At 39.5% G+C, this 261948-nt stretch overlaps 2 protein-coding genes and 1 long non-coding RNA gene across 8 annotated transcripts; 2 read left to right on the forward strand and 1 right to left on the reverse strand.

Annotated features, from left to right (window-relative positions):
- Positions 1 to 44544: 44544 nt before the first annotated feature.
- On the forward strand, positions 44545 to 66610 carry LOC148151947 (uncharacterized). Its single transcript, XR_015759161.1, has 3 exons — positions 44545 to 44659; positions 62466 to 62516; positions 65991 to 66610. It is a non-coding gene; the product is annotated as an uncharacterized LOC148151947 (long non-coding RNA).
- Positions 66611 to 76531: 9921 nt separating this feature from the next.
- Positions 76532 to 209210, reverse strand: LOC122559794 (uncharacterized). Of its 6 annotated transcripts, none has more exons than XM_043709844.2 (12): positions 208964 to 209076; positions 189130 to 189282; positions 185184 to 185233; positions 175104 to 175203; positions 173076 to 173164; positions 168079 to 168193; positions 127103 to 127225; positions 113575 to 113805; positions 98669 to 98827; positions 96943 to 97090; positions 88388 to 88531; positions 76532 to 78512 (listed from the first exon to the last, which is right to left on the reverse strand). In XM_043709844.2, the coding sequence occupies exons 1-12, from the start codon at positions 209009 to 209011 to the stop codon at positions 78007 to 78009; spliced, it is 1866 nt and encodes a 621-aa protein (XP_043565779.2). In that variant the 5' UTR covers positions 209012 to 209076; the 3' UTR covers positions 76532 to 78006. The 6 variants fall into 6 exon arrangements, with proteins under 6 accessions (XP_043565779.2, XP_043565796.2, XP_043565788.2 ...); XM_043709861.2 differs by having other exon boundaries at positions 208862 to 209064; XM_043709853.2 differs by having other exon boundaries at positions 208349 to 209064.
- A 300-nt stretch (positions 209211 to 209510) lies between these two features.
- riok2 (RIO kinase 2 (yeast)) lies at positions 209511 to 242377 on the forward strand. Its single transcript, XM_087998981.1, has 10 exons — positions 209511 to 209675; positions 214145 to 214283; positions 218760 to 218876; positions 220702 to 220877; positions 226179 to 226267; positions 230782 to 230973; positions 232048 to 232140; positions 234360 to 234863; positions 238410 to 238506; positions 239425 to 242377. The coding sequence occupies exons 1-10, from the start codon at positions 209610 to 209612 to the stop codon at positions 239584 to 239586; spliced, it is 1635 nt and encodes a 544-aa protein (XP_087855107.1). The 5' UTR covers positions 209511 to 209609; the 3' UTR covers positions 239587 to 242377.
- The last annotated feature ends 19571 nt before the right edge of the window (positions 242378 to 261948 follow it).

Genomic DNA, 261948 nt, shown 5'->3' on the forward strand with positions numbered 1-261948 from the left:
AAACATTTTTGTCTGACTCAGCCCTGTTATCCTGCTGTTTCACATGTTGCTGAAACCCTATCCAGTTCTATTTGTACCACAGACTGTTGTAAAAGAATTTATTGAAACAATGCTGGATTTATAAGTACCTATTAATCATAACACTGGCACTTGAACAATCCATTGCATAAATACGTTGAGAAGGCATGAATTTTCAGATAAGAATGTATTGAACTTATGTTTGTTCCATAGTTTACATCCTGCATCCCTTTACAAATTGGAATGAGAATATTCATTTAACAGAGAAATGCTGGTGCAACATAATATCTTATGTCAACATTCTTAAGCTCCCTCTATTTGTTTTTCAGTGGCTGCATTTAGTTGTGTAAGTGCCTTTTTTTTGCCTAACTAAATATTTCAACTTTTGTTGACAGTTTAATCCACATCTGATTAACTATATGCTCTGTCAAATCACTGATAAAAACAGTAAAAGCCAGTAATACAATAATATCAGGGATGAAAACGTTTGTACTATACACTAAAGCTGTTAGATTAGCAAGTGAATACATTCCTAGTAATGCCTATCTTCCTGTCTCACTGCTTATCTCTGCTGGTTTCTATTCATTTAAATGAACCTGTTTATTTTGTATTGAGCAATCTGTTTGCCCAAAAAGTGTGTTAATCAAAAAATGGTAATATATACTTGAGAAGCATTTTGAAATCATGATAAGATTTGATTAAAAACTGAAGGGGCATTATTGGTGACATTAAATCATTAGAGGAAAGGTATATTTAATAATACATATTCCGTTACTTTTAGTTCGTATTTAACCAAATGGCAAAGTTAGGACTCAGACTCAGTGGTGAAAAATCAGATGGATTATGAAAGACTGAGACAAAGAGAAATTTGTTCTTGAATGAGTTTTGAAATTTAGAATTCTCTACCCCAGATGCTTGTGGATGCTCCAACAGTGAATATATTTAAGGCCCAGGTACAGATTTTTTTTCTCTAAGAATCAAGAGATAAGGAAAACAAGTGGGAAAATGTGCTTCAAGTCAAAGATTAGCCATGATCATATTGAATGGCAGTGTAGATTGATAGGCTGCATGGTCTTCTCCTGCTCCTATTTCTTATGCTCTTATGTTCTATCATGAATAATATTTTTTTCAGTACATACTATGTAACTTGTTTGAACTTGGAAAGGATTGCTGGTGTGCTGTTAAAAAGAGTTGTCTTGGAGTCTTTTTGACCATCTAATTACAAAAAAGATGCACTAATTCCCTTTACCAGCTGTGACCTACAATTAAGAGGCTTTAAACAGTGAAACTCAGTATGGGTGCTATGCACAGTTGTTTATCAAATAGAATAATGGCTGTGGAATTTGGATGAGCAATGCTCTTACTGTGAGGAGTCAGAAGGTAAAAGCATTCACTTTATAGGAGTGATTTTATTGCCTCCTACTCAGCAGTGCCTGAGCACCAAGCCGAGGGAAAGTAGACAGATTAGGTCAGCAATTATAGCATAGGATATGGCTGATTGAGATATTGGGCGTTTATTTTCCTAACACAAAAATATCTGCAATTACTAGAATCCTATCAGTTTATATACTGCAGTCAGGCACTATGTATATGCCTTTAATAAAGAACCAGTTAGAAGATTGTTTATTTACCAGCGCTCAAAGTAGTACACAATGCATTAGCATAAAACAGGGAATCTGAGGCAATAGGATTCATACATCACATACATGATTAATATATTAAATATCTTGCATTTGCCGTTCACCTTTAAAACTCCCTTTTTGCATTAGTAATATAAATTGCCTATGTTTCAGCATCATCACTAATGGGAGGATATAATACATTATTTTTGTTCCTAATAAATGGGAATTTACTGCAAAAATGTAAAGTAAAGAAAACAAAAAACAAAGAATTGCAAGTACTGGAAATCTGAAACAAAGGCAGAAACTGCTGGAGAAACTCAGCAGGACTGGCAGTATCTGTGGAGAGAAAGCAGTCAATATTTCAGATCCAGTGATCATTCCTCAGAATCGATTATATCTAGAAAAAGGTGATACAAATGCTGGAGACAAGGGTGTCGGATGTGTGAGGTGGTGCAGTAGGCTGGGAGGGGGAGAGGGAGAGGGAGAGGGAGAGGGAGTGGGAGAGGGAGTGGGAGAAGGAGTAGGAGAGGGAGTAGGAGTGTTGGGTGGACAAAGGGATAGATAATGTTGTGCTGGGGAGAAAGGAAAGCTAATAGAGACTGTTAATGGGTGAACATAGATTGATGTGATGAACGCAATCCCTGTGATTTCAAGGCCTGGTTTGTGGAGGTGAGTAAGGAACAGGGAGAAGACAATTAGGCCAGTGTAAAATAAGGAAACCTTTATGCCTGCATGCCTCATCCAATTACCTTCCTGTCTATTCCTGAAGATCACACTTGGGACTGAATTTAACATGATCATCAGGACCCCAACATCAGACTCAGGTCAGAAACCCTGAAATGGCTATGATGGGTTGTTAGTCACAATGTACCCAGAAGTGGCCAATGAGCAAGTCACCTCTGGAATCCCTGTTCGATTAAGAACAGGGAATTTGGCAGGTCCAGTCCAAGTACACCAGAGATGTCCATCTGGAAGCCTCATCACATTCCTGCTGTCTGCAGGCAGTGGCTAAGCTTTGTTTTATTACAAAAAATATGCTTCATCTACATTCACTGGTACTAAAGCAGTTCTGTACAGTACTTTCGTATCACGATAACCAAATATTGGAATTTTACATTCCATTCAGTTGCAAAAATCAAAGGTATTTCTTACACATGCAGAACACTGTTTACATACATTGAGGTTATGAGAGGGTCTGATAACTGAATCGGCCCTTATCACACTTTGGCAGAGAGACCTTAGACGGTGGCCTTTCCCAACTGAAAGTTAGTGCAGCTGCCTCAAACATTAGTCCATGCCTCAGCACATGATCCTGGACCTTGGAATGTGTCAGTCTGCCACATTTGGTCAAGGTCAACTCCTTGATCTGAAAGACCAACAAATTTTAGGCAGACTAGAGAGCGACCTTCACCAAGTTGATGGTCTTCCAAGGGCAGTCAATGTTTGCCTTGGTGTGCGACCCAGGCAACAGTCCATAGAGCACACTGAAAAAACCCACTGAATCTCTTACCAGACCTTCCTTGCAAAGGCACATTCCAGAAGGAGATGTGTGACAGTATCTTTGCCAGTGTATTACAGGTGGTGCAGAGTCCAGGTATACATGAAAGATCTCACAGGCAGTGGTCTTCTCACCACTAGTTAAGCTATGTCTTGGCGCTTAATGGAAAATTCTGATGATGACTTTTTCAGTCTGCTCAGGGAACCACCCGAAAGGATCAACCCCACAGGGTCTCGAGGATGCCATGTGCTGACCACTTCCTGATGAAATTGTTGTCAAAGGTGTTTTTCTTTACAAACTTTCCCCGAAAGGACAGGTGGTATGGAACAGCCCAACTACTTCGAGCGTTTCATGGAACAGAGGCCAGACTCATCCTTCATAACACCAGGGACAGGAGACCCTCAGTACACAGTGAGACTTGGTGTTTATGTACTGAGGGTCTACACACTGCTTGATACAGGCACACAGAAAGGTGGCCATCAGGATAAGGGCTGCATGAAATAATTGTAACTTAACGTTCACAAATCATGGTTGGTAAATTTACTGGACAGTTTATGTCACCGATGTGACTGGCTCCATTGGAAAAAGAGGCCTACGGTCAGAGGAGCAAAGCACCAGAATCGTTCAAGTGTTCAGCCCTTTGTAATACAGAATTCAGATTAGAACATTGTTGTGGACCAGACCAGACCCTCCTCAAAATATTTGAAGATTGCCTCGACCCTAACTTATTCTTATCTTAAAGACAAGCATAAGGTGCTGGATTGCAGATGCAATTTCACTGGTCATACTACTCAATGTTAAGCAAAGCAAAATTTGTTCAAACACTGTAGTTAAAATACAACAAAACAAAGAGGAATGTAGAATACCTTACTCTATTGGGAATCTTAACAGGCTAATACTTACAGTTGAAGAGAAAATGAGGTCTGCAGATGCTGGAGATCAGAGATGGAAATGTGTTGCTGGAGAAGCGCAGCAGGTCAGGCAGCATCTAGGGAACAGGAGAATCGACGTTTCGGGCATTAGCCCTTCTTCAGGAATGAGGAAAGTTTGTCCAGCAGGCTAAGATAAAAGATAGGGAGGAGGGACTTGGGGGAGGGGCGTCGGAAATGTGATAGGTGGAAAAAGGTCAAGGAGCTTCTGAGCAGAGGAGATGACCTGGGGGGGTGCAGTGAGAAAGGGACTCACTGAAACCTTTGTAGAGGGAGAAAGAGAGCTTCTTCAAGGAAGGCATCCTTGTAAGAGGATTCGCAGTAGGTTGAAATCTTTGAAGAGAAAATGAGGTCTGCAGATGCTGGAGATCAGAGATGGAAATGTGTTGCTGGAGAAGTGCAGCAGGTCAGGCAGCATCTAGGGAACAGGAGAATCAACGTTTCAGGCATTAGCCCTTCTTCAGGAATGAGGAAAGTTTGCTGCAGATGCTGGAGATCTTTCCTCATTCCTGAAGAAGGGCTAATGCCCGAAACGTCGATTCTCCTGTTCCTTTGATGCTGCCTGACCTGCTGCACTTTTCCAGCAACACATTTTTAAGCTCCAATATAATAACATCCCACAAAACACACCCCTGGCAATAAAAGACAGATTCAGAAAACAGATTTTCTCACATGGAACATCTTCAGAAGGAAGAGAAACCCCAGATCGAGCTGTAACTGAGAAAGAGGGAACAATAGCCATTACCTCTTCAAAGTTCCAGCAGCTTTAGCTTAAAGCTAAACCTAAGAAAGTACAAACAAAACTAAAAATCCTGGTCTGAGAGAGCTGGCCATGCCATTCCAGGTATTATCTTGCTCCAACTTATAAAACCTCCCCAAAAAAAATCACAACCTGTTTACGTTACCACAGACTGCTTTGCACCTCTCATTCAGTCTCCCTCAAAATAAACCAAGACAAAATACACCTCTTCAAGCCACAGCATTGTCTAAACATGCAAAAGAAGACAATGGTATACAGATAATGTCTCTCTATTCCTTCACTGTTGGACGGTCAAAGTTTTTGGCATTAACAGCTTTATGGGTGTATCTGCATCACAGACTACAACAATACAAGGCGGCTGCTCACCAGTACCTTCTCAAAAGCAATTAGGGATAACCAGTGAAGCTCACAGCCCTTAAATGATTAAAAACAAACTCCTAGGAAATTAGCTGATAGAGAATTGATTTTCTCTCTTTGCAAAGACATAAAGAATTTTAAACAGCATGGACCAAGGCAGGATAGTGACAAAGATCAAACAGATGTGAAGCATCTGTTTGAACCCTTCCATTCAATGAATATTGAAAAGGTAGCCAGGATTTGAGGATGGCCACTTCCCTCCTCCCTGCCTATTTCTCACTTGGGGTCATTCCGTGGTTCTTTCTGAATATTTGCATAGATCAATGGTTGTAAATAGTACTAAATGATTTTCCCTGATGAAAGTTCAAGATTATAGTAATCTTGGTATTGGGATCTTTATATAGCTGGCCTAGTTTAATTTCAGTCTATAGTGAATCCCAGAATGTGGATGTGCATTTCTGCATATGTTCCATGTGACCTTGAAGGGTAAACATTTATATTTTCAGATTACAAATTATGTGTGTTCACAATTCTGCACCTTCATTAAATGGTTTTGTTTTCGAGTAAATTGATAATTTTGTGTTTGTCAATGAACTTGGTTAAAGGATCTTTTCATTCCAGGATTAATATAAAGAAAATTTCTGATCAGCCACATTGGTACTTAAATATAGTACATACATTTTGCATCACAATCCATGGAGTAGGTGAACTACAATGAAAGCATATTCCTCCCATCTCAGACATACACTATTTGTATGGAGGACTTGTCCTCCATACTAATGCCCACATATTGTCAATACCAGTGCCATTTGCAATATCCTTTCACCATTTTTTAATAATACATGGAATGAATCAAATTGACTGAAGACTGACATTTATGATACTAAGGACCTCAGGAGGAGATTGAGAAAGATAATCTACTCAGAACTTCTGGTTGAAGATGGATGAAAAGATTAGATTAGATTACATTAGATTACATTACAGTGTGGAAGCAGGCCCTTCGGCCCAACAAGTCCACACCGCCCCGCCGAAGCGAAACCCACTCAAACCCCTACATTTACCCCTTACCTAACACTGCGGGCAATTTAGCATGGCCAATTCACCTGACCTGCACATCTTTGGACTGTGGGAGGAAACCTGAGCACCCGGAGGAAACCCACGCAGACACGGGGAGAATGTGCAAACTCCACACAGTCAGTCGCCTGAGGCAGGAATTGAACCCGGGTCTCCGGCGCTGTGAGGCAGCAGTGCTAACCACTGTGCCACCGTGCCGCCCACTGTGCCACCGTGCCGCCCACTGCCACCATGCCGCCCAAAACTATCCAGCCTTGTCTTTTACATTAATGTGCTGGTCTCCACCATCATGGAAGATGAGGATATTTGTAGAGCGTCCTGTTACAATGACTTATTTATTGTCCATCATCCTTCATGAAAGAAGATGGCAGGACTGCAGAGGTTAGATCTGATCTGTTGATTGTGGAATTGCTTCACTCTATCACTTGCTGTTTACACAAGTAGCCCAATGTTGTAGCTTTCATTCCATCCTACCCCCTCTTCATTGAACTTGGATTATCCCCTAGTTTGATTGTAATGACTGAGTGGGGTATATGCCAGGTCATGATGTTGCAAATTGTGCTAGAGAATGATTCTAGTGTTGCTGATGGTCCAAAGCACATCCTGAATATTTAACTTTAAGTTGCTACATCAATTCGAAATATGTCCCATTAAGCAGATAGGCAGGATGTGACAACTGGAGCAACTATGCTGACTAGGAACAATGTTATTGTACCTTCACTGTTTCTGTATCAAAATCCTCAATCTCCCTTACAAATGGCATCAGTGTACCTACAGTTGTCTTATGACACAGATATAAGACTATACAGGCACCATTCCTTTAAGACATAGCATCACAATATGTGACATTCCAGTAAATAAGTACACAGCTCACACAATCGCCCTCTGTGCAATCGAGTCAATGCAGTCAGTCAACTATATGTGCATGCAATGTGCAGAACATCAATAAACATAGGATCCAAACTGTGTGTGCAAGTCTGTGATATTGCAACCTTATAAATAAACTTCAGATATCTGACTCAAGAGAACCCAATGATCTTCCATAAATATTATGCAATTCAACACACATTTTGTAAACCATAAACAGCATCATGGTGACAATATGTGGACACTAAAAGATGCTGACAGCAAATGGGCCCGAATGAACAGTTATGAAAGCTATTTACTGGCAACAAGTGGACAGTAAAGGCTGAAAAAAACTGATAACAGTCCAATAGTTGTGAAATGCCTTTTTCTTAAAAGTTTTTCATTAATCTACCAGGGTTCAGAGCTGAAATAACTACAAAAACTAAAGCGCTACAATAAAATCAAAAGACTGCAAGCCTTTACTTAAACACAATGAGTATTCTACTCCTCTTTTTTAAATAAAAACAAGAGGGCTACTGCTGTCTCAATTTATTTTTGTTTAAAAAAAGGTTGTTTTAAACATGGGTGGCACAATGGCTCAGTGGTTAGCACTGCTGCCTCACAACACCAGGGACCTGGGCTTAATTCCAGTGTCAGGCGACTGTGGAATTTGCACATTCTCCCAGTCTCTGTGTGGGTGTTCTGGTTTCCTCCCACAATCCAAAGATGTGTAGCTTAGATGGATTGGCCATGCTAAATTGCTCATAGAGTCCAAGGATATGCAGGCTAAGTGGATTAGCAATGGGAAATGCAGGGTTTACCTTTTGAAGGGTCAGTGTGGACTCAATGGGACAAATGGCCTGCTCGCACACTGTAGGGGCTCTGTGACTAAATGGTCCTACAAGCACAACTCCAAAACATTCCAAGAAAACTGTTTTAAAAGTGGTTTTCTGCACTAAGGAAGGGCTCGCCAGTGTCCAGACACTGATCAACACTGCCATTTTCTTTTTCCAATATGTGATGCCATCATTCCTTTCGGCCATGAGAATCATCAATAGGTAGAAACCTACTCCCACAAGCCTGCAGTTCGGTTAACAACAGCAACGTACAATTAGCAAACAAAACGAGAAGCCACCCAAAACAGACAATTTCTGCAATATAGATTCTTACACTGGCATTTTTGAGATCAAAAAGCCACAAAGGAAAGATGGAAAGCAAACGTCTAACCATGGATCAGCACACCTTTAACATTTTGTCATAACTTCAGCTTTTCAAAACAAAAATCCATCTTTTACTTTGGGATCAGCAGGTGGCTCACAAACAACAGCAGACAGTCAAAGTTATTCTTGCTCTGAGATTGTAAGCCTAAGAAGACAAGATCCAAAGAAAGCTTTTCAGTTTTAGAAGATCAACTTAAAGTTCAAGACAATTTCAGGATACACAGACTTGAGTAAATGTAATACCACTATCAACCGGGTGAAATTTTCGACCAGTACATAGGCAGATACCATCACAGAATGTGATTTCATTGAAGACACCTTAGCAGAGAGACTTATAGAAAAGGTCATTGCATCTATTTGCATCAAATCTTTTTGAAAGGCACTTCTGTACAAATCTAAGGAATATTTTGACATTGCTAGAAGAAAGACACAACTTCAAAGCAACTGTAGGAGGCCAGTAGCATCTGTATGTGCTTGACTTCTGCAGCCATCAACAGGTTCAGTGCAACATGCAAATCCTGTACAGCATGTGGTTTTTCACACCTATCAATACACTGCCCATCATTGTGTGAGAAAAACAAGCTATTTCCACAATAGCACTTTGGATTAAAATGTGTAGGAAGTTCAATTGTCCAGAGAAATCCAAAGTACAGCACAATGCTTCAAAGCACCATGTGATTAAAGGCCAACCAGGGAATAATGCTAAAGGAGCATTCAAAGTTGTATCCATGGCACATAGTTAAAAATCACACAACACCAGGTTATAGTCCAACAGGTTTAATTGGAAGCACACTAGCTTTCGGAGCGACGCTCCTTCATCAGGTGATTGTCCTGATAAATCACCTGATGAAGGAGCGTCGCTCCGAAAGCTAGTGTGCTTCCAATTAAACCTGTTGGACTATAACCTGGTGTTGTGTGATTTTTAACTTTGTACACCCCAGTCCAACACCGGCATCTCCGAATCCATGGCACATAGACATGTCAACAAACTCTAAGAACTAATATTGCAGCTTGCAGATCCCAGTCAGCTGATTTGGTCCATTGAGTACAGGAGTTGGCATGTCATGTTGAGATTGTAAAGGACATTGGTGATGCCACTTTTGGAGTACAATACACAGTTCTGGTCTCCCTGGTATAGGAAAGATATTAAATTGGAGAGGGTGCAGAAAAGATTTACTAGGATGTTGCCAGAACTAGAGGGTTTGAGTTATAAAAGGAGAGGCTGGATAGGCTGGGGCTTTTTTCCCCCTGGAGCATAGGAGGTTGAGGGTGACCTTATGGGTATTTATAAAATCATGAGGGGCATAGATAAAGTGAATAGCCAAGATCTTTTCTCTAGGGTGGGGAAGTTTAAAACTAGGGGAATATTTTTAAAGTGAGAGGAGAAAGATTTAAAAGGGATCTGAGGGGCAACGTTTTCACACAGAGGGTAGTTGGTACATAGAATGAACTGCCAGGAGATTCCCTGGGGTTGGGGAGTCCAGAACTAGAGGGCATAGGTTTAGGGTGATAGGGGAAAGATATAAAAGAGATCTAAGGGGCAACTTTTTCACGCAGAGGGTGGTACATGTATGGAATGAGCTGCCAGAGGATGTGATGGAGGCTGGTACAATTGCAACATTTAAAAGGCATTTGGATGGGTATATGAATAGGAAGGGTTTGGAGGGATATGGGCCGGGTGCTGGCAGGTGGGACTAGATTGGGTTGGGATATCTGGTTGGTATGAACGAGTTGGACCAAAGGGTCTGTTTCCATGCTGTACTATGACTCTAAGAAGTGGTAGATGCAGGTGCAGATAATGATTCCAACTTTATCCGGGACAAAGTTGATCTATTTGTGGTTTTTCCTCAAACTCATGAGTTCATGAAATAATTCTACATTGTTGTGATCAACTTAGGTCATATGACACTGAAATGAACAATGGTCAAGTTCTGTAAAGAAATAGGCAAACATTCGAACTGCAGATCATCTGTTACACAGAATGACAACTCCGATACAAATAGAACACACGCATCTATGATAAACAATACACATCCATCCATGATGGAAACTAGCACACTTGGACTGCAATGCCAAGTTATGACAGCTGTATGTGGACTAGATTTGGTCATGTTATCCGTCCAACAAGGTACTAGCTGAATGTATAGAATTAATTATACATTTGGATCCTTGTAATGTTATCGGAAAATGATTCCCAATCTCTAAAGGGTCAAGAGGGAATGTTGTATTATGGATAGATTCCAGACCACATAGATAATGTATCTTTAAAAAGAGTTGTGTGACATTACAGCATCTGGAGTTCCAGTAAAATGCCAGCTGACCTTCAGTCACTGTCTCGGTGTAATAGAGTCAGTGCAGTTAGTCAGCTATATGTACAGTAATATCAATAAATATCAAAACTGTTGAGTTATGTCACACAGCTAGAATGCTACACATCTTTCAGGGACATGTTTATGATATCACTGTACCATAACATGTGGCCTGTGGATTATAAAGGTCTCAGTCTTCATCTTACCTGAAGTGCCAGTTACATGTATGCATTAGGAGCTGTAATAAACAACTATTGAATGTTTCAGTATCACCTTTCCAATGTCCAGTTCTTATTTTATAGATGATGGCATAGGCATTGCATCATCCAGTACAAATAACCTGCCAGAGGCAAAGTCTCCATTGATAGTGGCAGTACATGATAGCATTACAGGATCCTGACTATGTGTGTAAGTCTGTAATATTGCAGCCATGTAAATAGTTAATGCTGCAAATTAACTTCAGACATCTGATGCAAGAAGAACCTAACTACTTGTGGTATATGATTGGAAGATCGCTGTTGTAACCCCCTTGTTCAAGAAAGGATCAAGGCAAAAGATGGAAAATTATAGGCCAATTAGCCTAACCTCGGTTGTTGGTAAAATTCTAGAATCCATCATTAAGGATGAGGTTCCTAAATTCTTGGAAGAGCAGGGTCGGATTAGAACAAGTCAACATGGATTTAGTAAGGGGAGGTCGTGCCTGACAAACCTGTTGGAGTTCTTTGAAGAGGTGACAAGTAGGTTAGACCAGGGAAACCCAGTGGATGTGGTCTACCTAGACTTCCAAAAGGCCTTTGATAAGGTGCCACATGGGAGGCTGCTGAGCAAGGTGAGGGCCCATGGTGTTCGAGGTGAGCTACTGGTATGGATTGCAGATTGGCTGTCTGACAGAAGGCAGAGAGTTGGGATAAAAGGTTCTTTTTCGGAATGGCAGCCGGTGACAAGCGGTGTCCCGCAGGGTTCAGTGTTGGGGCCGCAGCTGTTCACATTATATATTAATGATCTGGATGAAGGGACTGGGGGCATTCTAGCGAAGTTTGCCGATGATACAAAGTTAGGTGGACAAGCAGGTAGTACTGAGGAAGTGGGGAGGCTGCAGAAGGATCTAGACAGTTTGGAGGAGTGGTCCAGGAAATGGCTGATGGAATTCAATGTGAGCAAATGCGAGGTCTTGCACTTTGGAAAAAAGAATACAAGCATGGACTACTTTCTAAACAGTGAGAAAATTCGTAAAGCCAAAGTACAGAGGGATCTGGGAGTGCTAGTTGAGGATTCTCTAAAGGTAAACATGCAGGTTGAGTCCGTGATTAAGAAAGCGAATGCAATGTTGTCAGTTATCTCAAGAGGGTTGGAATATAAAAGCACCGTTGTGCTACTGAGACTTTATAAAGCTCTGGTTAGGCCCCATTTGGAGTACTGTGTCCAGTTTTGGTCCCCACACCTCAGGAAGGACATACTGGCACTGGAGCGTGTCCAGCGGAGATTCACACGGATGATCCCTGGATGGTAGGTCTAACATATGAGGAACGGCTGAGGATCCTGGGATTGTATTCATTGGAGTTTAGAAGATTAAGAGGAGATCTAATAGAAACTTACAAGATAAAACATGGCTTGGAGAGGGTGGACGTTAGGAAATTGTTTTCGTTAGGCAAGGAGACTAGGAGTCGTGGACACAGCCTTAGAATTAGAGGGGGTAAATTCAGAACAGAAATGCGGAGACATTTCTTCAGCCAGAGAGTGGTGGGCCTGTGGAATTCATTGCCACGGAGTGCAGTGGAGGCTGGGACGCTAAATGACTTCAAGGCAGAAATTGATAAATTCTTGATGTCACAAGGAATTAAGGGCTGCGGGGAGAATGCGGGTAAGTGGAATTGAAATGCCCATCAGCCATGATTGAATGGCGGAGTGGACTCGATGGGCCGAATGGCCTTACTTCCGCTCCTATGTCTTATGGTCTTATATATCATGCAGGCTAAGATATAGTAAACCACAAAATAGCCTCACCTAAATTTCACTGAAGAGGTTCAAGGAGGCAACTCACTATCACGTGCTCAAAGGGAATTAGAGATTGATAATAATCTGGCTTGGTCAATCTCACCATGACCTACGAGGGAACATAAAAAATAAACTTTCTGCTTACAGAATGTTCACCAGTGGGAGTTACTGATGTTTACTGAGGAAAAACAAAACAAGCATCAAGGCATTCAGCAATAGTTTTTATAGAGATCCTTTGAATCTCTCACTATAAAACTGGCCATAGATCAGTGAAAATGCTGGAAAAATATCATTTTTATCAGTCCAACATGGTCTTTGGTGATCATTCACTAAATATATAGCAGGAGATGGGGAAACGCCCATGAATATTTTACTCTGTACTGACCCACCAGTATAATATCTTGCTCAATTCTTGCTACAAATTCTTGTAAACTAAGTTTAATGGGAAGGCAGTGATTTAGCTGTGCCACTTGCTTCAGGCAGACCTCCTATCGAGATCAAAAATTGTAGTCCAACCCAGAGTTTTCTATCAGTGCAAATTATACATTGACAACAATTATGTGATACTGTCCAGAAATTCCAGAAGATTGACACTCTCCCATTGTATACTTGTCTTATGTTTGCTGAAGGGCTTTTAGGTTGGCAGATTGCTGTGTCATGCAGACTAATTGCTCGGCTTGTTCTGCATGTAAACAGAAGATTACTGCTCATTAAGTGGAAGTCGACAGAATTGCTGTTTTGCACCTGCAAACATGATAATCCTACCCATGAGCATTAAGACTCAAGCAGATCCTTACATGCCAGGAATCTAAAGGAACTGCAACAGTTTCCATTTAGATTGGTGGTTTACCAAATCCAGCTCTGGCCCTCTTGTGGTGCAGTGGTAGTGTTACTACCCCTGGACGGGAGGCCTAGGTTCAAGTCCTACCTACTCCAGAGCTGTGTAACAACATCTCTGAATAGATTGATTAGAAAATTAGGTTAGCTAAAAATAAAAACAAGATTAGAGTGGTGCTGGACAAACACAGCAGGTCAGGCAGCATCTGAGGAACAGGAAGATTGACGTTTCGGGCAAAAGCTGAATGTCAATTTTCCTGCTCCTCAGATGCTGCCTGACCTGCTGTGGTTTTCCAGCACCACTCTAAGCTTGACTCTAATCTCCAACATTTGCAGTACCCACTTCCACCTAAAAATAAAAAAAAGTCCAGTTCTGAGGATTGCCTCTAATTCTCCTCTTTCATAAAGGTCAATCAGCAGAAAACAATTACCTGAACTGTCTACATCAGTCACTCTGTCACCCATCCCATCCACAGTAACTGGCAATAATTGTGAATAATTATCCCTAGAGGTTCAAGTTTAGTTGCCATACTAGAAAATGCAAGACAACCAGTTCCTGGATACTATATGGATCATGAACATTGTTGGCCAATTTGCTGTGAAACCTTAGATATGTTATCTAAGGAACTCTTAGATATGTTAATCAATCGGACCAACAATCTCTCATCACTAATAACCACTGAGTTCCCACATTTTAGCACACAAAACTGAAAACAAAAAAAAAATCTATTTTATTGACCAGGCAATTTGTCCCATAAATCCTGATAGAAAGAACTCTTCCCCCACCCAATGGGAAAGGAATGGCAATGGTAGAGTTTAAGAAAGCAGGATCTTTCCAACAGGTACCAATGCCCAGTCTAACTTTGCCTGAATCAAAAGAGCCAATGTGCTGAGGAGTGGCAGATGGAGTTTAATTTAGGTAGGAAAGGCAAAGCAGGGCAAGGCCTATACAGAACGTTTAATGGTAAGGTCCTGGAGAGTGTTGCTGAACAAAGAAGATAGTAAAGAAGGTGCTTAGTATGCTTGCTTTTACTCGTCAGTGCATTGAGTATAGGAGTTGGGAAGTCAGGTTTTAGCTGTACAGGACATTGTTTAGGCCACTTTTGGAATACTGCATGTAATTCTGGTCTCCCTACTGTCAGAAGGATGTTGTGAAACTTGAAAGGGTTCAGAAAAGATTCATAAGGATGTTGCCAGGGTTGGAGGGTTTGAGCTATAGGGAGAGGCTGAATAGACTGGGGCTATTTTCCCTGGAGCATCAGAGCCTGCGGGGTGACCTTATAGAGGTTCATAACATCATGAGGGGCATGGATAGGGTAAATAGACAAGGTCTTTTCCCTGGGGTAGGGGAGTCCAGAACAAGAGGACTTAGATTTAAGGTGAGAGGGGGAAGATTTAAAAGGGACCTAAGGGGAAACTTTTTCACCCAGAGGGCGATGCGTGTATGGAATGAGCTGCCAGAGGAAGTGGTGGAGGCTGATTACAATTACAACAGTTAAAAGGCATCTGGATGGGTATATGAATAGGAAAGATTGAGGGGGATATGGACCAACTGCTGGCAAATGGGACGAGATTAATTTAGGACATTGGTCAGCATGGATGAGTTAGACTGAAGCGTCTGTTTCTACACTGTGCAGCTCTATGACTCTATGACTAATTTATCTGGTTTCAGAGCAGTGAGTGGTGAGATAACTTCCTGCATTCATTTTTGACATGAGACCTGACTACATACCAGATAAGTTTGCATCTTGCACTGAAAAATGGCAGAGGGCAGGACCTGAATATAGGATCCGTGGTTAGGTTCATCATTTTCTATTTTTGAATGTTCCTCGAATGTGAAACAGTGCAGGAGTGCTGCTCTGTACCACACAACAGTGGGCTCTCCAATGCCTACATTCTTCCCCTCCTACTTCCATATTGCACTTTCCTGATGACCCTGCCATTCCTGAGACCTGTTCTATGGATCCCCTACTTTCCCAAGAAAGAATTTTGATTTTCACTTGCTTTATCTGATCTTTTCAGCCAATACAGTTACACAAATATAGAGATGCTGGTCTGAAGAATCTCAGATTGCAGGTGTCTGAATGTACATTGTCCTTAAGGCTGCTTGATCCTTATCTCTAAGTAAAGCTCTTCAACTCCTTACGTAGTGTAACACCCCATTGTTTAAATCTGTACGTAATAAGTTATCAAATATAGCTCGAGTATATCATCTAACCTAGACTCGTGACTCCTCACCTATTGAGGTCAGTAACATGTCATCAGTTGCAACATCCTGATTTATATGCATCGCATTATACCACATTGCCAATCAGCAGTGGCACTATTTCCACCAGCTTTGAGAAGTATCAAAACATGTTAATGAAGCTAAGGAATCAGAATCACTTACTACTCCTTATGCTCCAAGAAGCAATCAAATCTTTGTGGAGATCAGCCCCTCACACCCTTTATTCATGACATCAAAGGTACAATTAGGGCTTTCGGAACACAAAGTTGACCTCTGAGCATTGAACAGCTTTGAAATTTGATTTGTTTAAATTATGCAATGAAGTATTGAAGATCAATCCATTTAGACTTTTTAAAAAATGGCTAGGATAAAAGAATTTGGCAGGTTAATAGTCTAGTGCCTTGTCAGGTAGTTCCACAGATAATAGTATCACAATAGGACACTCTAATCTGTTATTTTAGTGTAATTGCCTGATGGGTTGACAAGTGGCCTTTAAGCTCCCAACGCATAAATTTTGTAGTTATTTATATCCGCATCGCCCATTTATTTCATGCAATTTAGCACAGTTTGTGAATTTATAATCAACTTTCCTCTCTATGTCGTGACAAGTACATCAACAACTATGATGTTTTTAAGACAAGCCAAAATGATTTACATTAATGCTTTCTCTAAAATGAGACAAGCAATAACGCCATCCTTTGTTGTTTGGCACTGGTGCCTTGTTGTCATATTTCTAGTAATTCCAGTTTCGAGATAGAATTGTTGCATAGCTTGTATGGCTAATTACATATTGGTGAAAACCATGCTTGCCCACAAATAACAATCAGCTCTGAAAATACTTATTCTTTTTAAGTGCATCATTGTCCTACTTTGTATGAATGGTGTGAGGAATAAAAGGTTTATTTTCTATTGAGAGATTTTAATGGAATTTCATGGCATTCACTGGGTCCAAATTACCCAGTTCATAATTTCAATCAAAGCTTTGTTTGTGAATGAGGCAATAATTTAGGAATGGTGAGATTTTTGTTTTCTTTATCTCCCAGCAACATATCAGACCTGCTGTTAAATCCACATGGACTGCTGACTGGTGAGAATGGAACTGTTCATGTTAGAGACACGCATTCCACTTGATAACTGACCTGAATGCGGAACATGCAAAATTCAACCTTCCACAGCTAATCGGGTCAACTGCCAGAGAAGGAATGGCCTCTTGCTCCACAAGTGAAACATGAAAAACAGGTTAAATTGTGACTATGGACATCCAGGTCAGGCCATTGTGCTCTGAACATATTCCCTATAAGATCCTTGTCTAGTGCCATCACAGCCTATTACATTGCACCAGCCGAAGCCACCAAATGGATTCTTAATCTTGACATCAAAATATAGCTACATCCTAGGGATGAAAATAATAAAGGATTCAACTTAAAACCATGAACATCAATTAAGAAGAAGTCATTCATCCATTTGTGCTAGTTGCCAAGAATTACCCTAATACATATCTCAGGACAGCGAATAGATAGGTTTGCAATATTCTGGAAATGCACAGCAGCTATTAATCAAAAATGTTGAAATGTCCATTGTTGCAAGAACACAAGGCGAGGCAATGATCTTGTGGCAATAATGCTAAATTATTAATCCGGAGTCCCAGATAATAATCTGGGCACCAGGATTCAAAGCCCACTATGGCAGGTGGTGGAATATTGAATTCATAAAATTCTGGAATTAAGAGTCTAATGATTGTAAGGAAAAAATCCATTTGGATCCTTTATTTAGAGAAGGAAATTGGCATCCTTACTTGGTGCGGCCTACATGTGACTCCAGATCTAAAACACTATGGTTGACTTCTAATTGACCTGTGCAATGGCTTAGCAAGCAAGGACAATTAGGGATGGGCAATGAATGCTGGTCAGCATCCACACCCTTAGCATGAATATAAAGTGATGGTCCTCTTATCTGCTTTCTGAAATGGCCTAGCAAGCCAGTTGTACCAATTACTAGGAAGTCTCAAAAAAGAACTGGAAATGGATGGACTACCTGGCATTGGCCTAAGCACTGAAAACAACAATGGCAAACACAGCCTTGTTGACTCTGCAAAGTCCTCCTTGCTAACATCTGGGAGCAAGTGCCAAAACTGGGAGAGCTGCCATAAAACATCATATTCACAGAATCACACCTTACAGACATCACTATCACTATCCCTGGATATGTCCTGCCTCACCGGCGGGACAAACCCAAAAGAAATGGTGACACACTGGGAGGGAGTTGGCCTTGGAGTCCTTGACACTGTGAAATCTCACGGCGCCAGGTCAAACATGGGCAAGGAAGCCTCTTGCTGATTAACATGTAGTGTCCTTCCTTGAAGGATGAAGAATTGTACCTCCACAGAAGCAAGTGGATGATCCATCTTGGCCTCTTCTTGAGGTCTCCAGCATCGCAGATGTCAGTCCTCAACCATTTTGATTCACAACACGTGATATCAAGTAACTGTTAGAGGCACTGCAAAGGCTATAAACCCTGACAACATTCTGGTAATAGTACTGAAAAAGTGTACTCAAGAGCTTGCTGCACACTTAGTCAAGATGTTCCGGTACAGCTGCAGCACTGACTCTACCAATTAATGTGTAAAATTGACCAGATATGTATCGTCCACATAAAATACGTCAGATTTAACCCAGCCAATTAAGTGCCCCCTCGATTATCAAGCAGCACCAATTCAATAATAATCTGCTCAGTGATGCCCAGTTAGATTCTGCCAGGGCCATTCAGTTCCTGACCTCATTATAATCTTTGTTCAAACATGGATAAATGAGATGAACTCCAGAGGTGACATGAGAGTGACATCAAGGCTACAAGTGTGGCATCAAGGAGCCCTACAAAACTGGAGTCAATGGGAATCAGGTGAAATCCCTCTATTGATTTGACACATACCCAGCTCAAAGAAAGATGCTTATGGTTTTTGGAGGTCTGTCATCTCAGCTCCAGGAAATCTCTGCAGGAGTTCCTCAGCATAGTGTCCAAGGCCCAACCATCTTCAGCTGCTTCATCAATGACCTTCTGCCCATCATAAGGTTAGAAGTGGGGATGTTCACTGCTGATTGGATGATGTTCAGCACCATTCATGACTCCTCAGATACTCCAATCCATGTCCGAATACAGCAAGACCTGAATAATAGACAGACTTGGGTTGAAAATGGCAACAACATTCGCATTAGACAAATGCCGAGCAATAACCATCTCCATTAAGAGACAATCAATCATTCATTCATTTGCATTAGCATCGCTTAATCCCGCACTATCTACAACCTGGGGGTTACTATGAAACAGAAACTAAATTGATCTCACCACATAAGCACAGGGGTTACAAAAGTAGGACGGAGGCTAGGAATCCTTTAGCGTGTAATTCACTCCCTGACTCCCCAGCACTGTTCCATCGACAAAGCACGAGTCAGGAGTGCAGCAGAATATTCCTCACCTGCCTGAATCAATGCAGCTTTAACGCTCAAGAAGCTTGATACCATCCAAAACAAAGCAGCCCGCTTGAATGGCACCACATTCACAAATATCTACTCCCTCTACCATCAATGCTCAGTGGCAATGCTGTGTACCATCTAAGAGATGTACTGAAGAAACTTGCAAAAGATCGTTAGAGAGCACCTTCCAAACACACAACAACTTCCATCTCAAAGGACAAGTTCAGATGATACATAGGAACGCCAGCATTTTTCCCTCCAAACTGTTTACTATCTTGACTTGATAACACTGTTCCTTCCCTAAATAATAGCATTGTGGGTCTACTTACAGCACATAAACTGCAGTGGTTCAAGATGACAGCTCACCACCAGCTTCTCAAGAGCAACTAGGGATGGGTAAAAAATACCTAAATATTACTGACGCAAATACTACTATTACGAACAAGATACCCTGCCACACCTGTTTGTTTTGACTACAAATTCACAGCTCCATCTAAAAAAAGTTATTTTGCCACTCCTTTCAGTCATTACAGACACACTGGCTCTTTCTTCCCCTCAACCTGCTACATGCCTTTAAGAACTGCAACAATATCAACATTTCTTCCTGAAGAATAATCTTTTAACACTTATGCCTTATCCACAAAATACTAAGGAGGAAAACTTGATTGTGTTCAATTCTGCATCCACACTGTTCTCCTGCCTCCCTCCCACTGGTCCAATTCAGCTTATATACAGTTCAAAATAAGCTGATTGTCTGGTCAAAACTGGAAGCTGCAATGCAAGATGGCTGAAAATACACATAATGAAGTCAACAAAATGCAATTACATCCCTCTGGGAAGCTAATAAATAAGAATAGGACGTGAGCAAGATCAATGTTACTGTTCTGGTTATTTCTGATCAGGGTTGTGTTTGGAGTGTGTGAAAAACACTGCATGATCAGTTAAACCTGTGATGTACATTTGGGAAGGATATTTTCAAAAATGAAATGAAACAAACTGAAGAACTGATATAACCATTAAAAAGAATTACTACAGCACAAATTAATCTTGGGCAGAACTACCAAATGGACAATAGAGAATTGGCAGTACATTTTCCATCAAAGTCAAAAGAAAATCAAATAGACTGGCAAATAAGTTACTGATTTACTATCATCCATTTTATGCTATTCCTAAGACTAATTTATACTCTACCATCCCTGGTGGTTTATTTGTTTGTGTGTCAGGTGCAGCTGTTTAAATATCTGCTCCTGGTACTGCAGCTGATCTCCTTTCTACACAGACAACCACAACACTGACAATAGCAGCAAGCAAACTGAATTAGTGATGCTTGACATTATGGTCTGTTCAAAATGCAGCTACACCATGATCAAATGATTTTCACAATTGACAGCATCTGCTAACCCACAGGGAAACTACACAATAGTTCAAAAATCACTGACACCAATATTGGGTGGGTGAATTTTTAATTGGCTTAAACAACATCGTTTTCCACTCTGAAAATATTCACGATGGATCTTTTTCCCTAAAAAAATGAACAGTGGTCTATTAAATGCACATATTAGCAGAGTGTGAGCCATGGCTCAGTAGTAACAGGTTCATCTTTAAGTCAGAAAGCTGTGTTTCAGATATCAATCCGAAGACTGTGAATTGAATTTTTACAGATTCCCCCCCCCACCGCTGGAGCAGGTTGGTAAGATGAGTCATGCTTTGGGCTCATTCAGGGCATCAAGTCCTTGCACTTAGGAACATAAAATAGGAGCAGGAGCAGGCCATTCAGCCCTTCAAGCCTGCTCCACCATTCAAAAGGATCATCCAACTCAATACCATGCTGCTACTTTCTCCTCCTACCTTTTCAGCTGTTTAGCCCTAAGAGTTATATTTAATTTCTTCTTGAAACCATTCAATGTTTTGCCCTCGATTGCTTTCTCTGGCAGATAATTTCACAAGTTTACCACTCCCTGGGCAAACAAATTTATCTTACAGTCTTCCCAGTGGTGGAGAAGGCATTAGGAAACCCAACTGCCTGTTGATCAAAGAAGACTCTTTAAGGGCCAATTAACGGAATTTTAACTGTAGTAATAGGACACTGGCACCAAGCTTCTAGCCCACTGGTTTCATTGATCAAGCTGGTGACCGGTAACGGACCCTTACAGGCCACCATGCACATTAGAGATTGCCCCCAATATCTTCACATTCTTACAACCCCCCTTTCTCCTGCCCTTTCCAACCCAGATTTCCAATTCCTTCACCTGATATAGCAAGGCCTGCTAGTCCCAGTAAGACCCCAGAGTTCTGTTACAGCCTGGGCTCCATATCACAGCAGCATATTGCTGCTGGGACCAGAGAGATGTTGATCATTTGATTGGCTGATAGATCTCTATAATGGGATCTCTTTCCCCATGTCAGTGAAACCCTAACCTCACACCAACTAATAGCCTGACAGCTAGATAATGGAAACAGAGTGTAGCAGCCATACGGGGCAGGCTCAGCTTTAACTTTTACCTGTGGGGGTTGGAGGGGTGAGGGGGAGATAGTGGGGGAGATGACACCACCACTTGTGCAAAACCCAGCCTTTGAGAATATTTTCTAGGTCCACATTTCAGACCAGTATTGAAATAATGCTACACTTTGGCCATTATAGAGCCCTGTTCACAAATCTGATTTATTACATGTTGCACGTTACATTTAAAAAATTCGTCAGAGACTAGGCTCAGGAAACACTGTTGTAAACTTTCACAAGAACAATTAAATCAGAAATGGGAAGAAATGACATAATCCAAAACTTTTGACATGTGAAATCAAGGCACCCATCGCTCCTTTCAGGTGATCGTCTCCTGGTACAATTGCTGGACTATTAAATGAGACACCCAGGTAATGTTTCAGAGATCCAGGAACAAATCCTGTCACTCCAGATGATAGAATCTGAAATTGATAGATATTGGAGCCAAGAGTCTAATGATGTCAGTTGTAAATTGTCAGAAAACCCATCTAGTTCACTGGAATGAAACTGCTGTCCTTACCTAGTCTGGTCTACATGTGACTCCAGAGCCACAGAAACGTGGGCACTTAGAGATGAGCAATAATTGCTGGCCCAGCCACTCATATTCTGTGAATTATTTTTAAAAATTATCTTTAAGTTCACAGATTGTGCATTCACTGGGTTGAGATCCTCCAAATTCTTCTTCTTAGAAAGGATAGGGGTGTTTTGATTAGATTACCTACAGTATGGAAACAGGCCAGAGAAAAAGCAGAATAGTGTGTTGTGTCCCTGGTGCCAGGATCAAGGATGTCTCAGAGAGGGATGTTCTCACGGGGCAGAGGGGCCAGCAGGAGGTCATTGTCCACATTGGAACCAACGACATTGGAAGGGAAAAGGTTGAGATTCTGAAGGGAGATTACAGAGAGTTAGGCAGAAATTTAAAAAGGAGGTCCTCAAGGGTAGTACTATCTGGATTACTCCCAGTGCTACGAGCTAGTGAGGGCAGGAATAGGAGGATAGAGCAGATGAATGCATGGCTGAGGAGCTGGTGTATGGGAGAAGGATTCACATTTTTAGATCATTGGAATCTCTTTTGGGGTAGAAGTGACCTGTACAGGAAGGACAGAGTGCACCTAAATTGGAAGGGGACTAATATACTGGCAGGGAAATTTGCTAGAACTGCTTGGGAGGATTTAAACTAGTTAGGTGGGGGTGTGGGACACAGGGAGATAGTGAGGAAAGAGATCGATCTGAGATGGGTACAGCTGAGAAGAGAAGTGAGTCAAACAGTCAGGGCAGGCAGGGACAAGGTAGGACTAATAAATTAAACTGCAGTTATTTCAATGCAAGGGGCCTAACAGGGAAGGCAGATGAACTCAGGGCATGGTTAGGAACATGGGACTGGGATATCATAGTAATTACGGAAACATAGCTCAGGGCTGGGCAGGACTGGCAGCTTAATGTTCCAGGATATAAATGCTACAGGAAGGATAGAAAGGGAGGCAAGAGAGGAGGGGGAGTGACATTTTTGATAAGGCATAGCATTACAGCTGTGCTGAGGGAGGATATTCCCAGAAATACATCCAGGGAAGTTATTTGGGTGGAACTGAGAAATAAGAAAGCGATGATCACCTTTTTGGGATTGTATTATAGACCCCCCAATAGTCAGAGGGAAATTGAGAAACAAACTTGTAAGGAGATCTCAGCTATCTCTAAGAATAAAAGGGTAGTTATGGTAGGGGATTTTAACTTTCCAAACATCGACTAGGACTGCCATAGTGTTAAAAATTTAGATGGAGAGGAATTTCTTAAGTGTGTACAAGACAATTTTCTAATTCAGTATGTGGATGTACCTACTAGAGAAGGTGCAAAACTTGATCAACTCTTGGGAAATAAGGCAGGGCAGATGACTGAGGTGGGGGAGCACTTTGGGGCCAGTTACCATAATTCTATTTGTTTTAAAATAGTGATGGATAAGGATAGACCAGATCTAAAAGTTGAAGTTCTAAATAGTAGAAAGGCCAATTTTGACGGTATTAGGCAAGAACGTTTGAAAGCTGATTGGAGGCAGATGTTCGCAGGTAAAGGGACGGCTGGAAAATGGGAAGCCTTCAGAAATGAGATAACAAGAATCCAGAGAAAGTATATTTCTGTCAGGGTGAAAGGGAATGCTAGTAGGTATAGGGAATGCTGGATGACTAAAGAAATTGAGGGTTTGGTTAAGAAAAAGAAGGAAGCATATGTCAGGTTTCGACAGGAATAGATCGAGTGAATCCTCAGAAGAGTATAAAGGAAGTAGGAGTATACTTAAGAGGGAAATCAGGAGAGCAAAATGGGGACATGAGATAGATTTGGCAAATAGAATTAAGGAGAATCCAAAGTGTTTTTACAAATATATTAAGGACAAAAGGGTAACTAGGGAGAAAATAGGGCCTCTCAAAGATCAGCAAGGAAGCGTTTGTGTGGAGCCACAGAAAATGGGGGAGATACTAAATGAATATTTTGCATCAGTATTTACTGTGGAAAAGGATATGGAAGATGTAGACTGTAGGGAAATAGATGGTGACATCTTGCAAAATGTCCAGATTACAGAGGGGGAAGTGCTGGATATCTTGAAACGGTTAAAGATGGATACATCCCCAGGACCTGATCAGGTGTACCCGAGAACTCTGTGGGGAGCTAGAGAAGTTATTGCTGGGCCTCTTGCTGAGATATTTGTATCATCGATAGTCACAGGTGAGGTGCCGGAAGACTGGAGGTTGGCAAACGTGGTGCCACTGTTTAAGAAGGGCGGTAAAGACAAGCCAGAGAACTATAGACCGGTGAGCCTGACCTCGGTGGTGGGCAAGTTGTTGGAGGGAATCCTGAGGGACAGGACGTACATGTATTTGGAAAAGCAAGGTCTGATTAGGGATAGACAACATGGCTTTGTGCATGGGAAATCATGTCTCACAAACTTGATTGAGTTTTTTGAAGAAGTAACAAAGAAGATTGATGAGGGCAAAGCAGTAGATGTGATCTATATGGACTTCAGTAAGGCATTCAACAAGGTTCCCCATGGGAGACTGATTAGCAAGGTTAGATCTCATGGATTACAGAGAGAACTAGCCATTTGGATACAGAACTGGCTCAAAGGTAGAAGACAGAGGGTTATAGTGGAGGGTTGTTTTTCAGACTGGAGGCCTGTGACCAGTGGAGTGCCACAAGGATCGGTGCTGGGTCCTCTACTTTTTGTCATTTACATAAATGATTTGGATGCGAGCATAAGAGATACAGTTAGTAAGTTTGCAGATGACACCAAAATTGGAGGTATAGTGGACAGCGAAGAGGGTTACCTCAGATTACAACAAGTGTTCAAAGTTTGTGCGAAGATTTGTAGCTCGGGTGTTCGTTGTTGTGGTTCTGTTCGCCGAGCTGGAAGTTTTTGTTGCAAACGTTTCATCCCCTGGCTAGGCGACATCATCAGTGCTTGGGAGCCTCCTGCGAAGCGCTTCTTTGATGTTTCCTCCGGTGTTTATAGTGGTCTGTCCCTGCCGCTTCCGATTGTCAGTATCAGCTGTCCGCTGTAGTGGTTGGTATATTGGGTCCAGGTCGATGTCACACCTTCTGCACTCCCCTATCTACCTGCGACTCCACTTTCAAGGAGCTATGAAGAAGGGCTTATGTCCGAAATGTCGATTCTCCTGCTCCTCGGATGCTGCCTGACCTACTGTGTTTTTCCAGCACCACATTTTTCAATTATGGGCCAGGTGCTGGCAGGTGGGACTAGGTTGGGTTGGGATATCTGGTCAGCATGGACAGGTTGGACAGAAGTGTCTGTTTCCATGCTGTACCTCTCTATGACTCTATTAAGTCTATATCGACCTTCTGAAGAATAACCCAACCAGACCCATTCCCCTACCTTTTATTACCCCTGAGTAATGGACCTAACTGGGCAATTTAGCATGGCCGATTCACTTGACCTGCACGTCTTTTGGATTGTGGGATGAAACTGGAGTAGCCAGAGGGAACCCATGTAGACACAGTGAGAATGTGCAAACTCCACATAGTCACCCAAGGCTGGAATTGAACCCAGGTCCCTCGCATTGTGAGGCAGCAGTGCTAACCACTGAGCCACGTACCAGCCCATATGCTCCCATGCACTCCTTCCATATGTGGACTTACCTGTGCCTGTTGGAGAGGTTTGAGATAGTTGTTAGTTTATTTCCAGCATTGGAGGATGCTCTATATCAATTCACCTCTTTAAGATCAGCAGAAACTCACTGCAGCCACAGAAAAAGCTGGATGCTTCACAAGTTGCCAATCAAATCCTCCCTCTGCAGTAATGGCACATTTAGCTCCTAACAATGTTTAAACCTAGAAGCTTATCCCAGTGTAATATTGATGAAACTCTGACTATTCAATGTGCCATATATCACAACTTCCATCCAGAAATTTGTAAAATGGCCTGTGGAATTATGAATTTTCTTTATATTCTGGCTAACATTTATCTTACAGCTAGCACCAGTTTAAAAAAAGAATATTTGGTCAGTTACACAGTTCATGGAACTTTGCTTTGCACAAGTTGGCTGTTGTATTTCTATACATTACAACTGGGATTATATGCTACTTCAGAAGTACTTAGTTGACTGGATCATTTTGGGGCAAGCAGTGGTCAAAGTTATTATAGAAGCGCAAGTTCCTTTTTAAATGTCAAACACATTGTCATATCAGAAGCATACCAAAGTGCTTCGAATGCAATAAATTGCTTTGAAGAGCATTCAGTGTACTTTTGCAGGCCGATACCCAATAATTTGCATATAATCAGGGTTTCACTCCACAATTAGCAATGACATAAATAATTGGTTAATTCATTTGGTAATGTCTGTGGGTTGAATATAGAATATTTTAACTTATAATTACTTCTTGTATTGAACAACTCGTCCACATTGATAGAAGATGCAAATGGTTAAATGTTCAAGTCCATATTTGTGCAGGAACAACGTACATCTGCATCTCGTGACATTTTCTTTATAAAAGCAAAAATGCTTTGATCTGCATGCCAAAGAACAGTTGAAAGGCTCGTATCGTCCCCTGCTTTCATTTAATTTTCTAAAGAGAATACTGTGAAAATGAATTCTCTTTGACATTTAATCTGAATTTTTCAACACTCAACATGAATCCTCCAGGGAATGAATGTCCATGACCATTCTGGTTTCATTAGTCTCTTCCAGGTTTCATACTTTATGCTTCCTTGCTTGTTCCTTTAATGTTAGGCTGATCTTCTGATGCCCAGTCTTTCAAATCCTTTGGGATATCTTTTGGACAGGGTTAAAATAAATCCAATATGGTCCAATATTTCCTTAATTTCTTCTGTATATTACGAGGCTATATGTTCAAAATAAACTGTTTGGTATATAGCAGGCAATGAAGTTGAAAGATGACATCCCGAAATGGAGGATATTTTAAATGCAACTGCATCCTGTGAATAAAATAATTGGGAGGTTGGAAACCATATATTTATCAAACAAAAGACTTGAACAACCAAAAGCATATGATTTATACCATTTACTAAACATCAACTAATTTTGAAACCTTGAGAAGCAATCAGTTAAATAATTAAAAACATATTTTTGCCAACAAAAGTACTACTAGGGTGTGTTAATTCCTTAAACTATGAGGCTGGAATATACAACGCCATGAACAATACATGGAGAGTATTTTGGGCTCATTCAATCAATGAAAATTGATTTTACTATCGTTCAGGTTTTGTACAAAGGGACAGAAGGAAGAAGGGATTTCAGAGTTCAGGTGACAGCAAATCAATGTATTCACACTCGCTGTTTTGCCATTAATCATATTTCCAGGGCCAAGAAGAGCTACCTGGCAGTGATAGCAGTGTTTGAAATATCATTTTGGGCAATTGCAGAATTGTACCATCACACACAAGTTTGTCAAGACCTGCTCAGAATTGAATGGGCCAGTGACAATCAAAGTCATACCTGTCCTCCTATTAATATCACTGCTGCCTTGCAAGGTAGCAGTGGAGTAATGTCCAATATAATCCAAGCTGCTATACCAAATTGTAGCAACCAGCTGACTGATTGACTGTTGAACACGGTCAACAATTTTATCTTCTTTCAAACTGAATAACATCAGAATTGACCAATTTAATCGGACTCCTGAATTTTCAACGTCAGGCTTGTCAAGGATGCATACATTTGGGTTTTTGCTTTTGCTCTGGCGGTCCCCATCTCTCATTCTTACATTGTGACAAGCACTGTGCAATCTCCTCAAATTGGCTTTTGCATGATTCATGAGGGTAATGAACATTTCTGAGAGATGCTGCTTTGTTCTGTCACTTGCTGGGCTGAATATTTGTTCCTGTAGGCATACAATAACAGAGGAATAAATTATTATATTGCTGGAAGGATACTTCAATCAAAGCTTGCATTACAATATATTGTGCTTGGTGATTTACAGTTATTCACGTGCTAGATATCAGGGAACAGAAGCAGTGAAAAGATCAAAAGGTCCTAACTATGTTTAGGGCTTGGTCTTCAGTTTCACCTTCTTGTAAGCTTGCAATACTCAGTCAAGGATGCCCAGAAAAGCCACTTAAAAAGGAAGCAAAAACATGATATTTATGGGGACAAAAAAGACAATTGTCTGGCATTTTTGACTAATGATGGTTGTAATTATGCAAACCTTACCTGATGAATTCTTGTTAGTTTCTCCATCATTGATGTTGGGAATGTTCTTTCTACTTGTTGTTTAATTGTCTACTACCATTATGATTGCGTGGTGCTACTTAGCTTAGACTTGAGTATCAGGACCATTTAGCCTGTGTATGATTTAGGTTGCCCATAACACTGTATCAAGTTCGCATACCATTTTAAGGTATGCTTCAGTTTGCAGCTGGTGGCTTCTATGTGTAAAATACCAATATTTATACATTGAATTAGGCGACAACAGATTTTCAGAGATTTTCAGGATTATATTGTAAACAAATTTAAAGTGGACTTGTTACTTGTTTGGTTGTTTAATTGGGTGGTTTTGTAGTGGGTCTAATGTTTGGAATAAACTCAGGATAGGTTCCCTATCTTTGTATTCAATTCACTTCACAATAAGTGGTAACATTCTATTAACTTGCCTGATTACTTGCTGTACCTACATACACACCTTTTGTGATCCATATGTGAAAATACCATCTCCTCAGAGCTGTGCAACCTCTCACCACTTAGACAATATGCTTCCTTTCCATTCTTTCTGGTAAATTGGACAATTTCACATTTTCCTACAATATACTACATTTCCCACATCTTTGCCTACTTGCTTAAGCTAATCATACTATCAGCATACTACCAGAACATAATCATACTACCAGCAGATAAAGGCAGAATGACGGTCATCCTGGATAAATCTGATTACATCCAAAAAGAACAACAACTACTTGCAGATATCAACACCAACCAAATGAAGGAATTTGACCCCACACCACAACTCACCAATAGGATAAATAACACACTAAGGAATCTACAAAAAACGGACAGATAACCAGAGCTGACCTACAAAGAATGAAACCGAAAAGCAACAACACCCCCAGATTCTATGGATTACCTAAAGTACACAAACCAGACATCCCACTCAGACCCACAGTATCACTACCAGGGACACCATCACACAAACTGGCCAAAGAACTACAACAGAAACTGAAACACCTGGTCAGCGGATCCAAACACTCTATACAATCAACACAGGAATTCTTGGACATCATCAAAAATATACACATAGACAAAGAAGAAACCATGATATCATTCGACGTGACGGCACTGTTCACTTCGATTGACAAAACCCTAGCCAGAGAAACAATAGCCAACCTACTGGACATACAGAACAGAAAACAGGACACTGAACCTATCAACAAAGATGGCATACTTAAACTACTGGACTTGTGCCTCACAACACACTTCAAATTCAACAACCAGATATACGAACAAATCAACGGAACACCCATGGGATCACCAATCTCGGGACTCATAGCAGAGGCAGTTATGCAAAGGTTAGAACAAACAGTCTTACCACAAATTCAACCCAAACTCTGGGTCAGATATGTTGATGACACGGTTGTAATCATTAAAAACACAGAAATAGAAAAAACACACCGGATCATCAACGCCACACTCACAGGAATCCGATTCTCGAGAGAAGAAGAAAAGGACAACCAACTCCCGTTCCTAGACGTGATGGTACAGACTTCACCACAAAGGTACACAGGAAAGCCACACACACACAGACCAAGTCCTAAACTATGAAAGTAACCACCCCAACACACATAAACGAAGCTGCATCAGGACACTATTCAAAAGGGCCGCAACACACTGCAGTACACCAGGACTGCAAAAAGAAGAAGAGGAACACCTATACAAGGTATTCGCCAAAAACGGATACCCGCGCAACTTCATCAGCAGATGCCTAAGAGAAAGACCATGGAACGAGGACATACCACAACCAAAAGGACTAGCCACACTACCATACATCAGGAGCATCTCGGAACTGACTGCCAGACTACTGCGACCCCTAGGACTCATAACGGCACACAAACCAACAGCCACGCTCAGACAACAACTCACCAGAACGAAGGACCCGATACCCAACATGAGCAAGACGAATGTAGTGTACAAAATACCATGCAAGGACTGCACTAAACACTATATAGGACAAACAGGAAGACAGCTAACAATCCGCATACATGAACATCAACTAGCCACGAAACGACACGACCAGCTATCCTTAGTAGCCACACACGCAGACAACAAGCACCATGAATTCGACTGGGACAACACTACTATCATAGGGCAAGCCAGACAGAGAACAGCCAGGGAATTCCTAGAGGCATGGCATTCATCCACAAACTCCATCAACAAACACATCGACCTGGACCCAATATACCAACCACTACAGCGGACAGCTGAAACTGACAACCGGAAGCGGCAGGGACAGACCACTATAAACACCGGAGGAAACATCAAAGAAGCGCTTCGCAGGAGGCTCCCAAGCACTGATGATGTCGCCTAGCCAGGGGACGAAACGTTTGCAACAAAAACTTCCAGCTCGGCGAACAGAACCACAACAACGAACACCCGAGCTACAAATCTTCGCACAAACTTTGCTTAAGCTAATAAATATATTCTGTAACTTCCTGGTATTCTTTACAACTTACTTTCCTTTATGTGATCAGCAAGTTTGGCAACAATACCTTCCATCATTTCATCTAAGTCATTTGTATAAATTATCATTTTGCGTTGTACTCAGAACTAGCACACCCAAAACAGATTTGAAAATAAGATAACCATCAATATTAATCCTTGAACAAGGCAGGGAGATTTTGATTAGTTATGCATTGCCATGGTGATACTGCAGTGTTTGGCTGTCTCTATGACCCTTTTTTGAAAAATATGCAATGAATATCAAAATTCCTTTTGCTCACAAAAATTAGGGCCCTGAATATTTATGTATCCAGCTTCTAGCATTTGCAAACGCTTTACATTGTGGGCCTGGCTGAGGATCTTAAATTGATTTCTAGTATAACTCGTGGTGCAGTCTGGATTATTTAATAAATGATTTCTAATAGCAGAATCTAAAAGTACAGTAAACTTTTTATAATCTGTCACCTATGGGACCAGGAATGTGCCAATTGATCAAATATTTTGGATCAAGAGGTTCACATAATCTGTGTAAAAACACACACTAAGTAATGGAAACGTAATGCATAATTGTACGCATCATTATTATATTTTACTTGTGGCATAAATCACTAAATAATAATGCAACTTCACTTTAAATAAAACTTAGCCAGCAAAGAGCCTTCGCATTCGCACCCTCAGCTGATTACTTAGCCATCACAGTAGATCGCAGTATTTGAGGAGAAATTGAATCAATTGTTGATATTTTGTACAGCCATTCAATTAAACAATACATATATTTACATCAAAGTAAACACAGTAAACTTCACACAGTATTTGAGATATATAATTTTTTGCCTGTTTGAAAGTGTTGGTTCATAAGGTACTGCTTAAAACAAAGTTTGCTGTAGTACTCTGAGGCTTGGGCTGGGTGTGCATGAGTGGCATGCTGCCCATTGCAAATGATTAATGGAACATTTTGCTTAATATGGTCTGCATTATGGCCTACATACTTGGCATCACACTGGCACTGAAACTCATATTACATTACTTGTGTGGTTGGCAAATGTCAGCATTCTGTTAATGGAGAAAAACACATGGATTTACTGCAAGTAGCAGTGTGAGACAGCTTGCTTCACGTGTCCTTTAAATCTTTGAGGCACCATCCCTTCCAAAGAAATCTGAGCTAGGGTCCTAGTCAAAAGCCATCAATAGGTTTGATCTGGTAGTTTTGTGGGACTGTAGGAATCTCAGCACATATACTGTCAGGTAAAATATAGACTTGCAATAGATACTCATTAAGAAATAATTTTTAAACTTCTCAAGTAATACTTCAAGGAAGGGGAGCTCATTTTCTTTGCTCAAATTCAGTGGTACATTTGAATGCAGGATAGCCTTTACGAAGCTATGTAACAAACTTGCTTGATGTGGATTGGAGTACTGTAAACATGTCATTTACATATTGGAAGTAAACAAGGGGTGGGAGGTTTATGATCTCTCCATCAATGATGCATTTCTCATGGTAATCAAACGAAGACGTTAGCAAGAGTTGGACTGGGATCCTATGACAACACTATTTGATCGTACATGGTGTCATTTGACTGAACTGAATTGCATGTGTAGCTAAGTTCATGAGGTCAATGTATATGCATTCAGACATGGATGGCACATCTAGGTTGCCATGATGTGTTGACATAGTAGCGACATTAATGACTTCTTTGATTTGGTAAATAAGGAGGCAATGGTGACTTTAACTTTTATAATTAAATGTTTGGTAGCATAAAACTTAAATATTGCTAAAAGAAGACTAGAAAAATGCTTTGAACTCACCAGAACTAGGATATAGGAAACAGGTTTGAGGAAATGGATACCATTTTGTTTATTTATTTATTTATTTTTGGAGAGTCCATACACTGATCCAGCTCCCTCAGAGCCAGCTCACAGATTGAACAGGACTCTTGCGTATATTTTTTTTTTCTTTTTACTTTTTACAAATCTTTTTCTTTTTAAACCCCCACACTACCTCCTAACTGCGGTTGTGCTTATTTTTCCCCCAGCACCCATGCTGTGTGTGTGTGCAGGTGTGAGACACAGTGAGAGACACAAGATGCACAAACCTTTATTCAAATTTCCACCACCAGGAAGAAAAGAAACACCTGAGTGTGGGTACCATTTTATTTTTATTTATTTATTTTTCCTATTCTTTTTCTTTTACCCCCATACTACCGCGTAACTCTGGTAGTGCTTATTTTGTCCCCAGCACCCATGTTGTGCATGTGCAGGTGTGAATCCTCTGTTTATTTTTAAAAATTTTTTTTTACTGGTCCAGCTCCCTCAGAGCCAGCTCTCAGAGTGAACAGGAGATCAGACACTCCTGTTCTTTTTTGTTTCCTTTTCCCACACCACCACCTTACTGCGGTAGTGCTTATTTTTCCCCCAGCATCCATGTTGTGTATGTGCAGGTGTGAATCGTCTTTTTTAAAAAAAATTTTTGTGTGTGTGTGCAGATGTGAGACACAGTGAAAGACAAAAGGTGCACAATCCTTTATTCAAATTTCCACTACCAGGAAGAAAAGAAACACCTGAGTGTGGATACGATTTTACTTTTTGTTTCTTTTCTTTTCTTTTTTTTTTCTTATTTTTTTCCCCAGCACCCATGGTGTGTGTGTGCAGGTCTGAGACACAGTGAAAGACACAAAGTGCACGAATCTTTATTCAAATCCCACCACCAGGAAGATAGGAAAACACCCGGGTCGCCAGTGACAAACACTGCCCTTCACATCAAAGGGCAGTGCTGTGTGATCAAAACAGTGAAGGGGAGGGTAGGGACTAAATCAAAATAGAGTTGGAGGGAGAAATGATGCACTCCACTCCCTGCGGCGCCCACCTCTCCCTGAACAACTATAGGGTGTTGGTCGACACCGCGTGCTAATTCTCCAAGGACACCCGGGCTCTAATGTAACCGCGGAAGAGGGGCAGGCAGTCGGCTCTAACGACCCCCTCCACGGCCCACTGCCTGGACCTGTTAATGGCCAGTTTGTCCAGGCCCAGAAGCAGACCCACGAGGAGGTCTTCGGACCTGCCCTCCTTCCTCCGTACCGGGTGCCCAAAGATCAGGAGCGTGGGACTGAAGTGCAGCCAAAAGCAGAGGAGGAGGTTTTTAAGAAAATCAAAAAGGGAGTGCAAATGCCCACACCCAATATATACATGGTCCACGGACTCCACAGCGCCACAGAACAAGCAGTTGGGTTGGGAGTCCGTGAACCACCGCAATCTGCGGTTGCAGGGGACTGCTGCGTGCAGCACCCTCCATCCCAGATCCCCGAGAGAAAGGGGGAGGACTCCCGCGTAGAGAGCCCTCCACTGGGGATCCCCACCGCCCGGTGGCAAATGGGCATGCCAAGGCGTGTCCGGACGGTGGATGAGGGAGAAGAGGTGGACGATGTGCAGCAGCAGTCTATACAGGGCCCTTCTTTCCACATCCCTAAATGAGACAAAATTAAAATTTCGGAGGCGGCTCAGGTTGTGGGGCACAGGCTCCCGCGGGAAGTACGGGACCTTGGGGCCAATGTGAAATTCCGTCCGGGCTGGGGTGAACGCGGACGGGATCCCACCGCACACCTGAGCGACCTGGGGATACCATTTTATTTTCTTTTGCACTCCACTCCCTGGGGCGCCCACCTCTCCCTGAACAACTCCAGGGTGATGGTCGACACCGTGTGCTCCTTCTCCAAGGACACCCACATTGCTGTTTATTTTTTTTTGTGTGATCAAAACAGTGAAGGGGACACTCCTGTTTATTTTTTTTAAATTTTTTTTTAGTAGTGCTTATTTTTCCCCAGCAGATCTCTTGTTTTTTTTTTGTTTTCTTTTAACTCCCCACACAACCACCTAAGTGTGGTAGTGCTTATTTTTTCTCAGCACCCATGGTGTGTGTGTGAAGGTGTGAGACACAGTGAAAGACACAAAGTGCACCAATCTTTATTCAAATTCCACCACCAGGAAGATAGGAAAACACCCGGGTGGCCAGTGACAAACACTGCCCTTCACATCAAAGGGCAGTGCTGTGTGATCAAAACAGTGAAGGGGAGGGTAGGGACTAAATCAAAATAGAATTGGAGGGAGAAATGATGCACTCCACTCCCTGCGGTGCCCACCTCTCCCTGAACAACTCCAGGGTGTTGGTCGACACCGCGTGCTCCTTCTCCAAGGACACCCGGGCTCTAACGTAACCGCGGAAGAGGGGCAGACCCCCTCCACGGCCCGCTGCCTGGATCAAATCAGGGTTTTATATAACTGCACACAACTTCTGTATCTTTGCATTCCAGTCCTCTAAGTATAAAGGCCAGCATTCCATGAGCTTTTTTGATTATCTCCTGCTCCATTCAGGACACTTTAAACATAATGTGGAGGAGCTAGTGTTGGACTGGGATAGATAAAGTTAAAAATCACACAACACCAGGTTATAGTCTAACAGATTTATTTGGAAGTACAAGCTTTCAGAGCACTGCTCCTTCATCAGGTAGCTAGTGGGGCAGGATTATAGGACACAGATATTATAGTAAAAGACCACAGTGTCATACAACTGATGTGATGTGTTGAACAAACCTAGATTGCTGTAAAGTCTTTAATCACTTATAATGGGGTTGATTGATCAATCGAAACCTGTATCCCCATTCTAACTGATTAAAGACTTTACAGCAATCTAGGTTTGTTCAATACATCACATCAATTGTATAACACTTTGATCTTTTACTATAAATTTTGTGTCCTATGATCCTGCCCCAGCAGCTACCTGATGAAGGAGCAGCATTTCAAAAGCTTGTACTTCCAAATAAATCTGTTAGACTATAACCTGGTGTTGTGTGATTTTTAACTTTATCTATCGCAGTCCAACACTAGCTCCTCCACATTATGTTTAAAGTGTCCTGAATTGGTGGATTTTTAACTTTGACATTTTAGTGATCTCAGCCCCTGAACCCCCAAGTCTCTTTGCACATCTATGGTATTTAATGTCATACCATTCAGAAAGTACATCCTTTCTTGGTTCCAAATGAGACACTTGCTTACATTTTTGTGCTATACAAGGTGGTGTCCATTTTTTTTCAAATCTGTTTCTTGTGTCTTATTTCTGACAAAAGACAAAAATCATCAACTCTAGTTTCCTTTTAGCATTGTTTAAATTTTGTGCTGCCAAACTGAATTAAATTGAGAACAGTTGATTTGCTAGCACTGATCTCCGTGCTATACCATTCATTGTATTTTGTCACTGTGTAGACCTAATCTGCTTCCTGTCAGTCAGCCAATCTTCTGTTCATGCCACTACACTATCTCAACACAATGAGATTTTATTTTCCTCAATAGCCTTTTATGTAGCACCTTACCAAATGCCTCCTGAAAATCTAAGTAAAATACATCCATCGATTTCCCCTTTATTCACTACATGTGTTACCTCCTCAATGAACTCCAATAGACTGATCAAATATGATTTCCCTTTTACAAAGCCATAATATCATTTTCTAATGCTTTCCCAGTGACAGATGATAAACTAATTGGCCTGAAGGTTCCTGCTTTCTGTTTCCTCCTATTTTTGAACAAATTAGTCATGTGAGTATCTTTCAAACTAATGGGATAGTCTGTAAATCAAGGGAGTTTTGGAAAATTAAAACCAATATATTGACCATTTCACTAGCTCCTTCTTTAAGATCCTGTAATGAAGTCCATTAATTAATACAGTAAAATGGGACAATTCTATATCAAGACGTGAAACCTCGCAGATCATAGGGGAACTGGAAGGAGAATTTTCACAGATCATCCTTCCATTGGGACATTAACAGCTATATAAAGGAGCTAAACAGAAACAAAGGGAGCCTGAAAGGTTAGAGGGACAATAAGGACAGCAACAAGAAAGGGAACATGAAGGATAAGAGTATCATCTTGTATTTTTGCAAAGTCTGCAAACTCACTCACAATAGACTGCAGTTGGACTAATGCCATTTTGATCAAAACTCAAATGCACATAAGCTGCACAAATTGACTGACCTTATGTGCAAAGTGGGTGGAGTAAATTATTGTTTTTTTCCTTCATGGATTGAGAAAAATGTTTGGAATTTGTGGATTTTCTCAGGACATTTGCAATAATCATGACTGCAGTGATTTTGTAATAGTATCCACCTGACTTGTATTTACATTCACAGGTCATTATTTATCCAAGAATGTACATTAATAATTATTATCTCGGGTCATCATGATTATTACATTGTGTGTGCTAATTGTCCTCTTATCATGTCTGCTAAGGAAACTTAACCAGACAAATGTGTCACCTGAAGTTTCCACATCAGGAATATATTCCACAGTTGCACTGGAAGACAACATTTTACTCTTGCCACATTCACACACTGAACTGTAAGTAGTGCACGGATGTAATGTGTGATGGGCAAGGATGTATTTTATTTTGGAGAGTCCTATCATTTTGGCAGAATTCTACTCCCCAGTGCAGCATGGAAACTTTGGTTATACACATACAGTTGGATAAAGTCACATATCTCAGATCTCCAGAGGGGGCAAGGCATTGGCCTCCCTGGGAAGCCTCCATGCCATACTGTGTAAGGGCATATCATCGCTTTGTGTATTGGTTGTAAGGGCTAAGAAATTCCTTCAATAAAATTGTGTTATCATTCTGTCCTTCTCTAAAGCTTAGCTGTTCATGCATTTGAAATGGATAATGCTGTGGCTGGAGGCTTCGAATGTGAAGTCGACTTTGAAGGAGACAACAGTGACATCTTTGGCAGCAAAACTAGCAAGAATAGCAACTTCCAGCAGTTGCACAGCCTGCTAGTGTAGAAACTCCAAAGAGGTGAGGGAGAATGATGAGACCCTAGAGCAACAGGCCTTGCCAGTTAAACATTTCCTAATCCAACATCAACAAACTGTGTCACAACAGGATTGCACTCAGAAGGATAGGGTGGCTAATCCATTCTGGTGGCTGCTAGAGTCACACCTGCCCCAGCACTTGCATAAAGGATTAACCGAAGCCCTCTGTATCATCCCCCAAGCATTGACTGATAAATTCAGGTTAGAACTGATCCAATTCCTTGCAACAGTGAAGGAAAGGCAATATAGTTCCAAATCAGGATGGGATGTGACTTGGAGGAAAACCTGCAAGTAGTGGTGTTCCCATACATCTACTCCCCTCAACCTTCCAGGTTGTCAAGGTTACAACTTTGGAAGATGCTGTCAAAGGAGACTTGAAGTGTTGCTGTAGAGAATCTTGCGGCTGTATACACACACACTGCTGCTTCTGTGAGTTTGCAGTGAAGGGAGTGGTGGGTAGGGTACCAATCAAACAGAATGCTTTGTCCTGGACAGTGTCAAGATTCTTGAGTTTTGTTGGAGCTGAACCCATTCAGGGGAAGTTGAGAGTATTTCATTATACTCCTGACTTGAGCCTTGTAGATGATAGACAGGCATTGATGAGAAAGAAGGTCAGTTACTTACCACATAATTCCCAGCATCTGATTGACTTTTCTAGCCAGAGTATGTAAATGGGTAATCCAGTTCTTCTTCTGGTCAATAGTAACCCCCAGGCTACTGATAGTGGAGGTGCATTGATGATAATGCCATTAAATGTTAAGGAATGATGGTTGGATTCTGTCTTGCAGGAAAAGGTTATTAGCTGGCACTTGTGTGGTGTTACTTACCACTTATTAGCCCAAGCCAGATATTGTCCAGGTCTTACTGCATTTGGACTTTTGCTGCTTCAGTATCTGAACAGTGTGCAATCATCTATGAATATCCACTTCTTACCTTCCAATAGAGAGGTGCTCATTAATGAAACAGCTGAAGATTCTTGAACTTCAGGCACTATCCTGGAGAACTCCTGCAGTAATGTTTTTGTGTTGATATGACTGACCTCCAACATCTACAGCCATCTTCCTTTGTGACAGATAGGAGGCCAGCCAGGTTTTTCCCCATGATTCTCATTGACTCCAGCTTTGCTGCAGTTCTTTGATACCACACTTGGTTAAATTGTCTTGATGGGAGACAGTGAGGTCTGCAGATGCTGGAGATCAGAGTTGAGGGTGTGTTATTGGAAAAGCACAGCAGGTCACACAGCATCCGAGGAGCAGGAAAATCGATATTTCAGGCCGGACCCCTTCCTGATGAAAGGCTCCAGCCTGAAGCGTCAATTTTCCTGCTCCTCGGACGCTGCCTGACCTACAGTGCTTTTCCAATAACACACTCTCAACTCTGAATTGTCTTGATGTCAAGGGCAGATGTGCCAGAATAACTTGGCAAAGAGCATGGTTAGTTCTGGAACACTAAGTCTCAGTACTATAATTGGGACTATGATGCCCCATATCCTCTCCCGTGCAGTGTATTCTGCCATTTCTTGATATCATATGGGGAAAATTCAATTGTCTGAACATTGTTGATGCTGAAGACTTTAGGAAGAGGCTAAAATGGATTAATTGTTCAGAGATGCTGAGGGAAAATGGTTGTAAATGCTTCAACATTGTCTTTTGAACTATTAAGCTGGGTTCTGCCATCATTGAGGATGGAAATGTTTCTGATGCCTCCTCCTCTGAATAGTTTTTAATTGTCTATCGCCATTAATAGTTAGGTGTAGCAGGATTACAGAGTTTTGATCTTATCCATTGGTTGCTGGATTACTTAGCTGTTTCTATAACATTCTATAAAACCAGAAAATGCCGTAAAACTCAGTAGGTCTGGCATCATCTGTTGAGAGAAAGCAGAGTTAACATTTCAGGTCCAGAGACCCTTCTTCAGAACTGGATACTTCCTCAGAACTTCTGAATCTGAAACATTAATTCTGTTTTCCCTCCACAGATTCTGCCAGACCTGCTGGGTTTTTACAACAATTTCTGCTTTTGTTTCTGATTTCCAGAATCCACAGTTCTTTGCTTTTTTTCTGTAACATATTACTTGTTCAATTCAGAACACATGTAGCCCTGTGTTAGTGCTCCATCAGATTGGCATCTTAATTTTATGTCTGTCTCCTACATTAACTATTGAACCAGTATCTGGCTTGACAATGGCAGAGTGTGATACATGCCAGGCCATGAGGTTCTGGTGTTGATGGCCCACAATAGTTCATAGATGCCCAGTTTTAACCTGGCATAGCTGTTATGAATCTATCTCATTTACCATTGTGATGGTCACACGTAGAGTCATAGGGCTCTACAGCACAGGAAAAGGCCCTTCAGCCTATCACATCAAGAACAAACACCTAAAATGGTACCTCACAACAAATGAAGAGTGCCAACAGTTTTAAGATGGGACTTCGTCAACACAAGGACAATGCAGTGGCTATTCCCATCTGTGCTATTGTGGGCAGGTAGTGGTGCCAACGCAGTCAGTGGTGGTGCTACTGAGCCATTTTTGGTGATGACCAAGATGGCATTCCATAGCCTTGTTACCTTGTGCTTCTTCCAAGTTTTTTAGTTCTTAGCTTGAAGCTGAGTGGATAGACCAGTGTTAATCTTGATTAGATTATTTTTAGCAGTCATAGATACAATTGAATGGCTTTCCAGACTATTTTAAAGGACAGTTAATAATCAACAATGATATTGTAGTTCTGGAGTGAATTGTACCCCAGATAATGTAAAGATGAAGATTGTTTTCCCCCAAGGACATTAGTGAAATACAGGTGTTTTTGTAACAATCTGTTATTTCATGAGCATCACTACAAAGTTTACCTTTTTATTCGCAATTTATTTAATTGAATTTAAGTTTTCTCAGTAGCCATCATGGGATTTGAGCTCATTTCCAGAGCTGGACAACTGGATTAATCATCCAGTAGCAATACTACTATAATCTACTGTGCATTTAATGTTTTTTGGTTTTAATAGGTATGATTGTTTTACTCTGGTGCTTTTCCTCTCCTGGTATCTGTGGTATTTGTGACCTTTACTACTATATGGTACTAGGTGAGGATTGTTTGAGGTAGTTCACTGTCAACAATCCTCCTTTGTCTCAGGACAGAATCTTCCCAGCCCTGAACGACGTAGGCTGTGGTGAGTCAGGTGGAGAAAAATGGCAAGCTGGAAGAAATTAGATTCTTGACGACCAGAAAAATGTCAAATTCTGCAACCAGGTTTGGAACATCAAGACAGGGATCCCACTGGTGAGTGGAGAGAGAACTACTTGCATGTGTTAGCATGACATTAATACCTAATCTCACCTCATTGGCATGTACTTTCCTATTCTCCCATGCCCCAGATAGAAACTAGGCAGTGATAATTCCTGTCCAGAAAGTGACAGTGGGTACCTGACAGATCCAGCTCGCCACTTGCTCTTTCAGACTTCCATCTTGAACAGCTGTCAGCAACATCTCACATTATGATCCCATGAGCAATGATCATCCACACCCCATGTCATGTCACTGAAAGAGTTTTGCTCACTCTATACTAGCTTTGTCACTGACATTGAGAGTTCTGCTGTAACAAGTTGCTCACTAAAGTATTTTGCCATCTAAATAACTTCTAAAGATTCCTGAATGAGCTGGAGGGGCTTATACAGTTCATTCTTGTTCCTAGCGTTGGCTTCTGCTCACGAACTTTGCTGGATTTCATTGTTTTATTGGACTGCAGTGATTATAGGAATGTTCGAGACCTGCCAATTCTATAAAATTGCAGATTTCACAATATATTATGAAATCTTCGATTTATTTTAAGATATCTAGAACTATACTGCTGAATGAGCTTTGGCTGCAGACCTGGCAAACCCTAAATATCTACAATATATTCTTTCCAATACATATTCCCAAAGGTACGTTAACATAATTATATAATAGGTAATTCTGATTGTGAAACATTGTCAATGTTTTAAGTTTGTGTTCTCAGTCAACTGGCTGGGCTTTTGGTCTGGCTATCCTCCAGTACAATACTGGTGAATGGTAGTACAGGATTGACCACTCTTTAATTCTTGTTGAATTTGGTTACACCTCTTTTGGCTTATTGGCTATTGTTTCTTTTTGGCTGGATGTAACATTTATTTTTTGTTTGGATTTTGCCATAAATCTAGATGGCCCAATAAATTCTTCTACTGGTTGCCCTTTACCAGTTGATCAACAATGGATTATTTTTTGACCAGTTGTTCTTGGCAAGAGGTTGAACTTCTCTAACCCACTTACGGACATTGGGGTGGTGATATACATGTAAGCTCAAAACTGTAGATTGTTGATTGTGAACAATGTAAACATTTTCAGCCGTCTAATGCTTCTTATTTTGCTTCTTATACTGATGAGGAACTTTCATACATAATCCCTACATTATTGACAGTTATAGTCTCTGTAGGCTGTGGCTTCTGCCTCTTTAGCTATTTCAAGTAGTTTGATAGGTTGTGGAACTTGGCATTTGTATCAAGCATAAATTCAGAAGAATGTCCATTGACATAAACAAGCTCTGTGAATCCCAAAAAGTTGGGATGACCAATTCCCCATAACCTCCTTGACCAGCTTTTCTAAAAGAGATTGCTATACCATATGAAGGTCTTTGCATGCAAAACAACCATTTTTGCAGCTCTTTAACTGTGTCCTACTTTTGCACTTAATATTTGATTCTGAGGCAATGCTACATCTTAAGATCTGCAAACTCCATAAAGTCCAAATGTGTTTTATGTGGACCATTTGTGACTATACATTTAGAAATATTATATATTTTCTTCCATTTCTTGTCAACGTGATAAAAAAATTAACTGTAAAGTTATTTTAATATCGCTTTAAATCAGCTGCTCTTTAAGCTTATATTCCTGTATTCACCAACACTGTTTTAAATTGTATGATTGCCAAGCTTGCTAGACTTTGTAGCACAGCTATTTCCTTTATTTGCCAGTCTAAACACTGTATTTCCGTAATATTATATTGAAATATTTCATAAAGCTTCAATGGACACAAGGACCAAGTACTGATTTATTTATCATCTGCTTTGGTTGTTGGTCCCTGCATCTTGTTCCAACAAAAGCTCAAAACGTCCTGCATTCTTCCTACCTTAATTGACAAGTAGGAACAGAGGAAATATAATAAATGGAACTTTTTAAGTGAATAACAACTTGAGTTTTTTGTTGTAATTGTAAATATTATACTTTGGTTCTGCAATGTTTGAGCTTTACTCCCTGAGAAAATATAAGGTACATGAGGTATAAAGAAAACGGTGGCTATTTAGAGCAAAAAATATGCAATTGACATGACAGTATTTATTCTAACTATTGGAGATTTGCCTAATTTTGTGATAAGTCACCAAAAATATATAGTCCTCATTGTTGGACTAAGTACGTAAAGCACAGGTATATTTGTTTATGGCAGATGTATTTTGTGTTTTTAAAACTGTGAACTGAAGTGAGAAAGCTGTCCTAAAACCAATGTTTGAGAGAATGGTTGCAGTTTTGAAAAGCAGCAACTTGGCACCAATGACAAACATATAGCAACAAGAAGTTGATTGGTCTATGAACTAGTGACTAGTTATCAATGGCAGAGAGCTTTATGCCTGTCAATAACTCTGAGATTGACTCTCGGGTCACTGAACAGCTTGGAGCTGGGAACAAGTTACACAGAGAGAGAAAAGTGTTCAATTCCTCCCCAGTTCAATGGTGGTCTCTCTGTTTTCATTTTTTACCTGTAATAAGTAGTGATTCTTGTTCAATACAGAAATCTGGTCCATAATTTCTATCAGTCTGGGTCAGAAAACTAATGGATTAGGGAACTTTGTGTACTTTAAAGAATCTTTAATTTGTGCATTGACTCTGGGAATACTGGAGCTCAAATTCTAACACTTTACCCCAGTAAGGCATGATATCAGAATTATACTGATGTGCTATAATCAACTAGCAATCTGATCTTGCATGTATATATTTGCTAATCTGAATCTATTAAAATACAGGATAATACAGATGTGTAAATTTGTGGAACAAAAATAATGGTTAAAGTCCAATCTTTTTCATTACCATGTGTTTCCAGAATTTCAGGCATATTTTCATATATGATTGAGTTACACACTTTGTTGAAATTTGTTAAAGACAGTTATACCTTTTAACAGTACTTAATGATTTTACTAAATAACATGACACTTCATGCATATTTTTATCTGCTGTATGCAATGAATAGATTTACATTTTTCTATAGTAATCCTTAACCTGTGGCCCTGAATGTTAATTTATTCTCCAATGAAGATAAAATTCTCCAGCTGCCCAATGTTCACGCCCCATGTTCAGGTGCTTTATACATTCATGTTCTTCATTATTATGCATTCAAATGTAATTTTGCTGTCTGATTTTCACTTCACTGAATCTAAGTAAAAGCAAATACCATTGCTGTCTCAAGCAATTTTGCTTAGATGCAACGATGATAGCTGTATTTACTACAGTTTGAACCAGAAATCCTTAAGACAAATGTTGCAATTATGAAATATAGATCCTCCTAATATCACTGCAGAGAAAAATTCAGACAGTTAAAAATTTACTCTGTTAAATCAATTCATGGCAGATGACTGACATTTTAGATTGATGGAAGTGTTTTAAATGTGATAATTATGTGGTGTTAACATCATTAGATTGTAGATTGTAGTACAATAATGTCTGGATATGTTTTTGTTCCGTTTGCTTAAATAATTTAATAGTATTATAAGTGGTTGGAATTACTTTTATTTTAAATGTTTTAGGGGACCTTAAAAGTCAAAAAACAATCATCTTTGCAGAAGCTTGAGTCATGTTAATCACGTATATAAAAGTGTAAACATGTTCCTGCAGCCTTTGTCCTCATTTACCATTACTCGATCTTCAATATTTGTAAACATTGGGATCACACACAATCAATGTGCATCACTTCAATGGAAATTGGTAAGATCTGTATTTTCTCATTGAAATTAGTTATATTGGGGAAATATTTAGATTGAACTAAACAAGAAATTGATCTTACATCTCAAAGAATTTAAATTATGTTAATAGCTTAAACTGTTACAATGAATTTTCAAATAATTTTTCCTATATAGTTGTTAGACATATTAATATTTTTAAACAGCTCTGTGAACATAATTTGTACTTAGTGCCATGAATGCATTAATTGAGTGTTCAATTTGATGTATAAAATTACTCTGTGCTTTCTAAAAGGCTAGAGACATAATAGCTAATGTACAATGGAGAAGTCAATCAGTGAGTATCTGCAACACTGGGTGTGTAACCATTTATAAACCATCATAATGGACCTATAAGTGATAAAAAAAATAACCGTATCATATTAAACAAGTTGTAGGGTGCTCAATTTTGACAACTCATGGAGAGAACAAGAGAACTTCATAATGTATAATTTATGGATAATTGGATGTAGATTACAAGAAAATATTCTTGGTAGATTTTGAAGGGTGTAAGTGTGGCATACTTTGAATGGGAAGTAAGTACAGTATCTATAATATTTTTGTAAATGGAAATATGAACAATTGAAAAGTCTTTTCACCATAAGCAATTGTTTTTATCTTGCATTGCTAAGTATAACTGTCAATTATTTAAATTGCTATATCGAGATATATGGTCAGTATCCTTGGTGCAAAAAACTTCAGCTGCTTCATTAATGTTGTTCCTTCCATTATCAGGTCAGTCATCAGGATGTTAGCTGATAATTATACACTATTCTGCACCATTTGCAACACCCAAAATACTAAAACATATCCTTGTCCAAAGGCAGTAAACATGGATCACAATTACCTCTGGGCCAATAAGTGGCAAGGAAAATTTCTGTCACTCAAGTGACATGCAATGATCAATTAGAATTAGGATTAGAGAAAATCAAATGATCTCTTCTTCATGGCCAATTGCATTACTATCACATAATCCCCTCTGTTGGTATCTTGGAAGTTATCATTAAACAAAAACTGAACATGAGAAACCATATTAAAATTGAAGATGTAAGTCTAGGTCAGGATCTAAACATTTTGATGTGAGTAATTCACTTTCTAACTCCCCAACACCTGTTCGCCATTCACAGGCAGTAGTCAGGGTTATGATAGAATACTGTCCATTTGCCTGGATGGGTGCAGCTCCAGCAACACTCAGGGAGTTCAACACCATCCAGGTCAAAGTAGCCTGCTTAATCAGACTTCCATCTTTCAGCTCAAGCATTCACTCCTTCTACAATCAATACATAATGGTTGCAGTGTCCACCACCTACTAGATACACTGCTGCAAGGCATCATGTGTAATTCAACAGCCCACAAGATTGATAGTATGCTACAAGCAATGCTGTAACAGATAAAGTCTCACAGAGCAGAGAAAATATACAACATTCATAATTAAGGCATGTTGTAGGATCGTCAGGTGTGGAAAACACTCCTATCATCACTGAAGAAAATTCAAATGAATAAATGACATAAGTACAAAAGAAACAGTTGAATGATTAATCTCAAAAACAAGGTTTTAAAATGTTTCCAAACTGAACACTGCAAAATAAAGTTACAAGACAGCAAAGCACAAAAATTCACCTTTCAGATCTGAGGATCAGTCTTCCTCAGCCACTATCATGGATTAGTACCAAAGACATTTTGCAATTATATAAAGTCCTTTCATGTTGAAAATTGTACCAAAGTGCTTCATAGAGGTGTAATAAAAATGGGACATCAACCTAAAGATACAGAAATTAAGAATGATAGCAAATTGTTCAGTCAAAAGGAATCTTAAAAGAGAGAGAACTGCAGACAAGGACTAAATTCCAGAAATTAGGAAACAAGTAAGCACAGGCATGGCTGCCAGTAATGTGTTAAAGAGACAAAAGATGATTTTTTAAAAAGCCAGAATCAGAAGACTGGAGAGTTTGGAGATTATGGTGTGCAGGCTAAAAGGCTGGAGAAAGGTGAGGAGTGAGCAAATGACAACTTCATAGAAGAATTTAGACTTAGGATGCCAAGGAATGAAACTAGTTCAGTTTAACTGGGAAAACTACATTAAAACAGCAGGATTTGGTTTGGAATAGGATCTGATGTTTGTGGGTGAGCAGAAGCTTTCGGACAGAGGAGGATGGAGTGCTGGCCAAGAGAACATTGAAGAAGTAAACTTTGTTTTATGAGAGCACATCATAGATTGGAGAAAAATAATGGAAATGGAATGGACAATTTCATTCTGGCATAAAACAATTATTTTCATAGCTGCATTCTTGCTGTAGAGCTCATCTTACACTCTCTAATTTGCCATAAAAGTTAAGATGGAATTTCATTTGGAGATTAAGCTGCTGAATCCTGATTCTTGCCCTGATGCCAAGTACATCAATATGCTGTGTTTAGCAAAAAGATTTCTTTTTTGACTAATTCTGTAATCTGTTTCCTACATAGTTCACTTTCCCAGCAGTTTTTGATCCATCTAGCTGATTTTGTGTGAGCTTTAATTGTACAGAATTAATGCAATGTGTGAATTAAGTAATTCCTGTGTAAATTTGCACATTTTCTGTTAATTGATGCTTAACAAGCAAAAATAAATGTCAGGCACTAGGTCAATGTGCTAACATGCATAACCCCTAAGAGGGAAATTAGGCGTCTGAGTGAATAAGAAATGCTGTTCTATAAAATAACTATATCTTAGCATAAATTTAGCAGTTTTACTTAATAAAAAAAACTCTATGATGATTGTAGCTCGACAACAATGAATTTAAACTATCATTAGCTGAATAAAACTAATTTCACATTAAAAAATCTTAAATATGGAGAGCTGAAATGCATATGCTCATAGTCTATATTACACAGAAGTCCTTACAATTACTTGTGGATGAATCTGTGAGCTGGACTGCTAGATTCCTTTGAACAGGGCCTCCAATAATAACCTGACAGAGAACTAACAAATCTAACTGCTCCAATGTGAGACATGATAAAACTCTAATCTCTACAAACCAGATGGATATAAGACTTAAAACTAAAGTTACAGACGCATACAGTTGGAGAAAATGTTTCAGGACTGCACAAACAGTGGTGTAACTGGAAAAGATAAATTCATTTGACTTCTTTGCATCCTTAACTAAAAGGTTATCTTGTGTTCATCCAGATGAGGAATGCTGAACAAGAATGAAATAGTTTCCTATTACAGCTTCCGGATATGACCATTCATACACAGTTTAGGTAGGATAGGTCCCTTAACATTAACACAACTATGTACTTTGGCATTTTCTACATCTTTTTTCAAAGTAAGAGTATATTTTTTGTTACTATGTGGCAATAACAAAACCAGTTGATCTATAGTCTCCATTTTGGACAGCATACTAACTTTTTCTCTCTTGTTCCTTTTATTTTACTTAATCACAGGAAATCTAAACCACTGCTCCTGACTCTGCTTGTTTACTCTGAATGTATGTCTGAATTGCTGTTGGAATCTAAAGATCTGGCTCTACCTTCCTTATCAGCAGGAATCAACACTAATTACTCAAATATTTATTGTCCACTGTCGTGAAGACTGAGATTTACATAACAGTTGTGTTTTGAACTGTATTTTTAATTCAAAATAATCAGAGAATTCTAGATAAATATCCCAGCTTGAAGACATGCCCATGTAATTCAGTTGGCATGTGGAGAGTGTTGTATGTGTTGAGATGTCAAACACTACCATTCTGTGGTACCATTGGGATAATTTGGCATATCCTAATGAGAAAACCAAAATGATATTTGTTTCATGATAGCAATCAGGTACAAGTTACAATTATAAAGTAGATACTGTATCATGACAATAAGCAGACCTAGGATATAGATCTTCACTCTACAAAGTTGTTCTACCTTTTTCCTAGCAAATCCACATGACATGATCAGATAGGGTGTAATTTAATGCAGTCTGAAACATTAACCCTCTCAGAACTATTACCAATGCATCATCTGCTTATCTCTCTTATGGAGGACCTTTTACATCTTGTATATTCTGAGTTGAGAATGTTGAGCCTGTTAAATCAGATATTTGGTCCATTACCTTATCTGGAGAACTCTTAGGTCTCCTGAATTTCTGTTTGAGTGAAGCCATTCCCTGTTGAATCAGGTAGCTGTTTCAAAACCTCATTTGGAGAACATTTAATCTTATTCCTTCCCATCATTGATGGTGGCAGGTCTGCTGAAACCGCTCTTTCTTCCTTTGTAGAGTCCTGCACTTTTTAGTCAGGAAATTTCTTGTTAACAGTATTGTGAATCTTTCTGTCAGGCAGGTTTTCTTAACAGTATTCTGAATCTGTGGACATTGGTCATTCCACCTCAGTATTGGCTCCCATGAACTAAAATACACTTTATCTTTGATTATTTTTATTTCCAATCTGGTGATATGTCTGTGTAGAGGTCTGTAAACTCTTCAACTTGTGATTTTTTTTGAATATCTTCAGTCTCCTTCTGGTAACCCAGATTTGTTAACATCCTCAGTCATAGCTGCTTTATTGAAACAGGTATTTTTATTTTTGAAGATTCTTGGATTTCAGAGCCAGTTAATCTCTTCTTGACATTACTGAGCCTGGCACTTTCATCTTGGTTGTTTCTAGAATCTGTGGATGTTAATAGTATCTCCTTAGTATTGGTATTCATGGAGCCAATACACACCATCTTCAATCTGTGCAAGCAGATCATTCTTTCCAATCTGCTGTAATATTAGTTTTGCAATATATAAACTCTTCACCTTATAAATCATCTGTGATTGTCACATTTCTGAACCCAATATATTCCTGACCTCAATTATACTACTTGATTGCTGCTAACGTAGCACTGTCACAAGTATTGGTAATGCTTCCTTTGGAGACAAAGAATTGAAATATTCTTTTTGAATTTGTTTCAGTTCACCATCTGACATCAAATTCAAATCTGTGATTACACCTTGCTCATCAGGCTGTGTGAGTGCCTGAATAATTTTAGTTACAGATTAATTAATAAACTTAAGTAGATCATACTGCTCATCCTTTATCTTCTCATCTGTATTTTCTCACAATTTTTGCTTGTTTCTATCTTCTGAATTTTCTTTCATGATGTCAGGACTGTTTTCTATTTCTGACAATCCTCTGAAATTGTAGGCTTCTCAACCAGCTATGTGATTTCCAATCTCATTTGAAATCTCTGATTAGCAGACAACTGATTGAGTGCTGCCTGTATATTTGAAATCCCTAAGTGTCCCTGGTTTATCTATTTCATACATCTTCATAAATTGAAATATCTTTTCAATTGTTCATGGGATATTGGTATGGCTGGCTAGACCATCACTAATTGCTCTAGATTAACTGCTTTCTTCAACTGCTGCAGTCCTCGGGATGTAGTTACATGCATGTTGTTATTAGGAAGGGATTTCCAGGACTTTGAGCCAGCAACAGTAAAGGAACGTTGATGAACCTCTAACATAGGATGGTGTGTATCTTGGAGGGGAATTTGTGGGTAGTACAGTTTGCAAGCATTTACAGCCTTTGTCCCTCTAAGTAGTAGAATTTACAAGTTTGGAATTTAACATCAAAGAAAGCTTGGTGAGTTGCTGTTGTAGGTGGTACACATTGTGGTCACAGTGTGTCAGTGAAGGGAGTGTGTTAAATGTGGTGGATTGGTTGTCAATCAAGCAGTTCCTTGGCTTTGAATGCTGACAAACTTCTTGAGTGATTTTGGAGTTATGCACATTCAGACATGTGAAGTGTGCCTTGGAGATGGTGGACAAGCACTAGAGATACAGGAAGTGAGTTACTTGCTGCTGGACTCATGAACCCTGATCTGTTCTTGCAGTCACAATATTTATATGACTAGTCCATTTTAGTTTCTGGTCAATGGGAATCTAATGAATCTTGATAATGCGAAGTCAACAATGATTCCATTAAACATCAAGCATCAATGGTTAGATTCTCCCATTTTGGTCATTGAGACCATTTCTCAGCATTTACGTGGGATGAATGTTATTGGCTGAATGTTTGTTGAAGTGTGAGGTTTCTAGATTATGAATTACATACACCATCTCTACTATCTTGCAGCCTTTATGGTACAGTGTTATTTGTCGCAAACCCTTGATCTTGAGAGTTGTTTCACCTGGAACTCTGTAGGCTGTAACTTCAAGGAGAAAGTGAGGACTGCAGATGCTGGAGATCAGAGCTGAAAATGTGTTGCTGGAAAAGCACAGCAGATCAGGGAGCATCCAGGGAACTGTTCCCTGGATGCTGCCTGACCTGCTGCGCTTTTCCAGCGACACATTTTCAGGCTGTAACTTCATCCTTGCTAATAATCTGGTAAGACCATGATAATTACCATGGTGTCAAACTTAAAAATAATGGCATGTTCATTGACATAAACACGTTTGTCAAATTTGAGTTGGTTGGATCACTAATTTCATGAAGAAATCCACTGTTTTACAGACATAGCATTATTTTACAGACATGGCATTGTTTTGCAGATATAGCATTGTTTTGCAGATATAGCATTGTTTTACAGGTATAACATTGCTTTACAGATATGGCACTGTTTTACAGATATAGCATTGTTTTTCTGATATAGTATTGTTTTACAGACATGGCATTGTTTTACAGATATAGTATTGTTTTACAGAAATAGCATTGTTTACATACATGGCATTGTTTTGTCTTAGCCAGACTTAGCTTGCACTTATGCCTGTGAGGCTTTCTTATTCCTTATCACAACCTAATTCTTAGGTTCTGTTACCTGGCTTAAATTTCATGTTGTCTTTTTTCTTATCCTTTATTCATAACAAATCTTTATTTACATATACAGTTGCTGAAGTATTTCGGCAGAGTCTTTGCAACACGAAAATCAAACGAACATTGGAATTTGTCATTCCCTGCAGTTCCAAAATACTCAAGGCATTTCTAGGTACACAGGACTATATTTACTTACATTTGAGGCACTGAGAGAGGCTGATAACTGTACTTTGGCAGAAAGAGCTCAGATGGTGGTCTTTTCCCACTGCACCTTGGCAGCAGCTATCTAAGCTTTAAGGGGAGACTTAATAGAGGCGTACAAAATAATACATGGCTTGGAAAAGGTGGATGCTAGGAAATTGTTTCAGTTAAACGAGGAGACTAGGACCCGTGGACACAGCCTTAGAATTAGAGGGGGTCATTTCAGAACAGAAATGCGGAGACATTTCTTCAGCCAGAGAGTGGTGGGCCTGTGGAATTCATTGCCACGCAGTGCAGTGGAAGCCGGGACGCTAAATGTCTTCAAGGCCGAGATTGATAGATTCTTGTTGTCTAGAGGAATTAAGGGCTACGTGGAGAACGCTGGTAAGTGGAGCTGAAATGCGCATCAGCCATGATTGAATGGCGGAGTGGACTCGATGGGCCGAATGGCCTTACTTCCACTCCTATGTCTTATGGTCTTATGGTCTTAAGCTTTAGTGCATCCCTCAACACATAGTTCTGGAAGCTGGAATGTGCCAGTCTGCAACACTCAGTCAAGGTCAACTCCTTGCTCTGAAAGACCAACAAGCTTCGGGGAGACCAAAGACAAAAGTGTTTCACTGAGTTGATGGTCCTCCAGGTGCAGTCGATGCTTGTCTTAGTGTGTGTCCCAAGGAACAGTCCATAGAGCACAGTATCCTGTGTCATAGGTGGTGCTCAAGACGAAGCACAACAAAAACCACTACATCCCTCTCCAGGCCTTCTTTGCAAAGGCACATTCCAGAAGAAGATGTGTGACGGTGTCTTCACCAGCGCAGCATGTGGTGGTGCACAGAGGCTGGATATATATGAGGATCTGACAGACAGTGCCCTTCTCACTATCAGCCAAATGATGCCTTGCTCCTCGCTGGAACATTCTAATGATGCAGCACTCTGCCAAATGGCTTTGACTGTCTGTTCAGGAAACAATGCAATATAATCAACTCACTCATTTTCCTGCGGGGTCTCAATAATGCTACGTGCTGACCACTTCCTGATGGACTTGTAGTTAAAGGTGTTTCTCTTTGCAAATCTTTCCATTAGGGACTGGTGAGAGAGAACAATCCAACTACTTGGAGTGTTCCACAGCAACGAGGCCAGACCCATTCTTTGCAATACTGGGGATAGATAGCACCTCAGTACATAGTGTTTGTGTACTGAGGGTCTACACACACACAAAGGTGGCCATCAGGATGAGGATGGCATTGGGTATATTCTCCTCCCCCTTATTCAGAGCTTTGTACAGGTTCTCCCTACAGACATGGTCCATCTTTGACATCCAGATGAAGTGGAAGGTGGCTCAGGTGACTGCCATACTGCACATTTGGGAATGGGGCACACATTAGGTTAGGTGGATTGGCCATGCTAAATTGCCCATAGTGTCCAGGGTGTGTTAGCTAGGTGGGCTAGCCATGGGAAATGCAGGATTACAGGGATAGAGTAGGGTAGGTGTGGGTGGGATGCTCGTCAGAGGGTCTGTGTGGACCTGATGGGCTAAATGGTCTACTCCCTCACTATAGGGATTCTATGATTCTATGACCTGTGCATGTGCAGGAACATCAAGAGTGCCTCATTTCTGATGGCAAGTCTTTTACTCGCTATAGAGGGAGTGCTGCCCCCATCAGCCCAGTTTCTGCCTTACATTGGCGATACAATCCTCTCATGTTTTGGCGTATGATCCAGTTCCTTTGAACCATCTTCCTGGCACTTTTAGATACTCTGGCCTGATGGTTAAGCGGATAAAGGATTGGTTGGCCCAGTTCCTAAAGGACATAGCCTTACTCTTGCCTTGATTTACCTTGGTTCTCGAGGCCAGTTTGAACTGGTTGTAGATGCTCATGAGTCTGCACACCAATAGTGGATCCGAACAGAAAACAGTGATGTCATTCATGTACACTGAAGCTTTGACCTTTAGTCATCTGCTGCTTGGAATAGTCAAGTATGTCACGATCTTAGATATGTCAATAAGATCATCTCTTCCACTTCCAAATTCCAATGTAAGTCCTCTCTGTTCACCGTTTCTTCATAAGGTAACACCCTATCCCAGATTTCAGTTAACTGAACCTTCTTTCATTCTTTCACTAATGTAAGCTACAAGTGACTTTCTGTTAGCAATGTTTAATTAGTATAAGAGGTTCTAGTCTGTCTTGGCTGCCAAGGACATCCCACAAAGCCAAGGCTGCTAACCTAGAAATTAGGGAATGGGTCAAGATTTTCATAAAACTGAAAACCAACTAATTGCAGAGTTAATGTTTTCAAGTGTGTGGGGTGTCATGTTGCTAGACTGAAAAAACAGATACAAAAGATGTGTTTATAACAGATACTTCAGAACTTGACAAGTTATAATTAGCTAATCCCCTTGAACTCAGACACACTGAATTATCAAGTACATAGATATGTTTCAAGTATGAGAATATATAGTTAATAATTATTATCAAGGTATGTGTAATTGTTGGTAAATCATTATCACAGAATGCTTAATTCCTAAGAAAGTCAATAGATTGTTTTGAACCTTATTATCTTGTGGAATTACTTATAAATTTCTAAAACTATGCATTCCTTAATTGTCTAATATGTGTGGTCCATGAGGAAAGGACTGGGCTTGGCAATGAGCCCACCCTGTGTGAACAGCCTACTAACACTCACTGGCTCAGCTCACACACAAAGAATTACATTTAGTCAAACGCTCAAAGATCATATTTGAACCATTACTGTTCTCTCATGTGACAAGTCAAAGCTAAATTAGATGAATGTCCACATTTTTGTATCACAATCCCTATCATTTTTTGTTCATTCACAGGATGAGCAAATTACAGAGAATTTATTGCCCATCCCTAAGTAATCTTTAGGAGGGACTGGCAAACTGCCTCCTTGAACTGCAACAAATCATTGTAGTGTAGGTACACCAACAGTGCTGTTAGAAAGGGATTCTAAGATTTTAACCCAGTAACACTGTAGGAATGGTGATAAAGTTCACGGTTATGATGGTCTAAAAAACCCACAACTGGGCATCAGTGAGCAACTTATTGCTGAGCATGTGCACTTGATTGCATTACTGACAATCCTTCCCATCTCTTTGCTGATGATTGAGAGCAGTTTGGTAGGGCACAAGTTGACTGGCTTGGATTTAGGGCTGCGATTTGAGTACAGGATATACCTGGGAAATATTCTACATTTTTTGGGTATAGCCGAAGAGGAACAGCCGAAGAGGAACACAGCTTACTCTGGAGCATAAGCCTTCAGTTCTACCTCTAGAGTGTTGTCAAGGCCACAACCTTAGCTGTATTCAGTGGCTTCAGCCAATTTCTGATATCAGGTGGATTGAATCAAATTAGCTGAAAGCCACATATTGGTGGGACTTCCTAATCTGGTGAGTTGTTTAATTGTCTACCACTATTTATGATTGGATGTGGCAGGACTACAGAGCTTAGATATGACTAGTTAGTTATGGGGTCACGCAGCTCTGTCTAACACATAGTGCATCCTCTGTTTAATATGACTTGGGACTGAATGCCCTTCTTCTGCTTATTTTGTATATTTGTTTGCTAAATACACAAAGAAAAGTGGCATTATAAGGAGCACAGATGGAAAATAAGATAATTTAAAAATATTATTAGATTAAGTGAGCAGAGAATGCAATGGCAAATGGATTTCAATATAGGTAAATGTAAAGGATTCACATTGGACATAAAAATGGAAAGATCAGTGTACTTTCCAAATGATGGAAATTGAAAAATAGTGGAGGTGCAAAATTTTGGTGTCAAAGACACATGGATTTTTAATGTAAAACATACAGAATATATAGTCCAACAGGTGTATTTGGAAGTACCTGCTCCTTCATCAGGTTAACAGTTAAGTTGATTAAACATTTACAAGATATTAAGGGAGAGAGGTAGGAAAGATGGAGAGCAATTAACTTCACTGGTTAAACAATCTAAAAGTTAGAAGCAGACAGCTTGTAGAAGTGCTGGAAGTTTGGAATCCTCTTATGGAGTCAGGAGTTGATGCTAGATCAATTGTTAATTTTAAATCTGAAATTGATAGATTTTTGTTAACTGAGGCCATTAAGAGATATGGGACGAAGGCAGTCACTTAGAGAGAAATCCCAGCTCAGCCATGATCGCATTGAATGGCAGATCAGTCTCCAGAGTAAGTCTCCACTTACTCATTTTCCTTTGTATATTTACATGTCATTAAACCTATAGAAAGTGTTGGGATGTCCCCAGGGTGCAAACAATATTTATGGCACAAGTGAAATTTGATGTGGAAACATTTCTAGCCCCAAGCAGCTGAAGAACAGTAAACAACTCATGGCTAGGAGGCATTATTCTGTTTATTATTTCATAATAAAGTAGACTGTCACCTCAGTTTATAACTACAAAGTGAAAATACACACATGTTCATTTGTTCCCCATACCCTATGTACACAATGATATTAATCACAGTGTCTCTTTTCCACCTCTACCTTTAATAATTTATTTTTAATATAAACTTTATCCTGCTAAAAATAAATTGTGAGAAGTGTTTATGACTTTCCATCTTTTAAATCTGGTACAATATCTGCTACATCTCGCCTTCACTTTGAGTGATATTCAGAGGCTCTGAGAATTCAACTGGCTTTACTACAAATTTAACAATTCTCACACTGATATTATTATTTCAGATAATTCATGAATGTCAGTGGTTTTATTGCTGTTGTATTTTCAGCAAGCTGTTTATAGAATGGTAGCCCCTCAGTATAAGACGCTGATATATCATGACCTCAAATAAAGTAAACATTATTTATAGTGCTGTCATTAATATAGAACTGATATAAAACACTCTCTATAACAAGCTGTTAGGCTATAACATACCTTTTTTATAACTCCCAAAGAAAGCAAAATAGAGAGTCACAACTGTACTTCACCAAGTACAAACATATACAGCTCTGTATTTTAAATCACCAATGTATTTAGGACCATTTTTGTTTGGAAACAATAATATTTCGTACATAAGCAGTTGTTTTAAGACTGTTAGACCTTAAGTCACAGGAGCAGAAATCAGGTCATTCAGCCCATCGAGTCTGCTCTGCTATTCAATCATGGCTGATAAGTTTCTCAACCCCATTCTTCCGCTTTTTCCCTGTAACCTTTGATCCGCTTAATAATCAAGAACCTATCTGTCTCAGTCTTAAATAAACTCAATGAACTGGCTTTCACAGCATTCTGCAGATAGTAAAAGAATTTGCAATCTTTGAGATACTGGTGATATCGCAAGGTTTAAATGGCACCAGCAGGAACTTCCTTGCGAGTTCTGATGGGTTGCTGTAAGTTCAGTGGAAGATCACCAAAAAAAACATGTACATCTCCATCCTGACCTCACTGGCAATCTTTCTCTGATACTAAGACGGCTAGCAGGAAGTTTGCCTGGGAAAATATGTTGGCTTGTTTTTTAATTTTAATAGATCTGTACTCTACAAATGATCCAAGTTTGATTTAGGTAGAATAAGAGTTATTACCTCCCATTTCTGTAGCTAGCTTTGTACTAATATGCTTACAGTGCTCATGTGTTCTTGTGGCACATTTAGTCTTTGTGATTATAACTAAACTGTATTAAAAGTTTTTGTTGATAATAATTCAGAAAATTTCTGAATTTCATGCCACAAATGTAAGGTTCAGTTATCTTCGTTGTTGATTGATAGACTTATCTCATTCTCATGAAAATGCTAAGGATAGCATAGATTTAGGACATTTATATGCAGTTTAACTAGCACACATACTTCATTGACTGTTTTTACATATTTCTGAAGATTTTTTACCTCTCATCCACCTGCTATATAAATAGTTCCTTAGTTTCAGAACTGTCAGTGGTTGCCAAAATTAAGAATGGAATTTATAATTGAGAATGAGACAGGTTACAAACCCAGTTGACTAGATGAGCTACATTTATTTTTCAGATTTTGACATATCTAAATAGGTCCTTTCTTTGAAAATACAATACACAATTCTCATTTCCAAAAGATGAGACATGGCTGGACTGTACTATGAGCACAACTACACAGCGTAGGATCTGTGACTGATTTCCAAAATTTCTTGCTATGGTATTCTTAAAAAAATCTTAATTGGATTTAATTCAAGCATAGCTAATCTGCAGGAAATGGGTCATTTGTGCAAGTTTATAATTAAAGGTACTGAACAGCTGGCTGTGAAATTCATTTTGAGAACACAATACTTTTCAAACATCTGTTTGTGTGTAACTTAACAGGTTCAGTGAAATGTTATGATGTAACTGTCTCAAAATGATGGATAATACATTAGAGTTTGGAACCAGCTGCAGGTTTTGATAGGATTTGCAAAAATAAGAGCATCTAAAATATTTATTTTGTGTTCCAAAGAACTAGCACTGCAGCTTCTCTTTGTAACACTCTTTCACTGTTGTTCTTGGCTTTTTCCAGCAACATATAAAAAAATTACATTTACATTTATAAAATATCTGGAATATAACAAATGCTATATGATATATTTATTCATTCTGAACATGTGTCATTGAAAATTAGACTCACCTAAGAGTTAGAAGCATGCTGGTATTGGTCTAAGTGCAGACAAAGGCAATTCATAAAGATAAAGATAGTCTAACAACGAGTGGACAAATTGATGGGGCACCTTCAGTCCCAAGGAGACAAAATCAATAACTGTGTCAAGAAAGATTGACTGAGATATTGCCTACCCATTTTTCAGTAAGGTGTTCAATAATTTAGAGTTTATTTACAACTTATATAGAGAGCCAAACAAATAGAACCGGTGAATGAAAAGAACAATGAAAGATGAGTCCTCAGAACAAGTTGAACCCTGCTTGTCACAATCAGAAACTTCATACTTTGGGCTGGATTTCCCTTGTGGCAGTAATGCTTCCCCATGTTGTTAATGAATCCCAAACCAGGAAAATAGATCGTTATTGATGCAGAATGGAAGGTTCTACCTCACCAACCTCAGGTGGAAACAAAACTCTGCAGGGAAATCTACCATACACTGCATAGTAACCTGGTGACTAAATTCTATTAGGATCCTCCCTCACTGCTTCAACTGTCTGTTCAACTTCAAGTTCTGCCCCTCGAAATTTCCACTACTGCAACCAGTCAGAATCATTCTATTTGTCATTGCACAATTTTGATCCAGATCTAAGAAAGTCATTTTTCACATGTATTGAAAATGCAGACCTAACTTTAAATATGAACTTAATGCACCAATCATGAAGGTTCACAATTCATCAGATTGAAACCACACTCGCTGTGCCAGAACAGACCATATATGATACAAATGAATCAGTCAATGATCTCCATGAGATTATATCTGACACACTGAGCAGATTACTCAACCCCTTACAAACACTGAGATATTCCTAATGGCTTATGTGTTGATGCTCAAGTCTCCCACGTTATAAACATCCTCAAGGTTGATTTGTTACACTTTGGCCAAGGCTTGTGTAAATAGTTGCAATCAGCAACTGCTGAAGATGAGCAACTACAAACATTACAAAAGATTGTTATCCTGGGATGGTCTGGCAGGATTAAAGAAGTGGAAGATTTATTCATTTTGATCTTGCATAGATGAACTTGGTATGTCATGACAAGTTATTTTCAACTGCAAAGAAACCCTAATACAAAAAGCATTATGCCAAGATATCAAATCCATATTATGCCAGGAATAGATAGGCAACGAACACAGAAGATGGCTAGCATGTGAACTTGGGTACAGTACTGGCTAAGGATGAATCAGGGTACTCAACAACTTGTGAGATATGCCAAACATATCAATTCCAGCAACAGAGGGAACCTCATCCATACCTTGGTTGAAAATAAGAACAGTGCATGAGGAAGATTGCATCCTTGTGATTGAGAACCTTTCTACATTTCCAATTGTTCGACGACTTAACAACACAACAAACCTAACCTTTGTTGACTCAATGAATGCTGTTTCAGGTTATTTAGTGTCCAGGATCACACAGTGTCTGTTTAAAAAAACAGAGTATACTGGCAAACTGTGTAAGTAAATGTGTATTAAATGAAGAATGACTTGCATCACACCATCACCCTATTATCCACACTTAAGAAAAACATGATACATATCATCAAATCAATGGTCAGTAAGTTTTGAGCAATGAACTACATTTTCACATTGCGTTGCTGCACTTTCATTGACACTAAAGGCAAAAGATTATCATCTCCAGTTTAATTTATGCTTGGAAGACAATTGTGAATGAGCCTGCTCAGAAACCAATTGTCTAACTATTCCAAGACAGAGGATATTCTTCTTCAAAGACAGGTGAGAATGAAAGAGATACAGATAGAGAAGTACTACAGCTATGCATTGGATACAGAGTGCAAGTTTTTGACAACATGTACCTATGTACAACTATGTATATCTGTCTGGAATAAGTATTTATCATTAAACAAGGGGAATGTTGAGTTATGTCTCATGGGCAGTACGTGTTAAATAAATGCTCATGGTACCACTGTTTCACATGACCTGAAGATGTAAAGATATTTTCCATCTTACCTTGGATCACTTGAAGTATGACGCTCTATTGGAAGTGTGTTCCTCTGTTGTAACCTAATATATTAATGTTAGTCTACACACTATGTGCCTGAGGAATGTAATGTTTGGACATAATAGTTTATTGTAATTAATGTCTTCTTCAACACCAAAATATCCACAGCCAGTTTCTTTTGTTGCCTGTGATAGTATAACCATTGCCCTGATGGAGGCACACTCACACTTATTTCCATTTCAACCGAATTACGAACAGTGCATCTGTTTTATGTTTCAATCTCAGCATCATAGAGATGATCTAATGCCTACAAAATACTTTCAATGTAGAATCAAATACAAATATTATTGTTTAATTTGTTTAAAAATGGTTTTATCTAACCTACATTCATTATTCATAATTCAGATAAAATAATGATTTTATTTACTTTCATAATTACATTTTAATGAATCATTTAGAAAACACAGAAGCAGGAAAATGTGAATAGATCTTCTTACAGTTTTAATATACAAGTTTTGTAGGTTCAAAAAAAAGAATTTTATTGCTTTAATTTGGAGTTTTCCAGCTGATCTTTCTACAAGACCAACATGATTTATATCAGCTGACAAAACACGTGGAGATTGTTCTTTTTAAATGCATATCAATAGAAGACAAAATCTGAAAGTGCGTTTATGTGTTTATATTTTAGGAAATCATTAACAGATTATATTCCTGTAAGTAAACAACTTTCAGGATATTATATTAAAAAAGAAAATGAGAATAATCAACTTAAATTGAATACAGAGGAAATGACTGGAAGAAAGCCATCTACATGTGAAAGCAGCTATTAAATTAAGTTTATAAATTATTCACAGCTAACCATGGAATTTCGGGAACAAAGTCTTTTAAAAATTAAGTAAGAGCCCCTGGCAGAAAGACTCAAAAGAGGGTTTTTGAACTGCCAAAAAGAAGAATACACCAATCACATCATAATGAATCTCAGTTGCACAGCTGTCTGTGAAAAGAGGCCCATATAACTCAAAAGCAAATCAGTGACAAATCACACTGCCATTTGTTTCAGCTCAAGCTGTCCTGCTGATGAGCCTGCTGTTTTTTATTGTCTCCTGAGGCTCGGGATACAGTGAACAGGAGGAAGTGTAAGCTCAGGCAGAAAAAAACACAGGCTGTGCAAAGCATATCTTTTAGACTTGCAGCATTATTTTTGTTTCATATTTCCTAAAGATTGTGAGTAATAAGTGATGGAAGCTGAAATATGAACAATTTTTCATCCAAATATGATTTGCTTTCCATTCCTACTGTGAGCAATAGCTTATGAAAATCTGAAGATAGCGTCATGAAAATTTGAATCAATGTTGTAGACCAAGTTTGGATGCAGATAGATTGCTTACCTTATTAATTTTGATTTGATGTCTTGAAACAAAGGACTGCACATAAGTAGACTCGCAGGTGCATTCAAGTAAAACATTTACAGTACAAAGCACTGCTACCTAACTGCAGAGAGCCCTTCTTTTTTATTTACATTTATGGGAACAATTTCTTTTGAAGAAAGAAGATTGCAGCAGAAAGATTTGGCTGCAAACCACACTCATTGTGCTGGAGTAAACAGTGCCGCCAGGAATTGCCTGCACAATCTGTGTGCCCCAGCTCTATCTGTCAATTATATTGATGAGAAAAATATTTTGCTTTTCTTCTAAAGATTTCTCTTCTTTATAAAGTTAAAAATCAACTTTGTACACCCCAGTCCAACACCGGCACCTTTTTTTATTACACCTTGTTATACCATACAAATAATTGGGAATGATTTTGAAAGCATTTTGGAAGAGAAAGTAATATCTTAAACAGCTTAAAGAAGTTATTTTTAAAATGTAGCTTTGCAAAAAAAGTATGTGGGTATAGGTAAGTAGCCATTTTACAGGTTCAATTTGACAGGAATAAGTTAAAGCAAATGGCACCAGACTATCCATGAACAATTTCACTTGAGAGAGAAGGAAAAGGCCTTAAAAGTGCAAAGGCCTACCTTTGTAAAGAGTCATTTATCATTTTATAAGCAAGGATAAAACAAATGAGGAAACTTGACATTTTTAAGGATGATCCACCAAATTAATCATAAAAATGAATCCTCTGTACTTTCACGGCCATTGATAAAAGGAACTACTTTTAGTTTTGTTTGATCTCATGTGAGAAGACACTTTTTAAAAAAGAATTGAGATCAAATCAGTTACAAGCGATAGTAAGGATAAATGTGCCACTTTTGTTTTGTTCAAGGGCATCTTGGAGAAGAAAGAAGGATCCCCAGATCAAATTATGAAGGACGAGGTATGAATTTGGTGCCATTTTAGGACAGAGATAAAGTGCTTTGTGATTAGATTGCACATGAATTTCTGACAGTTCACGCAAGCAACCAATGGCTGTGTATAAGAGTAAACTTAAAAGTTAAAGCAACAAATAAGATTTTAAAAAAAGGTAATTGGAAAAGATAAGTGAAGAATCCAGAAGGTAAGTAAGGACAATGACCTCTTGCTGAAAATAATTGATTGAAGAGGAACTTGCATGATCATAGTCAGTGTGAACTTTATAGGAGGTGATGTAACTGAATGAACAATAAATGACATTATTTTTATCAGAAATATTTTATCAGATGCTGAAATTATGTTGCTTTGGGGAGTGATGTTTGTTTTAAACTTTAGGTAGCCATAAAATAACATTTTGGAGGTTAAAGAAAATGATAAGTTCTCAGTAAATTATCAAGCTCTACTGCTGTTAATTTTGGATGAAATATCAGCAAGATATCAGTTACTTAATAATAAACCTGTACATTCACCATTTTTATTGTCAAAAGAACTATAAGTTTACTGTGTAGATAATGGTATGTGAAAGTGATATTGTGTGAAAGGATCTATATAATTGCCCCAATTCTTCACAGTGTAGTATTACTCAGCACAAATTAAAATGTCCCACGCACAAACTTTATGGTCCTTTAAATCACAGTGTTGAGGAAAACTGTAACTTAGTTGTTTCCATGTCAAGAAACTGTGATAAAATTGATTTTCATAGAAGTACTTGAATTTAGTAATTTGGATTTTCATTTGTTCATGTGATGTGGGCAAGAGCAGCAATTATTGCTCATACAAAAGCAAACTATTGTTGTACAATACTCTGAAATAAGACCAAAAAAGCTGGAAAATCCCAGCAGTTATAGAGAGATTAGAGTTTCCTTTTCAGATTGTTGAACTTTTTATAAGAACTGTTTCGTTCTTCAGTTTTCATTCTTATTTACTGCCCAACTCTAATTGCAAGAAGGTGATGACGAGTTGCCTTCTTGAAGCACTGCAGTATATGTGATGCAAGTAAACCCAAATACTATAAGAGAAGGAGATCCAGGGTATTGTTTGAGGAATGATGAATGAACAATAATATACGTTTTGGCAAAGTTAGTGTGTGATTTGGAAGTTACCTTGTAAATGATGGTGCTTTCATGTACTGTTGTCCTTTTCTTGTGACTTGGGAACAGGCTTTGAGAGTCATGAGATAAGCTACTTGCCACAGAATTTCCAGTCTCTGACCTGATCTTGTAGACACGGTATTTATATATAGATGGTATTTATATGGCTGGTCAGGTTCAGTGTTGTGGTTCTGTTCGCCGAGCTGGAAATTTTTGTTGCAAACGTTTCGTCCCCTGTCTAGGTGACATCCTCTGTGCTAGGGAGCCTCCTGTGAAGCACTTCTGTGGTGTTTCCTCCGGCATTTATAGTGGCCTGTCCCTGCCGCTTCCAGTTGTCAGTTTCAGCTGTCCGCTGTAGTGGCCGGGATATTGGGTCCAGGTCGATGTGTTTGTTGATGGAGTTTGTGGATGAGTGCCATGCTTCTAGGAATTCCCTGGCTGTTCTTTGTTTGGCTTGCCTTATAATGGTAGTGTTGTCCCAGTCGAATTCATGTTGCTTGTCGTCTGCGTGTGTGGCTACTAAGGATAGCTGGTCGTGTCATTTCGTGGCTAGTTGATGTTCATGAACAGAACCACAACAACGAGCACCCGAGCTACAAATCTTCTCCCAAACTTTGGTCAGGTTCAGTTTCTGGTCAAGAGTAGCCTTAAGGATGTTGATAGAGTGCAATTCAATAATGATAAAACCATTGAATATAAATAAGAGATAAACTCTCTCTTGTTAGAGATAGTCATTGCCCGGCACTTATACAGCATGAATGATACCTGTCATTTATCAACCCAAGCCTGAATTTACTCTATGTTTGTTGCATATGGACATCAAACTCTGATACTTTAGTACCTAGGGTTCCAAACTGCTCTGAACACCCTGAAATCATCAGTAAAAGTCCTCGTTTCTGACTTTATGATGAGTGGAAAGATCATTGAAGAAGCAGCTGAAGATGTTTGGGCCTGGGGCACTATCCTGACAAACTCCTGCAGTGTTATCAAGGGCCAGTGTGCATCCGATGACTGCTACAATCTTCCTTTGCTAGGTTCTACTCTGCTCAATTGACTATTTTTACTGGAGATTCCTGAAGAAGGGCCTGTGCCCGAAACGTCGAATCTCCTGTTCCCCGGATGCTGCCTGACCTGCTGTGCTGTTCCAGCAATAAAGTTTCAACTTTGATCTCCAGCATCTGCAGACCTCACTTTCTCCTATTTTTACTGGAGCCCCTTGCTGTCACCTTATGTCAAATGCTGACCTATGTCAAGGGCAATCACTCTCACCTCTACTTTTTGTCTATTCTTGGACCAAGGTTGTAATGAGATCTGGACAAATAGTCTTGACAAAAACTGTGCATTGGTGTGCAGGTTATTGATGAGGAAGCAATATTTGATAACACTGTTCATGAATCCTTCTATCACTTGACTGAGGGGGCAATAAGTAGCCAATTGCATTCGTCCTGCTTTTTGTGGACAAGAGGTACTTCAACATTTTTCCACATATTTGGGTAATACCACTGTCGTAGTTGTACTGGAATATCTTGGGAAAGGCATTGCTATTGCTAGAACATAAGTATGCAGCACTATTGTGAGGTTCTTGGGACTAAAAACAGCTGGAGACAATCAGAATTGGCAGTACATGGGCAACATGGTGTCTTTATTCCTTATACTCTTTCCTTCTGCTTGCAGATTTCTTCCAATAGTACAATTTTGTACAATATCTTAAGTGAGAAAGATGAACATTGCACTTTCTAAGACGCTAATACACTACAATTACAATCAGAACCTTTACAGACTTTGCTGTGTCCAGTATGATTCGTTCCTTCATGAGATCATGGGGAGTGAATCAAATAGGCTGAAGATTCACATCTGAATCTGGGAAAGTTGGAAGGATACTGAAATGGATCATCCACTTAGCACTTCTGAAGATCTATTCAAATACTTAAATCTTGTCTTTGTACAAGCATGCTGGCTCCATCATCATGGAGAATTGGGAAGTGTATGCACTTCTTCCTTCCATTCAGTGTATAATTGTCTACCATTACTCACAATGGGAGGTGGCAGGACTGAAGAACTTTGGGCTGGTCTGTTGATTGTGGGATCGCTTAATTCCGTCTATTGTATGCTGTATCCTCTCTTTATAAGCACATCTCCCTTTTAAGTATGCCTGATACCTGACTTGGCATGGGTCTCCAACTCTCCATGTTAAGCAATGTTAATTCCCTGGCTTTATGGCAATGGCAGAGACATGGGTCATGAAGTTACAGAGTGTGGTTATGGCAATGGCAGAGACATGGGTCATGAAGTTACAGAGTGTGGTTAACTAAAGTTCTACAGATACTGATGGTGCACCATGTCTTCAGGATGCCATGTTTTGAGTTATGATGTGGAGAAGCAGGTGTTGGACTGGGTGGACAAAGTTAAACATCACACATCAGGACATCCTCATAAGAACAGGATACGATGTTCAACACATCAATCGTCAGTTCCGATTTGCCACAGCAAGAAACCGTAATGACCTCCTCAGGAGACAGACATGGGATGCAACCGATAGGGTACCCTTCATTGTCCAGTACTTCCCAGGAGCGGAGAAACTACGACATGTTCTTCGCAGCCTGCAGCATATTATCGATGAGGATGAGCACCTTGCCAAGATCTTCCCTACACTTTCTCATCTTGCCTTTAAACAACTGCTAAACCTTAAACAGACCATTGTTTGTAGCAAACTGCTCAGCCTTCAGGACAACATCGAACACAACACTGTACAACCCTGACATGGCAACCACTGCAAGATGTGTCAGAGTGTCGACATGAATAGCACCATTACATGGGGGGACACTACCCACCACATGCTTGGCAGGTACTCATGTGACTTGGTCAATGTCGTTTATCTCATACGCTGCAGGCATGGTACATTGGTGAGACCTAGCAGATGCAACAACAGTGGATAAAAGGACACTGTGCAACAATCACCAGGCAGGGATGTTCCCTCCCAGTCAGGGAACACTTTAGTCGTCATGGACATTCAGCCTCGGATCGTCCTCCAAGGCAGACTTTGGCATATGTAACAACGCAGAGTCACCGAGCAGAGGCTGATAGCAAAGTTCGGTACCCATGAGAATGGCCTCAACCGGGATCTTGGGTTCATGTCACACTACAGGTGACCCCACTACACCATACACTCACACACACACACATAAGCAGTTATCTTGGGACTGTGACTTGAAATTTACTGGGATTTACATATTAATCAATTGAAATCTGCATCCAGATTCTAAGTGATTAAAGATTTAACAGCAATCAAGGTTTGTTCAATAGATCACAGCAGTTGTATGACACTTTGATTTTTTACTATGAATTCTGTGTCCTATGATCCTGTGTCACTGGCTACCTGATGAAGGAACAGCACTCCGAAAGCTTATACTGTGAAATAAACCTGTTGAAATATAACCTGATGTCGTGTGATTTTTAATTATTTTTTGAGCTGTTAGATCAGTTCTGAACCTATTCCAACTAGCATGCTGTAAAGTTAACACAACATGATGGTAGGTACTTGATTTGAAGATTGGCGTTCATGTCTACAAAGTATTTCTGGGGAAGATGTAATGTAAGATTGGGGGAAGGGTACACCTGGCAGGGGAAGACTTTGAGGAGACTTCTCAATCTGTAAATGCCACTCAACCTTCCTGCCCAAGACCAGAGCAGGGTAATCTGCTGAGTCTCCCAGTCCATTCCTGAACCCCTCCCTCCAACCTAAACATCCCAATCTGGCAGAAAAAAACCTAACTGTGATGATGCATGAGGGCCTCAATTGGGAGGAGGTGTGTGGGTCAGCCTTAGTTAGGGGCAGGCAGATAAAAAGAACACCTGATGGGCTACAGAATTAAATTCAATCAGAGAAATCTGTCTGCATCAGCCTTAACTATATTCTGCAATGGAGCAATACAGCCCTCTTGGGGTAGAGGATTCAAAAGATTCACAACCCTTTGAGTGAAGAAATCTCTCCTTATTTCAGTCCTAAATGATTTGCCCCTTATTCTGAAACTATATCCTTCTGTTGTAGATTCCCAGACCAGGGACAAAAACGTTTCGGTGTCTACTCTATCAAGCTCCTTCAATGGGATCACTGCTCAGCCTTCAACACAGACAATATAGATCCCAACTCCAGTAATTCAGCCTCTCAGTATTACTGCAGTGATTTTTCTAGTGAACCTTTGCTGTACTGCCTTAAAGGAAAGTATAATATTCTTTAAATTAGGACACCAAAACTGTGCACAGTATTCCAGGTCTGGTAATATCAATGTCTTTTACAATTACAGCAAAACCTCTTTATTCTTGCACTCCAATCCCATTGTAATACAGGGTAACATGACTGTAGCTTTCCAAATTGCTTTTGCTATACTTGTATTCTAACTTTCTATGTCCAAATACACCCAAATCTCTCTCAACATCAGCACTTTAAAAAAACACTTCTTTTCCAGTTTGATGACCAACATGAATAAACTCACATTTCCCCATAATTAAACCTTTTTATTCACTCAATTAACCTGATGTCTCAATTCAGCATCTTTACGCCCTCATTACAGTTTGCATTATCACCCAGCTTGGTATCATAGGCAAACTTAGACACACTAGTCTCTGCCTCATCATCTAACTCATTAAGATATAAGGGAGCAGATTTTCCACTGGCTAGACACTTTTGCTGCCAGTGTGGATAGGAGTTGTGTATTGTAGCACTTTCTGAAGCAACTGCCCAGGCAATTGAATTTTCATCTGGGTAATTCCATCACACCTGGAACTCTCTGAAAGTCTCCATGAAAACTGAACACTTTGAATAAATTAATATCCAAATAAATTAAGTGACATACAAATATAAAAATAAAAATATTAAACAATTAGTCCAATTCCTGAGTAACTATTAATCAGATTCCATACTTAACTCTCAACCCCCAAAAGCACCAGCCCCACATTCTGATCTGACACCTCTCTGGGGACCTGGATACTTTTCTGCCCTGGAGCCCAACACCCTGTCTACCTGACCCAACCTCTGACCCTTATCCATTGCCACCGTCACTGGACCTGATGATTCGTCCAGATGAAGGGCTTTTGCCCGAAACGTCGTTTCAAAGCTCCTTGGATGCTGCCTGAACTGCTGTGCTCTTCCAGCACCACTATTCCACAATCTGGTTTCCAGCATCTGCAGTCATTGTTTTTACCACCCTAATGATTCCTCCCACCGCTGTTATTGGAATTGACCCCCACAGAACATGACCCTGGAACCTACCCATGCCAACACCACTGGGCACAACCCCCCCTCCCCCATGCCTTGCTGCTGGACTGGAACTCACCCCTCACCCAATTGTCCCTGCCTGGAGAAAGTGAGGACTGCAGATGCTGGAGATTTGAGTCGAGGGTATGGTGCTGGAAAAGCACAGCAGGTCAGGTGGCATCCGAGGAGCAGGAGAATCGACTTTTTGGGAATTCTGATGAAGGGCTTATCCCTGAAACATTAATTCTCTTGCTCCTCGGATGCTGCCTGACCTACTGTGCTTTTCCAGCACCACACTCTCAACAATTCTACCTGCTGCCAGACCCAAATACTTATGATGCAATACCCATCCTCCCTACCAGCTACCAGATCCATTTTCCCCAGCACATGATTATATATCCTAAACACTTATCTGCACCCCATTTGTCACCTTGCAGATGACACCCCACTTCGGCTGGCTCCCTGCTGCAGCTGGGGTCCTACCCAATTGATACCTTAACTCAGTGGCAACCTATCTCACCCCAGCTGGTACTCAATATTTATCCCACACCTTGGCATCGTAACCACTTGGCATTCTATTTAACTGGCACCCTACACTCTTTACATCTGGCACCTTCTTCTGGCACTCTGTTCCCTACTCATCTAACATCCTACCCTCCCAGCACCTTGACATCATATTTACCTTCTACACTTACCCTTTGTTGTCAAAATGCTTGTTGAGACCTTTACATTTCAAAATATGGCAACTGATTGGGGCATGGTTTGCCTTCCTTTGACAATTGTATGCTACAAAAGAACTGTCTGACTGGAAGTATAGCTCAGGAAAATCACACACGTTTTGAGGGAGACCTTCTTCTGTGAAAAGGATTGCCACTGATTGGAAAATCTGGCCCATTGTGAATATCTGAGGACCCAGCACAGATCCTTGTGGCACTTCTTTAGTTACAGCCTGCCAACTTAAAAATATTCTCTTTATCTCTACTCTCTACTTTGGGTCAGTTGGCCAATCTTCTATCCATTCTAATTTATCACTCACAACTCTTTGACTCATTATCGTACATATTGTCTTTTTGTGTTGCATCTTTTAGAAATATAGGTATGCTACATCTTCCAGTTCCCCTATCTACCTAATAGTTACATCCTTAAAAATTTCTACTTTATCATTCTTAAACCATATTAACTATGTCTGATCACAATACAATTTCTACATGCATTAAGACTTCGTTCATAATAATCTCAGTACTTTCTTGGTGGCTATTTTCACGTTAACTGCCCTGTAGTTGCCTATTTTGTCTTTGCCTCCTTTTTTGAATCATGGTGTTATATTTGCTAACTTCCAATCTACTGAAATTATTTCAGACTTTGCTGAATTTTGAAAAATCATAGCTGACACATGTATTATCCCTACATATAGAACGCAAGGAAATAGAACATTGAGTTCCAGGGTTTGTGAGATTTTAACTTCCTTAACTTTGTTTAGGATTTTCCTTTGTATGACAGATTGGCATTATTGCAAAATTGTGAGAAAAGGGAAGACAAAGCCAACCATAGAGAGTCACTGTGAGATTGCTTCCTCCTCCATCTGTGCCATCACCCATCCTCTCACCTGGTTCTCTGAGGCATCATTGGAAGTCAAGTTGTGTCAATAAAAGCAGTAAGAAACACTACCCAACATACAGGAAAAGGCTAACTCTGTGACAAACCTGATGTACGTGAAAATGGCTAAGGAGGTCAGTAGCAGAAATGTGACCCTCAGTTATGAATATTGTCTTGAAATATGTTCAATATCCTCACTAGGACAGGAAAGGTGACTGGCATTCCCCATTGAAAGTGTCAACCCCCCCCCACACTCCACTGGGGCTTAGCCTGCAGCAGGAGACTTCCAAGCCAAGTGTCAAATTCATCTGTGTGTGTGTGTGTTTGTGTGTGTTGGGGGGGGCATCTTGACGAACACACTAAGTCCAAGAGGCCCCACCAAAAGTTTTAATTTCTTTTCCTTTGCCACACTGCCCTGATGATGCCAACCCCCAAATGCCCCTGCCTAGGGCCTGCCAGCCTTGACTCAGAAAAACCCCAGACTGATACAGCTACTCTTCTTTGAGTCCAACTATTGTCTCCAATAGTGGTTCCTGCTCCTGGTGGTGTTGCTAGGTCATGAAAGCTGCAGCTATATGATTGGTTGGCAGCTCTCTCGGGCACAACCTCCTTTCCAAAGTGGGTAGAAGGCTGGGCCCGAGTTCACTTAAGGACCAGTGGCCATAAATGTAGGGCCTCGACTTTTCTGCTGTGGTTTGGGAACTTTGTCTCCCACCCCACCACAATGTGTAAAGTTCAGCTCCTTGTCACCATGAACTAAAATATAATGATCTGCACAGGGATGACTTTGAAACCCTTCCCTTTGTAAGTTCTAATTCATACACTTTCATTTCACACACGCCCATCAAATGCAATGCAGGAGATGGTGTGGGAGGAGATCAAGGAGTCTTCAGACGAAACTGAGCAAGCACTGTTACATGGCTTATGTGAACCCTCTCCCAACTCAGATACACATACCTTGGTAAAGACTGAAAGGCAAGTGGTTTTGCTGTAACATGGTGAGTCACACATCACAAGGGAGCAATTGATGGAAGCAGAGAACTCCAGTGGAGATCTGTCAGAGATTAAAGAGCTGTGCAGCCCAGCTGGATCTGGCTTTGGGATCATTAATGAAAAGAACTCTTGGGCAGTGGTAGAAAACACATGACATTCTGTCAGAATTTCTGAGGCAATAAATATACCATATACTCTCATCTCATTAGAGAGACATTGGATGAGTCTGATTCTCGCCATGATATGCAGGGCCTTTGCATTATTGTGCAGTTCCAGGGAAATCATTGCTACCTGCATAAATCATCAGATGCAGCAGGCATCTTGAGTGCACTCTGACCTGCACACTTAGTTTGCCAGTTTAAATAGGATGGAGAAAGCCTTGCTTAAATCATTCTGCATCTTCCTGAGATGCAGCAAAGTGCTCTCCAGCTCTTGGCAAACTGCAAAGTGTAAGTGGATCACAAGAGGGATGATAGAGAATGGGACGTAGAAGTAGGGACTCTGCTCAAGTTGCCCCATTAGTCATTCCTTTCCCAAGCTCCCGGCTCAGTTGGAGTTCCACATGCTGCCTCCTGTCCAAATAAGAGTCTATCCCTGCTCAGATGTAGCAATCTTTGGTACAATCCTTCCAGATCTCAAAATCCAGAATCACATGAACATCTCATCTGATAGAGTAAGAAAATGGGTATCTTGTTGCTAGCTCTGTTGCAGCCAACAGCAGTTTCATAAATAAAAGTAACAGAAAAATAAATTGAAAAATGTTGTATTGTCACAGGAGGAATTACTTGGGTGTTTATCAGTATGTCATTGCATTGATTAATATTGCAAATGTTAATAAACCATAATATTTGCCTCATGCTTTCATATTGTTCAATCATCTCAATTCTTGCATCACATCTGCCAGATGGCCATGAGGAATATAGTATTGTTCCAAAGGAGCTTTATATTTAACATTGTTTAGGGAATTTAAGTTTTGAAGGATTGTGGAAATATTTGAAATTGTTTCTTTAGAAGAGATATTTGGAAGTTCATTGCAGAAATTGGAGTCTTTCTGATAAGGTTTCCTGTAATTATTTTGGTGTTAACCTTGGCTGGGGTTGTCTTTGAAAAATGACTGGTTTGGAGAGGTGCTTTTTCATCTGCTTCAGTTGGAGAGAAGCTGCTAAGAATAGTGCCCAGCTGATCTTGCTATCTCATTTCTGAAAAGTAAGTTGTTGTGTTCAAGGTGAAACCTATTTGTTCTTTTGAAATAATGCTTTGTTTGTATTTTCCTAGCAAGCTGTGTCTGCAAAGCATCAAAGACAACAATGTGTGATTAATGTCACTACACCAGCCAGAATATCAGAGGAACAGAATCAATAACGTTCAATGCTTTATCCTTATGCTTTAAAGAATAACTTATTGGCAGCTTTATATAGGAAAGAAAATGTAAATTTAAAACCAAACGTTGAATTTGAGGATAGAGGAAGAGAAAGAACATTTCAGGACAGTGGAAGAGAACACCAACTTAAAAGGTTGGCCTAAATAAAAATGTGTCTAAATCCGGGGAACATTCTTAAAAGGAAAATTCTTAGTCCACTCTAACCCCATTTCCCTTATCCTTTTTTTCTTTCCAATTCACGTATTTGTCTTAGTCTAATCTAAGATCCAGTGAGGAGCTATTTAAATTTGATAAAGACCTCCCAAAATGTAATGAATATGATGCTGAGGCAAGTTTTTTGAAAAGATAGTTAAGCAGATGAGCTGGTCGAAAGCAAAGCACATTACTCATGCAATGCACACTGATGCAAAGAGATCACATGGTTGAGGGGGCTTTTATAGATTATAAGGTGGAGGAGAAAAAGGCTGTAATTTGAACGATCGAGTTAGTCCCTCAGGCTTACAGGTAGAAATTTTGGAATATCCAGAAGGAGCATGGACAGATTTATGTGAAGTGTGAGAGGGTAGATCAAAATAACATTGACCATTGTTTGTGATATTAAAGGTAGAGACCTTGTATGACAACCCATACTGGCCAATGTTGTCATTGTATTGAACAAATGTCATTTTGTACTAGCAGAAAGTCTAGTGGGTCACCTGTAGCGTGACATGAATCCAACGTCCCATTTGAGGCCATCGTCATGGGTACCGAAATCTGGGATTAACATATTAATGAATCGAAACCCGCAACACATTCTAAAAGATGGAAGACTTAACAGCAGTCGAGGTTTGTTCAATATATCGCATCAGTGTATGACACTATGATCTTTTGCTATAAATTCTGTGTCCTATGGTCCTACTCCACTAGCTACCTCATAAAGGAGCAGCACTCCAAAAGTTGGTACTTCCAAATAAACCTGTTGGACTATAACCTGGTGTTGTGTGATTTTTAACTTTGTCCACCCCAGTTCAACACTGGCACCTCCACATACTCCTAATCAAACCCTGCTTTTCCAAATGCATGTATAACTTATCCCTCAGAATCTTCTCAAGTAACTTACCCACCACAGATGTTAAGCTACAGTTCCCAGGCTTTTCTCTGCAGTCCTTCTTGAATAATGACACAGCATTCGCTATCCTCCAGTCTTCCGGGACCTCACCCATAGCTAACAACTATGCAAAAATATCAACCAGGGCCCCCACAATTTCTTCTCTAGCATCTTGCAGTGTTTTTGGATTATATCTGGTCAGGACCAGGAGATTTATCCACTTTCATACACTCTAAGATAACCAACACCCCTCTACTGTGATATGGACTGTCTCCATGATATTACCACTAACTTCCCCAAGTTCCCAAGTCTTCATGTCTTTCTCCACACAAATGAGAAATATTTATTGAGAACCTTGCTCATCTCATGTGGTTCTGCACATACCTGTCCACTTTGGTCCTTGAGGTGCCCTATTCTCTCTTTAGTTATTCTTCTTCCTTTAATATACTTAAAATATCTCTTTGGATTCTCCCTAATCTTCTCAGCCAAAGCTATCTCAATCCCCCTTTTCGTCCTCCTGATTTCCTCCTTCATTTAACTTCTGGAAACTCTAGTCAGGATTTTAAGATCATAGATCATAGAATCCCTACAGTGTGGAAACAGGCCATTTGGCCCAACAAGTCTACACAAACCTTCCGAAGAGGATCCTACTCAGACCCATTTTCCCACCCTATTACTCTACATTTCCCCTGATTAATGCACCTAACCTACACATCTCTTAACACTATGGCTAATTTAGCATGGCCAAATCATCTAACCTGCACATCTTTGGATTGTGGAAGGAAACCGGAACACCTGGAGGAAATGCACACAGACACGGGAGAATGTGCAGACCCCACACAGACAGTAGCCCAAGGCTGGAAGCTAACCTGGGTCCCTGGCACTATGAGGCAACAGTGCTACCCACTAAGCCACTGTGCTGCCCCAAGTTCAGGGTGATGAAGAAATAGACACAGAGCTGCCCATGCAGGCTTTCTGAGCCACGTGGACACTAAGTTTAACACAAAACCTCTACATGTAAATAGGAATAGGAATGAGATCTTAAACCTAATTCCTGATATCCATTTGTGCTTCATATTCCTTAAAAACGTCAGTTAATAAAAAGCTATCAGTTTTAAAGTTAACCATCAATCACAGTTTGCAGAACAGAGTTCTAAACCTTTACCCACTTTGTATGTAAATGTGTTTCACTCTTGCAGGATCTGGCTGTCATCCCTATATTATTCACACACTCCTAATTAAAGTACTTATCCATTGTTCTTACTTTCTGGATGAGTGCTGCTCCAACAAAGCTGAAGGAGCTTGACATCCAGGAAAAAGCAGTCCACTTGACTAGTACCAAGTAGTCATTCACCACCTTCAGCATTCACTCCTTTCGCCACCGATGCACAGCATTTCAACATCCACCAAGGCTCCTTCAACAACACCTTCCAATCTCATGACCAATACCACAACCAGAAGGACAAAGACAGCAAATGCATGTGAATACACCACATGCAAACTCCCCTCTAAGCCACACATCATCCTAATTTGGAACTATGTTGATTCACTGTGATTGAGTCGAAAATCTGAAACTCCTTTCCTGACAGCACTGTGGGTAGACCTACTTCCATGGAGTGCAGTCACTCAACGTGGCTCATCAGCACCTTAAATATCCATGGGGGTGTACCCAGTCACCACTGCCCACATCCTGTGAAAGAATAACCTCAAAAAAAGGTGCAGGCGCAATGTAAAGAAGAATAGTTTTTGCAGAGAGTGTTAATGACGTCAAACTCCCTGCCCATGAGAATGGTTAAAAATCACACAACACCAGGTTATAGTCCAACAGGTTTAATTGGAAGCACTAGCTTTCGGAGTGCTGCTCTTTCATCAGGTGGTTGCGGAGGACACAATTGTAAGACACAGAATTTATAGCAAAAGTTTACAGTGTGATGTAACTGAAATTATACATTGAAAAATATATAATTTCAACGTATAATTTCAGTTACATCACACTGTAAACTATTTCTATAAATCCTGTGTCTTACAATTGTGTCCTCCACAACCACCTGATAAAGGAGCGGTGCTCCGAAAGCTAGTGCTTTCAATTAAATCTGTTGGACTATAACCTGGTGTTGTGTGATTTTTAACTTTGTACGCCCGAGTCCAACACCGACATCTCCAAATCATGAGAATGGTGGAAGTGAAAAGTGACTTCAGAAGGAAATTTGAAAGGCATTTAACAAACTAAATTTTCAGGCATTTTGGCATTAAATTGGGAAGTGGAACTAAATGGATTGCTCCTTGTGGAACTAATTGGTTGACCTAATTGGTTGAATGGTCTCTTTTTGGGCAGAAAATACTCAATGCTTTTTTTTACCTTTTCTTACTCCCTCTACTAACAGCTGGTCCGGCCCTTCATGCCCTCGACTTACTTTCCCAGTAATGGCCTGTTGCAAGAGGAAAGCCAAGTAGTGCAATAATGCCCAGGAACCCTTGTTTCTCAGGGGATAGCAATAAGTATTTAGGACCTGCCACACCTCTCGCCGTCTACTTCTGAAACTTGAAACAACTGCATAAACAAGTAAGAACAAATTAGTTTTTAAAAGGAGACAAGAAGTCAAAGGTGTTTATTTTGCACTTATAGCATTTGCATTTTTTTCTCTCCTTTTAACAAAGCTTAAGTTCTGTACTAGCAAGCAATTAATTAGATTTGTCAGGGAAAGCAAAATAAAGAGGATAGAGAGAGAGAGAGAGATAGAAGTGACAATGAAAAAAATCTGCAACACAATTTATGAACAAATGAGTCTCCATGCTTGCAAAATTAAACTTTTCGTGTATAAGTTTCCTTGATGGCAATTGCAAATTATCACATTAAGGACTCACTTGCATCTGAATGCATTGACCCTAATATTTCTAATGTGTTTCTTTGTACTAGTAGGTAAGAACAGCAATCTCACTTCCTTGAGGTGATTTCAATACCAAGTCTATCAATGAGGTATTATTATAGTACAGGGTTTGGAAGAGCGGGATTACTCTAACAGAAACTTTTGGATTTCCATGTTTAACCGCACATTTGTAGTCATCGTTATAGACAATACTGTTGATTAATTTACTTCATAATAGTGTTGAGTGACATTGATCTCACTCTTGGCATAATCGGCAGTTGTAAGAAACAATAATATATGGTAAAAGAACTCAATCTCAAATTATGGATCTGAAGATTCCTACAGAGTGGGGGCTGGTATTATAGTACATAACAAAACGCTTTCAATTTAACTGACACTAAAAGCCTTCACTGTATTCCTAAATAAGACTGCAAATTAAGTAACAACGGGCAGACTTTTTGCCCTTATGGGACGAGAATAGAAGCCAGTGTGCCAGCCCTAGCAGAGTCAAACAAGGGAGTGAGGGGGAGCAGGGAAGATATATTCACTCACAAGTGTTAGTAGCCAAGATACAATTAAAATGAGTTAACAGAGCCTGACTGAAATTTTCTATTTGGCATGTAGATCACTTGGAGTAACAGGAACATTGGTCTCCCAATGAAAGGTTGGGGTGTGGGGGTAGGACTTGTATTTCAAGCAGGCTTTGTGGCCTTCCCTGCCTATCTGTACACACACTGCCCTGAGGAGGGGCTGTACCTCCACTATATTAGCCCAGAACTGAGACCATTGCTTGATTTAATTTGTTTTAGGTTGCAAATTTGTTTTAGGTTATAATCCAAGCATTAACGATGGATATGAAGTAAAGCTCACACACTCTTTTGCATATGGTACATTAAACACAAAATATAAATCTTTTCTCTTTAAAAGATAGAAAATCTATTGTTCACATCTGTGGCCTCAGTAGAGTAACAGAAAAATTATAAAGAAAAAAAGATATGAACTCTGACTAACACCAGAAAACAAATTTTCAAATGCATTCCATTTCCTGTGGAAGCCCTAGTGCATTTGCTGCTTAGACAGCAATGTCGTTGAGCCATTAACCCTAGCCTTCTGACTTTATTTTTCTACTCATGGACAGTTAATAATTTCAAAATACCAGTGTGCCAAGTAACAGAAGAACTATTGCTCAGTCCTGCCAAGGTGGCCTTTGTTGTTTCATTTTAGTTTTGGTTTTTTGGACTGGTTTAGCTGTACCTTGACTGATGCATTTCTCAGAGTTGCTCTGTTTAGAGAGATCATGTTGCGGTGCTAAAATTGTATTTATGCTTTCATTAGACATCCTCAGTTCCCCAGATTTAAGTTTTTGAGAAGAAGCTGTTGCAATGGTAAATGCTTCAGTTTTAAGCTCTTGTCTTGTTGCCTCATTTTGTGGTGTGCTGGTATTTTCACCTATTTTTACTTTTCCATCTGGTTTTCCTTGCTTTGAAGCAAATTGTGAGGAATGTCCACCATCAGTCTTTTTTTCCATGTTCTCTTTTCTCCAATTGTGAAGAGCTTCGAGAGCATGATTGAACTCTTCCTTCAAAGTTTCAAGTTCGTTGGCCAATGTGTCTCGTTGTTCTTTACAATCGTTAACACAGCGTTCCAAGGAAAGGAAGAATTCTCTCCCAAATCTGGACAGAGCCTCATCACCTTAAAAAGGAAAATAGTTAGTTATGTTCAGATTAAAGTCGATAATCCATTTCAAGAGGAACAGTGAAAGAGATTTACTCATTCCAAGAAGCAAATACATAAATCAAATTAACTTTGACAGGAACAGGTATGTAATTGCAATGTCTTTAAATATAAATATCAACAAATATTTACAGACACAGATCAGCTGCACTGGAAAAAACATGGGAATCTATTGCAAAATCATATAAAACTACATAAATTCTAACTCCTATAGTGTCAATCACAAATTTCTGAGTTCAAATACCACTCCAGGACTGAGGATCAAAAAGCAATGCTGACTCTTCAGTGCAATACTGTGCTATTGAAGGTGCAATACTGTGCCTTTGGATCAGATATTAAACTGAGGCCATGTCTACTTTCTGAAGTGGACATAAAAGATCTTGTTGCACAATTGCAAATAAAAGTTGGGGAGAGATTCCTGTCATCTGGCTAATTTTTCTCTCTCAAACAACATCACAAAAACAATTATCCAGTTATTGTCACACTGATGTTTATAGGAGTTTGTTGTGTACAAATTAGCTGATATGTTACCTGATTGGATGTAAGGTGCTTTGAGAAATTTTGTGATTGGAAAAACACTAAATAAATGCAACTTTTTCTTTTTACACCATTAATGAAATTATTTTACAGCATGTAATTAAACAAAATGTTTGATGGTATTATTCCAAATATGGTGTTTGCAATTGGACGTATCACTAAAATCTCTATATGCAACTTTTATTAACTGAACCGTAGTTCGGTAGCATTGCACTATATAATTGCCAATAACATTTGAAGGATGCAGACAAATTGTAAAGGTGTCTAAACTGAGTTACAAGGGGTGTGTTGCATGCAAGTGCAAGTTCTAAAGGCCCAGAGATGACGGGTCAGTAGTACAGGCACACTTCTTAGGAAATGCATTATCTGCCACATTGCTTATGGATAAACATAACCTTAAGCAAGTGTTAGATCATATGAATTTTAAAAAAGGGTGCTGTCAGATTTTTCTGCTTTGCACACATCATGTGCACTAGCAACATGTAGCATAAGTAAATAATGGTATCCAGAGATTGAAAATTATGGTGCCATATTGGAGTTCCATGGTGTGGCTTACAACATCTCTTAACCTTGTACTGTTAAGTGAATAGGATTTCCTCCACCATACTAGCTCTATTGAAAAATGCTGTGAATTAAAGGTTAGTTGTATTATTCCTTTTAGTTGTTGCTGGTTGTTGTATTATTTCTTCTAGTTGTTGCTAGTATTCTATACATTTGTAGGTTTTTTCTTCTATATTTCCAAGAAGTTTAAATAGTCTAAAGGGATTAGACATAATTGTCACAGAACGACTTTCATGGAGACTTAAACAGAAACCATTTACTTCGAAACATAGGTGGCATCTTGGCATTGACCACAACTTGGAGAATGATCAGATGCCACTCACAGCAAGATGAGTTGTGAGCAGAGAGTAAAGGATAATTCAAAGATGATAACACAGAGACAGACAGCATCATCTCCTCTAAAGACATCAAAACATACAGGTATGCCTCTTCTATTTCTTCCTGCTGCCTTCTTTTGCATTCACAGGCTTTTGTAAAAAAGAGGGAGGTGTCTCAGTGGGCCTCATAATATGTTTGGGTGATCCACTGTCGCGGTTTAATAGTTTCCAATGAATGCAAGCCGTGAAACAAGTGAGTATCAGTCCTAATCAGTGTTGAAGAACAAGAGTAAAGTATATGAAGATTAGGTCTAGGTCCTGACTGATAGAGATTCTTGATGAGTGAGTGATGAAAGTTAACTGAGCAGTAAGTGAAGTTAGTAATCCAGTTGGCAGGATTGGCATTTGAAGGTACACACTTGACACTGAAATCTTATGAGATTGTTAACTTATTTATGTTGTACATTTTGGTCCTTGGCATACATTGCTGGCATTGACCTTTGCCACGATCTCCATCTTATGAGTAAACTTCACGGTGCTCTGTTAACACAGGATATGCTTTCTTCTTCTACCAAGATAATCAATGCAGTGTATGAAAAACCTGGAAACAATTTGACTCCATGGTCAGCTATTGTTCAATCTTCCACAAAAGAATTTAGAATGTTTTCAGCATAATGAGCAGCAACAATGCACTTGCCATTTAAGCAGTCGTTAGACTGAACCTTCTAAACTCACAACTACTACCATCTAGAAGGAGAATCGCAGCAGATGCATGGGAACACTAATGCCTGTAAATTCAGCTCCAAGCCAAATCCTAAGTTGGAACTATATTGCCATTCCCTCAGTGTCATTAGGTGAAAATACTGAAACTCTCTCCCTAACAGCAATAGACTGCAGCAGCTGAAGGAGGCGGCTCATCCCCACCTTCACGAGGCCATCTAGGAATGGGCAATAAGTGTTTTATGCAGTTTTCCCTCTGTGTTAACTCATTTTCTGTTCTCCATTCCTCATCTTAAGCCATTGTCTTAGTTGGATTAAAATTTCATGAGCACGAGTACACTGCCAATATGAGTGAGATTATGGGCAATATGAAATACTCTCCTGTATGTAAACTCCTGCCCCTGCCACCATCACAATTAAAAGGAGGGAGTGGGGGACTGATGGGAGGCCTGTCTATCCTTAGACCTATTAATTTGCAACTTAAAGGCCTCATCTCATCACTGGCAGGCTAAATTACAACGCTTCCATCTTGGCAATGTGAAAACTTGTTCATTTATGTCTTGTTGATAAAAAACAGGACAAGTCCAACCCACTCCAATTACAGCTTCATCAGTCGACTTTAAATTGTCAGTAAAGTGATGGAAGGGGCCATCAACAGTGCTATCAATACTCAATAATAACCTGCTCACCAATGCTCAGTTTGGGTTCTGCCATAGCCACTCAGCTACTGAACAGTTTACAGCCTTGGTCCAAACATGGCAAAAACAGCTGAGCTCCAATGATGAGGTAACAGTTACTGTCCTTGGCAGCAAGGCAGAATTTGATTTTGTGTTGCATCAAGGAGTCGTAGAATTGGGAATCAGGAGAAAAACCCTCCACTGGTTGGAATGCAAAGAAAGATAGTGTGGTTGTTTCAAGTTAATCATATTAATGATAGGACATCTGTGCAGGAGTTCCTCAGGATAGCGTCCTAGGCCCAACCATCTTCATTGTCTTCAATGACTTTCCCTCCGTTAATAATGTTTCATGATGACTGAATCATTCACCATTTTGCCTTTTTTGGTCAGAGCAGTGAGTATAGGAACTGGGAGGTCATGTCGCGGCTGTACAGGACATTGGTTAGGCCACTTTTGGAATATTGTGTGCAATTCTGGTCTCCCTCATTTTGGAAGGATGTTGTGAAACTTGAAAGGGTTTAGAAAAGACTTACAAATATTTTGCAAGGGTTGGAGGGTTTGAGCTGTAGGGAGAGGCTGAATAGGCTGGGGCTGTTTTCCCTGGAGTGATGGAGGCTGAGAGGAGACCTTATAGGTGTTTATAAAATGATGAGGGGCACGTATAGGGTAAATAAACAAGGTTTTTTTCTCTAGGGTGGGCGAGTCCAGAAATAGAAGGCTTAGGTTTAGGGTGAGAGGGGAAAAATTTAAAAGAAATCTAAGGGGCCACTAAGAGGCTGGCTTATGCATGGAATGAGTTGCCAGAGGAAGTAGTGGAGGCTGGTGCAATTACAACATTTAAAGGACATCAAGATGGCTATATGAATAGGAAGGGTTTAGAGGGATATGAGCCGAGTGCTGGCAAGTGGGACTAGATTAGTTTAGGATATCTGGTTGACACTGACGAGTGGACCAGAGGATCTGTTTCCGTGCTGTACATCTCTATGACTATGACTGTATGACATTTCAGTTACTGAATCAGCCCAATGCTATATGCAGAAAGATATGGACAACATTCAGGCTTGGACTGATGAGTTGCATGTAACAACTGTGCCACACAAATATCAGACAATTACCATCTCCAAAAGAGAGAACCTAACCATTATCCAGCAGCGTTACCATCATTCAATTCCCCCATAATCAACATCCTTTCAACATGCCATTGAGGAGAAACTGAACTCGATGAGTCATATAATCACTGTGGCTATAAGAGCAGATCAGAGGCTGGGACTTCTGCTGTGACTCAGTTCATCACTCACTAAAGCCTATCAATCATCTGTAAGGCACAAATCAGCAATGAGATGGGATGCGCTTCACTTGCCAGGATAAGAGAGCTCCAACAACAATGAAGATGCTCTAGACTATCCAGGACAAAGCAGCTCACTTGATTTTCACCCCATCTACTGCTTTAAACAGTTTCCACTACCAGTGCGCAGTAACAACAGCGAGTACCATTTATAGATGAAATGCAGCTACTCACCAGGGTTAGGTAGGAAAAAGTTGCTTAGCCAGCATTACCCACATCCCATCAATGAGTTAAAAAAATACTTATATTAAACTCATAGGAAGGGAGAGGCCCACAACAATGGAAACATGACAGTTTTATCTACCCAGGCTAAGGTCTGGAGGTTGGGGGATGGATAGGAACCTCCTATGAGACAATCCTGTGCCGACTGGAGACACCTGGCCTCCAATCCCCACCAGCCTCTTCAGCAGTATCTGCTAACGTCGCTCTGGTAAAATCATTATCAGATCATCTAATCTGTATTGGCATGGTGGGACTGCTTGTATTCACTATAGTGCCACTGCCACATCTGGGATCATGGAGGTGCAAGTCATCTGATTGCCTTGCAGCTCCCTGTCGTGGGACTTCCTCCCGAGAGCAGTAGAAATCACCCCTGCAACCAATTAATCTGGTCTCAGTATTAAATGATTGTGGGCACCTGACAGAACAGTGGGAGACCTGGGATCTCAATGCCCTGTTAAATCTAGCTCATGTCTGTTTTTATTAAGTGAGTTTCTACGAGGGTACGATTGCAATCCTTTCTTTAATCAAAACATTTGTTATACACTTACAAATAGCAATCGGGTTTTTAATCTGGAATCCAATGCCGATTTTCTTTTTTATCGGTCCAGGATGGCCAAAAGTCACCCCCTATAACTTCCAGCCTGTTAATTCTGATTCTCTTTTCACAGATGCTGCCAGACCTGCCAAGTATCACCTGCATTTTCTGATTTGGTTTCATATTGTAGTATTTTCACCATATTGCTTTAGATTAGATTTTCTCTTGTTGGAGATAGTCATTGTTAGGCACTCACCATGTTCCTCACCATTTATGAGCTCAAGCCTGAATGTTGTCTGGATTTTGCTGCAAAGAAACTCTAACTGCTTCAGTATCATTTGAGCAAAGAAATGAACACTATAGAGCCATCATGAATATGCCCACTTCTGACCTTACTGTGGAGGGAAAGTCAATGATGAAACAGCTGAAGATCGGCTGGGCATAGGAAGCTATGCTGGAGAATTCCTAAAGTGATGTCCTAGGCTAAAATGACCAGCCTGCAACAATCACAACCATCTTCTTTTGTACTGGGCATAGTTTGTGCCAGTGGAGAGTTTAATTCCTGATATTCTCTTCACATCAATTTTAACAGGGCTCTTTGATGCCATGCTCAACCAAATATTTGCTTGATGTCAAGGACAGTTAATTTCACATAATCTCTGGAATTTAGCGCTTTGGTCCATGTTTGAAATGGTCTGCAATGAACTGAGTCTGAAGGAATCTTATCTGAGCATCGATGAGCAGTTATTGTGAAAGAATTGACATGGATAGCAGTGTCAATGACATCTTCCATCACTTTGCTGATGATTGAGAGTAAACTGTTGTGACAGGAATTTGAGAAGTGGATTTGTCCTTTCAGTGAAAAGGACATACCTGAGCAATTTTCCATTTTGTCAGACGGCTGCTAGTATTGCAGATGTACTGGTACACTTTGGCTAGTACAAATAACATTTGGAATGCGTATTCAAGACTGCAGCCAAGTTATGTCAGGGTCCAAAGCCTTTGCTGTACTCCAAGTGTTCAGGCTTTTCTTGTTATCCCATGGAGCATATCTAATTGGTTGAATATTGGCATCTGAAATGCTAGGAAACTCAAGAGAAAACTGAGATGGATCAGCCTTGGCACCTCTGTCTGAAAATGGTTGCAAATGCTTCAGCATTTCTCTCTTCATTCACACTCTGGATGGGGATGTTGTGCAGCCTCTTCATCTCCTTAGTTATTTAGTTATCCATTACTGTCACTGCTGGTGGTGATAGGATGGCAAAATATTGATTTGTGATCATTTAGCTTTGTGTACGGCATATTGCTCTTACTGTGCATGCAGTGCTGTGTTGTCATCAGGTTGACATCTCATTTTTACGTATGTTCCTAGCATACTGTCCTGCACTCCTCACTGAACCACAGTCAGTCTTTTGATTTGATGGTAATGGTAGGGTGAGTGATATGCCGGCCATAAGGTTACAAATTATGTTGAATACAATGCTGTTACTACTGAGGCATCTTGTTTGAAACTTAAGATGCTCAGGTATAGACAGGGAACATATGGAAATGATGTTTCTTCTTATAGTAGAATCTAGATCTAGAGGTCACTGTTTCACAATTAGGGGTCACTCACCTAAGACAGAGATAAAGATTTTTTTTCTCTTAGAGTCGTGGGTCTTTGGAACTTTACTCCTCAAAATGTGGAGGTGCTCATGTTTCACTGGGGTGGACAAAGTCAGAAGTCACACAACATCAGGTGAAGTCACCTGACAAAGGAGCAGCACTCCAAACGCTTGTGATTTCAAATAAACCTGTTGGATTATAACTTGGTATTGTGTGACTTCTGACTTCTTCCTGAAAAGGCAGATGTACATAGATTTGTGATAAATAACAAGGTGAAAGGACATGGGTGTAGGTAGGAATGTGGAGTAATCATATCAGCCATGATCTTAATGAATGGTGAATGGCAGAGCACTCTCAAGGTACTGAGTAGTCTATTCCTGCTTCTAAATCATACATTCCTGATAAGAATATCTTTGTTAAAACAATATAATTTACTGTGACACTGATTAGTATGTACCAATGAAACTAATAAATGGCTCAGTAAGTCTTTTTTAAAGTATTCCAGTATTTGTAAATCAGAATATTAGTGATATTTGCAGTAATGTTATTAAAACTTCATCAGTTTGCTACTTTAAAAATATACTCCTTAGATATAATATGTAAATACTATTACAAGTAATACAATTAACATTCTATTACACCACCTGATCATAGTAAATGATGGATTAATTTACATTTGTAGATAAGTAAATTCATTTTATGAAACATGAACTGAAACCTAATCCATTCGATTTCAAGTACATTATGGGTGCAAGCTGGAAATTCACCCTTTGGATCTTTTGTTAGAAGTCTCCACAAATCTATTTAATGTTCTATTTAATTTTCTTTGCCCGTAACTTCTCATTCATTTACCACACTGCTCACTTACACTTTTACAGTGAAAAAAACATTTTGTACATCAAATCTATTTAAACTTACAGACTTTTCTCAATGCATCAAAATGTAAAATTTGGTTGAAATTTTAAAATAGCATATATTCAAATTTGTGATCCCAACAGACAGCCTGCTGGATAAGAGTGAGAATGTGGAAATTACCCTCAGATGTTATGAGTTGATCTTAGTGAGCAATAGATGATTTTTAGCTGTATGATGATGAAACCAAATAATTATCAAGAGTACATTAATGTAATATTATGCATGTTTTATACTACAGCCGTGAAGTATTTGTTCAACCGGGTTAATGCAGAATTTTTTTCATGAGTCATAGAGATGTACAGCACGGAAACAGACCCTTTGGTCCAACTCATCCATGCCGACCAGATATCCCAACCCAAATCTAGTCCCACCTGCCGCACCTGACCCATATCCCTCCAAACCCTTCCTATTGATATACCCATCCAGATGCCTTTTAAATGTTGCAATTGTACCTCCACCACTTCCTCTGGCAGCTCATTCCACACACGTGCCACCCTCTGTCTCAAAAGAGTTGCCCGTTAGATCCCTTTTAAATCTTTCCCCTATCACCTTAAACCGAAGCCCTCTCGTTCTGGAATCCCACACCCCAGGGAAAAGACCTTGTCTACTTACCCTATTCATGCCCCTCATAATTTTATAAATCTCTACTTCAGCTTCCGACGTTTCAGGGAAAACAGCCCCAGCTCCCTAGAGCTCAAATCGTCCAACCCTGGCAACATCCTTGTAAATCTTTTCTGAACCCTTTCAAGTTTCACAACATCCTTCCGATAGGAAGGAGACCAGAATTACTCACAATATTCCAAAAGTGGCCTCACCAATGTCCTGTACAGCTGCAACATGACCTCCCAACTCCTGTACTCAATACTCTGACCAATAAAGGAAAGCATACCAAACGCCTTCTTCACTATCCTAGCTATCTGCGACTCCACTTTCAAGGAGCTATGATTCTGCACTCCAAGGTCTCTTTGTTCAGCAACACTCCCTTGGATGATACCATTAAACATACAAGCCCTGCTAAGATTTGCTTTCCCAAAATGCAGCACCTCACATTTATCTAAATTAATCTCCATCTGCCACTCCTCAGCTCATTGGCCCATCTGATCAGGATCGCATTGTAATCTGAGGTAATCTTTTTCGCTATCCACTACACCTCCAATTTTGGTGTCACCTGCAAACTTACTAACTATACCTCTTATGCTCACATTCAAATTATTTCTATAAATGACAACAAGTAGTGGACCCAGCATTGATCCTTGTGGCACTCCCCAGGTCACAGGCCTTCAGTCTGAAAAACAACTCTCCACCCTCTGTCTTTTATCTTTGAGCCAGTTCTGTATCCAAATGGTTAGTTTTCCCTGTATTCCATGAGATCTAACCTTGCTAACCAGTCTCCCATGGGGAACCTTGTCGAACGCCTTACTGAAGTTCATAAAAGATCATGTCTACCGCTCTGCACTCATTATCCTCTTCGGTACTTCTTCAAAAAACTCAATCAAGTTTTTGAGACATGATTTCCCATGCACAAAGCCATGTTGAGACTTAAATAAAAACACAGTGAAAGGATGGAAATAACCATGCTGGTATACATTGCATTGTTATACGATATGATAGGTTTGTAACAACATCCTAAGGAAATAAAATGACCATCACTCTATTAATGCTCATTGCCCATCATTTTGCTTACTTTGGATTACTCCCATGCAAAAGCATGTTGCTCTGTGGCCCATAAAATGTCAGAAGATGCAAGCAGCAAACATGTTGACAATCATTATTCAAAGGCATTTTTTCTCATAGTTGTTATTTTGACATAACTCCCATTTCTATGTAATTGCACAGTCAGACATAACAAAAATCAGCAACTAGAGATGCGAGGATATATAATAAACGTAAAACATTATAGACTGTGGGCCCATAGCTAATCATGACCCTCCACTAGATATGGGTTGATACTGTGTTTTGTTCATGAGTAATTCACCCCATATCATGCTCTGTAGCTGCATGACACTGGCTTTTTATATATGGGTCACAGCTTATTTTGAATTCAGCTGTTATTCTCATATTAATTTAGTTAAATGGGCAAGTAGCAGAAAGGACTCATAATGCAGGTTCAACATTTTCTCCAAATATGGAGGAATATGCACTGAAACAGGATAATATGGTAGTAAAATGATATACCTATATAAATTGCAAATGACAACCAATGCGTTTCTACTACACGAAACAATTCTACCTGTTAGCTTCTGGTTGTTCTATTGCATATTGACAGCTGTGAAGTCCGTCTAGCAACGTTTAATGTCCATTTGCAACTGATTTTCAGGCACCAGACACCTGCCTGATGTTGCAGAATAATTTAAGAAATAAAATGGAAGAAACAATGCTGCTCATGTGTTATTTCTTACCATCACTATGCTGATCTTGGAATGGCGTCAGATCATTCACTGCATCCTGCATTTGTTCCACATTGATTTTAAAAGTTGTTAAAAAATCTGTTAGTGTTGTTTCAGTAGTCATCTCCTTAAGATTCGTATATGAAGTTAGCACTTCTGCAAGTAAAAGTATTTAACAATTGCTGTAGCTATGAAAAACAAATTAAAAATACATTCTTATAGAAGTAAAATACTATGCATGCTGGAAATCTCTAATAAAAAAAAGCTGGAGAAACGCAGCAGATTAGATAGCATCTGTAGAGACAAAAAACAGTGATCTTTTCAGTCCAATATGGCTATCCTCCAGATACTGAAGATACATTTATAATTATGATCTCAGCTGATGGTAATGCTGAACAAATCAGATTCCAGAGTGAAACGTGGCCTGATAGGTCAAAGTTTTATTTTTGCCATTTGGTTACTGAAAGTACTTTTAACAAAAAAATATAAGTTTATGACACAAAATAAATAAAAACAACTAAGCTATGTATAAGATTTTTAACAATGATCTTATCGCAAGTAGCAAAAAGAAATTCAAGCCTTTTATCCAGCAAGAGCCTTCATACTCAACTGAGTGAAGTATCACTCCTACCTTCTATTTAAAATTTCTTACTGAACCAATGAGATTGTAGACATTTCTTTTCAGTGACTATCTGCATTTTCACTGTGATTCTCTCCATTACTGTCTCTCCTCAAGGCACATAGCAAAGCTAACTCAGAATCTTAAGAAATAAACACAGGCCTCTTCTTCAGCCCTGTCTACTTGAACTTCTAAAACAGCTCAAGAGTTAAGCTTTATTGGCCTGGACACACATCAAGGTAAACGATAAAGCTGAAGAATATGCAAACCATCTTCAGCCAGAAATGCCAAGTAGATGATCCATTATAGAGTCATAGAGATACACAGCACGGAAACAGACCCGTCTGTCCAACTCATCCATGCCGACCAGGAATCCTAAATTAATCTAATCCCATTCTAAACCCTTCCTATTCACATATCCATTCAGATGCCTTTTAAATGTTGTAATTGTATCAACCGTCACCACTTCCTCTGGCAGTTCATTCCATACACCCACCACCCTTTGTGTGAAAATGTTGCCCCTTAGATTGCTTTTAAATCTTTCCCCTGCCACCTTAAATCTATACCCTCTACTTCTAGACTCCCCCACTCCGGGTAAAATAACTTGTCTATTTAGGGAGAAAGTGAGGTCTGCAGATGCTGGAGATCAGAGCTGAAAATGTGTTGCTGGAAAAGCGCAGCAGGTCAGGCAGCATCCAGGGAACAGGAGAATCGACTTTTCGGGCATAAGCTTCGGGATTCCTGACGAAGGGCTTATGCCCAAAACGACGATTCTCCTGTTCCCTGGATGCTGCCTGACCTGCTGCGCTTTTCCAGCAACACATTTTCAACTTGTCTATTTACCCTATCCATGTCCCTCGTAATTTTATAAACATCTACAAGATCACCCGGGGCTGCTTTTCTTGAAGCCTCCAACGCTTCATGAAAAGCAGCCCCAGCCTATGTTAGAAGGTAGGTCATATTGGTGGAATGAAAGTCTGTTGCTGACTATCAAAGTCTAAGTGGAACTTGAACCATCTCAAACAATAAAAGGAGCCATGATTTGGCAAAAATTATCAGAGGCACAATAGCAATGCAGGAAGATGTGTTTAAATTGTTGCAGTAGTTTGTGGTAATTTGTGTTTGTGATAAAGGCACGTTATTAGGCCAAAGCAGACTTCTGACCTGTGGAACACATTACATATTTGCTCCTCACACTGGATCCCAAAAGTGGAAAACTAATCAATTTTCTTGCATTGTCCTGACTTATCTGTACAAGAACAGAAATTGATCACAATAAGAAAGTCATAAAACCCTAAATTACAAATCACAATGGCTTCTGTGTTCATTTGGTGTCAAGTTTAGGGACACATTCAACAATACACCTTGTTTCTGAACAAAATGTACCAGCAAAATGGGGTCAGATAACAGGGTCAGCTCTTTGGATGATTTAACCCCATGGTGGCAAGTTTAAAGCAGAAACATAACTCCTATCCGGGTTTTAAAAAAAATATATTTAACACTGCACAAAGTTTAGGCCTGTGAATAGTTAGCTGTAGAATTTTAATAGAAATTTTACAGCTAACAATGGCAAGGAACCTCTGGCTAGGAATTTAATACAGAGTTTTGTGCTGATGAAAGTAATCACTAATAAAAATGTCTACTAATTAACATGCTATACTTACATTAAAAACTAACTCTGCATCCATCATGATCAAAATCAAGACCAGAAATCAGTTGGCAACCCTTTACAATATCTGCATTCCCATAACAACAACAGTTTATGCAAAACTGCAAAACACACACTTTCAATGATAAGCTTACACAAAGTTAAGGAAGTATACTTCCACAATAGTTATCATTGTTTATGAAAAGAGTATTATTATTCTCTTTCATCTGCATTATTCACAAGTTTATCTTATAACCAAATTACTGATTGTCGTTTACCTTCTCAATTATTGAACAATTAATTTTCATTATTTCAATAGCCTCCAGATTTTAACTTTCATTATGAGATTGGAAAGGTAAAATGTAAGGATGGCTCGTAACCTTTGATCTTCATTTTTACATATGAGGAAAACTAGTTAGTTACTAAAAAAGCAGAGAAGATATAGAGGTCTTGAAAACTTAAATGATGTTTAATTTAGTCTTTGTTGAATTGCTTAAAATTTTAACATTATTTACTTTGCTACACATTCAAGTGTAAGTTGCAAACTAATGAATCCTGGATATTTCCTTCCTGAAAGGAACCATTAAACTGAAAAGAGTGTTATGCAGGAAAGCCTTGTTTACTGAATGTTAAATCATAGCAGTTCACAGCTAGGATACAATGCAGAGCCAAGTGCATTTTCATCAAGGTGTTTTATTTTCTCTCTCAAAAAACAATCTTTCTTTCCTTTTTAGTGGTTTGCACGTTGCATGTTTGTATGCCTTATTGTAGTCAGGCTGTTGGAAATTGCACTAGCTCAAATAATGGTCCTTGCATAATTGGCTAAATGGACTCCTTATGCTCCATAATATGTCTGTGATTCACAGTATTACTTGTAATGGCCTTTCTTCCTGTTTCCATATGATTTTGACTCGTGTCTCTTAAAGACATGTTATTTCTCAGATATATACTGCTCCTCAGATAGATATGAAGTATAAAGTATGCACACTGACACTGCACCTTTTTCAATCCCTTCACTGTCTTATGAATACACCAACAAGAAGAAAGAATGAGCCATTTAGCCCCTTGAACATGCTTCATACTTAATAACATAATGACTGATCTGACTGTAATCAAATATTCAAATTACCCCCGACTCACAATAAAACTTCACCTGCTTGCTAACCAAAACTCTATCCATTTTTGTCTTACAAATATTCAATTACTCTCCTTCCACCACTCTTTTAGGAAGAGAATTCCAAAGACCCTCAACCCTTTCACAAAAAAAAGTTGTGTTATCTCTGTTTGAAATGGGTGACCCTTTATTTTTTTAAATAGTGACCCAGAGTTCTAGGTTTTCCCACAGAAGGAATATCTTCTTCAAATCTACCCTGTCAAGATACCTTAGATCTTATAAGTTTCAATCAAGTTGTCTCTTATTCTTCTAAACTACAGTGGATACAAGCCTAGCGTGTCCAATTTTCCTAATAAGAAAACCTATTCATTTTAAATATTATTCTGGTAAACCTTCTATTATCTGCTTTCAATGTATTTACATCCTTCCTTAAAATAAGATGACCAATGTTGTGCACAGTCCAGACTTGGTTTTACCAGTGCACTGAATAACTAAAGTTCTCAATTTTTTACATTTACTTCCTCTCGTAATTTCCTCTGCAACTGAAAACCTCAACTTCCTGACCTGTAGACAGCAATCAGTAAGGATAGATGACAACTCCTCCTCCACAGTAATCTCAACAAAAGTGCATGTCAAGGTTGCATACTCAGCCCCTTACTATACTCCTTACACACTCACATCTGTGTGACCAAATTCAGCTTTGACTCAATTCACAAATTTGCTGATGACATGACCGTAGAAGGTTGGATTTCAAACAACAACGAGACAGAGTACAAGAAGAAGATAGACAGTTTAGTGGCCTGGTGTAAAGACAAAATCTCTCTCTCAATGTCAGCAAATGAAGGAGCTGGTCATCAACTTCAGGGAGCAGAGTGGAGAACATGCCCCTGTCTGTATCAATGGTTGAGGTGGAGGTGGTCAAAAACTTCAAGCTCCTAGAAGTAAATATCACCATTGATCTATTGTAGTCCATCCACATTGACACTTCAGTAAAGAAAACACACCAACACCTCTACTTCCTCAGAAGGCTTAAGAAATTTGTCATGTCCACAATAACTTTTATCAATTTTTAGAGATGTGCCATAGATAACATACTATCCGGATGCATCACAGCTTGGTATGCCAAGTACTCTGCCCAAGACGACAAGAAATTAGAGCTAATAACGCAGCCCAGTCAGTCATAAAAATCAACCTTCCTTCCGCTGACTCCGTCTACACTTCCCACTGGCTCGAGAAAGCAGTCAACATAATCAAAGACCCCTCCAAACCCCAGTTATACTCTCTTCCACTGTCTTCCAGTGGGCAGAAGATATAAAAATTTTAAACGTTTACCAACAGATCTAAGAACAGCTTCTTCCCTGTTGTCTGACTATTGAACGGACCTCTCATTTATTAGAGCTGATCTTTCTCTACACCTCCTCTGTAGCTGTAACACTATATTCTGCTGTTGCCCGGATGTACTTACATAAGATAATGATTTGTCTGATTAGCACACAAAACAATACTTTACACTGTATCTCGGTACATGACATTTCTTTGTCTCCTATTATACATTCTTGCAATACTGTTTGTAGGGGATCGACATTTGCCTTCACTAATCTCCTTCTCTTCACGTACCTATAGAAACTCTTAGTGTCAGTCTTTATGTTCTCTGCAAGCTTATTTTTGTACTGTATTTTCTCCTTCCTAATCAATCTCTTGGTCCTTCCTTGCTGAATTCTAAACTGCTCCAAATCCTCAGACGTATTATTTTTCTACGCCTATCTGTGTAGTTCTTCCTTGAAACGGGTACTATCTATAATTTCCTTTGTAATCCATGGATAGCCCACTTACCCATTTTGCTTTTGTGCTAGGCAAAAATAACAGTTGCTGCTGGACCCCCATGCATTCCTTGAATGTTTGCCATTTCCTATCCATTATCATCCCTTTAAGTAACTCTCCCCAATCTACCAAGGCCAACTCACTGCCAGGGACCTGGGTTCGATTCCTGCCCCGGGTGACTGTATGTGTGGAGTTTGCACATTGTCCCTGTGTCTGTGTGGGTTTCCTCCAGGTGCTCCAGTTTCCTACCACGATCCAAAGGATGTGCAGATTAGGTGAATTGGCCATGCTAAATTGCCCATAGTGTTAGGTGCATTAGTCAGGGGTAAATGTAGGAGAATGGGTCTGGGTGGGTTACTCTTCGGAGGGTCAGTGTGGACTTATTGGGCCAATTGGCCTGTTGTAGGGAATCTAATCTAATCTAATCATGTCTTCATAGTTTCCTTTATTAAGATTCAGCACCCTAGTCTCCAAATCAACCATCTCACTCTCCATCTTGATAAAGAATTCTATCATGTTATGGTCAATCATCCTCAAGAGGTTTCCCACAGCTGGATTGGCAACAATTCCCTTCTCATTTCACAGTACCCTGTCTAAGATGGGCTGCTCTCTAGTTGGTTCCTCCACAGATTGGTCAAGAAAACCATCCCATATACACTCCGGCAATTCCTCCTCCATGACATTGTGGCTAATTTGATTTGTCCAATCTGTGTGCAGATTAAAATCACCCATGATCACCAACATTCCTTTATCACCACATCTCTAATTTCCTGTTGCCATTCCCAACACCACCACTGCAGTTTGGCAGTCTATGTATGACACCAACTGATGTTTTTTGCCCCTTGGTATTTCTCAACTCAACCTATACAGACCCCACATAGTCAGAGCTAATATCCTTTGTCACTGTGTTAATTTCCTCTTTAAACAGTAATGCCACTCCACCACCTTTTATTTTTTGCCTGTCCTTCCTGAATACTGAATACCCTGAGATATTTAGTTCCCATTCCTGTTCACCCTGCAGCCATGTCTCTATAATCCCAATTATATTGTGACCAGTTACATCTATCTGCGCAATTAGTTCATCCATTTTATTTCAAATGCTTCATGCATTTAAATAAAAAGCTTTTAAATTTGTTCCACTAGTAAATTTGCCTTTCTTTAATATAATTTCTTGGTGCATAAAGATATTCATCTGTTCTGCCCCTCACTTTTATTGTCTGGCAACTATCTGCCACATTGCCAACCTGTACTCTCTGCTCCTCCTTTAATTTGGGTTTTCTAAATTCCTCTATAACTGAACACCTTCCCTCCTCCACCACCGCCGCCCCCTCCCCTCCAACCCCATTTAGTTTAAAGCCCTGCATACAACCCTAATTATGCGATTCGCTAGGACTCTGGTCCCTGCACGATTCAGATGAAAACTGTTAAATTAGGTCAAATAAATGAGCAAAAAGTTGGCAAATGAAGCATAATATGGTAAAATGTGAAGTTGTTCATTTTGGAAGGGAGAACGAAAGAACAGAAGTAATTAAATGGAGAAAAACTGCATAAAGTTGCAACACAAAGGGACTCAGGAGTTCTTGTGTACGAAAGAGAGAAAGCTAGCACACAGATCCAGCAGATAATCAGAACGACTTACAGATGTTGGCTCTATTTCAAGGAGGTTGGAATATAAGTTAGCATACAACTCTACAAGCTGGTGGTGAGACCATATCTGGAGTTTTGGTCCCCTTATTTAAGGAAAGATGTCATTACATTGTTTGTAGTTCATAGAAGGTTCACTAGGATGATCTCTGGAATGGAAGGATTATGTAATGAGCAAAGGCTGAACAGGTTGGGACTTTACTCACTGAAATTTACAAGACTGAGAGGTGATCTCATTGGAACCCATAGGATTTTTAAGGTGCTTGCCAGGGTAAATGCTGAGAGGAGAAAAGATTCTTGGACCAGAGGTCATAAAGAATAAAGGGGTAATTTAAGACAGAGATGATTGGAACTCCCTGCCACAGAGATCTGTGGGGCCTGAGTCCTGGTATATATTTAAGGCTGAGATGGATAGATTCTTAATCAGTATGGAAATCAAAGTTTACAGGGAAAAGACAGAAAAGTGGAATTGAGGAATATTGGATCAACCATGGTCCTATTGAATGGCAGAACAGACTCACAGGGCCAAACAGCCTACTTCTGTTCCTATTTCTTATAGGCAGAAGCAGTTGAGAGATCTGGTGGCGTGCCCAACATTTGGCTCCTGACCCCTTATGTGGACAATTTTGACTCTGACTGCCCTGAGTGGCTGATTGACCATGATCAAGCCCATGAACTGGTATTGGAGACTGCTCTTGACTTACCTTTTGACTAAAGGATATTCCCTTTGATTTGACTGAGGCCTGCTAACAACGAAGACAAGCTTCCTAGCTTTTTATCTGTATTAACAGTAAGGAAAATCAGAATTAATATAAGCCTGGTTTCTCTGGCCAAGGGGACAAAGTGAAAAAAGACAAGGCAGGGGTGCTGTGAACAATTAGGTAGGCTCAAGTGAGTGAGCACTATGATAAGAGCAAACAGCCAAGAAATGTAGCCTGGTCCAGTCTATGAGCATAGTTTGTATCCCTGCCTGCAAAGTTTGCTGCAGTAGCACTACAATAATAGTTGCCAGTGCAGCTTTGAAGTGCATAAGTGTCCATTAAAATGGATTACAGATGTGCCAGGAGGGGCTTTAGAGGCTAGCATATATTGCATGCCAATAGCTATAGATATGAGTGTACCCTGAGATGTTGGGGTGCCCACCACGGAGGCCATTCGGAGCTCAAATGATGAGCTGAATTTGCCAGGTTCCCTTCCTAATTTCCATGTAAAGATTTCTTGACATCTAGCTTGTCTGGCGCATTTGGACTTCTTATCTGATTCTGCCACATATTTCACCATAGCTCATGGTACTTGGACTCGTTTACGATTCTGTCCTAGGAAACTGCCTGAGATGCAGGAAAAATTGAATAAGCTAGTAAGCTAGGGCTGTTTTCCATACAGCAGCAAAAATTGAGAGGGCATCTGACAGAGATGTGTAAGGTTATGATTGAAACAGATAGGGTGGATAGGGAGGTACATTTTCCATTAGTAGAGGGAGAAATAATGAGGGAACACAGATTTAAAGGAAGAGGTAGAAGGTTAAGACAAGAGTTGAGGAGAATGTTTTTCACTCATATTATGATAGGAGTCTGGAACTTTCAAGTCTGTCTTAATATTTTTTCTTATTTCTAAGCTGTTAAGAGAAATTGTCATGGTAGCTACTTATTCTGTACAGTTTATCATCATGAATCAGCATTGAATTTCAGTGAATTGCATTCATTATAGAAACTTACACTTACCCTGTAGTGGTAAACATAGAACTTTAGCTACATTGTTTTGAAAGGAATGGTATGCCTGCTTAATTGCTTGCAAAAGTGCCTCCGTGAATTTCATTTGAATATCATACATGGAATTGTGGAAATCCAATTCAACTTGTTGAGCTTTAACCTGGAAGACAGAAAAGCATTTACATGAAACTTTCAATGACTGGTTGCTTTGAGAATTTTCTGTTCCTACTGAAATAATGTAACAATCAGAATTCTTTAAAAATTCTATGTACTATTTAAGAACTTAAAATTTATTTACAATAGCATCATATTTGCTAATACTAAATAAATTGTTCGTGTTAAAGGTGTTACATTTGTGACTTATAATGCTGTTATGTTTTGTGACTGCGGGCACAATTTTCCAAATGTTAGCTGGTGTGGGGGTGGGTATGGTAGGTGCAACTGACATGTCACCAATGGGATAACTCAAGCAATCATGCTTGTTAAGAGCTGACAAGCATAGCACTAGTAAGCTTCTAAGTCTATGTAGGCCTCTATGTTAGCATCCCGTGCCTGCAGTTCTTGGGTTGAAACGACTGCTGGTTGAAGCCTCTCTATTTGGGAGAAGATAAGTATATTATACCTTCTCTTCATAGGTAGTGGTCCATTGGGAGAGGGGAAATCAAAAGAGAGAGAATGGAAGTTTGACTTTCTGAGGCCACCCCATCGCCTTCAATTATCCCCAAGTTAGAACAATTGCAGAGCCTCAACAAATCTGGCAGATAGCTTGTCTTGGTTCCAGCTTGAGAAACTGGCCACCTTTTTTGCCTGCAGGGAAGGCATGTAAACATGGAGGTGGTGAGTTTAGCCTCATGAGTGAACATTAATTGGCTACTTACAGGCCTTAATTGGTGGCAGGTCCAGAAAGTCCCATGGGGAGATTGCAAAAAGTGGGCAAGCATCTCTCCAAGACCAACCCACCCAATTATTTCCCTGTTTGCCAACACCTGGGAAAAGAATATTCCACCCTGTGTCTTCAACCTATTGTGAAGATTAAGGGGCCATGTGACCTGCTGCATACATATAAACATGAGGAGGTTGCTCTGCTATTTAATACAACCAGTGCTGATTCAACAGTTCAATGCTGTTACATTGTCCAAATAACCCCTTACACCAATGATAATCAATCATTTATCAAACTCTAAATATACACAAAACCTGAACTTACACAGCCCTCTGGGTAGAGAATTCCAAAGATTCTAACCAGGGTTAACATCTACTCTGAAACTTGTAAAATATTTAAAGGACAGACAATGAGATCACTTCTCATTCTTCTACAGGCCTGGTTTTTCCAATCTCTCATGGAACAGTACAGAACAAGTCTGGTGAATCTTTGTTGTATTCCCTCCATGACAATAATATCTTCCCTGAGATAAGAAGGTCAAAACTGCACACAGTTTTCCAGATGCACTCCAACAAAGCTCTTATAAACTGAGATTTCATGCCTCTGTGTAACAATCCTCTTGTGATAAAGACTAACATTCCATTAGCACTTTCAATAGCTTTTTATACCTGTACATTGGATCTGCATAATAGCCTTCAGTGACTTACTGACGATGATACCCAAGTCCCTTTGCAACCTAAACTTTCCAACCTTTCACCATTTAAGAAATGCATATAATTCACAATATATCAGTGCAATTTTAATATCTTAAATCTATTTCTGACAAAGTTCTCTCACAAGTTTTAACTTGGTTACCTGTTGCAAAGTCATTAGCCTGGAGTAGTTAACTGCTTTTACTAAGGCCTCAACAGCCTTCCTTGCCTGCCGTTGAGTAGGACCTTTTGGAAAAGGAGGGAGTACTGAAAGCATATTCTCCACAGTGAATTCCTGGCAGAATGGAGGTTTTAGTTTTGCCTGTAAAAGATTATACGGCCAGTCATGATGAATAGAGTGTTGTTTATAGAAAAACTCATACAAATATTCAGCGAAACATATGTGAAGGCAAAACATTTTGTACTGTGCAGAAAATAAAATTCATACAGATAGTAAACACCGACTACAGAAATAGAAGTTTTTAAGCAAACAGTCCATTATCATTACTGTATCATATGTGATACAGTAATACAGAGACCTCCCCATGAGTATTCCCCATGAAGGCAGGAAACAGGAGTCAGAATTTTCTTTTCCTTCAGGTCTCAAACCAGCCAACAGTAGAAACAGGTTAAGGTCAAGATTTTCAAATGAGTGACCCCTTAATTGGCATAGAGATACATTCCCTGTGCAATTAAGGGTGGTAGTTGGACTCTTGAAGCTGTAGGGCCAATCAGAAGCCTTCAGAGAAGTTCCTAGTCCAACATTAGTGACTGAGTATCAAAAAGGTGCACTGTACAGCCACTTTTTAAAAAATATGACTTAAAAGCTCAAAAGGAAATTGAGCAACCAATAAGGGAGTGGTGCATGAGATGGGAATCCCTCTATAGGGTGGCCTTTGTCTGTAGTTCAATCTAGGGCAGACTGGCAGGCAAAATGCCTGTTGGGGTGCTGAAACTCAGTCTACCATTAAGTGCCCAATTCCAGAGAGTTTATCAGAGTCATCATATTGGGAAACTAGAGACAACTTGACAATTCGGTCGACCTCCTTAATTTTATTCATAAGTTTAATGAGCCTAATTGCCTGCCTATCTGTTGGGCGTAGACCACCTTCCCAGGCTTTGAACCATTAACAGTGCTTTCACTACATACTTCAGATTCAACATGAGGAGCACTAGTGTTTTTTTTCTTGCAGCTTTATAACATTCAGCAAACCGACAATGCATGGGAAACTGCCTGGCCAGAAAGTGCCTCCCCTGCCAGGTCCTGATTTCTCAACACTCAAATGGCTGAAGTTCTAAGGATGAACATGGACACTACTTCGCAGAGCAATGGTAGAGAATGGAAGAATCACAGAAGTGTTTTGGTGTTGGAGGTCATTTGGTCTGTCATGTGTGTACTAGCTCTTCAAATGAACTGCATGATTTAATACCATTTTCTTGGATTTGCCACACCTTTGTAAATTGTTTCCATTTAAATAATCATCTAAAGCCATCTTTTATGCTTCAATTGAACCTACCTCCACCATAATTCCAAGCAGTGCATTCCAGACTTGACGAGTTGTAAAAAAGATTGTTCGCACATCACATTTCCTTCTTTCACAAATCATTTCAAAATTGTGCCCTCATACTTAAAAACTTTTTATGAACAAGAACAGTTTCTCCTTATCTATTCTATCCAACATTCTCATGATTTTGAAAACTACCAACAGATTGCCTCTCAGCTTTCTTCTCTTCAAGGTCCACAGTCCAACTTCTCCAATTTATCCTTCTAACTGAAGTTTCTCATCCCTGGAACCATCCTTGTAAACCACTTTTCCATTTTCTCCATAACCTCCTTATAGTGTGACGCCAAGAATTTATGCAATACTCCAGCTAAGACCTAACAATTGTCTTATACAAATTCAGCATCACCTCCTTGCTCTTGTACTCTTTGTTGCCATTAATAAATATGATATTGCTTTATTAACTGCACTGTCCACCTATTCTGCTACCTTCATTGATCTGGACATATTTACACACAGGTCCCTCTGCTCTTGCACTTCTATTCAAATTGTACTGCTTACTTTACATTGTCAGTTCACAGTCTTCCAAAATACATCACTTCACACATCTCCACTTTGAATTTCATCTGCCACTTATCTACTCATTTTACCAACTTGTCAATGTCCGTTTAAAGTTTTACTGACCTCCTCCCAGTTTACAATGCTTGCAGGTGCACCTGCAAACTCTGAAATTATTCCCTGCACACCAAGATCTTGATCATGAATACATATCAGGGAAAGCAAGATACCCAATATTGACCTCTGATGAACTCCACTGCAAACCTTCCTCCAGCCAGAAAAATATCCAGTGACTACTACTTTTAGTTTCCTATGAAGCAGCCAATTCTGTAACAATATTGCTACTGTCTCTTTTGTTCTATGAGCTGCAACATTTCCTCCAAACCTTCTTCCAGCCAGAAAAATATCCAGTGACCACTACTTTCAGTTTCCTATGAATCAGCCAATTCTGTAGCAATATTGCTACTGTCTCTTTTGTTCTATGAGCTATAACAGTTCTTGCAAATCTATTGTTGGCACTTTATCAAACACCTTCTGGAAGACCATGTACAGCATATTAACATCATTGTTCTCATTGACCTTTTCCTTCACCTCTTCAAAAACTTTGTCAAGTTAGTTAAACATGACTTCTCCTTTAGAAGTCTACACTAGTTCTTACTAATCACCTCATCTTTTCTTATGTGACTACTCATCCAAAACTTAATATTTGTTTCTAGAAACTTCCACATCAGTGAAGTTAAACTCACTGTGATTACTGAGTTTATGTTTACAACCTGTTTTGACCAATGCTGTGATATTTGCAATACTCCAGTCTTATGGAAAGCAAAAAGAGATAGAAATTTCCAAATTCAAGATCCCATCACATGTGGGATGTCCTACATTGAAAAACAGAAAATAGGAAATATGCTTTAGTGGCTGAGGATCTGCAGGTTGAAAACTGGCTTGTCCAGCCACATGAAGGTCCATGGCAGAAACCCATTATTCGTTATAGAGTAAAACAGACAGAACAGAAGATGTCTCTCCTTGTGAGGAAAGTCTGTTTCACTGACTAAACTAGTTAAATCAATATCTTTGGTGCAACTTTCCTCTGATGCAAAAGCTCAATTCAAGAATCTGTGATAATCTCCAGCCAACTGTATTTATTCACCTAACGATCTTGAACAGTTAAATACTATCTGCTCAGATATTCTGCTAATTCAACTTTCTACTTTTCTGTTGCCATAAATGGAACTAGATAGCTTATATTTTTATAAGCAAAGCTATTTAAGGAGACTATGCTGATAAAGTTCTCTAACACAAATTATCTGGAGTCCTGCTTGATGCAAGCCATTAATATAATCTAATCATGTACCTTCAAATCCATGAGTAAATTTATCACTAGCACAAAGGATGCTGTGGTATTGACTCAAATAATGAGTCACTGGTCAGCAAATTTAATGAGGTATGCATTTTATTTATCATTTGCACACTACTCTCTAATTGAGTTCTTGAAAATTCAAAATAACTCCTTGTTGTTAGTGTCAGAATATTCTGTTGGATTTATGATAAACCATGAAAAGTCAACTACTTTGAAGATATGTGCTGGTTGTTCTTTTTACTAAGCTAGACATTCTGTACACAGGGGTGGCTTAAATTCTTTGTTTTAATTCATTATCTTTTCGATTTTACTACAGTAAAATCAAAAAAAAATTCACCCTAAAATTTTAAAGGATTTTTTGCATTAAAATTAAATCGCAGAAGCCCTCCTATAATATGCCAAGCTTTTGTTTGTTGATTGGAGGGTCTCATTTGTCAAGCAGCATGACAGTGTATTTCTTGATTGTCCAGTTGTTATTAAATTTTGACTAATAAGCGTCTCTGAACTGAAAAAAAGGACTCAGCTGCGCTAGCAGTGAAACAAAGAAGCAACAGCTGATTTTTTTTTCATGACAGTATGTTTGACACAGCCTCCTTAAGTTACTAGGATCTGAATTTCCACAGGAATGGAAGGGTTCTCAAACTCAGTGAACAGGCAACAAAGTCTCAATTCCACAAAATCTACCCACTACTCCCCTCTCCCCGCCCCCCCCCCCCCACACACACACAAAATTGAACTTAGAACCCATTATTTTCACTGGGGTGACTGGGTGTGTTGCACTTTACATGTACGTGATTCAGAGAGGCAGCTGTACACTGAAAAGAGATTCAAACAGATATAATTTTTAGCAGGATGTCCAAAACATATCCTTGATAGAAATTAATGTGCATAAAAAGTGAATAAGTCCTGTGGAACAGTTGAGGCATTTATATCTCTTGCCCTTTAAATTTTAAAGAAAACATCTGCAGTTATAAACAAAGACAGTGTTTGCAATTCCAGTTGCTTATTGACACAAGCTGAGGGTTATTATCATAAGATTACTGATTGCATGAACTGGTTCCACAATCTATCCCTTGAGTGGAGTGGCTTGTCAGTTTTCAGCTTGATTGGTAAATCAAAGTTATAGTGCCTTTGATGTAGTGCTATGAGCGCGAAAGTGTGTTTTCATAAAAGATAACTATAATGTTTGCTTTTAAAAGGAATTAAGCAATAGTATAAATTTAAATGTATTAGTTAAGTTTTATGAATGGTGAAAGTTAAAAATAAAGTGTGCAATAGACACTCAGGACATAATTTCACTAAAGCTCAGCACACCTTCTGAATTCTTTCCATGGTAAATACTGAGTGAGTTGGCATGGATAGCAAATATATTTTTCATTAGATAATGTGTTCTTGGAAAGAATGAAAACTAACCTTCAAAAAGGGGTGGCTGTCCTGGCATCCTGAATAGCTGCCCATGGTCACTCGCTGAGAGGCATTAGACAGATGACTGATAAAACACAAATGTCTAGCCCCCAAAATAAGGTTTATCAACATGGGTAGATAGGGACAGATGGTTACAGGATGATCCAGGGGAACATGTCACCATCTTCTTGATGGAAGACCAGGAGTTCCCCTACATCAGTCTGAGGGAAGAACATAGTCTGTTGTTACCAAAGACAACCACAAAAGACTGCAAGACATCTTAGATGTAGGAGAATATTCCTGTACTTCTATATTTTACAGAATAGCTTCAGGATCAATAAAGCATTCTCACATTTCCTTTTGTTACCTAACTAATTGATGCATCATATCTAAACTGCTGATTAGCAATAAATTATCAGAAAATTGTGACAAATTTTCAACTGCTTATTTGATCACAAATCTGCCAAATTTAACAGAGGGGATTTCTTAATGGCCAGGTACTCTCAAAGACAATTAGACAGTGGAAGCACTGGTGGTACCGATGTGGAGAGGCTGGGCCATAACCACTGGAAAGCCCTGCTGAAGGTCACAGAATATCAATCATGTTCTGATAAAAGAGCATAGATCTGAAATATTATTTGTGTCAACAGAGATGCTGCATTGTTTCCAGCATTTTCTGTTTATATTTCAAATGTCTAATGGATGATCATAAGACTGTAAGAAGTAGGAGTATCAAGTCTGCTCTGTCATTCAATGAGATTATGACTGATCTGTTAACCCTCAAATCCATTTTCCTGCTTTCTCCCCATAAGCCTTGATTAAAAACTAGTCTCCCTCAACTTTAAACATACTTAACGGCTCAGCCTTAACAGAATTCCACAGATTTACTACATTCTAAGAGCAAAAAAAAAATCCTCTCCTTATCTCTATCTTAAATTTGCAATCACTTATTGAGATTCTACCCTCTGGTCCTCGACTCCCCCACAAGGGGCAACAACCTTTCTGTATCTATCCTGTCAAGTCTCATAAGAATCTTGTGCTTTTCAATAAGGTTGCCTCTTATTCTTATAAATCCAAATGGGTACAGATCCAAACTACTCAGCATCTCCTCAGAAGACCCTGTCTGCATACCAGATATCATCACTGTGACTCTTCTGTGGAATTACTTTTCTAAGAGAAGGAGCCCAAAACTATTCACAGTATTTTGGCTGTGGGCTGACTAGTGCCTTTTAGTTTGAATACAACATGCCTACTTTTGTGCAGCATTTCCTTTGAAATTAAGACCAACTTTCCATTTGCTTTCCCTGTTACTCAGTGAACCTGGATGCTAGCATTTATGTCATAGGGTGCCCAAGTAGCTTTCTACTGTCTTTCTCCATTTAAATAATATTCAGGTTCTCTATTCTTCCTGCCAAAGTACACAACTTTACATTTTCCCACATTATATTCCATCTACCAAGCTTTCCACACACAATTAAACCGTTTATATTTTTCTACAGATTCTGTGTCATTCTCACCACTTAACTTCGCATCTATTTTTGTATCTTCAGCAAACTTGGCTAGAGTAGATTCACTTCTCTCATCCGTTATTAATACATGTTAGAAATAATGGGAGCCCAAGCACTAATCTCTGTGGCACAATAGTTGCAGGTTGACACTGTGAAAAATGCCCCCTTATCCCAACTGTCTTCTATTATTTACCCAATCCTCTCTCCATACTAATATACTGAAGAAAAAAATTAAAGTTGCCATAGTCCCATCAGATCACAGGGCTGCTCTTTTATTAGAGACAGAGAAGACTGGTTGTGGTTTAACCCAAATGGTCAACACACCTCAGGCAAGGGGAAAGGTTGAGAAGAAGAGTCCTTCATGGAGTCCTCAGCTGGTGTCATCCAGTTAACTGAAGTAACTGACCCCAAAGCCATGGGTTCATATTTTATTAAGTAGCCTAATGTATGGTACTTTATCAAAAGCCTTTTGAAAATCTAAACATACTACACCCACTGCTTCCGCTTTATCTATCCTGCTTGATATCTCTTCAAATAATTATTTGCCTGGCATGATTTCCCTTTTAGGAGGCCATGTTGACACTGTTTCATCATATTGTGTGTTACTAAATGCTCTACTATTGCATCCTTTATTATACCTTTTCTCAATTCCAGATGTTAAGCTAATAGACCTGATTTCTGTTTCCTTCACTTTGTAAATAAAGGTGGTACATTGGAAGTTTCCAATCCTCTGCATCCTGATCACAATCTAAGGATTATTGAAGATTGCTACCAGCACATTCACTATCTCTGTAGCTATTTCTTTAATATCCTATAGTGTATCCCATCAGACCTAGGGAACCAATCAGTCTTTAGCCTCAGTCATTTCTCTATTTTTTTTATCTGATGATAGTTATTGTAATTATTTCCTCTCCTCCATTTTCCCCTTATTTAGTAAATTTGGATTGCTATTTGTGTCTGCCACTATGAAAACTGATGCAAAGTATTTCATCAACTCCTCTGCCATTTCCTGGTTCCCCATTACTATTTCCTAGGTTTGTTCTCTAAGGGCCATCTCACTTGGCATGTCATTTCCTTTTCATATATGTAATGACATTTTTGATGTCTTGATATTACTTGCAAGTTTACCCTCAAAATTTTTTTTTTGGTCTTTTTTGTCAGTTTTAAAAACTTGACCAATCCTCTGCTCTGGCATACCACTTTATATGTATGATTTTTTTCCTTTTATCTTATGCTATCCTTAACTTCCCTAGTTAGCCATAGTTGGCGCATCCACTTCCATGAATTCTTTTTTTTTAATGGGATCTAACTTTGTTGGGAATCATGAACTATTTTCTTGAATGTTTGACATTGTTTCTCAACCATTTATGCTTCCTTTACAGTCCACTCCAGTCAGCCCTGTCCTCGTTCTTTTGAAATTGCCCTTAACTTACGTTTCGCACAAATGTTTCTGACCCAGGTTCCTCCCTCTCAAACTGAATGCTAAATTGTACCCTGTTATGGTCACTGTTTCCTAGATGGTCTTTTCTTCTGATATCATTTATTAAACTTTTCTCATTACATAACAAGTGGTATGATCCCTGGTTGGGTCCACAAAATATTGTTCTTTGAAACTGTCCCAAATATACTTTATGAATTCTTCCTCATGGCTACCTCTGCTAATTTTTCCAATCTATTTAAAGATTAATCTCTCCCATGATTAGTGTACTGTCTTCATTACATGCTTTCATTATCTCCTGGTTCATTCTCTCTCCCACCCTATAGCTGTTAGGGGCCTATTGCCTACTGCTAACAATTTCATTTTTATTTCTTACTTCCACCCATTTTAATTCTACACCTCCTGATTCAAAGTCATTTCTTGCCATCGTACTTAATCCATGCCATACCTCGGCCACACGCCACTGATTCCTTCCTGCTTATCTTTTCAAAAATACACATATCCCTGAATATTTAGTCCCCAGCTTTGATCTCCTTGTTACCATGATGCAATAATAGCAATAAGATCATATTCATTAACTCACTTTTTTTTTAGATTAGATTACTTAGTGTGGAAACAGGCCCTTCGGCCCAACAAGTCCACACCGACCCGCCGAAGCGCAACCCACCCAGACCCATGCCCCTACATTTACCCCTTCACCTAACACTACGAGCAATTTAGCCTGGCCAATTCACCTAACCTGCAAATTTTTGGACTGTGGGAGGAAACCGGAGCACCCGGAGGAAACCCACACAGACACAGGGAGAATGTGCAAACTCCACACAGAGAGTCACCTGAGGCGGGAATTGAACCCGGGTCTCTGGCGCTGTGAGGCAGCAGTGCTAACCACTGTTCCGAGTAAGACCATAAGATATAGGAACAGAGTTAGGTCATTGGCCCATTGAGTTTGCTCTACCATTCATTCATGGCTACTGTGTTTCTCAACCCCATTTTCCTGCTATCTCCCTGTAACCCTTGATCCCCTTACCAATTGTGTCTTAAATGCACTCAATGACTTGGCCTCCACAGCCCACTGTGGCAATGAGTTCCACAGGCTAACCAACCTCTGAATGAAGAAATTCCTCATCTCAGTTCTAAAGAGCCTTCCCTTCATTCTGAGGCTGTGCTCTTGGGTCCAAGTCTTGCTGACTGGTGGAAACATCTTCTCCACATCCACTTTATCCAGGCCTCTCAGTATTCTGTAAGCTTCAATGAGATTCCCCTTCATCCTTCCAAACTCAATCGAATACAGACCCAGAATCCTCAATGACACACATTCAAGCAAAGAGCCATTAATTTTGCCTTTCTATCATTTTTCTCCCTTTTAAGCAACAAAATGCTGCTTTACAATGTTTTTCTGTCCCTTCCTATCCCACTCTGGGTATTGCTATCCAAATAGCTGTCCTGTAATGGTGTCACATCATCTTGCTTTTCAAGCCTATGTTTCCCCTCTCCTAAACCTTACATCTCTTTTAATTAGGCATAAAGCCTATCTACAGCCCTAGTTATTAAGTTCACCAGGACACTGGCTCAGCACGGTTAAAGTGAAGCATATCTAACCAGAACAATTCCCTTTTACCCTAGTGCTTGGATCAGTGCCCCACAAACTGAAAGCCATTCTAGACACACCAATCTTTCAGACACACAATTAATCCCTTGACTTTATTTCTCATGTGCTACTTTGCCATTGTTCAGGTAGTAATCCCAGAATTATTATCTTAGAGGTTCTGCTTACTAATTTAGCTCTTAACTGACCAAAATCTTTCAGTAAAACATACTTTCTAGTCTTAATAATGAATGGACGATGACTACTAGTTCTCTCTCCAAGTTTTTCTCCAGCTCCCATGAGATGTCCTGAATCCTGACACTGGGCAGGCCACACAGCCTTCAGGACTCCTACTCAATGTTGCAGAGAATAGTATCTATCCACCTTATTATACTGTCCTGCACCATAACTTCATTTCTACTTCCTTCCTCCTCTTGAATGGGTCCCTGTGGAGGTGTCAATGTCTGTTTGCTCATCTGACCTGCAGTCTCCACTTTCATCTGCACAGCTTACAAGAATCTCGTACCTGTTGTACAACTGGAGAGACTAAGTTTCCCTAATTATAACCTCTACGTCTTTATACCTGCTTCATGTGAAGTCACACTCTCCTGTCCCTGATCAAAGATCAAGTTTTAATTACTTAGTCTGAGGTGTGTGACCACTCTCCACAGCAAAGTGTTCAGGTAACTTGTGAACTCCTTGATGTGGCACAACTTTTGCAACTCAGATTTCAGCTGGTGAACTCAGATCAGAAATTCATCAAGCTCCGAACATTGCTGTCCAGGAGCTTCCATATGTTCACAGTCACTAATGTAAAGATGGAAGCAATTGTGGATGCTGTAAATCAAAAGCAAAAACAGAAATTGATGGAAAAGTTCAGCTGTCTGGCAACATCTGTGGAGAGAAATCAGGTCAACTGACCCTTCCTCAGAACTCAGTCCTCTGATTTCTCAGAACTCTAAATTCTCTCCACAGAAGCTGCCAGACCTGTTGTGCTTTTCCAGCAGTTTCTGTTACTGTCACTAACGTATTTGACTTAATTTATAAATAAATTATTCAAAATTTCCCGCTCTTGGATGAATTGCATGTTATATAATCTATGCATTTCTAAATGGTATGAGTACTTTAAATGCTACTAGCAACATTGATAGAACTCCAACTTCATTGCTTGTGAACTGCTTTGCCATGCCCTGAAGACCTGATAAGGCACCAAATAAATTCAAGTTAATTCTTTCTTGCTACAACCAGGTGAAGAATGATGTATTGGCTCCCCTCTTTTCAACCTGCCAGCATTTTGTTTATGGATGATTTTGTGAGCTGGTGCTCTACCTGCTGTCAGGTGATTGTTGTAGCCATCTTAAGTGAGTGATTTTTTAAAAAATTACTTTAATTCATGAAAGATTCTAGGTATTAAAGATCCGATTAAAAATTGACAGTCTTTTCTTTAACCATAACCATATACTTCCTCACCATGAGGAAGGAAGGCAAACAATTAGTCTTCTTTTTGTTTATAATGAACAGTCCATTACAAGGTTTGTATGAAATGAAAATACAAAAATTACAACATCACACATGCATTCTGCATTCACTCTCTTCATTTTAACTTGGTTCAAAACCTGCTTTGGGAATGGCAGCTGGATTTGTTCCTTGGGCCACATCACCTTTCTGAGTTTTAATTCTCTACTATCCAGTTCTATGATCCTTGCATTTCTACAAAGTTAATTTCTAGAATGTCAGAGGGTGGTAATCTGACATTTATGTTCCAAGACTTTCATATTACACCTTGCTCTCTTTGAACTTTATATCAATCTAATTAGACTAGTTGCGGTTTGAAACTTAGTTTTGTTCCTTTGATCTGCAAGTGGGTAACTCCGTCTTCACCTCACTGGTATTCCCCTGATGATCTCTGCCAGTGGTGCCTGTATGGGATAACTTTGCTTCTCTAGCTTGTTCCACTTTTTCTACAGGACTACTATGATTAATTGGATGTACTCCTGCAGCTCAAGTGAGGTTTCAACTTCACATTCTCTCGGCGTGTCTGGGAATTCATTTGCGCTGCCCCCACCCTGTTAATTCATCAAGAAGGGATCTGTTTTCCAGGTGCCGTCCTTTCACCTTTTATCACCTTTCCCGACCCTTACTTGTCTTCTTTTAAAGCTATTGCCATAACTCAGGCTTTCTTAACTCCTCTGGTTTCTGACCTGAGCCATTCTAATCCTGCTGGACTGTCTTTAACTCTGTTTAATTCAAGTAATTCTTCTTGGAGTCACTCCAAACCTTAAAGATTTTATTGGCCCTGGAGGCTTCTGAAACTCTTTCAGTTCCTGGTCACTGGTTTAATTACTCTTCTTATGCCACTACAATGCTCACAAATTTTTCTGCCTCCAGCGAATCTCTTTTGATTCATGGCCTATCTGCCACTCGCTGCTGGCATTTTTACCACTCTCTCTGGAGTGTTCTTTTCTATTTGAGAGAGATTGCTTACTGCCAGGCAAATGCGTTCTCAACAAAATATTTATCCCTGCCATTGGTAAGCTTGGGATTACCCTCACTGTTTCTCAGCTCACAACACCAGTTCACTCGCAAGATACATTTTAATCAGCATTTGTTACCCATCCTTTATAACCTCTGAACTAAGTAGTTTGCTAGGCCACTTCACAGGACAGTTCAGAGCCAACTACATATTGTTGTTGACATGTAGTCATGTGTAAACCAGCTAAGTTAAGGACGGAAGATTCCTTTCCATAAAGAACATTAGTGAAACAGATGGGTTTTATAACAATTGATGATCGTTCCATGGTCACCATGACAGAACACTGGCTTTCATATTCCGATTTTATTTATTAATTAAACCTAAATTTCACCAACTGCTGTGGTCGACATGTCATACAGCAAATGAATGCACACCCCATAAGTATGGTTCCTTCACCACAGCCACCTTCATTAGGATTCTCCCTTCTGAGTTCAAGATGACTCAAATTAAATTCCTTTTCTCTTTCCCTTTCACTTCCTAGGTATTTTCTCTCTTAATCCCTGCCTCTTAATCCTCTTTCTCTTTTTTGCCCCTCCTTCCACTCTCTTTTTTTCTAAATATACAATTCTCTCTCCTCTGTTTATGTTGAAATTCCTGTCCTAATCTCAGCTGTTCCAATGTTAATTTATATGTTTCGCTATCCTCAGTTTCTCCCTTGATATTTCGTTAGCCATTTTGCAATTTCTAGTTCTCTACCTTTCAAGTGGAACTCCACCACCATATGTCCCACTACCTCTTTTAATTACTCCAAGGACATTTTTTTAATAGAGCTGGAAAAAATAAATGTAGAAAAATTGAAGTATTGCCAAGTCTAATAATGTAGATTTGAGAGAACTATTTTGCAACATTTTCTGAACAGTGTTTGAAGGAACACTTTATTTTCACTACTACAGTTCTTTTGTTCACCTGTGGGAACAAACCCAGACTCTAACTTCTCCTTTCTTTTAAACCCCTCCAGTTGTCTAGAACCAGGATTTTAAAATTATTTTTAGCATACAGCTATATCACACTTTAATTAAAATGTAGTTCTATTGTTAAAAAATTACAAGGTTTTCTTGATTGAAAGGAACAGGAATTTTATGAACTACCATTCCCAAGAAAATAATAAACTGTGGCACTCCCATACACACAAATAAAGACATAAATTTATAAATGAGAGTACATTTAGGACAAAAAGGAGGTTGAAGAATATGCAATTTACAAGTCCTTAAAGTTCCTGATGTGACAGGTTTAACATGAGACTACACTTTTTTAATTGATGACTTACATCCTCCATGGTACCAACATTTGTAGATATCTTAAGACTTCTCCATTAATAAATGTTTCTCAGACTTGCTGAGAACAAAACAGGGGGATAGAGAGAGAAAGAGAGGGTAAGTACAAACCTTTCAATTTTGCTGTTATGAATATATCATCCTTCTCCCTCCTTTGTCCCAAAGTATTTACTTAGAATTAAGTTTATTTGTGAACTGTCATGTCTGGCTTTTTTTAAAGGCTACTTTATCTGCAGGTAACTTTTATTCCACCAATGAAACTCCCACAAAGATGCAAGTCAAACCGGAGGTATTTGCCTGAGTAAAGGTAAAATACTAAAGGTAAAATACTAGAAGGGCGGCACGGTGGCACAGTGGTTAGCACTGCTGCCTCACAGCGCCAGAGACCTGGGTTCAATTCCCGCCTCAGGCGACTGACTGTGTGGAGTTTGCACGTTCTCCCCGTGTCTCCCGGTTTCCTCCGGGTGCTCCGGTTTCCTCCCACAGTCCAAAGATGTGCAGGTCAGGTGAATTGGCCATGCTAAATTGCCTGTAGTGTTAGGTATAGGGGTAAATGTAGGGGTATGGGTGGGTGGCGGGTCGGTGTGGACTTGTTGGGCCGAAGGGCCTGTTTCCACACTGTAATGTAATGTAATCTAAAAAAATTTAGTAATCTAAACTATATATGCTAAAAATCTGAAACAAACAGTGAGCATACTGGAGAAACTTCACATCAGGCAGCATTTGTGGAAAGAGAACCAGTTCTAAAAAAAGTTATATTGGACTCAAAATGTTAACTCTCTTTCTCACTCGACAGATGCTACCAGACTTGCTGAGTTTCTCCAGCATTCTCTGTGTTTGTTTGACACAGATATAAGTGACTGGTTCAGTCATTTTGAAGACATATTGATTTCAGTTCAGATTAGGTTTTATTTCATTTATTCATTTTCCTTGGAAAGGAGAAAGCCAACAAGAAATGCAATGGAAGCTTTCAAAATCAGGAAGAATCTGGATACAGTAAGTAGGGGAACCTATTCGACTCATAAGACGATCAAGAAACAATGGATAAATTAAAAGTATTTTGTAAAATAAGCAAATAGAAGTGAAAAAAAAATTGTCACGCAGCAAGTAGTTAGGATCTGGAATGCTCTACCTATGGTAGAGGCAGGTTCAACTCAAGTGTTTGAGAGGACATTTGGTGATTATTTAAATAAAAACAACATGCAAGGTAATGGAGGATTGGCAGGTGGTCAAAAAACTTAGACAGCTGGTGTGGACACGTTGGATGGTTGAGCCTCCTGCAGTGTAATAATTCTACGATTTAATGACAGTTTTACAAATTGGCTCGATCTGTCCTCAATAGTTCATGACAGCTATCTGAAGCCAGTGATTTTAAAACCATTTTAGTCCATGAAAAGTTCTTGTATTAAAAATCAGATGATGGAATAAAGAATTGACAGTCTTTTGTCAGCATTATCATAACATTCTTTTTGAGGTACATTGTGATGGAACTTGTATTGCATCTAATTAATACAGCACCACATTTAGATAGGTTTGACAATAGAACTAGTCATATCAATTGAGAAAAGATCCTTTGCCTCTAATTTGACTCCTTCAATTTTACAAAGCAATAAAAATAGGAGACTTGCTGCCACTCTTATTTTAATAATTTCCACAGTAATTTTGGTTTTAATTCAATTTCAGAAAAAAATTATTCCCGTGAACTGACCAACAGAAACTTGTTGCAATCAAATGGCATCAAAATATTTTCTCAGAGATCTATGTGGAAAATACATTGTCAAGATGAGATGGAAATCCTATTTTTGAACAACATAACATTCCAAATCATCTCATATCATAACCAACATGAAACACCTAGAATAGCTCAAGTTTTGTACAGAAAAGTTGGCAATTCAAACAAATGCACTCACCCAAGGGGCAGAAGGCACAATCAGTGTGAGGGTCAACAAATCAACACAGCAGTCTTCCAGTGATTGGTTGCATCTAATTGCCTGATTTAGCAACCTAGCATAGAAAACACCTGGAAGGATGCGACAAACTTGATCGTGAGATTCTTGGCCTGATGCAAGAATAAGGCTCAGTGTATGTTTGATTTCATTCAGATGTCTGTACAGTCTGCAGAGCTTTGTTTCCAAGACAGACTACAAAACATTGGAATTAAAAAGAAAAATGTTATCAAATTTACTGAAAATCAAAACACGAGAACTGCTGAATACAGACATGGTTCTGGATAGTTTGTTCTACAGAGAAAACAAAGGGAACCAAAACTATAATTAAAAAAAAAAGTAATACATATGAAATTGCATATGGTAGAGATCTGAAATAGAACTGAAAAAGTATTTGAAACACAACTGATCAGACAGTAGTTGTGGACTGAGCAAATAAATGTTTAGGCATGTACAATTTCATGAGATGCTGAGTGGTTTACTTTGCAAATCTGGCACTTCCTTTTGGCAAAAGTAAACACCTATGGGAAAGATGTTCATTACATGATGCACCAATAATTTTGTCAGTGGTCATATTAATACTTTAAATGAATAAGCAAGTGAATTTATAAAGCAAAAATGTCAGGGCCACAAATTTTTCATTCAACTGAATTGAACAATTGTCAGAAAAAATTAAGTTAACAGAAGAGACACTTAAAAGAATGTATAGTCTTCTGCAGTTCTGAATCCTCACCAGTGAACATTTTGCTGAATAATTTTAAAGATCCCAGAAACACGAGTAATAATGAATTCTCTGAGCCACCCATCAACAATCCTTCCACATTAATCTACCAAAACTGAATTATCAGTCAGATGCTGTAGTTTAAAACCAATGGGAATAAAGCATGGAGAGATGTTACATATAGTGTCAATTTATTATCAATATGGCTGGTAAAGTAGAACAATATTGTTGCAAACATGCATTATGTTTTAATTTACAGTATAGTATTATTGACTAGACATATATTTCAAAAGAATCCTTTCAAAGCAAATGTCACTGACAATGGCAGTAACAATGTTCCATTTGCAAAACAAAACTGAGCTGCTTGAATGGAGATACTGGACAGAATCTTTTCTTCTCCTGAACAACATGGGCATTGGTGAGTCAGTTGGGAAAATATGATTCCACCCTTGGACTACTGTCTTTGTGGAGCTTGCACGTTCTCCCTGTGACTGCATGGGTTTCCAGCTGGGGCTCCAGTTTCCTCCTACAGTCCAAAGATGTGGAAGTTAGGCAGATTGGCCATGCTAAATTACCCATAATATTCAGGGAGGAGTAGGTTAGGTAAGTTAGGCATGAGGAAATGCAGGGTTACAGGGATGACATAAGATATGCTCTTCGGAGGGTTGGTGTGGACTCATGGGGCCAAATGGCCTGTTTCCACACTGTAGCGATTCTGTGGATTCCATGGATATGGCAAGATCAGAAAATGATATCCCTGATGTCTGAAATGTCCAATTTTCCAATCAAGGTTTTACTGACAAGATGAGAATTTTGTTATTGCGTAGCAAGAAGACTATTTACATATATTAACATGTCATAACCTAATCTCATTTACATGGAGCTTCCTAGTTCGCCCAGCAATTTAGAGAAACTAGAAGGTGACAACCCCTGACATGAAAGTCTGAGCAGGTACATGGCAGTTTCAGCTTGCCACTTGCTTCTCTGGGCTCCCACTTTGGCCAGCATTCTCCAAAATCTCAGGGACTTGGATTTTAAAGTAAATGAAGATGGGTTTTGGTTTTAGTGCTGTTTCCTTAACAAGACCCTTCCCGTCAGATCAAAACGTGGCTGCTCTCATACATATACCATGTAAGCCTCAAAAGAACCCACATATTTAGACAATATGGATGGCAACGCACACAATGATCTATAGTATATTGTTCTATAAATCCTATACACATTTACATGTTTTAGTTTACCTTTGTATTAATTTGAAATAATTCTCCCTTGGAAGTTCAAGTCATGCTAGGGATGGACAACAAATATGTATGAGGTATTCTGCTGCAAAATAGTTGTTTTTCTTAAATTAAGGACTTTGTTTAAACATAAACTGGAAAACATATTGATGAACTTAACACCACCGGTTTGCTTTGTAGTGATACTCATAAGGTTCACCACTGAAGAAATATTTTTTATGAGATCATGCAAAGAAATTATGCTAATATATGCTATTGACATAACCGTTTTAACCAGATGTATAAGTTAAAACATCTGATAAAAAGCATGTCATTGGATAATTGCCACTGCTACGTAGCAAATGAAATAAAGAAACAGGTCATTTAGCCCAAACAGTCCATGCTTGCATTTGTGCTCCACTCAAGCCTTACCATCCTTTCTCATGCAATTCCAATGACTAAACCCTCATTTCCCTTCCCTTTCTTAAGTTTATCTGGATTTTCTTATTAATCTCAACCATTCCCTGTGGCAGTGAATTATACATTGCCATCATTTATTAGGAAAAACGTTCCTTTTAAAATTCCTCTGATTTATTTGTGACTTCTGTTAATGGTGTACGGTTCATACTATTGTTAGAAGTGGAAACACTTTGTAACTATATGAAAATCTCTTCTTATTTTGAAGACCTCTATTAGGTCTCCCCTCAGCTTTGTCTTTTCAACTGAAAAGAGTCACAAGCTGTTCATGTCAGATATGGGAGCTTAGAGAAAGTTTACGTGTGACTGAGGATTATATCTGAAATAAATGCCGTTGGTTGCGAATCCCACCAGATCGAATTGACTGGTTGGAGTGACAGTTAGAGGCAATGAAGAATTCACAAGGGCAAGGGGATGTGATGAATGGCAGTTATAGCAAGGGAGAAAAGTAGCAAATACAATCACATAGATGGGTTAACTCCAGGAAAGGTAAGAGAGGTAGGCAGGTAGTGGCTATCCCCATTTCAAACAAGTACACTGCTTTGGAAAATGTAGGGAGTGATGGATTATCAGGGAAATGTAGCACAAAGAGCCAAGTTTCTGGTATCGAGACTGGCTCTAATGCAATGAGGGGTACATCGGGTTCCAAAAGGTCGATTGTGTTAGGTGACTGTCTAGTCTGAGGCACAGACTGACGTTTCTGTATTCAGCAGCGATAAATCATAATGGTGTGTTGCCTCCCTGGTGCCAGGATCAAGGATGTCTCAGAGAAGGTGCAGAATGTTCTCAAGGGGGAGAGGGGCCAGCAGAAGGTCATTGTACACATTGGAAACAATGACATAGGAAGGGAAAAGGATAAGATTCTGAAGGGAGAATATAGAGAGTTAGGCAGGAATTTAAAAAGGAGGTCCTCGAGAGTAGTAATTTCTGGATTACTCCTGGGACTACGAGTTAGTGAGAGTAGGAATAGGAGGATAGAGCAGATGAATGCATGGCTGACGAACTGGTGTACGGGAGAAGGATTCACATTTTTGGATCATTGGAATTTATTTTCGGGTAGAAACGACCTGTACGTGACGGACGGATTGCACCTAATTTGGAAAGGGACTAATATACTGGCAGGGAGATTTGCTAGAAGTGCACGGGAGGATTTAAACTAGTAAAGTTGTCTGGGGGAGAGGTGGGACGGAATAGTTAGGAAAGAGAGATCAATCTGAGACTGGTACAGTTGAGAAAAGAAGCGAGTCAAACAGTCAGGGCAGGCAGGGACAAAGCAGTGAACAAGATAGGACTGATCAATTAAACTGCATTTATTTCAATGCAAGAGGTCTAACAGGGAAGGTAGATGAACTCAGGGCACGGTTAAGAATATGGGACTGGGATATCATAGCAATTACAGAAACATGGCTCAGGGTTGGACAGGACAGGCAGCTTAATGTTCCATGATACAAATGCTACAGGAATGTCAGAAAGGGAGGCAAACGAGGAGGGGGAGTGGCATTTTTGATAAGGGAAAGCATCACAGTTGTCCTGGAGGAGGACATTCCCAGAAATACATCCAGGGAGGTTATTTGGATGGAACTGAGAAATAAGAAAGGGATGCTCACCTTATTGGGATTGTATTATAGACACTCTAATAGTCAGTGGGAAATTGAGAAACAAATTTGTAAGGAGATCTCAGTTATCTGTAAGAATAATAGGGTGGTTATGGTAGGAGATTTTAACTTCAAAAACATAGACTGGGACTGCCATAGAGTTAAAAGTTTAGATGGAGAGGAATTTGTTAAGAATGTACAAGGAAATTTTCTGATTCAGTATGTGGCTGTACTGACTAGAAATAGCGGAAAACTTAATGTAGTCTTGGGAGATAAGGCAGGGGAGGTGACTGAGGTGTCAGTGGGGGAGCACTTTGGGTCAGCAATCATAATTCTATTCGTTTTAAAATAGTGATGGAAAAGAATAGACCAGATCGAAAAATTGAAGTTCTAAATTGGAGGATTGCTAATTTTGACAGCATTAGGCAAGAACTTTCAAAAGCTGATTGGAGGCAGATGTTTGCAGGTAAAGGGGCAGCTGGAAATTGGGGAGCCTTCAAAAATGAGATAGAGAGTCCAGAGAGAGTAAATTCCTGTTAAAGTGAAAGGAAAGGCTGCTAAGTGTAGGGAATGCTGGATGACTAGAGAAATTGAGGGTTTGGTTAAGAAAAGGAAGGAGCATGTGTCAGGTATAGACAGGATAGATCAAGTGAATCCTTAGAAGAGGATAAAGGCAGTAGGAGCATACTTAAGAGGGAAATCAGGAGAGGAAATGAGATAGCTTTGGCAAATAGAGTTAAGGAGAATCCAAAGGGTTTTTACAAATACATTAAGGACAAAAGGGTAACTGGGGAGAGAATAGAGCCCCTCAAAGATCAGCAAGGCTGTCTTTGTGTGGAGCTGCAGAAGATGGGGAGAAACTAAATGAGTATTTTGCATCAGCTTTTACTATGGAAAAGGACATGGAATACATAGAATGTAAGGGAATAGATGGTGACATCTTGAAAAATGTCCATATCACAGAGGAGGAAGTGCTGGATGTCTTGAATTTCACAAAAGTGGATAAATCTGCAGAACTCTGTGGGAAGCTAGGGAAGTGATTGCTGGGCTCCTTGCTGAGATATTTGTATCAGCGATTGTCAAAGGGGAGGTGCTGGAAGACTGGAGGTTGGCTAACATGATGCCACTATTTATGAAAGGTGGTAAGAACAAACCAGGCAACTATAGACTGGTGAGCCTGACGTTGGTTGTGGGCAAGTTGTTAGAGGGAATCCTGGGGGACACGATGTACATGTATTTGGAAAGGCAAGGACTGATTAGGGATAGTCACATGGCTTTGTGCATGGGAAATCATGTCTCACAAACTTGATTGAGTTTTTTGAAGAAGTAACAAAGAAGATTGATGAGGGCAGAGCAGTAGATGTGATCTATATGGACTTCAGTAACACATTCGACAAGGTTCCCCATGGGAGACTGGTTAGCAAGGTTAGATCTCATGGAATACAGTGAGAACTATCTATTTGCATAAAGAACTAGCTCAAAAGTAGAAGACAGAGGGTGGTGGTGGAGGGTTGCTTTTCAGTGCAGTGCCACGAGGATCAGTGCTGGGTCCACTAATTTTTGTCACTTATTTAAATGATTTGGATGTGAGCATAAGCAGTATAGGATCTTGATCAGATGGGTCAATGGGCTGAGGAGTGGCAGATGGAGTTTAATTTAGATAAAAGCAAGGTGCTGCATTTTGGGAAAACAAATCTTAGCAGGACTTATACACTTAATGGTAAGGTCCTAGGGAGTGTTGCTGAACAAAGTGACCTTGGAGTGCAGGTTCACAGTTCCTTGAAAGTGGAGTCGCAGGTAGATACGATAGTGAAGAGGGCTTTTGATATGCCTTCCTTTATTGGTCAGAACATTGAGTACAGGAGTTGGGAGGTCACGTTGCGACTGTACAGGACATTGGTTCGGTCACTTTTGGAATATTGCGTGCAATTCCGGTCTCCTTCCTATCAGAAGGACGTTGTGAAACTTCAAAGGGTTCAGAAAAGATTTACAAGGATGTTGCCAGGGTAGGAGGATTTGAGCTATAGGGAGAGGCTGTATAGGCTGGGGCTGTTTTCCCTGGAGGCTGAGGGGTGACATTATAGAGGTTTATAAAATCATGAGTGGCATGGATAGGATAAATAGACAAAGTCTCTTTCTGCAGTGGGGGAGTCCAGAACTAGAGGGTATAGGTTTAGGGTAAGAGGGGAAAGATATAAAAGAGACCTAAGGGGAAACTTTTTCACGCGGAGGGTGGTACGTGTATGGAATGAGCTGCCAGAGGAAGTGGTGGAGGCTGGTACAATTGCAACAGTTAAAGGTATTTGGATGGGTATATGAATAGGAAGGTTTTGGAGGGATATTGGGCTTGGAACTGGCAAGTGGGACTAGATTGGGTTGGCATGGACGACTTGGACTGAAGAGTTTGTTTCCATGCTGTACACCTCTATGACTCTACCTAAATAAATTACATCTAATACATCAGGTGGTTCTCTGGACTTATACTATCATCCTTATTAAAAATAGGTAAAGTGTTAGATATGCACATTTTCGAGCTAATTATTAATTGTGAAAGATAATGCCTTTATCTCTCCTCAAGATTGATTTAAAGTGCAAACTGTCCTGATTATATATTCTTTGATAGTTTATTTATTATATATCCTCTTTTTATTTTAAATGCTTTTGTATCACTACCATGATCTTATAAAGCTTTATGCAGAGAGATATTACTCTGTGTCTCAGTTCCCAGAAAGGCTGAATGCTTTCAAATGTGGCACAGTCAGTAAGTTTTCTGGTTGGTGCTGTCAGGAAGGAACTTTACCTGCCAGCCATGAATGTTGAAAATCACAGGCATGTTGCACTTCACTTCCCCAATTTGAGCAGCTGGCAGCCAAGATTCCTGGCTGGCAGCAAAATTTCAGAAAATCCATCCTCACATATTTTGATGATGCTGGAGCAATGGAAATGCAGACAGGAATGTAGAGATAGAGCCAGCTACTTTATCTATTTACTTTCATTTAATAAATACACGTAGTTGCAAATAACTATTTTGTTGTAAAGACTGTGAGTTTGTGTCAGAAGAATATGCAAATATTAAATCCAAATGGTTTTATCAATGTTTAATGTATTTTCTTTAATATATTCTTTTTTTAATATATCTTCACTTTTCATTAATATTTCATTACTCAACAAAATCCAAAAGTAACTGTTGACAGAGATAAAAGGCCTTCATTTTTTAAATGTTAGCTAAAAATGTTTAATTTGTAATAATGCTCGCTAAATAAACAATAACCTCATAATTTAGCATGAAGATTCATATAATTACACTTTTTTATACCACAAGCCTATCAACATTACTGGTCACCAGAAAGTTAATGCTGTTCACAAAATTCACTTTAAGACGACAGAAACTGTGAACTAGCAATAGAACTACAAGCCACATCTTCAAAAATACTGTTAAAATATGAAATACATTATTAATACTTTTCTTTTGCATTAATACAAAAATTACTAGTTTAATTTGAAATTCTAAAATTGAAAGTTCTGTTAAGTCTGCTTTGATTAATGATAAAGGAGAGGGCTTTGTCTTTGCATCAATCAGGGTTGGCTCTGCTACTTTTCTCCTTCTCTTTGGAGGAAACTAACTGCTATCATTAGTTGTATGTGTCAAAGAGGGACGCAGGAATTTAATGACCTCAACATCTGTTCTTACTGGTTACAGAATGTTTTAAGTTATAAAATGGGCATCAATCCCAGGGAGCACATCCCTGAAGTATGTTCATGTACGCAACCATATGGTTCATGGTGAAATTTGTTCACAATAATCATGATTGTTCCATGTCAATGCCCATAGTGAGACAAGCATAACCTTCAACTGAATTGTTAGAAGGCACAGAATAGTTGGATCAGAGCATGTAGAAGACGTTTCATTTTAAAACAAAAAAATTCTGCATGTACTTTTATATAGTACTTTAATATTATGGGTTATAGCTAAATCACAATATTTGATCAATTTTGAAAGCCAATAATTAGATTTGATTGGAACATAGACATTTCTCTACAAGGTTTCTGTTCTTCAGCTTCATCACTGGTGGGAAGGTGTAGATTTATTGCAGCAAATTTCCAGCTGCATTTTCAATGACCCATATCTGTGGGATTGGTGATAGTAGGACCTCAAAGTTAGGGGAAAAAATCTTGCCAATCTAGCCCCATGGTATGTTCCCATCACAGCGTTCTTCAGAAGTTGAACTGATGTTTCCAATGGTAATCCGCCAATTTGCATGCATCTTCCCAAAGATAACCGGATTTTCAAGCTGGTGCATGGGATGTTAGGTGGCTCCAATCTGTTTGGAAGCGTCAATTCTAAAAAATATCCATAAGTGCAGCAGTGGTCTGAATGTAGGGGCTCTACACTTATCCCTACTTTCCTGGCCTTATTTATCCGATTTGTGGGCAGTAATCAGGCATGGAAATTTCTTAGGTCCTTTTTAAATAGCTCAGCACCACTCACTTTTGGCAGTGGGGCCATCAATCTTTGACTTTTGAAATTATTCATTCATGGGATGAATAAGACAACATATACTGCCTATCTCTAATTGCCTGGAGATGGTGATGGTGAGCTGCCTTTTGTACTGCTGTAGTGGAGGGACACCCACATTGCTATTAGGAAGGGAGTTCCAGCTTCTTTGACCCAGAAACAGTGAAGAAACAAACATAGTTCCTAGTCTGGATGCTGTATGGCCTGGAGGAAAATTGCAAGCAGTGCTGTTCCTATGCATCTCTTGGCTTTATTCTTCTAGGTGGTAGAGATTGTAGGTTTGAAAGATGCTATTAAATAAGGGCTGGCTAGTTACTGCTGATTAGCTTCCTACCAACCCTTAGATGTTGGGTGCCGCCAACTAACCTTAATTGTGTGGCAAGTCCTCTGTCTGCAAATTATCAATCCAACAATGATCACAACAGAAATATAAATCTCAAGCTATGCAGGTTTGAAGCCTTGCAAATAACATGAACTTTGGTCTTGGCCTATGAACAAAAGTCCTGGCCATGCATTCTTTATACTTCCAGTACAAATTCCTTTGCTCATATATACTGTGGACACTGCCCAAGTAAGTTGTCATGCTGTAATTACATAGCTCTGCAGTGGAAGTGTTTTAGCTCCTGTACTGGGAGGTAGGTATATTTATAGCGTAACAAATTTGCATAGGCAGTTTCTATTATAAAACTTGGTCAATGACATTTTCAATGAAAAGAATTAACAGCAAACGTAAGATAAAATAATTTTAAATTTATCACTAGTCACGAGTAGGCAATAAATGGTGGCCAGCTCGTGATATTCATGTCCTACTAATGAATACAAATAATTTCTGCATTATTACATATTGCTGTGGTTCTGTTCGCCGAGCTGGAAGTTTTTGTTGCAAACGTTTCGTCCCCTGTCTAGGTGACGTCCTCAGTGCTAGGGAGCTTCCTGTGAAGCGCTTCTGTGGTGTTTCCTCCGGCATTTATAGTGGCCTGTCCCTGCCGCTTCCGGTTGTCAGTTTCAGCTGTCCGCTGTAGTGGCCGGTATATTGGGTCCAGGTCTATGTGTTTGTTGATGGAGTTTGTGGATGAGTGCCATGCTTCTAGGAATTCCCTGGCTGTTCTTTGTTTCGCTTGCCCTATAATGGTAGTGTTGTCCCAGTCAAATTCATGTTGCTTGTCGTCTGCGTGTGTGGCTACTAGGGATAGCTGGTCGTGTCGTTTTGTGGCTAGTTGATGTTCATGAATGCAGATCGTTAGCTGTCTTCCTGTTTGTCCTATATAGTCCTTGCATGGGATTTTGTACAAAACACTATATAGGACAAACAGGAAGACAGCTAACGATCCGCATCCACGAACATCAACTAGCCACGAAACGACACGACCAGCTATCCCTAGTAGCCACACACGCAGACGACAAGCAACATGAATTTGACTGGGACAACACTACCATTATAGGGCAAGCGAAACAAAGAACAGCCAGGGAATTCCTAGAAGCATGGCACTCATCCACAAACTCCATCAACAAACACATAGACCTGGACCCAATATACCGGCCACTACAGCGGACAGCTGAAACTGACAACCGGAAGCGGCAGGGACAGGCCACTATAAATGCCAGAGGAAACACCACAGAAGCGCTTCACAGGAGGCTCCCAAGCACTAGGTGACATCCTCAGAGGCTCCCAAGCACTGAGGATGTCACCTAGACAGGGGACGAAACGTTTGCAACAAAAACTTCCAGCTCGGCGAACAGAACCACAACAACGAGCACCCGAGCTACAAATCTTCTCACGAATAGTAAGAGTTATTATTCTCCCACCTTGTTTTATACTTCTCAAGACAGAGGGTCACATCTATTATTATAATATGCCTTGAATTATGCCTTAAACAATTGTAACTGGTTGAGGTGTTAACTGCTCAGACATTTTGGTTGGAAACACCTTATTGTCTGTATATGGGTGAATTGCTGTACTTGGGCTATCTTTTGGCAGTGTCTGTGAATGGGTTCAATACTAATGGCATTTCCTCAGTTTCAGAATGAAACAACAATCAATAAGCAATTTATGATCTAAATATAAAATTGACTTCATCAATAAATATATGAACTCACAAGGACTTAAAACAAGATTTTACAAAAGTGAAAAAAAGTTTCTCAGCCACTTTTTTCATAATAAATTATGCAACCAAGAGCTAAAAAGTCTACTCACTTGCAATGTCATAATTTGCAAATAACATAGAAAATACACAAGAGTAACAAATTATTCAAACACAAAGAAAACTACAATGACTAAAATTCTTTCTGAACACAAGTTTTAATCGAACTATCACAATATTTCAATTTTATATTCCATCTTTTCAGATATTTTAACCATTTTCACCCGGGCAGGTAGGCATTCAACCTATCCACAGGCTTCTGTCAATTGCAATTACCAGTTGGGTGAGCAAAGTGATCTTCTGTCCTTTGGATAGCCATTGCCACAAAATGGTCAGAAATATTTACATTCAACTACTTCATTCTGTGATACATTAATATACTAATTGTGTACAATTTCGGTCTCCTTATTTGGAAAAAAAAATACAACTGTTTTAAAAGATAGTTTGAATAAGGTTCACAAGACTTATTCCTGGGATGAAGAAAGGTTGAATAGGTTAGGCTTATAGTCTTTGGAATTAGAAGAATGAGAGGTGACCTTATTGAAACATAGAAGATACTGAGGATCTACGTCAGGTGGATAGTTGGAAGATATTTCCCCTTGTGGTGGAGTCTTAAGAATGAGATGTCTTAAGATAGAAAGGAGGAAAATTATTTTTTCTCAAAAGGTTGTAGGAAGGTGGAAGGTAGTGGACAATGGGTATTTAAATTTATTCCAGGTATGTTAGGGAGACTTTTGATTGACAAGGAAGTCATGAATTATAAGGAATAGACAGGAAATTTGAGCTGAGACCACAAACAGATCTGCTATGATTTTATTGAATTGTGGAGCAAATTTAAAGAGAGGCCTTTCTTGCTTCTAACTCAGAGAGTACTATGTTTAACAAAGGTAGTTCTTGCATTGCTTCTCTAATTTCATCATTATAAAAAGTTACCATTGGAACATTCCACAAATAAAATTATCATGATCAAGTTAATACTCATTTGAAAGCTAACATAACATTTACAAAATTTTAAACTGCAATTGTCAATTAAAATGCCAGGGTAACCACCGATAGAATGTAATTTATTGTCAATGTAAATACATATTAACATTTACAGATTGGATACTGGTTTGGAATCAAAGGCTGATCTTTAGCTCACATATTATTGCTGCACAAAAATTGGGAATTTAATTTATATATTAATATTAATGCATAATATGACTTTAGATGCACTAAAATATTCAAACTACTCTTTTTCACTGCAAACCACCATTTTATGCTGCTGTGTTAGGGAGGAACAGCTGTCCACAGCTAAACTAGGTCCGTGACCATTCCCCAAGGTATTTTGGTTTACTTAGCTGCAGACTAATTGGAATCTGGTGGAGTGAACGCAAAGACTCAACATGGTCAGAAGTCTTTTCTAGTAAAAAAAGAGATAAGTTCTTTACACAAAAGATGGGCAGAATGTTCCAGCTGTTGGTAGCAAATTACATTAAAAACTGGCAGAATTTTTAAAATCTATCATGCAATTGTGAGTAGCAATGTTCTACTATATTTTTTAAATGCTTCACTCTCTCCAATGATGCTAAATTATGAAAATCTGTCGCATTGTGGGAAAAAAAAGCCTGAGCTTTCTGGATAATGATATGAAACATGGAACTATTTAAAGCACAATATATTATTTTTGGACTGCATTGGAAACACTGCAAGTATCTAGAGCTGAACTTGAACATCTGTTATATTTAGTCAATAAGCAGGTGTATGACATGATAGAGTGCACTTCATAAATAATTTAACTTGGGAATAATTTACAACTGGATAGTCAAGATACAGAATGAAATAGTGTACTCAAAAGTGCAATCTATGAAAACTGGAAACTGTCATTGTGAATTTGTTCCAGTTGGAAACTGACAGGTCAACACCTTGACACAGAGGAAATAAAATGCAATGCACTCTTCCACCCAATGTCTGTGACATACATAATGCTTTTCCATCAGACACTTCAAAGTCACTGCATTTGCAGTTAGTATTGAACACAGAAGAGCTGGAAAAATTGGATTCTATAAAAGTCAACAGCCATAAAGGTCACAGACACAGCTGCACAATTTGAGCTGTGTCTCCAACATTCAATTGTGATTATTGTCATCAGTTTGATTCTACTCTGACTAATAGAAGTCCAGTAAGCTCTGCTGTGAAGCTCTCATGCAGGCATGTTCAGGGAGTAATTCAAAAATTTAGACTGTCAATATTATTTGTTTTCTATGGTGTTTAGTGAAACAGCTGCATGTAAATTATATACTCCAAAGAGAATTGGGAGATGTGCGATTTTAATGATTAATCCAGTGAGCAACATTGTATAGTGATTCCTCTTGAAAATACATGGTTGATGGGGAGTGACGATAGGGAGGAATGTAAAAGTGATTGGAATCTAAGGAACTGAAAGTTCTGCAGAAATTATAAGGCTGGAGAAGCTTTCAGAAATTGTGAGGGATGATGCCATGAAAAGCTTGAGGATGAGAATTCTGAATAGAAACTGTTTGGAGACCAGAAACCAAATTGGCCAGCAAGAACAAGAGTGATGGATGCAATCGCCTTAGATATGAGAGTCACAGTTTCACATGAGATGAATTTACAGAGTGGGGTGGATAGTAGGCTGACTAAGAATGCACACAAGCATTTAGAGAAATCCAGAGATGAAAACAGAAATATTAATTGTGCAGCTGCTTTTATTCTCATTTAGTTCAATAGTTATTGATTTTCTTATTCAATTTGTCAATGTTAAACTATCCAGTTCAACACTGATAGACTGAACTAATTCTTCTTAGATATGCATTTATACTTACTACATACTGAAGGTTCAGGTTATCCATCTTGCCATAGCAAAGATCTAGGAGAGTCACAGGTTGGTTAATCAGATTCCTTCCTGACATTAACCACATCATGGAAAGGTTTTCAACATTTGCTGCCTAAAATAATTTAAAGTATAAATGTTCAAAATTAATATCACAATTTTAATTCCAACAATAATAAATCATAATGGTGCATGTATCCCCATGTATTTTAGGCAAGTAGCATAATAAAGTGATTTAATCATCCAAATATGACAACCTAAAACTGTCAAATTTGCAATCTCTTTTGCAGAGGCAATCTAAACTTTTATTCAATGTGCTACTTCATAAAATTGACCTTTTTTCATAGGCAGAATAACAACAGCAGTTAAACTAAGTCAGCCCACTGAATAACTACATCAAAAATTTACAGAACAAAATGCAAAATGCTAAATCTTCTGCAGCGTCCTCCCCACAGCATGCAAAGCTGATCTGGTATTGTCTACATGATGGAAAGGTTATCAGGTTTACGAGAAACACTGAATTTCTAAAATTTAAACCTCACGAGATTTAAATAGAAATACAAAAGAAACAATAGCAATGACATCTTTGGAATACCACATGATGTCTTCAGAAGATTGGTTATTAATGGCCTAAAACATTATGTTGAAAGACATATTAAATCTGATATTAATTACAACAGCTATTCTATTTTATATGTCAGAAAACAAAATAACAAACCCTCCTGCCATTCAGTTTTTGGTTCAGAGGCGGAACTGCCTTGAAGCAATTTTTCAAAGTACTCGTTCAAATTGCAGGACAAAAATAAGAATATTCACATCTTTTAAGAAAAATGTTAAGCATTCAATTCAGCATATTTTCTCCCTCTGATGTGATCCACAAGAAACATGGGAAAAGAAAGCCTGCTTGCTCAGTGCCTGCTGGGAAAACTTCTAGAAAGGTCCAGGAAGAATGGATACCGTTTCCAATAATTTCTCATGGTGCATTCCAGTTTTTGGGTGTTAGCACAAGGAAACGACAAACGTCCATTAAACTTGATCTCTACCCCATTCTACTCAGATACACTAAGGGCTGAGAATTAGTGGCTATAGACAAAAAGGTCAACAAAACTTTTTGCATGGAATTGTGTAATTCTAGCACTGTCTGTGGTTATTGTGAAATCCTCCAAGCTACTTCAAATGGGAACAGTTATTTGACTTCATGTCAGTAAAAACATTAGTTTTTCTTTTGTTTCCTTTCTGCTACAGGTGTGCCATCCTTTATCCGATATCCTTGGGGCCAGTTGTTTTATGAACTTCGGAATTTTTCGTATTTCAGAATTAATGACATTTTCACAGTGAAATTAAAAAAAACGTACCAAACAGCTGACCCACATGTGACTAGGACAAGTGCTGAGACACAATTGATGCCTGCCAGTGCTGGGCCACGCTGCCACGTCACATCTGAGTGATGTGCATCAAGTGGGTGTGAAGTTGGGTTACCTGTTTGCACGCCAAAACAACCTTATTATACAAAAACAAACTTCACAAAAGAAATTCTGAATTTTGGAGCTTTTTGGATAAAGGATTGTGTACCTGTACTGTCAAGTAAATGGAACCAATGCCATTGTCTTCAGTTTCCATGGCAAACTCCATTCCCAAAATATTGATTTCATCCCTCTCTAAGGCTGAATCAATCTGTTCTGATCCCAAGATCAATTTCCAAAAAATATGGGTGTACCTAGTCATGGCACAAATAAATAACTCTGCCCACCTCCACCCACATGTCAGCTCATTAGCTGCTGAAACCTCAAGTATGTCTTTCTTACCTCTAGATTTGAATATTTTAATGCATTCCTGGCCTGTCCCCTGTATTGGTCATACAAAATTCATATCTTTAATCACACTAAGTTTAGTTCCAAGCATCAGCCCATATCTCAGTGGTATACATTGTTTCCTGATTAAATGACATCTCCACAATAAAATTCTTATTCATCTGACCAATTCCTTTCTATAGCTTTGTCTTTCTCTTTCTCTCAATATCTGTATTATTTAAATTCTGACCTCCTCAGCATCCCTGACTCTAAATGCTCCATTCCTGCTGGCTGAGCCTTTAACTTCAAATGCCCTATGCTTTTCTTCTTATTTAATTGTGCCAGCATCACAGGGTAAAATCCATATTCAATGGACATTTACATGAGTAGAACTAGCTAAACCAGTGTGACCAGCTGAAATTTTGGGGTGGTATTTTCCATTTTGAAGTTAAAGCACAGTGAGAGTGCTAAGTCTGCTGGTGTGGACATCAAGCTCCTCAAAGGCTTTAGATTGGACAGAGAAAAGTGGCAGCATTCCTGTGATAATGGGGAGACATCAATGGATGAGCAACCCAAAAAGTAATATTGCGCTTTGCTTTTCTCGGATGAACAAGAACTCAGATACATTGCACTGCATAAACTTCACTCCATCTTCAATTAATTAATTAGTCTTTTTCTCTTCTGCGGGCTACAAGTACAACCCACAAATCCTCAGCAAGGAACAGGTCACTGCCCAAGTACCTCTGAGGAGGAAATGTGTGAAACCTCAAAAGGACATTTGCAAGACGTTCACCTGTACCTGCCACCAGCACATCTCAGAGGATACCTTAGCTAAAGCAGATTCAGAGGTGTGACATGGTAAGCAAATCACTGACATGTGTTTGCTCAGCCAGTGAATGAGGAAGCACCAGAGTCTTTGACATTCAGAGGGCTGTCAAAGGCCAAACACCTAGCCAAGCCCAGGCAGAAGACATGCCTCTATACTTAGCAATAACGGACAAGATCAATTAGCAGAGAGAGGCATGACAACATCAGGCAGTCATGCCAGAATTCCTCGGTAGGCTGGGATGAGAGATAGAGGAGTCCAAGTTCTAACTATGGAATGGTCTAGCATAAAAGCACGTGGCTGCCATGAAAGGGTGGTGCTTGCCAGATGCGGATCCAATAAAACACTCAGTGATTGTCAGAATTGGACGAGGACCTATACTTCAAAGCTATCGCCAAAGACACTCAGCATGAATAGAAAAACAACAGGGGGACAAGGCACATTGTCCTCACTTTGGGTGGCCAACTTGTCAATAAGTGGAGCAAACCAGTACAATAGTCAAGCACCCCAGTAGCTCATTCTCAGGATACTCTAGAAATGCCCATCCCTTCTACCTATGACCCCAATGCCTGCAGCAGCTCAAGCTAAAGAGAGTGAGCTTGTATCTGTGCTGAAGATTCTGAGTGGGTCTGGATGTTTTCAGCCCAAGAACTCTGATGATTGCCCAAGTCTTCAAGATCACCAGGGTGTTACACACAACATACTCTTTCCACTCTAATTGGAGAAGTCGGACTTGAACCCAGCCGTAGTGGGAGAGAAAGGAAGATTGAGACATTTAGATGGCATGAGTGGCAAGGGTGCTCAAACATTATATGCTTTTTGGGAGGGTTCGAACTAATTCAGCAGTGGGATGGGAATCTAATTGATAGTTCCAGTGTCCAGGAGGTTGAGAGCAGTCAGGTCAAAAATAAGGTTTCAAGGTTGCAAGAGTGCACCAGCAAACAGGAAGGAGGTTTGAAGTGTGTCTATTTCAACGCCAGGAGAATCCGGAATAAAGGGGGTGAACTTGCTCCATGAGTTGATACCTGGGATTTCGATGTTGTGGCCATTTCAGAGACATAAATAGAGCAGGGATAGGCATTATTGTTGCAGGTTCCAGGATTTAGATGCTTCAGTGAGAACAGAGAAGATGGTAAAAGAGGGGTAAGTGTGGCATTGTTAGTCAAGGACAGTATTACGTGGCAGAAAGGACATTTGAGGACTCGTCAACTGAGGTAGTATGGACTGAGGTTAGAAACGGGAAAGAAGATGTTACCCTGTTGGGAGTTTTCTATCGGCCTCAGAATACCTCCAGAGATGTAGAGGAAAGAATAGCAAAGATGATTCTGGATAGGAATGAGAGTAACAGGGTAGTTGTTATGGGGGACTTTAACTTTGATGACTGGACACACCATAGTTCAAATACTTCAGATGGGTCAGTTTTTGTCCAATGTGTATAAGAGGGTTTCCTGACATAGTATGTAAACAGGCCAACAAGGGGCGAGGCCACATTGGATTTGGTGTTAAATTTGGAGGTAGGTGAGCACTTTGATGATAGTGATCACAATTCGGTTATGTTTAGCGATGAAAAGATATAGGTAGGTATATACTGCAGGGCAAGAGTTATAGCTGGGGGAAAGGCAATTATGATGCGATTAGGGAAGATTTAGGATGCATAGGATGGGGAAGGAAACTGCAGTGGATGGGCACAATTGAAATTTGGAGCTTATTCAAAGAACAGCTACTACATGCCCTTGATAAACATTTACCTGTCAGGCAGGGAGGAAGTGGTTGAGCGAGGGAGCCGTGGTTTACTAAGGAAGTTGAATCTCTTGTCAAGAGGAAGAAGGCAGCTTATGTTAGGATGAGATGTCAAGGCTCTGTTAGAGAGGTTGAGAGTTACAATGTAGCCAGGAAAGACCTAAAGAGAGAGTTAAGATGAGCCAGGAGGGGACATGAGAAGTCATTGGCAGATAGGATCAAGGAAAACACTGAAGCTTTCTATACTTATATCAGGAATAAAAGAGTGACTAGAGCATGGTCAGGGGTAAATTAAGGACAATAGTGGGAAGTTATGCGTGGAGTCCAAGGAGATAGAAGAAGTGCTAAATGATTTTTCATCAGTATTCACACTGGAAAAAGACCATGTTGTCAAGGAGAATACTGAGATACAGGCTACAAGATTAGAAGGGATTGAGGTTCACAGGAGGTGGTGTTAGCAATTTTGGAAATTGTGAAAACAGATAAGTCTCCTGGGCTGGATGGGATTTATCCTAGGATTCTCTGGGAAGCCAGGGAGGAGATTGTCGAGCCTTTGGCTTTGATCTTTACGTCATTGTCTACAGCAATAATGCCAGAAGATTGGAGGGTAGCAAATGTTATCTCCTTATTCAAGAGGGGAGTAGAGACAACCCTGGTAATTATAGACCAGTGAGCCTTACTTTGATTGTGGGTAAAGTGTTGGAAAAAGTTATAAGAGCTAGGATTTATAATCATCTAGAAAGGAATAAGTTCATTGGGGATAGTCAACATGGTTTTGTGAAGGACAAGTTGTGCCTCACAAACCTTATTGAGTTGTTTGAGAAGGTGACCAAACAGGTGGATGAGGGTAAAGCAGCTGATGTGGTGTATCTGGATTTCAGTAAGGCATTTGATAAGGTTTTCCACGGTAAGCTATTGCACAAAATAGGGAGGTATGGGATTGAGGGTGATTTAGCGTTTTGGATCAGAAATTGGCTAGCTGAAAGAAGACAGTAGGGGGTAGTTGATAGGAACTGTTCATTCTGGAGTTCAGTTACTAGTGGTGTACCACAAAAACCTGTTTTGGGACCATGCTGTTTGTCATTTTTATGAACGATCTGGATGAGGGCGTGGAAGGACGGGTTAGTAAGTTTGCGGATCACACTAAGATCGGTGGAGATGAGGACAGTGCCGAAAGATGTTGCAGCTTACAGAGGGACATAGATAAGCTGCAGAGCTGGGCTGAGAGGTGGCAAATAGAGTTTAATGCGGAAAGGTGTGAGGTGATTCACTTTGGAAGGAGCAATAGGAGTAGACAGTACTGGGCTAATGGTAAGGTTCTTGGTAATGTAGATGAGCAGAGAGATTTTGGTGTCCATGTACATGAAAGTTGCCACCCAGGTTGATAGGATTTTTGAGAAGGCATACGATGTGTTAGCTTTTATTGGTAGAGAGACTGAGTTTCAGAGCGAGCAGCCTACAAATCTTGATGCGCGTACAGTTCTGGTGACCGATTATAGGAAGGATGTGGAAGCTTTGGAAAGGGTTCAGAGGAGATTTACTAGGATGTTGCCGGGTATAGTGGGAAGGTCTTATGAGGAAAGGCCGAGGGTCTTGAGGCTGCTTTCGTTAGAGAGAAGGTTGAGAGGTGACTTAAATTTAGACATATAAGATAATCAGAGGGTTGGATAGAGTGGACAATGGGAGCTTTTTTCCTCGGAAGGTGATGGCTAGCACGAGAGGACATAGCTTTAAATTGAGGGATAACAGATTTAAGACAAATGTCAGAGATGGTTTCTTTACTCAGAGTAGTAGGGGCATGGAACACCCTGCCTGCAAAAGTAGTAGACTCGCCAACTTTAAGGGCATTGAATGGTCATTGGATAAGCATATGGATGAACAACGGAATAGTTTGGGTTAGATAGGCTTCAGATTGGTTTCACAGGTTGGCACAACACAAAGGGCCTGTACTGCGCTGTAATGTTCTATGTTCTATGTATACTGCACTTCTCTAAATATGAATTCACTTACAGTTATAGTATCTGAAGGTGGTGGATGAGGTGTCAATCTTGCAGAAAGCTTTGCCCTGGATGTGAAGCTTCTTGGTACTGTTGGAGCTGCATCCAACAGGCAAGTGGATAGTATTCTGTCAGACCCTTGACTTATGTTTTGTTATTGACAGTCATTGCGAAAACAAAGGGTGAATTACTCAAGGCAGGAATTCCAAGTCTCTGACATGTTCTTGTAGTCACAGTATTTATATGAGTAGTTCAGTTCGGTTTCTAGAGTATGGCAATCCCCAGGATGTGGACAGTAACTTCAACAATGATATTATTATTGAATGTCAAAGGTTAGATTATCTCTTGTTGGTGATGGTCATTGTCAGTTCTACTTATCATTTATTAGCTCAAATGTCTTGCTACATATGGATACGAATTGCTTCAGTATCTGCATTGTGCAATCAGTAATAAATATCCACACTTCCGATCTCATGATGGTCAGCAGATCAATAAAGTTAAGCAGCCTGAGAAAATTTAGAGATTAGAGAGCAAGGAGAGGGAAGGCCTACAACTCAGTGCTTTATAACCAAGAAAACATGCTTGGCAATACAGTCTCCAAATTGTTGCTCACACATACTGATCCAAAAGAGAGAGTTCTTCAGGTTAAAGATGCACAACAGTCTGACGGGGAGCTTCCACCAGTAATATAGAATCTGGGATTACTGGGGAGAATTGTTTTAAATTGCTCAAGGCAGACTTGACCTGGAAAGAAGGTGCCATCAGGAAGATGAAAAGGAAACTAAAGCTTTGGTTGCAACTCTTGCAAGACGTTTGCAAACTACACTATCTGGAAGTCGGCAGCCAGATGCCTTATTTTCTCTCCGTCAGCAATCATGCTCAGGGATGACCTGCCTGCCTTGTGTTCTTGGCCACATTAAATCTTTGATATGTCTACGCGCTTCATAATGTTTATATACCACATTTGATCACATGCTCCTCAACCAGCAGCTCACAATCGGACACTGCAACCGATAACCACACATCAATATTTTGCACAGGCAGCCAGGGCAGCGCATGATCAGTACAAACATTCCCCTTTGCCAGAATCAATATAAGTCTGTTCATTCTGTTGTTGTGATCGTAAGCCAGAGTCCCACTGTGTTCTTTTTAAAATGTTTAAATCTCCGCAGGGGTGCAAGTAGAAAAACATTAAAGGAGCAAATTCTATGCTTCCAAAGTTTGATTTCTGTCAAATGGTGTGAATTTCTCATCGCTGCATTGGCTATCAGATGGGATGTAAACTGAGGTGTTGGTTGGAGCGGGTGTGGCAGATGTTTCAAAATCCTTCTTGCATCCGACTCCAGACAAATTTCAAATTTTAATTCAGACAAAATTAAATCGAGTCTTTAACATTTTAGCCAAAGGCTACATGAAAAAAGTATGTTTTAAACTTTCATTCAAATTTGAAAATTTGGATTGAAGATTCACATTTCAAAGTAGGCAGAGCAAGTGATTTGCTCTTGCTCAGATCCTGTCAAAGCATTTGCTCAACCATAAGTTAGCTTCCATCAAAACTTGGTCTAAAATCAACTAACTCCATCTGGACCGTAAGTGACAGATCAGATGTTTAGAATGTATGAAAACAAATACTTTTTTTAAGCTGAATTGTATTTGTTTTTATAATTGCCAAATTAAATTGATCACGTATAAATTTGAGCAAGCAAAATGGCTACAAGCCATAAATTTGATTTATGGTCATTTTAACAACCTGGCATTAACAAATGAAAATATTACTTCGAAAAAGGAAGAATTAACACAAAGTATTTTGAAGCATTTCTCAAATCGAAACTACACTAACAGTCCAGTAAAACATTCCTTAAAAATTTGGTTTACTTAAATAATTTTGATTTCGTTTTTTTGTGAGAAATCTAATCAACTGTGCAAATTAGAAACAAGCTGAATGCTCTCTAAGAACTTTTTTTAAAATATGTTGATTTAAAAAATGTGTGCGATGCGTGTTTATGCAACCCACAACTTCAGTTTATGCTGCTCACTAGTTAGACATTCCCTAGAAGCAGTCTCAGGACATTTTCTCTTGCATACAACTATAACTATTTATTGTTAAAGTGAACATACTTGGTTTTCAAAGTGCTGATGAATTAAAAATTATGGAAGCAATTCTATCATTTCTGTATGAGCCAACTAAATTAAGTGAAGACCTTTTTCCAAGGCTTATCTTCATACCAAGATTACCAGCTGGTGCGCACCTCTGTGCTTAGCTGTAGTTAAAGCTCCTCAGGAGATCTGCTTCCTGAACTCTTGCTCCCAGTAGACAAAGGATGAGCTAGAAAACTGTCAGTTTACTAGAGGGGAATTTTTTTGCTGTTGCCTGGCAACCATCATCTGAACCGTACATTTGACTGCACTATTACAGTTATCACATGCTATTAAAATGTAACATGGAACAAAGTACAAATCAAGAAGAGGTTTACAAAATTATGAGGGGCATGGATAGGGTAAATAGACAAAGTCTTTTCCCTGGGGTGGGTGAGTCCAGAACTAGAGGGCATAGGTTTAGAGTGAGAGGGGAAAGATATAAAAGAGACCTAAGGGGCAACTTTTTCACACAGAGGGTGGTATGTGTATGGAATGAGCTGCCAGAGGAAGTGATGGAGGCTGGTACATTTGCAACATTTAAGAGGCATTTGGATGGGTATATGAATAGGAAGGGTTTGGAGGGATATGGGCTGGGTACTGGCAGGTGGGACTAGATTGGGTTGAGATATCTGGTTGGCATGGACGGGTTGGACCGAAGGATCTGTTTCCATGCTGTACATCTCTATAACTCTATAACTAACAATCGTTACAACTGTTCCACATTTATAAATAAGTTGTGATAGTTGTTTGCCACTTGATTTTATAAGTTATCATACAATCTTGAATCATGAATTCTGTTGCCTCAGATATCCGGTAAATCTTTTATTTTTTTTCACAATCTTGTTTTTCAGTATTTCAGTACAAACATGTTACTTGAAAATGAAACAATGGCCAGGATCAACAGAATCAGAATTTTCAGAGTAGATAGGTGCTTGGTGACTGTGCAGACTTACTGAGTGGAAAGGCCTATTTCTGTGCTGTAAAACTGTATGTCTACTACAAGCCAGAAGCATGATTGAATATTCCTCACTTGCCTGGATGAAGTCAGCTCTAAAACTTAAGAAGCTTGACACCAGTCCAGACAAAACAGACCAATAGAAAAACACTATCTTGAACCACCTTTAACATTAACAATGGACAGTGGCAGCAGGGCGTACCATTTACAAGATGCAGGATAACAACTCACCAAGGCTCTTTAGCCATTACTTTCCAATCTTAAACCTCTACAGTCTAGAAGGATAGGTGTTGGCATTCTCATGTTTTGGCTGAATGTTTTGTTCAAAATCTGACAGTTGTGCTGGACGATTCATAATTATGTTTGGAATAGAGAGAGAGACAAATGAAGCATTAAGAACAGAACTACAAAACCATTAGAATGTGGCCATTTGGAAAGTGAAGTCAAAGATTGTGTAGGTTCGAGGCAACATTTCTTATAGTTCAGCCAGTCTGCTGTTTAAAGCAACACAGATCCAGGATCCAGTGGAAAAGTTATGGTTGGAACAAAACTGGCCAAGACAACAGTCACTCAGGGTAGTAGCATGCGCTACTAATAAAATAAAATGTTACATAAAACTGCCCAGGTACTAGTCAGCATTTGCTCCCTCACAACAAAATTTTCTCTTGAAATAGGGCTCATCTCAGTCCAATGAAATTCTTTTAAGTACAGGAGTAGCCAAAACTATAATAAGAGAAAGAAAGACACATAAGTATGTAAGTTGAGAATGGGGTGCTGGAAAAGCACAGCAGGTCAAGAAGCATCCGAGGAGCACGAAAATTGACGTCCCGGGCAAGAGCCCTTCACCAGCAATGAGGCTTATGAGCCGAGGGGGTAGAGAGATAAATGGGACGGGGATGGGGCTGGGGGGAGGTAAGCTGAGAGTGTGATAGGTAGATGGAGGTGGAGGTAATGGGGATAAGTCGGAGAGGAGAGTGGAACGGATAGGTGGGAAGGAAGATGCCAGGTAGGACAGGTCATGAGGGTGGTATCGAGTTGGAAGGTTGGAACTGGGATAAGGTGGGGGAGGGGGGGGGGGGGGAAATGAGGAAACTAGTGAAGTCCACATTGATGCCATGTGGCTGGAGGGTCCCAAAGTGGAAGATGAGGCATTCTTCCTCCAGTCAGGTGGTTAGGAGGCCCAGGACCTGCATATCCTTGGTGGAGTGGGAGGGGGAGTTGAAGTGTTCAGCCACAGGACAGTACAGTTGGTTGGTCCTGGAGATGTTCTCTGAAGCACTCTTCAAGTAGGCGTCTTGTCTCCGCAATGTAGAGAAGACCACATCAGGAGCAACAGATACAGTAAATAACATGTGGAAGTGCAGGGAAAACTCTGATGGATGTGGAAGGCTCCTTTGGGGCCCCTGGACAGAGGTGAGGTGGGGGGGGGGGAGGCGTACAGAGGTGAGGGGGGGGGGGGGGGGAAGAAGGCGTGGACGCAGGTCTTGCAATTCCTGCAGTGGCAGTGGAAGGTGCCAGGAGTTGAGGGTTGGATGAGGGGGGAGTGGGGAAGCGGGTGGGACCTGACAAGGGAGCTGTGGCGGGAATGGTCTTTACGGAAAGCAGATAGAGGTGGGGAGGAAATATTTCTTTGGTGGTGCGGTCCATTTGTAGGTGGCGGAAATGACGAAGGAAAAGGCAACATACGCGGAGGTTGGTTGGGTGGAAGGTGAGGACCAAGGGGTGTTCTGACCTTGGTGAGGTTGGAGGGCGGTGTTCGAGGGCACAGGTACGACAAGTGGATGAGATGCGCTGGAGGGCATCATCGACCACATGGGAGGGGAAACTGCAGTCTTTGAAGAAGGAGGCCATCTGATGTGTTCTGTGGCGAAATTGGTCCTCCTGGGAGCAAATGCAGTGGAGGCGGAGGAATTGGGAATAAGGGATAGCGTTTTTACAGGAGGCAAGATGGGAAGAGATGTAGTCCAGGTATCTGTGGGAGTTGGTGGGTTTGTAGAAGATGTCCGTGTTGAAGCACTAGTGGTATGTCCTGCCTATCTATTATAGGTCTTGGCTTCTTAAGGTGGGTGATGTAATTTCCAGTTCTCTTTTTTTAAAGGAAAGGCAGATAGGATCTAAATCAACGTGTTTATTGATGGAGTTCTGGTCAGAATGCCATGCCTCTAAGAATTCTTGTGCGCTTCGCCTGTCCTAGGATGTGTGTGTGTTGTCCCAGTCAAAGTGGTATCCTTCTTTGACTGTATGTATGGAAACTAGTGATATTGGATCGTGTCTTTTGGTGGCTAGTTGGACCTATGCCTCACCATCCACTTCACATTCAATAACAAAACATACAAACGAGTCAATGGAACACCCATGGGATTACCAATATCAGGTCTCATAGTGGAAGCAGTAATGCAGAGACTTGAACAAGCTGCTCTCCCATCTATCCAACCCAAACTTTGGGTCCGCTACGTGGATGATACCTTTGTAACCGCAAAACGGAACAAATTACAGGAAACATACAACACAATCAACAATATCCTGACAAACATAAAATTCACAAAAAAGGAGAACGACAACAGACTCCCATTCCTAGACGTGACAGTTGAACTGAGAGCTTCAAACCAGAGTCTACAGAAAAACAACAAACACAGACTAAATACTTAACTTCAGAGGCAATCATCCCAACATCCACTAACGGAGCTGCATCAAGACATCATTTCAACAAGCTACATCATACTGCAGCACCCAAAAACTACAAAAGCTGAAGAAAAACATTTATACAATGTTTTCAAGAAAATCGGATACCCAATAAACACAATCCGCCTATTCCTCAGAAACAAACCCAAACAAGCAGACAGAACGTAACCAAAAACTATAGCCACATTACCTTAGATTAAAGACATATCAGAAATGACTTCCAAACTACTCAGACCCCTTGGCCTCATGGTAGCCCACAAACCTACCAACACACTTAAACAGCGACTAATGAACCTAAAGGATCCATTAGATACTACCAGCAAAACTAACGTCATTTATAAGATGCCATGCAAGAACTGTAAAAAAACAATACTTTGGACAAACAAGCAGGAAACTTGCCATCAGGATACACAAACACCAATAAGCCACCAAAAGACACAATCCACAACCACTAGTTTCCATACATACAGACAAAGAAGGACACCACTTTGACTGGGATAACACACACATCCTAGGACAGGCGAAATATACAAGAATTCTTAGAGGCATGGCATTCTAATCAGAACTCCATCAATAAACACATCGACTTAGATCCTATCTATCTTCCCATAAAAAAAACAGAAATGACATCACCCACTTTAAGAAACCAAGATCCATAAATAGAGAGATGGGACATACCAACAACGCTTCACTGGAGACTCTCATTGATGATATTACTTAGTATGGTGACAAAATATCTGAAAACAAACCTTCCAGCTCAGCAAGTTAACTTACATACTTATCATCAACCTGAGCTAAAAATCTTCTCAAAAATCACGAGGAAAGGCACATTTCCAAAGCCAGGGAAACTGTAATATCAAGAAAGATTAAGAATAGCTTTTGTTCACATTGTAGTTTGTTGTATTAATGCATAAGATAAACATCTCTCAATGGCTTCACACTAGCTGGAAGCAAATCCAAGGTTACGAATATTGAATGTAAAATAATAATGATGATCACCTCCAAAAAGTATTTTAGAGTCAAGAAATTTTAACTCAAAATTTTAAAATTTTCCAGGTGCAAAAACCTCCTTATTTCCACTGATATAAGACAATCTTAACAGCCGAATCTAATAATTCTCATATAAATTACTCCTAGTACACTGCAATCATAAAATCAAATATATTGAGAGTGATCTGAAACATGACCAATGTGGAATTTCCAGTATCCGTCAGGTAGCATCACTGAATAACCACACTTATACCACACAGTAATGGCAGTGGGATAGCAATATAATGGGACATCAATACCAACACAATGAAAAATACATTGGGAAAATACCAATAATTTGCTAATCACAGAAGTGTTACAGTTTAGAAGGAAATCATTCAGCTCATCATGTCAGGATAATGAAAGTCAAGAAGCCTGCTCAGCATATAAATAGTGCACGTACAATGTACAAAATAGTTCAGCAATGTAATTTCATGTCCATGCTTTTTCTTAAGAAGTAACTTGAGAAACAAACTGAGTGATTTCATTTAGAGTTACAGAGTCATAGAGATGTACAGCATGGAAACAGACCCTTCGGTCCAACCCGTCCATGCCAACCAGATATCCCAACCCAATCTAGTCCCACCTGCCAGCACTCTGCCCATATCCCTCCAAACCCTTCTTATTCATACACCCATCCAAATGCCTGTTAAATGTTGCAAATGTACTAGCCTCCACCACTTCCTCTGGCAGCTCATTCCATACACATACCACCCTCTGTGTGAAAATGTTGCCCCTTAGGTCTCTTTTATATCTTTCCCCTCTCACCCTAACCTATGCCCTTTAGTTCTGGACTCACTCACCCCAGGGAAAAAAACTTTGTCTATTTATCCTATCCATGCCCCTCATAATTTTGTAAACCTCTATAAGGTCACCCCTCAGACTCTGACGCTCCAGGGAAAACAGCCCCAGCCTATTCAGCCTCTCCCTGTAGCTTAAATCCTCCAACCCTGGCAACATCCTTGAAAATCTTTTCTTAACCCTTTCAAGTTTCACAACATCTTTCCGATAGGAAGGAGACCAGAATTGCACACAATATTTCAACAGTGGCCTAACCAATGTCTTGTGCAACCGCAACATGAACTCCCAACACCCATACTCAGCACTCTGACCAATAAAAGAAAGCATATCAAATGCCTTCTTCACTATCCTATCTACCTGCGACTCCACTTTCAAGGAGCTATGAACCTGCACTCCAAGGTCTCTTTGTTCAGCAACACTCCCACGGGCCTTACCATGAAGTGCTGCTAAGATTTGCTTTTCCAAAATGCAGCACCTCGCATTTGTCTGAATTCAACTCTATCTGCCACTTCTCAGCCCATTGGCCCATCTGGTCAAGTTCCTGTTATAATCGGAGGTAACCTTCTTCGCTGTCCACTACACCTCCAATTTTGGTGTTATCTGCAAACTTACTAACTGCACCTCTTATGCTCACATCCAAATCATTTATGTCAATGACAAAAATTAGTGGACCCAGCACCAATCCTTGAGGTACTCCACTGGTCACAGGCCTCTAGTTTGAAAAACAACCTTCCACCACCACCCTCTGTCATCTACCTTTGAGCCAGTTCTGTATCCAAATGGCTAGTTCTCCCCGTATTCCGTGAGATCTAACCTTGCTAACCAGTCTCCCATGGGGAACTTTGTCAAGCGCCTTACTGAAGTCCATATGGATCACATCTACCACTCTGCCCTCATCAATCCTATTTGTTACTTCTTCAAAAAACTCAATCAAGTTTGTGAGACATGATTTCCCATGTTGACTATCCCTAATCAGTCCTTGCCTTTCCAAATACATGTATATCCTGTCCCTCAGGATTCCTTCCAACAACTTGCCCACCACCAATGTCAGGTTCACTGGTCTATAGTTCCCTGGCTTGTCCTTACCACCCTTCTTAAACAGTGGCACCACATTAGCGAACCTCCAGTCTTCCGGCACCTCACCTGTGACTATCGATGATACAAATATCTCAGCAAGAGGTCCAGCAATCACTTCTCCAGCTTCCCACAGAGTTCTAGGGTACACCTGATCAGGTCCTGCGGATTTATCCACCTTTACCCGTTTCAAGACATCCAGCACTTCCTCCTTTGTAATATGGACATTTTGCAAGATGTCACCATCTATTTCCCTACATTCTATATCTTCCCCAAAGAGATTCCAATGATCCAAAAATGTGAATCCTTCTCCCATACACCAGGTCCTCAGCCATGCATTCCTCTGCTCTATCCTCCTATTCCTGCCCTCACTATCTCGTAGCACCAGGAGTATTCCAGATATTATTACTCTCGAGGACCTCCTTTTTAAATTCCTGCCCAACTCTCTGTAATCACCCTTCAGAATCACAACCTTTTCCCTTCCTATGTCATTGGTTCCAATGTGGACAATGACCTCTTGCTGGCCCCTCTCCCCCGTGAGAACATTCTGCACTGTCTCTGAAACATCCTTAATCCGGGCACCAGGGAAGCAACACACCATTCTGATTTTTCGCTGCTGGCCACAGAAACGTCTGTCTGTACCTCGGACTAGAGAATCCCCTAACACAATTGATCTCTTGGAACCCGACATACCCCTCATTGCATTAGAGCCAGTCTCAATACCAGAAACTTGGCTGTTCGTGCTGCGTTCCTCTGAGAATTCATCACCGCCTACACTTTCCAAAACAGCAAACTTGTTTGAAATGGCTATAGCCACAGAACACACCTGCACTAGGTGCCTATCTCTCTTACCTTTCCTGGAGTTAACCCATCTATGTGACTGTATCTGAGACTTACCCCCCTTGCTATTACTGCCATCCATCACATATTGTTGCTGTTGCAAATTCCTCATTGCTTTTAACTGTCTCTCCAACTGATCTATTCAATCTGATAAGATTCGTAACCAACAGCATTTATTGCAGATATAATCCGCAGTAACCCTTAAACTCTTTTTAACCTCCCACATCTGACAAGAAGCACATATCACATTACTAAAGGCCATTTTTGCTCCTTCACAATCTACAGACCCAGAAAATAACACCGTCTTATTCCTCTACAAAACACTGCCCCAGGTTAGATTAATAGTTACGGCTTATATTTTAAGTTTAATCAAGAGACATATCTCAATAAACATATAATCAAGAAAGAACCCACTCTATTTACTACTGCAGACTTACTGTAGGCCACTTAAAACAATTAACTTATCCGATTCTGTGCTGTGAATTTCGCCCAAACAGTTCCTCCAAGATCAGCTGTGAATTTCACTGTTTTTTAATTTTCCCAGATGCACTCTGATATCCAGCGATATGTGAATTCAAACAGCAAAGGCATTACTGTGCAGGTTCACTCTGGTGTCAGTTTCCTTCTCTGTCTCTCTCCTGCACTGACCTCACCATGTGCTTCCTTTGTCTGTTCTTCTCCCTTTTAAAACTGCTGTTGTTTTGACTGTTTTTCTCCAAAGTTCCAAAACAATGCAACAGCATATAAAACAGTAATTGCTGCTCCAGGAATTTGAGGAAATCACCTCCAGCACCTAAAATACCTCAAAAAAGGAGCAGCTGTTATAGCCAGACATTTTTCCCATCTCCATCTTGGATTACCCAACTTGAATAGTGATTACAAGCTTTTCCTACTTGTTCAGTTGTGAGTGAAACAACCTGGTTAACTTGGTGTGGACTAGTTTCATGGTTATTTGAGCAAAGTAAATAAGTGTGAGAACATGTTGCTTGCTTAACACTTGGTTGTGAAATGGAGACATTTTCTGAATGTTGCTTCATCTACTAGATGTAGGATCTGAATTAAATTTGAGATCCTTCGTTTACATTCTAAGATTTAATTGAAAAACTAAGTTTACTTTCTATTCAAGGAAAACAATTTACAGATGTACCATGTATAATTATTCTAAGACATCAGATTTCATCATAGATTTTAACGGATTGCATAAATATCACTGACAATTATTTTTCAATTGCCAACTTCCCAAATCTAAGACTGACCCCCCACTGTTAACCCATTAGCCCGAAGTATTGACTTTGATAAACCTCCACACCTCAATATGGCGCGTATGCGTATATATTTTCAATGCACAGTACACTTACTCCCAATGAGTGGATTTAAATTGTGGAATACATTCCTTCAAGCTACATTAAAAATAACCCTATTTTTCTCTTTCAGTGCATATAGTGTAGTTCAATCAATTAATAGAAAAGAACTGCTATAAAAAAATACACTTCCCAACTGCTCGGAATAAATTATCTGTAACTTCTGTCACAACTTAACTGGGAAGGGAACACTAATAATCAAACACCACTGTTCCACAAACTATCACAAAATGCATAATTGTATAAAACCCCAATGAAACCAATAAAGTGACCGAATTGTCTGACTGACTGCTAGGGCAAAAGCAAGTCACACCAAGTTACTTCAGCAACAGAAAAAGTCACATTTTTAAAAGACATAACCTTTACGAAATGACAATACATTCAGAAAATAAGTGATAATTCCATGTAAGATTGCTGGAGTAAGCCATGCTTTAAGTAGAGTTATGGTATATAGGAGGTATCTTTGCTGCTGAGCAATCCACTGGTGAAAAAGCCAAAAATGAAAATCAATAATTTAAGCATTTACCCAATCAGGATATTACTGGAGATACATTAATAAATCTGTGCAGATGTACAGGTTCTCTGATGTTTTCTTAGACTGCATCAATCTCCTATCTTTTCCCAATAACTCAGCACATGTTTCTGTTTAAATGATCATTTAGTGCCTCTTAAGTTCCTCCACCGCACTTTCAACCATTGTATTTCATACCCTAACTAATCACTGCATGAAAAGGCTTTCTCAAACGTTACATTTGCTTTTTTTGCTAAACACTTTAAATACGAGCCCCTGGTTCGAGATTCATTTAGGAGCTGGAACAGTTTCTTTCCCGACCTACTTTGTTCAGACCCCTCATGATTTTGAGAAGTTCTACTAAATCTCATGCAAGCCTTCTCTTCTCCAAGGTAAATAGACCCAACTTTTCAAATCTTTCATCATAATTGAAACATCTCATCCTTGAAACATGCTCGTAAAACTGCATTCCAATGCACTCACATACAGGATGTGGTGCCAAAAAGTACGTAATACTCCAGCTGAGGAATAACCATGTAATATATAATTTGATTATAATTTCTGTGCTCTTCTAAAGTATAGAGTATTCTAAGATTAGAATACAGCTCTCTACCTGTCCTGCCACTTTTAATGACTTATATATTCTCACAGACCTTCTTGCTTCTGCACATCTTTCAGAATAGTAACTCTTACTTCACACTGTCCTTCCATATTCTTTGTACCAAGTGTATCAACTTACACTTCTGTGCAATGCAGTCATTCAACAAGTGTCAATGTCCTTTTGAGGTTCTACTGTTCTCCTCACAGTTTACAGTTCTCCCACGTTTTGTGTGCCTACAAACTCTGAAAATGTCCCCTGCACACAAAGATCGAGATTATTAATATATACCAGGGAAAGCAAGAGTCCCAGAATGAATCTTTGGGACACTCCACCACAAACATTCTTCCAGTCTGAAAAATACCCTTTAACCATTATTCTTTCTTTTGTAAGCCTTAACCAATTTTGTATCCACATTACAACTATCCATGTTATTTATGACCTATATTCCTCGAAAGTCACTGTATGGCACTATTTTGAATGCCTTTTGGAAGCTCAGGTACACCACATCGAGATCCTTATTCTCATTAACCCTTTCTGTTGCCTTTCCAAAAGTCTCCAACAAGCTAGATAGACAAGACTTTTCCTTAAAAAAAATCCATATTGACTCTTCCAAATTAACTCATATGTTCCTATATGACTAATAATTTCATCTCAAATTATGGTTTTTAGAAGCTTCTGCACCATGGAATTTAAACTGACTGTCAGTAATTGCTGGGCTGATTCTCACAATCTTTTTTGAACAAGGACATAACATTCAAAATTCTCCAATTCACCCTAAATTCAGGTTGAAATATTACTACCAGTGCTTATACAACTTCTATTCTCACTTCCTTCCATATCCTTGGATACATCTCATCTGATTCGAATTTCTCATTACCTTCAAGCACCAATAGTTTACCTAATATCTTCCCCATATCAACTTTAACCTCTTCTAGTGACTGAGTTTCCTCCTTTGGCAAGATGGCTTGGACAGCATCTACCTCTTTAGTAAAGATAGATGCCAATTATGCATTTAGGCTCTATTTGCCTACCAGTCATCTCTCCCATTATTCTCCTCTCCCAACATACTCACCTGCCCCACACCCCCATTCTCACACCCCCACTGAGTCTGGAAGTCCGTGCAGGCACAGTTGTGGGTGTTAGCAGACACTCAGTTAACACCTCAGCCATGCCTCTTCACTTTATGTATGAATCCTCATTTGGATTCCTAATCACCACTACTTATCCTATTTAGATTCTTTTAATATTAAAGTGTTTGTAGAAGACTACAAAATTTTCTTTATGTTAGCTAACACTTTTCTCATAATTTTGCTTTTCTTTATTTGCTTTTTCATCTACCTTGTGAACCTCTGCATTAAGCTTGATTCTCAATTGCACTGTCAAATGGACACATGCCACACACACACAATTTGTTTTCTTTAATTTCTATCGTTTATCATCCAAGGAGCTCAGGATTTGTTTGCCCTATCTTTTTCATTTGTGGAAATAATTTCACCATACGCAAATGTCTCCTTTTTGAAGATAGACAGTTGTTCATCTCTAATTTCCATGCCAATCTTTGGTTCCTGTCTATCCTGCTCAGCTCTATTTTTAGCCCTGTTGAAATCTGCTCAAATCCAGTTGTTCATTCTTAACCTGGAGTGACCAATGTCATTTTGCACCATCATCCTAAACCTTATAATGCTTTTGCTGTCTGCTAAATGTACACCCACTATCACATAATCAACTTGGCTCACTTCATTTTCAAGAACCAAGTCTACCAATACCTTTCTCTCCACAGCGAATTCCTCTCAACACAATCTCCGAATGCTCGTCCTTTCATGCCCTTGACTATCTTTCTGAATGTGTCATTCACATAGTTCTCTGCCTCATTGGTGTGACTCAGTGACTCCATCCACTGCTTATGCTCTGGAAGCTGGAGCTCTAGCTTTTATAGACAGTGACACTTTGTGGAGATGGGCTCATCTGGGTCAAAAAGATGTGTCATGACTCCCGATTTGTCACAGGATAGACTCTGGGCTCCACTTGGCTGAGCTTCCCTGTCATACCTTAATGTTAAACTTTTAATTTATTCTATTGATTTTAACATTAGGTACTTTTGCTTATTTTAACTTTACTCTTGTACTATTAACTATAAATTAGATATTAGCACTTACTTACAAATGAACTCCCTCTCCTACTCCAGTAAGTTCTTCCTTTCTTGGTGCTAGTTTAGAAATGTATGTTTTAAAATTAACTGAAATTGAAATATAGTCCCTGATGGAGGCTAATTAACAATCAATCAACTCATGACTTTCTTGTGATGTCACTCTTCAACCTTCTCTTAAATTTAGTTAAGCTCAGATGAACAGTACATAGTTACAATTCGGCTCTTCTCACCCGCTGTTAACAATGGCCCTAAGTCTCAGTCTCAGTCTCATTTTAACTGCAGCCCTGATATGTGTTCCTTTACAAGTTCAACTCTTCTCAATCTGGCAAAGTACTTGAAAGGCACTGAATCTTGGTCTGTCTTTATCTGCAGGTGCAGAATGGGTTCCCTCATAGGTCTGACTCTTCACTCCAGCATGAGACATATCTAGAGTGTCTCAAGCCCTTCACTACACCTTGGAGGTGCTCAACAAGGTTGGTGACAGTGCCAAATCCACTGGACAGTCAGGCGAAGAGTGTCACTCCCTTTGGAGCTAACATTAGACTTTATAAGTGCAAGTTGTCAACAATCACAAAGTTGTGGCCAACATGGTGCCCATAGACCAGCTGGTGATCTCCATCACAACTTCCTCAACAAGATATTATATTGACATCCAAATGGTCTACAACCACCACAAGACAATCCTTCAGGCAGCAGATACATTGGAACACCATCACCACATGCAAGTTTCCCTACAAGCACTCAGCATCCAGATTTGGAAGTATATCAGTGTTCCTTCAATGCTTCTGGGTCAAAATCCTGAAACTCTCTCCCAAACAGCATTGCGAGTCTACCTACAGCAAATAAACTACAGCAGTTCAAAGAAAGTAGCTTACCATAACCTTCTTAAGGGCAAGTAGAGGTGGACAATAAGTGCTGGCTCAACTAACAACACACACATCCAACGAATGAATGAAAACAAAAATATGCTTCACAGAATATTTTTATCTAAGAAAATCATAGCCAGAAGATATTATGAATCTAATCAGTGACTCTCTCTGATGCATTATTCTAGACTGTTGAACTACAAAGAAAAGTGGTCTCCATAGCCGCCTAGTGGGAATGAATTAAATGGCAAAGTATAAAATACAACAATGCGAACAACTACATCTACACATTATTAATTCTAATCCAACTTGATTACACCTTTCAATTTAAAATCAAAAGCTGCTTAATGAGACAATCCATAGGAGGCTAGTTAATAAAATTAAGGTAGATCATATTTAATAGTTTAAAATACACAGCAAACTTCAGGGCAATGAATTTCACCTACATTGCAGTTAAAATCACGCAGAACTTTTGTTAAGATTGTGAAACAAAATTTAATCTTATAAGGCTGCCAATGTGAATAAGTAAAGAGTATTTTTCACTTCTCTACATTTCCTGATGTTTTTAAAAGTATAAGAAAGGAGGTTGATTGTAATTAGTTAAGGATATGCTGCCCTTGGATTTCAATGACACTTTTGATATGCCTTTGTAAAGGTTAAAACTGGAAACAAACAAAGCGGGGATCAGTGGAAATAGTTCATAAAGGATCTGGCATTGGACAACCTCTAGAACTAAGAATGTGAAGTCATTGTGAATGTTATCAGCTACAGAAAATGTTACCAGTTGGATCCTACCAGAGTCTGTTTTGGGATTATTTTTGTTTAATATAAATTAACTGGATTTAGGAATTGCAAGTACAGTTACTAAGTTTGCATGCAATATACAGCTAATAAAGGTGGTTGAATATAAAGAACTGAAAATGTGTTGCTGGAAAAGTGCAGTAGGTCAGGCAGCATCCAAGGAGCAGGAGAATCAACGTTTCAGGCATGAGCCCTTCTTCAGGAGAAGGGCTCATGCCCGAAACGTTGATTCTCCTGCTCCTTGGATGCTGCCTAACCTGCTGCGCTTTTTCAGCAACACATTTTCAGCTCTGATCTCCAGCATCTGCAGTCCTCACTTTCTCCTAGTCGAATATAAAGTCAAACAGTGTAAGTTACAGGGCGGCACGGAGGCACAGTGGGTGGCATGGTGGCACAGTGGTTAGCACTGTTGCCTCACAGTGCTAGAGACCAGGGTTCAATTCCCGCCTCAGGCAACTGTGTGGAGTTTGCACATTCTCCCGTGTCTGCACGGGTTTCCTCTGGGTGCTCTGGTTTCCTCCCACAGTCCAAAAATGTGCAGGTTAGGTGAATTGGCCATGCTAAATTGCCCGTAGTGTTAAGTGAAGGGGTAAATGTAGGGGAATGGAGGGTTGGTGTGGACTTGTTGGGCCGAAGGGCCTGTTTCCACACTGTAAGTAATCTAATATATATTTGAGAATAGATCTGACAGATGAAATTCAACGTGGGAAAATGCATGCATTTCATTTGAATTTTTAGGAGAGGACTGAGCTAAACTGAATTATAATGTAAATGGATATTCGGGACACAATTGATATTAAACTGAATGCTATTGTAACAAAAGCTCAGTGATAGTGAATGATGGAAGTCAGATGTTTGGATATATTGAAAGGTCAATATCGGGGAGATTCAATATGGTGGCAGTCTGAAAAGTCTGCTGTGTTGGGTCCTGTGCCGTACCCCAGGCAAGGTGAGTTTTTAACCCGCCCCTCCCTCATTAGCCACCCCTAAGAAAAATTGTTAGTGTAAAGCAGGCAAAACACCGAGAACATTTTAACTTTAGATTTGGAGGCTCTAAAGTTGAGATTAAGACAACTAAGGGAAAAGGAACAAGAGGAGCACAGCAGGCAGCGCACTCCCCTACTGTGCCGGGCACACCCGGCTGCTTCTACCCCTGTGGCAGTGCCTCTGAGCTTGGTGGAGCAGCATCATCTACTATTGGAGTTTGCAAAACTCCGTGAAAACATAGAAACTGCGCTGGAATCAATTTCTGCTATGCTGATAAAGCATGAGCAGGAGATTCAGTCACTGGATCGACGCATCGAACAAAGGATCGCGACGTCTGAGATCGCGACGAAGAACTCAGAGGGTCTGAACCTTGGAAGGCCAGGTTCAGGTTGACGACCTCGAAAATCGAGGTCGGAGAAAAAGCATGCATGTAGTGGGTCTTCTGGAATGAAGGCGAGTATCTGACCAAGTTCCAGGAGAAGTGGCTCCCAGAGCTGTTGGGGCTGGAGATTGAGTCTGGTCAGGTGAGTGTGGAGCAGGCCCATCAGATCACAATGTGCAGGTCCTGGTCGGATCAGCTCCCCCACCCAGTCCTAATGCGACTCCAGCACTATTAAGGAAAGCAGTTAATAATAGAAACATCCAGAACACTGGGAAGAGATCCACAGGCTCTGGTTTATAAAGGTTCGAGAATAATGTTTTTTCAAGACTTTGCTGGGGCCATAATTAAGTAAAGGAAGGCTTTTGATGATGTAAAGAAAAAAATTAAGATATTTAAATATTCAATATTCTCTGAGGTACCCAGCAGTACTACTTTTTAATTATGGGGGATCTGTCTATAACTTCGACTCGGTGGAAAGAGAAAAAGAATTTGTGAACTCTGAAATAATTGACTTGCACTGAGGGGGAAAGAGGGAAAGATGTTTGCGGACAATGGCATAATTTTTTTAATCTTCTCTTTCTTTGTTCTTTTCCCTTTCATGGTTTCTGGCCTTATAGGCTTGGTATTGCTTTGGTGTAAAATTCAGTTTGTTTAATATTGTATCTGTTTGGTAAATATCTATTATTTTGCTGTTCTGTTACTCTGGGTGAGAGGTGTTTATTCTCTTGGTGTAAAGATGTGTGGGGTTGAGGTATGGAGGGGGGAGGGAGGGTATTCATTGTTTACTGTCAGGAGTGTAAATAACATATTTTTTGCCATTGCCTGGATTTGGGTGGTGGCCTTAACTGGAAGGTGCAAGGATGGCTGGAAGGTTGGGAGCGAATGCCCCCTATGGGCATGGGGGGGGAGATCTCTAGTGATTTGTTGTTTTTGTTCAAGTTAGGAGTAGTGTATAGTTTCTTAGTTTTAATAGCGTTTGTATGAGTAGATTTTAGATTTTATAAAGTCTTTGTTTTTTCCATCCGCTGCACATTGGGCTTTTACCTCTCAGGGGACCATGGGCTGTAGTGTGCAGTCATGGCTAGCGATTTGTTCAGGTGGTGCACCTGGAATATAAAGGGAGCCATTCCCCCATTAAAAGGAAAAAGGTGTTTACAAATCCTAAGAAGGAAAGGGTTGACATTGCTCTACTGCAAGACACACATTTAACTGATAGGGAACATCTGAAGTTACAGCTGCAGGATACAATAGAGTATTTTTCTCCACCTTCAACTCCAAAAGCAGAGGGGTGGCCATACTGGTATGAAGGAACCTCTTATTTCAGGTGATAGATCAAATCAAGGATGAGCATGGACGGTTCATCATTCTCAAGGCTCTGGTACACAGAGAAGAGTATGGCATCCTGAACGTTTACTGTCCCCTGGCGCATCATCTCAAATTTTTAGTTGACACAGACTCTAAATTAATGGCTCTTGAGGTGCGCCGTGCGATTATAGGAGACTTTAATCGCCTCATGGATCCTGGGTAGACAGGATGCCAAGGTGTCTGCCGAGTACACCTCTGCAGTCTAGACAGCTAGTGGACTTGTATAAGGAGTTGGGGCTAATGGATGTGTGGAGGTGTCTCCACTCTAATGGGAGAGATTTTACCTTTTACTCCAACCTGCACAAGTGCCACACAATATGTTCTTTATTCTGTTGGTTTGTTTGGACTTGGTGTTGGCCTGTAGGATTGAGAATATAACTATTTCGGACCATGCGGCAATGTACTTGGAAGTTAAGAGCAAGGGTAGTGGAACAGAGACATAGTACTGGCATATGTATCTGTTTCTGTTGAGGGATGGCAACTTTGTACAGTACATTACAAGGGAGTTCTGGGCTTTTTGGGACATCAATTGGAGTATGGCCAGTAATCCATCGGTGCTTTGGGAGATCACCAAGGCGTATTTAAGGGGTCTGATTATTTCATATTCAATAACTAGAACAAGGCAGAGAAGGGAGCAGCAGCGGATACTTTGAGGCCTGGCTGAAAGCAGCTGAGTTGGCATATTATATCAGACCATCTGTGATTAAATTACATCAGGTCACAGCTCTCCAGGCTGCACTGGACTCAGTGTTCACACAAGCGGTGAAGGTTGCAAAGCAAAGGCTGTTCGAATATGGGGATAAGTCAGGCTTATCTGGCTAGTGGATGGCACGGTGGCACAGTGGTTAGCACTGCTGCCTCACAGCGCCAGAGACCCAGGTTCAATTCCCGCCTCAGGCAACTGTCTGTGTGGAGTTTACACGCTCTCCCTGTGTCTGCACGGGTTTCCTCTGGGTGCTCTGGTTTCCTCCCACAATTCAAAAATGTGCGGGTTAGGTGAATTGGCCATGCTAAATTGCCCATAGTGTTAGGTGTAGGGGAATGGGTCCAGGTAGGTTGCTCTTTGGAGAGTCGGTGTGGACTTGTTGGGCTGAAGGGCCTGTTTCCACACTGTAAGTAATCTTAAAAAAAAAGTGCTCTACAGTTTCATTGAATCTATTAGGGAGAGAACTGGTAACATCACTCGAGAGCTAAAAAAGATTAATGCCAAATTTCAGCAATTCTATGCAGAATTATACTGGTTGTGGGTTTGGAGTAGCGAGAATGGAATGCTTTTTGCAAAACCTGGACCTCCCTGGCTTATACACAAAGCAGGCCTTCCTTTTAAACGCGCCTCTGATGACACAAGAAGTGCAAGAGGTAGAAAGGCAGCGCCATGGTGGCAAGGCACCTGGTCCAGACGGGTTCCCGATTGAGTTTTACAAAGAGTTCATACACATGTTAGCTGAACCACCTCTGCAGATGTTTAGTCATCTGCAGATGTATAGACTGCCTTCCACCCTCCCTGAGGGAGGCCAATATCTCCCTGACTTTAAAGAAAGGGAAAGACCCCGAAGATTATCAACCTATCTCATTGTTGAATATCGACTTGAACATTTTAGCAAAGATGATGCCTGTTAATTTCTACCTGGGAATTTATATTAGCAAAGTCGAAGGGATTCTGAAAAGATTTTTTTTAGATTACTTATTGTGTGGAAACAGGCCCTACGGCCCAACAAGTCCACACCGACCCCCCAAAGCGCAACCCACCCATACCCTACATTTACCCCTTTAACTAACACTACGGGCAATTTAGCATAGCCAATTCACCCGCACATCTTTGGACTGTGGGAGGAAAGCGGAGCACCCGGAGGAAACCCACGCAGACACGGGGAGAATGTGCAAACTCCACACAGTCAGTCGCCTGAGGAGGGAACTGAACCCGGGTCTCTGGCGCTGTGAAGCAGCAGTGCTAACCACTGTGCCACCGTGCCGCCCACACCTTCCGACAGCTGCACAGAACTAACGTTGTACAATTGTTTGAGAGGATAAAGCAGGACTTGCAGCGGTAGTGAATGCCATAGTGAATGAGCTGGAGAAAATCGTGGGAATTGAAGTTAAGGCAGATCCGGTATCCCTTCTTTTGGATTGCCGAATCTGCCCTCTCCGGGTGAGCATGGGAAGCAATTATTTAACATTCTTACACACTGTGTGAGGAAGAACATTCTAATGAAATGGATATTAGAAAAACCTCCAGGTGTTGTGGGGTGGTATTACCCCTACCTTCCGACAGCTGCACAGAGCTAATGTTGTACAATTGTTTGAGAGGATAAAGCAGGACTTGCAGCGGTGGGAGGAGCTACCAATATCATGGTTAGGCCATATAGCCTTGATTAAAATGAATGTTCTTCCTCGGCTATTATATCTTATGAGGATGCTCCCATTGTTATTACCCAGAGAGGTGCTATGGAGGTTTACCAGTTGGCTTGGATCCTTTATTTGGTGCCATTGGCACCCCTAATTAATTCCACCAAGCTGGGATCCAGATCTGAAGACATACCAAATAGATGCCCTGCTGTAGTATATGGGTGACTGGGTGCACAAGGACTCAAGGTCGGTACAGTTTGATGTTGAGGTCTCGCAGGCAAGGTGACCCTGATCAATTTACTGTTTATAGGCAAAATGCGATCCGTGACTGAGCACTGTGAGAGCCCAATTATCTTAAATATGGTGAAAACATGGAGGATAGTGCACCAGGGTGAGGGCAATTTGCTTAAGACATCACCGTCACTCCATTAGTGGGAGCCCCAGGATTTATGCCAGGTCAATGGATTCCAGCTTTAGAGCATGGGAGGTAAGGGAATCTCCTGTTTGGGAGATTTATTCGAGGGAGATGTCTTCATGTCTTTCAACCAAATAAGTCAGAAATATGGGATTCCTAATAGGGACCTTTTCCAATACTTTCAGGTTAAGGATTATTTTCTTTTGGATTGCTGAATCTGCCCTCTCTAGGTGAGCATGGGAAGCGGTTATTTAACATTCTTACGCACTGTGTGAGGAAGAACATTCTAATGAAATGGATATCAGAAAAACCTCCAGGTGTTGTGGGGTGGTGCAGACTTGTGATGGAGTACGTCCCCCAAGATTATCTGATGAGTATGGTGCACCATGGAACAGAGCAATTTTATAAGACATGGCGGCCCTTTCTAAATTACATATACGTTGACCTATCGGCAGTACTGATTAGGGCCTTAATATAGCTGTGAGGGCTGTATGTGGTGATCTACAGACCCCAGGCAGAGGAGGCCGAGTAAATACAGATATAATAACTGTTGCTCCTGTGGACAGGAGCTTTGGTGGAGGTGTGGTGAGTGGAGTAGTATAATGTAATGTAATTCAGTTTAACTGGATTGTAATTTAATTTAATTCTATTTCATTTCATTCGAGTTCATTTTAACTTGGGTTAAGTAAATATGAGACTCTGTATTCCACAGAGTAGTAGGTAGTTTCTTGTTAACATAACTGTAATATAATAATGTGTTATAATTTCTGCTTCTCTGTATTTTTGTACTTTTATAATTTTTTGTAAAAGATTAAAATAGTTTTTCAATAAATACATCCATATATTTTTAAAAATCAATATCGGTCAAAAATAGTGAGTAATCCAATTATTTAATAAATTAAAGGTGCAACCATATTTAGAAGATCACAGTTTTGGTTGCCACAATACAAGAAGGATATTGCTTACTGAAAGGATGGTCAACAGTACTTAGGGGTTGGACAATGAGGAGTAATTGAGTAAATTGAATGTATAATGAAGATCGCGACAATCTGTTTCACTTAGTCCACTACAGCAAAACACCAGAGAAAATTGCCTGTGGTTGAGAGGGGTCAAATTCAAAACTAATCTGAAAAGTAATTGATAATTTTAACATGAGAGGAACTGGCATGTTCAAATGGTAAAAAGGTGAACCCCAATTCCAACCAACTATGAACTCCCCTTCTCCCAAATTAACCATAGCAAATTTCGGGTCAGCCAATATCCTGCTTTGAAGAGGCAGGTTACCGGTGATAATAATTAAATCAATTTCTATTCAAAAGATTTTGGACACTATTTAAATTTAAAACAGCTGTGGAATAGGTCTTCCAAGACTTTGGAAACCAACAACTGGGTTAGCTAGCTGAAAATGAAGACCCACCATTGCTTGAATCACCACAAAGTTATGATTTTCAAATAAGTATACAAAATTCCTCAGTTTGCTTCATTTTCAGATATAAGTCAAATGGAAAGGATGGACCACATTTCTATGCTTAACAAGAAATACTAGTAATTAAACTCTAGCTACAAGTAAACAGTTAAAAAATGTCGGCATATAACACTACAAATTACAACTAATCCACTTATAAACTCTCGCTCACTCTCTCTCATACACAAAAACACACATATGGACAGAAAGGAAAAAGTAGATTATGGGTGAAAGAAAGCTGCAAAGAATGATTACAAATGCATGGCTTGCTGAGATGATCCTCATGTTTTAGACTCTAGTTAGAACATTACTTTTCAACTGTCTGAATGCTTCCACTGGATCGCATGAGACACTTGATCATGTATAAACGATCCCTGATTTATCAGTTAAAAGTCACAGCTTACAACAACTGCCAAAGGTAAAATTGAACTGTTTTCTTCACATTTTTAATGTATTTTGACTGCTTCTGTGCTGGTAAAAATCAAACTCTTCTCTCTTGGTTCCAGGTGCAAGCTATTCAGTTATTTTGAGAACCAATTACACTTTGTTGGCAAGCAAAAGACTTTTGACATTAATATTGGTGGCTCAGTGGTTAGCACTGCTGCCTCACAGCACCAAGAACCCAGGTTCAATTCCAGCCTCAGGCAACTGTCTGTGTGGACTTTGTACATTCTCTCCATGTCTGCGTGGGTTTCCTCCCTGTGCTCCAGTTTCCTCCCACAGTCCAAAGATGTGCAGGTCAAATGATTTGGCCAAGCTAAATTGTCCATAGTGTTAGGTGCATTCGTCAGAGTGAAATGGGTCGGGGTGGGTTACTCTTCGGAAGGTCGGTGTGGACTTGTTGGGCCGAAGGGCCTGTTTCAACACTGTAAGGAATCTAATCTAATCTTAAAAAAAACTGGTTACTAGTCCATGGACCAATAAACTTTTTGTTGCCACCAAGCTAAGTTTGTACACAGAGGCCTTTGCCCCCAACTTTTTAAAAAATAACCAGGATCTTGGGTTGATGTCACACTACAGGTGACCCCATTACACTATACACACACACACTTTTATACATACATACACATGCTCTCTCAGACACACACACACGCTCACACACTCTCTCTCTCTCCCACTCCCTCACACGCAAGCACACACATATAAGTCTATGGGGTGAGCTTGCATTTGCAGATTTGTATTTGCAGATACATTCTATTTTGTTCAAAATGCACACAATCTGTAGGCAGTCAGTCCATGTGACATTTTATAAATTCCCACTTTGGAAACAGAACCGGTTGGAATGCAGACAGACTCTAACCTTCCATCTTTGATGCATTGCCTGAGCTGAGATGCCACTTTTAAAAAATAATATCTTAAGTTATCTCTGGAATGAGACTTGAAAATTCTGGGATTTACATACTAATGAATCAAAATATGCAACCCATTCTAAGTGATTAAAGACTTAACAGCAATTTAGGTTTGTTCAATACATCACATCTGTTGTATGCCACTTTGATCTTTTACTATAGATTATGTGTCCTATGAACCTGCTCCACTAGCTACCTCATGAAGCATCAGCACTCTGAAAACTTGTACTTCCAAATCAACCTGTAGGACTATAACCTGATGTTACGTGACTTTTAACTGTGTCCACCCCAGTCCAACACCAGCACCTCTACATCATGGCATCCAATTTGTTTGCAAGCACTTCAATTACTGCTCGTGCAAACAACTGTTTACTGGACATGATACTTGTCACGAGTGTCAAGTTACTTGCTTTTCAAAACATGCAGCAATCATTCCACTGGTTTTAAAACAGATCTTTCTCATTTCAGCACACAATTTTTTAAACAAACACCAAAAACAAAATTACATAGGCTTTCCATTATGCAGGGCATTGGTGAGACCATGTCTTAGGTGTTGTTTGTTATTTTGGTCTCCAGTTAGTGTGTCCAGAACTACCAGATGCTGTCTTAAAAGTGGAGGCTGCTCTTTTAAGACAGAGATAAGAGGAAATCTTTACCTTCAGAGGGTTGGGTAAATTTTGAACTCAGTGCCTTCAGAAGGTGGCGGAGTTCAGATTCATTGAATATTTTTAGATGACACATACATTCTTCTTGACAAAGGAATCAAAAGTTAACAAGGGGTAGATGGGAAATTGGAATCTGGAACAAAACTGATCAGCCATGTTTTTACTAAATGGCCAAAAGACATAATTCTGCTTTTAATTAGCATGATTATATCGAACATTTCTGGTACCATAAGATATATGAGTCATTTGGCCCTTCAAATCTGCTCTGCCATTCCATCAATCATGTTCCTCAACCCCATTCTCCGACCTACTCCCCATAACACTTGATCCCCTTACTAATCAACCTATCTAGAACCTATCTGCCTCTGTCTTACAGATACTCAAGGAACTATTGCTGCAGAAGCCTGTGAAGGTTGCTTTCCACTCGGTGACAAAACTCTTCCTCTTCTCAATTTTAAAGGCCGTTCCTTCTGTTTTCTCGTGTCTTCTACTAATGGAAACATCATCTCCACATCCAGTCTATCCAGCCTCTCAGTGTTCTGTAAGTTTCAATGAGATAATACAAATGAAGCCCTACACATACAATATTCCAATCTATCAGTGAAGATGGTGGATTCCACAGCCAATAAGAGCCAGTTTAAGCATCAGTCTTGGAACTACAAATATCTGCAAGAAAGGCCCACCTGTAGCTTTCGTGGAGGTAGCTAAGCACTCTGTGGTTTTCGGCATCATATCAAACCTTTATTTTGAATGAGATGTATGGAAAGCCAAGGAGGCAAAGTAGTTTTGTTTACTACTTTACAAAGAGTTAGACAATATTAGTAGTATTATCTTAGCAGTTCTGGTGATATAATTAAATTTATTATTATACTGCATACAGGTTCCCAGAACAATGCTACAAGTATTGAATTGCTTAGTTACTTGTCTCCCTTGCCACAGACTAATTTTACAAAGAAAACCTATCATTCATTAGAGATGAGAATTTACTGTTCATTCATGATAAATGCACCTTTTAGATGCATTGGACCATCTCTAAGCTCTGAACAACATCATAATGCTTCCTGTCTAAATACCTCGCTCCCCACTAATCACTATGATAACTGCCATCTTCTTTAGGAGACTGCAAGTGCCTTTACATGTTACCCACCTTGCCAGATTTCTGCCTAGTTGGTAAATAGCCTGCAAGAGTAAAGATGGAGAAATCACCAACACAGTTGATGTGAGGTTTGGCCACATAAATTGACCAGCTTTTCATTGAGAAAGCTGATATACAAAAAGAAAGACTTGCCTTTCTCTAGAAGTTTACTGCCATTAATAATCTCCAAACAGTTCATAACCAGAGTACCTTTGAAGTGTAGTCAAAGTTGGAATGCAGGAAACACAAAATACAAACAAAATCAAAGCTCCCCCTGCGACATGGGGACATGGACCTCAGAAATATAACAATAATTGATTTAAATTGGATAACCTATAACTTTATAGCTACCGTTTCCTCTTCTCTGAATAGGGCAGGGATAAAAATGCTTAATTTTAACAATCAGGAATTCGATTTTTCTTTCTAGTCACAACACTCAGATTTAAATTTACAAACTACTTATTTTTTATTGATGTGAACTACAAAAAATATACACCAGTGTATAGAAGTTAGCTTAATCCTGTGGAACAAATGATAATTAAAAATGCTTACGCATATTGAGTGCAGCACAATTAATATTATTCTGTCCAGCAACGTCTTTGAGAGCTCTCTAACTAAATATGTATTTTCTATAATCACAGACTGATCAATGTGGTTGGAACAGATCAATTGATATTTCAGAAAGGTGTTAAGCCATTTAATTCTAAAATCCCACGTGACTGATAACCTGAGAATCTTTCTAAAATAATAGATTTTATTGACAGCCCAATCTAAAGTGAAGGCATGAATCAGTTTTGAGATTGAAGCAAGCCATGACAGAGTTCATTAGATGGATCATGCAATCGGTAATTTGCCAGATTTTCATTGGTCAGTCTAAAGTTATGTAAATAAGCCTGGTCAGCAGATTCTAAGTTAGCAAATATACATGGAGGAAATAATATGGCTACCTTAATATTAGATCAACACAGTTTCAACAAATTACATCAATCTTCAGAATAGAAGATACTAATAGCATTCCAAAAATACTAAATCATCAAGGGACAAAAGGAGGGGAGAAATAATATACAATAACTATGACTACAAAAAAAAGTACTAGGGAAACTAATAATAAGGCTAAAGTCCAATAAGTACCCTGGACCTGAAGGGGTGCATTCAATAACATTAAAAGCAGTAGCTACAGAGATCTAAGAAGCACTGGTAGTAATTTTACAAGAATCCTTAGATCCTGGAAAAGTCCAGATGATTGGAAAACTGTCAATGTAAAACCATATTAAAAATGAAAAACCCGTAATTATAATCCAGTCAGTATGTAATAGGAAAGGCAAATGAAACGCTGACCTTTATTTCAAAAAAGTAGTGGAGACTAGTACAATTACAACATTTAAAAGGGTAGATGAATAGGAAGGGATCAGAGGGATATGGACCAAGTGCTGGCAAATGGGACTAGATTAGTTTAGGATATCTGGTCGACATGGACCAAAGTATCTGTTTCTATGCTGTACATTTCTATGCTTCTATGACTCTATGAAAAGTTATAGGAATGTAACATGAATGAAACCTAAATGGTTTCCAGGATCAATTGGGAGCAGGTTATTTTTGATCTAATATTGCGCATTGGCAAGGTGTTAATTTATAAACTTGAAGTAAAGGAGCTTCTAGAAAATGTAATCACAAAACTAAAGAACTTTTATATTGAGCTTAAGAGTAACTGACTTACATACAAAGTAAGGTCTTAATTCTGAACAAAGCAAACTATGTATGATTGAGGGGCAAGTTAGTGTAGGTTGGAAAATTAGTTTCAAAAGATATGTTGTGGATAAGTAGGAAAAGGAAAAATATTTAAATAATCAATTCATTATTTACAACAAATATTCTCAAAATGTCATCAAAAAAGTGATCCAACAATGCTCAAAAATGAAATTAAAAATCTTAAAAATAATACGATATTAAAAGTGTTTACCTATAACTTTGCTACAAAGCCTGAAGATTGAGAATTTTTTAAAATACAGCCAAGGCTGAGAAAGCAAGAGAAAACAAAGAGACTAAACTACCACAAAACCAAAAGATTGTAAAAGTTTCTGTAAGTCTGTAAAAGGAAGAAATTAGTGTTGGCCTGTTAGATATGGAGGAGCCGGTGTTGGACTGGAGTTGTCAAGGTCACTTCACCTGATGAAGCAGCAGCACTCTGAAAACTTGTGCTTCCTAATATGGCTTTCACTCTCACCTTACCTCTGGAATTTAGCTGTTTTGTTTATGTTTGAACCAGGGCTGTAATGAGCTGAGTGGCCCTGATGGAATTCAAACTTGGTGTGAGCGGGCAGTTTATTGTTTATTGTTGAGCAGTTGCTGCTTGGTAGCACTGTTGACGGAACCTTTCATCACTTTACTGATGAATGAGGGTAGAATGATGGAGTGGTAATTGGTTGGGTTTAATTTGTCCTGATTTGTGTGGACAGGACATATCTGGGCAACGTTCTGCCTTGTGGGGCAGATGCCAGTGTTGTAGCTGTACTGGAACAGGGGACTAGGGGTGCAACAAATTCTGAAGCACAAGTATTCAGTACTATTGTCTGAATGTTGCCAAGGCCTATGGCGTTTGTAGTATCCAGTGCCTCCAACTGTTTCTTGATATCACGTGGGTGAATCGAATTGGTTGAAGGCTGGAATAAGAACGGAAATTGCTGGAAAAGACCACCAGGTCTGGCAGCATCTGTGGAGTGAAATCAGAATTAACATTTCTGGTCCAGTGACCCTTCCTCAGAACGGCTGAAGGCTGGCATCTATGATGCTGGGCACCACTGGATGAGGCCAAGATGAATCATCCACATGGCATATCTGGTGAAGGTTATTGCTAATGCTTCTGCCTTATCTTTTGCACTGATGTCCATATCTAATCTTTATTTCATGTTAATATATTGTCCTTGTCCTGTGAGTCCTAATTTTGCATAATGATCTCTTACATCCTCTAATTGAGGATTGGGATGTTAGCCAATGATTGCACAATGCTCAGCCTGTCCGCAACTCCTCAGGTACTGAACAACATCCAGGCTTGGGCTCACAAGTATCAAGTTACATTTCCGCCACATAACTGCCAGGTAATGACCATCTCCAATAATAAACAAACAATCTATGCACCACCCCTTGACATTCAATGGTGTTGCCATCACTGAATCCTCCACTTTCAAAATCTCGGATATTACCATTGACCAGAAATACAACTAGAATCATTTTATAAATATAGTGGCTACAAGAGCAGTTCAAAAGCTAGGAATATTGCAGCGAGTAACTCACCTTCTGACTCCCTAGACCTTGTCCACCATCTACAAGGCACAAGTCAGGAAAGTGATAGAATAGTCTCCACTTGCCTGGATGAGTTCAGCTCAAACAACGCTCAAGAAGCTTGACATCAGCCAGGACAAAACATCCTGCTTGATTGACAAAACATCCACTTCCTCCACAAGTGATGCTCAGTAGCTGCAGTGTGCACTATTTACAAGATGCACTGCAGAAATTCACCAAAGACCCTCAGGAAGCACACAACTACTTCCATCTAGAAGCACAATGGCAGCAGATACACAGGAACACCACCAACTGCAACTCCCCTTCAAGCCACTTCCCATCCTGACTTGGAAATATATCACCGTTCCTTCACTGTCACGAGGTCAAAATCCTGGAATTCCCTCCCTAAGTGGATTGTTTTTTCTACCCACAGCACATGGACTGCAGTGGTTCAAGAACGTAGTCCACCACCATCTTCTCAAGGGCAACAAAGGACTGGCAATAATTGTTGGCCCAGCCTGCGACTCCCATGTCCCACGAGTAAATAAAAAGAAAGAAACCAATGTCAAAATAAATAAATGAGCTATTTTTGGGTTAATAGGTTGAAATTTCGAATACCCACAAGTTCAGTTCTTGGGCCTTAATTACTTAGTGAGGAGACTGAATGTAATTCATTCACAATCATCAGTGATATTAAGTTAAATAGGAGGCTAAGTTGTGAGGAGAATATAAAGAATGGTCGGACAGGGATAGGCTAAGTTAGACTACAAGATAAGGCATGGCAGATGGAATATAATGTGGGGAAGCTGGAATATATCAGTTTTGCAAAGAAAAATAAGATTGCATCAAAGATTTTAAATATTAAGAGATTAAGAGACCTAGGTGTCTATGAACAAAAATCATGTAATTAATAGTAAGCAATTAGGAAGCCTATCACATTTTGTCATTCTTTTTGCAAGAGGATTGTAGTACAGGAGTAAGGAAGGTTTAATACAAGCCCTTGGCAAAAGCACACCAAGACTAGGATATCTGGTCAGCATAGACAAGGTGGACCAAAAGGTCTGTTTCTGTGTTGTACTTCTCTATAACTATATAACTATCGTGTATAGGTTTGGTCTCTTTATTGAAGGACGGATATACTTGCCTATGTAATGAAACAAAGATTCATTAGACTGGTAGCTAGATGAAGGGATTGTCCTCTAAGATAAGACTTATGTTTGTTTGAGTTTAAAAATTAAAAATTGTAATTGGCTTGACAGTATATTTACTGGGATGTTGCTTGTGATAGCTGGGCATCATACAACCCGGGGTCACAATTTCAGGATTAAAGATTGATCTCTTCAGACCAAAGAAATATTTTTCATATACAGGTTGTGGTTCTTTAGAAATCCTTGCTCCAAAAGACTGTTGATGATCACTGTTCCAGAATTAGAAATCAGCCATTTAGGATGGAAGCATTTTTTAAAACTTCCATGCAATTCATTGAATTCAATTACTCAAAGGGCTGTAGATCTTTAATCATTGAGTATAATCAAGACAGAGACTAAGGAGCTGAGGTGAAAGTGACCGATCTTGACAGCAAACAGTATTTGGCTGACTATAATATCATAAAACCATAACAAAATTGAAGTCCATTGTTAATTTTGCTTGAAATGTTGTGATGAATTGCCTTCTTGGAAAGCCACAATCCATGTGGTGTAGGAACATTCACAATACTGTTAAAAAGGGAGTTCAGGATTTTTACGCATTGAAAGAATGGCAATATGAGAAGTGACTTCACTGCAACTTAGAAAATCCTTTCGGGTGGAGGAAAATAAGATGTTCCCTCCGGCTAGTGAGTTTAAAACCAGGGAGCATAATCTAAGGCTTAGGGTAGGTCATGTAACTTAAAATGAGGAGTAATCTTTTCACTCAAAAGATGGTAAATTTTTAGATTTGTCTGAAGAAGAGGACTTGAGGAAACGCAACCACTGAGCATGCTCAAGAGAGAATGGAAAGATTACAGGAGACTTATGACATCAGGGGACATCGCGATAGTGTGGGAAAATAGCACTGTGATAGATCATCAGCTATGATCTAACTGAATTGTGGAGCAGTCTTGACAGGCTGAAAGGCCTATTCCTGTTCTTATGTTCCTATGACATTGTTCCAAATCAGGATGATTGATACTTTTTTAGGGATCATGGATTCAGTGGAGAGAGTGACTGTCCAACGTGTCATAAGGTTGCCATTCAAATGGGTTGCTTTCTCCTGGATGATGTTCAATTTATTGAGTTATTAGAGCTGCATTCATTGAGGCAAGTAAAGAATATTCAATTTGTGGCTTATGGGTTGTGAACAGGATATAAGAAGGCAGGAGGTCTTTACCTGCCCTTCATCACAGAGGTTGGGATGTCTATCAATAACTGCTGCATTCATTCACAACTCCTCACAGAATGAAACAGTCTATGATAGACACAGCAAGACCTGGACAACATTCAGGCTTGCACTAGTGTATGGCAAATAACTTGGAAATTACATATATGTGAGGCACTTAACACCTGGAAGCAAGGGAGAAGTTAACTGTATCCCCTTGACATTTAGACATATTCCCTTCACTGAATCCTCCCATCATCAATATCCTGCAGGTTAGCACAGATCATAAACTTAACTGGAGCAACAACATATATGGCTCCAAGAGCAGGTTAAAGGCTGGAAATTGTGTTATGAGGAATTCATCAAGATTCCTTCTGCAGCCAAACCTGTGACCTATACCATCTAGATCCTGGATATCCAAAATATGGATCATGGCCCGAATTGTTTTGCAGAAATAATAGGCTGGGTTTAGTGTTCTGCCATTGACAAGTTTTTTTTTCTGACTTATTCTGAATACGGTTATCACTGACGAGTCCATCATTTGTACCTATTCCTTCTTGTCCTTGAAAAGGTGGTGGTGGGCTGCCACCCACTGCAGTTTGTGTGCATAAGTACACCAAAGTGTTGTTAGGGAAAGGATTCCAAAATTTTAACCTAGTGACACTGAAGGAACAGTGATATATTTCCAAGTCATGATGGTGTGTGTTTTGGATGGAAACTTGAAGGTGGTAGTTGTTACCATGAACCAGCTGCCCTTGTCCATCTGGGTGATAAAGTTTGTAAGTTTAGAATGTGCTACTGAACAAGCCTTGTTGAATTACTACAGTGCATCTTGTAAAATTCTGCCCCAGGTCTTTAAAATAACACATCTGGCATAGTATAAACAGAATAGTGGATATATTCCACATGTATTCCATTTTACCATCCTGGGTCACGTTACCATTTAGCTAGGTATAAGGCAGTGCAAGGCTATTGATCATCTTGATCATAAAGCATATCGTGTCCTCGCTACGAGAGGAACTAAAATAATGGAAGCAAAATATTATTTGACACAATTTCACATAAACTATGGCACAATCTTCCTCCATGTCTCTTTCTTCTATATACAAGAAGATGCTGAACATTATATTTGTTGAAAAGCTAGTTGAAACCCAAAGCCCAGTAATGTTTGTTCCATAAGATTAGAAAACAAATCAGCCAAGCCCTTGAGTGGACGGAAGTTAAATACCTACTTCCAAAGCTGATTATAAAAGTTGCATTTTTCAACATTGCATTGTAACTTGTAAAACCCACATTTTAAGAATTTGCTGATTCTATTGTTCAACCATCTTGTCAGCCAGTTTTCCATCATCTAAGTGAAACAAGGCAGCAAATTGGGAGGCAAAATTCTTGTTTTAATGACAAGTATACTGAATGTCTCTTTTTATGAAATTCATGGTCCATTAAACTATTATAATGAATAACTTTAAATTGTGAGGCTTATAAAAATACAAAATTATCAGCAGAATATTGATAATAAATAAAATGTTCAACAATTTTTCATTATCAAAACTATAGTGCCAAAGCTGATCATTTCTTAGTTAAAAATACCAATAATCATGGTTAGCTCAGTGGCTAAATAGCTAGGAGATGGCGCAAAATGATTCCAGTGTGCATTTAGTCCCTGTTGGCAATTCATGGAGTGCTACCTCCTTGCCTGTCCCATGTTTGACATGGAGTTGAAGCTCTCAAGCTAGACATCTAGTCAGTCTCAAACACAGAGAGACAGAGAGAGAGAGAGAGAGAGAGAGAGAGAGAGAGAGAGAGAGAGAGAGATTGCTATGCTCCTGCTTGAACTATGGTTAAATATCTTAACTTTATTCACTTTCAATCTGGCTGCACAAAGTTAATCAGCACATCATGGTCTCAATGTCCAGGTACAAAAATTGAGTAATTTTCTTATGTTCTAATATTAATATAAAGATTCCCAATATTTCTAATGAAAATTCCATTGTAAAGTTGACTTCATCTTGCATATTGGTCACTGAATCAAGTATGTGATCTGTTGAAAGAAAACAGGGCCTTGACAAATCACAATTCACTTGACAACATCTAATGTCAGTGGCACATTTGCCTAATGTTGAGAGGTCTAGCTGATGAACCTTAAAGGGATCACTGTAGCCATCTCCCAAAAAGGAATCTGTTGAGGTTTTTTATTGAAAAGATTTTTGTAGAGGAAAAGGATAAGCATTCCTCTAAATCCCACAAACATCTTCTGGCCAGTTGCAATCAACACCAGCAACTGTTTCTGCCTCACCTGCCAACATACTCTATATTATCCAATTTTCATCCTTAGGATATGCCAAGGTTCTAGAGTCAAGGAGTCACACATCATGGAAACAGGCCCTTTGGCCCAACTTGCCCATGCCAAACAGAATTTATAGCACAAGATCATAGTGTCATGCACGATATATTGAATAAACCTAGATTGCTGTTATGTCTTTGTCCTTTTAGAATGGGTTGCAGATTTTGATTCCTCAACATGCAAATCCCAGAAATTCTTTCAAGTCACATTCCCAAGATAACTTAAGGTTTTAATCAAAAATGGTCACATCTCAGCTTAGACAATACATTAAAGGTGTGAGGTTAAAGCCTGTCCATATTCAAATCTTGAGGGAGAGTGAGAGAGACCGAGAGCAAGAGAATCTGAATGTATATTTGTACGTGTGTGCACAAGAGAGAGAGAGAGAGAGAGAGAGAGAGAGAGAATGCAAATCTTGAGAGAGTGCAAGAGAGAACAAGTGTGTGTGTGCGTGAGAGAGACAGAGAGAGAGAGAAGTACTTCCAAATAAATCTGTTAGACTATAACGTGACATTGTATGATTTTTAACTTAAATAATGAAGTTCTTCTGGCCAAGCATAGCCCAGTAATTTAGATATATAATTAATTCATGTTCTTTTGTCATCTTCAAATTATCCTAAAGTTAAGAATACTCTTTTATAAAACATTATTTTAGGTGCTACTTGTGTAATTGAATAAAAAAAATTAAGAATACTTCAAGTCTTGTTCAATTCTCATCCTACCGTTTGCCACCTTTGCAGTCTTTTTTGAAGAGTTTGACACATTCCAGTAAGCTGCATCAGTTCAGCTTGTGAAATTGGTACTTCAGATGTGGGACTTTCGAACATTAATAAGGATCTGTGGAGAGGCCAAACATTCATCTTGTGTTATAAATGCTTGTCCACTTGTTAAAGAACATTTCAAGAGCTATGAATAATAATAAATTAATTATGATAAAAGTTTTGATTCATTGCTCAAAGAGGTATTACTTCCCAAGCATGAGATAATATTCACCCTACAGAATATAAATGTTTATACTTATTCATCTTATCATTTACAGAAAATAATTCGTTAATTTCTAATCCTGTTATATTAAAAAGTAACAAGCTAAACAATGGCCCAGACAGTTCAACAGAAAGATAGCCAGTTTGGAAGAGAATTGTAGGTCAGGTTGAGGTTCTGGATGAAAGTTTGCTCACTGAGCTGGAAGGTACATTTTCAGATGTTTTGCCACCATACTAGGTAACATCATCAGTGAGCCTCCAGTGAAGCACGGGTGTTATGGCTCACTTTCTATTTATTTGTTTAGCTTTCCTTGGGTTGGTAGTCTCATTTCCTGTAGTGATGTCACTTCCTGTGGTGGTGATGTCATTTCCCTGTTCTTTTTCTCAGAGAGTGATAGATGGGATCTAAAGTCATGTGTCTGTTGATAGAGTTCCGGTTGGAATGCCATGCTTCTAGGAATTCTCGTGCGTGTCTCTGTTTGGCTTGTCCTGGGATGGATGTGTGTTCCAGTCTGTGGTGTCCTTCCTCATCTGTATATAAGGATACTAGCGATAGTGAGAGATAATGGGCTTCAGATTGGTTTCACTGGTCGGTGCAACATCGAGGGCCAAAAGGCCTATACTGCACTGTAATGTTCTATGTATGAGCAGTAGTAGGCAATTTGGTTCATCAAATGTGCTCCGCCATTTAATGAGATCACAGCTGATATGATAATCCTCAACTCTACTTTCCTGCCTTTTCCTTATAACCCTAGATTCCCTTACTGGTCAAAAATGTGTCTACTTCAATCTTGAATATACTTAATGAACCAGCATTGACAGCCTTTTATCTTAAAGAATTTCATAGATTCAAGACATTCACAAGAAGAAAATCATCTCATTCTTAAATAGATGTCCTCTTACTGTGAGATTATATCCTCTGGTCCTAGATTCTTGCACAAAGTAAAACAACCATTCTGTATCTAATTTGTTAAGTCCCTAAAAATCTTATATGATTCAATAAAATCTGCACCCATTTTCTAAACTCCAGTGAGTACATGGCCAGACTCCTCAAAATTTCTTCAACAATCACTCCAAACCCAGAATCAATCTGAAAACCTCTGGTCAGTGGTCAATGCTCGTATATCTTTCTTTAAATAAGGGGATTAACACTGTTCACAGTATTCTAACTGTTGTTGAATCAGTGCCTTATATAGCTTCAGCTGGATTTCCCTACCTTCATATTCCACTATCTTTGAGAAAAAGGACAATCCAGCCTTCCCTTTCACCTGCTGAACTTGGATGGTAACGTTTTGTGATTAATGCAGGAGGACCCTAAATTTCTCTATAATACAGCTTTCTGCAGTCTTTCTCCATGTAAATAACATTCAGATCCTCTATTCTTCCTACCAAAGTGTATTTACCTCACATTCTCCCACATTAAATTCCATCTGCAAAGATTTTGCCCAGTTCCTTAACCTGCTGACATCCCTCTACAGGCTTAGTGCATCATCCTTACCAGTTGCCTTCTCATCTACAAACGTAGCAATGATACATTCACTTCCTTATTAAAGTTATTTACGTATTGTAAATAATTGTGGCACCATCACTGATCTCTGGCACTCCTCCAGTTACAGATTACCATCCTTAAAACTCCCACACTTTTTCCAACTCGGTCTTCTATTAGTTAGCCAATTCTCTATCCATGCTAATATATTTACCCATAACACAATGGGCTCTCATCTTATTCAGTAACTTAACGGTCAGTACTTTATCTGACTTACTTGCTACTTCTTCAAATAACTAATAAATTTATCAAACATGATTTCCCTTGATGAAGCCATGCTAACTGATTACTTTATATAATTCCAAATAACTGCAATGTTTTCTCAATGATAAATGTTAAGCCAACTGGCCTTTGCCTACTTTTTTTTAAAATCATGGAAGTCCTACAGTGTGGAATTAGGCAATTTGATTTAAACAGTCCACACTAACTCTCCGAAAAGCATCCCACGTAGACACAATTTCCCCACCCTATTCCTGTAACCCTGCATTTTCCCATGGCTAATCCACCTAACCTGCACATCTCTGGACTTTCCCTCACTTTCTGAATAAAGGTATTACATTGGCAATTTTCCAATCCACTCAGACTTTTCCAAAATCTAAGGATTATTGGAAAATTACTTCCAGGCATCCATGATATCCAAAGCTACTTCCTTTAAAATCTTAGGATGCAACTTCTAACAACCACCCTTGAAAGGGGCAAAACAGACATGTCAGAATAGAATGGACTATAAAAGAAACAATGGGCTGGAGAAATTCAGCAGATCTGGCAGCATTAGTCAAAAGAGAAACAGAATTAATGACTAGAGTTTGGTATGACTGCTCTTTGAATTTGAATTCCATAAAAGGGGCATACTGTGCTTGAAATGTGCACACTGTTTCTCTCTGCACAGATGCGGCCAGACCTGCTGAATTTCCATAGCACTTTGTTTTTATTTCAGAGTCCCAGTATCTGCAGTATTTTGCTTTCATAGACTGAATTATGATATCTCGTGAGTACAAAGGGCTGACATTCACTACTCAACAGCAAGACACCCCTTGAGGATATCATCCTGAACTCCAGATATACTGTGTTCTTACCTCTGAAAAATGTACAAGGACAGGCCAGTTTCAACTCTGCTGGAGTGTACTAGTAAACATCATAAATGCAAATGCATGAACCCTGGCTGGTATGCACGAATGCACTCAGTTCTCAGTCAAAGAATTATACTCTGTATTACACCTATGTTGCAGGTGATGGTTCTCTCTTACCCAGAGTGCTGCAAATAAGCTAGAAAAGGAAATACGGCAACAAAAACAATCATTTGCACCCAGAAAGCTAGAATTCAATCATAATCAAAAGGAATTAGAACTATAGAATAGCAATCAATCTGCAAAAGTAAGGGTTATGAAACCGACTGATCATCAACATCAACAATGCTGGTAACTTCCACTCAATGGCCACAATTTTCAACAATCTATTCTTCATGAACAATTCAGAGACTTATACATATGACACTTTTCATTTACTTTTATCTTTTGGGTTCACTTCTTATTTCTAATCTGTGTATGTGTGCGTTGAACCGGATTTTTTCTTGTGTCTCGTAATGAATAAACTCACTGCTTGTTAAAATGGTTTCTATAAAAACGGGAGTGAACTTGGGTCTGACAGAAAGGCATCCACAAGAGAAGGAAGCCTTTTTAATGAAACCTTATTACAACCAACCAAAGAACTGGGAGAATAAAAAAGGGAAGCCAATTCGTATCTCCTCACCCAGGAGAGGAACACATTGGAATATTTTGCCTGGGACCATAACAAATTGGGGATCATTGCCTGGGGTCTATGTACAACAACCACTAAACATTTCAATTGTGGATCATCAAAAATTGGCGCTGTATGATGCTTCTACCCTACAGCCACACTGTCAGTAAACCTTGTTCAATTGTCCATTGCTTGATCATGGCTGCTGCCTGGCGATTTCTTTTTGGATAACCATAGCACTCCTTATTGCTGGCTACCACCACCTCCAGGGTCCGCTCAGGTTACGGCACAATGGAACTATTCCTCATGACTGGTTGAAGGGTCTTGGCCTTCCTCCCCTCCTCATGACTGGGTTTGAATCATCTACTCCCCTCCCTGTGGTTGCGGTCAGGACTGGAGGAAGCTTGCAACATTTTGTGACTTTCGGCTAGTAGGCAGTGGGGAAGCGATGACAGGTTTTGCTTGGTTGAAGGGCTGAGGGTAATGGCCATTCTAGTCTGGATGACATTCAGTGGCTCTCTTGTGTTGATCAACTGACTGTTGACTACAGACTGTTGCAGAGGTCCCTTGGTTTCAGCTGTAATATCTAGGAAGGCAGGGAATTGCTGAGCTCAATCACGGTTTACGCCTCAAGAGGCAGACTGGATGGAGTGCCGCAAAGAACAGAGTGGTGGCTGCCAACCTCAACCTTCATTGTCAGTCACTGGTTGGCACCCTGCAGGGAAGGTCCAGCATGTCCAGGAAGGTCCTGAAGGCAGTTGCAGCTTGTGGAAATTCTGTCAAACAGTAACTAGCATGCAAGAAAGTGGATGACAACTCCAGAGCATAGTCTGATATGTATAGGGGCCCCTTGTGAATCCCTTAGGCAGTGGTGCTACAACAGAACAGATCACAAGTCAGAAAGCTGAAAGCACCCTCAAGTTTGACACAGGGAAATGATTCATGCAGCGTTGTAACACTAGGATAGGTCAAAAATCAGAAGGTTGGAAGCGGCATCAAGTCCGAAAGGGAGAAAGAGACGGAGGTCATACCAAATTGGTGCCAATCATGACAGATAATGTATTGCAATAAACAATGATAAAATATATCTTACACCCTCAAATGTTTAGACACCAAAAAACGTTCAAATAGATTTCAGATTGCCAAATGAGACAAAAAAAAAATAAAATAAAACTGCACAAAAAATTACCAGGAAATAACTATTTTCACACCCACTTTTCCTTCACAGTACCTATTTTTTGCTCAAAGTTTAAAGTATTTGTATTTCCAAGAGAGCAACAAAAGAATGAGTTTCCTCAATAAGGGAACAGATGGGCCCAGTAAAGAAATAATGTAGTCCATCAGAAAGGACCCCATTCTTTGCCCTAATATCTCCTTAGCAAAACTTATGTTTTTATATAAAATATCCTATTTCTCTCAAGAAATACAGCTTTACATTTTGTATAGTGTTTACCTGAATCGTTTATTTAATAGTTCCAAAGTGTTTTCAATCTCTAACATCAGAGCAGCTCTTGAACTCAGTGCCTCTGTAAGTAACACCACCTATTTAAAACAATACAATACAAATCTAGAGATTACCAATAGACCGAAAATCACTTAATAATAATAAGAATGCACAATAAAGAAATCTCAGTTAGAGACCACTGATCTAGTGATATTGAATATAAAGAAATAAACTGCATAACCATGTGAGTGGATCTGAACACTGAAATCAGGAAACTTTAGTCAGGATTCTTAAATATAATTATTTAAGTTGAAACACAGTTGTTTCCCTGTTCACAGACCTCTTTCCATGCAGAGGGCATCACATTAAAACTGATTTTAACTACTGCAAGTTCCAATGCAAAATGTTGCATAATTGAAGTTGACCACAAAGTCAGGCCATAAATTACTCACACAGAACTTGCAAAAAACGAAAGTTCAATTTACATTGATAATCAGAGCAAAATTAAACAAAGAATACATTTAAGGATAAAAATATATAGCAAAATTGCCCAAGGCATTTAATTTAGAACCATATAAAGCCATAAGAAATAGGAGTGGAAGTAAGGCCACTTGGCCCATCGAGTCCACTCCATCATTCAATGATGGGCATTTCAACACCACTTACCGATTTCTTGCGTCAATACTGACAGGATTTTCTTTTTTTCTCTAAATATCAAAATTATTAATTATTCAAGTTAAACTTGAAGAAAATAAATTTGATCCAAACTAATTAAAGTCAAAACTTAAATACGTTTAATTATAAAGCATTAAGGGCATTACTGGCTGGGGTGTAGTGCTAAACGAGTTCAGCAGCAATGATGATTGAGGAACATTGGCAAACTTTAAGAAATTCAGCAATCACTCACTAATGAGTATTAGTGGACACCTAGACAATTCTGCTTCACCGGTCATGGATCTGTGGGTTCTTGTGTGGCTGAGTCTAATCCCAGAGCCGCACCTCCAACCACACATTTGACAGGTGTTTCCAGGAAGTGCAAGTGCTCCTTGGTTTTGAGATGATTTAAGAAATAGTTTATGGCTCACAGCAAAGATATATTCCAGCTAAGAAGAAGGATTTGAGGAAGGGGATATGCCAACTATGGGTAACCACGTAAGGTACGATAGCAACAAAAACAGACATTGCTGGAAAAGCACAGCAGGTCCTTGCTGGTCTTCCAATACAAAGTTCTGAGGAAGGGTCACGACCTGAAACATTAACTCTGAATTCTCCACAGGTGCTGCCAGATTTGCTGAGCTTTCCTAGCAATTTTTGTTTTAGTTTCTGAGTTACAGCATCTGTAGTTCTTTTGGTTTTTATTTAAGTTAACGAAAGCATCAGATTGAAAGAAAAAAACACAAATCAAAGGGTTGGAAAAGTTTTAAAAGCCAAAAAAATGTAAAAAAAAACAAAGAGGGAAAACAATAAACTTTGAGGGTAAACTTGAAAGTAATATCAAGATGTACAGCAAGAGCGAAATTTGATGTATAAAAAAGGAAGAGAGAAGCCCAAGTATATTTAGGTCCCTTGGAAATACGAAGTTTGCGAAACAGGAAATGGCAATGGAATTAAATAAATACTTGAATATATCATAATAGAAGACACTAATAGCATTCCAAAATTACTAAATATTCAAGAGGAAAAGAAGAAGAAAGAAAGAAATATAAAGCTATCACTAGAGAAAAAGTGCTAGGGAAAATAATGAGACTAACGACTGACGCGATATATCCTAGAATATTAAATGAAGTAGCTACAGAGACAGTGAATGCACTGGGAGAGAAAGGGAAAACAACTCAAGTAAAATTGTAATAAATGTCTGTATGCTACTATTTTGAGCAAGTAATGTAGCTTAGGAAAAATAGTGAACAAATCCAGCATATTAATGTTGCAAGTAGCACCCAGTTTGCCATCTATGCCATTTTAAATTCCAGCAGCAATAATAAACTCCATCACAAAATTGAAAACAAAACTCTAACATTGCCTTAGAAATTACATTACCTGTCTCTCCAGCTGCATTACGTGAGCCTTTAGTAGAGTTACGCGTCGTTCATCATGGTGCCCATTCCATTTTTCTTCCAGTAGTTGCAGATATTGCAATCTTCAAAGAAAAAAGCAAATAAAACTTCAACAGAAATTACAATCTCTTTTGGAAATTACAGACAGATTAAAAAAAAGGAATTCATTACTTCAAGGAACATTTTTTGTTATTTACTTGAGTTGATATTTTTGTTATTAAAACTAAAGTTGAAGAGGTGCAACAAGTCCTTTTTAATCCCACTCTTACACTGGTTATAATAATGATTCGGAGATGCCGGTGTTGGACTGGGGTGTACAAAGTTAAAAATCACACAACACCAGGTTATAGTCCAACAGGTTTAATTGGAAGCACACTAGCTTTCAGAGCGATTCATCAGGTGATTGTGCACAATCATCTGATGAAGGAGCGTCGCTCCGAAAGCTAGTGTGCTTCCAATTAAACCGGTTGGACTATAACCTGGTGTTGTGTGATTTTTAACTGGTTATAACAAGTTTTAAATTTAACAAGTGGTCCTATGTCCGATTATATAGGTTTTGGATTATCTCTGATTTAGTAATATGAACAATTCAGCCAGTTTTTTCTTTAGTCAATAAAGAATAACTAGTTTATTGTAAATAAAACTTGCTCAAACATACAAAGATTGAGAAAAGGTTTACACTGTTCATGATAGATATAATTTACACTCTAACACTGTAATATGAGGCAAATAAGGGTAACAGTCAAAACTAGGGTCAAACACCACACAAAGCACATCAGTTGCAATTCAGCAATCAGTGATTAAGATGAAATCCACAGGTTTTTCAGTAAAAAGCCACAGATGCTATTGACACTAAATTGACAACGTATCTTAGACTTCACAAGGGATTCCAACTGCACACATTGATGACCTGGCCTTGAACTACATCAAGAGCTATTGTGTCATGAACTGCTTTAATTACTGTACATCTTCTGGTGGCTCACTTTCTATTCCTGGGACTACCCTCCCCGCGATTCTGGAAACCACAGTCCAGCAGTTACTGACAGGCTTAACTCCTGTTTTTTAACAAAAGTCGAGCTTCACTAAGCTCGATTTGGATTTCCTTTTGCTAAGCTCTAATCTTTCTCAATTTTGCAAAGCCAACACTGTTTATGTGTTTCCTTCACCCTTGCTCACAGCTGCACTGAACTAAAGCTTCTTCTGATCTATCACATCTTCCAGGACTTTTACTGATCCTTCACTCCAATATTTGTTCCTGCCTGCTAACTGCTAGAAATTCTTACTTAGTTCTCTCAGAACTATCCAATGATAGTTGCATAAGCCCCAAATATACTATTAATTATGCATTTACTGGCTCCAGAAATTTCTTCTCAAGTTCTGACTGCACAGAGCCAACAATGCTACGTTACCTCTTTAGCAATGTAGATTCTATGTTTTTCCGGCATGGATCCTTTCTCTGTTTCTATCTGTTTTTTTTCTCCATCTAATTGTGATCCTGCTACAGCTCTTCAGTAATCCCCAGACTGTTTTGATTGGCCAAGTGGAAACCTCGCCAATAACCTTGCCCTTATTTCTGAGCTGTACTGAATGTAACTAATACTTTTGAACACTAAATTGCAGCAATGCCTTAGAACTGTTTGTTCCCTAACCATGTTCAGTGAGTACTTGCTTCAACAGCATAGAATGCATAAGCTTAACCTGTCCAACTTCTCATAATAAAATCGATTCAGTGCAGTTATCTAATTAGTAACATCCTCTGACATGTCTGCAATGCATTTGTGTTCATCCTTAAATAGAGGCTAAAATTATACACAATATTCAAAATATGATCTCACCAATGGCCTGCATGACAGAAATATAACAATCTTAGTGTTACATTCAACTCTTCTCAAAATAAAGGAGAATATTCCAATAGCCTTCTTGACACCATGTTGTAACTGCATACGACAAAAGGAAGCAGTTAATTGTATTGTTAAAATTGAGTAGGAGCGTTATTATTTTTTTTATACATTCATGGGATGAGTGCATCATTGGCTAGGTCATCATTACTGTCCATCCCTAATTGCCCAGAAAGTAGTTGAGAGTCAACCACATTGCTGCAGGATGGCAGTTTCCTACCTTAAAGGATATTAGTGAACTAGATAGATTTTTCCAGACAACCAACAATGGATTCAATAAAACAAAAGCTGTATTTACCATCTCAGGTCAATGTAAAAGATCCACCTCTAAAAAGAAATAACTCAAGTATGAAAAAGCTAAAGGAATACCAGAAATTGTCTCCTAAAAGAACAGAAATGTAAATGTGAAACACCAAATACCAGGGCAATGAATATCATGCACTCTCTGTACTAGGCGAGATATAGGACTGCCTGTGATTGCAATATATTGAGATACATAGGAAATGTAATATAAGTTTGTTGAATCTTTCAGTACTACAGCAACCACTAAGTCAAAGATCCCACCTCCAATACCTTCTGAGGCAACGTTCCAAAGTCACAAAACCCTCAAGAGAAACAAAACTCCTCACCTTTGTCTTAAAAGAGCAACACCTAATTTTAAAACAGTGTCCCTGGATTCCAGACTGACCCACAACAGAGAATATCCATCCCATGTTGCCCTTGTTCTCACCATTCAGGATCTGATACTCAACCAAGTCACCCTCACTCTTCTAAACTCCAGTGGATATAAGCCTAACCTGTCCAACTTCTCCTGATAGTAAACTCCATTCAGTGCAGTTATCAATTTAGTAACATCCTCTGACATGTCTGCAATGCATTCACGCTCATCTTTAAATAAGGAGGCTAAAATTATACACAATATTCAGAATATGGTCTCACCAATGCTCTGCATGACAGAAGTGTAACATTCTGATTGTTATGTTCAATTCTTCTCATAGTAAAGGAGAATATTCCAACAGCCTTCCTGATAACATGCTGTAACTGCATATTAATGTTTTCTGAGTCATGCACTGTAACACCTAAACTCTCTGCATCTCAAAAGTCGGCAGTCGTTCCCCAGTTAACTAATACTCTGCAATTCTGATCTTCCTGCCAATTAAGAGTTTCACATTTTCCTACATTTCACTCCATTTGCCAGATTTTTGCCCAGTCCTCAATCAATCTATGTCCTTCTGCAACTTCCTTCTTCACAAGATACCTTCCTAGCTATCTTGACATTGTCTGCAAATTTAACCACTAAGGCTTTGCTCCTTTCAGGGGAAAGTGAGGACTGGAGATGCTGGAGATTAGAATCCAGAGTGTAGTGTTGGAAAAAAATAGCAGTTCAGGCAACATCCGAGGAGCAGGAAAATTGACGTTTCGGGCAAAAGCCCTTGCTCCCTTCATCCAAGTCATTGGTGTAAACTGTAAAAAGTTAACATCCCAGCACAGACCCCTGCAGGACTCTGCTTGTTGTATCCTGCCAATCAGACACACATCCATTTATGCGACTCTCTGTGATCTGACAGCCAGTAAAGCAACCAATCTTCTATCCATTACCCCCTACACCATGAACTTGCATTTTCCACAATAATGTTTGATCTGGCACTTTGTAAAATGCCTCTGGAAATCAAACTACAGTACATCTCCATGTTGCTTTGTCCACATGTAACTCCTTGATTGGTTAAATATGTTTGCATTTGATAAAAATATGCTGACTCTGCCTGATTAACTTAAATTTTTATAAGTCAGCGACAATAATCTCTTTAATGATCAATTCCAACACCTTCCAAATGACAGATGTCTAGCTAACTGGCCTGTAGGTTCTGCTCCCTCCCTTATTGAACAGAGGTGTTGTATTTGTTACTTTTCAGTTCAATGGAATCTTTCCTTAATTTGGAGAATTTTGGAAAATTAACAGCAACATATTTACTACATTAGCAACCACTTTTAAGATCCTAGGGCAGCACGGTGGCTCAGTGGTTAGCACTGCTGCCTCACAGCGCCAGGGACTGGGTTCAATTCCTGCCTCGGGCAAATTGTCTGTGTGGAGTTTGCACATTCTTCCAGTGTCTGCGTGGGTTTCCTCCAGGTGCTCTGGTTTCTTCCCACAGTCCAAAGATGTGCAGGTTAGGTGAATTGGCCATGTTGAATTGCCCGTAGTGTTAGGTGCATTAGTCAGGGGTAAATATAGGGAAATGGGTCTGGGAGGGCCGGTGTGGACTTGTTGGGTCGAAGGGCCTGTTTCCACACTGTAGGGAATCTAATCCTAGGATGAAGTCCATCTTATTCTGAGACTTGTCAGTCTACAGCTTCATCAGTTTGCTTGATACCTTTTCCCTTGTGATTGTAATTTCACTAAGTTCTTCTCTCCATTCCACCTCGTGAGTTACAGCTATTATTGGAATGATTTTTGTATTCTCCATAGTGAAGGCAGACACTAAATATTCATTTTATCTAATGCCTTATTATCTACTATTAACTCTGCAGCCTCACTCTCAAGAGTAAATAAGGTGAGTGTTAGTTCTCTATTCCTTTATTGATACCTGCAGACACTCTTCCTATCTGTTTCTACATCTCTAGCTAGCTCTTCACATACTCTGACTGCAGAGAAAGGGAGTGGGAGTCATGGCACTTACCTTTGATGAACACAGAATATTGTTGAGAAATCACTCATTTTCTTTTAATGAAGAATCACTGGACTCAAAACACTAACACTGCTTTGTTCTGACAAATGCTACCAGATCTGCTGAAATTCTCCAGCAATTTCTGGTTTTATTTCATAACTCTAGCATCCACATTTCTTTGCTTTATTATACTATTTTTCTATTTTCTTTTCCTCATTTCTTTGGTTTGTTACTGCAAGTTAAAGTTCAGAACTGAACACCAAACTTTGAACACCAGCTTGCTTTAAAAGAGAACAAATTCAGGTATTTTCTGTTGGGAATTGATCTGGCAAGATAATACAGCTTAACTACTGCTCAAGGGACACCATAGATGATTCAGCACTGAGATGTTGAATTGGCAAATCAAAGGTGGACCATTGCTGCCCAAACAACTACAATGTTAAATAAAAAGAGAAAAACCAAGAATGAATTGGTTCTGACTAGACTTTGAACAGGAAGGAGGCTTATCTTATAGAAGCTTCTGGTCTGGGCTGATTTTAGGGTTTGTTCTCTTTGGTTTTCTCTCCAGATTTTGACTTGTTGAACGTTTTGAGAAAAGAATCTCAATCCATACAATATCTCCAGAGGTCTGCTGAAGCTGTTGCATTAATTAGTCACTTCAGAATTCAAGCAGGATATACAGTTTGACTTGCCTGTAATACAAGCCATCATCCAGGGATTTCATCATTGAAATAGTTATCAAATTAGCAAATGATTATTCTTTCGTATTTTTCTTTGTTAATTTATCCCCTAACTGTCCATCTGTTTGTCTGCTTGTCAGCATGTGAGTCGTGGTTTATGATCAAAGATATTAATCAGATAGCTTTGTTGTTTATCTGTGTTCTGCTAAGGTTACATTATAAATAAGTTCTTCTGAAATTATAAACTTGGGTCCAAAATCTGTTATTCGTAAAATCTGGATAAGAACAATTTAGCAATTTTGAGAGTCATTGAATGTTTTAAATTCAATGTGTAGCAAATCTAATGATACTGAGTCTGTCTTGATTTGGCTTGCTATCCCTCTGTCATAACAGTATCATTAAATTCTTGCAACACCTCTGCACATTCCAAAGACAATGGAACCCACAATGACACAGGTGGCCACTTCACACAAAACTAGCAGCATTTGACATACTGTGCAAATGGGATTTAAATATGGTACTTGCAGCATGAACATCAGGAGGTCCCAGCACTGGGGAGTATTCTGCCATTGCTGGGAGTAAGGTAGTGTGAGAGTATGCCATGGAGGTATGTTACAAGCAGCAAGCATGCAGCAGAAAATTCCATAAGATAACCTGGGCAGCATGGTGGTACAGTGGTTTGCACTGCTGCCTCACAGTGCCAGAGACCCGGGTTCAATTCCCGCCTCAGGCGACTGACTGTGTGAGTTTGCACATTCCACAGGTGAATTGGCCATATTAAAATTGCCTGTAGTGTTAGGCGTAGGGGAATGTGTGGGTGGGTTGCGCTTCAGCGGGTTGATGTGGACTTGTTGGGCCTTAGGGCCTGTTTCCACACTGTAAGTAATCTAATCTAATAACTCACTGACTGACACCTTCCATGAAACACCCCAAAATCTGAAATTTAGCCAATTTTTGGTAAAGTTTAACCCAAAGATTTCTTGGGAGCAGTATGAGCTGATGCAACAAAGGAGGGCTATTGCTGGTCAATAACGGAGGCTACAATGCCTGCAGACAGCATGAAAGCATAATCATCAAAAGCAGGCATCACAGAAAAAAAGTAATAGCATGTCCCCATATCCTCAGAAGCAAACCTAAGTACCTTCAAATGTCATAGACGTAGTGCCAAATATAACTGAGACTGCCCTATGAAATAGTCACTGAAATACATAGGATTATTTTTATTGAGTCATGGGATGTGGGCATCATTGGCTGGCCAGCATTTAATGTCCATTCCAAGTTGCCACTGAGAGGGTGTTAGCAAACTGCTTTTGAACCACTGCAATCCACGTGCTCTAGGTAGACCTATAATGCCAATACGGAGGAAATTCCAGGATTTTGACCCAATGACACTGAAGGAAGGATGATATATTTCATTGTCAGGATGATGAGATGCCTGGCGAGGAATCTGCAGGTGGTTATGCTCCGATGTATCCGCTGCCCTTGTCCTTTGAGATACAATCCTTTGAGATTGGGTTGGGAAAATGCTAAAGAATCTTGGTGAATTTCAATAATATATCTTGTAGATGCTATACACAACTGCCACTGGCATCAGTGTTGGAGGGAGTAGATGTTGCCAGATATGGCACCAATCAAATGAATGCTTTGCCTGGATTGTGTCTAGTCTCTTGAGTGCAGAGGGAATTGCACTTATCCAGGCAAGTGGGAAATATTTCATCATACTCCTGATTTGTGCCTTCAGATGGAGGACAAGCTTTGGAGGTCAGGAGGCGAGTTATTCACTGCAAGATTCCTAGCTCATAACTGGCTGTTTTAGCTACTGCATTTATATGGCTAGTCCAGGTCAGTAACTAGTCAATGGCAATCCCTAAGAAGTTGATAATGGGATAATTCAGTGATCATAGTGCCACTGAATGTAGATGGACAAGGATTAGGTTCTCTTTTGATGGATTATGGTCACTGTCTGGTATCTACATGACGCAAATGTTACTTGCCACTTCTCAGCCCAGGTCTTGCTGTATTTGGACATAAACAGCTTCAGTATCTGAGGTGCAAAGAGGGCGAACATTGTACAATCATCGAGGAACATCTCCACTCTGATCTTATGATGTATGGAAAGACGTTAATGAAGCAGATTAAGATAGCTGGGCTAAGAATACTGAATAACTTGTGTAGAGAGATCCAAAAAACTCAGATGACTGACTTCCAAAAGCCACAAATAATTTTCTGTGGCAGGTACAACTCCAACCCAGCAGAGAGATCTCCCACCTGTTCCTCCCATTCCCATTGAGCTAAGGCTCCTTGAATCCATACTTGGTCAAATGAGCCCTTGATATATTGGGCAATCACTCTGACCTCACTTCTGAAATTTAGCTCTTTTGTCCATATTTGAACCAATGCTGTCATGAGGCCAGGAGCTTAATGACCTTGACAGAATCCAAATTGGGTCAATGAGCAGGTTACTGATGAATAGGCATTGCTTCATAGTAGCACTTTACTGATGACCAAGAGTACATTGATGGGGATAGACATCAATTAGATTACTTTGTTGAACTTTGGTCTGCTAAAATAACTAACGTTAACAAATTGCTACATCCTTTGTTCAAACTACAAATCAGTGTCAAGAATTGACTATTCAATTCTCAAAAGGGTGGCACTATGGCTCATTGGTTAGCACTGCTCCCTCACACACCAGGGGACCGAGTTCGATTCCACTCTTGGGTGACTGTCTGTGGAGTTTCCACATCCTACTTGTGTCTGTGAGAGTTTCAACCGGGTGCTCTGGTTACCTCCCACAGTTCTAACATGTGCAAGTTAGGTGGCTTGGCCACGCTAAATTGCCCATAGGGTCCAGCAATATGTGGACTAGGTGGAATAGCCATGGAAAAAGACAGGGTTACGGGATAAGGTAGGGGTAGGTCTCGGTGGGATGTTCTTTGAAGAGTTGGTGTGGGACCAAGTGGTCTGCTTCTATACTGCAGGGATTCTATTCACAGAGTTATTCAAAATTGGTTATTCAAAAAACTAAGGTTATGAAACATTGCAGTCAATTTTGAGGGTCTTTGAAGATTTTAATTTTGCTATGTTACAAATACAGAGGTGGAAAGGCTTATTTGTTTTGGTTATCTATCTTCATGTCATAATACTCCCTATTATTATCCTCCATTCCCTTTGAAGCAAAGAGCCACATTGCACCTCCCATCCTTATTACCTGTTGAACTTGGATGCCATATTTTTGCAATTCACGTACTAGAACCCCCAAATCCCACTCGGTTTTCTGCAGTCTTTTCTCATTTAAATGATATTCAGCTCTTCTAAAGTCTTACATCACATTTTCATACATTATATTCTGTTTGTTAGATTTTTGCTCACTCACTTAACCTGCCTATATCCCTACGCAGACTCCTTACGTCCTTGTCACTACTACCTTTGTGTGAGCCACAATGTTGTCAATAGTACATTCACTTTCCTCATCCAAGTCATTATTATATATTGTAGCCCAGCATTGATCCTTCTGGTGTTTCACTATTTACAGGTGCCATCTTGCAAATGCTTCCTTTATCCCAACTGTCTTCTAGTAGTTAGTCAATGATCTATCCATGCCAATACACTACCAAACGTATCTCAATAGGTAGCCTCATGTAGTATCTCATTGAATGCCTTTCAAAGTCCAAGTATTTTACATCAACCAGTTTCCATTAAATCATGCTAAACTCCTAAAAGTTCTTTGAGGAGTAATAAATTTGTCAAGTATGAGGTCCCTTTCTATTTAATATTATTATTTATTTCTAAATGTTCCACTGTTCCATCCTTTACAGACTCTTAACATTTTCTCCATAACAAATGTTAACCTAGTTGGATGATAGTTACTTTTTATCTCACTCACTTTCTGAAAAAGAGTGGAACATTGGCAGTTTTCCAATCCTCTGGGACTTCTTCAAAATTGAAGTATTCTCATAAGATTGTATCCACATTCTTTGCAGCTACTTCCCTTAATATTCCAGGGTGTATCCCATCAGATGCAGGGGATTTATCACCTTTTAACCCCATTAAAAATAAAGGCAAAATACTGCAGATGTGGAAATCTGAAAACATTACAGAGAATGGAGAAACTCAGCAGGTCTGGCAGTATCTGTGGAGAGAGATTTCAAGTCCAGTAACTACTTTTCTTTAGAACTAAATAAGTGGCATGGCAAGTCTGGACTACAAGTCTTCAGTACAATTGTCAGAATATTGTCACAGCCCATAGCATTTGTAGTAAGCAGTGCCTTCAACTGTTTCTTGATATCATGTGAAGGGAATCAAATTGACTGAAGACTGGTTCCACTCAACACTTCTGATTGAAAATTGTTGTGAATGCTGCAATTTAATCTTTTACACTGTCATTTTATGCTGCCCTATTATTGAGGATGGGGATGTGTATGAAGCTTCCTCTTCCAGTCATCCTGTCTTGTAGCTTCAGCAGGTTGACACCTCATCTTTAGGGGTGCCTGGTACTGCTCCTGAAATGCCCTCTTGTATTTTTCATTTAAGGAATAACAATTGGTAGGCCGATTGGGAAAGGGGCAGGGAACGGAGCTAATTGGGAAGCAATTTCTTACAACTAAGACAAACATAATGGGCTATCTGCATTCTTTCATGCTGCATCATTGTTCAGTTCTATGATATAAAGAATTGACAGTAAGAAACTTAAAAAACATAAGCTTAGTTAAATTTTGCAGTTCTGTAGGAATATTCAAGAAATTTAAAGTACGCATTTTCTTCATTGAAAAGATTACAGCGTATTCATTTATTTCAAATATCAAACAAAATGACTCACCTTAAGTTTTCCAACTCATTTTTCAACAGTTTGTTCTCTTCTTTCAGTTTCTAGTTAACAGAATTAAATGTTTATCTTAATATGAAACATATTAATTGAAATGTACTAATCGCCTGAGTTGAACGAAGGACATGAATGTACTGTAGCCAAATATGCAAACATAAAAATAGACGAAAAAGTGAGTTGCGCGAGGGATACAAACAGTTTTGAAAAAGACTAGGATAAGCTTAAGTAGTGGCCAAAAAGTTGGCAAATAGAGTAAAATGAAGGAAAATGTGAAGTTGTTCATTTAGAAGGCAGAACAAAAGAACAGAATATTATTTAAATGAAAAAAAAACCTGCGGGAAGCTGCAACACAAAGGGGCATGGAGTACTTGAACATGAAATACACTGAGGTGCAGCAGGAAGGTTAATGGAATTTTGGCCCATATTTCAAGGGGGTTGGAGTAGTAAAGTCCTACTGCTATTGTACAAGGTGTGGAGTGGCTGGATCCGGAGTACTGTGAGCAGTTTTAGTCCCTTTGTTTACAGAAAGATATCATTTCATTGCAGGCAGTTCATTCAGAGGAAGCTCACTAAGATGATCCCTCGTATGGAGGGATGGTCTTACGAGTAAATGCTGAACAGTATGGAACTCACTGAAATTTAAATGAATGAGAGGTTATCTCACTGAAACATATGGGACTCTTAAGGAGTTTGACAGAGTAAATGCTGAGAGGATGTATCCCCTCATGGGAGAACCTAGGGCTGAAGAGCAAACTCCCAGAATAAAGGAGCACCAATTTAAAACTGAGATAAGGAGGAATTTCTTTTCTTGGAGGATTGGAAGACTTTTCAGTCAGTTGAATGTCAGTTCAGCAAAGATCCTATTGACTTGTGAAACTGGCTTGATGGGCCAAACGGCTTACTCATGTTCCTGATTCTTACACAGTCTACTCAACCTTTTCAATGATGCACAACTCTAGGGCAAATGGGACTTGTACCCGAGCATCCTGGCTCACTGGTAGTAGCACTACCGTTGTACTACAAAAGCGCCACCAGTGATTTCATGGTTGATCTGTGACCAAATTCAATACACCTGCTTTTGCCTATTCCACTTAACATAAATGAATAACAAAAATCTATCAATATCAGATTGAAAATGTATCATTCATCTCACATGTTGCCTTTTTCTGGAAGTTCAGAACTTTTTCCACATTTTGTATATGTATGTGGTTCGTAGTTTCACTCCTAAAAGTTCTAAATATTAAATTGTAACCCCTAGACTCTCCAATGCCCATCAGAAACCATTTATTTCTTTCTATTCAATCTATTCCCTTCAGTGTCTTGAAAACAATGATCATGTCACCCCTAAAGACTTCTAAACAACATGACTATGACTTTTAAATTCTGTTTGTTGTGTATGGCAGGCTTGCTGCAATGCACAGCCACTTTAAGACTGGTATGAAGCTGTGCATCTTAAAAGGTACTGTTGCTGGTGCATGGTCTCTTTCCCCCTGCGTGACATATTCACAATTGCTAGGCTATGTGCACCTGCTCAATTTGGAGGGAACATTGAGTGCAATTCTAATTTGCAAAGTTTTCCTCATAATTTAACTCTTGAATTTATTATTCTAATATTTGAGGTTATCTTCCCCTGCTAGAGTGCAGGCCTCAAACTGCTCACAGTACGTCAGGTGTGGGCTGACCAAGGCTTCCTATTGCTAAAATATGACTTCATCCCTTTGTATCCTAGTCCATTAAATATATTCTAACGGCCTTTTTGATTAGTTTCTATATTTCTTCATGACATTTTAATGGCATTTGTACATGGACCCTAAACTTCTACAGTTTATAGCTTTTAAATATTTGTCAGAATTTTGCTCAATTAATTAAGCTATCAGTTTCTCCTTACAATTTCACAAATTTCACACTGTTGACAATGCAGCCAATGGCTGAGTCATTGGTAAATCTGGATATGTGGCTTTCTATTCTATCATCTAAGTTGTTAATAAATATGGTGAATAAAAACAAATGTCCATATTACAGAGTTATAGAAGTCGACTACACAGTAAAAGGCCCTTTGGCCCATTGAGTCTGCACCAGTCAAAAACAAGCACCTTACTATTCTAATCCCAGTTTCTAGCTCTTGGCCCACAGCCTTGAAGGCGTTGGCAACACAACTGTACTTCTAAATACTTCCTAAAGGTTATGAGGGTTTCTGCCTCTATCACCTTACAGTGAGATTGCTAGGCAGTGAATCCTAGATTCTCATCAGCCTCTGAGTAAAAGAAAATTTCCAGGCATCTCCTCTGAACCTCCTACCCCTTACCTTAAATCCTATGATCAGTGATCCCTCCTATTGACAGCAAAGGTAAGAGACCATGGGATCCAAAGAAATTTGGCTAATTGGATCCAGAATTGGCTGAGTGTCAGAAAGCAGAGAGGGCTGTTTTTGTGACTGGACTGTGTCCAGTGGGGTTCTGCAGGAATCAATGTTGGGACCATTGGCGTTTATGGTAAATATAAATGATTTGCACTTAAAAGGGTTGATGAGCAAATTCATAGATGATATGAAAATTGATGAGATAGTATATACTGAGGACTATAGCCTTAGATGACAGGAGGATGGGCTGATCAGTGGCAAATGGAATTATGTGAGGTGATGGACTTGGGTAGACCAAACAAGTCAAGGGAATATATAATGAAAGATAGGAAGTGGGAAGAACCGAGGATCAGAGGGACCTTGGTGTGCTTTTCTAACAGTCCCTTAAAGTAGCATGATATGTAGATAACGTGGTTAAGATGGCATATGTGATATTTGCCTTTATTAGCTGAGGCAGAGAGTTCAAAAGCAGGGAGATTAGGCTGGAATTGTATAAAATTTGACTAGGCTTCAACCAGAGTATTGAGTGTAGTTATGGAATCCACATTATTGGAGGAATGATTGTGCTGGGGAGGGTGCAAAGGAGATTTGTCAGGATGTTGCCTGGACTAGACGGTTTTAGTTATGAAGAAAGATTGGGGTTATTTTCCTTGGAGCAGAGGAGACTAAAGGGGGACATGATTGAGATGTACAAAATTATGAGGTCATACACTGACTAGGCAGGAAGGAACATTAAACCTTGCTGGAGGAATCAAAAATCTTGCTGAAGTCTAAGACTGCACCACATGACCTGCTCTCATCTACACACCTGGTCACCGCTTCGAAAAATTCAATCCAGTTGGTCAGACATGGTCTCCCTTTAACAAAACCATTGTTCTTGACTGTTCTTGATTAACTCCTGCCTCTCCAAATGCAGATTAATTCTGTCCCTCTGAATTACTTCCAATAGTTTTCCTATCAGAGGTTAGACTGACATAGTGTGTAGTTACCTGGTTTATCCCTTACTCCCTTCTTGAATAATGGACCAGATTGGCTGTCTGGCATCTCTCCTGTAGCTAGAGAGAAATTCAAACTTACTGCCAGTGTTCTTGCCTTTTCCTCCTTTGCTTCACTCAAAATCCTGGGATACATTTCATCAGGCCTGAAGAGTTGTCTACTTTTAAACCAGCCAGACCATTAAGAACCTCCTCTCCATCTATGCTAACTTCTTTAAAAACATCAGTCTTTTTCCCTGATATCTATAGCCACACCATCCCTCTGAATAGTGACCAATGACATAAAGTATTCATTTTCAACTCTGACTACATCTTCTGGATCCTAGGACAAAATGCCTTCGAAGTCTGAATGGGCTCTACTCTTTCCCTAATTATCCTTTTATCTTTAACAGGCTTGTAAAATAACTTACAATCTTTTTTTATTTTACCTGCTACTAGCCTATTATTATATCTTGCTTTACAAGATATAAGTTAGAAAAGCTCTAATTACACTGCTAGATGTCAATTTATTTTCACAGAAACACAAAGACAATTTATATGGTTTCTTTCATGAACATTTTATGAAGAAATAGAAAAAGACAGCTACCTGTAAGTTAATGTCTGCCACTGTAGATTTTGTAGATTGAAGATGTGTTTGGCCTTCAGAGTATTGCTCCTCAGCTTTCAAAAATGATGTTTTGCCACAGTTTTTCATGGAAAGACCACTATCTGGTAGACAATTAGGTGACTGCTGTCCAACCTAAAATGGATTTTAAAATAACTATTTTTCAATTGGAATGACATATACAATTGAGATAAGATTGGCATGAAATTGAGAGTGAGCAATATTACTAAGCTGATTTGTAGCAATTTCCCTGAAAGATATTTGAAGTTGATCAGCACATGTTGGCCATATGTGAGCCACAAAAACAAAACAATATGTAATGAAATTTATGAGCCTTATCAGGGAAGTTATTTTTAAAGTAATTATAGAAATTAATAATTTGATGATGCTTTGTTTTTCAAATCGCTTAGTCTATTAAAAATAAAATGGGATTACCAAGTTAAACCTACAATAAAGGTGCCTAATTTAAAATAATATATTAATAAAGGCCTATCCGTAATTGTTATAATTCCACAGTGTATTCTTTGATGTTAACAATTATCAATTCTAATCTGTGTTAATTATGGTTCAGAAAAAGGTTACTGGACTAATATATGGAATGGGTGGGTTATCTTATAGGGAAAGGTTGATCAGGTAGATTCTCTTATCCTCTGGAGTTTAGAAGAGTAAGAGGCATTGCGATTAAAATATGCAAGATCCCGTGAGGTTTTGCCAGTGTGTATGGGGAAAGGATGTTTCCTTCTATGAGAGATTCTAAACTAGGGGTCACAGTTTAAAAACAAAAAGGTTTCCCATTTTCTTTTCTTAGAGAGGATTGAGTTTTTGAAACTCTCTTCCTTAAAAGGATGTGGAAGCAGAATCTTGAAATCTTTCTCAGGCAGAGGCATTTAGATTCTTGATAAAGCAAGAAGGGTGAAAGTATTGAGAATAGCTGGGAATATGGAGAAATCAGATCAGAGATGATATTATTGAATGGTGAACATTCTCAAGGGGCCAAGTGGCCTATTTCTGATCCTAATTCATATGTTTGTAAGATGTTCAAATTTTATACAAATTAATTTAAATATCAAAAAAATTATTAAGGATTAAATTTGGATATATGCAGACAATATCATTTAGTATTTCTGAATTTTGCTGCTAATTTGAAAGCCTACAGAACAATGTTGCAAAGTTCAGCTCAATTGTACTGCTGGTTGCAGTTTGGGAGAAGGTAGATCAAAGAAGTGGAGGTATGTTGATTCTCAATGTGGCCTGTGAATCAAATGCTTGGAAGGATGATAGCATTGGCATCCTGTGCATGCAGCAGAAGCATATAGTGGGCAAAATATGACCAGTCAACATCAAATGCTGATATGGCTCTGAATTTGCCATTTTGGATCTTGTTAACAACTTTGCAAACACATACTCACCGTTTCCACCTTTTACTTTACCTCCACTACTACACTACTTAAAGAGATGCCAATGCAGTTTTGAAAAGAGGTAATTCTGACCATTTTTGTCACTACAGAGTTGCAGACTGTGCGTTAATGTTGTAGGAGGAGCTCACAATACAATCCACCAGCAAGAAAGAAATAGTGTCATATTTGAAAGGTTTGTAGTGGCTAGTCTTGGGGAAGATGGAGTTCATTTTGACTGTGGGATGACAGGCAGAAGTAACAAAGAAAAGCTACAAAGATTTTTTTAAAAATCAATCATTGTTAAGACTGTAGCATGCAGTTTAGGATTTAAATATAAAACACTTCAGTTAATCTTTTGAGTGAGTACTGAAATTGTAATTTTAATGCAAGGTTTGCAGGTATCAAATGATGCAGCACATTTGAGGGTCCAAATGGCCTACTACCTTTAATTCATATGTATAATGATATGCTTTTTGTCCCCTTTTAAGAAAACACTTTTTATTAACTGTTAGCTTTAGTGAAAAAGATTGAAAAGATAGCCCAGCATTAAAGTGAGAGTTATTTTTTAATGATCTAATGATTCTTGATCCTCCAAAACAGGCTTTGTGGATTTGAGTGCAAGCTAAAAAGGAAGGAGCCATTATAGCTTACCTCAGTTGCTAAACTCAAGGAATAGTTGGACTTCCCTAGTTGGGCTATTCACACACTGCTCTAGAAAACTTTCCTGTTTTGGAGGGAGATGACCGCAAGGGATACCTGTACTGCCTTCCTACTCTTTCTCTGTCTTTTGGTCACCCATTCACTGTCTCTCTCAGCAATTCTAATCTGCGGTATGACCAATTCACTAAACGTGCTATCCACAACCTCCTCAGCATCGTGTATGCTCCAGTGAGTCCATCTGCAACTCCAGAGCCATCATGCGGTCAAACAAGAGCTGCAGGTGGACACACTTCTTGCAAGTGTAAGAGTCAGGGACGTTAGCCACGTCCCTGACCTCCCACATCAAGCAAGAGGCATGCCATGGGTCTGAGGTTCCCTGCCATCATAAGCCTTAGCTTTAACTCAATTAAATAACACCAAACAATGCACTTAAATATATGAAGAAAAAAAACTTACCTTACAGAGTCGTTTACTTCTGGTTAGAGGAGGGTGTGGGAGGGAGATCTACACGTGCAGTACCTCGGGTTTAGCCACTGCCCAAATATATACTAAGCCCTTAACTTCCTTTTATTCACATTTAAGAAGCAAGAGGGTAACTAGAGAAAGGGTTGGTCCACTAAAGGATAAGGAAGGAAGGTTGTGTGTTGAACCTAAGAAAATGGGTGAGATTCTCTATGATTACTTTGCATCAGTGTTCACCGAGGAGAGAGACATGATGAATGCTAAGATTAGAGATAGAAGTTTGTTTACTCTGGATCACGTTGACATAAGGAGGGAGGATGTTTTGGGTAGGCTAAAGGATATTAAGGTGGACAAAACTCCAGGACCAAATGGGATCTATGCCAGGTTGCTGAGGGAGGCAAGAGAGGAAATAGCTTGGGCCCTGACAGATATCTTCGTAGCATCCTTAAACACAGGTGAAGTGCTGAAAGACTGGAGAGTTGCTAATGTTGTCCCCCATGTTCAAGAAGGGTAGTAGGGGATATTCTAGGCAACTACAGACCAGTGAGCCTGACGTCAGTGGTGGGAAAGTTGCTGGAGAAGGTACTGAGGGTAGGATCTGTTTATATTTGGAAGAGAATGGGTTTATCAGTGATAGCCAATACGGTTTTGTGCGGGGGCAATCGTGCCTTACCAACGTAATAGAGGTCTTTGAGGAAGAGACCAAGTTGATAGATGAAGGAAGGGCTGTAGATGTCATATACATAAACATTAGTAAGGCGTTTGATAAGGTTCCCCATGGTAAACTAATGGAGAAAGTGAAGTCACATGGTGTGCAGGGTGTTCTAGCTAGGTGGATGAAGAATTGGTTGAGCAACAGGAGACAGAGTAGTAGTTGAAGGAGTTTCTTGAAATGGAGAAAGGTGACCAGTGGTGTTCCACAAAGATCGGTACTGGGGCCACTGCTGTTTGTGATTCACATAAATGATCTGGAAGTGGGCATTGGTGGTCTGATCATTAAGTTTGCAGATGATATGAAGATTGGTGGAGTAGCAGAAACCATAGGGGACTATCAAAGAATACAGGAGAATATAGATAGTCTGGAGAGTTGGTCGGAGAAGTGGCAGTCAGTTCAATCCAGCAAATGTGAGGTGTTGCATTTTCGAAGGTCTAATTCCACAGAGAACTATATTGTAAACGGAAAGGCCTTGGGAAAGTTGATGAACTGCGAGATCTGGGCATTCAAGTACATTGTACCCTAGAAGTGGCTGCACAGGTGGATAGAGTGGTCAAGCAGGCATATGGTATGCATGCCTTCATCAGATGGGGTATTGAGTGTAAGAGTTGGCAGGTCACGTTAAAATTGCACAAGACTTTGGTTTGGCTGAATTTAGAATACTGTGTACAGTTCTGGTCGCCACATTACCAAAAGGATGTGGACACTTTGGAGAGGGTGCAGAGAAGGCTTACGATGATGTTGCCTAGTATGGAAGGTGCTAGCTATGAAGAGAGATGAGCAGGTTGGGATTGTTTTCAATACAAAAAAGGAGATTGATGGGGGGGGAACCTGATCAAGGCCTACAAAATCATGAAGGGTATAGACAGGGTGGATAGAGATAAACTTTTTCCCACGTTGAGAGATTCAATAATGAGAGGTCATGTGTTCAAGATGAGACAAGTTTAAGGGGGAATACACATGGAAAGTACTTTATAGAGGGGGTGGTAGGTGCCTGGAACGTGTTGCCAGCAGAGAAAAATTCACTTAAGGTGTGTCTGGATATATGCATGATAGGTGGGGAGCAGAGGGATACAGATCCTTAGGAATTGGGTGATAGGTTTCGACAGTGGATTTGGATCGGCACAGGCTTGGAGGGCTGAAGGGCCTGTTCCTGGGCTGTAAATTTTCTTTGTTCTTTGAACAGATAATTTTTCTATAGATAGAACCGAGTGACAACTAGGATGTACAAATTTGAGGTAGCCAATTTTGTAAAGGGCCAAGCCAGTAACCTCATTTCAGCATTTATAGAGTGTCTGGCCATTCTATTTTATGGGAAATGAGAGAAAATTTGGAGCGAGGCTCAGGCTGAGATTTTCAGGCATGCATTTAAGGTATATCTATTATTTTGCTTGAGTTTTTAAAGCAAAACCAATTCTCAGCTTCTGGATTAACTGCATAGAGACTTGTATCCCATCACCAACTCACTTTTTATTTACATGTGCATAGTAAAAGCTCTCATGTTTGTTTATTTTTTTTTCAAAGCCTCTGACACTCCTGTTTTCTTTTCCTTTTTCCCACACTACTGCCTAACTGCGGTAGTGCTTGTTGTTTCCCCAGCACCCATGTTGTGTGTGCAGGTGTGAGACACAGTGAAAGACACAAGGTGCACAAATCGTTATTCAGTTTCCACCACCAGGAAGAAAAGAAACACCCAAGTGGCCAGTGACAAGCAGTGCCCTTCACATCAAAGGGCAATCTCATGTTTATATCTCTCACCCACGGCTCTTCGACTGGCCCAGTTTAACAACCCCAATCAAAGATAATCAATGAGATCCATCTGACCCTCATTCGCCACAGCCTCCATTTCCAGAAAATAAATTTATTTGCAGTATCATGATCTTTGAGATAGCCTCAGATCAATTGGTCTCAACCAAATTTTATGTCATGATAATGATCAGACTACGTATGATTTTTGATTCCCCCATCCAACAAATGCAAAATTGATTGCTTTTGACAGATGAATTAAAAGAAGTATTTTAAAAGTATTTACTTTTAAAACAATTGTTAATACAATAGGATATCGGCATGAGAAATGGTAACACATCTGCAATACTAGATCATTCGTTCAATATATGGGACTTTGCTGCTGTCTGTAAAAGCAAAATCCAACTTACACACAAGAGCAAGGTGCTCCACTTAGTAATGGCATTGGCAACAAACACAGCCTTATTAATAATATTGAGAGAGGATTTTGTTGCTTCTATGAATGTCTTTTATCCAGATTTAAACATACTTTTTCTCTCTACAATATAAAATTAAAATCAGCGGCTATCGAACAAGTTATTTTTGAATAAAAAAATCAAATGTAGTTACTCAGAGGGCAGAACTGCAACAATGAGGAATGCCATGCCAGCCTTCATTACCAATACATATAGGCACACTGTTAGCACAACATCTGCTACCCATGGGCGTATGGTGGAGTGGTAGTATTCTTCCTCCCATGTCACCCATCACATTAGTCTTCAGGGTGTGTTGTAATATGATTGCAAATATGTAAAATCTGCTACCAAGAATCATGTGGCACAGTGATAACGATTGGAAGGTCCAGTAGCTAGAAGGGTCTGGATTCAAGTCCCACCACAAATGTGATGCCCATGGAGATGTGGCATAGCATAACCAAACAATTTTATAAACATTTAAAATCTGCTACCTTCCCAATGAGCCAGCATGTTTATCAAGTAAACCTTACTGATAAAGAAGGTCATATTTTTAATTCCTACTCTCTGCTATCTAGTTTAGGCAGTAGTTAACATGTTTCTGCTATGGGTTTCTATTTAAAGCAATCATAAGGAGGTTATTCAAGTTGTAAAAGTTTCATGGTCATTTCCATTTAACACAATTGACTAGCCTGTCTCTGAAAAATGTATTCACTTACAACTAGAAAAGACCTCTAGTTTCATATTTTCTATCAATGACAACAAATTGAGATCAATGTTTTTGTTACCATTAAATCCAACCATTCCAATGCTCTTGTGATTGGCTTCTCATCCAATATCTAACATAAACTTGCACTCCATAGTGCACTCCTATGACATAGGAGCAGGAGTAGGCTATTCAACCCATTGAGTCTAGTCCACTAATCAAACACACCAATTTCGAACTATCCCATCAAGGGAAACATACTTTCTGCACTAACCATGTCAAGTTCTCTTCAGAATCATGTGCCAACAACGTAACCTCTCATTCTTCTAAATTCCAATGAGTACAGGCCCAAAGTACTCAACCTCTCCTCCTAAAACAGTCCCTCCAAACTTGGTATCAACTGAATGAACATTTTCTGGACTGCCTCTAAGGCATCAGGCATGATAAGGGACCCAAAACTGTTCAGAGTGCTCCAGCTGGCAGTTTTGTATAGTTTTAGCAAAGTTTCCCTACCTTTGCACTCCATTTATTTTGAAGTAAAGGCCAATATTCCATTTGCCTGGTGAACTTGGATGCTAGTTTTTCATGATTCATGGATGATGGCCTCCAAATGTCTTTCACCATTTAAATAATATTAAAATCCTCTATTCTTCCTGCCATAGCAGATGGTCTGTAATGTAGGGAAGTGTGAAGTGATCACTATGTTTTCCACATTCACTTAACCTGTCTACACCCTTCTGCAGTCTCTTTGTGTCATCCTTGCCGCTTCCCTTCTCATATCTTTTTAGGTGTTCCACATTGTTTTCAATGTTGAGAATTTTAAAATCATAACATTTTTAATGAGGTGCCAAATGTGGGAAGCAAGAACAGGATGATAGGTGAACAAGACTTGCTGCAATATTCTAATACAGGCAACAGCATTTTGGATGAGCTTAAGTTGGTGGAAGGTGACAGATATTCGGCCAGCCAACAGCATGTTAGAATCGAGAGGCACGTACAAAAGTAACAAACATATGGATCAGTGTTTCAGCAGCAAAACAGCTGCACTGGGAGTGGGGTCAAGTCATGTTCTGGACATAAAAATAGGTATTTTTACCAATGGAGTGTTTTGTGGTCAGAATTTCATCTCAGGGTCAAATATGACATCAAGGTTGCAAACAGCTGAAAATGTGTTGCTGGAAAAGCGCAGCAGGTCAGACAGCATCCAAGGAACAGGAGAATCGACGTTTCGGGCATAAGCCCTTCTTCAGGAATGCTGAAAATGTGTTGCTGGAAAAGCGCAGCAGGTCAGGCAGCAGCTGAAAATGTGTTGCTGGAAAAGCGCAGCAGGTCAGGCAGCAGCTGAAAATGTGTTGCTGGAAAAGCGCAGCAGGGCTGAAAATGTGTTGCTGGAGATTCCTGAAGAAGGGCTTATGTCCGAAACGTCGATTCTCCTGTTCCTTGGATGCTGCCTGACCTGCTGCGCTTTTCCAGCAACACATTTTCAGCTCGGATCTCCAGCATCTGCAGCCCTCACTTTCTCCTCAAGGTTGCAAACAGTCTAGTTCAGGCATAAACAATTGTCAAAGAGAAGGATGCAGCTTGTGGCTAAGGAACAGAATTAAGAATGGGATCAAAGACAAAGGCTTTGGCCTTCCCATTATTCAGTAAAAGAAACTCATTAGGTTTATGAGAGAGATGTTTTTAGATGACATCATCAATGACACGACAGTGATGAAAAACAAAAGGAAACAAAAAATGGACCCTAGGAGGACACCAGAGAGAGTGGTGTAGGAACATGAAGAGAAGCAATTGCAAGAAATTCTCTGCCTCTGACTGGATATATAAGAAAGGAGTCTAGATTAGAGTGGTGCTGGAAAAGCACAGCAGGTCAGGCAGCATCCGAGGAGCAGGAAAATCAATGTTTCGGGCAAAAGACATTCCTGATGAAGGGCTTTTGCCCGAAACGTGATTTTCCTGCTCCTCGGATGCTGTCTGACCTACTGTGCTTTTCCAGCACCACTCTAATCTAGATTCTGCAGTCCTCTCTTTGGCCTATATAAGAAAGGAAACAGACAAATGTAGTCTTGCCCAACGACACATCAGAGAAGCTCTGGAAGATTCTGTGTAGTCAACTGGGGTAAAGACATCAAGAAGACAAGGGGAGATAGTTTACCATGTTTATGGTCACAAAGAATGGCAATTGAGACTTTGATAAAAACTGTTATGATCAATTGGCAAGGCAGAATGCTATTTGGAGGGATTTGAACATGAAGGTCTGGAATAAAAGAACATGGATTTGGGAGATGACAGCACATTTCAAGACATCTATTCTCAAGTTTTTTCACAGCCAATTAAATATTTGGAAGTGTAGCGACTAATAAAATGTAAGAAAATATAATTGCCAATGTATACAGAGTACATTCCCTCAAATGGCAATGTGATGGATTTTCTGGACACCAAGGGAACTTTTCTATTTTTCGTTGAAAAATATCATCCTCCAACACAGCAACAACAGCTAAGTGTTTTACCACTGAATCTGTTATTCTGCAACTCTTATTAAAATTGGGAATATCAACAAATGAAAAGTAATGATTTGAAGAACTGTAAAAAACACTTAGCTTCCGCTGTAAGTAGTAGGAAGTTTTATTTTAAATAGAATCTTAACTTTTCTAATAATCTTATCATAATTATTAATTCTTGAGGCAAAATGTAGAAAATCTACTTGTTAAAAGTGTGGTTTCTTCTACTACAGGAAGCTCCAATAGTATGTAAACATCTCCCCCTACTGACAACAAACATTCACGACAACAAAGTACTCAGCTTTATTATTACTACCACCAAATTAATAAAATAAATTGTCAAAACAGTACAACAATTTAAACTTCATTTGAGGGATGAAAACTGGGAAATGACCTCACAGAACTTTCAATTTTATCAATAGAGTGATAACCATTTTTCAAATGAGACACTAAACCGGGCTCAATCTGCTCTTCCAGGTAGATACAATTTCATGATGTAGCTCTCAGTCCTGACCCAGCAACTTTTACCCCTCAGCTAACATCAATAAACTACAGATGTTTTGGCTAGTACCTCAACCTCATTGTTCTATGTGCTGTCACATTATCTGTACCACAACAGACATTGGATTTTGCATTGGAAAATAGAGCCAAAAGGCTTGATACACACAGGAACTGGCATTTATGAGACACAAATGTGTATTTGCAACTGCAGAAGAGAACTTGCTTAGCACTGCACAAGACTAGAAGTAAGTTAAAATTTAATTCAATTTATTTTACAGCAAACTTTTTATTAAGCGCCACCTATGGAACCAGGGGGTGTGCCAGTTGATCAAATATTCTGGATAATCAAAAGGTAGGCATAACCACAGTAAACCCTGACCAAGCAAAACATCAACAACCCTCAAAGAAAATCTATGAAAATATCAACACAACTCCTAAAATCAATGTAAAAACACACAGTAAGTAACAGAGATGTAACGCAAGGGCAATAGACATCACACTCTTACTTTATTTACAGCCTAAATACTCAGACATTGCGATAGATCACGGTATTGAGGTATAAGTTTCACCGGTTTATCAAGAATGCAAGTTGATAAGATACTCGTTAAAACAACTTACTTTCTAGCCCTATATCAAAGTTATTAATACAGATGTAAATAGTTGGGACCCAAGGACTTAACTCCGTGGCATCCCATTAGTAGTAAGTTGCCATCATGAAAAAGATCCATTTATTTTGACTCTGCATTCTGTTGGTTAGCTAATTCTCTATCCAAGTAAATCAATTACCCCAACCCCATGTGATCTTATGTCTTAACTTTTTATGCCCCACTTTATCAAATGATTTCTAGAAGTCCAGATATACTATCTCTACAGGATCCCCATTATCCAATTGCTTGTTACATGTGTGAAGAACTCAAGCAAATTAGTTAAGCATGATTAACCATTCATAAACCCATGCCGACCCTGATGGATTGCATTGTGACTTTCCAATTGTCCTGTTACTTCCTTAATAATGGGTTCTAACAACTTCCCAATGACACATGTCAAACTAACTGATCTATCATTTTCAACTTTTAAATAAGAGTGTTATATTAGCATTTTTCCAATCTACTGCATTAGGGAGTTTTAGAATATTGTAACCAATGGATCTAATATATCTGCTGCCACTTCCTTTCAGATGTACATATTAACCAAATCAACTTGCTGACTTACACTGGTCCAGGTGACCCAACATCTTGATTTTAAATTCGCATCAATGTTTCAAATGACTCCACCTCCTTGTCCCCTCCCGATGTCTCTGATCTGCCAAAGTCTTAAGACCTGCGAGATATCTGCATTCTTCTAATTCTGAACTCATGAGTATTTTCAATTTTAATTTCTCCACCATTAGCAGTCATACTATCAAATGCCTAGGTCCTTCGTTATGGAATTTTCTTCCTAATCCTCTGTCTCTCTTTTTTTTTCTTTTACGAACAATCTCAAAATCAACCCCTTGACTAAGCAATTGGTCATCTGCCCATAACATTCAGAGATGTTTCTTTGTCTTATAAACGTTTTTTTTGTTTAAAATGCTCATAACCCCACAGTTATTTTGTAACAATGGCATAACCACCAGTTTGACTGCAATTTCTGGTATCCATACATGGGTAGTTATGGAGTCATATAGATATACAGCACGGAAACAGACCCTTTGGTCCAACTCATCCATGCCGACCAGATATGCTAACCTAATCTAGTCCTATTTGTCAGCACTTGGCCCATATCCCTCTAAATCCTTCCTACTCATATACCTGTTAAGTTCTTTTTTCTGAGATCCTTACACACTTGATACAACTGCAACACACCAACAAGCAAAATTTTATTAAGCACAGTACAGTACAAACTTTCTGGAGGAACCTTTAACACACACCTTGCTGGGCTTACGGGGTCATGGCAAAAGCTCTCTCTGAACATAGGAACCAGTCCTTCCTTTATACAAAATCTTTACATCATAGTTAGTAATGCTCGCAAGACAACCCCCTGCCATTCAAGACACAATGCAGTGACCACTTCATCCTCAGAAACAATGTAATGTAAATCATCCTTTAATGGCCAGATCAGGTGTGAACTGTATTGTTTTTTAACAACAGGGAGTAGTCAGAATTCCAACTCTCGTCTCTTAGTGATTTCTGAATAGGGGATGAAAATGTAAGTAGCTCTGAATGACAAGAAAATGGGAAGGTAACTACCTCTGGATAATAGGAGATGATAAGGTAATTTCTTACAATGTATCTGTAAGTCAGAGGCAAGCTACCTAGCCTCAGGACATCCAATTTCCTGCAGGTCAGCAAAGCAAGTTAGCTCTTTAATATCACAATACCCATCCAAATCCTTTCAAATGCTGCAATTGTATTAGCATCCACCAATTCCTCTGGCAGAAATCCAGAAGCTGTTGTCAGTGATTCTGCTCCTCCACAACACACAGTTAAATTCCTTGTTTTTGAAAATTTTTTATAGATATTTTATTGAAAGAAGGTTTTTTTATAAAATTACAACACCAACAAAAAAAATTATATGTATACAACAATGAGAAAAAAACACCACAAAAAACACAACTATGCTCTTGGAAATTAATTAGAAATCATTGATTTCACATGAACTTTTGATTCTTATACAATTAGTATAAGTACAGTAAAAAGTATGAGGAGAAAACGTCTTGTGGCATAACGATAGTGTCTAGCCAGAAAGATCTGGTTAATGCCCCAAATACTCCAGAGCTGTAGTATTACACATTTGATTAAGAATTAACACGTTGACCAAGAAACAAAATCTAAAAAACTGTTAAGAAAGTCATGCTTTCCTCAATGAGGGCTTGAAAAAAGAGTATTAAGTCATAGTTATTAATAAATAACTTATCTGGCTCCAAAGAATTAATTTATATTGTGTAATAATACATTTCTCCACTACATGCAGAAAATAATAGCAATTTCTTTTAATATAAAAATGCTTTTATAGAGTCTTGCAGTCATACAGCATGGAAACAGACCCTTCAGTCCAACTTATCCAAGGTGACCAGGTTTCTCAAACTAAACTAGTCCCGTTTGCCTGTGTTTGGCCTATATCCCTCTAAACCTTTCCTAGTCATGCACCTGTCCAAATGTCTTTTAAATGTTGTAAATGTTGTAACCTGCATCTACCTTCTTTTGGCAACTCATTCCACAAACAAACCACCGTCTGTGTGAAAAAGTTGACCATCAAGTCTCTTTTCAATTTCTTTCATCTCACCTTAAAATTATGCCCTCTGCTTTTGTACAGTGACAAAAACGACCAGTGTGACTGCAATTTCTGGTAACCACATATGTGCAGTAAATGCAGAAAATCAGTACCTGCTACAGAGTCAAAGAGTCATATAGCATGGATACAGACCCTTCGATCCAACCAGTCTAAGCTGAACATAATCCCAAACTAAATTAGTGCCACCAGCCTGCTCCTGGTCCATATCCTTTCAAATCTTTCCTATTCATGTACCTATCCAAATGTCTTTCAAACATTTGTAATTGTACCCTCATCTATCACTTCCTCAGGAAGTTCATTCCACATGCAAACTACCCTCTCTGTAAAAACTTAGCCTCTCATGTCTTTTTAAAATCTCTCTCCTCTCACCTGAAAAATGTGTCCCCTTGTTTTGAAGTCCCCCATCCTAGAGAAAAGACAACTACCATACCATTAACTTAGGGTGTAGGTTTGGTCGATGAGCTGTAGGTTTGATATCCAGACGTTTCATTATCTGGCTAGGTAACATCATCAGTGCCGACCTCCAAGTGAAGCAAAGCTGTTGTCTCCTGCTTTCTATTTATATCTTTCTCCTGGATGGGGTTCCTGGGGTTTGTGGTGATGTCATTTCCTGTTTGTTTCTGAGGGGTTGATAGATGGCATCAATATGTGCTTGTTTATGGCATTGTGGTTGGAGTGCCAGGCCTCTAGGAATTCTCTGGCATGTCTTTGCTTAGCCTGTCCCAGGATAGATGTGTTGTCCCAGTCAAAATGGTGGGTTTTTTCATCCGTGTGTAGGGCTAAGAGGGAGAAGGGGGTCGTGTCTTTTTGTGGCTAGCTGGTGTTCATGTATCCTGGTGGCTAACTTTCTTCCTGTTTGTCTTATGTAGTGTTTGTGGCAGTCCTTACATGGAATTTTATAGATGACGTTGGTTTTGTCCATGGGTTGGACTGGGTCTTTTAAGATTGTTAGTTTTTGTTTGAGAGTGTTGGTGGGTTTGTGTGCTACTAGGATTCCAAGGGGTCTCAGTAGTCTGGCTGTCATTTCTTTGATATATGGTAAGGTGGTTAGAGTTTCTGGCTGTGTTTTGTCTGCTTGTCGTGGTTTGTTCTTGAGGAATCTGCGCACTGTGTTTTTTGAGTATCCGTTCTTCTTGAATACGTCGTATAGTTGGTTCTCCTCTGTTTTCCAAGTTCGTCTGTGCTGCAGTGTGTGGTGGCTCGTTTTCAACTCAACTCAACTCTGGATATTCAACTCAACTCCGGATATTGTCCAGATCTGGTTGCATTTGAACAGGGACTGCTTCAGGATCTGATCAGTCGTGATGATACTAAATATTGTGCAATCATCAGGGAACATCTCTCTTCTAACCTTACGTTGGAGAGAAGGTCACTGATGTCCTGAAGCTAAGATGACTGACCTCCAACAATCACAACTACAATCAGCTTCCTATGTGCCAGATATGATTCCAATCTTCGGAGAGCTTTCCCACAATTCCTACTATTCCAGTTTGTTCAGGATCCTTGATGAATTGACTTCCTTGATGTCAAATGCAACCCTGATGTCAAGGGCTGTCATTCTCACCTCACCTCTGGAATTTTTCATCCATGTTTGAACCAAAGTTGTAATGAGGTCAGGAGCTGACTGTGCCCTGGTGGAACCCAAGCTGAACATCAGTGAGCAAGTTATTACTGAGCAGCTGCAGCTTGATATCACTGTTGATGACACCTTCCATCATTTTACTGAAGATCTAGAGTAGTAGACTGATAGGGTGGTAATTAGATTTGGTTTTGACTGTCCTACTTTGTGAGTACAGAACACACCTGGGCAATTTACTACATTGTTTGATATATGACAGTGTTGTAGCCATACTGGAACAGCTTGGCTAGGGTGCAGTTCTGGAACATAAGCCTTCAGTACTATTAATGAATATTGTCAGGGCCCATAGCCTATGCAATTTCCAATGCCTCTAACTTTTTCATGATGTCCCATGGTATGAATCAAGTTGGCTAAAGACTAGTATCTGTGATGCTGAGCATCACCCAATTGGCATTTTTGGCTGAAGTTTGTGGTGAATACTTTGGCTTTATCTTTTGCATAAAGGATGGCTTTTTTTTATTTACTCATGGGTCGTGTGCATCTCAAGCTGGCCAGTATTTTACTGAATTGCCTGTTCCTGATTGCATTTGAGAAGATGATGGTGAGCTGCAATCCACGTGCTGTAGTCTCCTCCTCCATGGAGTTGTTGATTGTCCACCATGATTGATAAAATAACATCTGGAATTATAAATCTACTGATGACCATGAAATAATTGTCGATTGTCAGAAAATCTAATTCACTAATGTCCTTCAGGGAAGGCAATCTGCCATCCTCCTGTGGTCTGGCCTAAATGTGACTTCACACTCACAGCAATGTGGTTGACTCTTATTGTCCTCTGAAATGGGCTAGCAAGCCATTCTGTTGTATCAACTGCTACAAAGTCTCAAAGAAATGAAACTGGACAGATCACTTGACATTGACCTAGGCACCAGAATAGACAATGGCAGAAACAAACCTGTCAACCCTGCAAAGTCCTCCTCAATAACACCTGGGAGGGTAGTGCCAAAACTGAGAGAGCTAACTCACAGACTAGTCATGCAATAGCCTGACGTAGTTATACTCACAGAATCATAACTTACAATGTCTCAGACACCACCATCACCATCCCTGGATATGTCTTGTCTTACTGGCAGGACAGACCCAGCAGAGATGGTGGCACAGTGATATATAGTCAGGAGGGTGTTGCTCTGGGAGTTCTCAACATTGACTACAAACCCCATGAAGTCTCATGGCTTCAGGTTAAACAAGGGAAAGAAAATCTCCTGCTGATTACCACATACTGTCTTCCCTCAGATGATAAGTCAGTGCTCCTCCATGTTGAACAACACTTAGAGGAAGTACTGACCGTGGCAAGGACATAAAATGTACTCTGGGTGAGGGATTTCAACATTCGCCACCAAGAGTGGCTCGGAAGCAGTACTACTGATCAGGATGGTCAGGTCCTAAAGGACATAGCTGCTAGCCTGGGTCTGCAGCAGGTAGTGAGGGAACTAACAAGAGGGCAAAACACACTTAACCTCATCCTTACCAATCTGACAGCTGCAGATGCATCTGTCCATGAAAGCATTGGTAAGATGACTACTGCACAGTCCCTGTGGAGACGAAGTGCTGCCTTCACATTGATAATAACCATCATATTATGTGGCACTATCACCGTGCTTATTGGGACAGGCTTCAAACAGATCTAGCAACTCACAACTGGACATCAATGAGGCTTTGTGGGCCATCAGCAGCAGCAGAACTGGACTCCAGCACAATCTGTAACCTCATGACCCGGCATGTCCCCCACTCAACCATTACGATCAAGCCAGGACAGCAACCCTGGTTCAATGGAGAGTGCAGAAGGGTATGTCAGGAGCAGCACCGTGCATATCTGAAAATGAGGTGTCAACCTGGTGAAGCCACCAAACAGGACTACTTGCATACCAAACAGTATAAGCAGCAAGTGATAGACAGAGCTAAGCAATCCCACAACCCAATGGGTCAGAACTAAGCTCTGCAGTCCTGCCACATCCAGTCGTGAATGGAGGAGGCAGCTCCCCAAATATCCTCATCCTCAATGATGGAAAAGCCCAGCACAAAACATAAGGCTGAAGCTTTCTCAGCAAACTTCAGCCATAACTGCCAAGTGGATGATCCACCTCGGCTCCTCTAGTGGTCCCCATCATCACAGAAACCAGTCTTCAGCCAATTCGATTCACTCCACGTGATATCAAGAAATAGTTGGAGGCACTGGATACTACGAAGGCTACAGGCCCTGACAACATCCTGGGAATAGTACTGAAGATTTGTGCTCAAGAACTTGCCACTCCCTCGCCAAGCTCTTCCAGTACAGTCACAATACTGGCATCTACCCAAAAATTTGGAAAATTGCCCAAGTATATCCACTACATAAAAAGCAGGACAAATCCAACCCGACCAATTACCGCCAAATCAGTCTACTCTCAATCATCAGTAAAGTGATGGAAGGGGTAATCAACAGTGCTATCAAGCAACACGTGCTAAGCAATGACCTGCTCAGTGATGCCCAGTTTGGGTTCTGCCAGGGCCACTCAGCTCTTGATCTCATTACAGCCTTGGTTCAGCTATGGATAAAAGAGCTGAATTCCAGAGGTGAGGTGAGAGTGACAGCCCTTGGCATCAAAGCTACATTCGACTGAGTGTGGCATCAAGGAGCCCTCGCAAAACCAGCAATCAATGGGGATCAGAGGGCAAACCCTTCAATGGTTAGAGTCATACCTGACACATAGGAAGATGGTTGTAGTTGCTGGAGGTCAGTCATTTCTGCTCCAGGACATCTCTTCAGAGGTTCCTCAGAATAGTGTCCGAGGCCCAACCATCATCAGCTGTTTCATTAATGACCTTCTCTTTATCATAAGGTCAGAAGTGGGGATGTTACCAATGATGGCACAATGTTCAGCACCATTCGTGACTCCTTAGACACTGAAGAATTCCGTGTTCAAATGCACCAAGATCTGGACTATGTCCAGGTTTGGGCTGACAAGTGGCAACTATCATTTGCGCCACACAAATGCCAGGCTATGACCATTACCAATACGAGACAATCTAACCACCATCCCTTGACATTAAATGGTGTTACCATCACTGAATCCCCTCAACTATCAACATCCTGGGAGTTATCATTGATCAAAAACTCAATTGGACTCACCACATAAACAGTGGCCACAACAGGACATCAGAGGCTAGGAATACTGCAGCGAGCAACTCACTTCCTGACTCTCCAAAGCTTGTCCACTATCTACAAGGCACAAGTCAGGAGTGTGATGAAATATCCCCCAACTGCCTGGATGAGTGCAGCCCCAACAATATTCAAGAAGCTTGACACCATCCAGGACAAAATAGTTCACTTAATTGGCATTGCATCCACAAGCATCCACTCCCTCCACCACCGACACTCAGTAGCAGCAGTGTGTACTACCTACAAGATGCACGGCAGAAATTCACCAAAGATCCTCGGACAGCATGAAAGTTGGAGACTTTGGATGAAATTCAGTAAAACAGACCCAACTATGCCTATGTGTTGTGCCCCCAGATCAGGTTCAGTCCAGGCCAGTGCTGTCAGATCCCGACAGTAGGTCAGGGATATCAGATCAAGGTCCAGGTGAGTGTAAGGTGTAGGCTCAGTTGGGGCTGTTTCACTGAATTTCATCCAAAGTCTCCAAGTTTTAGGGAGACTTTTGGATTGTTCCAGGCATAGTGAAATTTCCAGGAGGAAAATTCAATTCAGTCAAATCCTTCTGAGTGTGCTGTGATAAGGATTCCACATGGACCCCATGTGCAACTCCAAACAATGAGTGTCAGAGCAGCAGAAAATATACCACAGTTTCAAAGTCATATATCATAAAATAGAAGATATTGACAACACTAAGCAGGTCAGGCAGCATCTACAGAGATAACACAGGTAAAAGCCTCATCATTAACATCTGACTAACGTTTTAAAGAGTTTTTCAAGGAAGACCCAACCAGAATGGATGGTGGAAAACCAGTAGGTGTGTTGTATTTTTGACTTCCCGAAGGTGTTCAACAAGGTACCTCACAGTAGGTTAAGTTATAAGATAATAGCCCATAGTGTTGGAGGTAGTATATTGGTGTGGATAGAGCATTGGCTAATAGCTAGAAACAGCAAATGGGGATAAGGGCTTCTTTTACAACTGGCAATCTGTAAGCAGTGAGGCTTACAATCTGTGAGCAGTGGGACCGCAATCGTTTACAATGTATAATAATTACTTGGAGGAAGGAAACTAAGGTATTGTAGCCAAATTTGTAGATGAAACAAAACTGGTGGAAAGGCAAATTGCAAAGAGAATACAAGCAGTTTGCAGAAATATATTGATAGGTTAAGTAAATGGTCAAAAGGTTGCCAAATAGAGTGTAACATGAGAAACCATGAGAAGGCAGAACAAGAGAACAGTATTATATAAATGGCCAGACTTGGGAGTACTTATGCATGAAACGCAGAAAGCTAGCACACAGGAAGGTTAATGAAATTTGGCACTGAATTTGAGAGGATTGGAACATTAGTGTAGGCAAGTCTGACTGCAACTATACAAAGTGTTGGTGAGACCATATCCAGAGTACTGTGAATAATTTTGGCCCCTTTATTTAAGAAAACATATTTCATTGGAGAAGGCTCACTAGAATGATCCCTGGTATGGAGGGATTGTCGTTGGGACTCTATTCACTGTAGTTTAGAGCAATGAAAGGTGATCTCTTTGAAACATACAGGATTCTTAAAGGGCTTGACAAGGTAAATGTTGAGAGGATGTTTCCCCTCATGGGAGAATCTAGGACCAGAGGGCAGAATCTCAGAATAAAGGAGCACCAATTTAAAACTGAGGTAAGGAGGAATCTCTTTCTTCGGAAGGTTGGGAGTCTTTGAAACATCTTGTTACACATAGAGCTGTGGGGTCAGAGTCCTTGTGTACATTTAAGGCCAAGTCAGATTGATTCTTGATTAGTAAGGAACCAAGGGCAATGGAAAAATGTGGATTGAGGAATGTTAGATCAGCCATGATTCAAATGAATGTGGAGCAAATATGAGGGATTGAATGGCCTACTCCTGTTCCTAATTCTTATGGTCTAACCAACCTCTTCAGAGATACACAGCTTTAGAGCAAGTGGGATTTGAACCCAGGGCCTTTTAGCTCACCTATAGGGAACAATACCACTGCACCACAAGAAACTCACCACTGATTTCTTGATTGATCTGTGACCGAACTCAATACACCTGCGTTTGCCTATTCTGCTCGAAATGTTGACTCTGCTTTCTCTCCACAGATACTACCAAACCTGGTGAGTTTCTCCAGCAATTACTATTTTTTTTCTGCCTGACTTATTGTTTTCAGTGCCCACTATAATTACGTTAATAACATTGTACTGGCAAATCGCAGGTGCTTCTACTCCAAATTGGAAAGTCTTGGGTTTCAGGCCGTGGCGATACTGCAAATTTTTCGGAGCTGCCTTGAACCACTTCCTCTACAAGGCATTAGCAGGAGGGCAGAAGAAACGTTTCGAAAGCATCTTCAAAGCCTTCCTTAAAAGAAATGCAATTTCCCCATCCACTGACTATCGGGAATTGTAAGCCCAAATTGGAAAAGCATCCCCATGAAAAGGCCAACTGTCTGCGAAAGCTATCAATGAAGACCAAGCGGAATGTAGAATGCAAAAGCCAAGTGTCCCAGCAAACACCGCCTGCCCCACCTGTGGCAGAGTTTTGCGGATCCAACAACTTTACAACAGCGGAGTGGAGGAAAGTCATCTTCAGTCCAAGGGATTGTGTACTAATAACGGATAAGTACGCACCGGGATCTTCGGCTGCAGACCTTGGCCCCTATTGTTTCTGGAGGACATGAGTGTAACCTGTGACCGGGATAAACTCCGAAGATCAGCGATCCGAGTGCGCGAGCCCAACTGCCTTCAAACACACCAACCGTCCCCAGGCCCTGGCAGCACATAAAACACAAACCTAACACAGCGAAACATGCCTATTGGACCCGTACTTAAATCATAATGTCATTGTTTCAAATCATAACATTAAAATCATATGCTATACAAGTCTTTAGAGATCGTGCTTGTTGTTTCGACCGAATTGTGAATTTTATTATGATTTGGAGATGCCGGTGTTGGACTGGGGTGTACAAAGTTAAAAATCACACAACACCAGGTTATAGTCCAACAGGTTTAATTGGAAGCACAATCACCTGATGAAGGAGCGTCGCTCCGAAAGCTAGTGTGCTTCCAATTAAACCTGTTGGACTATAACCCGGTGTTGTGTGATTTTTAACTTTGAATTTTATTAAGTATCTTCGAGGACCTGGTAGTGAGTGCGCATGTGCAGTCGAGTCCGGCCCGGTACTTCTGGTTGTTCCGGAAGGCCTTGGGTTTTCTGTCTCTCCATACTCTAGCATAAACGGATTGAAATTCCAGTTTTCTCATCCCGGTCGCAGCGATGGGAAAGCTGAATGTAGTGTTGCTGAGGTACCTGCAGAGAGATGATTTCAGAGTGCTGGTTGGGGTAAGTTGCCGGTCCGGGCCTGTTGTTATTTCACTCCAGAGTCCCGCTTGTACTTGATTAAAGTTCCCATGTGATTATAGAAGGGGCTGAGTGACTTATCACGAGGAGGTATCCCTGTGTCAAATCCTTCTGTTTTGTAAAGACGCTGGGATATACTACCCTATCAGCATAATTTCGCCTTTTGTTATAAATGGAGTTTATTAAAAATTGCTGAATAATGAATCACTTGCCCTATCTGTTGATTCTATGTCTGCCACTTTTCTAGGAGGGGAGGAAGCGAACATATTCTTGATACGTTTTATGTTACAGACAATCGTTAAAATATAACGCTGACTTTTTCCGACGAATATTTTCGTCATGTTAATCATTTTTTAGTACTTCATGTCTCAGTGAATGTGGAACTCTCAGACTGTATCGGCGAAGAAAGAAAAAATGTTAACTTTTTTTTGTCAGAACTGGAAACAGCTAAGAGCTAAAACGGCTTTTAAGGAAGTTATTAAAACAGAGGAAGGAAAGAAAAAGGAAGCATGGAAAGCGCAAATACCTAAAGGGATGCATCATTGCCAACAATTGCTGACTGAAATATAAGGTTAATGGCTATCTGAAATAAGCGGAAGTCAATGAGTCCAAAAACTCAATAAGTACATAATTTAAAGATGAGGTACTAATCCTTAAGCTTATACTGTGATTTAGCGGAGATGTAGCTGGCTGAGGACAGAGGCCAGATGGGAGTCTGGTAAGAATTAGAATGATGGCTCACTGGAAGTTCAATCTTGCCATTTTAAACTGCTCCACAAAGCAGTTGCCCATCTATGTTTGGTCTCCTTCATGTAGAGAGAATTGCATTGTTGTCTTAAAAGGAGGACAAGTAAATTGCTGCTTCATTCTAGGAGGAGTGTTTCGGTCCCTGGACACTAGGAAAGAAGGTTAAAAAGGTATCACAAGGTATGATGGGATAGCTTGGGGATGTTGTGGTGACAGGTCAAAGTGCTGCAGGGAAATGGTCCATCTGAATGCTGAAAGGGGAGGGGAGGTTGATGTGTTTGGTGGCATCAAGATTGTGGAAATGATGGATGATCCGTTGAACTTGGAGCCCTTGGGGTGGAAGATGAAGATGAGGTGAGCAATTCTGGGAGAGAGCTAAAAGGGTGAGCTTGGAAGTGCAGGAAATGTCATGAACATGGTCTGGGATCCTGTCAACTGAAAAAATGGAATCCTTAGTTGAAAAAGTATGATGTATCAGAAGCACTGATTACGTAGGTAGCATCATTGGAACAGATAAAATTGAATAACTGGAAGGATCTTCTGAAGTAAGCAGATGGGGGGGGGAAAAGCATAGTCTAGAAACTCAGGGAATCAATAAGTGTAAAATAATTATTGGTCAGTAGCTTATCCCAGAAATGGCGATAATAGAAGGGAAGGGAAACAAAAAGGGAGGTGCAGTTTGCAAAATTTCCCAGTTTGTATTGAGAGCTGGAAATGGTACTGATATTGGCATTAAAGTATTGGAAACAAGTTGGAGGCATTTCCTGGCAGGACTTCAGAGATTTTAACTGAGATTAGTAACAACTTGGCAGTTGAAGGCTTGACGTTCGGTGATGTGGCCATTGTTTGGGAGAGCTGGAAAGTGGTATTGGACAGTTGATGCTTGACTAGGGTAGAGATTAGGTAAAAACAATGATTGCAGATGCTGGAAACCAGATTCTGGATTAGTGATGCTGGAAGAGCACAGCAGTTCAGGCAGCATCCGAGGAGCAGTAAAATCGAAGTTTTGGGCAAAAGTCCTTCATCAGGAATAAAGGCAGAGAGCCTGAAGTGTGGAGAGATAAGCTAGACGAGGGTGGGGGTCGGGAGAAAGTAGCATAGAGTACAATAGGTGAGTGGGGGAGGGGGTGAAGGTGATAGGTCAGGGAGGAGGATAGAGTGGATAGGTGGAAAAGAAGATGGGCAGGTAGGACAAGTCATGGCGCCAGTGCTGAGTTGGAAGTTTGGAACTAGGGTGAGGTGGGGGAAGGGGAAATGAAGAAAATGTTGAAGTCCACATTGATGCCCTGGAGTTGAAGTGTTCCGAGGCGGAAGATGAGGGGTAGAGTTTAATTCACCACCAAAAGAGCTTCTCAGATTTAAAGACGTTAAAGCTAGATCTGACAGAAGAGAGCGGCAAATTAAAAGACAGGAAAGTGGTTGTGACGAATGTCAGACCAGCCATGATCCTATTGAATGGTGGAACGGGCTGGAAGGGTCCAGCAGCCTACTCCTGTTCCTATTTCATAAAATTAGAGAAGTTGAAATGTGTGATCAGAGCACCAAAAATGAGACACTTGATGTCACACTTAATGGTTATCAATAAAAAAGACCTGGATAGTGTGGAATGCTCTTCAGAGGGTTGGTGCAGTCTGTATGGGCTGAATTGCCTCTATCTGCACTCTGTGATTCTAGGGATTCAGTGAGAGGCTATGTGACCTGAAGGAGGCATCCGGATAGAATGGAACTTTTTAAAGATGAAAGAAAAGACCGACTGTGTGTAGGAATGCTGTTAGCCAAAAAAGTGAACGTGAAGGCAAATGCACAAAAGAAAAACTCAGTCTTATGCCTAATTCTGCAATTAATCGAAGTAGGGTTGAAGGAAATGAAGCTAAGGCCTTTGCTGAAGGCTGACATTGGAAGAAGGTAAGCGATATGAGGAAAGAGAAAAGGAAAGAGATCTGTGTGGGGGCATTAGTAACTTAGAGTTATTGAAGCCTACAATCCCTGACACCTAAAGGAAAGCTTTTTTTCTCAAAAGCATTATAAGATGACGAATGAATGAAACTGTGGATCAGGACAGTTTTTTGATAGTTGAAGTGAGAGGGTGAATGTGGCAGTGTATGACATTTGGAATACAGTGAGAGCAGTGACTCAACAAAAAACTATGGATATCTATAATCATTATTGAATCTGAAACACAGCAGAAGAAATTTCAGTTGGAATTCATGGAGTGTATATCAGAAATAAAGATTGCTAAAAGAAGCAATAATAGTATACTGTAGAAGGCAAAAAAGACAAATACAAATTTCAGCAAATTCCTGGAAGAGCACTGGGACTGAATTAAATATAATTACAAAAGCCAAATACTGCAGATGCTGGAAATCTAAAATTTTAAATACTCAATAGGTCCTAACTGAGCCAGCAGCCAGATTCCTGCCTTGCCAAGTGGTCATTTTTATAAATTTTATAATATTATTGAGTAGAACATTATGATGCTAGCTTTTGTGCCAACTCATGAGTGATTTTTCAATATGATTTCAATGAAGTATAGAGGTGCATGAACTTTCAAACTACGTCCACTTAAGGTGTAGGGAAAAAAGGTCATCTTTAATATAATGTTTATCCTTTAAAATCTGTATTGGATATTTAAGGGAGGTTGAAGAGGCATAATGATAATGTCACAAGATTAATAATCCAAAGGCCCAAGCTAATACTGTGGAACATGGGTTCAAATTCTACCATAGCAGCTGGCGGTATTTAACATCGGTTAATAAATCTGGAATTAGGACCTTGTGCTGCAGTAGTAGTTTCTCTACCTCTGAGCCAGAAGATTCCGGTTCAAATACTCCCTGCCCCAGGCATGTGTCTCTAGGGGTTGATTTTTAAAAAATCTATAATAGCTAAATGGCTATCGATTTAAACTGAAAAATGAATATATCAGGAATTGATACCCATTGCCAGTGATGGTGACCGTGAGACTATTACTGAGTGTTGTAAAAACAGATCTGATTCACTGACATCCTTTAGAAAATTATGTCTGCTGTCCTTGCCAGATCTAGCCTCCGTGTGACTCCAGGCCCACAGCAATGTGTTTGACTCATAGCTGGCCCCTAAAATGTGTGCAGTAAGCCACTCAGGGTCAAGGGTAACTCGGGCCAAAAAACAAATGTTGTTGCTAGCTAAGCTCATATACCATAAAAGAATAAAGAAAAATAGGTTGGTAAGAAGTATTTCTTAAAATTCATTCGTGGAATGCATTTATTGCCCATCCCAATTAGCCCTTGAAAAGGTGGCGGTGAGCTGCCTACTTGAACCACTGAAATCCATGTGCTGTAGGTAAGACTCCAGTGCCATTACGGAGGGAGTTCCGATTTTAGCCTCTGGTACAAATTACCAAAAAATCCCTTGACAACCTTTTTAAAAGCGGCCAGGATATATTCTTAATAACATTTAAAGTTATAAGATATAACTTGTAGGTTCCTGTGAATGGTAATAATTGGGGGTCCTAGCAACTCATCTGATTAGGGTAAAAGGAGATTTCCTAGAGTATTTCCTATGATGTTTACTTTTTTACCACTTCTTATTGGGGAAGGGGTTGTACTAGGCTGGTCACATAATTACCTTGATTTGTTTTGTTGTTTATAATACAGTAAATTCTGTTTCTTCTATTCCAAGTCTCCTAAATTAATATTTTCATCTTTGATTTGCTCTATTACATACAGGTCGAAATGGGAATGAAGAATCATGAAATTGTTCCACCCAGTCTTATTGCTTCAATATCAAACCTTAAACATGGTGGATGCAATAAGATCCTGCGTGAATTGGTAAAGCATAAACTATTGGCATATGAGAGAACAAAAAGTAAGTTTTAGTAAAATTAACAGATCAAACCACTTGTCTTACATTATTTTGTCTTAGTGATATTTTGGAACTTCAGTTTCTCTTATTTTTCAGTAACAGCAATCGTTTTATATTGGTTGATCTTGTTTATTTTTGTCTGTGGTGCTTCAGTTTATGCCTTATTGTATATAGTTGCCTATAATGTACCAATTTCACTGAGCTGTACAGAAGCTAAATGTTTCAGCATATGAAGTAAAATATGCTTGCATTACCTCAACCTTCAACATTTAAATTTCTTAATAAATCATATTTAGTATTTTGTGTTGTAGTAAGGCACTTAAGTTAAGGACCAAAATATGATATTCTATTTACATTAGTAATGTTTGTACACTGATGGATCTTCAGATTTTTTTTAAAGCTTTACAATTTGATTGTTGAACTGTGACTGCACAATTCACAATTTTGTTCAGGTTTAACGAGCGTCAGAGGCTTTTTTTCTTCATCTAGTGAAACCAGCATACAGATCAGGTCAAAAGTAGCAATGATGCAATTGTTTTGTCTCTTCATATGTTGCTGTAAAATTTCCAAATATTTCTTGAACGGCAGAAGCAGGGTCACTATCTGTAAAGTACAGGGGGCCAACTGATGTGCCATTTCTCCCCCCCCCCCCCCCCCCCCCCCCAACTTCCGTTTCCTAGAATTATACCATGCATTTATTGATACCTAATGGCATGTTGAATGAGTGAATGAATGTTAGGTGCTTGAACTTTGCTTCAACCTCTTTTTGGTATTTGGAAGATGCATAAAAGATTTTGGCCTTTTGTGTTGAATAGTGCTGTTCTGCAACTGTCAAACCAGAGGCCAGGAGCAAGCTTTCTCCTGTTTGCCTCCAATTACTGACAAAATGCACTCTTTGCTAGGTTTACACTGGTGATGAGATCATGTTGTGTTAATAACCAGGCCTGGTCTATCAATGTGGGGTTCTATGCCAGGAAAATTGGCCTTGGCACAAGGTCGTATCATTGGTCTGGGAATGTGGGGATGAGTAACATATAATGTGATGGTGTGTGCACCATTTGCTCGGAGTCCAGATCTAATAACATTTGAAGCTCCGCATCCTTCCAGGACAAAGTAGTCTGCTCATTTGATATTCCTTACACTATCTTTAAATATTTACTCTGTTCATAACCTCAGTTATTTGTTGCATCTTCATTGACTTTTAACAAATATTCAGCATTTACCACATTGAAAGACCTGGGCAGTAGATACATTGGGACACCACCTCGATTTGAGGATCACCTTGTCTATAGAAGTGGTACAATTCTGGAGAGGCATATAGTTTGAATACAGAAAGACTGCTGGACCTAGTGCATTGCATTTCTATAGAAACCATCAAAAGTTTAAAAATTCAAACTTTTAGTTAATCAACTAGAAGGATGACACAAGAAGAATTCCTGTTTTTAGACCTTTAGACTCTATCAGATCAAAGTGCTTTGACTAAACATTGCTTTTCTATGTAATTTATACTTTAAACTCCAAAACAGTATTTTCCCATTTTATTTTCAACACAACCAAATATCTACTCCATAGGTACACTGTCCCAAAGTGGCCGTTTGATTTTCTCAGACAGCCAGCCCAAAATTATCCTGGACTCCAAAGCATTTACTTCTATTCTGTTCTTTTCCGAGCCTGGTAACCTTAATCCCAGAAGTAACTGTCACAATTAAGGCTTTTTTCTAGGTGATGTCTGCCTCCAGGCAAGCTGGACATATCTTTCAGCACAGTTTCAAATTCTTACAAATTTGGTGTTTTGATCCAACTGTGATTTTCCACTAACTCTGTTGCCTGGAGATGATTGGCCTGTGCTTGCTCCCTCACTCCTGGATCTGAGAGTCAGAGCTCTGAGGTATCTTAGAAACCTTTAACCCTATAGATGCGTGGGAAATCATGTCTCACAAACTTGATTGAGTTTTCTGAAGAGATAACAAAGAAGATTGATGAGGGCAGAGCAGTAGATGTGATCTATACAGACTTCAGTAAGGCGTTCGACAAGGTTCCCAATGGGAGACTGATTAGCAAGGTTAGATCTCATGGAATACAGGGAGAACTAGCCATTTGGATACAGAACTGGCTCAAAGGTAGAAGACAGAGGGTGATGGTGGAGGGTTGTTTTTCAGACTGGAGGCCTGTGACCAGTGGAGTGCCACAAGGATCGATGCTCGGTCCTCTAACTTTTGTCATTTACATAAATGATTTGGATGCGAGCATAAGAGGTACAGTTAGTAAGTTTGCAGATGACACCAAAATTGGAGGTGTAGTGGACTGCGAAGAGGGTTACTTCAGATTACAACAGCATCTGGACCAGATGGGCCAATGGGCTGACAAGTGGCAGATGGAGTTTAATTCCGATAAATGTGGGGTGCTGCACTTCGGGAAAGCAAATCTTAGCAGGACTTAGACATTTAATGGTAAGGTCCTAGGGAGTGTTGCTGAACAAAGAGACCTTGGAGTGCAGGTTCATAGCTCCTTGAAAGTGGAGTCACAGGTAGATAGGATAGTGAAGAAGGCGTTTGGTATGCTTTCCTTTATTGGTCAGAGTATTGAGTACAATAGTTGGGAGGTCATGTTGCGGCTGTACAGGACATTTATTAGGCCACTGTTGGAATATTGCGTGCATTTCTGGTCTCCTTCCCATCGGAAAGATGTTGTGAAACTTGAAAGGGTTGAGAAAAGATCTACAAGGATGTTGCCAGGTTTGGAGGATCTGAGCTACAGGGAGAGGTAGAACAGGCTGGGGCTGTTTTTCCTGGAGCGTCGGCAGCTGAGGGGTTTACAAAATTATGAGGGGCATGGATAGGATAAATAGACAAAGTCTTTTCCCTGGGGTCGGGGAGTCCAGAATTAGAGGGCATCGGTTCAGGATGAGAGGGGAAAGATATAAAAGAGACCATGCTGTACATCTCTGACTCTATGACCCTATATGACTCTATGACCATTCAGTGATGGCATCATGCAATCTGGAGCAAGGGCAACTACTTCCTGTGTCCCCTAGTTCAGTGGTAGGGACTTTACCATGCACCACACGAACCCTATCTTTCCCCTTTTATTTAACATTCTTTAACAGATTGACTTATGTCACACGTTTGGAGTAGATGGAATTTTGAGTCTGTATTTGAGGTAGGGTCACTACCACTATACTACAAGAGCCCCAACTCTCCCCTCTAAAAGTTCAGGGCTGTAACAATTGCATGTGCGTTGTATACAGTTAGAAAAGCGAATTTGTTTTTCTTTAGACACCAGTACTTCTACCTTGCGAGGAAATTAAATAGTTTAAAGTATAATTGTTGACAGATTGAAATTGACAATATCTTGGAAATTTGGAGATGTGAGGTCTAACCACTGTAAGCACCTTGTTTCCATTCCCGTCTTTGCATTTTTTAGTATTATTTCACTGGCTCGTCCAACACTATATTGCCTAACCCTAAGTTCATTTGAGAATGTGATGATGAACAACTGTGTTGAATCACTGCATTCCATGGCTGTCAATAAAGGATTTCCAGGATTTTGACTCAGTAACTGAGAGTATGCAGCCCTCTCACCCAGGCCTTAAAACAAGTGAATCCTTTATTTTACCATAACTAAAAATAACACCAAGGCAGAACAATCAAAATTGTCAAAATCATGTGCAATGTTGCATCATATTACTACTGTAGAAATTGCTTAAATTAGCTTCACACTATAAAACTTGAAGTTGTACATTTTACATCACCGTACAAAAGTGTTGAGATAAGATCATTACAGAAAATTCTGAAAACCGTCAGCCAGCCACGCAGTATTTGTACAGAGGAAATTAGTGTTAGTATTTTGGCAGGTGAATTAATTTCGGAATGAACTGCTGTGTCGCAGGCACAGAGCTGAGAAAAATGGAGGAAGGTGGGGATGGAAATAGTCAAAAGGGATCTGTGTAGGGTAGAGGATTGCAGTAATCAAATGTGTGTCTGCAAAGAAATTATTTGATATTGAGAGAAGTGTAAAAACAAAATTAAAGTCCAATGGAGGGTTAGAAGATTACAACAAAGTATTAAAGGGGAAAGGCTCCAGTGGCCCATACTGTGAAGACGGTAAGGTAAGTTGAGCCTCCGAACAGCCCAATGTTTGCTTATGTATAGGTTATACCAGAAGCAGTGTTCTTCCATTCCCTTGCTGTCCAAGAGAAAATGAAAGTGGTGGATTAGGTGTTAAATTTAATTTTAAAGGCAGAGGGCAGTAAAATATCTCATGGATGCTGTTCTTTAAATTTATTTGGAACATTGTAGGATGGAGAATTGGAAGTGACCAGAAGCTCAACTGAACAAGGATATTTAGCAAAATAAAATTAGAAATTGCTGGAGAAACACGTCAGGTCTAGCAGCATCTGTTGTGAGAAAGTAGAGTTAAATCAGCAAAACAGTTCTCCATTCTTGTCTGTTTTGTGTCATTGTTTAATTTCTTTTTCAGTGGTTCAGGGTTATCGATTGACAAATACTGGATATGATTATCTTGCTCTGAAAACTCTTTCTTCGCGAAATGTCTTTAATTCAGTTGGAAATCAAATGGGAGTTGGCAAAGAATCTGGTAAGTAACAAAAATATGCAGCTTGCACAATATTTGAAATTAAGAAATCATTTTGTGAATGGTAAATTGCAAGACTGAAGTAGCTAAAGGAAAAGGCCCATTAACATCTCATTGGGCAACTGAGGTAGGAAGGCATTAATACAAAGTGCCCAAATGCATGTACTGAGCATATTGGAAACTGAAACAATATTTTATATCAGAGTAAAATGTTATATGTGTCTTTATTTGGAGAATCATGGGTCTGGTTAGTACTGATTTAGACTGTAAACAGATCAACGAATCTATGGCTGCCTACACTGACTTTTCAGTGAACCTCTCAGGGTCTGTCCTTTGTATCTTAGTCTGTTCACACATCTAAGGAGACTTGTGTTTCTTCTGTTTCTGCTTGTGTCAAATCTCCAGCATCTGCAGTTCTTTGTTAGAAAAGGTATCTGGGAATATGTCTAGAAGTATATTCACCTTACATATTCAGATGGCACTTGTGCTCTCTTGCCATCCAAATACTTCCATGTTTGTTGCAGCCTTGTGTTATACTCTGATATTTGTTTTCAACATTCACTGATTATCTTCTTAAACTGAAATATTTTGGGAAATATTTTGGGAAATTTTAACATTGTATTTACAAGCAAAGTAAGCTTTAGTGTAAATCATATGCTTTGTAATATTTTGTCAGTTTACATTATTAATTTGTCATTATGGACTTTTGATGCCTATTTGGCTTTACATTGCTCAAGAAGGAAAAAGGATATAATGGTATTGTTCTACATAATTATGATGAAAAATATGTAATAAGGATTATACTTTGGAGTCTGGATGTAAAATAAAGGCAAATTGATCTGGTTCAGTTCTGTGAAGGTAACTGGTAAAAATGTTTTTTTTTGGAACAGTGTGTGGTTGCAGTCACGTTCCTTGAAGAATGTGTGTTAAGGAATGGAATGTTTATGCAATTGAGTGTACCATAAAATCAGTAGTTTATTTTGACTTTAGAACAGAAGGTTCAAGTTCTCCAGGAGTTCAGTACAGAAAGGAGAAAAATTCCTCTAAGGCAATTCAAGTTTTAGTTCAGGGAAAACCAGTCACCATAGCTTAAGTGTTTTAGTTTTGTGGAGGTTCCAAGCTAGGAGAGTTTGGATAAGATATTCATGTTGTTAGAACTGAAAACATACAGGCCGTACCAGTAGATTCAAACAAATCCAAAAGTTGTCTGTACAGGCCAAAGAAGAGAAACTAGGAGAAATCAGTTCAGTAAAATCTTAAGAGTTACGATGCAAATGAAATTTCTCTGGATCCGAGTAGCTGTAAAAGGATAATGTTGGAAGACAGGCTGAAACTTTTTTTCTGCTGTTCATGTTACAATCATTCTGTCATTTATAGTTTGTTTTATTTCTTAATAGGAGACAAACAAACATGTTAAAGCGCATCTGCCTTGTGTGAATATGTTTCAGTAACTAACCTCTTCTCAAAAATAGGAAAAATTAAACACATAAATTATCAAGCCAGGTTTCCTTTCGGGATCTAACTTGACTGAGCAACCACCAGCTGGGATATACTTTGTTTCCTATTACCATTTTCAGACTAAGAACTCCTCAGATCATGGTGGTTATTTATTACAGCGGAAGCTGGTCCATTTGTGCATATTTACTGTTGAGGTCCTAAAAATTATGATCTGACCAGTTCCACCAATATCATAATTAGAAATAAACACTGCAGATGTTGGCGATCTGAACTAAAAACAAAGTGCTGTAGCTGGGGAAACAGTGTTAATGTTTTAAATCCAATAATTCTTTTGACCAATGATATCTTAATTTGCATTGATCTGTTGCAGATATTTATATAGTTGCAAATGAAGAGGAACAACAGTTTGCTTTGAAACTGCACAGGTTGGGTCGTACATCATTTCGAAATCTGAAGAACAAACGTGACTATCACAAACACAGACAGAAAATGTCATGGCTTTATCTCTCTCGTCTTGCAGCAATGAAAGAATATGCATATATGAAGGTATTTGCTCCTTTTGAAATGCATCTGATTTAATTTTCCAAGATTTACCTTATGAATAAAGTGGAACATTTTTAATGTACTTTAAAATGATGTGCTCCAATACTGAAAGGGAAGCAAGAGGTTGTTCACTAGTGCTATCATTATATAATGTTTCAACTCATTTCTGAAATGGGTTCTTTCCCTGTTGGATCATCTGTCATCTTGTATTGAACAGAAATCTGTTAAGATGAGAGAAAATAAAGCAAGCATGAAGTGAGGGGAGAGAAAGAAGGAAAGGTAGTTGGGAAAGACTGATACGAGACTACTGTCCACTCGTGGTGTGTCTTCAGAAATCTTTTTCCTATTCTAAAATAGAAACTACAAATCCATTTTAAAGGAATGTTGTCATCCTTATTCTTCACTAACTAACACCACTCTTGTTTGAAGACCAGTATTGGTCCAGATGTCCATTGTCTAAGATCCATTAGTTCATTAATTACATGTGAAATTCTGCTGCAAAGTTCCATTTCAAAACAGAAATTGCTATTTGCTCGAACTCCGAGAAAAAGGTACCACTCACTATGTGAATCTGTAGTTGGGTTAGATTTTTAGGTGACCGTATGATAGGCCTTTATAATGTCCAAATTCTGGTCACTTAACTGACAGAACAAATGTGAGCATGCATTGAGAAGTTCCATTGAAAAACCACTGGATGTCAGCACAAGGATTGTTAAACCTTTCTCATAGACATCAGTGTGAAGACCAATGTGCCAGTAGTAGTAGTAGTCATGGAATCATACAGCACGAATCATACAATCCTCCGGTACGACCAGTCTATGCTGAACATAATCCCAAACTAAATTTAGTCCCATCTGCCTGCTCCTGGTCCATGTCCCTGTGAGTCTTGCTATTCATGTACTTATCCAAATGTCTTTTAAACATTGTGATTGTATCCACATCCATCACTTCCTCAGGAAGTTCATTCCACATGTGAACCAGCCTCTGTGTGTAAAACAAAAAATCCCTTCGTGTTTAACTTTCTCTCCTCTCACCTTTAAAAGTGTGCCCTCAGTCATAGAAATGTACAGTACGGAAATATACCCTTTCCTTCTGTCTAACCTGTCCATGTCGACTAGGTATCCTAACCTAATCTAGTCCCATGTGCCAGCACTTGGCCCAGATCCCTCTAAACCCTTCCTATTCATGTGCCCATTCAGATGCCTTTTAAATGTTTATAGTTATACCAGCGTCCACGAATTCCTCTGACAGCGCATTCCATACACTCACCACCTGTGTGAAAAAGTTGTCCCTTAGGTCCCTTTTTCTCCTCTCACCCTATACCTATGCTGTCTAGTTCTGGACTCCCCACCCCAGGAAAAGCCTTGTCTATTTATCCTACCCTTGCTTCTCATGATTTGGTCATTCCACAAAGATTGGTGTTGGGTCCACTGCTTTTTGTCATTTATAGAACATAGAACAATACAGCGCAGAACAGGCCCTTTGGCTCTTGAAATTGCACCAACCTGTGAACATACCTAGGCCCATCATCATCCATATGCTTATCCAAGGACTGTTTAAATCTCCCTAAAGTGGCTGAGTTAACTACATTGGCAGACAGGGCATTCCACGACCTTACCAGTCTGAGTAAAGAATCTGCCTCTGACATCTGTCTTAAATCTATACCCCTCAATTTACAGGTATGCCCCCTCGTACAAACTGACATCACCATCCTAGGAAAAAGACTCTCACTGTCCACCCTACCTAATCCTCTGATCATTTTGTATGTCTCTATTAAATCCCCTCTTAGCCTTCTCTCCAATGAGAACAGACCCAGGTCCCTCAGCCTTTCCTCATAAGACCTTCGCTCCAGACCAGGCAACATCCTGCTAAATCTCCTCTGTACCTTTTTTCCAATGCTTCCACATCCTTCCTGTAATGGGGCAACCAGAATATTTCAAGTGAGGCTGCACTAGCATTTTGTACAGTTGCAGCATGACATCACAGCTCCAGAGCTCAATTTTTATTGGTAGGGGGACTAACATACCATATGCCGCCTTAACAGCACTATCAGCCTGGGTGGCAACTTTCAGGGGTCTATGTACATGGACACCAAGATCCCTCTGCACGTCCACACTACCAAGAATCTTTCCATTGACCCAGTATTCTGCCTTCCTGTTATTCTTCCTAAAGTGAATCACCACACATTTTTCTGCATTGAACTCCATTTGCCACCTCTCAGCCCAATTTTGCAGTTTATCCAAGTCCCCCTGCAACATGTAATCTTCTTCCACACTGTCTACCACATCATCGACTTTTGTGTCTTCTGCAAACTTACTAAACCATCCACCTATGCCTGCGTCCAAGTCATTTATAAAAGTGACAAACAGCAGTGGTCCCAAAACAGATCCTTGTGGCACACCACTGGTAACTGGACTCCAGGCTGAATATTTTCCATCAACTACCACTCGTTGCCTTCTTACAGAAAGTCCGTTTCTAATCCAAACTATTAAATCGCCCTCAATTCCATGCCTCCGCATTTTCTGTAATAGTGTACCATGTGGAACCTTAACTTGAGGTCCATGTACACCACATCAACTGCCCTACCCTCATCCACATACTTGGTCACCTTCTCAAAAAAACTCAGGTTTGTGAGACACGACCTGCCCTTGATGAAACTATGTTGACTATCTCCAATCAAATTGTTGTTTGTTAGATGATTATAAATCCTATCTCTTATCCTTTCCAAAACCTTTCCTACAACGGACGCAAGGCTTGCTGGTCTATAATTACCTGGGTCACCTCTGCTGCCTTTGAACAAGACACAACATTTGCAATCCTCCAGTCCTCTGGTACTAAATCTGTAGACCATGATGACTCGACGATCAAGGCCAAAGGCTCCGCATCTCCTCCCCAGCTTCCCAGAGAATCCTCAGGTAAATCCCATCCAGTCCAGGGGTCTTATCTACTTTCACACCTTTAGAATTGATAACACCTCCTCCTTACTAACCTCAATCCTTTCTAATTTAATAGCCCATACCTTGGTCTTCTCCTCTGTAATGTTCTCCTTTTCCTGAGTGAAAACAGATGAGAAATATTTGTTTAGCACCTCTCCGATCTTCACAGGGTCCACAAACAACTTCCCACTTCTGTCTTTGACTGGCCCTATTCCTACCCTAGTCATCCTTTTTATTCCTCACTTACCTACAGAAAGCTTTAGGGTTCTCCTTTATTCTACCTGCTAAAGACTGCTCATGTCCCTTCCTTGTTCTTCTTAACTCTTCTTAAATCCTTCCTTGTGAATCTGTAACTCTCCATAGCCTCATCTGAACCATCTTGTCTCAACGTCACATAAGCCCTCCTTCTTCTGCTTAACAAGAGATATCATTTCTTGAGTAAACCATAGTTCTCTTACCTTATCACTTCCTCCGTGCCTGACAGGGACATATCTATCAAGGACACATAATATCTGTCCCTTAAACTAGCTCCACATTTCGATTGTCCCCATCCCCTGCATTTTGCTACCCCATTCTATGCCTCCTAAGTCTTGCCTAATCACATTATAATTGCCCTTCCCCTTCCCCATCTATAACTCTTGCCCTATGGCATGTACCTATTGCTTTCCATTGCTAAACTAAACGTAACTGAATTATGGTCATTCTCTCAAAAGTGCTCACCTATCACTAAGTCAAACACCTGGCCAAGTTCATTACCAAGCACCAGATCCAGTGTGGCCTCCCTCTTGTCGGCCCTTCGACATACTGTGTCAGGAAACTCTACTGCACACATTGGACAAAAACTAATCCATCCAACGTACTAGAGTTACAGCATTTCCAGTCAATGTTGGGGAAGTTAAAGTCCCCTATAATAACCACCCTGTTCCTTTCATTTTTGCCAATCCTGTCCTCCTGGAACTTGGAGGCTTTTTTTTAAGAAAAAACAAATCTTCCAGCAGTGTGGCCTCTTCTCTCCTGTTTCTAACCTCAGCCCATACTACCTCCGTGGATGTGTCCTTGTCAAAAGTTCTTTCAGCCAGCGTTATTTACATAAATGATTTGGCGGTGAACATTGGGGGTACAGTTAGTAAGTTTATCGATGACACAAAAATTGAAGGAACCATGGACAGCGAAGAACGTTACCTCCGATTACAACAGGATCTTGATCAGATGGGCCAGTGGGCTGAGGATTGGCAGATGGAGTTTAATTTAGATAAATGTGAGGTGCTGCATTTTGAAAACTCAAATCAGAGCAGGTCTTATGCACTTAATGGGAAGGTCCTGGGGAGTGTTGCTGAACAAAGAGACCTTGGAGTGCAGGTTCATAGCTCTTTGAAAGTAGAGTTGCAGGTAGATAGGATAGTGAAGAAGGCGTTTGGTATGCTTTCCTTTATTGGTCAGGGCATTGAGTATCGGAGTTGGGAGGTTGCACTGCAGCTGTACAGGACATTGGTTAGGACAGTTTTGGAATATTGTGTGCAATTCTGGTCTCCTTGCTGTTAGGAAGGATGTTGTGAAACTTGAAAGGATTCAGAAGAGCTTTACAAGGATGTTTCCAGGGTTGGAGGATTTGAGCTATAGGGAGAGGCTGAACAGGCTGGGGCTGTTTTCCCTGGAGTGTCGGAGGATAAACGGTGATCTTATAGAGGTTTCTTGAAATTCTCCATCCTAGGGAAAAGACAACTACCATTATCTCTATACCTCTTATTATTTTCTATACTTCTAATAAGGTCACCTCTCAACTTCCTCTGCTCCAGTGAAAAAAGTCCCAGCCTATCCAGCCTTTCTTTATAACTCAAACCTTCCATAAATGGCAACATGCTGATAAATCTCGTCAGAACCCTGTCCAGCTGAATAACATCCTCCTTATAACTCGTCTACCAGAAGTGGGTACAGTATTCCAGAAGAGGCCTCACCAATGTCCTACGTAGCCTCAACATGACTTCCCAACTCCTAATACTTGAAGGACTGAGCAATGAAGCCAAGTGTGCCAAACACCTTTTTAACCACCCTGTCTATAGGTGACATAAACCTCAAAGAATTATGCAGCTGAGCCCCTAGGTCCCTGGGTTCCACAACACTACCCGCAGTGCTACTATTAATTGTATAAACCTTACCCTTGTTTGTTGTACCAAAATGCAATACCTTGCATTTGTCCAGATTGAATTCCATCTACCATTTTTCAGCCCATTGATTCATTTGATCAAGATCATTTTTATTGCACAGTTAAACAAAATGTACATAATGTCTGGTTAATAAGTCACAGTCTTAAAGCAGATTAAATATTCTGACATATTTAATTAAGATCAATATGTTTATTTGTGTCAAGGCATTATATGATCGAGGATTCCCTGTTCCTAAACCAGTTGATTTCAACAGACATGCAGTGGTCATGGAGCTTGTAAATGGTTATCCCATGTAAGTATCTGTAGTCTTTCAGAGCAAGATTAATATTCTGTAAAAGAGTTTCTTTGATGTTTGAGGTGGCAGATAAAGTGGACATTTGAAGCTCTGAACTGGATATCTGAGGTGTTGCAAGCCGCTAGCAACAGCAGCATTTTATTTAACCATGTCTGTAAAATCCTTACCTGGCATATTGACTTGCTCTGCCATTACCATCATTCAGGGGGTCAAACCTGGTTTGGAGAGTGCATAAGTATATGTCCTGATGTGCAACAAGCATTCCTCAAAATGAGGTGCCAACCTGATGAAACTACAGTACAAGCTACATGTATGCTAAAAGTCAAAGCAGCATGGTGTGAACAGAAGTAAATGAGCCTACAATGCTCAAATCAAAGAACTGTGCTAAACAGTTAAACAGAGAGAGAAAGACTACTCAAATTCTGGGGCCAAAACCAGTGTTCCCTTTTTTTTTCCATCCACATACAGAATAAATTCTGGAAAGTGCCTCACTTTTTTACCACCAGTAGAAAGAAAGAAAACTCTTCAGAGTATTTATATTTTTCTTCACTCATGGGATCTGAGTATTGCTGGCTGGACCAGTATTTATTGCCAATCCCTGTTTTCCCTTGAGAAAGTGGTGGTGAGCTGTCACCTTGAACTATTGCAGTCCATGTGCTATCAGTAGATTCACGATGCTGTCAGGGAGAAATTTCCAGGATTTTGCCTCAACAACACTGAAGGAATGGTGATAGATTTCCAAGTCAGAATGGTGAATGGTTTTGAGAGTAACTTGCAGGTGGCAGTATTCCTATGTATCTGCTGGTCTTGCCTCTAGTTAAAAGCGGTTGTAGGTTTCGAAGATGTTGTTTAAAGAGCCTTTGTGAATTTCTGCAATGCATCTTGTGTAAATGGTACACACTGCTGCTACTGAGCTTTGGTGGAGAAAGAGAATATTTGTGGATGTGGTACCAGTCAAGTGGGATACTTTGACCTGGGTTATGTCAGGATTCATGACTGTTGATTGAGTTGCAGTCATCCAGGCAAATGAGGAGTTTCGCGTCACATTCTTGACTTGTGCCTTGTAGGTGATGCACAGAAGGTGAGTTAGTCACAGCAGGATTCCTAGCTTCTGACCTGCTCTTACAGATACTGTTTATACTGCTAGTTCAGTTTTGCTTTTGGTCAATGGTGTCCCCAAGAATATTGGTAATGAAGGATTTGGTGATGATAACACCATTTGAATGTCAAGGGATGATGGTTAGATAATCTCTTGTTGGAGATGGTCACTGCGTGGCATTTGTGTAGCGCAGATGTTATTTGCCATATTTTAGCCCTAGCCTGGGTATTTTCCATGTCTTAACTCTTTTTTTATTTCACATTTGCTGTGGCAGAATTTGAACTTATGATCTCTAAGTTTTAAATTCAGTACCATAACCTTTATACTATCATATGAGAGAAGCATTTATAGAGTCATAGAGATGTATAACACAGAAACAGACACTTCAGTCCAACTCATCCATGACGACCGGATATCCCAACCTAATCTAGTCCCACTTGCCACCACCCGGCCTATATTCCTCCAAACCCTTCCTATTCATATACGCATACCTATGCCTTTTAACTGTTGCAATTGTACCAGCCTCCACCACTTTCTCAGGCAACTTATTCCATACATGCACCACCCTCTGAAAAGTATCGTTGTTTTGACTTTTTTTTTCTCCAAAGGTCCAAAACAATGCAACAGCATATAAAGCAGTAATTGCTACTCCTGGAATTTGAGGAAATCACTTGCAACACCCAAAATATCTCAAAGGAACAGCCTGTTACAGCCAGACGTTTTTCCCATCCTCCATCTTGGATTACCCAGAATTCCCATCTTAACTTTTATTTTGTAACTTTCATTTTTGTCATTTGACATGGGAAAAATTGAACTGATATTTACAGTTCAAAACCAGCATTTTTTTTTAGATTTGGCAAATTCAAACTCTAAGAGCTAACAAAGCCTGCTTTTTGATAGGTAGAAAATGTGAAAAAGGCAACTTTTTGATGTATAAAATGGTTTTGCTGCTTGAAACTACTATAAATGAGAGTAAGTGAGTAAATGCTTTGCGTTAACAAACAATATCAGGTAGAGGTAAAGTCTGTCCTGGAATTTGGAGTGTGGTTGACTCCTGTGAACTGTAGGCTCAAAGACAAATGCCCTGTCATTTAAGTGAATGTTATGGGGGGGGGGGGGGAGACTGGGAACTGGGGTGGAGAGCATTGTAAAAAGAGAATGGAATCCAAGAAGGGAGAATGACTGACTTATACAGTTAATGGGAGGTCCCTGGAGAAGAGAGTCATAGAGATGTACAGCATAAAAACAGACCCTTCAGTCCAACTTGTCCATGCCGAGCAGATATCCCAACCCAATCTAGTCCCATCTACCAGCACATGGCCCATATCCCTCCAAACCCTTCCTATTGATATACCCATCCAGATGCCTTTTAAATGTTGCAATTGTACCAGCCTCCACCACCTCCTGTGGCAGCTCATTCCATACACGTATCACCCTATCTGTAAAAAAAGTTGCCCCTTGGGTCTGTTTTATATCTTTCCCTTCTCACCCTAAACCTATGCCCTCTAATTCTGGACTTCCCCCATCCTAGGGAAAAGACTTTGTCTATTTACTCTATCCATCCCCCTCATGATTTTATAAACTCCTAATAAGGTCACCACTCAACCTTCGACGCTCCAGGGAAAATAGCCCTAGCCTATTCAACCTCTCCCTATAGCTCAGATCGTCCATCCCTAGCAACATCTTTGTAAATCTTTTCTCAACCCTTTCAAGTTTCACAACATCTTTCCGATAGGAAGGAGACCAGAATTGCACACAATATTCCAACAGTGGCCTAACCAATGTCCTGTACAGCCGCAACATGACCTCCCAACTCCTGTACTTAATACTCTGACCAATAAAGGAAAGCATACCAAACACCTTCACTATCCTATCTACCTGGAACTCTACTTTCAAGGAGCTATGAACCTGCTGTCCAAGATCTCTTTGTTCAGCAACACTCCCTAGGATCTTACCATTAAGTGTATAAGTCCTGCTAAGATTTGCTTTCCCAAAATGCAACATTTCACATTTATCTAAATTAAACTCCATCTGCCACTTTTCAATCTATTGGCCCATATGATCAAGATCCTGTTGTAATCTGAGGTAACGTTCTTTGCTGTCCACCTCCTCTCCAATTTTGGTGTCATCTGCAAACTTACTAACTATACCTCTTTTATGCTCACATCCAAATAATTTATTAAGGTAGTTGTAAGATTGTTGTCAAGTAGTGACCTAGGGATTCAGATACGTAGTTCTTTTGAAAGTTGTCAGAGGCAGACATGCTGCTTAAGAAGGTGTTCAGCACACTTGCCTTCATTGCTCAGACCATTGAGTATAGCAGTGGGGACGTCAGGAGGTTGTACAGGATGTTAGTGAGGCCACCTTTGGAACAGAGTCTACTGCTCTGGTTGTCCTCCTATAGGAAGGATATTATTAAATTGGAGAAGGTTCAGAAAAATTTACCAGACTCTTGCTGGGACTGGAGGGTTGGGTTATAAGGATAGGCTGTGACTTTTTTCACTAGAACATAAGAGGTTGAGGAGTGACATTATAGATGTTTATAAAATCGTGAGGGGCATTGATGAGGTGAATAGTAAAGATCTTTTTCCTAAGGTGGGGGAGCTCAAAACTAGAGGACATAGTTTCAAGGTGAGAGGAGAAAGATTTAAAAGGGATTTGAGGGTGGGTCGTATATGGAATAAACTGCCAGAAGAAGTGATGGATGCAGATTCAGTTACTACATTTAAAAGAATTTGGATAGATACATGAATAAGAGGTTTTTAAAGAGATATAGCCCAAATGCAGGGAAATGGGACTAGTTTAGTTTGGGAAATTTGGTCAGCGTAGATGAGTTGGACTGAAGGGTCTGTTTCCGTGCTCTGTGATTCTGAATGTTGAGAGCTTTGGGGAAATATTGGCACTTATTTTACCAACAGTTTTTTTTTGTTAGATTAAAAATCTATTTATTGTGAAGGAATGAACTATTTTCATTTGAGGTAAGCTCCTACAAAGCATAGAAAAGTGAATTGGAGGGAGGTAGCATTTAGAAGTATACACAGTTGATAATGCCTATGCGATGATCTCACAGGAATTTTTACACTATTAAGACATCTGGGCTAGGTATCACAAACTTCCTATAAATAACCTTATATTTTTGAGTCAAATGACTTTGGATTCACGCTTTCTTCAACAATTCTACAAAACAAACTGTAGTGGATTGAGTAGATCATTGGTATTAACAAAAGTGCTCTTAGTAATCCTTAATTACTTGCTAACTCTTAGTATCCTAATAACTGTTTGAAAATATCTGAAGCTCACCGCCTCTCCCAACTCACCACCTCACTCACTGTGAACCAAGTGGGGTGGTGAAAGGGAGGAAGCAAGTGGGGTTTTAAAGATCAAAATATTCAATAGATTTATTTTGCTTTAGGTGTCAAGTTCACCAGCTTGATAATCCAGCAGAAACCTATAACGAATTAATGGATCTTATTGTTAAACTTGCTAATCATGGTTTAATTCACGGTGACTTCAATGAATTCAACTTGATGTTGGACGATGAGGATCGTGTCACAATGATTGACTTTCCGCAGATGGTATCTACATCTCATCTAAATGCTGAATGGTAAATACAAAACCAAAACAACTTTTTTTCCCAGTTTCTGTTCATTTTATATGGAATAATTTACCACAGATTTAGAATGGATGCTATCCTGTTTATTGCACAAATAAATCAATATTCATTTGCATTCTGCAACTTAAGTTATTATTGCATCTGTCCTCCTTCAAAGGCATATTATCTGAGTAAGACTTTACTTCCAACTTTTCTTTCATATGTGCCCAACTGTTTGATTCACAGGAAGTTAATCGTTTCAGTAAATGAATTGATTATGATCTTTATCCAATGGAAACCATGACTATGACAAAAACTAGAATTTTTACAAAAAATACACATAACATGGAGAATGTTTTGAACCTCATTTCTAAAAAGAAAAGGGGTTTTGGGTGGACATCCTTTTATCTCGAGTTCTGTTGAACTGTTTCCATTCAAACTTTTCAGGTCTTTTTCAGGAAGCTGTGGATCCATTCAGTGTTTGCCACTTTTATTTTGAACTTGTGGTATTTGTAGTATTTCTTTCTTTTTCTCTGCTGAGACAGGGTCTCTAAAGTTATTTTTCACTGACTGAAAGAAATAATGTTATAATTTGGTCTGTGAGCTCTCAATTTCTTTGATAACGAATTGTTAATGTCACTCAAGAGAAGGTACTCAACAGAGGCAAGATAAGCTTCAAGAAGAAAGCTGGAATTAGAATTGAAAGACAGGGGAAATTAAACTGCTCTGCTAACTTTACCAGCAATCTAAATGGCTTCCCTAGCAGGTGAAGTTGTTTGTTGGGGATGGAATTTAGTGGTCATTAAAATATAAAATTAAAAGTTAATGATGATTAGAAAATGAAGTCTTTAGTGTATTTTGCAGAAGTTCAACTTGCATAAATGTTAACATTGTTTTTTTTAAAATGTATTGGTGCCCAAAACAATAAATCATAAGATTTTAATGAAAATCATTTGTCTTACAAAGGGAAAAGCAGATTTTTATTGGCAATTTTTTAAAAAGATAAGCGACGGAGATTTTCAGAAAAATATATATTTAATACACCAATTCTGAAAATATTAATTATAAAGTGATACTTTTTTTCAGGTATTTTAATAGAGATGTAAAATGTATTCGTGATTTTTTTATCAGACGCTTTAACTATGAAAGTGAACTTTATCCAACATTCAAGGATATCAGGTGAGCAACATTTGAGTTGATATATTCTTGTGGAATTTAATTTTGTAGTTTGAAACTAATTGTTTGGCTGTAAATTGGTAGTATGTTCAAAAGGCATAATTTAACACCAACCAACAATGCCGTGTTGGTTATTGTTTGGGAGTACAGAACTTGGATATGCTGAAAGAAATACCATATATACTCGTGTATAGGTCGAATTTTGAAGACTTTTTAAAGCTGAAATTAGAGAATTGACATATACATGTTATTGTTTTCGAGGGGCTGACATTCATGCTGTAGTTCGAAATACGGTATTATTAGTAGAAGTCTGTTTGATCGCGCAACTAATCCCAGATAAAGAAGAATCCTTAATAGTTACTGAATGCTAATTTTCTACTGTCCATCTTCCTGCCGGGTCTGAGTCAGGAACACAAACTTTCCTCAATTTGCGACATTCTCTGACGCAGTACATGGAGTTCCAGTCTCTCTCTGATGGTTGGATGGGTGAGTTTCTTGTCCAGAAGCCACAGCTCTGATTGGCTTGCAAGCCTGTCCATCAAGCAGGCAGACATGCAGGCAGTGATATAATTGGAGACCGGTGACCAGCACTGCCTGCCCACTGTGTACCTGTGTGGGGCTGTGCTGATGGAAGGCACTGGAGGTTTGTAGCCTAGTACTGATTTGGGGGGGGTGAGGGGACACTGTTACAAAGCAGCTCGCTCAACAAACTGTGCTCGAATTAAATAAATGAAACTTCGACTGCACGCCCACACTATTATTCTGAAGAGAGTACTAATTGTAAGTTAACTTAGAATAATTACATCAATGCTGATTAATACAAAATTGGATTTTAAGAGGAACAAGGTATCCTGTAAAATCCTCTACATGAGTGGATTTAATCTTATTCCTAATTGTTTTGGAACTGAACAAAGCAATATAATGAAATGTCAAAGAATTAAAGATATACTGGTATGTAGTTAATATATCACACTTTTATTCAGATATAATGGGACAATTAATATTGTTAAAAAGTTAATAATTTTAACTTTTGGCTGTATAGTGAACAAAGTGCAATAAGTACCAATCGACTTAGTACCGATCTGAATGAATGAATCAAAACATGCTGTAAACAAAGTGCTGTAAGTAGAGTTATGAATGAATAGAGATGCAATATAGTAAGCAAAGAGCAATGAGTAGAGTTACCAGTCTGAATGATTCGTTCGTTTGTTCAGACTGGTAACTCTACTCATTGCTCTTTGGTTACTATATCGCATCTCTATTCATCCATAATTCTACTTACAGCATTTTGTTTACTACAGCATATTTTGATTCATTCAAAGTGCTGTAAGTAGAGTTATGAATTAATGAATGGGCATGCGATAGACTGGTAGTAAGTAAAGAGTGATGAATAGAGTTACCAGTATGAATAAATGAATGTGACTTTGTTTAAGTGGGTTAATGGGAACATTGACTTAAAATCTGCTTAATGAAGAAATATTTTTGAAAAAATCTGAAATTTCAGCAAAGTAAGTTAATGGGAACATGCAGTTTCCTTTGTAAAAGGTTTATAATGCAATGTAGTATGGTCAACGTATACATGAAATGTATGAAAAATACAAGATTTTTTGGGCAAAATAAGAGGTCAACTTATACATTGACCTGTACGTGAGTATATACAGTATGTTGCAAAAACAAAAATGTACCTCCAATATCTGAGTAGGTTAAGCAAGGTGTTTATATTGCTACTATGCAGTGGAGATGCAAGTGATATTTTCCAATGACAGTTTGCTGTCAGTTCAAAAAGATGTACCCATCATAATTAAACAATTTTTCACTTTTTAAATTTTGACTATTATCAATGATTCAAGCCAGAGAGAAATTCAGATTCAAACTATAGCATATTCTTAGAATTTAAAATATTTGGTGGTTTGACATTAGCAAACAATGGAAAGCTAGTAAATTATACATTTATGGAATTGTTCCTCCTGTTGTCATCTATCCTTTTTAATGTATTTGTTGGAAACTGATCATTTATGTCTCTATAGTCGTGTACAAAGTTGTAACACATGTAAAAATGTTTAAGTTTTGAGATTATTCATTATTCATTTTTCTCTGTATAGCTGAGGACACTGTTTCTCATTTTCTCTTTCCTACCTACCCCTATTTTGCTTTGAACTAGTTTACTGCTGTTACTTGTATTTTACCCTCAGTAACCACTATTCCTTAAATATTTACATCAGTAAGGTGGCTTCACTGGATGTGGAGATTGAAGTTAGTGGCTACACTAAAGAGCTCCAAGAAGATTCTGAACTGCTATATGCTTCAGGCCCTGAAACAGATGATGTTGAAACTGGATTTTCAGAAGATGATTTAGATGATGAAAGTACATTCTCAAATAAAACATCTGAAAATGTTGATTTGGTTTCTGAAGATGATGCAGATTCTGAGAAGTTTCCTACTAATTTGAAAATTTTGGAAAGAACATGTAAGGATGTTTCGGAAACCAATGAAATTGGAAATATTGATCTGCAAAATCTTAAAATAAATGTACGCAAAACTGAAGAGCAAAATAGTGAAGTTGTTGATACTGTTGAACTCTCTGGAGTCGATACAGGGTATAATCTTGAACATGCCTCTGAAGCTGTGCATCATTCGGGCCAGAGTGATGAGGATCTAGGAGCTGAAGACAAATGCCCAGACTTAGTGGATATATCAGCTCAAAACAAGGAATTTAGACCTTTCAGGTACTACTAATTCAGCGGTTTTGTGATTTGTATCATCTTTATGGCTTTCTTTAGCGCATTATTTATATTGGATATGTTTTGTCCATATGGTTTCGCTGAAGTTTTCCTTTTCCTCTCTGGTGTTCAGTGATCTGCAGACCAATTTGCAGATCAATCTATTAAAAAGTTATGCAATGCACTTGTAAGCTATACCATCACTATTGCTAAAAGCTGCACTTTCAACATCCTAGGGGTTACTATTGACCAGAAATTGAATGTATTAAGTATGTACTGTAGCTACAAGAGCAAGTTAGTGGCTGGGAAATTGTAGCAGGTAACTTGTGCGCAAAGCTTGTCGACTATCTGCAAGGCATTCTTTTCTGCATTCTGAAGCACAAGTCAAGAGTATGATGGAATACTCTCCACTTGCCTGAAATCCAACAACTCTTATGCTTGACACCATTCAGGACAAAGCAAAGTGACTATAGGGACTATTTCTACAAACATCCACTCCCACCGATGCACAGTAGCAGCAGCATGTACTGTCTGCCGGAAATTCACAAACTCTCCTCCATTCAGCACCTTTCAAACTCTCAGCCATTACCATCAACGAAGACACAGACAGTCAATACGTAGAAACATCTCTACTGGCATGTTCCCAACCAAACCACTCATCGCCCTTATCCACGCACTCCTTCAGTATCAAAATACTGAAACTCTCTCCTTAACAGCATTGTTCCTACACTAAATGGACTGCAGTAGTTAAAGAAGGCACCTTCACAAGAGCATAGAGGGATGAGCAATAGTCCATATCTCCTGAATTAATATATTAAAAAGTTAGTGGTCCTGTAGTTCATGAAATCTCTAGCATGCTAAGTCATTTCTGTACAGATTATTGTATCCAATATGTTCTATTTTCCAAGATATTTTTTGAAATAGGTCATTTAGTTTGGGAAGGAGGAGTAAAGACATACTTTTACATCCATATTGTTTCTACATCCCATTTTTTTTTAATGTAGAATTTTTATCCTTGCCTATGGCTTAGTTTGAGCCCAGCTTTGTTCTTGTACCATTTGTGTGTAGAGGTCAGTGGATATTGATAGCAAGCAGAAACTTGTTTTATTAATATTTCCACTGTACTGACTAAAAATCAGGTATTCCATTCCTATGACTGAAGTCTGTCATTTAACTTTGGAATATTGTGATCATGACTAGTGAGTTCACTAGAAGGTCATCTGGGTAGGTTTCCCCTTTTTGAATAGATTAATAATGAATAATAGCTTCCTGTGCCAGTTAGTTCTCCTCTGTACTGTTGATGTACAGTTATTATTATTGCTGTTTTCATATCAACATAGTTAATATTTAGATTTCTGTGTGAGGAATGCATGAATAGATAGAGTATTGATGTGCTCTGGTGGAGTTTATTCCTGAAAGATTGCTTCAATATTTTGAGTTGGTGCAGTTGCAAAAAGTGTAATAACAACATCGTTGTAGACTAACCTACAGAGCAAAAGTAATGAATGATAAAATTCTGAAGACCGTGTATTTGCTGTGTAGGCTATTCCAACTATAGAGTTGACAAACTTAATTACATTGCAAAGTCAATCTTGCAGTTTTCAATGCAGTTTTACGGAAAACTATAAAGTGGATGAGTACCACATAAAGGAATGTATTCCAATTAGGAGGAACTTGATTCTTCCAATAAAAATTATAAGGAGACTAGACTAGATACTTGAAAGGCATGAGGTAGAATGTAATAGAAAATAACATTTGAGGGTAACAAGATCAACAAAGGCTAAGTAGTGACCAAACGGAAGGCTGCAAAGAGGATTAATTGGGAATGCCAACACACAAGCATAAAGTGGAACGCTAAAGAATGAAAAAGAACATAAAGAATGCAAGGAGGAGTTGACTCACTAAAAGTGAAGATATGCTTGAAAATATAGAAGTGGGCTTGGGCCCAATCTTTATAGCAAATTGTCCCCATCTTCAAAAAATGGATGAGGCATGAGACACCAATTTATAGACCCGTGAAATCTGTATTTGCTCTTCATATTTCAAGATATTCTAGCTGATAATTTTAAGGGATAATCTGATACCATTAGCAAGCTTTTAATTATGAGAGATTGTGTCTCTAATTAGTTTATTGGATTGCTTTCCAGGAAAATCATAAATGTTATCTGCCTGGATTTAAGGAAGACATGTGAAACAACAAATAATTGGTGACTGCCTAAAGTCCAAGGCAGTGGGATAGTTAAGAATGTACTAAATTAGTTGGGTAATAGTCAGGAACAAGTAGTAGCAAATGAACATCCATTTGTTTGGTTGCCAATTACCAATGGAGTGCCACAAGATTGAAAGTGCTATTTTGAAAACATGACTTTGAGAGAGAATTCTGATCCAAGTATCAAACTGAAACCAATGACAAATGATAAATATTTCATAGAATCCCTACAGTGAGGAAACAGACGATTAGGCCCAACAAGTCTACACCAACCCTCTGAAGAGTAACCCACCCAGACCCATTTCCCTACCGTATTACTGTACATTTACCCCTGACTAATGCACCTAGCCTACACATCACTGAACACTGTGGGTAAATTATCATGGCAAATTCACTTAACCTTCATATCTTTGAATTGTGGGAGGAAAACTGAGTACCTGCAGGAAACCCACACAGACATGTGGAGAATGTGCAAACTCCATGCAGACATTTGCCCAAGATGGGAATAGAACCAGTGTCCCTGGTGCTGTGAAGCAGCAGTGCTAACCACTGCGCCAACCTGCCGCCTCTATTTACAAGGAATCTTGTCTCTCTTAGAAGGTGGAGAAATGGTGAACGGTTTAATACAGGAAAATGCAAGATTTTGTTGGAATGTTAACATGCATTGCATGTTAGATAGGAATATATTTTGAAATATTGAGTGAGATGAAGGTCTTGAGATTCACTAAAATCTTACAGTACAATGCACAAATGATGTGTTTGAATCCATAGCAAAATAAATACAGGTTGTTTTAAACTATTTGTACCAGGTTATCCCTACCTGGTTAGATGACATTTGGAGTACTGAAACCACTTTCTCACTGTTTCAGAGTTATTTAATTCCTGGAGAAGGTGGGGGAAGGATACAGCTCATCCTGAATGACCTGTCTCTGTTGAAATGAGAGGATAGGATAAAAGTGTTAGAAAGATTTGGACTTTTTAAAATTTTAAGCTAAACAGAATTTCAATGCAAAGGAATTATAAATGCAGAAACAGCAAAAGAATATCAGAATGCATTTTATTTTTACTAAAACAATCAAAGGTGATGAAATAAGAAAAAAAGGATCATTTTGTCAGTTTATTGTCAGTAAAGCATTCAAAGTTATTAGAAATGCATGGAGGGAATGTTGAATTAATGAACTGAAAGTCTTGCCATGACCTGTTACTATGTTCTAGTATATCTGTCGGAGATTTATCAACAGATCCCATAATAGGTTCTTCTGGTATATTAGTATATCTGTCATAAAATGTAGTAAATTTATTGCCAGTTTCACTGAGTTGTAAATGCTTATTCCATTCCATAGAAATGAACTCAGCTTGATGCACGTCAATGAGCACAGACAGAGGACAACCAGCTTAAGTTCTGTGGGAAGTCTGATGAGTACTTCAACAATCCCGCCGGTACGTTTTATACTCTATAATGTCTCTTTGAGTTTTCTTTTGCCTTAGTAGCACACAATGATATTGCCTTTCAGGTTTCAAAGCACAACATTTTCCAGCTTGGTCAGTAGATTATACGTGACTTACTAACTTCCATTCTGTACTCACCATCTTTGAGAGGAACCTGATGACTTGGCTACCACTTATCACTAGTGCCCTTTGCTACTTGTTTCTTAAATGGGTAGATCACTCCAAAACGTTTTGTATATGAGCTCCATATTGCATACCGTTTAGAAGTTGCCTATTGACTGAATCCTACTAAATAGAAATGGGCATAATGTATAGTTTTAAGCTTTTTTAATCCGATGTTTGCTTATATATTTTTCCATTATAACTTCCTAAATTGGTTGAATATTGAAGGATATTAGGTTTGTCTTGCTATTGCTGTGCTAACACTGCAGTGTCATCATTAACAGGGGGGGGGGGGGTGTATTCCAGTGTGTACAGCTTGTACAATTACTATATTTGTGAGCAAGTTTTATTAACATTTCTGTCAACTGTCCATAAATAGCAACTGTATCCGCTCCTGTGTAATTTTGGTGGCCTGAGTGTCTGAAACAAAGAGTATACAAAGCAGATGTAGTAGGAGCAGGTCTGAACCTCATGGAGTTATATGAATAACCAGGATACCTTTTTTGGAGAGACAAGATATTCCTTTGGATATGATCCTGAGACAGGTTTGGGGAGGTCAGGTTTGCTTTGGAATCACTAAGTGGAGGCATTAGTTTTTCCGAAAGGTGTATAAGGCCATGGAACTATGAAACCCATTTGAACTGTCAAATGTGTCAAGAGTAAGTCGAAGAGAAGCTGTCAAGGTGTTTAAAAATCCTGATGCATTGATTTGCTTTCAATTTAATTTGAGATTGCTTGCTATTTTAGGATGTCATCAAACGGAAAGTTAAACAACAATTATCCAAACAGCAGAAGACAGTAATCAGAAGACGTTTACAGAAGGGAGAGGCCAACATCTACACCAAACAGCGACGAGAAAACATGCAGACTATTAAATGGAGTGCTGAAGCAGCAAGCTTTTGGGGTTAAAAGGAGCTTATTAAAATTCAAAAATTGCAAGAAGTTCCAATCAAGTGAATACAGTGTAAATGTAAAAATTAATTTGTGGTGATTTCTATATATTTCAATTGTTAACACTTCCTATATAAAAGCACATTATCATCTCAAAGTGTTTTTATTCAATTTTTAAAACAACTGTTAAAGAGAACATCTAAATTTAGAATTTGAGACTAATTTTAAAGATTGGCATTCATATCCATTTATCTGATCTTGTATATCCATTATCACAAATGTCAATCCCACAGATATTTTGCAGCTCGTTTAATCTCATGTTTAACTGCAGAGTGAAAGTCCGATTAGTGTAATATTTCTGATATGAAAATTCTTTGCCACTACTCACAGTTACAAACTTGTGTTTTCATTTCCAACAGAACAATGTTTTTTGTTTGTGAAAATGTAACAATTACTGAATTAAGTAAGTTCTGAGCAGTAGGTCTACATGTCGTATAAACTGGGGTGATATTTTTCAGGCTGATCTTCGCAGTCAAGAGACTAGAGACAGTTATCCCATTAGTCTAGTCTAGGCTGATTTGAGACCAGGTTCCAGATGTGAATGGATGGTTTTTTAAATCTGCTTCAGTTCACATGTTTAACATATCTGCAGATAGCACTTTGGGGAATTGCATTGCCTTTTAATTCAAATGTCAATACATTGAATACCACCCAAGTTCCATTTATTGCCTATCCCTAGTTGTCTTTAAAGTGATGGTGAGTTAAGCATCCAAAGTATATGGCTTTCATTTTATTGCTGAATGCCAATCTAGTTCCATAAACTGTAACTCCTCTCTCTCAACAGAGCTAAGATGGGGCTTGAAAATAATCAGGTAATAATGCTAGCTTAGGAATTAGACAGGGTACATTTTAGTGCCTATCCATTGGAAAGCAAAGGGAAAGGCACTTGAAGCGTTTCACACTGTAAGTAAGTTAATAAGCATTGTCATCTTTAGTGTACATAGCTGAAAAGGGCCAGATTAAGTAAACAATTTAGGCTGAGGTTGTTGAATGCACAGCATGTTGCTTTGAGATACATAGGTTTATTTATGTTAGGTTTGCATTAGGCCCAAATTTGAAAATTATGTTGTTCATTGATTGTTGCGTTAATCTCCCAGGGTGCACATCTCCCTCCATTTGCTCCTTTTTTTTTCTCTTCCTCCTTTGTTATAATTTCCTTTTGCAGGTTTGCAGTTGTGGAATGTAAAATTCACCATCTGACTCTCAAAATCTTCTGAAGTCGTCATATCAGAGTCAACATTTTCCATTTCTCTATCTACTGATGCTGCCAGACCTGCTGAGTTTCTACAGTGTGTACTGTGTCTGTTAAACATAACATGGTAATGGTCTTTGTTACTTACTTAAGGTTAATTACCTCGTGGCTACCAGCACACACTAGTTTCATTAAATCAGATAGCAAATTTTGGCAACAGCACCTGCACCCTTTATTCTTCAACACTCTTCATTTATCATCAACTGCAAATCTTAGCCAACGTTATATTTCACTTCTTCTTTTGCATCCTTTTCATATTTCTTTTAAGTGTCAGCCATGGCTCAGGTGTAACTGTCACTTGAGTTACAAGGTTCTGGGTTCATATTCCACTCCGAAATATCAGCACACAAAACAAAATCAAGGCTGGCAATAGTGCGGCATACAGTCAGAGAATACTTTCAGATGGAGCTTTAAACTAAGGCCAATCTGTCCTGGATGAATGTAAGTAAAGAGATACAGACTTGTATTCGAGGGACAGATACTTAAACCCCCACCATGGCAGGTTGTGAAATTTAATTTCAGTTTATATCAAATTTAAAAGATAATCTACTGTCAACCAAATAACCTTTGTCAATTGGCATTGGTACAGTATCCAAACATGTTGACTAATATTTGCTATGGAAAGAAATCTGACTTCCAATACCTGTCTGCCCTATATGTGACTCCAGGCCCGCAGCAATATGTTAACTCTTACCTTTGGCGGATTCAGAGGGCAGTTAATTAAGGATGGGCAATTAATATCCCAGACATCTACACTCAACATTTTAAGAATGTTTTATTTTAAATTGTTTTGTCACTACCTTGGAGCAGAGCAGAGGAGTTTTATCAATGCTTTGACTAATATTTACCCTTCAATGAACATCACAGAAACAGCTATCTAATCATTATCACGTTGATGCCATGGGAGTTTGAGTGTAATTTGGCTGCCATACTACTTACTTTGCATTATATTACAACAGTGACTACACTCAAAAATTATTTAATTGGCTGTAAAACTGTGACTTCTATTTCATGTTGATCAGCATGTTAAAACAAATATATTTTAACTTCTCCATAATACACTACTGTTATTGTTCTGCTGTTTCAGTTTCAAGCACTCAATATTCTAAGCTAAATGATTACCATTTGCCACTTCATTATAACCCTGATCAATTTTGAAGATGGAGTACAGCAAAATATAAGGACAACAGCCAAATGCCAGTAATGACATTAGGACTTGTACAAAAGTTGGAACACACGTAGATCTGAATTGGATCTTCCATAACTGTCTGTTTCAGAATGTTTGGTTGGTTAAGTAATGTTATGGTTAACAAGTCTTTATAGTTGGGCCATATTCTATTGTACTCCGCTCGCTGCACCAACTTGGTGTAATACTATTTTAATAATGTTCTGTCACATTGAAGTTATTCTTCCACTTCACCTTTACATTCTGTATGGAGTAATTTGTATTTTACCAGTACACACCTCAACTATAATAAAAAAAAGTACTGCCAAGAACATTCTTGTCTTTTTCTGAATTTCTGTTTTGTGTACACGAGTACAACTTAACTGTGTGAAATTTTAAAGCCATATTTTTCCATAAACAGTTGTCTCTCTCCATATCTTTCCATATTTTGAATGTAAATGACTGTCCATTTCCATGTTTCTAATTATGCACACATCTGTATGATGAGAAGGAACTTTAAATGCGTCGTTCTTGTGCTTTGTCTTTTTACTAACCACTCATAAACATGCATTTGCAGAGTTGAGAAGTTTTACTATAATGGCAGTCATTACAATTCTGTAATTGACTGAGCAAAAGTTTGGCTTAAGGTTTTTTTTGTTAGGGGTTACTGCTTAGGCTATGGATTGGGAGTTGGTTAGCTCAGTTGGTTGAACAGCTGGTTTTGATCAAGCGTAACATCAGCTGCATAGGTTCAATTTTTGCATCAGCTGAGTTACCATGAAGGATTCTCCTAACCTCATGAGGTGTGGTGACCCTCCGGTTAAACCACCATTGGTTATTTTGTTCTATGTTCTAACGGGCTTATGCTGGTTTTATCTTTTAACTGCTTAGGGACAGAATCTGTTCTGTATTGCTAATTGCTCTTGAGCAGCTGCTGGTGAGTCTGCTTCTCAAGGGCAATTAGCAATACAGAACAGATGCCTTTCATGGACTACAAGTGACTTTTGGGAAAAAAAACAGACAGAAGTTTAACCTAAAAGGGTTTGCATAATCACTTGACTAGAGAGAAATAAGATTGTGTAATAATAATGAACAAGTATTGCTTTGGGACAGTGGTAGTGTCCCTACATCTGAGCTAGAAGGCCCAGGTTCAAGTCCCAGCTGTTCTAGAAGTATGTCATGATACATCATAGCAGGTTGATTTAAAGGTATCTGAAATCTGGATTGATACTAGTGAAACACTGCAGATGTGCTTCATCCATTTATAAAAAGTAAATTGAGACAACAGCCATTCACAAACACAAGGATGTCAGCAAACTTTGTCACTGCTGAAGAAACAAGTTAACAACCAAATAACAAGGACTCAGCTTTTTCTTACATCTCAAGGGCTCTTAGAACTTTAAACTGCAATTGATCTTACTTTACTATTTATAGTAGACATCGTTCTGCACTTTGTTTTTCCTCCCTCTACATTAAAACGTAATACTGTGTGTGTGTGTGTGTGTGTTTGATTTTTTTTTGCCTCGGGTTTAAAACAAAATTGCCGCTTTTCACTCAAGAAAACTGTAATTCGGCCGGTTCATTCTGATTCATCTAATCGTTTCAATTGAATTAGCTGCATACTAAATAGAATAATAAAAGTATTTGTTTCAACTGTCCAAAAGGAACTTAAAAAGAGAGAAGGTAACTGTGCTTTCTCACCTGATCATATTAATCTGGTGTAGGTACACCTATGGTGCTGTTAGGGAGATAATTCTCGCCAACATTGAAGGTATTCTGACATGGTGCCAAGTCAGAAAGGTGTATGTCTTGGAGGGGGTCTTACAGCTGGTAGTCCCATAAAAGTACTTTCTTGTCTTTCTAGGTTGTAGAGGTCACAGGTTTGGAAAGTACTGTTAAAGGAGCCTTGCCACAGTGTATCTTGTATTCTACTACATCTTACCGCCAGGGTGCATTAGTAGTGGAATGGTGCTGATCAAGTCAGTTGCTTTGTACTGGCTGGTATTGAGCTTTTGAATGTGCTTCAAGCAGTGCTCATCCAGTCAATTAGAGAGTATCCCATCACACTACTGACTTGCCTTGTAGATCATGAACAGCTTTTCAGGAGTCAGGATGTGACAAGGCCAAAATCTATTTGCCCTTGAACTGAGTTGGTTACTGGTTCATTCGGAGCTCAGCTAAGAGTTACAAGTAGGTCAGTTAAGTTTGGCAGATTTCACCCCATAAGGAATATTAATGGATTTTTACGGCAATTAATGATTTTGTGGTTACGAATATTAAGATTAACCAGATTTTTATCAATTGAATTTAAATTTCACCAAATACCATGGTGAGATTTTTGATTTGATTTATTTGTCACATGCACCGATTTATACAGTGTAAATTATTGTTTTGCATGCTAACCAAGCATATAATACCTTACATAAGTACTTCAGGGCAGTAGAACAAAATGCAGAATGTAGTATTACAGCTACAGAGAAGGTGCAGAGAAAGATGAACTTTCCTATATGAATGGTCTGTTCAAAATTCTGTTAACAGCAGGGAAGAAGCTGTTCTTGAAATAGTTGGTATGTATTTTCAAATTTTTATATCTTCTGCCCAATGGAAGAGAGTATATCTGGGGGTGGGAGGGGTCTTTGAAACTGTTCGGTGTTTTCCCAAGGCAGCGGGAAGTATAGATGGAGTCAATAGATAGAAGGTTGGTTTGCATGATGGATTGGGCTGCATTCACAACTCTTAGTAATTTCTTGGGCAGAGCAGTTTCCGTATCAAGCTATAAAAGTATCCAGACAAGATGCTTTCAATGTGCATCAATAAAAATTGGAAAGAGTCTTTGTAGGTGTTGGTCAACATGGATGGACTTGGACAGATTATTGGTGATATTTGGTCCTAGGAATTTGATGCTCTTGACCATCTCTACATCTCTACAACATTGATGAAGACGGGCATGTACTCCAATCTGCTTTGTTACAACATTAGTTAAATCTTCCTGCTTAATTTAAACCAGCAACACAAAAGATTTATCCCATGCAGTAATCTGTGAAAATTCAAGAGGCCATGAAATTTCTATTGCTTTTAATTTACTCAACCACCAGTCACTGAAATTAAACAAATTGCCTCACCTATGTTTTATTTAAAGATCTGGGACACTAACCTGCAAGCGTTTAAATTTGCTGGGATTTTTCATACCCCCAAATCTATTCAAATCTGTCTAAATCAGTTCAAATCCTGGCGATGAGCCCCCAAACTGTTACGACATGGGGTAACCCCCCCCCCCCCCCCCCGCTTAATTTAAACCAGCAACAGAGAAAGGATTTGTCCTATACAGTAATATGTGAAAGTTCAAGAAGCCAAGAACTACTTAAAGTAAAAATTTAACCACTTCATTTCTTAAAGTATAACCGAGAATACTACAACTTCTTCCTCTAACCTATCTTTTACTTTCCCCTCTACAATACTGGTCGGATAAAAATCCAAATTTAGATTTACAAAACAAAACTACTTCTCTCCAAACCATGTCTATATTCCTGTCTTCTTGGGGATTCTGCTTCACATGTTACAGATCGATAAAGGTACCTTTTTAAGAGAGCTATTTTTGGGCAGCCTTTACAGGCTGGTGGCTTGGAAGTTCTCCTCCCAACTGTTCAATTTTCCATTGTTTTATACCCCCAAAACATTGGATTGTGTCATTTGGCTTTTAAGATTGAATTTAGTATATTGACAAATTTGATTACAATTTGGTATTTTTCAGGGTATAATTTAAACTGCATGGCCTAATTCAAATCTGTTTTGTTTCCATGCAAACCAGTTAATCTAGCTTTTGACCAAGTGTTAAATTGTTACCTTATTGGAAACGCTTGGTGCTGTCACATGGTTCTGCTAGCTTCTAAGTCTCTTAAAGATACATTATACCCCCATCTTCATAACAGCTTGCTGAAGTCAATGACTAGATTCTTCATTTTGCTGATGTTGATGGTGAGATTGTCTTTGCACCATGCTGCTAAGTACTTAATATCTTTCCTGTACTCTGTCTCATTGTTGTTTGAGATCTGACCTACAACCATGATGTCAGCAAACATGTAAATGGAGTTGGGGCAGAATTTGGCCAGAGAGTCGTGAGTGTGTAAGGAGTAAGTATAGTAGGGGTTTGAGTACACAGTCTTGAGGAGCATTGGTGTTCAGGATTATTGTGGAGGAGGTGTTGTTTATTCTTACTGATTGTGTTCTATGGTTAGGAAATTGAGGATCCAGTTACAGAGAGAGGAGCCAAAATCTAGGTCTGAGTTTGGAGATGAGTTTGGAACTATGATGTTGAAGGCGGAGCTGTAGTCAATAAGTAGGAGCCTGACATGGATATCCTTGTTATCTAGATATTTCAAGGATGAACGTAGGGCCAGGAAGATGGGTTCTACGGTGGACCTCGATGTGACAGCACAGGAATTGCAAAGAATCATGGCGATTTGGTAGGCTGGGAGTTGGTGTGAGCCATGACTAGCCTCTGGAAGCATTTCATAATTATGGGGGTCGGAGGTCAGAGCCAGGCAGTAGTCATTAAGGCATGCTGCCTGATATTTTTTGCCACTAGGATGATGGTGGTCTTCTTGAGGCAGGTGGGGACTTCAGATTATAGTAAGGAGATGTTAAAGATGTCAGTGAATACTCCCACCATCTGGTCTACACAGGGTCTGAGTGTGCAGCTGGGACTCCATCCAGACCAGTCACTTTCCATGGGTGACCTTGGGTGTTGGTGTCTCCAAGGCTGTTGGGACAGGTGGTATTGTTTCACTGATCTTCTGTTCAGAAGTGAGCATAAAATACATTGAACCCATCAGGTAGGGATGTTTTATTGACTGTGTATCTGTTTGAGTTCACTTTGTAGCCCATTATGTTGCGTAAGCCTTGCACCAAATGACAGGTATCCTTGTGGTTAGCCTGGGTTCTCGTCCTCACTTTGGTGCTCTGGTGGCCTTGCGAAATTCATACCTAGATTTTCTGTATAGGTCAGGATTGCCCAACTTGAATGCCTCAGACTTGGACTTCAGTAGGGAGTCGATCTCCTGGTTCATCAAAGGTTTCTGGATTAATGTCTCTGAAGTCTTTAATAGTAATGGCATACTGATTTAGATGACCTACTGATTTCTTGAAATTAGAGTTAGTGGAATGTTCTAATCAGTCCCATAGAAGCCTCAAATCAATACTGCGCTACTTCCTGTATTAGGTCCTCCTGCTTCAGTTTCTGGCTATAAACCTGGAGGAGGAGCACAGCGTTGTGATCTGATTTTCCAAAATGCGAGTGGGGAATGGAGTTGTAGGCATCTCTGATCATCGTACAGTAATGGTCAAGGATGTTCGGACCTCTGGGAAGAGATTGTTGACTTTACACCATGCCACTAAGCTATCTTTCCTGTACTCTGTCTCATTATAGAACCCTTGCCCCAATAGCATTAGTCTGGGCTTCTGGATTACTAGTCCACTGATAATACCATGACACCAGCATCTCCCCTCCCATACTTGAGGAAGACAATTAACCAACTCATAAGGCATTGACTGATGATTAACCATACTCCCATTACAACAGCTTCCTGGCTGTCCAGACACTATATTGCTGTCTTTGCTAAGTAAGTATTAAGAAACAAAATTGTTTTGGCAAACCTATACGTCATTCCTTAAATACTCTCTTCACTGGTGTCCTAGTTTTGACGAATACCAACTGATCTCAAATACACCCAGCTATAGCCTATATTGCCACTGTATTCTGGATTATGTCTCGTTCATCTATAATCACCTTCCATCAACCTGTATTTAAAAGCTTCATGTTTATCCTCAAATCCTTCTATGGCTTTGACCCATTTATTTCTGTTACTTTCCTCCATCCCATATCCTCTACATGAGACTTAATTCCTGCAGTTTTGGCCTTTTTGTATTTGGTCTTAAAACGCATTCTCCCCGTGTCTGCGTGGGTTTCCTCCGGGTGCTCCGGTTTCCTCCAACAGTCCAAAAATGTGTAGGTTAGGTGAATTGGCCATACTAAATTGCCCGTAGTGTTAGGTGAAGGTGTAAATGTAGAGGAATGGGTCTGGGTGGGTTGCTCTTCGGAGGGTCGGTGTGGACTTGTTGGGCCGAAGGATTATTTCCACACTGTAAATAATCTAATCTAAAAAGAAATCTAACGTCAACCTTCTGGAAATGATTTTGTTGCTCAAATCAAAACTGTATCCTAACTGTTCAACATCTGTTACTTTGTTTGATGTTCCCTACATTAAAGGCAAATACAAATTGTTATTACTTAGCAGAGGGAGACTAGTAAAAGCAGGAGATGTGTGACACCAAACAAATCTGCAAAACTGGGTCACTCATATCAGTCATGGTGCATCACTAATGATAATAGAGATATGCCTCAGGGGCTGAATTCTAGTGTAGAAGTATTGATAAAAGTGATCAATTTTCTTCAGATATGATAGTTGGACAATATGGAACATTCACTAGTCAATCTGGTTCATAATTATTACATCTTTCCATCTATCTACTGAAGTGTACACAAACAACATTTCCTGGGCTATACACTTTACTCGCACAGAAGAAATCTCACACCCACACCTTGCACACACATACTATCAACAAATTATTTTTAAGACTTTAGTTATTGCATCTAAACACATCATAATAATCAAACTTTGAATCATAACATGTGATTCTATATTCTGTCTTTCACACACAACTTATTTTAGATCTAGGTTGTATCCATTAGTTACAGTGTAATAATTATTTCAAATAAAGTTAAATCATGCTAGGATTACTTAAATTAACTGAAATACCATGTCATTTTAAAAATTATTTTACTGTTTTATATTGTACAAACAAACATTTTCTAAAAGCACAAGGACTCAGAAAAAAAAACCTGGAATTCAGAAAATAATGATTAGATTAGATTAGTTAGTGTGGAAACAGGCCCTTCGGCCCAACAAGTCCACACCAACCCACCAAAGCGCACCCACCCAGACCCATTCCCCTACATCTAACATTACGATTGTTGGTCCCCTTATCATCTAAAGGGCAATGTTAGATTACAAATAATTTACTTATGTATATAAAGCACAAACACAAGGGTAATTAAGGGATAAATTATGTTGCACGTGGGCAACACGGTGGCACAGTGGTTAGCACTGCTGTCTCACAGCGCCAGAGACCCGGGTTCAATTCCCGCCTCAGGCGACTAACTGTGTGGAGTTTGCACGTTCTCCCCGTGTCTGTGTGGGTTTCCTCTGGGTGCTCTGGTTTCCTCCCACAGTCCAAAGATGTGCAGGTCAGGTGAATTGGCCATGCTAAATTGCCCGTAGTGTTAGGTAAGTAAGGGGTAAATGTAGGGGTATGGGTGGGTTGCGCTTCGGCGGGTCAGTGTGGATTTGTTGGCCAAAGGGCCTATTTCCACACTGTAATGTAATTTAAATCTAAATCATAGAGAATTAGAAAATAAATGATATGCTAAATTAACCCTTCATATCAATCTGTAGAAGAGAAGACTAGAAAGTTCCAAACCCAATCAAAATTACTTGGGAACCTATACCAAATGCACAATTCAATAAAGCATGTTCTATATAAAAGTTCAAAGCATTAAAGGCTGACGGAGTAACTTAATTTCAGGATCGTCAAGGAAATGAATAAGGAAATAAGCAAGGTTCTGTGGCTGATATTTTCAGGAGCTTAAGAAATATTGTTGTCTTTCCTAACTTTGAAACGTGCTTACATAATCCTGATTTTAAAGTAAATGACAGGACATGATTCAAGGAGTGACTTACTCATTAGTTTTAACATTGACAGAAGAATAATTCTGCCATTCTACTTTACAGGATTATATTAATGCTCATTTAGTGTAGCAAACACCAAAAGCTAAACACACAGGCAATATGTGGTTGCCTGTTCAAAACCAAATCCCCTAATGCTTGTTTCAACCTTTTGGTTTCATCTTCATCAGTAGCAGACACTTTAAAGATCAATGACTCCTTGAACAGAACGCACTGAAGAATCTTGAGATAGAGGCTGTGCAGGAACAGAAGGTAAGGACCTTCCCGAATGTCACAAATAATACCATTCTTCATTTTTAATGTTTTATCTCTGCATTCAGTACCTTAAGGTTTTCTCCTTCTTACTCCAGCAGAACACAAAATATCTTGCCTTGTAAACTTTGTTTCAATGTCTGATTTATTGTCAGCAATGAAAAATATGGACTGCAGCAGTTCAAGAAGGCAGTTCATCACCACCTTCTCAAAGACAATAAATGCTGTCCCAGCCAACAATGCCAACATCCCACAAGTGAATAAAAAGTAGCTTCTTCTTGAGCTTTTATAATGACCAAGAGACAAAGATGTAATAGAATTCAATAACTGATTTCAACCCCACAGCTAATTCTTCCATTCATAAATACATTTACTTCAGGAGAGTTATGTAATGGGGTAGCAGAAGGGAGATTCTAGTGAGTTATGAAATTTAATCAAGGAGAAGCAATGGCTTTGGAGGAGGTGTTTCCGGTTGTTGGTTGGGGGGGTGGTGGATCAATTTGAGGGCACCTTCTACTAAAGGTAGAGGCAAAATCACCACTCCTGCCAAATCCTGGCTGCTGGTGCTTTAAACAAAGGGTGGCCAGAACTCAGGCGAGAGTAGAGGTTGTGAAGTTGAATCCTTCTTGGTTACCTCAGCCATTGTGGGAATTGAATCCACACTGTCATTATCACCCTGTATTGCAAGCCAGCTATCCAGCTGGTGAGCTAACCAAGTGAGTTACTGTTTGGAAACATCACCTAATCCTCCTAGAATATTTGAGAGTACACGAGAAAACTTCAAAGTTTGCAGTGTTTATGCAAACAAACATGATATTACAGATATTGGAAGAAGTTCATAAAGATATTATTTGAAATGCTCATTGGATTTGGACATTTGTATGGATTTTAGGACATAAAAGCAAAGAGGCTTTTATCCATTATTTAGGTCAAATTTATAATTTAGTTTGAGCAACCCAATAGTGCAGAACATCAAAACCAGAAGATACCGTTGATGACACAAGGAATGACAAGCTTTAGTTGTAAAGACTGATGAGAGAAAATGAGACCAATTTCATCAGAACCACTTTTAAAATGGTTGAGAGGCAGTCTGACAACGGTGTTTAAAATAACAAGGAATTTTAGTAACAGGAATCACCATGAACTATTTCCACTTATTATAGAGTCAGAAACTAGACAACATAATTTGAAGATCATAACCAAAAAAAGGAGGGTGGGATTGAGCAGCAATTGTTAGCGTATGAGACTGCCCAAATAGAAGCAATAGAGGAAGCAAAATCAATCATAACTTTTAAAAAGGAATGTGAAGAACTGACTGAAAAAATGTTAAAGTTATATAGAGAAAGGAGATCTTGGATGAATACAATGGACTGAATGGCTTTCTCTGTGATGCTAAATCTATGGGAAAAATCCTCATTCAACCTTCAAGGAGCAGAAAGAGAGAGAGAAATGGGGGCATTTAATCAGGCAGGAGATTGGCAGGTAGTGACCCTGTCAGCTCCAAGCCTCCACTGTGGTTAAGTCATTGGTTGGAAGGTTCTTTGATAGCCTTCAGTCACTGCAAGCAATTGAGGCCTTAAATAGGCAATTAATTCCTATTTGAGAGACTCAACTAGCATTAACCCAGAGGTGGGCAGGGCCTCACCATACAGGGTTTAGTGAGTTTGCTCTTGGCTGCTGGGTATGTGGAATTTTGCAGTAGGTGATTAGTACTTGAAAGAGTTAATTAAAAAAGGGAAATAAACTCCACCCATCCAGATGTAAAGGACATCTCCTCGGAACAACTAGGAAAATGAAAATAGAAAGCTAACTTAGCTCAAGAAGCTCCTCAGCTTGGTCAACTTTGCAAAATGCAAAAACATCAATTAAAAAAAATCATGTTAGAGCACAACACAAAATGTCTTTAAATAGTTTGATGCTGGAGGTTATTGTTCTAGACATAGAGTTAAAAATTACATAAACAGTGACAGTGGCCAGCTTTATTAGGCTAACCTAACTTGTTTTTAAAAAATGTAACTTTTGTAAAAAAGTGGTACATTTCCAGAGAATGTACAAGAGTCAAAAACAACCATTGAGTCACAGAGCTAGTAGGTTTAAATGTAAGAGGTTGTTATCTTACAGTAAGCATATTTGAAAGAAAATTCAGACTACCAAGACATTCTTTCATAGGAATATGTCACTATATGATGAAATACCACCTCTAGAAGATATGAATCAATTTTCTTAGGGATAATAGATGTCACATCTGAAGCAGACATGATACAGATCATACAGGTTAACAGTCATCTAATTCATGTCAAAGTTCACAATAGGATGAGCGTTACTCCATTATTCTAACAAAAAAAAACCCTTGTTTAAAGAAAATAGAATTGCAACCTTCATAGGTAATACCTTATGGGTGAAAAGACCCCCAAAATGGAAAGAATATTATCAATATCTTTGTGGCATGAAGATTGTGCTGTTCAGAGAAGGAATGCATCATCTTCTTAGTCAGGACAATCCCTTATTGGCATCCACCAAGTCAAAACCATAAACTACTGAAAGAGTTTAAAAACTTAACACAGAATCAGCATCACATTGACAAAAATTGCCAAGCTATTGTGTTTGTACATAGCTAGAGAGATTTCTCATTTATTAATGCAGTAAGTAAGAAAGCAAATATCAACATGTACATTATTCCACAGGTGATGAAACCACAGCTCCTATGATTTTCCAATGTCAGACATTGTACAGGGATTGGAGGTCATTATATATCGTATAGATAATATTCTGATCCAAGCAGAAAGCACAAAAATTCATTACCAGAGAGTAAATGCAGTCTTGAAATGACAGCAGACAGCAAAGTCTACTCACAAATGAGAAACGTGAGTTCTTCAAGGACTCTTTGATTTCTGGGATATATCATTGACAAAAATGGCATAAAGCCAGATCTCCAGAAAACAAGGACAGTTAAAGAGTTTCCTGCTCCAAAGCAGTACATGACTGAGATTTCAGGGAAGTGGTAAACCAGTCAGCAAAATCCTTAACCCACTTGGCACCCATCACTGAACCTTTGAGGCAATTATTCGTAATAATTTGAGGCAGTACAGTGGCTCAGTGGTTAGCACTGCTGCCTCGCAGCACCAGGGACCTGGGTTCAATTCCCGCCTGTCTGTGTGGAGTTTGCACATTCTTCCCGTGTCTGCATGGGTTTCCTCTGGGTGCTCCGGTTTCCTCCGACAATCCAAAGATGTGCAGGTCAGATACATTTGCCATGTTAAATTGCCCACAGTGTTAGATACATTAGTCAGGGGTAAATATAGGGTAGGAGTGTGGGTTTCTCTTTGGAGGGGTGGTGTGGACTTGTTGGGCCAAAGGGCCTGTTTCCACACTGTAGAGAATCTAATATGTAATGTCTGAAGTATGTTGTTTGGACAGATCTCATGAAAGGTTTTTCAGAAAATAAATGACATGCTGACTTCTACAGAAGTCTTCATAGAATCATAGGATCTCTGCAGTGTGAAAGCAGGCCATTTGGCCCATCAAGCCCACACCGACCTTCTCAAGAACATCCCACCTCGACCCACCTATGCAGCATAGGGATCACTTAAAGCAAGAAACTGGTACACAGTTATTGAAAAGAAAGTACTCTCGGTTATATAGGCTTGGAAGTGCAGTTTAGATTAAATACTCCATTTAGTGTCTCTTATAGAAACCAATGGTCTCATTGCTATTTGCAAATGAATTAGCATAAATGCTTCATCGGGTAAAATTATTTTGTCTTCTTCCAATGAGATTTGCAAAGGGTCATACAGAGTTACAGAATCATACAGCACAGAAACAGACTCTTCAGTCCAACTTTTCCATGCCAATCAGGTTTCCCAAGCTAAACTAGTCCTGCTTGTCTGCACTTGGGCCTATATCTCTCTATACCTTTCCTATTCATGTACCTGTCCAAACTCTTGTGAGAGTTGAAACTGTACCTGCATCTACCACTTCCTCATTCCACACAGGAACAACCCCCTGTGTGAAAAACCTGTCCCTCAGATTCCTTTTAAATCTTTCTTCTCTCACCTTAAAAATATGCCCCCAAGCTGTAAACTCACCAACCCTAGGGAAAGACCTTTGCTATTCACCTTATCTATATCCCTTATTATTTTATAAAACCCTGTAAGGTCACCCCTCAATCTCCTGCGCTCCAGTGAAAAAGGTCCCAGCCTATCCAGTCCCTCCTCATAACCCAACTCTCCAATCCTGGCAACATCCTGATAAATCTTTTCTGAGCACTCTCCAATTTAATGATATCCTTCCCATAACAGGGTGACCAGAATAGCACACAGAACTCCAAAAATAGCCTCACCAACATCACCTCAAGATGACATCCCAACTCCTGTACTCAATGCTCTGTGCAACGAAGGCAAGCATGCTAAAAGTCTTCTTAACCATCCTGCCTACATGTGATGCAACTTTCAAAGAACTATGTACCTGAACTTCGAGGTCTCTCCCCTCAACAACCAAGGCTCTACCATTAACTGTATAAGTCCTGCCTTTATTTGTTTTACCAAAATGCATACCTCTCTATGACTCTATGCAAATCTTATTGGAGGAAGACAAAATAATTTTACCCAATGAAGTATTTATGTTAATTCTTTTGCATATAACAATGAGACCATTGGTTTGTATAAGAGGCATGAAATGGAGTATTTAATCTAAACTGGACTTCCAGGCCTACATAACCAAGAGTGCTTTCTTTTCAATAACTCGCATTTATCCATATTAAACTCCATCTGCCACTCCTCAGCCCATTGGCCCAATTGATCAGATCCCTTTGTAATCTTAGATAGTCTTATTCACTGTGAACTATACTATGAATTTTGGTGTCATCTGCAAACTTACTAACCATGCCTGTTAAATTCTCATCTAAATCATTTGTGTAAATTACAAACAAAAGTGGACCCAGTACTGATCCCTGCAGAACACCACTGTCACAGGCCTCCAGTCTGAAAAGTAATCCTCCACCATTTCCCTCTGTCTTCTAGTCTCCTATCATCAAGCCACTTTTGTATCCAATTGACATGCTCTTCCTGAATCCCATGTGATCTAATTTTACTAGAATTCACTACCCCAAAGTGCGGTGGATGCTGGGACAGTGAGTACATTTAAGGAGGAGTCAGACAGATCTTTAATTGGTAAAGGGTTGAAGGGACATGGAGAGATGGCAGGAAAATGGCAGTGAGGAGCATATCAGCCATGATTGAATGGCAGATCAGACTCAATTGGGTGAATGGCCTGATTCTGCTCCGATATCTTATGAACTTATGAATCAGTCTACTATGTGGAACCTCATCAAAGGCTTTGCTGAAGTCCATGTAGACAATGTCTACTGCTCTGCCTTCATCAACCTTTTTGGTTATGTCCTCAAAACAAGATCAAATATACAGAAAATTGGTACGCCTTAATGCAAAGTTCATAATTGTCTTTTTTTTCATAGTGAGCAACACTTTCCATATAACTACAATTATAAATTTAAAAAAAAGCTGATTGAAAGAGTTTGTCTAAATGAAATAAAATCTCATGTTGTGGTTCAAAGGTAAACCTTTGCTCATTTTTTCAGCTCTATAATCTCAGCAAAACAATAAACATAGTTATTTCCAAGCGATAACTTTTGCAATACAGGCAACGACAGTGACCATTTTATTCTCAAAATACATCACCAACAGGATTCCAATAATATCATGTGTCACTAGAGGTTATTGATGGGTTTATGGAACAACCACATTGGCAATTTCAAACTTCTATTTCAAGTGTAGTCTTTCAAATAATCTAACTTGGAAGAGTTCAGAAAAGATTTACAAGAATGTTCCCAGCATTAGAGGATTTGAGCTACAGGAAGAGGCTGATTTGGCTGGGGATATTTTCCTTAGAGCATCAAAGGCTGAGGGATGACCTTACAGAAATTTATAAAATCATGGGTAGGTTGTACATCCAAGGTCTTATCCCCAGTGTAGGGAAATCCAAAACTAGAAGGCATAGGTGAGAGGGGAAAGATTTAACATGGACCTGAGGGGCAACGTTTTCACGCAGAGGGTGGTGTGTGTATAGAACAAGTTGCCAGAGGAAGTGGTGGAGGCTGGTAAAGTACAATATTGAATGGTACAATAGGAAGCGTTTAGAAGGAGATTGGCCAAATGCTGGCAAATGGGATGAGATTAATTTCGGATATCTGGCCGATATGGACAAGTTGGACTGAAGGGCTTGTTTGCATGCCATACATCTGACTTTCTGACTCTATAACACTTTAACAAAATCTATCCTTAAGTTACTTGAAAGTTTATGTTAAGAAGGCTCTCAACATCCCCAAACAAAATGCCTTACTTGTTTTCAAATTTTGTTAATTTATTTATCAAATTGCATACATTTTTGGCAAAATTGTAATGAATTTTTTTGCAAGAATTCGATGGCTAAAAATTAATTTACTTCTGCATGTACTGTTAGATTATAAAAGCATTTGATGACAAAATATGTACCAACATTGCAGTTTGGTTACTAAAATAATTATCAAGCAATTTTTATTGCAGTGTAATGCTCACTTAAAGCTGTTCCCATTTGTATAGAAGTTATTCACTAAGCTGCTCTACCCATAGATAGTTTGCTACCTTACTTTGAATACATACTTTTCAAAAGTATTTTCGCATACAGTTTTCCAAGGACTTGTCAAATGCATGCTACCATGAGGTAGTCAGTCAGGTTAGCTAATTGATTCTGTTGAAATGTGTAAATTATATAGATATACACAAGCTATTTATGCAAAGTATTGTGGCCAATGTTTACATATATTTATTCATTTTTATTATTGAGTACAGGAGCAGGGTTATCTTGCTGCAGTTGTACAGGGCATTGGTAAGACCACATCTGAGTATCGCATGCAATTTTACTCTCCTTATCTGAGCAAGGATTATAGTGAGAGTGCAACAGGTGTTATCAGACTGGTATGGTGGGACTAACATAAAGAGAGAGTCTGTATACTGTACATTTGGACTGTATTCACTGGAGATTAGAAGAATGAGGAGGGAATCTCATACAAACCTAAAACAACTGACAGGATTAGACAGGGATAGATACTGATGGGTAGATTCTGTTAAAGTGTTCTAGAGTCAGTGACTGGGGAGGAGGATCCAGAACCAGTGGTTATGGTCTGAAGATAAGGGGTAGGAATTTTAAGACTGGGATAGGATAAATTTCCACACCAAGAGAGTGGCGATCCTGTGGAATTCTCTGCCACAGAAAACTGTTGAGGCCAAAACATCGCAGACTTTCAAGAAAGGTGTTGATATTGTCCTTAGGATTAAAGTGGCTTCAGATTACTGAGTTAGATGATTTGCCATGATCATATTGATGACAGAGCAGACTTGAAGGGCCAAATGGCCTACACATGTTCCTATATTCAATATTTCTATGTTTCAGTTTAAGGAAGTGCAGTGGCAAAGGACAGGAATAATCAAGTAGCAATAAAAATCATGGCCAAAATTTTATACAGTCCCATCCCCACCTGAGCAATTGGGCTAGATAGGGGAAGGAATAAAATTGAGTGGTGTGACAGGGGTACCATGACTGTAACCTACCTGTGTCAGCTAGAGGTTTACTAGCAACAAGAGAAGGATCAAGAGGCCAATGGAGACTCTTAAGTAACCAATTATTGACTACATAAGGGGAAGACGGGCGCAAAGAAGGTCATCACCACCAGAAGAAGAGACAGAGCGCCGTAGGTAAAGAGGAAGGCATTTCCTCCCAACCAGGAAACAACGGACCCCCCGAAGTCCACCCTCCACCCAGTAAGAACCAGGGGGTACCCACTGCCCCACAACTACAGGTAACTGAGAGCTGTCATCCTCTGACAGTCCCATTGTCAGACACAGAACTGGACGGTGCAGACCCTTACCTTGGCTCAATGACACTAGAGCGGGTAGATGACCCCAGTGAGGAGCTGGATAGCTACCTCAGCCCAGCGAAGGTCCAACAGTTCATGCTCACCATGGGGATGCAAGCAGCTACCCCAGAGACAGGACAGTCAAATGGACAACGGTAACCCCATAAACTGGAGGTTAAAGAAGGTTCATTTTCTATCGTATAACAGGGCACCCACTCAGTAGGTGGGCTCCGCTGAAGCCACAGCTAAATAATAAGAGACTGGATGGTTAATAAAGGGAACTGTAAATAGGATAACTGTAAATTTGATTAATTTCAATCTGTTCTTTGTAATGTTAAGACATGCAATGTATATATCTATGAACGACATGACAAATTGTACAAGTACCAAATATCTATTTCTATGAATAAAGTATATTTTGAAATAAAAACAACAAAACATAAGGGCCTCCTCACAGTACTCTTGTTATTCTCTGCAGGCCCACCGTGGGTGGTCAGGGGCCAGGGACCAGTGAATTCCAATTCAGATGAAGTGTGCCCACTGTAGTCCTCCCCTCTCATTCTCTATAATCTGGCCATGCCACTACATGCCCTGTCATCCTCACCAAGATCTAACTGCCTGTGGTGAAACTGCTCCACTTACCTTCTGTATCCAGCCTTCAGTGATCATTCCTCCTGGCAGACTGTCTGCAGTGCCTTTAGATGCCTCCCCTCCAGAAAGTGCTGCAGGGACTGGAGAGCTGCCAGCCGTCTGATTGACCAGCAGCTCTCAGAAGTGGAGCTACCCCCCCCTAGATGACAGTGGATGTCATGACCTGAACAATTGACAGACTGACAGCTGGAACATCTGTTCAGGGTTTGCCAGTCATGTAGAGATTGATTTGTACCAACTTTTCAACCTCCCAGCAGAATTCCAGTCTCTAGTAATTAAGGTTCTATGTGGAGGAGTAGATATATGGAACAGACTTTTACGAAAGGTAATTAGTAATACATTAATGATCTTTAGTTTAAAAAGAGCTGGATAATATCTTTCTAAAAATGAAATTGACAGTAATAGGGTGTAATTTTCAATTGGCATGGTTACTATACAATATAGTCTGTGTGCTGTGATAACTGACCGTTCACCTTCAGCAATTTTCACTTTATTTACTCTAAATGCCCCATGGTTTTAAATATCTCTATCAAATATTCTCTCTGTTATAACCGTAAGAAAGAAAACTTCTGCCAACATAAATATAATCCCACATCCCTAGGATCGTAATTGTAAATCTCCTGTGTACCTTCTCCAAAACTAGCACATCTTTCATAAAATGTAGTGGCTAGAATTGGACACAATACATCAGCTTGTGCCAAAGTAATGTTATAGAATCTCTACAGTGTGGAAAAAGGCATTGTGGTCCATCAAGTGTGTACTGACACTTCATAGAGTGTCAACCCAACCCCATAATCCTGCATTTGCCAAGCCTAATCCACCTGCACATTAAGGAGAACTTACCATGGCCCATCCACCTAGCCTGCAGAGCACCTGAAGGAAAACCACATAGACACAGGGAGAACATGTAAGCTCCACCAGACAGTCAATCAAAGCAAGAATCAAACCTGGATTCCTACCACTGTGATGCAGTAGTGCATACCACTGAGTAACCATACCACAGTTACTATAGGTTTACCATAACTCCCTGGCTTTTGCCTTCCATGAGTTGATTTTCAGGTTAAACAAAAAAGAGTTGGTTTGAGTTGAGTAAAAGGATAGCCTCAAATTTCCATTTCCCAACCAAATCTGATTCCAATTCCAGGAGGTCAAAAGGTAATTAACTGGATGGCATTTCTAAAGAGAGAGCTTGGAACTTAAAGCAAGAATTCAGAGCTTCCAAGCTTGGAGCTTGGAAGTATAACTGTGAGATTGTGGTCGGGAGTATGGTGCTGGAAAAGCACAGCAGGGCAGGCAGCACCTGAGGAGTAGGAGAATCGATGTTTCGGGCACAAGCCCTTCATCAGGAATGAGTCTGTAGAGGACTCTGATCTCCAGCATCTACCGTCCTCACTTTCTCTCTGTGAGATTGTGGTCCCAATTTTAATTCACGTTTGAAGCTTTAAGCACTGTCAGCTGGTTTCCTGAATGTCAGATAATCCCAGCAGCTTCCTCAAGATAGGGATTTGGTGGAATCAGGAGATCCTTGATCTGTGGGGCCTGATTGCTGCTTCTGTGAAGTGACCTGTCTCTAGCAGCCCCTTGTACAGCCTCACACGCACCCACAGTAATCCCACAGTGACCTTCAAATTTCATTGCCAGGCCTCTGATTCAACACACCCAACCAGACCCTTGACTTCCCCAATTCTAAGACACCAAACTCTGCCAGAACTTTGAAAACTCCACACCTCCAAGTCCTCTAAAACCCCATCCTCACCAAGAGACCTCTACCCTCCTCCATTCTCAGGGCCCAATCCCTTCCCTTCTACCTGTTCTCTAAACCCAGCCTTACATCTCTCAAAATCTCCAGTTATACATTCTCCAGCCTCCAATTTTTATTCCTAGACTTCTAATACCAGGCCCACACAGAGAAACATCTGACCTCTGCCCTCAGATTCCAATCCATCCACCAATCTTTTTCACCCTAAATATCCTAATGTCTTCTGATGTCTCCAAATTTCCACATGGCCCCAAGTCCTCTAGTTGTCCCAATATGAGGCCTCCAACCTGTATTTGGGACCAATAGTTTACCCAACCAAGACTCCCTCTTTCACCTACTCAGATCAACCATCCCTGTCCTGGACTGCATCAGGCCCACCCCCTCCTCCAATCAATACCTCTGCTCATTTATCTCTCTAGTAATTTCTTAAGTTCAAACACTGTCAGACATTATACCATTGACCCCCATCCCCTTCACTAATCAGCCAAAATACTCATGCTTGTTGGGCCACCCCATCAGCACTCTTTCCACAGCAGAGACTAATTGCTGCTATGGCCATCATTGGCTGGTTTCCCCTCTGAGTGAAGGCTCAGCTGGTGTCTGAACAGGGAAGAATCCAGTGACATCAGTGACACTTGTTGAAGTTAAAGTCTACAATATGTGGGTGCTACTTCTTACCCTTAGACTGACCCACTTCCTGGGTGAGGACAATTCAGTTCAAATTGTGCCTGTAAGCCTCTATTTATAGAGTCCCAGATTTCATACTTTATTAACTGCTTTGTGTTAACCTATCATGACACCTTCAAAGATTTGTATCTCTCTCTAGAACTTCATGGCTTCTCTCATTGCCTGTTTGAAGATGGGTAAGGCATTTGAAGAGGTGAGATGGTAACATGTGTATGTTCAAATACTGGATGAAGGTCCTCAATATGTTATGATCCCATGTGAAGAGAGTGGAACCGGCTTCCCTTCTTTGGTTAACCACAAATCCCCATCACATTAGTTGTAACAAGGTTGATTTAAAAGAAAGAATCTCTGTTTTGCGGATACCTTTCTCAGTTCCAATATATTCATGTTTTAAAAGGAAGCAAATTAACCAGGTTTTCGTGAATTAAAGAAAAAATGAGTTTGCTAGTTAATAAAATGCAAGGAAAAGTAAAATGCACAGGTTTACACACACATTAAAAATGTGAGATAAGCAAAAAGATTACAGTTCAACAGACATACCAATCAGTTTTTGGTTTGTTTGTGTGAAATAGCTGATGGAACATTGCAGCTGTTAAATTGGGGGATTCTGGTAGTGTTGACACTAGCAGTTAGTCATAGATAGTCATAGAGATGTACAGCATGGAAACAGACCCTTCGGTCCAACCCGTCCATGCCGACCAGATATCCCAACCCACTCTAGTCCCACCTGCCAGCACCCAGCCCATATCCCTCCAAACCATTCCTATTCATATACCCATCCAAATGCCTCTTAAATGTTGCAATTGTACTAGCCTCCACCACTTCCTCTGGCAGCTCATTCCATAC

Source organism: Chiloscyllium plagiosum, unplaced genomic scaffold, assembly GCF_037043375.1.
Source record: "Chiloscyllium plagiosum isolate Xiang-an unplaced genomic scaffold, Cpla_swu_hap1 HiC_scaffold_2, whole genome shotgun sequence".
In the NCBI taxonomy this organism is placed as follows: Eukaryota; Metazoa; Chordata; class Chondrichthyes; order Orectolobiformes; family Hemiscylliidae; genus Chiloscyllium; species Chiloscyllium plagiosum.

What these genes read in the sequence shown, in the direction of transcription:
- LOC122559794 (XM_043709844.2), bottom strand. Translation starts at nt 209,011, where the DNA reads ATGTCCTCCAGAAACAATAGGGGCCAAGGTCTGCAGCCGAAGATCCCG. An exon ending in CTATTAAATAAACGATTCAG is followed by an intron (nt 168,194 to 173,075) that starts GTAAACACTATA and finishes GCCTCTCCACAG; the next exon opens with ATCCTTATTAATGTTCGAAA. An exon ending in GACTGCAAAGGTGGCAAACG is followed by an intron (nt 127,226 to 168,078) that starts GTAGGATGAGAA and finishes AAATTATTTTAG; the next exon opens with GCAGCAAATGTTGAAAACCT.
- riok2 (XM_087998981.1), top strand. Translation starts at nt 209,610, where the DNA reads ATGGGAAAGCTGAATGTAGTGTTGCTGAGGTACCTGCAGAGAGATGAT. An exon ending in GGCATATGAGAGAACAAAAA is followed by an intron (nt 214,284 to 218,759) that starts GTAAGTTTTAGT and finishes TTTCTTTTTCAG; the next exon opens with TGGTTCAGGGTTATCGATTG. An exon ending in AAGGAATTTAGACCTTTCAG is followed by an intron (nt 234,864 to 238,409) that starts GTACTACTAATT and finishes TCCATTCCATAG; the next exon opens with AAATGAACTCAGCTTGATGC.